Genomic DNA, 205,750 nt, shown 5'->3' with positions numbered 1-205,750 from the left:
TCATAATATATATACTTACACATATTTATTATGTATTGTACATCTTAGTCTGAACCATAATGCTTCACTGGGCTCTGTTTAATTTTATATCACTACATTTCACCCTATATTATAAACAGGATCATCATCATCATCATCACTATGCCACTTCTGATTGGTTTACACCTCTCACTCAACCAGTATTGTCGTTGTGTTTGTGTCTAATTTGTATTATATTTCTATTTTATTATTTGTATGTGTATTCTAGTCGTCAAAAACAGTAAAAAATAATTCACAGTGGAGTCTAACGTCCTCCTCTGAAAACCAAGAACCCTGGTGCTGTCCCTGCTGTGAGTCTGACCAGTTGATTTAAAAAAAAAAAAAACACAAACAGAAAATAAATGTGTGCTTCTGTATGGCAGGGCTGTTCAGCTGCATCGCCTCTCGGTGTCCTTCACTGTCACTGACTGTTCACCTGTCAGACAGAGCACCACAGAGAGCTGCAGCAGGTAGGAGTCAGGACGAGGTCTCCTCCGTCACTCTGCCCGGGACAGGAGCTGGCTGTCGCTCAAGAGAAGCAAGAAGGTCAGAATCCATATGCAGCCGCCCTGATGGAAAACCTGGTGTTTTATTCCATATATGCTTTGTTTTGTTGTGTGCAGGTTGTTGCTTTAACCAAGGAAATGGAGGAAGCTTGGTATTTATTTACTGCAGACATTGGAGAACTGTTTATTGAGGCTCCGTCCCAGTCCGTCCCTCTCATGTTCCCCCTCGTAGGTCATCTGTATTTTCTCTTCCACTCTCTCATCGTGTGTCAAATTTTCTCCTCCTTTTAAGATATGAAGCACTGTCTCTCTCTCTCTCTCTTTCTCTAATTTTTCAGTTTAATGGCGTCTCTGATGGCCAGCGCTACTTCCCAGGAAGACTTTGACTGACAGGTCAGTTGAGGAGCAGCAGGGCACAGATCCAGTGCCAACATGGCCGACGCTGCCAGACAACCGACCCCTGCCAGCCCTGGTCACATGAGGTGAAGATGAGGCTGAGATACGAAGAAACATGATGTAAACTGAGCCTTGAGTTCAACACTGCACAAAGTGAACTGTGCATGTGTTGGATACAAGTAGACACAGAACATTTGTGTCATTTGTGAGTTTTGAGCAGGAATATTTTGATCCTGTGTAAAGAGGATAAATTCATTAAATTAAATTTACATTCAAAACCATAAGATTATTTCTAAATGCAGTATTACCTGTGCAAGTTATAGAAATAGTTAATTTTCCACTGAGAGAAAATTGTGTACTCCACATCAGACGGTTCCCCTTTGGGAAAAATATTTCATTTGACCTCTGAGAGTCTCACATTTTAAAATGTCAAGTTAAAAAGGTTGTTTTGTTCCATCAATGGAGGAAGAATCCTGACATTTGGCGACATTTTTATTTTAGAGTCCAGGTTTCTTATTCTCTCTAAGGTCCTTAATTAGCAGGATTACAGAATTACAGACATATTTAAAGCAAACTGTTAGAAACCAGTCTTGTATATAAACACTGTCCAGTTCACTTCATGGGTTTTAACTGTTTTAAAACCCACAACCCTTTGGTCTTACTTTTAATCTCACATTTTTATATGGTTGCATAAAATATGAAAATAAAGGAAATAAAATAAATGGTAAATACAAAAAGCAATAAAATGTTAAACTTGATATTATATCAAAATTAGAATAGTTATTTGAACAACGTGTGTAATTTATGTTTTGGATGTATCTACATATTTATTAGGATCCCTGGTGACTGTGTAAATTGTGTTTGTAATTCTATTTGGCTTTAAGTTGATCTAGATCTGATCAATCTCCTCCTTCAGTGTTGAATCTAAAAGCTCACAATGTTCCTTCATGCTGACAGACTCTTGTTCCGTGCCACCGGTTTGATTCCCGCTTGTACGATGGACTCCTGACCCCAGTTGGTGACAGACGGTGCTGCAGATCTCTCAGGGAGACGAGTCCTGTGTCATCTTCCTCATGACATCGTGCCAGGTGGCCCCTCACGACCGCCGTGTGCTGTCACCAGTGAGTCACACACACACACACACACACACATACACACACAAACACACACACACACACACACACACACACACACCTGCAAACTCACTCCAAACTGGTCTAGAATGTCTGGCTGAAAATATGACACACAACAGGCAACTAATGAAGCTGTGATTGGTAGTTCCCGTCACCGAGCTGCTTTTTCTTATGTGTGTTTTTAAATATCAAAGCCTGATCATTCCTCATCTAATCGATACCATCCACCTAAATATGTTTGAATTTATCAATCCTGGTTCACACATAATTCTCTGATAAATGATTGAACATTTTGAGAAACTTGCAGTTTTTGCGTAATCCTCGTTGTAATTAGACTTTTGCTCCCATGATATAAACAGTTAACAGGTTTTGTAGCCTGCTCTTTTTCACACAGGTGTTTGTGAAGTTCATGGTCGTACTGGTTTGTCATTAATATTTAAGGAAAGATTTTCCTCCTCTTGTGTTGGATGTCCACTCTGTGCACCGTTTTGTTAATTCCTCTGAAAAAATTATACTTTTTGTTCTCTGAAACAATAGAAGGCTTCTTTTTTGATAGGTTTCCCATCTTTAAAGTAGATTTTAAAGGAAAATGCATCTGAATGATCCCGAAAACTTTCCAAACATCCTCCTGACGCCCACTGCACCACTCGTTCTCTTCTTTCTGGATTTACTGCCCATGTCTTCCTCTCTGTTACTCATCTGAACCAGTAACCGTTGTACTTGTGGGCCTCCAGGGCAACACTGAGTTTATTCCCTATTTATATCATCCTTGCCATCGATCTGCCTGCATGACTCCGTTAATCCTCACGGTGGCACTCTTCACTGACCGATCCAACACACAGACACAGATTGAGTTTGTGTAATCCCTTTCATTTCTCATGAGTCTGAGCCAGCACTCACTGTCCTCAGGGGACGCGTCTGATAGGACAGAGCGGGGTCAGGGAGGCACGGTGCAGCGGAGGAGGATGACGAAGAGGGAAAGTTTAACCGAAAGTTTGTGAATTTGACACGAAGCCACCAGCATCCTCAGCGTGGGTTGTTTGGTGTGATGAGTCTGAGTGGGTACCCCCCCACACCCCCCCCCCCCACACACACACACACCCCACAACCCCCTCAGCCTCGTCCTCGTCCTGTCAATCCACCTGTGAGTGAGGTGAGGAGAAAAGGAAAGTGGATTGAGTTCCTGTCGACAGGAAGATGATCCATCAAGTAGTTGAGGAGCAGCAGAGGCAGGGTCTCTGTCAGCGTGCGTGCGTGCGTGTGTGTGTGTGTGTGTGTGTGTAGAATGTAGTCTCAAGTTATCATAACTAATTGAAATGTCAAATTAACTTAGAATTAGCAAGATTAAATATTTATGAAGCTGGATTAGAATGGGGCACTTGTCTTCTGTTTGGTGACACACACTCACACTATGTACTGTGCCATGAATACGTCTGTGCACATGTTGCACTGTTTCTAATACAAAAAAAAATCTCACGTGTGGACTTTTAAGTATAAAAATAGAGACATTAATGTTAATGTTGCAGGATTAGCAGTTTTTCTCTCTCTCACTCTCTGTCACACACACACACACAGCCACACACACACACAGACACACAAACGCACACGTACACTTGCACATTTCCACTCTAGCTCAACAGACTGGCTCCAGATCGAGTGAGTCACTTATTCGTTGTCATGAATAAATCACACTGACTGCTACTCTCTTCTACTCTGCACCACTGCCTTTTCACACCCGCAAGTACAAACACGCACGCGCACACACACACACACAAACACACACATCATTGTACAAATACACACTAGGCTGTAAAGTTGCATTCTTTGCCCGACACAGACCGGTTTCACTAGCTTGTGTTGCACTTCCAGGGTTTAGCATTTGTTGGTCACAGAGTTTACAACATGTAACAAAGCAGAGCCCTTTTGAAATCAAACTCTTACCTTTTCTTTTTTTAAAAGCTTTAATAATTGGGGCCTTTAACGTGCACCTCTGCAGACAACAGAGGGTTTCAGTCCTCCCAGACCTAAGTCCCTGGAGACCTGCTTCACTTCCTGCAGTCTCACCTGAACCACAGGGGACACAGCTGTTGTCCCCAACTGTTCAAATCATCCCCAATTAACTCATCTTCAGTCAGGAATTTGTCCCCAAAGGTAAACTAGACAGAGAGGGAAGTTGTAACGCAACACACACACACACACACACACTCACAGGCATTCATACTCCACTAACACTACCTCAGTCCTTCAGCACTGGCTCGATCTGAATGCAGCAGCCTCTGTCACGGTAATTAGTTTCCCCTGTTGTCAACAGTCATTATCTGCTGTGGAAGAATTAATGGTGAGAAAGGAATTTCACCCAGAACACCAGGGAATCACCTTGCATGAGTGTTAGCAGCAAGTTTGACCGAGATACAGTCAGAGATGACAACCTGTTGCCTGTGATTGGCCGGGTTGTGTGTCACCTCAGCTGCTGTCAGACACACACTGAAGTCCAGAGATTCTCCAGAGGATCGAGGTGCATGTGTGAACACAAGTGTTTGAGTGAGAGCCTCCAGATTATCAGCCTGGCTCCCTATAGTGTAAAGTCTTCATAAAATCCATAGAATCCAGTGTGAGAACACAGCAGGGGGCTGATTTGATTTTGGTGGTCAAAGGTCAAAGGTCATGGTTACAATCTTGGTTGTCGAAACAAAACATGTTGTTGGTCTCTCGAACGTGACATCTCAAGTCTGACCTTAGAGAATTTCTTCACATTTTGACCAGTTGTCTGTCAAAATGAACTGACTAGTGAAACTGTACTGGTTGATCCTAGTTAACACTTGAAGATATTTAGCTTTTTGGGGAAATCAAAACTGAAAATATGAAATCATGCATCTTTTTAATTCTTGGGATTCTGAAATCTTAGTTGAACTGTGATAAAAGAACTGATTATTTGTGACCCATCTAAAATCTTCAGCCAGTTGAGAAAAGACCACAATCTCTCTCTCTCTCTCTCTCTCTCTCTCTCTCTCTCTCTCTCTCTCTCTCTCTCTCTCTCTCTCTCTCTCTCTCTCTCTCTCTCTCTCTCTCTCTCTCTCTCTCTCTGTCTCTCTCTCTTCCCAAAGAAGACGTTTGTCACTTTCCATTTGTTAAGCCTCCCCCCTCTCTCCACCTCCTCCCTCCCTCCCCCTCCCCCCAGCAGTAAAACGGAGTTCATGTCTCTCTGCGTCTCCCTGAGGCAAACTGATGGCTACACCCAGAGACCCAGACGCACAAGACAAAGTGACTGCTCCTTTTATGCCACTTTGTTTATGTTCTACTTCCTCATCTCAGACAGGGAGGCTCTCGCTTTCTCGTGGGCACTTTATTCCGTCTCACTCTCTTTTTTTCCTCCGTCTTTCTGCTCCATCTCTTTTTCTCACATATCCCCACAATTTCAATTTGTTTCATCCGATCCACTTGAGTGTGTGTCCCCCCCCCCCACCCCACACTCTGTTACCCTCATTCTTGCCTCCTCTTGGTCGTTCCCACCTCACAGATCCCAGTCCCTCCAGCATGTGCTCCTCTCTTACTGTGGCCAAAAAGCAGGGGAAATTTCCCACAGGGAGAGGCAACATGAGTTTCCTTCTACGGCGTAGGAAATGGACTTGTATCTGAGCCATTGATTTTCCCTCGGCATTATGGGAAGGAGACGGCTCAGAGGTGGAGGCTAAGAGCCGCGCGGTCGATAAAACATTCTCATCACGACACCGGATGTTGCTCCGATGTCGGATTGGTTTTTCGGGCGGTAATTGTCAATCAGGTGGCTCTATTAACTGAGCTGCATCAAGCAGCGAGAGAGGGATGACAGGGATTATTTGATTTGCATTAAGGGTTTACTGTATGTTTTGAATCATGCAGTTTACGGGAAATCTCTGCAGAATATCACCTTTATTATAACAGACTATTCATGGTTTCTTTTTGTAAATCAAAACCATATTTCTGCAATGTCCATAGTGTTTATTAACAGTTGTTTTAATACAGCATTTGCATACACAGCAATGCAACAGGTGATGTAGTTAGTGATTCTTGTATTTGATATCTGTTTGCTGTTTGTGTTCAAGCAAATATGTTCATTTATAAACCTTTATCAAATGTGTTTTTGTTAGATCTTGTAATATCAACAGAGCCAGGTTATCTGTTTGCTATTTTACAGTCTTCTAGCTTCACATATAACGTTTAGACTTCAAATGTCACAAGAGTTAGACGACGTGTGTGTGTGTGTGTGTGTGTGTGTGTGTGTGTGTGTGTGTGTGTGTGTGTGTGTGTGTGTGTGTGTGTGTGTGTGTGTGTGTGTGTGTGTGTGTGTGTGTGTGTGTGTGTGTGTGTGTGTGTGTGTGTGTGTGTGTGTGTGTGTGTGTGTGTGTGTGTGTGTGTGTACTGTATTTACAGTAACCCTTGTCTTGCCAGCCATCGTACAAGGCGCCTGGTGGTATGTAGCAAGGAACTGCTAAGAGGGGAGTCTCACACACACATACACACAAACACACACTTACTCACTCTCACACACACACATACACATACAGACTCACTCTCTCTCCACACACACACCCCCCCCCCCCCCCCCCCACACCTCTGTACCAAGTATTTTTCCATCTCAGAGCAGTTTTTTCTCCACCTATCACAGCAGCTGCCATCGGCTCATCTCACAAAACCAATAATAAGCCCCAGAAAAAGAAGGCATTTCAAACTGAATGGACAGATAAGACTTGTGGACGTGCTCCTCGGACACTGAGCTCGGCCCATTTGTCTGCCGGGGTTGATCCTGCTCGAGATTTATCGACCGCAGACTAAGCTCAACAGAAAAATACAGACAAAATCAGATTAAAGTGGATATTTGCTTCAGAGCAAAGCCAGAAATGAGAAGAGGGATGTTCTCTGTGCTTCTCCTGGTCGTTGGTTTGACCTCACGCTGTGGCCTGGTCTGCCGGGGTGAAGCGTTGCCTCTGAATGAAGGTGTCGGCTCGGAACAGGTGGAAGCATCCAGGCCTCCTCACCTTATCTTCATCATGGTGGACGACCAGGGTTACGCAGACATCGGCTACCACGGCTCAGACATTCACACGCCTGTGCTGGACCAGCTGGCTGCAGACGGGGTCAAACTGGAAAACTATTACGTCCAGCCGATCTGCTCGCCCTCTCGCAGTCAGCTAATGACGGGACGGTGAGTTATCACATCACTGCTAAGACTCATTCAGTTTCTGATTGGATAGGAGTTTTGTCTTTAAGTTACAATATGTACAAGGATAGAAAAGAAACAGATATATTGTTAACAAGATCAGTCACCAGATTATTTGTTTTATTGAATTGCTGGAATTTCTCAGAGAATGATAAATGGATCTTGATTAAGAAAATCATTTTTAGGGGTCTGATATTTACGAGTGTGTCCAATTTGCTGCAGATCCAGATTAGAAATGTAGATCTAGTGAATTTAAATGTGGTTTCATAAGGGGACAGGGCCTTGGTGAAGGATTTACTGACCAACTAAACATATATATATTTATTCAGTGCAGATTAAAGAGTTTTCTGGTGTACACTGTAAAAAGTCAAATTAGTTCACAGATGTTTTAGCTTTATTATGAATAACTGTGTGATTGTGTCCAATATTTCCTAAACCCTCTGTGAAATCTCTCATTGGTGTGTTATCGTATAGATCTTATCAAGCTTCTTTCACATCTCACACTCTCCCTCTCTCTCTCCCCCCCCCCCCCCCCCCCCCCCCCTCTAAGCTACCAGATTCACACCGGACTCCAGCATTCAATCATCCGCCCACGTCAGCCCCTCTGCCTGCCCCCGGACACTCCCACCCTCCCGGAGCGTCTGGTCGAGGCCGGGTACTCCACGCACATGGTGGGTAAATGGCACCTGGGCTTCTGCAGGCCAGGCTGCCTGCCCACGGGACGCGGGTTCCAGAGCTTCCTGGGCACGCTGACCGGCAGCGGAGACCACTTCTCTTATCGGAGCTGTGACGGGGCGGAGGCTTGTGGGTTCGACCTCCATGATGGAGAGCGGCCCGCCTGGGAGATGACGGGCAACTACTCCACTCTGCTTTACACAGAGAGGTGAGGCACGCCCCTTTAAATGTAACTAGATTCATATGTAAGACACATTTGAGACTCTTTTAAAAACTTTCCAACGTTCCCTCCGTCCAACCAGAGTGAAGCAGATACTGAGGAGCCACGACCCGCATAAACCCCTCTTCCTCTATCTGTCCCTTCAGGCCGCCCACACACCCTTACAGGCGCCAGATCAGTTTCTGCATCAGTATGATTCCCAGAGCAATCGGCTCAGGCGTCACTACGCAGCCATGCTGAGCTGTCTGGATGACGGGGTTGGACAAGTGGTTCAGCAACTGAAGACCAGTGGCTTCTATGAAAACTCAGTACTGATCTACTCCTCTGATAATGGAGGGCAGCCGCTCTCTGGAGCGAGCAACTGGCCGCTGAGGGGAGGCAAAGGGACTTACTGGGAAGGCGGCATCAGGGCCGTGGGCTTCGTCCATAGTCCCCTCCTGAAGAGGAAGGGTGTGGTGAGCGGAGCGCTGATGCACGTCTCTGACTGGTATCCGACACTACTGGGGCTGGCAGGGGCCCAGCACTCCCACCTTGACCTCGACGGTCACGACGTGTGGGCCAGTATCAGCGAGGGCCTTCCCTCTCCTCGCACTGAAATCCTCTTCAACATTGACCCGGTCTCCAGGAAGCCCGGAGAGCCATATGACAAGGCACTGGTGCTCAACGGGTTTGGGATCTGGGACACGGCCGTGAGGGCTGCGATAAGGGCCGGGGACTGGAAGCTATTGACAGGAAATGTGGGTGACGGGGACTGGATACCACCACAGGCTCTCCCCGTCGGTCCAGAGCGGTGGCAGAGGCTGGAGAAACGGCGTAACAAGCTGGGGAAGTCAGTGTGGCTGTTCAACGTCTCCTCTGACCCCTACGAGAGGACGGACCTGGCAGAGGCTCGTCCAGAGGTGGTGAGACATCTGATGACCAGGTTGGCCGAGTACAACCAGACAGCTGTGACGGCCATGAATCCACCGGACGATCCTATGGCGGACCCCGAGCTCCATGGAGGGGTATGGGGCCCCTGGCTGGGCCTGGAGGGAGAGCGAGGGGACGGCGAGGAGGAGGACGGCAGGAAAGAAAAGATGATGAAGATTAAACACTGCAAGTTATGCAAATTAAAAGCCCTCTTCAAAAAGGTGGGATCACGTCTACACAGGAACACCCTGTTCTAAATGTGTTATTAATCGGACTGAGAGGTGTTGACGAGGCTGTATCAAGTGTTAAGACCTGTTATGAACGACTGTACTCACAGAGGTGGAGGGGTGAGAGTCAATGTATCATTTCAAATATGAACATGTGTTGTTTTGCACATTAAAAGCGACAGAAGTAGTTTGGAAAATACCTTCCTCCTTCCTGAATACCTACTCACCTCTGGACTCAAAGCCGTGAATGAAATCATTGTCGTATTTTGATATTTGTGGGTCCGAGGTTTTCAGACACGAGAGTGAAAGTAAAAAACGAGATGGAGTCAAACTCAAACACCGAGGAGCAGACGACCAGGCAGGTCAGACAGACATGAGCGACTCGTGATCAGGAGCTGAAGGTCGGCAGATAAACAGGCGAGCTGATAGGCAGAGCATTCAGAGGAGAGCGGCTTGCTGAGCAAGCTGACTCACTGTCCTGCGGCCAAGCGGCAGCAGGGTGACTTTGGGCTGTCACTGGCCTGCATAGGGAGCTGTGTGTGTCTCTGTGTGTGTGTCATTGTGCATATATGTCTGCGTTCATGAATAGTTTGATTAATACAAATACAGATGGAATGCGTGCGAGTGGAAATGAGGCCCGGAGAGATGAAGGAAGGCACGGAGGATGACCTCGCTGTCTCTCCTGTCCCGATCAGCCAGGAGGACCCTGATGACACAGAGACACCCAGGGCGGTTGTTTTTGTCAAATGTCACCTTGTACTTCTGTTCTCAGGGGTTACACACAATCACTCCTCTGCCCACGACACACGATGTCCAGTCCCTGCAGCAAACGCTCTGCAGCTGATACCATCATTCTTCTCTGGCCTTTTTAAAAGGATATTTAACTCATATTCTGTGTTTTAAATTATGGAAATAATCTAAACAAAATAAGAAATGTAAAAAACAACTATTTTACACTTCCACCATTTTCTATTTATTATTTTCAAGATGAATCCCAGATATATCTACTTAATTTGTTAGTTTTTAGTGATGAATTCAAATGAATTATTGGTGTAATACTTATTTCAGGTCGTCTGAACATGCATAAATGGGGAATTTGCAACCGGCAATTTATTAATAAATGGTCATTAAAATGGACAAAATGTTTCTTTTCCCTGGAGTAACTGGTGAACTACTGAGGAATTGATTCAGAAATGACTGACCTTTAAAATATACTACTCTATCTATATAAACAATGTAAGGATATAAAGATGTCCTGGATGTGGTTACTGCCATCTTGTGCTTTTAATGTAATTAGGAGCCAGAGTTTGACCTACATTACAGTCTGCATCCATCGTGATATACAGTCTGTGATCTGCATGCATTATGTAGATCTGCAAAAAAGCCCAAACATGTTTTAAGACCAGCTTGGATTGGTTGACAGGATGCACCTCTCCACCCTCCACCCTCTACCCTCCACCTCCATCAGACACACTACATCCTGAACATTGAACACTGACAAGGAACCTAAACCCCGAGATGCACTAGTGCAGCAGTGAGGATGAGTTTCTTCAGGATAGATCCCCGGGACGCCACAGTTTAGGCTCAAGCCGTCTGATTGGTTGTGATGGATCTGCTGGTGAAGCTGCTGTTGTGCTGCTGACGTAGCTTTGACAGAAGGGAATTGGGGAGGGGGGGGGGGGGGATAGAAATGCTCGGTCTCGTTCAGCATGTTCAGGACGCAGCTGCAGCACAGTTAGGTGAGGAGGTCCTCACTCCTGGATGTGAGCATAAGCAGTAAGCACACACACATGCACTCGACACACACACACACACACATACACACACGCACGCACGCACACACACACACACACACACACACACACACACACACACACACACACACACACACACACACACACACACACACACACACACACACACACTGTGAACTGTAGATTTCTCCCCAGTGGCCTGATAATGAATATTCAACTGTATCTCTTCCTCCGTTTCATACCCCTCTGGTCAACTCTCACATTTGCCTCCTCCTCCTCCTCCTCCTCTTCCTCTTCCTCCCTCTCTGTCGTCCTCCCTCCATTTGTCCCTCAGCGCTTTGCTCATTCCCTCTGCAAATCACCCCCTCTCTCTCCCTTGTCTCTCTCTCGTCTCTCTCTCTCTCTCTCTCTCTCTCTCTCTCGCTCTCTTGTTTTGTTCTCCATCCTACTCACTTGTTTTGGCTCATTTGAACACAGAGTTAGGAGTATTAGCTGTGTTTCGCTCAGAGCTCTGTGGAGTACGGTTAAATAAGAAGCATGGAGGAGAGAGGAGAGAGTTCCCCGGGGGTCTGCATGCATGGGACATGTCTGAGGCGTCTTTGCCTCAGTGCAACTACATAACACATGTCCAATAGTTAACTTAAGGTAGAATGACCGTTTAAAAGATAAGGCTGTAGATTTGCTTCATTATTTTGTTAACAAATCCCATTTAAATAATATTACATATATCTCATAGGGTCCTACATCCCTGCTCAGCTCAAACAATGAAACGTTTACATGGAGCTAAGATGTGCAAATACGGCAATTCAAAGGATACGCAAAACAGCAGATGAAAGGACGGCTGACTGACACGATTATGAGGCTTCAACAATCCAAATGAGTTTGATCCATGAATATTCATCAAAGTTAAGACCTGAAAAAGGTCCTTTGTTTGTTGTTGTTTGTCGGCTGCAGCCCGGTGAGGAAACACAAAAGCCATTTTCATAAACACTCGAGCAATTTCTGTGACCTCCGTCTTTATGGGAAATACTAGAAATCAAACCACTGGAGGGTTTCTACTCTCCATGAATATCCATCTGTGCTGAGTCCACGGCTGCTCTGTGGCATCACTCCAAGGAGCAATGAAGCTGGATGAACACACTGGTGTGTGTGTGTGTCTGTGTGCGTGTGCGTGTGTGTGTGTGTGTGCAGACTCCATGATGAGATGTGATGAGACTGCTTCTGGGTCACAGTAGCGACGCTGCTCAGAGACCCTCACAGTCCCGTACATGTGAGAAACTGTTGAAGACAATGGTTTGATGCCCACACATCTGATTCCCAGTACACTGTCATGGCCCGCAGAAAGAAGGCACCGTCAGCTTACATAAATCACGGAGGAGGTGTCACACAAACACACACACACACAGGAACACACAGTGGTATCCAGTGTGTGGGTGGGAGCTGTCATATCCACTGTTGGATAATCACTTGAAGGTGAGGCTAACTTCAGATCCTCACATTCCTTGGTGAAGCTGTGACTTTGAATGGAGATGCGGTTTTAAATATAACTTTATTTTCTTATCCTGCACATAAGGCTGTAGCTGTTCCACACTGACAGTGCAGACGCAGCCGCTCCTCGAGGCTCAGGGAGACCGAGCGGGATCAATGACCCGACCGGGACACATTTACTTAAGGCTCCTGTATCGTAAATCGCAGCCCATTTAGTATTGAAACAGCCCTGATGTGCTGTTAAATGCTTACGTGGGGAAATGTGATGATTTAATAATTGACAATGAAAGAGAATAGACCCGCTCTGATGTTCTGTAGTGTAATAACAGACGCTTCCCAGGGAAACTGTTAAGGGTAAAACAGGAAAAAGGATTGACTGACAATCAATGGGCTGCGGATAGGAAGGTTTGACCCCTGGGTGTCACTAGGGAAAGACTGGACACACACACACCCACAAACACACACACACACACACACACACGTCAAAAAACATGAAAAGCCTTGTGACGTTGCTCTTCAGCGCGAGGGAGTAGAGAAAGAAACGCGGCACAGCCATGAACCAGGTTGAAAACATTCCTGTTGAGTGAGTCACTCCCTCTCGCTGCTGTTACCGTCTCATAGCTGCAAGCGGCTTCAGCTCTTAGAGCCTGTTACACATTTAAAGATACTTTACATCCACCATTACTGACATAGTGCACTTAACCAAAGTGAGAATACTCATTATGCAGAAAAGCTCCGTTCAGAGTGTGAATGTACGGAAGCCTGGAGGTGCCTCTTCACTGTACCTCTCATGTCTGGTATCATGACCAACATGCAGGTCCAACAAGTTAATAAAATGGAAATGATTCATAAGAAGCCGTTATCAAAACGTCATGACAAAGAAATGTAATTGATATTTGATTATTTTACCATTTTACCAAAGACTTTTATTAATAAATAATAGAAAAATTAAAATACAACCAAATATATAGAACGTGAATTCAGAAAATGTAACTTAACATAAAATACACATAAATACAAGTTTTTATTTCTGTAGACGTAGACACTGGTATGTCCATGATTGGCTCATGAAGGTTCGGCTGTTCTTTCACAATAAAGCTGCTTTTAGTCGTGAAGTACTTAAGTCTGGATATCTTCCTGAACTTTTCAAGAGGGACCATATTTGAGAATACAATATCTGATTGGATTACTATGTTGATTTTCTACAACATTTTCTGTTTTGTATATGTACGTGTATATATATAAAAGCTGATCTAGCTAATCTAATCTAATCTGAAGGGTTAGGGTTAGGGTTAGAAGTTGAACTCGAGAACAGAAACACAAGCTTTTGTCAGACTTGCTGAGTTTTCGAGACGGACAAAAAAAAACTCTCAACTGGAATCGATCTTTAGGGAAGAGTGGGTGAAAATAAGGGAATAGAAAGTCTCTTAGCTGGCTACAGAAAGTGAGAGGAGAGCAACAAGCCACTCAAAACCTTTTCTAAGGGTGATAATGAATACTAACTTAAGCTTATATTAACTTAAGTAAAAGGAAGTACTTGCTTTTATACATACTTAAAGTATTGAAAGTAAGTGTGTATGTGTGACAGGGGCGTTATGGACGAGTTTTGGACTGAATCTATTTCAGTTTTTCCTTTACCTTAGTGATTTGCTCTCAGAAGTCAGCGTCAAACCTCACTTGATCAACTAGCCTCTCATTATTGATTGTTTTTAAGAATACAAGAAATTATGCTGTGCAAAAAAAGCACAGTGACAGGTAAATGTACTTTGTTATATCCTCCGTCCTGCTCCTGAATGTCCTCACCTGTCCTCCTGTTGAGTTTTCTATGACGACTACCAGTCACCTGACAATGAGCCGCCTTCCTCTACAGCTGTTCTCAGTTCAGTTAGTAGATCCATACTATAAATAGAAAGCCGCTCACCCTCCTTCATTTCACTATGCAGCTATTCTCTTCCTGTCATTTGTCTGTTCACGTTTGTAACCCCTGCCGCCATTCTCAATAAACTGCCCTTAAAACATTCCCTTTCTTTCTGGTCCTACTTCCTGAAAGATGACAGAAAGGTCAATTCACAATTTTCCTTGGAAAGAAATAGGAAATTGAATCCCAGATTTAATGTTCCTCTCTGTGTGTTAAGTCACACGGTGTATATTAGTGCAGCTCGGTGGGTTCAGCATGTGTAAACTCAGCCATGTGCATCGCCTCTCTCCTCCCGTCCTCCTCCGCCTCGCCTCTGAACTGTGAGTGAGTATCTGGAGCAGTGTTTAGAGAGCTTTGCTGGCGATTAATGAGTGTTTGTGATGAGCACAGGCGCAGCGCAACCAGTTTCTGCCTTAATTACAGGGAGCCGCGCTGATATGAAAGCCTAATTAGCCAGGGTGCAGAGGTACCGTCCTATTAATTGCTGAATTGCTGTGTTTTTCCTCCGCGACGAGCCTGTCAGATGAGTCCTGGGCTGCGTGCACGGCGGCAGGTTTGACGGGTGGGTGGTAACAGTGGAGCACAGTGCAGCAGATTCCAGCCTCTCAGGCCTGTGACCCTGAAGCAGCAGCTACTTGTAAACCTCTGACACAACTTGCAGATGCACACGGGTTCTCAGCAATGTCACCAGAGAGAGGTTTTTAATCTCTAATTTGTCATTAAAGTTGGGTTTATTCTATCTGATATATATATATATATAATTTTTTGCATCAATATATTTGGGAAGCCTGTATATCTGCATCCTAAGATTTATCATACCAACCATTCAGAGAGAAGTTAGACATGTAAAGATCAGTAAGGTGTATAAAAACATTTAGCTCGATGATGATGATGATGATGATGATTGTAGTATTCATGAAGAAGCGTTGCTAGTATCAAGGTAAACATGAGAAGCAAATGAATAAATAAATTCAAAATAAATCGTTCAATATGTAAATATATATAAGAAAAATATACAGAACTGTTTTTGCTATAGCAGGATTCATTATGGAAGTCATATCAGTGGGGTTCTGTTTAATAAGAAGATTTTGATATGATTATTGTTGCCAGATCTTTTATATTTTAATTTATATCTAAATAGTGAATCTTGTTTTTCCTGATGTTACATTTTGAGGATGTCTCCTGTTTGGGAGGCTGAGTGTCTAATGGCGTTTTCAAACCGAAGCAGGATTGTGTCCATGCAGCTCAGCGCTTTGTGCCAATATTGAAATATTGCGGCATCTCAGCCTCACTCCATGAGATGGGCCATCGAGGATGCTGCTCCTGTCAGCTGATCGGGAGTCAGCCTCGTGCTTTCACAGATAAACTGAAGAGATGGTGAGACTGAACCTGGATCTGCAGCTCAGCGCCACAGATCTCGCGTGGTTTTCATCCCTCCTCTACCTCCACTGGCACAGATGAGGAGGAAGAAGGAGGTCTCACTCTGCTGTTTATTCTGGCTCGACAACACATCATAACAAAACGTGGCTGCAGAACAATTTACTGCCTGATTTATGAATCTATGAAGTTCAGCGTGACAAATGTTCGCATTTACCAAACAGGAAGTGTTTCAGAATGTAGTGTAAACATTGGATTTTAAATTGCATGATGGGAATTGTAGGATCCAGTGATGTTTGGACTGAAGATATCATCCTTCATGTGGCTCCTTCAAAAGGTCCTTTAAGAAGAGGTTTCATTATAACTGATCACATTAATGAATGTTTTCAACGTAGCCTTCATTATCGTGATAATAGTTACACAAGTGTTTACCCACCATTTCATGTCAAAATGGCTACTATGAAAATGGCTCTAGTTATATGCAGTCAACTAGTTATATAACTTACGTTTAACTGGTTATGCTAACAATAGCTTGCTGGGTAACGTAATGGCACATTGCTCCTGGGCAACCGGAATGCTAACCAACTCGGGTTATTTGGGTGTGACGTCATTCCAAGGGCAGAGCTCTGAGGTGTAATGGAACGTGGCATCAGATCCTTCCATGATTGGTCACAGGATACCAACCACCAGGGGGCGATCAAGACGCTTTAGCTACGTGCCATGTCGTCCATCTTCGTATCGCCCTCCACTCAGAATTCCATCCATACTTTACTATGTACATTTTTCTGCTTATGCTTAACTTTTAATTAAATATAAATTGCAACAAGGGACTTAAAGTAGTAAGAGCATATTTTCCAAAAGTGTCAGTTTAAACCAACAATCTTTTTTTACGCATGGTGATACATCCTCTAAATAGACGATCTTTGTTACTACAGCTCCCCCTCTCTCTCCTCCCACTCCCTGCTCTTCTCTCTATCTCTCTCTCTCTCTTCACGAGCACTCCTCCCTTCCACACACGGTGAAAAAAGGAAAAACCCTGCGCGAGGCGGCCACCGGAGCGCGAGGTGTATTCGTCTCTAGTCAACATGGCCACAGTTGTAACCTGCACCCGGTTCACTGACGAATATCAGCTGTTCGAGGAACTCGGAAAGTAAGCGAACCGCACACACACACAGACACACACATGCACGCTGCTTGGGTTCTTGTTGCATTCACTGTGTATGTATATATATATGTGTGTGGGTGGGTGTGTGTGTGGGTGTGTGTGCACGTTTTTCCTCCTCTGCCGCTGCCATTGTGCGGGTTTCACTCCAGCACTGTCAGGGCAGCGGAGGGTCCCCCCCGCCCCCCCTGGGCAGCTGCTCTGCAGGCGGGTCCGTGGCCGCAGCAGCTCCGCTCCTGGACACATTGCGTCCACCAGGTGGGAAACGGCCGCTTCGCGTGGAGCAGCGTGTTACCTGCAGGCGTCGAGAGGTTCCCCCCTGCTGCTGCTGGTGGTGGGGGGTGCTGGTGCTGGTGGTGGTGGTAGCACCTCCGAGCTCCACCATGCAGCTCGGCCGTGCACGTGTGTGCGTGCACACTGCAGGGCTGCTGTATATGTCAAGCCAATTAGAAAGAGAGAGACGAAGACAGGGCTGCTGCTGCTGCTGCAAACAACGCTGTGGTTGCCCCCTTATATTATTTATTTATTTATTAGTTCCTGCCTACGCGCACTGAAATGATGAAAGGAGCCATTCCAGTGGTGATCCTCTCTTTAACACCTAATCTCTGCCAGAGCCGCTCAAGCACCAACCGTGCAGAAGCGCTCAGAGGAGGCGTCTGCACATCACAGGCGAGGGCCAGGCTGAGCAAACCCGGCTAAATGTCAGTTCTTCTTCTTCACACCTTCATTCCTCTGCAGCCTCGCTCATCCCCCCCCCACTGTGAGCTAATGACAGGCTCCCTCTTCACAGTGAAGCCCTCTCCCCTCTCGCCTGACAAGCACCAGTAACCACGACCCCTTCTCACATCTCCCACACAGAATATCATGTCTGCATTATGCATGTGTCTTCCTCTGCCCCCTCTCTTTAGGTGTATGTGTGTGATTCGTGGCCTGAGCGTGTGACCGGTGCAGCCGTGTGCACTCTGTGTGTGATGTGCACAAATGATGTGATGCCGACTTTTTTCCTTGTGTCGGAAGTGGTCTCACGGATGTTGTGTTGTTTGTCTCGTTGCTTTCTTTCCGCTCCAGGGGCGCCTTCTCCATCGTGCGTCGGTGCATCAAGAAGTCCACCGGCCAGGAGTATGCTGCGAAGATTATTAACACAAAAAAGCTCTCAGCCCGAGGTAAGTGCAGCAGGATGTCCCGACGTGCCGCTCGGCCTTAGAGGGCGAGGAGTCACTGAGAAGCTGAAAGCTGACGTTAGAGCAGGCCGCTGTCCACACTGCTCAGTGGAGTCCGATCATTTCCTTAAGAGCAGCGAGCCTCTGTCCCGTCGGGGGAGATTCCTGAAAAGCTGGAGGGCCGAGGTTTCAAAGTCGCACAGTGAGGTTCTGTGGAGAGTTCCATCAGAACCATATTTCGGTTCGTTGTTGTTCCTGTTGGTCTCTTGCAAAGGACGCTATGAGCAAGTGTTCCAGCAGTTTGCAGGACGACATATTTCAGTTCTATGACGGCTTATTTTGAATAGTAGTGGTTATGATAACACACCCACAAAGTTTATTACTGACACGGAGCAGCACAGTTTAACCCACGTGGTGTTTCAGAGTTTTACTAAAAGAGAAATAATACAAGGATTAATCAATTTAACCCCAAATTCTGCAGACATGTAAATAAATATATGCTCCAGTGGCCTCAAACATGTATTTCCTTCATTAGATGTTCAATTCAGTTTTGTTTGTGTAGCACCAAATCACAACATGAATTATCTCAAGGTACCTTTAATATATAATATTATAGAAACTCAGCAATACCCACTAGGAGCAAAAACATTTCAGTTTTAACGAGGAGAAGCGTGTATGTGCAGGTTAATTTGACCCTCACTCTTTGCACAAGTATGTGATGGTCCATTCCTTGTGTCTCATCCTGTCTTGGTGCGTGTTTGTGTGCGTGTGTGTCTGTGTGTGTGAGTTGCAGATTGTGTGTGCTGCATGTTTGTCCGTGTCAGACAAGGCCACAGAAGGTTGAGCGATGCAGGGAGCTGCAGATCAGGGCCAGTTCTGGACTGATTGCGCTGCTCTTTTCCCAGGGGAGGCAGCCCCCCCCCCCCACCCCCCTGCCTTCCTGTCTCTCTCAAACACACCCACCCCTCCTTATCATTTTCATTCCTTTTGATGCTGTTTGTTCCCGTCTCTCTTCCCCTCCCTCACATCTTTTGAGACAAAAGATTGATTTAAGGAAAGGGCTTTAAGACCCTTTTCTCACCAGGCGATTTGATCTTGTGTGTGTTTGTTGTGTTGTGTTGTGTTGTGTTGGAGGACTGTGTTGGCAGTGGTCCGGAGCCAGTAACCCGGCAACAGCAGGGGTGAAACTCTTCATCCCAGAGACTGTCTGGCAGCGAGACCGCTTTGTGTGTGTGTTTATGTGTGTGTGTGAGAATCGTGGTGACAATCTCACACACACACACACATATGTGACTGCTGTTTTCTTACTTATAGCACAAACACAGTTGCACACATTTCTTTCTCACCTATTTCACGGTTCTCACACTTCACAATATGCACACAAGGCTCGACTGTTTACTGTTACACACACACACACACACACACACACACACACACACACACACAGACACCAGGGTGACAACTAAATAAAAGGGAGGGAGACAAATGTGTGAATGCATCTCTTTGTTAAAGAGTAATTTGGCCATTGTTTTTTTTTAAGGTCATGTAAACTCAATCAACTTTAATTGTTTAGATCTGTGAGACACTCAGAAAAGTCAAGATGGAGAAACTATTCGATTTGTAGAAGTAAACAATGGGGAGCATTCATCACTGTTTGGCTCAGCTTGTACCAAACTGAGTTTGTGTCATTGGGCAAATGTCATCTTACCTCAGTTAATGTCTTTATTGCAATCGAGTCACACAGTTAAAAATCCAATCAGAGCTGTCTCCTCAGCTCTGATTCAGCCCAGTATCTGACCAGTAGAGCAGCGGGGACTGGTTAATGTAGATCTTTGCACCTTTTTAATTATTTGGGGGCATTTCCAGATGATGTGATGGAGACAGAGAGTCACAGGAAGGGCAGGGGGCATTATTACAGCATGCTAACAGCTGGAGGAGCAGTACCTTGTTATTAGGAACTCTAAGTTATGTGTGTGTATATAAATGTGTGTGAGTGTGTGCGCAGGGAACAGGGGATTAAGCTGTGTTTTCTGTGGCTCGGGGGAGGGCACATTGGCTCGTGGTGAGGTCAGCGATTATGACTGGGTCGCATGGTATCTCATACGCACAGTTGCTCAGACAGATACACACCCACCCACCCACCCACACACACACACACACACCCATGTGGTCTGTCACTTCGACTTACGTGTGAACTGACACAAACGGACAAAAGTAAACAGACAGGGACAATGAAGAGAGAGTGAAAAGTGTAGTTGCAGGAGTATTGTGTTGCACGTGTGTTAAATTACAGATTGCAACAAGGGTGTTTAAAAGGTTCAGCTCCACATTACAGCCTGTCTTCAAGGGGCTGACACACATACCAACATGAAGGAGTAAAATATTTCTACTTCCTGATAAATAGAAACATTGATATTTTACATCACAATGACTATAAAAAGAAGAAAACACTAAGACAAACCAATGTATGCAACTAGAATACAAATAAAATAGACTCTGAATATCCATCGTCTGAGGTTGTGTAAGTTTTCCTTCATTCCAAAAACCAACACTGAGCTGCAAACACTGTATTTCAGACGATAAGCAATGGCGAGTGCAGCATCAGTTTAAAGAAGTAGATAAAGATAATTATTGTAGCCTGAGGCGTCAGCAACTACCTGATAAAGAAAATCGTGGGAAGCAGAAGTTCAGAGGGGAAGTGTGCCCATGAGCTGATGTTGCTTTCACTTGAGTGCAGAAGGGCTCCCACAAGCTTCCGTGTGATGTTCAGGGGAGATAGGGCCGTCTGCTCTCTGTGGCTTTTTGTTTCGTAAGCTGTGACCTCTGTGCATCTCCGGCAGACGCTCGAATCAATCATCCGTTCTAAGCACCAGAAGTCGGGGGTAAGATTTTTTTACAAAAGGTACAATAAAGCTAAGATTAGAAGATATTTCCATATCTCTTTTCTGACAGAGGGTTCAGTGCAGTTGCTCGTCAGTAACCAAACCGCACAAGTGCTTATGTATGAGGAAGTCAGCGCTGGCTGTTTTGTTTTTGCTTTTGCCTGCTGCTTTCCATTTCTGGAGTTCACCGCCATCAACAATCTTCTGCTTTTTACTGCGTCCACTGATGATGCAGCAGTATATTTATAAAAACACTTTCAGACACGGAGCTTTTCCTTTGAACAGACATGTGATGCTTTTTATGTTCTTCTTTTCTTAAGTGTTTTTTTTTGTGTGGATGTCAAATATCTTCAAAGTCAAATATTAAAAGCTTCCTCTCTACCATATCTATCACTGTTCCCTGAGGCTCCTTGTTAGTCGCCCGGCTGATACTTCCAGGGAATCGTGATGTCATGTGACATCATTATGGCTGATATTTGCATAATGCACACCGAGCGAGCGTGAGAGCGGAGGCCGACAATTCCAACATGCATCTAAAACAGTTGACCAATCACAACACAGTGGGCCAGCTGGCCAATCAGAGCAGACTGGCCTTTATGGGGGGCGCTTTAAAGAGACAAGAGCTAAAACCAGGTGTTTCCAACAGAGGCTGAAAAGAGGAGCTGCAGCAATGGACAATATGAGGAAAGTGATCAGTTTTGTGAAGTGTAGAGAATAAAACCTTAATACTCATCAATATCATGAGCCTGAGTATGAGCAGAATATGTTTCCCTATTAATTTGATCCCTTTTCAACGTTCTTAACAGAATAACATGAGGCTGAAACTCCCAAGAAAACCAGTGACTGCCAAACAGGTCAATCAGCTTCGACATGTAATGGAAACATTTGCTGTGATGTCACTGCTGCATGCTCGAGGGTTTAATCAAGAGCATCCCTGCAGCACTTTGGGTTATTAGTGTTATTAAGACATGGATGTACAGACATTTTGTCCCCAGTCAAACTTAATGAAACTCTGTGAGGCTGAATCATTAGTCAGGGGTTGGTCTGCAGTTCGGGACAAACACACAGTCATGAGAGTAACTGTTGTGTCTGGTATGTTCACTCTCAGAAGTTGAGAAAGTGTATCTGTGTTGAAAAGATTCATACTTGCGTAATGCACCAGGGAAGAAGCCCCTTGAATGGATCAGGAGGCAGATCCAGGAACTTTCTCAACATTGTGAGTTAAGGTCTTTTGGAACCTTTTCACTGATTCATGGATCTCGATGAAAAGCTTGATAGCATCTATGAGAAGTGTTGGGCCTTGGTGGAAGTGTTTACTCCACTGAGTCCTATCCTGGGTTTGTAATGGTGTGGCTTCGGTCACTTTTCAAGAGTTTTAGATTTTAAGCAAAGCCGTCATTGAATATTTAGAAAAAAATTGTCTTTCAGATTTCAGCTTGGGCCAGTGCCCCCCTGCCCCCCCCCCCCCTGCATCCAGCCCTGCTACATCATATATATATATATATATATATTTTTTTTTAAAGATTTTTTTTGGCATTTTTATGCTTTATTGATAGTGTAGAGACAGAGTTGAAATGGGGCAGAGAGGGGAGTGACATGCAGAGAACGACCGCGGGCTGGAATCGAACCCGGGTCCGCTGCTGGCCGAGGCCCATGGGGGGGACGCCCTACCAAACATCATATATATTATGTATGATCATATGTTATCATGTTCTAAATAATGTCTCTAAGCATAAACGTATGGACAAAAATTAACCAAGGTTTTTATGGTGAATATTGTTTCATCTGTGATATATTTTTATGTTGGTTAACTACTTTGTGATTGGTTCTGCTACATTGCTCTGACCTTATTATATTTATATATTGTCTTTGTTATTATCTGGGTCCATCATCCGTAGCCTGTTCTATGTGAGGGCCCAAGCATCAGGCTCAGGATGCGTTCAGGTACTTTACTCAGTGTAGGTCACCTGCACTTTGGCAGCCCTGTTTATCTGATTGATTGAAACAGGAGTGTGTCTTCACAATCAGACGCATGAGTGACAGATGACTGAGAAACTCCACTAGGAAACATTTAAAGATCCACCCTGACACCGTATCATGTTATTTTTAGCCACAATTATGTGTCGCGTATTGTGTCAAACAATAAAGCGAGTGTATTTTTACACTGTTATTAGCTGAGGCCTTGTGATGTCAGAGACACAGAGGGGGGGGGGGGAGGAGGAGGCTGGTGGCACTTGTCCCACTGTTGAATTATTGAGGTGCGAGGCTGCTCTGCTCTCACTGAACACAGACAGGAGCTGAAGAGAGGACCCTCATGCTCCTTCTCTCAGCTTCCGGTCTTCATCTGCTTTTTTCTCATGCGTCTAATTTTTCTCCTCCGCCACCAATTCCCTTCGTCTCTTCTGCCGCTTCTTCCTCCTCCTCCTCTTCCTCCTCTTCTCCGCAAAGGCTGCTGCATCACAGGCCATGCGGGCAGACGACGTGTGTGTGTGTGTGCCTGTGTGTGCTCGAGCTGTGTGGTGGGCTTCTAGTGCACTCGCTGGAGGCTGATTGGCGAAGGGCAGATAAACGTAGCAGCACTGCGCGGTGAATGTTTAATGGGCCCCGGCTGTGAATATTTAATGAGCGGGAGAGAGTGAGAGTCGTAAATGGAAAGAGAAAGATGTAGATATGGAAAGTGAGAGTGAGACGGCCATGGATATATGCTCAGGAGAGAAATAGTGCATTAAAACACGTGCACGGTGTCGATCCTCCCACAGCATCTTTGCTTATCATTTTTTTTATATTGTGTGTGTGTCTGTGTGTGAGACTCTCTTTCCAAGACTCTCTCCCTGTCATATCCATCTTGCCCTCCTTTTCTCTCTCATCTATCCATCATCGTTACCCCCTCCTGCGTCTGAAGCATATGGTGTCATGTGGGAGCCAACTTGAATACATTTTTTATTTGCCATATAGCGCCGAACAAGAACAGGAGATGCCGGCTGAATCTTTTACTTTCCAGGGGATTCAGATTGATTTGTCACGCGAAGCGGAATTTCCAAGCTTCATAAGACGGCAACAATATGTAATGATACCTAAAATAGTGTTAGCTGCATTTAAAGTTGTCATTATTTATCATGGCCTTGGCCTAGAAGCCTAAAAGTCTGGATCTAGTGAATTGAAATGTGGTTTCCTCAGAGGACTGTGGGGCCTTGCTGGAGGTATGTGCTCTACTGAGTAGCTGGTTGGTTACAGGATTCTGGCTCTGCCACACAAAGCTCCCTGTCAACAAGTCTGACGTAATGCGTCACTCTGTCAACTGAGACAATTAGTTGAGTAATTGATTGAAGTCACACCCGTTCTGACAACCAGTTATACACTGAAGACTTTTTTCTAGTGTAGAATAAACTACTCTCTACTTTCTGTGAGGACTTCATTCAAAATGTTTTCTCCGAACCCGACAACCTCAGGTCAGGTTTTAGTACAAATTAATATTCATGTGTGTGTTCGGCTGTAGATCAGAGATAATTACGTGTCTGAATGAACCGGTTATTTTGGTTTTACAGCACACTCACACACACACACACACACACACACACACACACACGCATGTATTCAGTTCTGAGATTAGTGCAACAATTACACTTAACAGGTAAGTAAGTTACCAGCAGTGTTGCAGGGTATTTATTACAACAGCTGGACGACCGAGGCAATAAAGCCGGGTATACACATGGGAGAGGCCTCCAGTAATAATGTGCGTGTGACTGTGTTGTGTGTTTGTGTGTGTGTGTGACAATTAGATCACATCATGCTGGCAGCGCTCACACCGACACGTCTCTTTTCTTTTTGTCTCTGTGTTTGACTCATGAACGTTTTACCTTCCATGTCTCACATGTATTCACAGCACATAATGTGAGCCACGTGTGAAGGTGAGTTTCTGTTGTTGTTGTTGTTTAGAGCAGTAAATTGATTAAGGTCGTTTTGTGGGGCTGATGTGAACAAAACAACACGACCGACACTTCCTGAAACGGAGGATCGTTGTTTGTTTGTTCTAGATCAATTGGTGAATTGTTTTGTCAATAAAATGCCTGAAAATTAGAAAAAAATTATATAATGATGTTATTTATTGAACCAAATAATCACATATGCCTTCGTATCCTTAAAGTATCTGTTAATGTTTTTTTTATTTATTTAATATATTGATATTTATCGTAAACACAGATAAATTGCTGTAAATGCCAGGTCTGGCTGTCTGGGCTTGTCAGACGTACCCGGGGAAAATCTATTCTCGATCACACACACTCACCGTCGAGCTGTCAATCAAGCAGCTTGTCCCCATGGTAACGCCCACCTCACATGCATCCTATCCTTCACACCTGACAGACACAATTACATAAAACGTGGTCACCATTATCACCCGGTGTCGTGTGTGATGAATAGTAACACAGTGCAGTCAGATTCCCCGTTTGAATCTCAAGTCCTCCGCTCCAGAGGAAACGCATTCAGAGCGGCCGACTGTCAATCACACACATTTATGTTTTCTAGAAAATGTCCCTGAAAAGTTGATTTTATTTACTGTGGCTTTGAGGGCTTTAATTTCACGGCACCATTTCATGTTGATGCTTTTATACGTTCATATCAAGGATTTAATTCACACAGTGTTTTCCAGAGTTAGGTCTGTGCGGTGTGTGAGATGACGGTTTGAGAAAGTGCTGAGCAGAGGGAGAAGTAGAAAAAGCACCTCTCTGGTCTCTGCTAGTCTGAAGAGAGCACTCCACCGACTGAACGCTGCTCTCACACAACACTGTAGAGGCGGAGATATCATCTTTTTTATTCCGTGCGGTCGTACTCGTTAAAAACTGACTGTAGTGGCACCGGTTCAGGAAACACTCCTCTGGGTCATATCGGAGGTGAAAGAGACAAACAACTCAGTGTATGTGGTTGTTTAAAGGGTTGTTTGTCTAGAGTCAGTAACACCACACCTCCAGAGTTCTTTCACTTTCGCACTTATAGACTGTCAGACTTTACAACAGTTCCTTTACATGTCAAATTAACATAGCTCCCCCAGTGTTTCCCAATATTTACCTAGCCTTTGGCGTCCTGTCTTCATCTAACTTGTTTCCCACTTACTATATCACTAGGTAGAGCAGTGTTGCTTTATCGTAGAGCTCCGTGCAGCTCTCTCTATGTCACACCATCAGCAGCACTAGGAAAAATATGAATGGTTTGGTGGACCGTAAAAACGTCCATAAAGATTTTAAGTACATTTTGTTATTGGCCTTTTTGTTTTATTTGGACAGAGAGAGGACGAGAGAGAGAGTCTCGAGAGGCAGGATGAGAAAATAGAGGAATGAAATGCAGTAAATTCTCGGAGGTAATACATCCTAACTATTTAACCTTCAGGTCCTCCCCGAAACACCCATAACGTTTTTACTGTCCTTTGCAGGGAGGTTAAATCTGTGTAGATACTGTTTTAGCTGTTTGCATTTCCACAACAGGCATACAGGACTCAGTAGGCAGACCTGAGTATAACATCTGCCCTATTGTGTGCACTTGTTCATGTTCCCTGGAATATCACAATAATTAAGCCTTATCACCCTTTGTTGCTTATCTTGACAGCTAACGCCATTGATTGAATCAGATTCTATGGAAAGCACTGTACATTTTACAGGCAGTCCAACTCCACAGCCAGTCTGGGCCTGTGTTAGTTAGTCATAATGCTAGGTGAACTACAGCATGTTGCAAGACTTCCTGAAAACCTCTCAGCTGCAGAGCCTGAAGCTGGAAGACAGCAGATCTCATGGAAATAAACCAACAGGGCTTTAAGTTGAATTTATACTTTCTGTCTGTGCTCGTCCATAAGGGTCTTCAGGACGTGCATTTCAGTACATTGGACTTCATGTGCACATTCACACTCGTCTACACAGAGCTGTGTGCTGTCGGCCCCGCTGTTCACACCCATGTCTGTTTTGCAGTATACAGTGTAATTGCTTTCAGCCAGACTCTCAGCACTTAACCACTCTGTCAGCGGCAAACGAGAAGCACTTAGTTTCTAATGAACACTCGAATCTTCAAACGATAAGAGATGTATATTGTAATGGTTATAAATGACGTAACAGAAATTGTGCATTAGTTGTGGTCAGTTTCCTGAGACTGATTTATATACATTTTGTTCTCTATAGAGAATAAACTACACTGCTGTTGTAATGATGGAATATGTAATTTTGTGTAAAAATGTTGTTAACTGATGCATGTTGTGTTTTTGTTAGATTTTGTTCAACAGTGACTCTATAACAGAGAGGAATAACACAAATTAAGCTTTGGACACACATTAAACACATCTTACTCTTGTCACAGGATTTGTTAATAATAACAAAAGTGGAGATTGACAATTTTGGTCCTGAATACTTTTAGCCTTTTATGGTTGGCTTAATGTTAAATTTGTTTTGATACAGCCAAAGCATACCTCATTGTTTACGGTTTCATATTTCTAAACACGACTGTTGCAGCCTTATTTAATATCTTTCTCCTCTGTTCTCATTCCCCTCAGTAATCTCCTTTTCAAAGTTGGTTGTTATTTCAACAAGCCACAGACAGCTCTGTCCACAACCTGTCACTTTACATGTCTGATAATGTTGTTGGTGTATGCAGACACAACACAACCAAAACCTGGAAACAAACACACACGTATGCAGCCACTTGCACACACACACACACACACACGCACACACACACAACACAGATCTATGTCAATAATTGCTCTCCTTTTGTTATCATTTATCTCCATTTACATTACGGCTTCTTTGCACAAGGCTGGTTGTTTCCCAGGAGTAGGATGTAGGACCAACCGCACACAAACACACACCCATGGTCAATCACACACTCACTTTATTGTTCTCTCCTGTCTTTGATGCCTTGTCAGCTATGTCTGTTTTAATCTTACTTTCACCTCAACAATGGACACCTGCCTGCAGGCTCTTGGCTTTGTTAAAATCGTTTGCTAATCCACCGCTGAAAGCTGCTCCGCCGCTCCAACAACAGTTTGTAGTGTCTGAACAAAGTCAATGGAAACGAGTGAGCGGCCTGGTTGAGAGTCTGTGCTCCTGTTGACTGGCCCTCCACCAGCGCAGTTGGTGCGTTTTGTGTCTGCTTCCAAGGTAACAATCAAAACAGCCTTTCATAATATAAGTCAGCTCACAGTAATAGTCGGGGCCTGGAGCCTCGACACAGTTCGCTGCAAATGGTGGTTTGTTCACTGGTGGATCATCATTTCAAAAGAGAGCTGCCACAATATCAGGAGGGTTGTTCTCAGCATTTGTTCCAGTGATCGAGAACAATATGCTCTCTTTTGTCTAAATTAGACATTTTATTTTGAAGTCTGTATTTATTTAAGCCAGTACTTATTCACACAATTTATTCACAACTCATTTTACTACTCTTATCTTTGCATACACAACATGCAGGACTGGTTCCACAAGTCCACTGGTTTGTTATTCACCTGGTCTGTGTGACATGTGACATGTCATGGAGTGGAGACAGATTGACGAATCGTTACGTCCAGTACATTAAGAGCTGTCCACCAAGTGTTAAAAATCCCCTTTCAAGGCAAAGTTGGACACAAGTCAACTTCAAATGTCTAAAAGTGTCTGAAAAACTTTAAATACATTAAAAACAGTGTTTGGCAACGAGTGGCGATAGCAGCTGAGGACCGGGTCACTGTTTCTTACCCCAGAGCACAAGCTGCTCCTCTGCTGTTGAAGCAGCGCGCCTCAACAAGCAGAGGGGGACGGGCTCTGACCCATGTTCGCTGTCAAGACTGATAAGTGTTATTAGTTTTCACAAAATGAGGATCAAGGCGGGAGACTGTTTTTTTATGTGCTGGAATAAAGGAGAGGGTATTTGCCTGTAGACGCTCTAAGCACTTATTTGTGTGTGTCGACTCGTCGCACATATTTTTTAACATTCTCCTTGTCAATATTTAGATTGAGGAAACAAATCAGCAGATGTGAGCTTTTCCATGATAGGAGAATGTTTCACGATGCAGAGAACATGTGCATTTATGTTTACATTAACATTAAAATATTTATATTTCTGTATTTTATTTATCTATTTCCTATATAATCTATATTTCATTGAATTTGTTTTCTATTTATGTATAGTTATTTATAATAAAGTTAATGGTACAATATCAAGCTGCATTCCCATTTCTTTTTCATTAGGGTTTGATGGCCCCATCATAAGGATCGATTTATCAGGTGCACAAATAGTTTTCTTTCACTGAAAATTTCAAATTGCCTTTTATACGAGCACTTTTTTATTTAGTTAAAATATTCTCACATTTTGAATTACCATTGATTTGAAAGAGCAACAGGTTCATGCTCTCGACTCTGACGCTGATAAGCTTTCAAAAGTACTTAACGACGTGGGGCGGTGATCTGGCCGAGCACTGATGAATCTAATTTACCTTTAATCTGGTTTTGTATTTACTTGGTCACAGCGCTGTTGTGGTTGAGATAACAGGAGGAATAATCTGGTCTGGCATGATTGTAAGAAACCATAGGTGGCTGCTGTTTATATTTCAACACACAGGACCAGCTCTCTGCTCAGATCCTTTATTTGAAAAGTACAATAAAACCAAGACCATTAGTTTGGGGTCAGTAGACAAAAACGATGAGATGATGATGATGCAACACTAATATTGAGGATTTTTTCTTTAACTTTGATGAAAGATGAAAGAAGGAAAAAAGGGATATTTTCCATACAATACCTTTTTATGGAGGATGTTTTCCTTCCTCTGACGGTGGTGGTCTGTTCTAACACTTTGGTCCAGAGGGAAATTTCTTTCACTGTTCTAGTTCTGTACTTGTTCTGAGAGTAATCTCCAATTTTTCCAACAACCTAACATGCTAGACTTCAGTATATTAGCACATCTGCAGTACCAATGACATTATTTGTCATTTCACTAATGGATAATAACTTTCAAGAGTGGGAATAGACCAAGAGTTACCTGACCAACATTCGAGGAACAAACTCCTTCCAGCTCTGTCCTGTTTACTCCAGCATATTTCTTGATTATCCCATAACAACACTGGCATAACCCATGATGTAGGGCCCGTGGGTCAGTGGTTAATCTGCTGTGTGTATGTGCATGTTTAGAGAAATAGTATTCTCTCCAAGTGAACTTATTTTTTTAACTTTAACTTTAACTTTTATTGAAAGATCAGTTTAATATACAAACATTTGGGGTTTATTATTATAGAGAACCAGAAAACTAGCAATTGATACCTTTTTAAGCATTTATGACTAAAAATGATCGTTCAATGAACTTCCACTGCATCATCACAGTGGGATCATCTTGTAATTATTGTGTCATGTGAACACATTCATCACTTTTTATTACACCAGGTCTTATCTGAGGAACTATAACTTAATTGACAGAGACCGGTTACCTGTCAATCTTCTATATTACTCTTGGCATGTGCTGTTCTGTACACACCCTGAAGTTTGCAACAAGGTCGCTGAGACAAGTGTGTTTTTAAAGAAGTGCAGCTTGTGTTTAAAGGAGGAGAAAACAACACATTTCACAGACTATATGTGAAACTAAATGGAAAATATTTAGTATTTGATACGTTTATTATTTGTCAAATGTATTTGACTCTTTATTGACCTGAACTGTCTTTTTGCAGGTTAATCGTTGTTCTACTGTTATACCTAAATAATTCAAATACACAGATATTTAATATTTTTGCTTCCACGATTAAATTACCTCAGTTTTTGAGATTATAAAGAAGACCCCTCCTCCTCCCCCCACCCGACTTCTGTTGTTCAGAGTGACCTTTTCTAACTAAACGCTGCCAGGAGTCCTGGCTCGGACACACACACTCTTTACACAATGCTGTGCAGCAATTGGATGTTAAAAGACTCTTGCAGCAGGTCCGCTAAGGTCTGTTTAAGCTCCATTTAAAGACTCAACACACCCAGGGCGCAACACACACACACACACTGACTTCAAACTGTGCTTTAAACACGCTGAATGCACAGCCGAACAGACAACGTTACGAAATGAGAGGAAGGAAAGATCCACAGTGTGACACCACGGTTTGGTTGAGCCACTCTGACATGCACACACACACACACACACACACACACACACACACACACACACACACACACACACACACTGACTTCAAACTGTGCTTTAAACATGCTGAATGCACAGCCGAACAGACAACGTTACGAAATGAGAGGAAGGAAAGATCCACAGTGTGACACCACGGTTTGGTTGAGCCACTCTCACATTCACACGCACACACACACACACACACACACTGCAGAGCTGCTGTCTTTCATCCCCAGTTTGAAATCCGAAAAGCATGCAAGAGCCCTGACTCAGCAAATCCTGTTGTCATAATCATCAGTTTAACTTGAGCCGCGGCGAATTTCACAATGTAAATACACGAGTTGTGTTCGGATCAAATGCTGAGACGAGCCGACAGCGAGCGGCCGATCGGTCTCAGCAGATGAAGACTGTACGACAGGATTTTGTAGATGAGGCGAAATAAAAGGAGCCATTTTCTACACTTGGGGAAAAAGCTGCACACTCAGGAAGGTCAACTGCAAAGGTCGACACAGCCGCACTACAAGTGATGGAAGCTGTTTGATTTTTATACTGTGAATTATGGTCGTCAGAGCTGGAATCATCAGGGAAGAGCAGGTTCATCTAAAGTTTTTTTTTTCAAAACATGTAAAATGATGCTTTAGGAACAGTGAAAGTACACATTGTGTCCACTAGAGACATTCTAATAACATTTTTTTTTAAATCAAAAAGCTGGACTATGCTTATCACAACAGCTGTAGGCCTATGGAGTTTATCATTGCTATCATTGTGGTATGGCATGTTGGTAGTGTTATAATTAGCAACACCAGTCCGGCCCTGGAAAACTTAAGTCTTGTGTACGTTAGCCCATATGTCACCATTTGTTTTTTACTGGTGGGACTTTCCAGCGTGAAATATTGCCAAACTGGTTAAGCTAGCTCTGGCTAATGCTACACTACCAGAACTATCATTTCTGACTTTGGTGATCCTTGACTTTTCCCATAACTCCGCCATACTGTTGATATATTCTATTTATTCGTTGAGTTTAATTGAAATGTCTTCAAAAGGAGATAAATTGATGAAATTGGACACAGTGATTTTCCCATCAGGATGTAGTTTCTGTTGTGATCTCTCAGCCACGGCCCACGAGCCTTGTCTGCAGACTCTTGTCTCTCTCCTTTCTTTGCTTCTGATCTCCTCTCCGTCATGGCTGAGTTGTGGCCATGCACACGCTCGTCCCTGGGCTCCATTAAACGACCCAGCCGGTGTCTGTCTCCCTGTCACTGCAGAGGATGAATGACTGGAGTCGCTGGTGTACAGGGGGAGGAGGTTAGAGGATTTCAGTGCTGGGTGATTCCTTTTAAATCAATAACTAAATCAATGGAGACATCAATTACTCAGACGCAAATTGGATGTGTTCTATTTCTTATTTACTGCTGTTACTCAGCTGTCACTGCATTTAATGCTATGACTCCAGATTCTAGACATTAACAACTCTCGTCTTTTTGAAGTAGAACTCGTTGAAAAGGAAAACAAGACATTTGCAGTTTAACTGAAGTTAGTTGACCATCAACGGACCATGGGATTAATCACTGGAACAGAATTGGCCGCACTGTGGTGCCGTGGTTCACTCTGTCACCTCACAGCTCGAAGGTTATTAGTTCGAAACCTTCCGACCAACCGGGGTCGCTCTTTGTTTTCCAGGTTTCCTCCAGGCTCCCGGGTTCCTCCCTGTCCAAAGTCATGCAGCTGAGATTTTGGTTGGAGACCCTTAATTGGTGTGAGCAGGGAGGGTTGTTTTGTCCCTATATGTCATCACTGATGGACCGGCCACCTCTTACCCAATGCCAGCTGGGAATATCTCCCTTCTCTGCTGCGGCTTGTTCTCATTATAATCTCCTGTCGTGTCTGTCCATGATAAATAGCTGTGAATAAAAGAAGTCCCAGGTGTTAACATACTGCCTCAACCATCATATACTCGGGTTCTGTGCCCATCAGGGGTTTTATCATCGCTGTCTTCAGTGTGACACCGTCCTCATCCTCCATCGCTCCTCATCACGTTCACCTCATTATGCTGTTGGCTCCGAGTCGGCCCCCATGAGCCTCAGCTCCGGCCCACTGACCCCGGCCCGACCTCTGAGCAGAGCTGGGCGGCCGACTGGAGTCACTTGTTGATGGAGGCAGCCGAGACGGGGACAGGACAGAACAAGAGATCACATCAAATCAGGGTCAGAAACTCACCTCCTTCTTTCTTCTTCTTATTTTTTGGGGACGCCTCCATCTGTCTGTGTGTCTCTGTGTCCTCATCTCTCACTTACTGTCTCATTGTGTCTCTGTGCTCGGCGATGCAGGTCAGGTCAGGTCAGTGTGCTTCAGGGCTGTAAGCCGGAGGAGGATTGGATCTATTTTTAGGCGTCTGCTCGTGGGCCACGCTGACCAGAAGTCTCGGTCTGTTTTTTCTTTCTGTCGCTCTGTCTCTCTTTTATCTCGTATCAGCTGCTCTTCCCGTCTAACCCTCAGATAGAGAGACATTGCCTCCCAGCTCCCTATGTTTACCAAGCTCTCTCACACGTTGCAGTAAACTCCTCGAGAGCCACACTCACACACTCACATACTCGTGTCTTGTTTCTTTCAGATCTGTTTTCTTTCTTTTTAAGTTCGAGGTCAAAAACTTAATTGGTCCATGTTCCACAAACACAGACGTCAAGAATGAGCAGAAACACGATATCTCAAGAACTCTCTGAGGGAATTTCTTCAAAATCGTTAGAAGCTTTCAGTTGGACGCATGGATTTTGGAGGTCAAAGTTCACAATGACCTCACAAACCCCTTTGTTTGTCCTGGCAATGTGGTGTTTTATCACGCTTCAAGAAAATCCATATTAGAATTGGATGGTCAAAGGTCAAAGTCCCAATGGCCTCATTACTTCTCATCTCATCTCATCATCTCATCGTCATCCGCTTATCCGGGGTCGGGTCGCGGGGGGAGCAGCTCAAGCAGGGGGCCCCAGACTTCCCTTTCCCGGGCCACATTGACCAGCTCTGACGGGGGGATCCCGAGGCGTTCCCAGGCCAGTGTTGAGATATAATCTCTCCACCTAGTCCTGGGTCTTCCCCAAGGTCTCCTCCCCACTGGACGTGCCTGAAACACCTCCCAAGGGAGGCGCCCAGTGGGCATCCTTACCAGATGCCCGAACCACCTCAGCTGACTCCTTTCTAAGTAAAGGAGCAGCGGCTCTAATCCGAGTCCCTCACGGATGACTGAGCTTCTCACCCTATCCCTAAGGGAGACGCCAGCCACCCTTCTGAGAAAACTCATCTCGGCCGCTTGTACCCGCGATCTCGTCCTTTCGGTCATCACCCAGCCCTCATGACCATAGGTGAGGATAGGAACGAAGATCGACCGGTAGATCGAGAGCTTTGCCTTGCGGCTCAGCTCTCTTTTCGTTACAACGGTGCGGTAAAGCGAACGCAATACCGCCCCCGCTGCTCCGATTCTCCGGCCAATCTCACGCTCCATAGTACCCTCACTCGCGAACAAGACCCCGAGGTACTTGAACTCCTTCACTTGGGCTAAGGACTCATTTCCTACCCGGAGTAAGCAATCCATCGGTTTCCTGCTAAGAGTCATGGCCTCAGATTTAGCGGTGCTGATCCTCATCCCAGCCGCTTCACACTCGGCCGCCAGCCGATCCAGTGAGTGCTGAAGGTCACAAGCCGATGATCCAATGAGGACCACATCATCCGCAAAAAGCAGTGACGAGATCCTCAGACCACCGAACTGCAACCCCTCCCCACCACGACTACGCCTCGATATCCTGTCCATGTATATCACAAACAGGATTGGTGACAAGGCGCAGCCCTGGCGGAGACCAGCACCCACTGAGAACGAAACTGACTGGCTGCCGAGGACCCGAACACAGCTCTCGCTTTGGGAGTACAGAGATTGGATGGCCCTGAGGAGAGACCCCCTTACCCCATACTCCCGCAGCACCTCCCACAGTTTCTCCCGGGGGACCCAGTCATACGCCTTCTCCAGATCCACAAAACACAAGTGGACCGGATGGGCATACTCCCAGGCCCCCTCCAGGATCCTTGCGAGAGTGAAGAGCTGGTCCGTAGTTCCACGTCCGGGGCGAAAACCGCATTGTTCCTCTTCAATCTGAGGTTCGACGATCGGCCGAACCCTCCTTTCCAGCACCTTGGAGTAGACTTTACCAGGGAGGCTGAGGAGTGTGATACCCCGATAATTGGTACACACTCTCTGGTCCCCCTTTTTGAACAGGGGAACCACCACCCCGGTTTGCCACTCCTTTGGCACTGTACCCGACTCCCACGCGATGTTGAATAGGCGTGTCAACCATGACAGCCCCTCAACACCCAGAGCCTTTAGCATTTCTGGCTGGATCTCATCAATCCCTGGGCCTTTGCCACTGCGGAGATGTTTGACTACCTCAGTGACCTCCACCAGGGAAATTGACGACGAAACACCATCAACCTCGAGCTCTGCCTCCAACATAGAGGGCGTGTTATTCGGATTCAGGAGTTCCTCAAAGTGTTCCTTCCAACGTCCGACGACCTCCTCAGTTGAGGTCAACAGAGTCCCATCCTTGCTGTACACAGCTTGGATGGTTCCCCGTTTCCCCCTCCTGAGGTGCCGGATAGTCTTCCAGAAACACTTTGGTGCCGACCGAAAGTCCTTCTCCATGACCTCTCCGAACTTCTCCCACACCCGCTGCTTAGCCTCCGACACGGCAGCAGCTGCAGCCCTTCGGGCCTGTCGGTACCCTGCAACCGAGTCAGGAGTCCTCCAGGCTATCATATCCCGGAAGGCCTCCTTCTTCAATCGGACGGCTTCCCTGACCACCGGTGTCCACCACGGTGTCCGAGGGTTACCGCCCCTTGAGGAACCTAAGACCCTGAGGCCACAGCTAGCCGCCGCAGCTTCAGCAATGGAGGCTTTGAACACCGCCCACTCCGGCTCAATGTCCCCAACCTCCACAGGAATGCCAGAAAAACTCCGCCGGAGGTGTGAGTTGAAGATACCTAGGACGGGGGCCTCCTCCAGACGTTCCCAGTTCACCCGCACTACTCGTTTGGGCTTACCAGGTCTATCCGGAAATTTCCCCCATTCCCTGATCCAACTCACAACCAGATGGTGGTCGGTTGACAGTTCCGCCCCTCTCTTTACCCGAGTGTCCAAAACATGCGGCCTCAGATCAGATGACACGATCACAAAATCGATCATTGATCTTCGGCCTAGGGTACTCTGGTACCAGGTACACTTATGAGCACCCTTATGTTCGAACATGGTGTTTGTTATGGATAATCCATGACTAGCACAGAAGTCCAATAACAAACGACCGCTCGGGTTCAGATCAGGGAGGCCGTTCCTCCCCACCACGCCTCTCCAGGTATCTCCATCGTTGCCCACGTGGGCGTTGAAGTCACCCAGCAGAACTACGGAGTCCCCTACTGGAGCCCCATGCAGGACTCCATTCAGGGTCTCCAAGAAGGCCGAGTACTCTGAGCTGCTGTTTGGTGCATACGCACAAACAACAGTCAGAGTTTTCCCCCCTACAACCCTTAGGCGCAGGGAGGCGACCCTCTCGTCTACCGGGGTAAACTCCAACACCGCGGCGCTCAGCCGGGGATTTATGAGTATCCCCACACCCGCCCGGCGCCTCACGCCCTTGGCAACTCCGGAGAAGAATAGAGTCCAACCGTTATCCAGGAGTACGGTACCAGAGCCGAGACTGTGCGTGGAGGTAAGCCCCACCAGATCTAACTGGTAGCGCTCCACCTCCCTCACAAGCTCCGGCTCCTTTCCCCACAGCGAGTTGACGTTCCACGTCCCCCCAGAGCCAGCTTCTGCCGCCCGGGTCTGGTCCGTCGAGACCCCTGACCTTCGCTGCCACCCATGTGGCTGCGCACCCGACCCCAACGGGTCTTCCCACAGGTGGTGGGCCCATGAGATGAAGAGAGGGGGGGTGCCACGTAGTTTCTTCGGGCTGTGCCCGACCGGGCTCCGTGGCAAACCCGGCCACCAGGCGCTCGCCATCGAGCCCTCCGTCTGGGCCTAGCTCCAGACGGGGGCCCCGGGCTTCCTCCGGGCCGGGTCACATCTTCTCTTCCGTCGATATTCATTGAGGCTTTTTGAACCATTCTTAGTCTGGCCCCTCACCTGAGACCACTCTGCCATGAGAGACCCTACCAGGAGCACAAGGCTCCAGACAACACAGCCCTCAGGTTCACAGGGACACGCAAACCTCTCCACCACGATAAGGTGACGGTTCCAGGAGAGGCCTCATTACTTCAAATGTAATATGTCAGAAACACTAGGGACTAAAACTGCAGGGCGATAATTATAAATGATAATCCTGCTGATCTCAGGATACTTCAATTTAGCCAATTCAGGGTTTGTTTTGATGTTAAACTTCGGAAACGTTATATGATGATGCATCATATATATATATTGTGTTGATGCCAGTAACCTGGGTGGTGTCATGGAGAAGCTGCTCGTTGTGTCTACTCAGCAACTCGTCTCTGCTGAGGCTGCAGGTTGCCAGGTTTGTTCCAATCAGATGAAGAAGAGAACATGGCAACCGTGATCTCTGTTGACTCAGGCTGCTCTGACGGCCCCCTGAGGAGAAGAGACACTTTGACTCCTGTGTTAAGAGACCGATAAAATTCACGATCACCTGCAAATCGTGAAATGTTTTCTTCTCCCAAGAGTGAGTCGCCATGTTTGCTAACAGCTATTTACACTCAGTTTATCCATCGTCAGTTCGTCTTGTGTTGTCTAATTGTTTCCCTGTAGGCAGAAGGTAATTTATATACATGGGGGAGGGGGTATGGATTGTTTCCCAAACAGTGGATGTGGGCTGTTAGAAGCCATCCATCCCTCCATCAGTCCATCCATCCATCCCTCCATCAGTCCATCCATCCATCCCTCCATCAGTCCTTCCATCCGCTGCTCCAGTCTGCTCAGAGTCGGCTGTCGGCCATCATTCAGTCCTATTGGGCTAAGTGCTGTGTTGAGGTGTTGATTCAACTTCATAGAGATTTTGTAATGTGTAGTTTGTCAAACTTTATTGCCTTAATATAAAGAGATATTTGTTTCGCCTGCCTTCATTGATACAAATGATAAAGGTATGATAACTAACACCTAGTTGCAGAAACTAGTTAGTAGTTTGGTTTAAAGCTGTCCTGAGTCGACCTGCATCATTTATTGTTTGATATCAACTCTTGCACAAGTGAGCTATCTCCTAACGAACATGTTGGATGGTGTGGATGCAGTTTGTGAGCTTCCATTCTAGTTTTCTTTTGGTTTTGTTGTTATGTTTGTTTGGGATAAATGTAATCCCTGTTGTTAAGTTATATGTTTTCATGACCTTTTAATTGTGTATACATTCTGAGCTCCTAAAATACGATTTGGGGAATGCTGCCACTACACTAATCTGAAATCTGAAATGTTCCGGCTTCATGCTTTGACCTTTCTGCTGGTTTTACTGGAGGCTACTCGACTGCAGGCCCACATTGTTGCACGGGATTAAATATCCGTTACCACAACAGTGAGACTCCCAACGTTTGTCCAGTTTGAAAACAGTTGCACACTTCCACTGAAGAGCCTCTTGTTTCCATGAAGAGCCGGCCGTTAGCTTCTGTGCTTGACACTGATCAGCTTCTGTCGAGCTGCGGTCACTCTCCTGTGTCTCTATTTGTTTTTCTATACAATTAGTCCTTTTGAATCCTGCACTTATTCTCTCATCTTTCTATTGAAACTCCTCAGTCAGCTTCTAGTGTTTTTTAAAGCAGCCTGCTGCCAGAACTGTCTGCCATCCCAAGCATAATAAAGCCGGCGTCCCAGGCCAGCTTTGAAAAAAAAAAGAAATAGTCCTATTTTTGCTGGCAGATCCAAATCCTAAGAATATAAGCAGCCAGAATAGTCCATGTTTGGCTCTGAGAAGAAGGTTTAGGAATGTCTCGCTGCTTTGATTCCTCATCCTCTGAACACACTGGTCAGATTAAAGCTTGGGTTTCGTCTGTGAGGTCTGAACAAAAGCTTGGATATTGAACCGAGAAGCGGCGGCCTGCATGAACACGTTTGTGTTATGGACACATGCAGGATAAAGGCTGCAGCTGATTGGCTTAGCACCGCGGGTCAGAGGTTTGAGGTCAAAGTCGGGATCATGTTTCATCCTTCGTGTGTTTTCCTGCAGGAGCTTGTCCAAGAACACAGAAGATTCAAAAGGAACTTTACAGATTTGTGATCTTACAGTGAAATGTGAGGGGTTTTCTCAGCATCTAGAAAAACACAAATGAATTTAAGTTGACCACCTTGTCCTCGAGACGTCGGGTTCACGTTCATTTAACTGTCAGACGTTTTAAATGCATTGAATGCACACAACACCGCAAAGGACATAATTACATTGTAGTCATGGCATGGATTTTCCATTGCCTTTTAGAGGCCCCTCAGTTTTTGCTGCAGAGGAAGGAAGTATTTCCTATCCACTTTTCCTGACCCGTGTTTTTCCAGTTGAGCCTTCTCTATCCTCAGGGCTCCTCCATCCTCTTATGTGGCTTCAGTTATTGCACACAAGTCGATTAGTTTACTTTTCAGTGGCGTCAAACTCTGGGATTTCTGGTTTTGTAATTACCGTACAACCCCGAGTGACCAGCACCGCTGAAGCTGAGGATACGACGTGTTGACTGACATCTGCTCTAAAGTGCGTGTTGATGTTTTGTGAAGCCAGCTCTCGTTGATGCCGCTGACTCATGGGGGTTAAACCTGGTCACCAAACATACTTTCTGTTGACAGGTTTAAACACGACTTCTTTCTTCTCCTCTCTTCTCTGATTTCTCCGTGCAGCCCCATCTCTCACTTCCAAAGAGTAATTCAAGTAGAATGTCAATCAGTGTTTGTTTCTCTCGTCTACTGATGTGAGAACAGATCCCAGAACACAACAGGATTAGATAATTACTCCTGCAGAGATATTCTGGCTTTTCTTTGCTCCTTTCCATCTTGGATTAAATTTGTGCTGTTATGGAAAATGTATGTGTTACCTGTGATTCACTCATATCTTGTGTTTTAATCAGACAGGGATCACTGTTGATTTTGCAGGACATGTATCCCAAAGACAACTTTTATTTTTCACATTTTGAGCTTTGCAGTGGTCGTCCTTTATAGCATTTGCCTATTTGCATTGTACAGTAGAAAAACACTGCAGGTAGTTAAACCTTTAAACAGAGTAATATACATTAATCTGTCCAACAGCTTCCATACTGAGAAAAAATCTGAGATTACTATGACAATGATATACACCAGTAATTGTTTGCAGTTAACAAAATAATGAATAAATGACAAAGAAAATGATCAAATACTCACATTTAAGAAGCTGAAACCTGCAACCTGTTTGCTCGACAAATGAATAATCATCTAAATTGTCGCTCAATGATTTTATTTTAATCAACTAATGGATTGATCACTTCATCAGTGCATCTCTAACGGGCATTTCCACACTTATTTTCCATATTCTGACATTTTCTGGAGAAATAGAAATGATTGCAGTTGCAGCACTAAGGTTCCTGATCATCTAGACACCGTGACACTGCCCGAAGCCGTCACCGGGGCCGTGGATCAGGGCTTTCCAGTGTCTCTGCCTCTCATACACACAGACAGACTAACAGACACACAGACACACACACGCACGCATACACACAAAAGCATCCAATCTGTCCCCTTTGACCAGCAGCTGGTGGGTGGCAGGAGAGTCCAGTGTGAACTTGACCCCTAACACCCTTTTAACAGGAGACGCCATTCACTGTATCTATCTGCTATAACAGTCCTACTACCAATCTGTCCTAAATATGCAGCTACACACACACACACACACACACACACACACACACACACACACACATACATTCTCCCGTCGCCATTACAATCATTAACTGGACACTGATTATATTAAGGCCGGACCCACAAGACTAATTTCACTAAGTGCAACAAAGCTTGTGCTTGTGGTTGAGTGTGTTTGTGTGTGTGTGTGTGTGTGTACACAGTGTAAAGCTGTTTGTCTATTTGTTCGAGCTCATCCCAGTCGACAGCCTCTGGCCCTGTAGCTTGTCTGGTTAGCTGTGTTTTACCTTCACCACATTCCCTCGGCTGCTGAAACTCTTCGGCCTGTTCTCCTCCGGTTGCTAACGTTGTGATGTCGGTTGTAAAATGGAAGATTTAGATGAAAACCTTTTGTTCTGAGCGGAGTGGGAGGAGCAGGGGAGACGGGAGAGACGGGGAATAAAGTGTGTTTGTGTGTTTTAGCCACGCAGTTAAAATATTATTTTTAATCACTCACTGGGCGCTTTTGAAATCCTCCCTAACAAGATATCAAGCTGTAATAGTTACAAAAATCTTTACTTTGGAAAATCTAAACAAACGATTCATAATTTATGAGCCCTTAAATATTTAACGTGTTTAAATGTTATGTAGGAAAATCTGTTTTCAAAATGCCATGTTGAAAAAAACTGATATTGAACAACATGAGACTAAAGTCAGATTCAGTGACTGTTTCAGTGGCCTTATTGTTGTGTAATTTTGTGTGTTGCCTGTTATTGCTTCTCTCCGTGGTGTGGATGTGTCGTCACTGATCCACCGCTCGGCTCTTCTCTCTCCTCAGATCATCAGAAGTTGGACCGAGAGGCGAGAATCTGCCGTCTGCTGAAACATCCAAATATAGGTGAGTCTCGTTGGAGAGTCCACAGGCTGGAGGATCAGAGCAGCAGCTGGGGACAGATGTTTGGAACTGTCTCTTCCACAGTTCGGGTTTCGGTCCTCAATGTTTGTTGTCTCATATACGTCACTGCTGCATGTGTGAGAAAATAACAATAATTGCATCTAGAATGACAGGAAGTCGTATGTGTCCACCGAGACCCAACAGTCCCCTCATTAAACCACATTTACATCCAGTAGATCATGAAATAATTTCCTTGATTTGCTTCTTTGTCTGTATCTGTCTCAAAATGTAATGGTTTCTTTACCTGCTGCTTTTTCTAAGATCTTGGCTCGTGAAACTCCAAAGCATGAAACCTAGTAGGAGGATAGAGCTGCATAAAAATACAATACACATGAAAAATGTCATTAATATGTGTGGCGAAGCCCCCATGACCTTTTATCCATGTGTGTGTGGAATGATTTTTTAATATTTATTATCTTTCATTGCACTGAATCTAAAACACACCGACACGACGCACGTATTTTTAGATCCAGGGTGACTTTGAAAGGATTTTAATTATTCACTATTTTCCATTGTGGCTAAAAAGAAGCTGCTTTATCGAGACATTTCTTTCTTTTGAAAAAGAAATCGTCTTTGTATTGAATTCATGACATGTAATTAGTTTTGATTATACCTGATTCTTCTTGTTGCTGCTGATTTGCCGAATTCTTCTGTTATATTGTCATGTATTATGATTGTTGTTATTATTGTCTCTTCAGAATAGTTTTTAGATTTGTGTTTTTATTTCTTTCATCTGGTTTCATGTTGATGTGGAAGTTTTCAAATAAAGCAAAACTACAAGCGAATGCATTAAAGCTCAAAGTGGTGATAAAGCACAAGCAATGATCACCACTGCTGCCCTCCACACACTCGTATATACTTATTATCCTTTTATTATCTGTATCTTTATTATAATTAATTATAAATATATAAAGATGTTTCCATTTAGACTTTCATTAACATGATAACATTTGTATTAACCCAAAAAACTCTGTCCCTGTGTGTTTCTCTGTCTGTAGTACGGCTCCATGACAGCATCTCAGAGGAAGGCTTCCATTACCTCGTCTTTGACCTGTGAGTTAATCACATTAACACAGCTGCACACACACACACGCACACACTCCCACATAGTCACACAGACGCACACATGCCGCACACACGGGTCATTCGAGGATGAATTGCTTCACCTAAGCAACAAGTCAATCTAAATTGTTTTTATATTTTCCATGACGGTCTCTGTCTGCAGCAGAAACTTCCACTTTCCCACTGAGCTGAAGGAAAGAAGTCGTTTTTCACACGTGTGACGTGAAGGTCACTTCGCTGTCGTCGTGTTTAACCAACAAATAAAAATGATTAGAACTGTCGGGAGGAGCAAGTCGTCTTTTTCATACGATTGATGGCTTTAGGAAACTAGAATGTGGCTCAGTGGAGAACACAACTCCACCAACAGTCCACTTATAATCCACATTTAGATTCACTAGATCCATTTAAATTCACACGTCTGATTTGTTTCATTGTGATCCGGCTCTTATGTCCTTGTGTCTGTGTGCAGGGTCACTGGAGGAGAGCTGTTTGAGGACATCGTTGCGAGGGAGTATTACAGCGAGGCCGATGCCAGGTACACTTTCTCCTCTCGCTCACATGTTTATTAGATATTTTCCTGTGTTTTATGATATTTGCTGTCCACCAGAATTATAAAGGTCCAGCTGTCAGAGCAGAACTGAAAGAACAAAATGTACTTTGTGCTTCAGCAGCAGAAGAAATGCTGGCTCAGTCCTCTGAGCTTGTTACACAGTCGACACTTTCTCTTTGACCACGTGGCTCCGCTTTTTAAATTTAATTTCATTAATAAATAATGACCAAGCTGTCCTCAGTCTGGAAAGCTTATTTTGAGTGTGTTGTTGGAAGATGCAGTTTCTTTTTTTTTAGAACTGGAGCACATTACCTGACTGCAGGTTAAAACATAAAGTAACAAAGCACTTTACTCTTAAACAATCAGAATAAAATAATAATAATGTATAATATAGATGTGTTTTAAGAAGTTAGATGATGAATGTATAGGAAGAGCTTCAGGTCCAGTGTTTTCCTGTTGAACTGGACTTTAGGCTTTTTAACTTCATGGAACTTTTACACACACAAAAAAACTATTTAACACAATGCAGGAAACAAAAACCTGAAAGATTATGAGATATCTTCTTTAGAGCCGGTACTGAAAGTAGACAGGTCCGGTTGGTGTGGAGACATTTAACTTAACAAAAAGACCTTAAACCAAACCTGACGTGCTCACAAACTAAAACCGAAGAGAAGTCATATTCAAACCGTCAGTAACACTAATCTGTGGCAGATTTAAGTTAAATTAAAACTATTCGATCATGACGATGCTAAAGAGAGTGAAGACAGGAGCATGCTTTTTGATGAGGACTTTCAGTAGCTGCAGAAACGGGATGGGGGATAAAATGGTCTTAGTAGTGAAATGCTGGAATGACTGGGTAGTGGAGAATAAAGTGTCTAGAGTCCAGGTTCAGTCCTAATTTGGAAATAACGCCAGCGGCTTCTTCTGTTGAGTCTGTCTGACAGCGAGAGGACAGCACTCTCCTATTAAAACAAAAAAAAGAGAGAGAGAGAAATCCTCCTGCTGCCGACCCCGACTTCACCTTTAGAATGTCAAGCTCAATTTAATTTAAATGAAATAACAGTTATTTTAACTGTGCATCAGACCAGTTAAATTGCTTATGTGCAAGCTTACGTAAGCACCACACACACAGAGAGACACACACACACACACACACCCTGCCCACTCCACTTCCTTCCACACATTCAGTCACATAAAAAATGCAGCAGATTTAACTCCCATGTGGATCTTGCGAAAGTTCCCAAAATGTTTTATTTCTGCTCCCTCAATTCGGGGATGTTGTTTTTCTCCATTTTCTATCGATGCAAACTTATCACGTTTGATATTTCATTTCAAACCAGGAAAACTAAAATCAGCACGTTAATCAGAAACTGAAATGATTATTAGGAAATGACAGTAAGTTGCAGCCCGAAAATTAATCACACTGACGCACAACTGAGAGCTTTGAGTTTAGAGTTCTCACATATATGTTTATAAATCATAAACAAAGATGAACTGATCAGATTTTGGTCGACAAAGGTCAAGCCTGGTGTGACCATTCAAAACACATGTTTGGGCTCATGAATGCAACCTCTCAGAAACACCCTTAGAAGTAAAAACAATGACTTGGACTCAAAGATGAACTGGTTTAGGATTTGGAGGTCAAAGGTCATGGCTGGCTCATGAACTCGTCATCCTAACGACGCCTCCAGAGAATCCTTTGGCACAAATGTTCATTCAGACTCGAGGATTAACTGATTTCACTGGTCAAAGGTCAAATGACTTCATGTGGATCTGTAAAAGCAAGTCGACTGAAAGGGCCAGTGTCTGATTCTGGTTCTGTCTTTCCTTAAGTCTGAGGTCGTGCAGATGTTGTGGACTGACAGATGTGTCTCCCCTCTCTTCCTCTCTTCCTCTCTTCCTCTCTTCCTCATCCCTCTGTCTCCTGCAGCCACTGCATCAATCAGATCCTGGAGAGCGTCAGTCACATCCACCAGCATGACATCGTGCACAGGGACCTCAAGGTGAGTTCAACGGGACAAACTCCCCTGGGATCTTAAACAATGGTTAGATACAAATGTGTGTGTGTGTGTTGTGTGAAAGAGGATACAATGTGTCAGTGGGGATACACAACAGGTCTAAACACACACACACACACACAAACACTCGCACAGACGTCATGCTGTGACGTTAGGAGCAACTTAAGGGATGAGCGTCATCCCTCTCATCATCACCTGCCTGCTCTCCTCCTTATCTCTCCATTCCCATCTTCCCTTAAATCTATACCCCCCCCCCCCCCTTTTTTTCATCTGTTCCCCTCCTCCCTCCTCCCTCCTCCTTCTCCTCTCTGCTCCCTCCTTCATTGCTGAGGAGTGACGAAAGCAGACCAGCTGCTATTAATAGCCGGTCTGTGGGTGAGATGACGGCCGGTGACGATTCCCCCCCCCCCCCCCCGACCTCCACAGCTGCGGTCTTTCATTTTAATAAATACCATGTGAGATTCAAACCCCCGAATAATAACTGCACCTTTGTTCTTTTTATTTTATTGCCAACACTCAATTCAGAGTCCTAAACTTTAATATTTTATGCAATAATCATTTATGTGATGGAGCAAAATGAAACCATTATTTTTTGAGGAAGGAGACGTAAGTGGAAAATAAACTGAGACACGGATAATAAAATCAGATTTTGTGTGTGAGGTGTGAATGAACTTCTGTTACTGTTCATTTAACTGATTGTTACGCCTCATATGGATCTTTGTCTTCTGCTGTCTGTGCATCATCACTGCAGTTTGTTCTTTAATGGTGTATACGGCTTATCCTCTCAGGGTCACCAATCCCAGCTGATATTAGATGTTGGGAGACCATGCAAACTCCACACAGAAAGACCCAGTCCGAACTGGGATTCCATCCTAATTAAATCAAACTGCTTATTTCTTTTATTTTAGTGGTAATGCAAAATATATATAATATGTCTGGGTTCATTTTGTTGAAATTTTTCATTTGATGGAAGGAACATCTTGGATTTGAATGCTTCACACAATTCATTCCATTATGTGTGTTTGACAAGTGCGTTATACCTGTGAAGAGCATTTAGATCATGTTTTGGACTTTAGGCCTTTATTTGAAACATGGGGAGAGAGAGTGGGGAAGATGTGCAGCAGAGAGCTGGATGGGAGTCGAACCTACGGCCGCTGCAGGACCTTAAGTCAAGCCTCTGTACATGGGACGCCCCCCCCCCCCCCCCCCGTAATAGCTGTTGAACAAGTAGATAGAGAAAATATATCAAACCTGAGCTAATAAGATTGTTTTTCCATTTTAAACCTGCTGCAAACAAACTTTATTTACTTTCCAGCAAAAAAGCTTCAATATACAGTAAACCAGCTGCTGAGCATCAGACAGACTAAGTTAGTTGTGATGAACCTAAAGTCATCAGGTTCGCCTCAAACACAACTCGTCACTAAAGGCCACGTTGCTCTGTATCTGCTGGATGTGTAAATGGGAAACTATTAGCTCATCTCAACTTTATCAACAATCATATTTCAAAGTTGTGTTTACTTCCCTCAAATCAAATCATCCCCAAAAAAACAAACTGTTTCAAAGCTTTAGTTTGTGTTAGTAGAACAAACAAAAAGACAGATATTATCTTTATTGGTATTTAAATTGTTTGAAAGAACTTCCTTCCATAAATAGACTAATGATGCCAACAAAGTGCGGAGCGGTGTGACCTCACACTCGCACGCATCACATGTCATATCTCATCTCGGGGGGGGGGGGGCACTCGCTGACGGGGAAAAGAAGAATTAGAGAGAGAGAGAGAGAGAGACAGAAAGAGAGAGAGAGTTTAGTGCTCATGGCTGGTGGCAGGCTGGGTTGCCATGGTAACTGTAGGGTGAGGTCACCCGGCTGCAGCAGCACCAGCGGAGGGACTCATTATGCCACCTCCCATCTCTCTCTCTCTCTCTCGATCTGTCTCTCTCGATCTGTCTCTCTTTCTCTCTCTCGATCTGTCTCTCTCTCTCTCTCTCTCTCTCGCTGTTCTCGAGTTGCTTCTTCTCCTTCTCTCTGTCCCCGTGCGTTCTATTGTTCTATCCATTGTCTCCGCTCTGCCCTATAGAGGGGGACAATGATGGGAGGATGGAGGGATGGGTGGATGATGAAGTACTAGATGGAGAGAGATGGAGAGAGAGAGAGACTGATGGATGAGAAGAAACAGGCGAAGCACAAAAACGGTTACTACGACTGTCATACATCTGTCTGCATTGGAGGCGATGAGGACGGATATCACTGCAAAGGCTTTTGACCTTAAGAGAGAGAGAGAGACACACACACACACACACACACACACACACACACACACACACACACACACACACACACACATACACACACACACACTTGTCTCTGGGGCTTCAGAGGTGGTCATATTTATGTTAATTTCCCTAAGACTTTCTCTAACTCTACTTCTATTGGTATAACCTTAAAACATGTCATCATTTTCAAATATATTGAAAATCCACTGAACTTGAACATGAACACACAAACACACGGGGCCACCACACTGTGTCGTGCTGTTTAAGCCACACATTCACACGTGGTATTAACCTGCTGTTATCTGGATTCATCATTCCAACAATGACCTGTGATCACAAGCTTTTCACATTTACACATTAACAAAGGTTCTTATCTCTGCTCTCCTCTGGATGTGATCAGATCTCAATGTGCAGGTGTGTGAGTGGCTCCGAGGTGAGGAGTCAGGGTCATGTGACAGATTAGGAAACACAAAGATTTTTCAGCTGCACGCGCTCGTCCACAATCCTACGACGCTTCACAGGATCCTGAAGTAAAGCTGCTGTGTGTGAGCTTTACTCCTTCGCTGAGGAAGAGCTCGTCTGAGTCGTGTGACCTTTGTGCTGGTTTAGCACATTTCATCTCTTTAACAGAAGTGGACACATGGTGCATTTCCACTTGGCTGAGATCAGTTGTGTTGCACATGTATTTACAGCAGCAGTATCGTACAGTCATATTCACAACCCTTTATTATGAAGGGAACCTTTAGGAAGTGAATCTCAAACAGCTGTGCAGCTTTAATCAGTACGTGACCTCTCGTCAGATTTCACTTGACCTCACATGTTTCCTCGGGCTCTTCTCCTTGAGTGAGAGTAACTATGAAGCACGGAGATCAAAATGAGGAAAGTGAAGACACACTTTCACACAAAGTAAATCACAGCTCAAGTCCGGACTTCTCACTCAGTCGGACGAGTGTGGAAATGTTAAATCCTGTCGGAGCTGAGTGAAGAGATTCTTCCTTTATCGCCTGCTCGTCCAGTTCATGGCTCATTTCCACTGGAGAGTCGTTTTCTGAAGGAGGGGACATGCTTCTCTATTTCCTCCTTTAATGAAGTGTATTTTTTCCTCTTATATTGTGTATTACTTCCTCCTCATATGTGATTTATATTTTATTTCATGCTAAACTTAGGAGTTTGTCCAAAGATGAATTTGACAACCGGATCTCAGTAAACGCCTGATTTGAGTTTTGACCCTCAAGTCTTTCATTTTCCAGCTCTGGATGGACATCTTGTGTATTTTTTACCTTTTACACAAATACCAGTTGACAAAGGAATGTTGAAAACCGTCCTCAGTTGCCGACCTGAGTAAAAAAGTTTCATCCTGATGATCTGTGTGTGTGTCTGTGTTGCAGCCGGAGAACCTGCTGCTGGCCAGTAAGATGAAGGGAGCCGCGGTGAAGCTCGCAGACTTCGGTCTTGCCATCGAGGTGCAGGGGGAGCAGCAGGCCTGGTTTGGTAAGAAATCACACTCGGCTCATAACAAATAGAATAATGTGTCGCCTCATTCTACCAGTTTTCACTTTGTGCAGCTTCGTCAAAGACTCATCATTGTTGCTGGAGGACATGAAGCATTAAAGTAGCAGAGAGCTTGTTGGCTCAGAACATGAAAACAATATGCTGGGTTTTGTCACTATTATAGAAAACAACCGAACAACAAAAAAAGTGTAGCTTATTTATCACCAACATAAAAAAAAGACCGAACAAGAGGAGGATGATAAAGAGTGTAAATAGAGGGTTAACACAAATATGTATCTTTTTGCTTGTTTTTCTTTGTAAAACTCACTGATGATGTAAATGTTTGTGTTTGTGCAGGTTTTGCAGGAACTCCAGGATACCTGTCTCCAGAGGTGCTGAGGAAGGACCCGTACGGCAAACCAGTCGACATATGGGCATGTGGTCAGTCAACCAGTATCAATGCTTGTATGCTGCCACAGCTATCCTTCACACGTAAATCTGTTCATAGAGAACGTGTGTGTGTTTGTGTGCGTCAGGTGTGATCCTGTACATCCTGCTGGTGGGCTACCCCCCCTTCTGGGACGAGGACCAACACAAACTCTACCAGCAGATCAAGGCTGGTGCTTATGACGTGAGTTCACTCTCCTCTACTTCTGTTTATCAAAACATCAGGTAAACACGGGCGAGAGTTTAGAGTTCACTTCAACTGGGGAGGAGAGGAAAATGCCACTGAGGTGATGTAAAGGCCACCGGAGAATTCACTGTCAGTTATTTGATCTATTATTAATGTAAAACTATTGATCGGGGGAAGCTCCTATCGCAGGTTCTCTAGAATCTTGAACTGCACCACACACGCTTTGTTTCCTGTTGCAACATAATGGACGTGAATGTCAACTCTCACCACGAGCCCTGCAGGACACCTTCATCTCAAGTCTCATCCGATAACACGTTCTGTCGCACAAACTCATTTAAATATTACATTTCAAGTTTTAATTGCCTGCCTCTTGTCATTGGATCATTTTTAATCTTCAGCGATTTACTATGGAGAGAGAGAGCAATAGGCTTATTTATCAGATCTTGTCAAAGTCCTCTGGGAGACAGAAATTTAATACCCGTATTAATTCCCGTAATTGGAAGCAACCACATCTAATGAATGTGCATAATAAGAACACTGATATGAAGCGACAAGCACTAATAACAATGTGCACTTCTCCAACATCATCATTGTCGTGTAGATACCTTCCATCATTTCTGTCTCTAATCGACAACTGACACTGTTTGGAGTTGATGTCTCTTGACTACTTGCTTAGAATTTGAGTAGTGAACATGTTTGGTACTTTATGTTGTTGGGGGGGGGGGGGGTTACAGGTGACTGGAGTGAGATCTGACTTTGAAGACTCCACCTGGTTCTCTCACCTATTTGAAAATGAATAATCCTGAGAAATCAACAGAAACAAACACGATACAGTGACAGGAAAATATAAAGTTACAATAAATCGACCAACATAGTAAATTACATGGGACTGATTAGTGCTGTGGTTTTCATTGAGTTTCCGTCCCAATCTGAAAGCCTCCGGTTCACTAAATATGATACAATCATCTTTATCATGATTATTATTCCATTAGGAAGCATCGAATGTGTTTAACTTGCGATGAAGTGATTTATGAAGACAAATGAAATGTGCTAAAACAAAAAGGAGAGATGAGGAGGAAGAGCTGTTCCACTAAGAGGAGCTGATGTGATTATGATTGTCCACTGCACTCGTAAAAATCTCAAAGATAATTTTGCAGCTCATCAATTTCCAGTTATATTGCGCACACACCATAACTCCTCTGCTGCTTGTTTGCTTTACACTCAACAGAGGTTGTGTTCATAAACAAAAAGGCACATTTAGTTATAGACAAGTTGGTAATTGATGCACATTTATTTTACCACAACCCAGCGTTCGGCTCTGATGAAAAAGTTCAGTGTAGAGCTCACCTCTGTCAACACTATTCATATTTGTGATGTCCTCTATTAAAAGCATATGCAATAAGGAGAGGGATGCACCTTGAAAGCCGCCACACATTCTGCTCGCTCTTATTTGTTTAGAAAAAAACTCTTTCAGTTGTCTAAATATTCTCTTTCTGAAATCGGCATCTAAAAGGAGAATTAGTTGTTCTGCAGGTCCAGAATCCTGTGATTCATGCTTCACTGTCCATTTTGTATTTGCAGGGCTTGTCAACTTTTATTAAATAATTAATAATATGAAAATGTTTCAATTTCAGATCAGAAGTTGTATCTTCACATGTTTTCATAATGATATATTTGTGTTGTCTCAATTGAATGCACGTTATCAATAAAACACATTCTTGACATCTCTTGTTTCTTCTTTGGTCAGTTTCCTTCTCCCGAGTGGGACACCGTGACCCCCGAGGCCAAGAATCTGATCAATCAGATGTTGACCATCAACCCGGCCAAACGGATCACTGCCGACCAGGCCATCAAGCATCCCTGGGTCTGCGTAAGTCAAACACGTCCCCTTCACACGTCACCTGTGGGAAAGTCATCACTTTGTTTTTTTGTTAAATATGTTAAGTTGTTTATTTTCGGCTCACAGCTGTTTGGTCCAACAGCTTAGTTTTCAATTCACGTCGAACCAAACAGATAAACTAAAATATCTATGTTGTTTACTAGAAGAGGATTTGTAACTTTGGGTTGAAAGAAACAATCATTTCGATTGCACTCAAAGAATTAAAACTGTTTGATTGTCGACACCACAGTTGTCAAACACATCTGACATTGATGTTTCTTTCCAAAATGCTTGTTTAGATTTTCAGGTAACTTTTATTCAAAGAACAAGATAAGTGGAGATGTCAGAATTCACTTAATTTGCCAAACATGTGATATTTCTTGGTTTTCTCTGTAAAGGCCTAAATCCAGTTTCACTGCTCGTTTGCACTTCACAGCAACAGAGAGGAAAATACTTCAGCACTAAGAAGTTTCTTTATCTTTGATGGATTAATTCAATCTGTTTGGATCCTATTGCTGCTTGAATCAATACTGGACCCCAGACTGTGTAGCAGTAGCATCAACACTCAAGGACCAGTAATTGAACTGGGAGGTGTCCTAATGCAGGAGTAATGGACTCTTTGCCTCCACACTGTCTGTCCTCCTTGTCGTTCAGTTATAATGGAGTGAGTGCACCCCCCCCCGACATGGTGTAACACTCAAGTTGTGTTTATCTGTCTTCACACAGCAACGCTCCACTGTGGCCTCCATGATGCACCGTCAAGAGACTGTGGAATGTCTCCGCAAGTTCAACGCCAGGAGGAAACTTAAAGTGAGCATCAGCACACACACACACACACACACACACACATACACACCCACATTCACGCCCACACAACACAAACACTTAAACTGTGGATCTTTGTGTGTCTGTAGGGAGCCATCCTCACAACAATGCTGGTGTCCAGGAACTTTTCAGGTGAGCTTCACTGACTCATCACAGTAATACCAACGATACCTGCGTGTGAATGAAGACACACAAAGAAGAAACCTGGATTCAAACTATCTGTTATTAAGTCTAATTTAAAATAGATCTCAGTGTGAACTTGTCTTTTCCTGATCCTTCCAATGATGTCCTGCTGCTCTACTTCCTGTTTGCGGTTCCTCCCCCCCCCCCCCCCTTTCACTGCACACTTTACTCTTGTCCGAGCTTTGTCTGCAGTCTTCATTTCGCACTCCGGGGGTTTGGCTTTGATCTCCTCCTCGTAAGCGGTTTGATCTCTGAAACGCTTTTTGATTGAACGCTCCTATTTGTGCTCTGGACCTCGGCCTAGCGAGCTAATGGGTTATGGCTGCTGGCCCCTGTGTGTGTAAATGCTTTCATGTAAGTAAAGCAGCTCCGGTGGATCAGGGCCAACTGCTTCTTACTGGTCCAGATTGATGCCGCCTGAGGAGGGCAGACCTCTGAGCTGCTTCACACAGAACTGTAGGTTTACCACAGAGTCCAGGGAGATGAGGTAGAAGCATGTTGGTACAAAGGTTTCCCATCTGTCCGTCACGGTGGCCGAGACGTCTCACACTAAAGTGCATTAACAGAGGAAACAAATGCAAGAGCCACATCGTGAATGCACATGTTACAACACAACCACAGGAGCGACAACACGAATGAAAAAGTGACGACACAACCACACAAAGCTGCAGCACGAATGCAGAAGTTGATACAGATGCTTTTTGTGTTTCTGTCGTGTGGCTCTCGCATTCGTGTTTTCACCGTTAATGCTCTCGTCTGCAACTGATAAAGGAGTTTCAGGGGAATCTCTCTAAAGTTAAAATGTCATGAATGGTGAGCGGCTCATTGGATGACACAGTAAATCTGAAGGAAGCCGACTGCTGTCAGGCTCCAGTGAGGCTCTTGTCTCGCCTGTGGCACCACATTGAATCCCTCTCTGTCCAATAGTGGGACGACAGCACACCAGCCCTGCCGCCACCACCAGCACGGCCACAATGGCAACGGAAGGTACGTCTGCCAGCGGGGGGGGCGCTGCCAACGTTGCACTTGGGTTGTTGGCATGTGTCCTGGTCTGCTCGAACCCCCCCTTCCCCCTGTTGCCTGCTGCCTGCTCACTGATGGTCCACCTGAGAATGGTCATCATTGCACTGGGGCATCTTACACACACACACACACACCGACATACACACACACACGCGGCACACACACTCCAACATGTAAATGAAAAACTACAGCTGACCTCTCAGTATTGGCTGCGTGTCCTGACGCTCTGATGAACAAAGAGAACCCTCCAGGACGAGATCTTTTGGTCCACGTGTTGAACTCAGCAGCTGACACCCAGAACGACCCTGTGACCTCCAGCCAACGACCCCGTGACCTCCAGCCAACGACCTCTGACCTCCAGCCAACAACATCTGCTGTACACCGACAATATTCAACCGTTTTTAAAGCCGAGCATACACTTTGAGATTTGATGCCAGATTTTCATGCGATTTCTGAATCCGAACGATTTTATCAGCTTTGTCAATGTGTTTTTTTGTAGTGTAGTTCACAGCTGTCAGATGGTTGGATGAGTTACTGACATGTCACAGTTTGTGGTCGGCCGCCATTCGGGCTCTGGAACAGAAACGCCCCAAACACAATAACAGGAAATGGAGTTTATGGCTGAAAGTAAGAAAAGGAAGATAAAGAGATTCCTACAGTAAAGTAGTCAGCTTGTATGTAGAGATCAGTTTACAATGTAGAAGCCTCATATTAATTACATTTTATTCAACTGCCTCCATGTCGTTTCATCACAGAATCATAAAATCTGATCAAAGCAGCTAGCTCCTCCCTATTTCCTTTATTATCGCACAAATTTCGTCTTCTTCTTCGACAAAAAACCAGTGAGGAGCAAACTCGTACTCTGTCCTTAGCGTCTCACATCGATTTAGTCGTACAGTAACAACAGTTCTAAAGTTGCACGGTGTCTGCCCAGTCTAACACTCACCAGCTCCACCTACTTTTGAACTGGTTTGTATCTCCAGCACGCGGCCCAGTCGATGCCCAGTCGATGCCTGCCTGTGCTCGCTGCATCTCCTCTGCACGGCTCTGGCACTGAACGCCAGCCAAGCATGTGAATGAGCGTCCAGTACTGTCCAGTATACCAGTCTGCATGGGAAGCTGGAGGACCGAGTGCAGTGTCCTGTGTGATCTCTTCTTGTTCTCCTCTCTCTCCTGCCTGTTTATATATCTTGTGTGAACGGACAAAACCACAAAACGCCTCGCTGCTCAGAATGCTTCAGACTAAATGTCAGATCGTTAAAATGGATTCAGTTGGTGTGAAGCATCCTGAGCCCTGAGCAGGTGAGTGTCCGACGAGCTGTCTGTCGAACGGCCAATCACACGGGACCTGTGTTCTGATCAGGTGGATCACGTCCTGTGTTTGACAGGTTTCTGCTCAGTCACTGTTCAGAGTCTGATCAGGTCTGAGGTGGATGCTGCATGTCAGACGTGTTGATAAACCACTTTGCATGAATCCAAAACAGCCTGACGGGTGTTTTCAGCTCAGATGTTAATGAGTAGTATTACATATTTACAATATTTTAATGTTTTTCTTGTCTTCTTCATCGCCCTCCTTCCTTCTTTATAAACGGAAGGTAAGGGGCGAATCATCGAGACGTGACTCCATGTTTGTTTGTGTTTATTTTGAGTCCACAGTCGTTTCAGAAAGTATTCAGGTCCTGTCACTTTGTAGATTTACTTCTAAAGGGAACTGAAAACTGAAATGTCTCATTGATAAACAAGTATTCCGACCCTTCACAGTTCACACTGCATGTCGGGACAAACCTCAAGCCACTGAGGAATTCTCTGCAGACCTGACGCAGCTGGGAAGGATCTGACAGGAAAGATAAACTGTTCAGGTTCAGGGCGGTAGAGCTTGTAGAGACGTGACCGAGAAGAAGCAAAGCTGGCAAAGAACTCAATGTTTAGTAAATGAGAAAATCAAAAGATGCCTGAAGACTTTCTGAAGCAACTGTGCATCTCTGTGTGTGTTTTTATTAGTTATTTGTTCGTTTGTGTGGTTTTAACTTTGTGCTCCAGAGTTCAGGTGCATGACAACAGGTCAGAGTTTTTAAATTTACACTAACAGACAGTAAGTTAGTGTTTGGTCTGTGAGATATTTCTTATATTCTTTATCATCACAGTTTGGACTCAAAAGATATAAATGATAGCTAAAAAAATCGAACCTATGAACTCATATGCTTTAACTCAATGTATTATAATTATGACTTTCTCATTTCTCACTTTATATTTAGTGTAAACATTGGAATACAAAAGGCATCAACACCTTCAGGGCTCGCACCTGCTCTGAAACGAATTAAATTTTAATAATATTTTTTTAATCCGTTTTTTTTTCGCTCTCCAAGTTTGTTTTTCATTCTCAGTCATAAATATCAAATTTCCTTTTAGAACATTAAGCAGCGGTTCTTCTCTCAGAGATATGTTATTGTGACATGAGGTTCACTTCATCACTGGACTTACTTTATTTGACCATAACCTGAGTTTGTTAGTTCTGCTGAGCGAGCGATCTCAGCCTCTTCTCTGCTTGTGTGACACTTTCCTCTCTCTCTTTCTTTCAGCGTGCAAAACTTTACTAAACAAAAAGTCGGACGGTGTGAAGGTAAGTGCTCTGACCCCCAGAGGGACTCATCCACTCTTCCTGTCTTTCTGACTCTTCCTGTCTTCTGCTGTCTCCCTTTCAGTCCGTCCCCCTAACTGCTCAGTAATAACCTGTGTGTGTTTTGATCTGAAAACAGAAGTATGTCCTTTAATTTGTGTTACCTCTGTGTTCCAGAGTCTTTCCTACTCTTTTTAAATTCTGATTTAAATGTTTTTGTGGCTCAGTGGAAAAGATAGATCTTAAAATATCAAGTTGTGGGTTGATCGTGTTTATATGAGATAATAAGGGACATGATGAAGAGTCATAGACGTTTAGGATGATATTTGTTTTTACCACCATTTATTTCTTCTGAGCGACTCGCGCCTCCATCACGTCCCGCTGCTCGGTTTGATTGACAGCCTCAGTGCATGCAGTGAAGCGCCATCATCAACAAGCGCCCAACACAACATCCCTCTTACACACAGTAAATTAAACCATAGATAACCAGCCCTCCAATAAAACACACTGCTCCACCGGGGGTTTCAATATGTTTGCTCCTGTGCAGCTGTTTTTCCTTTTTCCCCTCTTTCTGGGATCAAAATGGCAGCTTCACTTCTTTTATTTCTTTTTTTAATACTTTGATTAGTTCCTTGTTTCTCGATGACCCCTTATTTTTTCCTCCTCTCCATTGCTGTCTGTCAGAAAAGGAAGTCCAGCTCGAGTGTTTGTTTGATGGTGAGATCGGCTCTGTCGTTTTCATCCATTTGTCATTATTCGTGTCTCCTCTTCTCTCCGAGTCTACTCCTCCTCCTCCCCCCCACCCCCCGCGCCTCCGTTTCAGTTGACCCCCCCCCCCCCCCCCCCTACGCAGAGATCGTCTATGACATTTTCCGTCTTGTTCGCTTTTTGTTTGGATTTTCCTAACTTCATCCAACATCTCGGCATCGCCCCCTGTTCTGCCATAGGTGTCACCGAAACCATTTCCAAATCCTGACAAGTGACAAACACACACAGATGCACACTCATCTCTCCCCCCCCCCCCCCCCCCCGACCTATGGATCAAATCAGGCATCTTGACATCAAACTTGTCATCCCTGACCTCATAGAATTTTTAATCACCGTTAACATCAATATACAATCATTTCCCCATTTTTCAACTATTGTATATTTATTGTATCATCTTTTATTTTTTTGATTTGAGTTTCAGTTGCTTTCTTCCTTCTTCCTCTGAATAAAACAGCTGTCTTGGTCACCTGCAGATAAGAGTTCAGGCTTGTTAGAAACTTAACAGTGTAATTTAGTAAATTATGTAATTTTTTTTTTTTACGAATTCTGCATCATAGTCTTTTCATTACTTTAAATATTTTCATGATCAAATTGAAACTTAATGCTATTTGTGAGCAGGAGAGCATCTTAATCCTCGTTACTTATTGTTGAGTTATATGTAAAATCTATGGAGGATCATTTTAGGGTGAAAAGACAATGTTAAATAACAAGTAATACACACTTCCACGCACTCGCTCAACAATTAGAGAACAAACTCGAGGCCTCTCACTGCATGCACAGACGCGGACTGGTGACTATATTATAAAACTTTCATTTCTGGAATTTGTTTTAAATTTGTGATATTTATATTTGAAATGCATGTGCTGACTGATCTGTACTTTTTTCTTTTCTTTCTGTGGAAGTTGTAGTCGTTGAAAGCAGGTGTAGAAACAGGAGGCTAGACTCAAAGAGCTTGTCAGTAAATTAACAAACAGGTTTATAATGGAAACAAAATCTGCACGTATAAGTTCAACACATTAGGAGGTTGTTGAAGACGTTTAATCTGCTCCTGATGATAAAGAGAGGTCATGTTAAAGATCAACAGACCAACAGGAGGATTTAAAAACGACTACTGTGAGATGCACCAGGCAGTAAGGTGCAGAAGCCTGATACAGATAATCAGATAAATCTGTTTAACATCGAACGTCCCACTCCTGGATTATGTAGCTTTAAATCTTACCGTCCTACATGATGTGGGATATTGATCTTGGCCATTAACCGGCTCCATTTTCTGTGGTTTGTAGGTTCAGCCCCAGTGGGAGCAGTGGGAGTCATTCTGTGTTGTGTTTCTTTGCCCCAGTCGCAGGGAGACAGCAGTAAAAACAGTGTAGTCAGCAGCAGCAGCACCAAAGACAGCAGCATGTCATCTTCAGCACCAATGGTACCCCATCTCTATTTGGTTTCTCTCACGTTGCTTTTCCCTGGCACCACGTCACCGTCTCCCATCTTTTTAATGTTTTAGTTCTCATCTTCCTGTCACATCCCACGTGGAGTCAAATCTGCTCTGTCCCTCATCCTCTCTGCTTCTGTCCTGAACACAGATTAATGTGATGGATTCGATGACTTTAAGATTAAACGGCTGTGTTGTTGTTGTTGTGTTTCTCGTTGGAGCGTCTCCCCTGGCTCGTGTTTTACCCAGACCTCCTGTGGATATATATATTTACACAGTGCACAACATCGACAGGTAGACGGATGACTTTCATTTTGCGGCCCCACAGCAGACGCTTCAATCAAGCCCCGGTGACTCCTCTGTGTGTCACCTGAGCTCCGGCGCTTTGCTTGTGAAGTCAGACGGGTTATTGCAATTTCTTGGAAAACAGAGCTCTAAAAAAAACACAAACCCTGAACGTCTTACGACATCAAAAGACGGGTTCGGGTTATTTTTAAGATATTGCTCTTTGATATGTGCACGATGAGGAGCTCTGGGTGAAACAGGAGCTGGAGCGGACGTGTAATAGAGACATGAGGATTGTATGAGGATGCAGCCCCTCTTATTGTACATGTTGTGGAAAGGAGCCATGTAGGAAACATACAGTAGAGCTTGAAAAGGGCTTTTTCCAAACACAGGGAAACTTTACTTTTCACCATTAAGTAAATCACTAGATGCTTAAAATACCCAAAACATGTCTAAATACTTTTTAGCTCCCCACAATCCAACATGGTATCGAGGGGGCTGCATGTTCTCAGGTTCCTGGGTGTTGGTTTCGGTGTTGGTCGGGATCAGGAGTGTGACTTAACCACCATGACTGTGATGACTCAGATGTTGAATTGCTTCTTGTTAAATGTTTGTGTGGAAGAGTCAGGACTGAGGATGAGGAGCGGCTTCACAATCACTACTGCAGAAGAAACAGATGGTTGATATCAACCAGAGAACGATAAGTGAGTCAGAAATTTGAAATTGGTTATTGATTCACTCACAGGACCCTCCTCCTCCTCCTCAGTCGTGACCCTGGCAGGTGCATATTTGTGTTCATGGCTGTTTGTTCATTTTGGAGGATTTCAAAAAGCTCCTGTAGACGACAGGACGCTGAACATCATCTATTCACTCACCAGCAATGATCCACAGCGTCTGTACTGCAGCTCCTCTCTGCGAGCACACGTGTCTGTTGTCTGTCCTCACGGAATACGTTGATATTCCCTGGTATCCTCTCTGGTGAATCCCCGTCCACCCTTTTCCCCTTTTCCATCCATTCCATCCCTGCATGGTAAAGTGTCTCCTACCTCCCCCCAGGAAGCCCAGACCACTGTGGTACACAACCCAGCTGACGGCACCAAGGTAAGCCTCCTCCTGCCACCACTAGCCACCAGCAGCCGTTACTAACACTCACAGGTAACACGTGGAGGATTTTCTCTGAATAATACAAAAAGACGAATATTCCTCCTCCTGAATGGAATCCTCTGAACTCCAGCTTGGTTTACAATTATTGAGCCACTGTAGACTTTCAATGTAAAAACACCATTAGCTTCATAACTTATATGTGCATAATCTTGAAGAAGAAAAACAAGTTGATTAACTTTGCCAATTAATAACTGGACTTCCTTATTCTGCCTTTTTAAATAATGGTTTCATATTTAAAGTTCATCCGTCAAAAATTCAAACGACCAAGAATCTTGTGAGTTAATTTTAGATAATGGATAAATAGATAAAAGATGATAAAAATTAGGAAAATAACTTATTACTTAATTAACTAATTACGTTTATTGCATAATTTGAAGGCAAATTTAATCTGTTTTAAAATATGTTTATACCACATGAACTTTGAGCTAGTTTCAACGTTATTGTTTAAAAGATTCTATTTCAAGACATACTGTGTTTGATAAAAAACGAAATTAGATTATCTACTTAAATCCGGTAACTACAGAATGCTACACCTCAGTGTGAATGGATTTGAATCAGTCACATTGAATCTTCACTGGTTTCCTTCTCACACGGATCTAAAAGAGAAAATCCTGCCCCGCCTCTAACAGCAGCTCTAACATCACCTCAGGTTTGTTCCTCAACCTGGAACCAGCTCTAACCTCTTTAGTTGCTCTGTGTAGATTCACTAAATGTTGACACTGTTACAAACCTTGACTCTCTCACTAACTCTTAACAACACTGACTTGCTGCAGTTACACACACACACCGACACACACACTTGTGTTAAACTTAGTGACAGCTGTTCAGTTGGCTCACACCCTCTCTGGCGTGCGTGGCTCTCCGTGCTTCCCCTCGCTGCGGTCCCGGCTGGTTTGTGCTCCTGGGAGGGAGTCGTCCACCCGTCCATCTGTCCGTCAGGTTGTCTCTGTGTCCGTGTGGGCAGAGTGTCCAAACCGTCCCCCCCCCCCCCCCCGATTCCCGTCTCACTGAAGCATTAAAAGAATGATTTGTCTCGCTGTCTCCCCTTGTCCCTCGTCTTTCTCTCTCCCCACCCACTCCTCTGTCCTCCCTCTGTTGTGTCTGGACCTCTCTCTCTCTGACAGGGCTCCACAGAGAGCTGTAATAACGCAGATGATGAGGACATGAAAGGTAGGAAAGGTACTTGTCCAACTTCCACCTTCTCTGCATGGTTCACTTTACCTCCACAGAACATTATGACAAACTCCCGGTGTATTTCTTCACTTTATATCAGAGGTAGTGCATGTTTCCTGGGGAGTGGTTTCAGTGGCGCGACATAACAAAGTACATTTACTCTGTGAGTGTACTTATTTCATATATCTGTACTTTTCTTAAATAGATTCAGTTTCATGTACTTTTTACTTTTACTCCACAACATATCTGTAATTTATTCTCCTCTGCAGTTTAACAAAGCCTTGTGCTACATGTTCACAACATTCATATTATTTTTTTTAAGTAATCACCAACGGAATTGGTCCATTGATCCAATTAGAGTGAGCAGGTAACATTAGACTCCGCCTCCTGCAGCAGCAGCAGCAGCGTCATTGGTTAAGAAGAAAACCTGAAATGTGTTGAGACTCAGCAAGTGATTAATATGACAATCATATTATTCTTGTAGTAACCAAAATACACAGTACGCAAAGTACTAGACTGTTGCAATAGGGAAAAGTATTTCTACTTTTGATGAGATAAGTTTTAACATGTTGCAGCGGCCAAAAGGATAATTAAAATGCACACTCAGTAAAGTTAATTAATAAAAGATAAAGGAACTGTTAAAAGATAATAAATAGCTACAATGTAAACTCAATATAAACTAACAATGTATATTTTGAGTATATTTTAAAGCAAGTCATTTTACTTTTAGTTGTACTTTGGTCGGTTTTGATGTATTTGTACTTTTACATAAAGGGTTGATAATCCAGTAAAAGCTGTGAGATCAGGCTACACAACTAAAATGCAACCAACACAAAACCCACAGATTTTGACTTTAAAAAGTGTAAAGTTTTCTTCTGACTTTTTAAGTAAAATGTTTGAGAGCTTCCTCCATCACTGCTGTCGCCTGCGTCCAGTGAGTTAATCCGTTCAGATGAGAGATGCCTGTGAGCATCAGAGGAAAGATGAATGAGATGTAAACCCTGTGCACGTATATATGGACAAATACAGAGTAGTCCACTGTAAAACTAACATGGTGGAAAGTGTAGAGAGAGTTTTATTCAACAGATCAAGAGTTTGGTGTGACATCCTCATTAACAACTCTGACGCTCACTGTGCTCGACCGAGTGTCGGCACCTCTGCCTCTTTTTTTTGATTGGCTGTGTGTGTGTGTGTGTGTGTGTGTGTGTGTGTGTGTGTGTGTGTGTGTGTGTGTGTGTGTGTGTGTGTGTGTGTGTGCGTGTGCGCGCACGCATTAATGCCACTCTCCACCTAAGCCTTTAATTAGCCGTCTTCCGCTGGGAGGTTGACGCCTGAATGTTTTCAGGTGGATGAAGTAGGACGGAGCTACCCGCAGCTTTCCAGAAAAGAGTTAATCTAGCTACTTGAGCAGCTTTCCGTGGGTTTACCGGCTCTCGATCTCAGAGTGACATGCAATCGAGAGGCCGCTCTCTCCTCCGTCTGCCTCTGAGGCTGAATTCATTTAGTTCAAGTTGATTTAGATGGAAAGTTCTGTGAATCTGAAGTTTTTCTACTCAGACACTACGAGGAGGCAGTGGCTCTGTGAGATGAAGCACCGGGTCGACACATTGGTAGTTATAGAGGAACGTGACCAGAATGACACTCGGTACCTGCAGCCCTGCAGCCACAGGCTCTCTGCAGCCTGTTGCACCAGATATCTGAGTGTTCTCAAATTCTCTTCTGATCAATATTTTAAATGTGGAAACAATGTGATGAAGCAGGCTGCGGAGGAGAACCGTCAGTTCCCCTCTTTGTGGAGCGGGAGACTTCAGCTCATTGTTTAGCTGTCAGCCACAGAACTCACTCTCATGGTGTTGTCTTGGTCACAGCAGGCAAATGGCTGCAACAAAGAAAACCCACTGAACACCACCCACTCAGCACCAAATGGCTGACACTCAAAGTTAGGAACTCACGAGCCAGATTATGTCTTTCAGGAGTTGGTGGAAAACAGAACTTTCTGAATATTAAGGAACTTATATTCATGATGTGGCCGGAAACATGACTTCAGAAGAACGATGATTGTTTCTCTGTAACTTCCAAATGTGGAAACTGGAAGAATCCTTGTATTTTAGGTTATTAAAATACAATATGACAGTGTTTGGCTTGCAATTATGTCCACTGTCGCCAAAAGGCAAAAAACTGTCATTAGAGGTTAGAGTCATATTTAAATTCTGTGCTGAAACCACCTGGTATGATGCAACTTGTGTGAACATCACTTTTAAACTAAACTTCATTCAAACTTATTCAAATCCGGTGCGCCTGATCTCTGTGGTCTTCATGTTTGTGCTGCTCACAGTCTCCACCTCACTGAGCTCCACATCTGTGTCCTTTATTCTGTGTGTCGCTTAGAAGGAAAAATTATTAGTCGGCGCGTTTGGTGAAGGAATAAGATCGAAGAGAATCGAGAGAGAGAATTCATTCCCGATCATTTTAATCATTTGCGTGATGCGTTTACGAAGCAAATATTTCAACTGGTGATGATTTGCTGGTTTTCTTTTTAATCCAGTGGCTTCTGAGTTTGATCCGACAAAAACTGAATCTCCTCGTGCTCCGTGAACTTTGGCATCTCATCAACCCATTCATCGGTTATATCATGGATCTGTTGACTAATGAGTTTCCGGACTGATCATCTCACGCTCTCTGTTTGTGTGTTTGTCTTATGACGGGGGGCAGTGGCTGCTGTCTGTCTTTCCACTAGTACAGACAGTGCAGTGTTAAGCCAGTGCAGCACTGTTGAGGAGCAGACCCCGACCCTGTCTCCTCGCTGCCCACCACCCACCTGTAAGTTAGCAGCAGTTTACCCGACTCCACCCTCAGCTCTGACCTTTGTGTCCTGAACTTTCCCCTCTGACACTCAGCATCAGAGCTGCAGCAGCAGTTCTGACCTCTTCCCTTCCATCTCTCCATCACTGCACGAGTTCCCCCCCTCTCCCCGTCCTCTGCTGCCACCCACTGGCTCCCAGTCCAGACTACCGCTCCTAAATTTCCAATCCAGTTTCTTACAATCGCTGCTTCATAATATTTAGTGTCGAGTAGAAATTTGTTCTCAGCTATATGGTAACTGTAATGGTATTTAACTGGGGCGACTGTACCTGCAGCTGGTGCCCTGCAGGAGGCTGTTAGCAGCCCCACAGCCCCTGCAGCTCAGAGCTCCTGCCCTGAACCCAGGTCCACTCTGTCGCCCCCTGCAGGCAGCAGCGTCAAACTGAGTAAGTGCCGTGCAGGTTGTGCAGCTTGTTTACAGTTTGAGGACTTGGGGCGACAAACAGACTTATTTGTCAGACACAAACCCTGGTGTGTGTGTTTGCAGTGTGTGCTTTTTCTGGAGTGGCACTTTAACTCCCTTATCTTTGTGACTAAATTTCGTTAATTTCTAGTGACTCTGAGCAATAAGGTAATTGTTTTTTCTGCCTAGTTTGGTGGTATTTGGAAAAAAGAGTCATTCACTGGGTCGTGTTTTTTTGGGGCTGTGACAGTTGAACCAGAAACTCAGTGAAACTCAGTGGAGCTCAGTTGAGTTCACATTCTGAGACATTTAGTGATTCACTGGATGTAACGTGGAGGGAACAGCGTGGTGTCTTCTGCACAGGCTGACTCCAAATGTCATGGTCCTTGTTGCCGGAGGCGCGGAGCCCATTAAATGATCTGAGGTCAGAGGTTCGCAGCCTCGTCAGGCAGAGACTCAGTGAAACGAGGAGAGATACTTGCATGTTCCCATTTAAAACCCATCTTGGTGTCGTGGTTGTCTCCTGCCCTCCTCCCTCACCCGTCTTTCTGTCTCACTGCTTCCAGCTCGCAAACAGGAGATCATCAAGATGACTGAGCAGCTGATTGAAGCCATCAACAACGGGGATTTTGAGGCTTACACGTAAGTCTGAGAACACCACTCACACAGAAGCCTCTCACTTCTTTTGCAACCTAAAAATAATTCTTGTAAAAAATAAGCATTACTTCAAAACGTTCAAACCACAGAAACCTCACGTCTGTTCCTGTTTTCCCGACAGGAGAATCTGTGACCCTGGACTCACGTCCTTTGAGCCGGAAGCTCTGGGAAACCTGGTGGAGGGAATGGACTTCCACAAGTTCTACTTTGATAATCGTACGTTCAGTTTCAGTCTGTTTTGTGGATCTTCATCAGAGGCCTAACAGATCCGATCACGTCTGGCATTACTACGTCCTGAATGTGTCTCTGTACAGTTTACAGATGTGTCCAATTACAATGTTTGTGTGTGTGATGGACATACATATTCTTTATTTGTCCCAGTAGGAAAATCAGCTATAATCACAGGGCATTTTCCACACTTCATTATAACAGACTGAAGCAGGGCTGACATTGCACCTTCAGTAGCTCTGGATTGACTGAGGTAGAGCGAGAGTAGTCAGCGACTGGATGAATGAATGTGCTGCTCTGCTAAGAGGGAAGATTGATATTGTGACCACTAACAAATCAACTTATAGAGTCTTAGAGTATAAATACACTTGATTCCTTGTGAAGCAGAAGTTAGTCAGAGGACATCAGCTGAGGAGACGCTCCTAAATCTCTCTGTGGTTCTCAGTTATTCAGTCCGTCAAATGTGAAAAGCTCCGTGACGCCAGATAAACTCAACACCTGAACTCCGTCCCCACAGTTCTGAGTAAAAACAGCAAGCCGGTGCACACCACCATCCTCAACCCCCACGTGCACCTGATCGGAGAGGACGCCGCCTGCATCGCCTACATCCGCCTGACGCAGTACATGGACGTCCAGGGCCGGCCGCGCTCCTGCCAGTCGGAGGAGACGCGCGTGTGGCATCGCCGCGAGGCCAAGTGGCTCAACGTGCACTTCCACTGCTCAGGGGCACCGGCAGCACCGCTGCAGTGAACCGACAACCCAGGCTCAGGTACGGTGATGGTACATCACTGTTGTGTCCCTGTAACAGTCTGACAGGGGCGGTTATAGTTTTATGTCTCATGCTCGGGTCACGACAGGCTGTGAAAAAACACAGGTTGCACAGGTTATTTGGTTTTTATTGTGCAGGATCTTCTCTTAAAAACAATAAGCAGCTTGTTGCCTTAAGACAGCAAAGCTTTATTGTTTCTCCCCCTCCTCTCTCACGGGGGGGGGGGGGTGTAAGTCCCTGCTGCAGGGCTTCTCCTGATGAGTGAGTGTCTGTATTAAAACTGAGACAACACAAAGTCTCAGAATTTACTGGAGGCTCCAACAGAGAAGATTCCCTAAAACACTATCCTGCTCCTCCCGACTCAGACGCAGGTTCAGTTAAAATGGATTTCTTGTCATTTCATTTTGAGGAGGAAAGCCAATAATCATATTTTCCAAACTGATGCATTAATACTTGATAGTTATGCACATTAAAGAGTCAGTTCAGCCAAATTCCAAGAAACACATGGATTCTGGTGTTTAGCCGTGGAATTAGTTTGAGGTTTCTGCCACCGGCTCAATACAAAGTGAAAGAGATGGTATGTGATTGAGCAGTTTACAGTAACAGGACGTTTGGTGGCTTCTACCCTCCTGTCATATCTTTATCTTTGTCACGGTACCTCAGGTGGATTTCAGGGTCACCTAGTTCGACAAGTAATACTGCAATATAAAGATAAAACCTATGTGATTGTGCAATTTGTTCAGATTATTTTGTGATCTATGTTCTTACTCTGTTGGATTTTGAATCGTGCAGCTAACAGTTTATTTACAACCCATTATCAGCGATGCTCCAGCCATCACGTCCTGAGCTGGTGGATGAACTGACCCCTCGGACACTGGTCACGCTCTAATAATCAAATCCTTCATTTTCCCCTCTGCAGCTTTGCCTGAACTCTAAAGCTGTTTGGAGCATTTACTCTCCGTGGCCGGATCGGCGCCTGGATCCTGGTTGGGAACGAGGCTGCTTGGAAAGTTGTAAAAAAACAAAAAAAACACACAAAAGAGGGGGAAATATATTATCAGAGAAATAAACCAAACCAAAAAATACATATATATCATAAGTTTGACTGAACGACCGACCAACACCAATCCAGTCCAAACCCTAGTTAGATGAGGCCGGAGCCCGGCTGAGGAGGGGGGGCCTCCTCCTCCTCCCAGGTGGTGCATGCTTCTCGGGCCGACACAGGGGTGGTGCTGTCCTGCTCCTTCTCTCCCACGGCCTTTATCCCCCCCCCCCCCACACCCCTCTTTGGTCTGTCCGCTGTCTGGAAAAGTATTAACATGTTTAAAAAAAAAAAGTCATAAGTTGTATAAAGTTATTTATACACTTCACATACATAGTGAATAGGACTGAGGGGGGGTCAAGTATAAACCGTGGATTTTTGTGTGTGTGTTGAGGGAGCAGCCGAATGTCGACTTTGATAGAAGTGTGTTTTGTTTTGCAGTTACTGGCGGGGTGGGGGGTGGGGGGGGTGTTTGGTGGGGTTAATGGGAACAAGGGGATATTAAAAGGTAACACCCGTTTCAAGTGTCGGGTTTAGTGATGTTACTGGAGGGACCTTTGTTCTTATTTTTTGACTTTTTGTATCGTGTCATTAAACTGTTTGATTTTTATCGTCTGACTTATGAATTTTAAAAAGTATTTTGTGTTGGAGAAAAAAAAAAGGGTCATTTTTTAATCAAAACAGGGACTTTATTTAATAGAGTTGTGTATAAATAGATATTTATATCAGAGAAAGAGGGAGGGGGGGGCAGCATGAGAGGGATGGATGTGCGTTTTGTTTTCCTGCTTTGAGGTCCTGGGGTGTAGATACACACACAGACACACACAGACACACACAAATTAACCCTGTGCTTTCGGGTGGAGCACCGTCCAGGCCAGTTCTTCCTAAAGTTGCTGGCTCCCCCCGTCCATCTAGGCCTCCGGTGTTTGGAGTCTACACTAGGTGGCGCTAGATCCTAAAAGCTCCTCCCGGCACAGACACACACACACACACACACACACACACACACACACACACACACACACACACACACACACACACAGCAACACCACCGTCTTAGTTGTACGTGTTTAAATGTGTTGTTTGGTGTGAAGCATGACTCGTCTGATGTAACGGCCTGAACTGTTCCCACACAGACACGTAGAGACTCAATGCTGTTGTGTTAGCTCGTCTGGGGGAGACAACCTTTCTGCAACTTCAGGTTCCGCTCGCCCCCCACCCGTCTGCTTCCATCATTCCCGCCTCTCGCACTCAGCACGTGTGACCCCTGTGACCTTCACCCTCCGGACGATGTCCCCCTCATGCCTGTCTCTAGTTTGGATTGTGTTCTTAAAGTGTGTGTGTGTCGTCCGTCTCGGCTCGCTGTTCTTCTGTGTGAAGTTAAAAAGCATGTTGAGGGGGGGAAAGGGGAAAGAGGGCTGCGTCGGCTCGGGGGTCCTGGGACCTTCGCTCATGGCAAATCAGTGGATTCGGTCCCTTTTGTCAGTTTCCTTTGTAAATGTGGTAGTTGTTAGTGTTTGGATGTTGATATTTTGAAAACTTGTTTTAGCTACAACGATAACAAAAGTTGGGGGTTGAAGCGAAGGGCGGCCTGGATCAACACAACCCCTTTTTTCTGTGTTGATGCTGAAGCCTCGGGGCAGAAACACTTATTATCCTATTGAGACACATCATGACAAAAGCACATGAGGGCAGAGATTGTCGCTTTTTAGAACATGCGTACAAACACAACGAGGCTTCACGTCACCACACATCACGTCTGTGCACTGACGCAGTCCAGCAGATCTTTAACACTGTCGTGAATCGTGTGTGTCTGTGGCACCGTCCTGCTGTATCCTCTGAGTGTTGTGACATATCTGACACGCCCTGAAAACTGTGCACCCCCCCACTCACCAACACTGTTTGCACCATGACAACAAAGCGTTTTGAAATCAGTACTGAGACGATGTGATGTTTTTTTTATGGCTCTTAGTGGTTCTGTCTGTGCTGTGGGCTCGGGGTCTGTTGTCTGTTGATGCCACAGACATGAGATGCTTTTCTTTACATTGTGTGTGTGTGTAGTCGTGGGAATGTTTAGATTACTGAGTAAGATGCAGTTTAACTTCACCCGTTATCCAAAACCGGCCGAATCACGAGTTTGCCAAAGTATCTGGACGGTTTTATTAAGTTGTTTGAACAATATGAAGACTTTAAAAGCAGGAAGATATTATCATTGGAAAAAAGACACAAATGTTCATAATTTACCATTATTAAAAACAATTCTGAGAAGTCAATTTCCATCTGAAGAATTGGCAGCTGGTCAATTAATAAAATCTTGAAATATGGTGTCGTAATAAAACATTTTAAACTTAAGATTTAAAAATGACCCATTTAATATGAGTGACTTGCAGGGTTTTTGTATAATATTTAATCTCTAATCATCTAATTTACAGTTTTGGACATGACTTCATGTGATATCTGAATTTTTGTACCCTGAAATCACTTTAATTAAGTAATTGTCTCGTAAATTGCCTAAAGTGACAGATTAAACTCTTTGTCTCAGCTGCTGAGATTTATTGCAACGTCATATTTATAATTTATAATAAACAAGACCAGATCTTAACTTTACATAGATGAACTCCAGGCTAATGGCACAAACAAGAGAAAGTTTATTCACTACAGATGAAGCAGCTTGTCTTTCTTCATATAAACTTAACTTTCAAACATTCAATAGTTTAAACCAACCCAGTTCAGATACTTTGGCAAATATGTAATAAATGTCAGATTAAAACCTACGTGACTGAAGTGAGGGAACAAAGATTCTTGGAAAAAGCTCAACACAAATGTCGACAAAGGGAAAATTGAAACCACTCGATCTTCAGCAGCCACACTATATATGCATTTTTACAAATGGAAGAAGTATGCATGTCTACTTTCTGGTCATTTTTTTCACTGTTTACTTGATAGAGAAATGAAAATCTATGTTACTTGCATCCTGGAGGTTATGAAATGGGTCCGTCTGAGGTTTTGAAATCAAGCGATGTTATCTCACATTAAAATGCATAAAGATTAGAGAAGCCTTAGCTCGTCAACCCTGATCCTCTGTCAGTTCGTTTGTTGCATTGTAACCTGATACTAAAGAGGCTGCATACGTCTATACTCTGAGTTTCAATTGGATGCTGGATTTTTTTGCATGACCAAACAGTTAATAAAAATCATACGTTTAAAACTATCAAGTGTTTGTGTGTTCTTCTTCATGTTACTGTTATTTATGCATAATTATGTTAGGAGCCCTCTTACATGGTAGTTGACTGAGGTGGAGCTGAGTTAAGTAGATTTTGAACTCTTAAAGTTAAAGTGGGGAGTAGAAAGTAGCATAGGAGGATGATACTTGAAGTACAAGTACCTCAGAGCTGTACTGTACTTTGATACTTTCCACCACTAAATAACTTAATTCAACAGTACCACAACCTACAGCTTCCAGAATGATTTTAAAGTTGTGTTCACAGCTTGAAGAGATCCAACACAATCTGATGAAGGTGGAATTTACTGCAGGCCTGTTTTAACTGGGTGTTCCTAATAAACTGATTCATTGCAAAGATGCAACCAAGTAGGATTTCTTTCAAAGATGTTAAAATGAACAGAATACTGCTCAAGAGTTTCATATAAAATGGAAAAGCATATTTTGTCAAATGTTTCATAAGGACATTTTTCTGAATGTGCATGGACTATGAGTGTGCATGTTACTTACTGACCATGTTGGAACATTAGGAACAGTGTGGACAACTGGGCATTAAACACACAGCACACATTGGTCTTGATGAGTTTTAATTACATCAAATGGGTTTATGTAAAAGTGGAAAAGGAGAAAAACACTGGGTCTCATCATCATTTTTCATCTTCATCCATCAGGTTCAACATCACAGCAACAGGAATGTGCACATGTTCTGTAAATGCACCGGGCGAGTCACAGGTCACCTACAGTCCAGTGGGCGGGTCCCATTGATGAACGGTGCTTCACAGAGTCCACATGAGAGACCGTGATGGTGTCTGAACCGTCAGTGTGCTTTTACTGTCTTTATTTCTATATTCAGAGCAGGATAGGAAGCGATAGATGAGATGATGCAGTGTGATTAGATCAATGAGCTACTGTATGATGATATATATATATATATAATTTAAGCTAAGATGAAGGGTGTTTCTCTGTCGTATAGGTGACCTGGAACAATCCCCCAAAAAGTCTCTCTCAGATCACACAACCGTCATTGGCAGGCAGCACACGCCAATCACACAGCTGCCATGGCTTCCAGTCCTTTTGGCATACTGGCAGGTAGAAATCCCCACTGGACTCAAACCTTTGACCGGACAAAGGAAGGGGGATGATTGGCTGATTGATTGCTCCATGCAGATTGTGATTCGTCAGTTGGACGACGGCAGATTGAGTCTGAAACGTTTGTGCTGTCATGCGTTGAAAAGCGGTTTTGTAAGATCCGCAGTGAGAGATGAGTTTTGTGCCCGTTTGAGGAAAAAAACAATGTTTATTTCAAATATCATGGCATCGGGCAGAAGAAGGTCCGGCTGTCACAGAAGGTCCAACATGGAGACATCAGTCTGGTTTTAAAATCGCCCTTATGGCTGTCGAGTGAACATTGGCACTTGAACCCTTAGTCCACAGAGACTAGTGCTCGTCTCAGAGTCCCACACGTGGCAGTGCGCTCTGCCACAGAAGACTCAGAAAAAAAAAAAACTGTCACCGCAACATTTTCTAGGACTTTTCTGCCGCTTCCTTGATTCAAGGAAGAAAAACAAAACAGAGCAGGAGGTTACGTTTCTCTACTGACGTGTCCTCGATTTAAAAAAAACAAAAAAAACTGGGATATACAATCTTTTCTCACTGTAGACGGTCTCAGCAGATTAACTCTACTAGGCTTCAGACACACACTTCATCCAAGGCCGCCTCTCTCTCTGAGTCCCAGGCAAGCAAAGAGGAGCGGAGAGAGTCCGAGAAGAAAGAGAAGGGCACAGATTAGGAAAAAAGTGAAGAAAGGACAGGTGGAGGAAAATAGAAAGAAGAAGGTTAAGAGTCAGAAATCGGTTTCAGTTAAGATTGTAAGTGACGAACAAGAGGAGACAGCAGCCAGCCTGGGTCAACATGCAGAGGCAAGGGAGGAGGGAGGTCAGCGCTACAACCAAAGCCATGCAGCAACAGCACGCGGTCAATGGGACTACTGGTCTTAAGCAGAGGGACACATGTAATGTCAGGGAGGACGGGGGGGGGGGGGGGGGGGTCATGGGAGACCTCTTTCTGGGGGACTTGGGAGCAACCTGGTAGAAGACGGCCCATATGCCATGCAGACCAGGTCCAGTCAGGATCGGGGCAGGCGTCTGGCAGCACAGGGACAGTGGGACGGGACAGTGAGGGGGGGGGGGCAGCTTAGAGAAGCAGGGGAGCCAAGTGCACGGCAGGATGGACGACATCTGTTACACCATGTTTGAGGTTCCCATCGAGACCATGCTGCACCCCCCCCCCCCCCCCCCCCATCCCACCACCACCCCCACCACAACAACCCCCTTATTCCTCCCGCTCGGGCAGCACTCACTCACCACGCGCTCACAGCATGTTACCAGACAGACCAGGGTGTGTGGGGGGTGGGGGGTGGGGGGGAGGCAGGGTTTAGCAGCTTTGCTCCCCGCTCCTGCTCTTAGACTTTCTGCCCTCCTCATCTGTAGGACAAAGGCAACGTTCATGTTACATCTGTGGACAGTGAGCAGAACATTTTCATCTTCTTTGCACCGGCCTGAACGTCCGGATCCCAGATAAATACAATCATGCATACTTCAGAACGGACACTGCAAAGTGAAAAACAACAACAACAACAACAAAAAAGCAGAAATAAATAAGGATCCGGACGCAGGCGGTTCCGTAAGCGTCAGCACGTCACGCAGTGCTCGTCTTTGATTATAACTTAAAAACAATCTGTACAAGATCTTGTCAATCGAAAAATACATAATCAAATAATATCCGTTCTCTAGGTGTGGTGCGTGGGGAAGTTTCCAGATACCCAAAAGAAATGATGGAGCTTCATTCCCACAACGATGAGACAAACTATCCTCAACTTGCTCTGGCGCCCCCTTGTGTCTGTGACTCTGTCAAAAAGTGCCTGAAACATAATAATCCCTCTCCTCCTGTTCCTCCACTCGTCCCTGAACTCAATCCTCCGCTCAGATCGCTGAGAGAATGAAGCTGCATCAGTTTGTCACCAGCCCACAAAGTCAACCAGGTGGAAGCCCATCGTCCAAAAGGTCTCCAGTTAATAAATGCAAAAGAAAATACAACAAAATGTACAAAAAAAACACACAATTCACACTCAAAGGAAACAAAAAGAGGATCATTTTGATCACAGGAATCAAAATGACTGCGACAGAATGAAGCCATGCAGGTAAGTGAAACACAAACACACACAAAACAAAAACACTCCCATAAAACATCATGATAAAAAAACCACAAGTGAATATATTATTTGTCCCACAATGCAATGCTTTGATTTTTTTTTTTTTTAACTGGTTTCCTTTTTGGGGCTGAGTCTCCATTGAAGCTCTAAACAGAAAGATGAGCAGATCCCAGTAAAGCAGACGATGGTTGTTAGCCAGTGACACAGATCGGATGAGGACATGAAGGCTGTTGGACGGAGGAACATTCAAAGTCCGGGACAGAAAAACAAAGGAGGAGGTGACAAAAATAAAAATAAAAATAAAAGCAAAACAAAACCAATCACCAGTCAGCACCATTGAAACCACTCCACCACACAGAGACAGACAGTGCTCTGATAAATACATGCAGAGGAGGAGGAGGAGGAGGAGGAGGAGGATTTGTCCGTCCGTTCTTTAACTCGGATCAGCGAGCCGGACCCTCCTCGTCATTCACACACACCCGTACTCGTACCACAGGGACTGGTTGTCCTCTGGGTTCAGGGACTGGTCCGAATTATTCTCCTGACTGGGGTCGGCGCCCTCGTTAAAGGCCTCCGGACTGGCCGGGTCGGATCTCATTTGGCCGTTAGATTGGCAGGGAGGGGTCTGGTTTAGGGTGGAGTCGTGGGTCGGGACGGGTGCGGCAGGTGGGGGTTTACTTGTAAGAGGCAGCCCGCTGATGTTGCTGACTAGGGTGGGGTTCAGAGACAGGAAGGGGAGGTTTTTGCCCCCTGACTCGCTAAAAATGGAGTCCATGAACACGGACTCCATGGTGAAGGAAGGGCCGAGGAAGGACTCGAGGGTGGAGAGGTCGGGGTCCTCCAAGCTATGGCAGGGTAAGCTGAGGGACTTGGGCAGGGGGGGCGGCGGTGATGAGGGGTCCCTTTAGGTTGGAGCTGTTGGGGGGGTACTCACTGGCTGTAGGCTTGGAGCGTACCCCAGCCTTGGTGGAGGCGACGGGAGGAGAGACGTCCACCGACACGGGCGGCCGGTTGTCCTTGGAGAGCAGGTCGTGGATGCTGGTGCGCCGCGTGGAGCCCTCGGCCGTGGAAATGACGCTGCTGGCCCGGGGCAGCGTGGAGGAGGTGGAGTCCAGGCGCTCGGAGACGGACGTGGCTTTGCCCTGCGAGGAGAGGCTGGAGCGCATCGGGACGGAGCCTCGGACGCGGGTGCTCTCCGCCTTCCGCAGGGTGGGGCGGCCCGGCTGTCCCGTGGACCTGGGCGGGCGCTCGGAGCTGACCGGAGCCGCCCTGCCGCTGGCGGAGCGTAAGATGCCGCGGCTCTTTGTGGTAGTGAGTTCCTTCTGCACGTGCTCGGAGGAGGTGGAGAGGCGAGGAGAGTCCACAGTGAGGTTCTCCTGACTGCCAGACTACAGGAGACAGAGGAACAGTACAGCACCATCAGAACATCGTATCAAAGAAAGTTTAAGTTGAATATTTAAGTATATTTGAGGTATTTGAGGTTGAAAATGGAATATCTGCAAACCGGTCTGGTCATAGCTGAGAATATCTTGAGTTCAGTCTACTTTATGAGGAAGTTTTGATGGAACAGAACGTTTCCGGGGCCTCACCTCTGCAGGATCAATGCCCTCGTCCAGGAACTGCTGCAGGGAGAGCACCTCGCTGGCCGGGGACCCCGTCTTCCTGACCTGGGTTTGTCCGGGGATCCCTGCGGCGCCGGTCGGGTCCAGTGACCTGCGCAGCTGCATGGGGCTCTGGTGGGAGGAGCGTGAGGTGCTGGGCTGCTGGACCGGGCTGCTGCCGCTGCTCGACCACACCTCCTGGTCCAGGCTCAGGCTGAACTCACCACTGCTCTCACTGTGTGGGCGGCTCAGGCTGCCGTTCAACGTGCCTGTGGGAACCGGAGACAGTGATTAGACCATCGAGACGTTTAGTTTTTACTACAGTATACAATTTGACCCAATATGTAAAGTAATGAATTAGATAATTGAAGAGAAATGGATTTTTTAAATGATCAAATAATACTTTTACTGACTTCTTAAACCATGGAGAGATAAATAAAGACATTTAGGAAAAAGACAAAAGGGAGTGAAAGAGGATGGAAAGAGAGGTTGAGAGGTGGAGGAGGAGGGGGGGGGGATTACGGGAAGGAGGTGCGTACCTTTGCCCTCGAGAGGAGAAGTGAGGTGGGAGTTATTGTTACTATTACTACTGGTGGTCCTGTTGCTATGCAGACTGGAGGGTCTGGTGGTGGCTGGGTGAGGGACAAGAGGGAAGACACATGCACACGCACAAATAGACACATGGTCAGGTTATATATACACACATCCATGTATCGTCTACACAACATGCAGCAACACAAAGAGTAACACGTAGGCACACGGCGACAGTTTGAGGGAGCCGCCTCCTGCTGGGGCGGCAGATGGCAGCTGCCAGGCACAGGGACGAGGAGGGTGGCCGAGTGCCAGGCCGCATCCACGAGGGGTCGGAACCAAAGCTACTGACGGAGAGGAACAGGACGCCATGGTCCAGGGAGAAGGAGAACTGATAGACCTGGGGCTGGACAACAGGCTGAGGGAGGTCAGTAGTAATAACAGAAGAAATGGTAGAAGTAGAAAGTGAGAGGAAGGAAACATTTTTTTCTCTTTTCCTGTGTTTGTCGAGAGGAAATGACGATTTAAAAATGAGCCTTCACACCACTGATCGGTATCAAACCACCGGGGCTCAGCGCGGGTTCAGTGCCAAGAAGATGTCCCTTACTACAGATGCTACAGGGCGCTCTGTACCTAGCGCTCCACAGGGCGAGGAGGCAGAGCCAAAGCACTGCTATCCACCCACAGGCCTGATACCATACACACACAGATCCATACATGAAGTAGCTTCAGTGTGTAACAAGATTCAATAGAGCTTCACCACACATCACACACAGATACACTTCTGGTTCAGGAAGCTGGGGATCGTGGGTAATCTCCTCTGTTCAGTTGTGCAGTATGAATCACCATGTGTGCCTGCAGGGGGCGCTGTTGCCCAGTTAAAGTTACACAGAGATGGTTTTAAGACTTTGTGTATACTACCATCTGTAGTGGATGAGGTAATGGCTGATACATTATAAGTAATGTCCGGTGTGTGAGAGTCGAGGGCAGTTTACTCCAGCCATTATAGGGATGTACCGGAGCGATGTGTCTGGCAGTATTGGATTTTATAAGTGCATTCTGGGAAATCATCAGCTAAGTAGCACCGGGTTCGGCACTAATGCTCCACCGATGCCCTGTGGAACCAGTGTGCCGATCAGATGGGACCATGCAGCTTTAATGGTTTGAGTAGATGGAAACAAAACCTATTGAAACTAATAAAAGAAATAGTTTAAAAGAAAGAGCAGTGATGGCGTCAGGGTGCAGACTCAGTGTAAGTGCTGAGGATGTGTGTCAGTAGTTTTGTGGCAGTTTAACAACTGGGTCATCGACATGCAAGCAGCACAGAACCGATGGAGAGTCGCCTGACAACAGATTAACGGCCCTGGATAACGCCCTAAAGCCTGGAATGGAGTCAATCCTCCTTCAATGGAGGCTGATCTCTCCCTCGCTCTCTTGCTCTCCACTAAAAATTGCTTTTCCAGCTGTAGATCAGGTTTTAATCGAAGAGCGGGCGTGCGGCTCAAAGATTAAACCTACCGGGGACATGACCTGCTTCTTCTTTTTTTTAGAAGCTTTTCAAGTCTTTTCACATTCCTGGTTTGAAAAGGTTTTCATTTGACAGTTTGATGTCGGGTCTTACCTTGACTCTTTGGGTCGTCGGAGGCAATGTCCTCACAGGAGACGTTATCTGCTGAGACACAGACCAGAGTGATGCTACATCTGCTTTTTACGATTTCACCACCATCAGAGGAATTTTCAGACGTCCACTATTAAACTATATGTTCCCAGGGGAAACATTCATCCCAAACATACCTATCGATCTATTCTTAAACTTTATAATAGCAGCACCCTGACCTTTGACCTGCAGCCGGAGCTTGGCCCTGCTGCGTCCCGCGCTGGGCAGGGTGAGGGCCGCACAGTCGATGGCGTTGGTGGAGAAGGCGAGCTCCTTCATGCGCTGCCCACCGCGCCGGCTGCTCCCCGTCATGCCGCCCTCTCCGGCCTCGGCGCCGTCGAGATTCTCGATACTGCCCGCCCACTGGGCCCCGGGGCCGCCCGCCACCGCCATGGTCTGCAGCAGGTCGTTCATGGCTGAAGGGACGGAGAGATTCAAGTTATACATCTTATCTCCACTGAAGTGATTTCTAAGCTTTTGAAGTCAAATGATTTGTAAGAAATCCATTTGACAAATCAGTTAAATAAAACTATTTTCTTAAATGTGATGTCCGTGTCATTTTGCATCTCATTTGTGGGACATAGTGATTCAGGGATGCAAAATGGTTCAAATGAAATCTACAATTTCCTAGGTCCTACAGACAGTTTGCTTAAAATCTATCCAGCGGGAGGTCGGGAGGTTTCCAAGCTTCATCTTGTTCTCAGTGCCTTCATGTAGTTTATATGTGGGTTTTATCTTGATATGTCATTATAAATTAATCTTGAAGAATGCAACATTCAACATTTCAGAACTCACGGCACGTGCAGGCAGAGAGTAAAATCAAATAATCAAATAAAATATGATCTTTAGTGCATAAAGATGGCAGCCACATGTTTTTTCTTTCTTCGTTCCTGCACCATCTCAGCCAGATAGTTAATTCTTTATTTGAGTAATTCACATTTAAATGCCGTTGTCTTTATGCAATTTGTTCACTGAGCTGGTTGTGATGGTAGAGAAGCATGAAGACATGCAGAGCTGCTCCGAGCAGCAGCAACAGCATGTACATAAAAGATCTGAGTCTCAGAGAGTCCATGTCTGCAGAATAAGATCTGAAATGCAGCAAAGAGAGAGAGAGCGAAAGAGAGAGAGCAAGAAAGAAAGAGAGAGAAAGAGAGAGAAAGAGCACGAGAGAGAGCAAGAGAGAGAGAAAGAGAGCAAGAGAGAGAGAGAGAGGCTCCATTTCAAGTCCTCCATGGTGAGTGTGAGCGGCGGTGATCAGGCAGTTGGTGGGTTTTCTTTTTAAGAGTCATGCTGTAATCAAAGATGGAGCGAACACAGCACAGGCGCATGAAAGGCAAACCCCCACTCACTTCTCTGAACACACATACACACACACACACACACACACACACACACACACACACACACACACACACACACACACACACACACACACACACACACACACACACACACACACACACACACACACACACACACACACACACACACACACACACACACACACAAACACACACACAAACACACAGCCTTTCATTCGGTTTACATAAAACAAAAAGAAACCACAAGAGCACGAGACAGAGCTGCCCGATAAGTTCCCCACAATCACTAAACTGAAACATGAGCTTTGGCAGACGAGGCTCAGAACTACGAGAGAGGAAAATCAAACTGTGAGAAACACGGACAGACAGAATTCACTCAGGAGGCTGTTTGTTCTGTGAGACTGACCCTCAAGCTGTGTTTTCACACTCAGGAAGTGAAGTTTGTGTAAAGTGACACTGGTGAACGCACATAAAAGAGTAGACACTCTACAGGAGGAGGTGGAGGCGGCAGACGAGGGAGGAGGAGGAGGAGGAGGAGGAGGAGGAGGAGGAGACGGAGGGGTTAAGGTTACTAGGAAAAAGGACGAGTCACTGATGTCACCAAACGCAGCGTGGGGCTACGATGCAACAAAACTTGAATCTTTAATAAATCTTCATCTCTAGGAGACATCGGATGAACGAGTGACTGCAGGAGGTTTGAAATGTGAAACATGCCACACCCCCACACTGCAGACACACGGTGAGACCAGTGACCGATCCTCTTTGTTTCTCCTAGTGTGACGAGGACAGGGAGAGGAGGAGGCGGGTGGGGGGGGGGGGGGGGGGGGGCTAGCGTGGCGGCTATCGGCGGTCTTACACATGGAGCGCCGGTAGAGGGCCTTGGCCTTGTCTTTGTCCTTGGATCTGTTCCTCATGAAAGGCAGCTTTTTTAGAGCTGACAGAGCGCAGCCAGAGACAGACAGAGAGAGAGAGGACGGACGGACAGGGTGGAGAGAGAGCGACAGCACATTCCCGGAGGAGGTGGAGGAAAAGAAAACAAAAAGAAAGAAGGAAAAAAAAAAGAGGAGGGCAGAACAGAGGGATGTGGTTAACGTTTAATAAGAGAGAGCGGGGGGGGGGGGGGGGTGCAGAGAGAGAGCTGAGCTCCTCGACTGGAGAACAGACACAAACCTGACACACACTGTCACCTGTCATATTCCATTTCTATACAAATACACTTTAATACCACTTAAATACGCTTATTTAATGGAAATATATTAACAATTCTAACAAAAATAAGCTTGTACTTTTGCTCATTTTCTTGCTCCACAGTTTTTTTAAACATGCCTTGTTCATTAATTAAGAATAAATAAAATATAGATTTATAAAGAAAAAAAGACTTAAACGTTACTCGTAAGGGCAGACTCTTTTTTCCCCCCAAAAACACGTTATGCAAACAAATGTAATAACGTTAACAAATTATTCAAACACACACACACACACACTTCCAGTCTATCAGCCACACACAAACACTGTCATGTTAATGTCCATGAGTTTTGTACTTCACATTAACAACCACAACAACAACATGACCACACCTAGATGACACACGGAAGACGGAGGAGCATTAAACGGTGCAATCAGGAGAGTGAAGGGGTCAAAGGTCAGGTGAACAGCATCAGGGAGTACAGACGATCCCCAGAAACACAGGAAGTGTTTTATTATTGTTATTTATGACGGAGTATTCAGCCAAAGGGGGAAAGATTAAGAAAAAGTCATAATTTATGTATTATTTATCCAATATTGTGTTTTTTTTCCCTATAAATTAGGAATGTCTGGAATATTTTAAACTCGTCGTAATGTCTGTGATTTCCCACTGGTGTGAAAAGTAAAACTGGTTAATCCTATGGATTAGCTCCTATAGATATATATATATACAACACTATACAAGTGAATGTGACCAACCTGGACTTTAAGATGGAAGTGAGCTGCATTGCATTGCACCATTTAATCGCCTGCTGCTACGCTAGAGGGCGTTTCTGTCTCATTTACAGCTGAACTGCACAGATCAGCGGGTTGACAGCTTTTCAAAATAAAACCAATCTTTAGCGGGCCCCCTTACATAATGTCACAGACACAGAGCGTCCACTTTCTGGACCGGCCCGGTGCTGGAGTCAACCTCGTGCCGCTGCACAGCTCAGCCGTAACCTCTAGGACGCTCGAGAGACACAGACGATGGACTCACGAAAACATGCCCTGAGAGACGTGACAGTCGGGTCACAAACCCCGCCCACCCTTCCCATCCGCAGCATACCATTGGTGGAACCCTGCCCTTGGGCATGGGGTTGCTGCCCTCTCCTCCCTTCGCAGAGAGAGAGAGAGAGATAAGGAAGCAAAGGGGCAGTTAGAGGGAGAGAGACCCACTCAGACTCTCTCTCTCACACACACACACTCACTCACACTCTCTCACTCACACACACACATACACCAAGCAGTTGTGTGTTTTCTTGTAATTTGTGGGTCATTATCATGAAACCACATTCAGCATCAAAAGGAACTTTCGAGCATCTTTTTCAAAACTTGTGTTTATGTTTGTAAAGCAGATTTGTCTCATTTATCTTGATGCTCAGAAAAGTTCCTTCATGTTTGAAACTGTAACGATGCTGATTTAGAATCTTTGGTTGTGCGTCTTGTGTTTGTGTGGATGTGGTTTCCTCTGTACTCACTGCTGCTCCTCTTCTGTGTGAGCGTGTCGTCCAGCGAGTTGGAGCCGGAGCCGATGGACGAGCTGTCCTGGCTGTCGGGGGGGAAGCTCAGGAAGCCGTCGGCGTACTCCGAACGAGACGGGGTCAGCGTGAGCGAGCGCATCCTCTCACGGCTCTTCGGCTTTATGAGCTTCCTCATCTTCAGAGTGATCCAGTTGCCCCGCCTACGTGGGAGAGACGAGACAGAGAGTGAGACAGAGAGCGAGACAGAGAGCGAGACAGAGAGGGAGACAGAGAGGGAGACAGAGAGCGAGACAGGGGGCGAGACAGGGGGGCGAGACAGGGGGCGAGACAGGGGGCGAGACAGAGAGCGAGACAGAGAGCGAGAGAGAGTGAATCCGAGATTAAACAGAGTGCGAGACAGAGAGCGAGACAGAGAATCGGACAGAGAGCGGGACAGAGAGCGAGAGAGAGAGCGAGACAGGGAGCGAGACAGGGAGCGAGACAGGGAGCGAGACAGAGAGCGAGACAGAGAGCGAGACAGAGAGCGAGACAGAGAGCGAGACAGAGAGCGAGAGAGAGTGAATCCGAGATTAAACAGAGTGCGAGACAGAGAGCGAGAGAGAGAGCGAGACAGGGAGCGAGACAGGGAGCGAGACAGGGAGCGAGACAGGGAGCGAGACAGGGAGCGAGACAGAGAGCGAGACAGGGAGCGAGACAGAGAGCGAGACAGAGAGCGAGAGAGAGAGCGAGAGAGGGAGCGAGACAGGGAGCGAGACAGGGAGCGAGACAGGGAGCGAGACAGAGAGCGAGACAGAGAGCGGGACAGAGAGCGGGACAGAGAGCGGGACAGAGAGCGAGACAGAGAGCGAGACAGAGAGCGAGACAGGGAGCGAGACAGGGAGCAAGACAGGGAGCGAGACAGAGAGCGAGACAGAGAGCGAGACAGAGAGCGAGACAGAGAGCGAGACAGAGAGCGAGAGAGAGTGAATCCGAGATTAAACAGAGTGCGAGACAGAGAGCGAGACAGAGAATGGGACAGAGAGCGGGACAGAGAACGAGACAGGGAGCGAGACAGGGAGCGAGACAGAGAGCGAGACAGAGAGCGAGACAGAGAGCGAGACAGAGAGCGAGAGAGAGTGAATCCGAGATTAAACAGAGTGCGAGACAGAGAGCGAGACAGAGAATGGGACAGAGAGCGGGACAGAGAGCGAGACAGGGAGCGAGACAGGGAGCGAGACAGGGAGCGAGACAGGGAGCGAGACAGGGAGCGAGAGAGAGTGAATCCGAGATTAAACAGAGTGCGAGACAGAGAGCGAGACAGGGAGCGAGACAGGGAGCGAGACAGGGAGCGAGAGAGAGTGAATCCGAGATTAAACAGAGTGCGAGACAGAGAGCGAGACAGAGAATGGGACAGAGAGCGGGACAGAGAGCGGGACAGGGAGCGAGACAGAGAGCGAGACAGAGAGCGAGAGAGAGAGCGAGACAGGGAGCGAGACAGGGAGCGAGACAGGGAGCGAGAGAGAGTGAATCCGAGATTAAACAGAGTGCGAGACAGAGAGCGAGACAGAGAATGGGACAGAGAGCGGGACAGAGAGCGGGACAGGGAGCGAGACAGAGAGCGAGACAGGGAGCGAGACAGGGAGCGAGACAGAGAGCGAGACAGAGAGCGAGACAGAGAGCGAGACAGGGAGCGAGACAGGGAGCGAGACAGAGAGCGAGACAGGGAGCGAGACAGAGAATGGGACAGAGAGCGGGACAGAGAGCGAGACAGAGAGCGAGACAGAGAGCGAGACAGAGAGCGGGACAGGGAGCGAGACAGGGAGCGAGACAGGGAGCGAGACAGGGAGCGAGACATAGAGCGAGACAGAGAGCGAGACAGAGAGCGAGACAGAGAGCGAGACAGAGAGCGAGACAGAGAATGGGACAGAGAGCGGGACAGAGAGCGAGACAGGGAGCGAGACAGGGAGCGAGACAGAGAGCGAGACAGAGAGCGAGACAGGGAGCGAGACAGGGAGCGAGACAGAGAGCGAGACAGGGAGCGGGACAGGGAGCGAGACAGAGAGCGAGACAGAGAGCGAGACAGAGAGCGAGACAGGGAGCGAGACAGGGAGCGAGACAGGGAGCGAGACAGGGAGCGAGACAGAGAGCGAGAGAGAGAGCGAGACAGGGAGCGAGACAGGGAGCGAGACAGAGAATGGGACAGAGAGCGGGACAGAGAGCGGGACAGGGAGCGGGACAGAGAGCGGGACAGGGAGCGAGACAGAGAGCGAGACAGAGAGCGGGACAGGGAGCGAGACAGAGAGCGAGACAGAGAGCGGGACAGGGAGCGAGACAGGGAGCGAGACAGGGAGCGAGACAGGGAGCGAGACAGAGAGCGAGACAGAGAGCGAGACAGAGCGAGACAGAGAGCGAGACAGAGAGCGGGACAGGGAGCGAGACAGGGAGCGAGACAGAGAGCGAGACAGAGCGAGACAGAGAGCGAGACAGAGAGCGAGACAGGGAGCGAGACAGGGAGCGAGACAGAGTGCGAGACAGAGTGCGAGACAGAGAATGGGACAGAGAGCGGGACAGGGAGCGAGACAGAGAGCGAGACAGAGAGCGAGACAGGGAGCGAGACAGAGAGCGAGACAGAGAGCGAGACAGAGAGCGAGACAGAGCGAGACAGAGAGCGAGACAGAGAGCGGGACAGGGAGCGAGACAGAGCGAGACAGAGAGCGAGACAGAGAGCGAGACAGGGAGCGAGACAGGGAGCGAGACAGAGTGCGAGACAGAGAGCGGGACAGAGAGCGAGAGAGAGAGCGAGACAGGGAGCGAGACAGGGAGCGAGACAGGGAGCGAGACAGGGAGCGAGAGAGAGTGAATCCGAGATTAAACAGAGTGCGAGACAGAGAGCGAGACAGAGAATGGGACAGAGAGCGGGACAGAGAGCGGGACAGAGAGCGAGACAGAGAGCGAGACAGAGAGCGGGACAGGGAGCGAGACAGGGAGCGAGACAGGGAGCGAGACAGGGAGCGAGACAGGGAGCGAGACAGGGAGCGAGACAGAGAGCGAGACAGAGAGCGGGACAGGGAGCGAGACAGGGAGCGGGACAGGGAGCGAGACAGGGAGCGAGACAGGGAGCGAGACAGAGAGCGAGACAGAGAGCGAGACAGGGAGCGAGACAGGGAGCGAGACAGAGAGCGAGACAGAGAGCGGGACAGGGAGCGAGAAAGGGAGCGAGACAGAGAGCGAGACAGGGAGCGAGACAGGGAGCGAGACAGGGAGCGGGACAGGGAGCGAGACAGAGAGCGAGACAGAGAGCGAGACAGGGAGCGAGACAGGGAGCGAGACAGGGAGCGAGACAGAGAGCGAGACAGAGAGCGAGAGAGAGAGCGAGACAGAGAGCGAGACAGAGAGCGAGACAGAGAGCGAGACAGAGAGCGAGACAGAGAGCGAGACAGAGAGCGAGACAGAGAACGGGACAGAGAGCGGGACAGGGAGCGAGACAGAGAGCGAGACAGAGAGCGAGACAGGGAGCGAGACAGAGAGCGAGACAGAGAGCGAGACAGAGAGCGAGACAGAGCGAGACAGAGAGCGAGACAGAGAGCGGGACAGGGAGCGAGACAGAGCGAGACAGAGAGCGAGACAGAGAGCGAGACAGAGAGCGAGACAGGGAGCGAGACAGGGAGCGAGACAGAGTGCGAGACAGAGTGCGAGACAGAGTGCGAGACAGAGAGCGGGACAGAGAGCGGGACAGGGAGCGAGACAGAGAGCGAGACAGAGAGCGAGACAGGGAGCGAGACAGGGAGCGAGACAGAGAGCGAGACAGAGAGCGAGACAGAGAGCGAGACAGAGAGCGAGACAGAGAGCGAGACAGAGAGTGAACCACAGCAGCAAAGAGAAGAGGTTGATAAAAAGGAATGGAGATGGTGGAAGCTTTTTAACAGTCTGATCTGTTTCCTGTGTGTTCAGGTTTGATTTTAGCGTCTCAAGATAAAAACCCTGCAGTCAACAGACGCTTAAAGTTCTGCCGACCATTAATATTTGATGCTTCTCTTTCCTGAAGCTGCAGTCAAAGTGTTTTCTGCCGTTCCCTCTGCTCGAAGATAAGAGTCAACAAGCAGACATGATGCTTTACATCACACACACTCTACACTGATTTGTCACTGAACCAGCGTCACCACGGGCCAAACAAACTACATCTTCTTTTAATTGTGTAACCTGATGAAGTTGCTGTTTACCTGCGTGGAGGTGAGGGGTCGTAGAACTTGTACTGGTCCATGATCTTCTCCTCCAGCTTCTCCTTCGCTCTCCTCAGCTCATTTAGCTTGTCTCTGAAACAGAAGAGGTGAGACCAGAGTGAAAATGGATCTATAAGACAAATCTAAAAACACATTGGTGGTCGACAAACAGACAAGGAGCTTTACATGTATTGTCTTTGCTCCACGTAGAACAGGTCTTTGCTCTCCATGGTCTGTTCCAGCAGGGTGCGGTTCTGAAGCATCAGAGTCTGGATCTGATCCAACAGGTGACGATTCTCCTCCTCCAGGTTTCCTTTCAGCTGGCTCAACAGCTAACACACACACACACACAGACACACACATTAAAGAGATGTTATGATAACTGGCTCAAATACAATAAACCATCCACAACACAGCTGACTTAAGAAGCTGTTAGAATTAGAAAGGAGAGGAGAGGAGACATTTCTAGATTTGAGGAATAACGGAGATGGACAACGTCACCATAAACTTCCGGCTCATTATTGAAATTTGCAGTTATGTATATTTCTGCCACTCTTTTTAAATGTTTTATTAATAATAAAAACGTTCTCTCTCTGAGGTGTCTGGTCTACCTGGGTGCACGGGTGGATGGAGGGAAATGGGGATATGAATAAATCAGTGTACATGTGAGCTTGGAAGCTGTTTACCTATTGATCGTGGCTATTGTACACGTTTGGAAATAATTGAAATAAAAAGTCTATAAAAAAAGAGGAGAGACGCGACGAGTAGAGAAGAAGTCTCTCCTCACTTCACACTGGTTGGTGAGCTTGGTGGAGGTGATGTCCAGCTGCTGGTACTGCTCCCTCAGCTTGGAGAACTCGGCCTCCAGCTTGGTCTGGTCCAGCTTGGCGCTGTTCAACTGGGTCTTTGTGTTCTTATGGTCCAGCTGCAGGTTCTCATTGTCCCTCACCAGCTGACGATGGGTGCTGTTAAGTCTGCAGAGAGAGGGGAGGTGTTCTTTATAAAATATTTTACCTGTTGACCATGTGTGTACCTGTTCTTAGTTTAACCTCCTATTTATATTCAATTATATTTTCCTATTATTGCTTTATCAAAAAAATGTTTTATTGCTTTATAGTAAACCACTTTGAGGATGAATTGTAAAAAGAATATTCCTTCTTATTCCTTATATAGTAACAATATAATAATAATAACCATCAATACTATAATTTGGCTTCAATAGTAGTAGTGCATTTACATTTAAGTGGTCAAGCACTAAATTATCACAGATGTATTTTAATATAGAGTGTAAATGGGGTAAAAGGTTGAGTCATATACTTATTTATACATTTTTACGATATCAATCTAGACGCAGGTTAATCCCACCTGTCGTGTTCCTCTCTGAGGAGTTTGCATTGCTCAGCTGTGTCTTTGTGCGTTTGATTCTCCAGCGCCATCTTCTCCTGCTGCTCCTTCAGGTTCTTCTCCAGCTCCTCCAGCTCCCCCTTCCTCTGCAGCAGCTGCTTGTACCTGCGTTCATGAAAACGCACAATACAAACTGTTACACAAAGAAATAACACACAGCAGAAATACTTTCATTATCATAGGGTATACAGCTTCCTCTAGTTCCTCTGCGTGGTTGATTTTAATGATTGTTCAGTGTTTCCCCTCGTAACAAACAGAAGAAGGTGTAAGTGGTGTTGTTGTTTGAGCGTGCCCCCCCTCACCGGTCCTCCAGGTCCCGGTGCTGCTGCTCCAGGTTCTTGCGGGAGGCCTTCAGGCCCCCGTGCTTCACGATCAGGGCCTCGTACTCCACCGCCTGCCTCTCGTGCAGCGCCGCCAGCTTCTCGTGGTCGCGGAGGAGCAGCTCGTAGGTGGACCTCAGCTCCTCCTTCTCCTTCAGCGCTCCCTCGCGCTCGCCCTCCACGCTGCTCTGCTGAGTCTGCAGCTGGGCATTCTGGGCCATGAGGGCGCCACTCTGCGAGTTCAGGGTGGAGCTCTCCACCTGACGGAGACAACAGAGGAGAAGAATTAAGTGAGAAGGGAGGTTTGGGAGAAGAGGTAGAGAATGGAATGGATACAGAGGGAAATGGATTGTGAAAGCAATGACTGGGCTCCTCTAATCAAACACCACAGAAAAAGAAGGTATTGTAAGTTGACTTTATTGCCGTTTCAGTCTATAGGGGGCGCTATGTCTCTATTTGGTTTCTTCTCTCTTGTTGTGGTCATGACCAGCAGGAAAACTGTTTCTTTTCATGTTTCCTTTGTGGTCACAGTGATTTCCTCGTCTCAAATCCCTCTTCAAGCATCATAGAGTGTTGAAACGTTGACACACCCACACACACAAACACCTGTCTAACATATGCTCTCACACACTTTCGACATCAAGAGACACAGAGCAACCTGCGGAAACAGCTAGAAGCTTCTGATGGGTCAGTGTAAATCCTGTCGCCCATAAGAAGGGTTTGAATCGCTGCCAAACAGGGAGAACAAGTCTAAATCCACAGCAGGGAGCTGAGCAGCCTGACAACTGTATCAACAGGGAATTACAGAGGGAAGCCTGTGTCGTGTATAACTGTTATATAAATATATACATGTACAGTATATTAGAGGAATATATCTTTGATTGTATTCAATTATATCAGTATAGTCATATCAAAATATCATCAAGATTTGGGTCTGTATCCATTATCTCTATCTAATGCATTGGTTTCTCTGGAAGCGGTCATTTACTGTGAGGTCACTGGGTGTTATGTAGGATACTGGGATGAGGGATGAGGGATATTACCTGCAGCTTGGCGTTCTGTGTCTGCAGCGTGGTGTTGTTCTCCTGCAGGGAGGCGGTCTGTCTGTGCAGTGCCACTATCTGAGCCTGCAGGTTGGAGCTCTGAGTCTCCAGCTGTTTGAGCTGAGTCCGAAGCGCCGCCTTCTCAGCCTGCAGCGTGGCATTCTGGGAAGAACAGAAAACACACACACATGTATAAGATCTCAAACTTGGGGAAATAGAAGCTGTGAAAACGATCTCCTGACATCACGGTCACTTACATTCCTCTCCACCTCGATGAGTCGGTCTTTGACTTTCAGCAGCTCCCTGGTGGTTTCGTGACTCTCCTTCTCCCATTTGCTGAACGGCTGGGGCTCCTCTCCTCCTCTAGGGGGCGAGCTCTGCACCATCCTCTCCTCCTCCTCCCTCTGACGCAGCGCTTCATAGTTTTTCTTCACCTGGAGGGAGACAAACAGGAAATAGCCAAATCTCAATGATGTCAAAGAGTAGGAAACAGAGTACTTTCGTACAGTAGGAGCTAAATGATGGTAAAATAACAGAAGACAGGATCCATTACAGTTTACATCCAGAGTTTATCCATACACGCCTTCAATTTAGCTTTTTCTTTATGTCAACACATTCAAAACACAAAACATCTCTCAGAGGAAAGCAGACATGCTGCACTCTACCTCTCCCAGACTCCTGCCATCTCATGAATAGATAAACTGACCGATAGAAGTGGAAGAGTGGGGGAGTAAATAATGCATCGGCCCCGAGAGGCCCTCAGTGTTTTGGCTCTTTCTAGTGCTGTTTGGGTATTTGGGGGTTTAGGGATGTGTCGGTATTACGGCGGTGCTGCTTTTGTGAAAGTGTTTGACTCATATGTGACTAGAGGAGCAACTGACTCTGACATTTGCATTCCCTCTGGAAAATGTCTGTAGTTCAGTGCATGTCTGAAAGAAGCATATATGTCTTTCTTACCGTCTTGAGCTCCTGGCGAAGTTGCTGGTTAAGGTTGGACGACTCCTGCAGTCTGGCCTCCAGGGCGGCGATCTTCTCCTCTTTGATCTCCAACGATGATTTCAGTGTCGACTCCAGTTTGGTTTCCAGGAGCCTGAACCTGAGATTAAAGGTTCAGTTGGCTTGGTGTGTGTTTGTCTGTGTGTGAAAGCGTGATCACACATCTCTAATCCTAAATACAGGTCGTGTATCACCACAAGGCCAACTGAATTCTTGTTGAGGTTTTAGCAGGTTGGGTGATACTGGCTCTGAAATCTCCCTCAGGATGACTCTGTGTTCCACTCTGATCTAAAATAAGCTGCAGACCTGATTTATGCTGTGTCCCACTTGTGCTGATCACTTTAAATGATTCTGAGCCAAAGATAAGTTCCTATTTTGGGCTCCAGGCTGAAACAGTTTGAAGAAGAGTAAACAAAGTGGCTCCTGTGAGCGTCGGAGAGTCGATACCTGTCGTCGGAGATCTCGTCGTGCAGCAGCCTCTCCTTGTTCAGTCCAATCTTCTCCAGCTCATGGGTCAGTTTCTCCAGATCATTATTCATCTGCTGGGTCCGCAGCTTCTCACTCACAAGCTCCTAAACACACACACACACATATACAGTCATTGAATGCATTTTCATTTCATTAAAAAAACTATTCCTTTAAGTTCTGTTCTGTCACTTAAAGTTCTGCTCACCTCTCTGAGGGCCACAAGCATCCTCTTATCGATGGTGCAGTGCTTGACCAGCTCCTTGTTCTCTCGCTCCAGGTCCTTGACCCTCGTGCAGGAATCCCTGAAGAAGATCATCTCCTTGCCCATGGTGCGGTTCTCTTTCTCCAGGCTGGAGATGCGCTGGTTGCCGTCGTCCAGCTTGGAGTCGCGGATCTCCGCCTGCTGCCTCAGCCGCTTGTTCTCCTTCTCCAGCATCTTCTTGTCCTTCTCCAGCTGGGAGCTCTCCTGCTCCAGAGTCTTGTTCTGGGGGGAGATCCGGACATAATGGAGAACAGATGGATAGAACATCATTTGACTGGATTAGGTCTTAATCTAAATGCCTTGTAGATACGTGTTTGGATAAACGTTAATACGGATTAACACAAAGGGCCAAAAATCCATATTGACAAATAATCTGGGATAATCCAGATTTAGGCAATTTTATCAGAATGAACTACAAGAGTGGCTCAAGTGGCATATAACCAAATTTTATACGCTTTACCAGTAAAACACCCGATACCTTCCCAGTTGGTGTTGAACCCTATCAGCCTTTTTTCTGGTTGCCATCTGTGATTATTATCTGCTGCATGCTTCTGAAACTTTCTCGTACCTCCTGCTCCAGCTGCTCCAGGCGTTTGCTGGAGATCTTCAGCTCCTCCAGGTTGCGTGAGAGGGTTTGATTCTCGGTCTCCACCTCCTGCAGCTCCACCTCCAGCTGCTGGATCTTCTTGCTGCTGTTCTCTAACGCCTTCTGCAGCCGCTGGTTCTCCGTATCTAGGCCCTGGTAACTCACCTGGGAGAGGAATAGACAGAAATAGGATATTAAAAGCATTCGTGAACTAGTTGTGCCGCTCCCTGATGCCTCTGTACGCCAGACCCCTGTAACGCACCTTCTGGAACATTCGTTGGGTATTAAACTTTATTAAAAAATTTAAAGTCACTAAAATACTTGTTGCATGTCCTGCCGGGCTGAGCTCTTACCTCTAGTCTCTCCGTCTTCTTGGACGAGGCTTTGAGCAGTTCCAGGCTGCGCTTCATTTGGCTCCTCTCGCTCTCCAGCTCCCTGTTCTCTGCTTCCAGCTGAGCCGCCTTGGCCCCCGCGGACCGGAGGCTCTCTGCCGAGCGCCGGACCTGCAGGTTCTCCTCCTCCAGCTGGGAGTTCTCCTTCTCCAGGGCCTCCAGCTGGAAGGCCATGTTCTTCAGAGCGTCCAGCTTCTTCTTCAGACGACGGCCATCTGCCTCCAGCTCTGAATTCTCCTTCTCAAGAGAGGACACCTAGGTACACAACAAGTGATGGTGGTGGTTATGCACTCGTTCTTATGCTCCTCTCACAGCTTCAAAACAGTTCTAGATGCTTTAATGTTTTAATGCAACAGACCTTTTCACAGGTGATCGCGAGACTGGCGAGTTTCTTCTGCAGGATCTCGTTGTCTCTTTGCATCTTCTGCATCTGAATCTCCAGCTCCTCTGCTCTCTCACCTTTCTCCTTCATCACCTCAAGCTCCTTACCTGCGTGAGGAAGGACACACAAACAACCGAAATCTTGATCCCGTACATTCAAAACAAGCAAGAAAGCCAATCCATGTCTACAAAAGAAAGTTTGGAGAAAACCAAACTGTCACTCACGTAGTTGTTTCCTCTCAAACTCCATCTTATTGAGTTTGGCGGTTGTCTCGCAGATGGACTCGTGGAGGATGCGGTTCTCTTTCTCCACATCCTTGACCCGGGCCTCGGCGCCGACCTGGCAGCGCTGACGCAGAGAGGACACCGTCTGACCCAGGTGCTTGTTCTCCTGCTCCAGACCCTTCAGCTGGAGAACAGAGTTTTAATGACCAGGGTCACGCTTAATACAAATGATTAAGACCTATATCCATTAGTGTTATTATTTAAGAGGCCACGATTCATTTAATGACACTGGTTGTATGAGCCGAGCTTCATGTTTTCATTTTATATGACGAGTACGTTCTCCATCATAAATCAATCATACATTTCTGGCACAACTGTCAGGGGCCATTTGGGGTCCAGCATTTGGCCCACTTTGGCTTACGGAATGGAGGAGACAGGGATCGAACCACCGACCTGGTTAGTGGACCACCGGTTCGATCTCCTGAGCCACAGCTGCTGCAATGATTAGAAGGACGGAACTGCCCTGTGTGATCTGTGAGTGCAGCATGTGGTGATGTCTCTGTGGCTCATCGAGGTTGGATTTAACAAATGAGATGATTAAATGAATCCTCGGTGTCAGATTTGTGTGTTAACAGCTGCAAAGTCCCAGCAGACACACAACGAGTGGCAGAAAAGTAGTCATTAAAAAAAAAAAGTTGTATTCCACTTAATCGTGGATGGAACACAAATTGCTCTCAGCGAACCTCAGCACAGGCTGGAGTAAATTACACAGCTCAGTCATGTTATTTCCTCTGAGCTTCTGGCAACAAGAATCAATGGTGGTTTTGTGAAGCGAGCGGCCGGGATGACGCACACGCTCAAAGCTCTGTTTGTCTGCATCTGACCAAACGCCCGTCCAGCACACAGCTACAGTGAGAGCACATGAACGTGTGATGTGATTATAGTTATTCTCCAAGACGTTGGTCTCTAAACCACGTTAGAGCTAATGAGCTAACTGTCTCTGCCATCGCAAAGATAACGGATGGAATCAGTCGGAGCAAAGGAAGAATTACACCTTAATACTTCAAGAATGATAATTAAATCCTTGAGTGTGTGTGTTTGTGTACCTGTCTCTCAGAGTTTTCCCGGAGTGATTCCAGAGTCTTCTCCAGTAAAGCCTTCTCCTTCATCAGGTCGGTGCTCAGCGACTCGGCGCTGCGGAGAGAGTCTCTGTCTGAGGTCAGCTCCGTCTGCAGCTGCTCCAACTGCACACACACAAAGATTCTTTTCACAATAATGCACTGTCTTGATTATGTTAATTGATGGAGCATCAGCAACAACTGATGATTATGTTCTGCCATCTTTAATGCACCATTTATGGATTCTTAACCCATCACGTACTTTGTTTTGCAATTGTTACTAGCAAACAAACACACAATTGTTCAAGTTGGCTGAGTTGATATTAATGTTTGTGTCCAACACGACTTGACTTTTACACTGCAATGGGGGAAATCAAGCAATGGCCCTTTGTGACTTAAACAAACTCAGTGCCCCTTCCATAACTGCCTCGGGTTCGAGTCAAGTTCAAGAAGTTCTGTCGGATTAATTGTCACTCAAGCTGGGACAGAAAAATGGAGGCCGAGGACACTCTCCATGGATTTTACACAGACTTACATCCATTTCCTGAAGACTCATCCTCATCATAAACATTACTTGTCAAACCTTAACCACTGCCCTAAAATGCGTCTTTTTCAAAAACATGTTTACAGCTTTAGTCCCCAAAAGGACACGTCATCCCCAGGGAACTATTGTTGAGTCTGAAACTTGTCCCCAGATTTACCCTGTGACAGAAACACAAACAACCAGCAGCTGCAGTCACAGTTTAATGTGTTTTTACTCTGGACCTCAAGACTGGAGGACACTTCAGATTTTCTCTTTGTGGGAGACAGAGAAACACAATTTCATGCTTTTTATTCAGTGGGACCAGGGAGGGGCTTATGGTTCTGAAAATAGCTGAGACTTTTCTTAGTGAGGGGCGTTGGAGAGTCACTGGCCGGGAGAGAAAAGGAGAAGGGGCTGCGTGGATTTACAGCTTTGCATTCATCCTCCTTTCCTCCCTTCTCTATGCACTTCTCTCTCGTTTTTATTTATCTCTGCCACTGTGTGAAAAGGTCTAAAGCCAAGTGCTGGGGCGATATATCACAGAGGGGTGCTGGTCCAATATGCTAATCTCAGTGGTGACCCCGATAAGAGGCAGAGGAGGAAACTACAAAATGTTTCCAGTTAGAAACGGTTAACTTATCTGGAGTTATAATACTTATACATCTCTTATTTTAACTTGAATTCAATTCAAGTTCATGACGATTGTATTATCTGCAGTGAAGACCACAAGAATTGATGTGAATTACAAACAACACTGGACCGTGAATGAGGCACCACCTGAAAATGGTGATGATGGGAATATTGAAACCATTTAAAATATTTCATAAAACTTTTCAACTATGTGAGATGAGGAAATGTGGAAGGGAAATAACGAGACCTCACTTCTTACCCCACTGAGGACAAATAGCGTGAATACACAGTTAATTACTCACTTTTTGGTTCAGCTTCTGGTTTTCTTGGCCGACTCTCGCCAGTTTCTTCACGGTGTCCTGACTGGCTGCTCCTCTGAGCTCCTCCACGGTCTTCAGCAGCGCCTGGTTGTCCTTCTCCAGCTTCAGCAGGCGGCTCGAGGTCAACTCGTTCACCTCCTCGCCCAGAGACTTCTGAGGGGCTGAATCAATCACAGCCAGAAAAGGTACGTCAGTGTTTTATATCGCTAGAATCAAGACGCTGATATGAATAGGGTAGCTGTAATTACAACAAACATTTAATTAATACAAAGCCTGTAAAGCTTTTAAAGCGCCATTCTAACAAACAATACCACCCCCACACACACAAAGTGTTTAACCAGATCCATGGCTAGTTAAACCTCTTAACAGCTTTTATGATCCAAATGCACAGATTATCCTTCAGGAGCCACTGAATATTAATTACAGGTCTTAACCAAGTGGAAGGAAAACCCAGTGGAGGCTGGCAAATGCACAAGGGTCACGGGGATGATGCCAAGGGCCGAGAGCCAATGAGTGTGTGTCTGCCATCTGAGGCTTTTCAACCTGGACCAACTCAGGTGACCAACCACTTCAGGACGTTTCTAACTCGACATGTTCATTACCGTGATAAACTTAAACAGTTCCAGCCGTGTGGTACCTTCAGTGAGCTCCGGTGTTTTGGAGAGTTGCTCCAGCTCCCAGCCGAGGTGCAGGGACTCGTCCATGCTCTGCTTCTGGGCCATCTCAAGCACCAGGTTCTCCTCCATCAGCTCCTCCATACGCTTACGCTCACAGTCCCGCTCCTGGAGATAACAGATGTGTTTTTATTCACTCCCCTGTGAACTACACTGTCACTGCAACACTGATCCATAATAAATCCGTCATCTCACCAGATCCAGGTCGTGGATCTTGGACTTGAGCTGCAGATTCTCTTTCTCCAGGAGGTGCAGCTTGTCAGAGCGCGTCCTGCTGGCGTCCAGCTGCTCCTCCAGCATGCTCTTCGTCTCCAGCAGCACCTGGTTGTCCTCCTTCAGCTCCTGCAGGAACCAACACATCATTAGCTGACCGCAGCAGCTAGCACAGAAATGTGAGGCAACGTCCTTGTATAGTGGTCTTACCCACACATTCTTAGGTTCAGAGTTTTTTTAAAATTATATTTCAGCTCTTACTCTTCAGAGTTTATACAATTTTCGCAACTTATTAAAGATATAACAGGAGGAGAACAGCCTTCGTGATGCGGGATGCCCTTAGCAATTTATTTTGTAACTTTTTATATCTCGTCTTAAAACTGAAGGTCAACCCTAAGAAGTCTATTTTGACAATTTTTTGTTAATGCCTTTAATCTTGCCTTTCTACACAACTTAAAAAATGTAAACATTGTGAATGTCAGGTATCATTTCTACAGAAGAGTTGCTTTAATTTCAGCTACATGAAGCTTATGTATCCTTCTGCTTGATTTGACACAACGCTGTGTGTGTGTGTGTGTGTGTGTGTCTCTGTTTGTAGAGTTGTGTACCTCGACTCTGGCTTTGTAAAACTCGATGTCGTGAAGCCTCTCCTTGTATCGGACCAGCTCGCTCTCCAGCTTGTCCACACGGACCGCTTTCTCTCTGAGCGCGTCCAGCTCGTCACGGTAGGCCCGAGCCGACCGGGCGTCAGACAGCAGCTGGTAGCTCTGCAGGGGGTCACGGACACATATAGAGCATCAATATGAGGACATGTGTATTTCAAAATAGTCACAAAAATGCATTCAATAAATAGGTTTATGTCATTTATTAGATATATATTTAGGAATTTACTACATGCAGCTACGTGCATTCACTCCCTCTGTAATCTTGCATGATTTGTAGATTACCTATGAACAACACACAGTCTAAGTCTGTTACACAAAGAGAACAAACAGAATAAACTATCACTAATACACACACAGACAGACACACACACTGTCCTCCCTGCCCTGAACTCATGCACCTTGTTTACACCCGGTTGGCCACACTGTCAGCCGGCCGCCCACTGCGAATCAAAAGCCATGTGAGGCTGCAGCTCGACTAAACATAGCTCTAATAGCCTCTAATGAGCTAAGGCCCCAGCAGGCTGATTAAAGCCTGGCAGCGCTGCAGAAACAAAGCACTGAGGAAGAGGAGAGAGCAGCAGGTGTGGGAGACGAGGCTTTATGTGGACGTTTGTCCTCTGTTTGTGTCTCGGTTGTTGTGACCTGTGGCTTCACCTCTTGCTGAAGCCTCTTGAACTCCACCTCCGTGTTGTCCAGCTCCTGTCTGGTGTCCAGAAGCTGCTCGCTCTTCTCCTCTCTGAAAGAAGAAGAGAGGGTGAGAGGAGACCAGATGGAGAGAGGTTATAGAGGAATGTAACCTAGATGGAGAGATGACAGAGGGAGCGCCAGGAGGAAGAGAAGGACACAGATTTATCTGTTCAACGTACACAAACATCACATGTCAACTTGTTTTTGAGTCTGCGTGTGTTGTGCAGGGATCGATTCAGAGGACATTCCTTTAGGGATGTTTCCCTTTCAGGACTTGGAGATAAATCATTTAATGGAGGAAAGTTATTGACACAGTTGCACAGAAAAGCTCATGGAATAATTCTGAATACCTTTTTTACTTTACTTTCAATAGTTTCAGTAGCTTTAGTGGCTCATTTCAGTTAGAGGTTATTGATTCTGTATTAGAGTATTTTTCATAAATTTCCGGTACAATTTTCATTCCAGTTGAGATTTGGAAGAGAAGCTCTTAAATGAGTTTTTAGCTTGGATATGGAACTAGCGTAATTTCAAGATAAAAACATTTATTTCAGTCGATAACGATAATAAACACAATAAATGTCTAATTATTACAAGTTTAAAGACTTATTTGCTCCTTAGTGAGCAGTGAATGACAAACGATTGATTAACAACAAAAAGCTTTTCTTTATATAAGATTTATATATATATATATTTATAGTTTTATTTTCCCTTCTAACACTGAAAGCAGGCCACGGACAATTAGCAACTCAGGTTCATGATTTCTTCAGACATCAGTAAACCCACAAACCCATTTCTTCAGTTAAAAATAGTCTATTGTTCCTGGTGTGTTAGAGCCGTGATGGTCAGGAGACAGGGGGGGGGGGGGGGGGGGGGCAGTTCAAGACAACAGGACCATGTGACCACTTCAGGCACACACACATGTAAATCTGGCCCTGTGGCTCCAAACCCCTCATCCTCCTTCATGCTGGTGAAACGACCACAACAGACATGATTAGAGAAGGAGAGAAGAAGCTTGTCTTTGTGTGCGAGTGATACAGAAACCACAGAAACAAAACCAGGTTCCACCAGCTCACACTCGTTTAACTGACACGGCGGCTTGACATGTGCCGTCTGTGACCATCTCCCCTTTCTGACCACAGAGGGAGAATGTGTCACACCGCTTTGAACCACTGCATTCCTGAGATGCTCAGTGTGTGTGTGTGTGTGTGTGTGCCTGTGTGTGTGTGTGTAACCGCATCCCCCGAGCATCTGATGGCCTATTTGATTCCAGCTTTTTGCAGTTTCATCTCAATAAGGGAAGAGCAGCCTCCTTGTCTTGTTCTCTCATTTATCTCCTCCTCCCTCCCACAGCTGACGTTATACGACTCTATATTCAGGAAGTTCATGTCCCTTCGCCCATTTCAGATTTTGCCGTTTCATGGTTCGCCCCCCCCACCCCTCCTACGCCCATATCACAAACACCTGTCAAGTCTAGCATGGCAGATTAGCTCAGGGCTCATATTGTGGATGCAGCTGGCTCTGCTGCTTATGTTAATGGTTTAACACTCGTTGTGTCTGCACAAGCACAGACACAGACACTTGTATTCACGGCTATGTTTGAAAAGCCAAGTAATAAAGGCGACCATTATTCCCATTATTCCCAGCATGGCTCGGCTGTATGTGAGAACACATATGCCAGAGTCAAATGTCACATTTTCCTGAACTTGTCCTTCAAGCCGTCTTAGCAAAATGTCCAAGTGATCCCATTTCGAAGGACAATGTCTCGAAGCAGGTGAGTGGGGGTGTTGTTGAAGTTTCAAACATGTGACAGATGCAAAATACAAATATATCTTTGACAATGTCATCTCAGAAAGAGACAAGAATAAAGAGTCGACTAATGTAGAGTATATCATTTACAGGTCATGTCCGGCCTCCTGCCGCTCGACACAGACTCACCCCTCGTCTGGAGTTCAGGTTTAGAAATACCTTTGAGGTTAGTTATAATTTGTAGAAGTTAATAATTTACTGTGCTGACATTCAGAGTGTACTGGCTGGTTGAGTTTGGGGTCAACCAGAAAAGTGATTTACAGCGAACGGGTAGATTCTGTTTCTTACCAATTTACTTATGAAACATGTGTCTGGGGAACTCAGCCCTCAGCTGCATGCCCCCCCCCCCCCCCCCCCACTCCCCCCACTCCCCCCACTCTCTTTCCCCTTTGCACACTTTAATGTGTCATCGTTGAGTTACTGCTTTTGAAATAACTTCCGTCATATTTCCGATCCAAAGAACTCCAACTGGATTCTATCTGGATTTGACTTGGACAGTTTAACTTCTACATATCCGACTGCCTTGGGAAAAAAGAACAGGTACATTACATCTGTATTTACAGCTAAGCTAATAAAGGGACAATTAGACGCAGATAATTGAAAACAGCACAGACTAAATGTTTGTCCTGGGAATAGGAGGAAGACTCTCTGTGGAATTGCAGCCATGAATAAATGCAGTTTTACTCTAAATGCATTTTAATGGTCGGAGCTGGAACAGGAAGAAGAAAAGCAGCAGTAGCTTTAACTGGCAGATTAACAAACAGAGCACTGTGGGAACCCCCCACTACCCCCCGGGCTCTGACCCCATCTCCCTCACACACACACAAGACCACACACTAAACACATCTGTATTTTTATGCAGAGTGTGTGTTTGTTGCATGCACACACAACCAACAAACACACACTCTTCTTCCCATGTGACCGGTCTTCATGAGCACGGAGAGACCCCTTTGTCCCTGGTCCTTCCTCCCTTCACATGACAAAAACGCCACAGCAACAAATAGAGAACACCAGAGCAACCGACTGTTGTCTGTTGTTCTGCAGTGTGGTTTAGCTGCAGTGAAGAAGTCGTCATGATGTGGGTGGAGGGAGACGTCTGCAGTGATGAATGTCGCTGCTTTTCACCACGAGAGCCACAATGAAAGAGAGGATGACCTGCACTCCATTCAGATTTACAACCACTTGTTAAAAGAACATTATTTAAGCTTTCAGTTGACACACACGCACGCACGCACACACACAGACAGACACACACCATTGTCTGCGTGACAAAGAAAATGGAGCAAAATCTTCTCCAGATTACAGGAACTAATACTCTTAAATATGACCTGAGGCCTTCTCCAAATCATTCACTGCTGAAATCAGCATGAAGATGACTCATTAAATCCGTTTTTGACTATAACAAAAGACGTTTCTTACATTATTTCTTCAGCTAAGTGCACAATGGGAGATCAACAGAAAGTTCTGCTTGAGCAAGGCACGATTCACATTTATTTGAAAACAGCTTTTAATGTTTTTTGGCTTCATATTAGGAGGCTATATATTTGTTTTTATGTCCCCAAGTTGGATTTCTATTCTGGAAATCAGAGCCACTCAAGAGTAGAAATTATTCCTTCCATGTTGGAACTAGAGGCAACCTGAACCCAACTCAGAACGGCAATTAAATCTAATCCCAAAATTAGTTTCACTGGCGACTGAAGGGTCGACCAAATGTTCTGTACTCGTTCTGGTCACACGTTCATGCCCAAGGTTCCATTCCTACTAAAATGAGGGTCCACATCAGTTTGGCCTTTCTCCTACCTGATCCTACATTTCATCCCAGCAGGTGGGTATATTTTACCTGGAGCATGCAAACGAGGGATATTTAATTTCTAAAAAGTCTCGGAAACTTGTTAATTACAAGTAATTGACTTGATGACCTTGAATTGCCCACAAAAAGTAGCCGATAACAATCAGAGCTCGTAGTTCAGATCGAACGTGCAGGAAAACGGCAATTAAAATCAAAACTGGAGCTTTAGTAGCAAACGAGATTAGCAGTGATAGCCAGTGTTGTATTCCAGCCAATAATAAGTCTCAGGATGAAGTCTTTAAAGTAATTTAGCTCCCGAGATCAAATCTGCTTTGTTTACATTTCCTGTTTCTTCACCACTTCTGTCCCACTTTGCTCAATTTCAGTAATTACTCATCGGACTGATAAACACTCACAGTTCCTGTCGGAGGCGTCTGATCTTGGCCTTGGCATCGGCCAGCTCCACGGAGAGATGCTGTCGGCTCTCAGTCCTCCTCATGCTGGGGGAGTCGCCGGGGGACTGGGTTGGACAGGGAGCCAGCGGGGACAACTGCACACAGTCTCTCTCCTGGGTCAACTCCACTATGGTCTGGATGGACGGTGAAAGAAAGAGAGGGACAGGGAGGGAGATTTACATCAGGATTTAGAAAACATGCGGTAAAAAGCATTTTAAAATCTCAGCTTGAACCCGTTGCTGTGTTCGTAGGCAACAGATAAAAGGTCAGATATAAAACGATGGGACAAGAATGGACCTCAAAACGAAGCAGGGGAGATAAATGGGTTCAGCCAATGGACACCAACCAAAAACAAGACTGGAGGCGCTCGGGCAAAAACGGCATCCACAGCCCCACACACAGCCGATTCTGTTCCAGTGGCCGTGACAGGAAATGGGATTTTAATTGAGAGCGGCTGGACTACAGAGTGATAATCTGGAGGCTATTAGAACCCCTGACACACACACACACACACACAACTGCACACACACACACAGACACACAACTGCAGTATCAGTCGTGGGCATCTGCACCCTATGGGTTGGAAACTCATTTAGTGACGCATATAGACACACGCACGCACATGCACACTCTCACACACACAGACACACACCTACCAACCATGAGACAGTTAACAGTTTCAACCCTTCCTTCCTGAGGCTGCTCTCTTGTGGTAATGACAAAAAGGGGGGGGGGGGGGAAGTTTCCACATAACCTAGATGCACCAAATCGTTTTTGTGTGTGTGTGTGTGTATATATGAGTGTGTGTGTGTGTGTCATTACCTCCAGCTGTGTGTCCCTTTCGTCCACCAGGTGTTTGAGGTGAAAAGCCAGGTTCCTGGACAAACTGTCTAAATCCTCAGGAGGCATCTCCCCACTTTCCAACCACTGCAGGTCCACCACGTTCTCCTGGTTATGAGTCACCTGAAATCCAAAGAAAGCTTTTATAAGATTGATTAAAAAAAACAAAATTACAGAGGTAGTGAACCATCAAACTGTTTACACTGGGTCATACACGTGTTTAACACATGGAAACACACAGTCCCTGTCTGTAGTTTGCAACAAAATCTAACAGAGTTATTCTCTTCTCAGCTACTTTATTATTTCTTCAATCAGGGACAAATGCAAGTAATTCTGGGTCTTTAATATTCCTTCATATCTATATCTGTTGTGCTTGACAGAGGTGCTGGATTTCAATCATTGTGGTCTTGAAAAGGTGTAAACAAGTCTTTGGTTTAACTTGTTGAAACCTGCTGAAACTCTGGATTTGCTAATTCCATTGTAACCACACATCAAGGAATGGAGCCAAAGTAAATAAATCATATTAACACTCTCCAGTTTGTTTATTGTGGGGGGGGGAATACCTCTTGGATGTGGGATGCTATGGCAGCTTTGCTGTGAAAGTCCAGGATCTGGATTCGCTCAATGTACTCCTCCTTCTTCTCACACTGGAGAGGGGAGGAAGAGGAGAGGAAGAGGAGAGAAGAGGAAGAGGAGAGGAAGGGGAAGAGGAGATTGTATATATTATGAGATGAAGTGGAGGTGAGGATGGTAGTTCAACACTGACATGAAGCAGAATGTCCGGAAAAGGAGGAACTCTATCTAGAAAAAATTAAGTATTGTCTTCATGTGCAACTTTATCTTGTGGATCAGACAAAGATCTTTTTACTCTCTTATTGGCAGAAGATACAAGATTTACAAAACTGAGAAACTGGTTCCGTCTTTTTCTCTTCATATAATCTATACAGCTTGTGCCGACGCTGATTCAGCAGCAGGTGTAGTTGAGATTAATACAGATGAATTAAACAATATTAAATCAGCGTTCGACCCATGAACACAACAGTAGTGTCTTTAGTAGTTCAGTGATCTTGTTGGAAATGTGGGAAGAGCTGAATGAAGACTTTGTCCCGAGACAGAAAAATGACTGTTGAGTCAATGAGTGCACAACATTAGCTGGATGATAGAATTATAGTTTATTAATATAATGAAAGGGGCCAAATGGCAGCGATCAAAGGAGGAACCTATCCAAATCAGATTCCTGGCTTCAGATTAAATAACTTCAAGATTAAGTAATAAACAAAAATCTATTCCCGGTTTTATAAACTAACTTTGTTGTTGCTTGTGTGGAGTGTGTGAAGCATTAAAGTGAACTGAGCTCTTACCTGAACAGCACAGCCGAGCAGCAGCAGCAACAGCTTCTTCATCTCCTCCAGACCTTGTTCTAAAAACACACACAAAGAAAACTCTCTGTAAACATCTCTGCAGCAGATCATTTGTTATCGCTGTGATTCTGTCCTGGAAGCCATTCACTTCTGAAGGTTGATTGGATGTTATTCAGCTGCCCATTCAGTGTTTTCCACAGTGTGTGTGTGTGTGTGGGGGGGGGGGGGGGGCTCTCTTCTTCTTCTACACGTCAGGACACATTGTCAGAAACTGGTGAAACAGCTGCGATCGAGCTCAACAGGCCTGAGCTCATCTGGGGGATTTGGGACTGAACAGAAGTAAACCAGGTGGTGTGTGTCTGTGTGTGCGTGCGTGCGTGCATGTTACAGACTAAGTAGTTGGTATAGTTATTACAAGTTGTGTGCATAAATGTGTGTGTGTGTGTGATAAGCCAGCTCATCAAGAGGTCCAGGGGGCAATGAGTGCTAACGCTGTCCGGCTCTAGTAATAATAATAAATCCAGATTAGTGACGGCATGGTGTGGAGGGTGGTCAGCTGTTAATGGGCCAATCATCACAGCAGGAACAGCTCAACAGCAGGAGGACGTTACAGTGAAGTGCATCACTGGTGCAATGGTTACGTCTGCTATACAACTTCCTGAGTTTGGAAGATTGGAAACGCCGCCGGCTCCGTTTTTAGTTTGAAAACTTTGGGGCTTCGCTTCAATCTGGACGAACATTCATGAATCCACATATGTAGTATTCTTTCTAACCAAGCAACCAACCATCTGCTGCCTGTTCACACTGGCACACTCAGTGTGTGTGAAGGATGTGTGTCCTCAGGTGTGCGAGTATGAATGGAGATTATTACTGATACAGATGTGGATGGAAAATGTATAAAAATGGATATAACCTGTGTCTTTAGCATTTGTGGGTCTTTCCAACTTTATTTCAAATTAAAATCTAATTAGATGAAGACTAAGACACAAATTACCAAGCAGCTTGATGTGCCAAAACAGAATGTGTCCCATTGTCGGCATCTATCCAGCACTTTTAAAGAACCCCCCCCGACAATCGAATCAGTCTCTTCTTTCTCATTCCTCTTGAATCAATAGAGACACACAAATCATTGTGTTACTGAGTAGCCGAGAGCCTCCCTGTGGGACCCGATCTGGCAGAGACAGTTAGACCTTCGGAGTTTCACATTGTTCTCATGACAGTAAAAGAATGGATCCAAGCTGGGATGAGTAGAGTGAGAAACCTTCTGTCATACTGACGCCTGAATGTATTTCTGGTGGAGCAGCAAGTAGAAAACTGGAGCTCTGAAGCTATAGTTTTCTCTGCTTGTGCATGGACGTATATTAAGCTGTTTATTTACCTATTAGGGACTGGTTGTTATTTGTTTATATCAAACATTAGCCCACAATACAGAAATTAAGCTGTAACTCTAATTCAGGTTTAAGACAGACTTTGTTTTTCCAGTTCTTTTCAGCTCAGAAGTCAGAAGTAGCTCCAGATACTGAAGTGAATATTGTGGTGTGCCTGGTCAGCCTTATTCAATGCAAGAGGAAGATGCACAACCTCATTCATCATCTTAAACGAAATATTAAACATATAAAACAACTATGAGCAATATCTGAAAGGGTGACAGGCTTAATTCTCACAGCTGCAGGGTTTAGCGGTTCCCTGCCGGAGCCATAGGAAGCCATTCTCGTCAGGGAAGGGGATTTAGCTCAGCAAATCTACCGGAGCAATGGAGGAGAGATAAGGGACCTTATAGGATAAATTATTTATACGGCGAGAGCGGGAGAACAAGAGGAGGGGGAGAGATGGAAGAAGCAGAGCGGGAGACAGAAGAGGGGAAAGCACCGTGGAGCATCAGCAACAGAAAACACAAGGGGAGGATATAGAAATAGAGAAACGGAGAGAGAGAGAGAGGGAGAGAGGGAGGAAGTGAAGGAGGCAAGGTCGAAAATAGAGAAATCTCCCTCAAGCAGCAGCAGCAGGGAGGCTTCAAGGAGGCTTCTCTCTGCAGGCCTCATATGTTCTCTGTCCCTCTCTTCCTTCCCTCTCACCTCCTCCATTCATTTATTCTCCCCAACACACATCCACCCATCCTTCCTTTCTTCCCTCTGCATTGTTTCCTCTGCACCTCTGCATCCACTCGTCCACGCTTCCTGTTCCACCTCCCTGCTTCCTCCTCGGAGCAGGAAACCAGAGGTCGGAGGGACAGTGACTAAGCCTCCTTCCTGCAGCGTCATTGTTAATCTGTCTGCGAGGATGTGAGTGAATAAGAAAGGAGAATATAAATGTGTGTTTGCATGCATGTGCGATCCCACTGCTCCAGCCGTCTCTTCTGCCCAGTCAGAGTCCTCCAGGCCCCGGTGACGCTGCACATCACTGATCAAACCAGAACATGCGATCCGATGCTGCTATGTCAACATGCCAGAGTGAGTTCAGCCATTTCACTGGAGCCGAGGACAGAGACAGCTGAACTTTGTTTTCAGACTGTTTGAGGGATTCTGTGCTTTTTAAGACAAGATACAGCGAACGAGATTTGAAGCGCCGACTGCCTGGAGCGGAGGTCAGAGTCGTGAGCAGCGAAGCACGAAACCACACAGGGACAACTGAGCGAGAAGAGAAGAACCACAAAGACGGAGAAATACAGAATAACAAACAAGCATTCTCTCCGGTTTAGTCGTACAGCGTTCAGCAGTGACTCTGCACTTCAGCCGTTTTCAGACATGAACTCTGGGAAATGTCTGCAAATTCGGGTCCAGACATTTCCCAGCGTTTGCCTCTCACATATGAAAAACACAGCAGGAGAATGTCCAGGTCAGACATGTTCACAACAACAGGAGTACTTCTGGAATATCTAATATATTCTGCCGAGGAACTCACATGTTTTTGTTACAGAACCTAAATCGTGGCCAATCCAACGTGACGTCTGTGACAGCTCTTATTTAACCTGAGATATTTGTATGCTTCTGGTTTTGCACCAGCACATATTTGAAATATTTGTGACTTTACTGCACATTTTCCTGCTCTATTCTCAAAGGGAAGTTCCTCAAAGTCTATAGGAAAATCTACTACACACCAAACATTCATCTATACGCAAAACTTAAACTTTTCTGGAAAAGATTGATAGCCTGACTATTTATCTGAACTACTCTTTCAAATATATACATACTGCATCAACACTCACACACACACACACAGAGAGAGAGACATGCATATACATGTCAAGCCCGTTGGTTTGGGCCTTCCCTCAGCTGTCAACCACTGTTGTCTTTCCTGACGCCATCTGCATCATGGTTTGTCGTCTATACCTCAATATTTATTCATGACATCTATATTAATATAAGATAATAAACCCGAACAGCTGGTGGGATTTTTAGGCGGCGATCTGTCGTCTGTTCTGCGTTTTCCTTCAGTACAGAAGTAAATGATTTATTTCAGTCGCCATATATTCATTGCTGTGTATTTATAAACAGATGCAAACCAGATTCATGCAATAACAACAACAACAACAACAACTGACTGCAAGAATGAAGCAGCTCCAGACACAGAGCACTGACAGTCCCCATGTGGGGCTGATCCCAGGTATAAACAGGGCGTGTGTGTGGCTGTGCACGTGTATACAAGGCAGACCGGGTTAGATCAGAGCCGGGGGGGGGGGGGGGGCGCCGGGGGCACAACCACAGAGCATTCCCACTGTTCAGCGTGGAGAAGAGACCCTTCCCCCATCCGCCGACTAAACACACACGTGGATGCACTCACACACACAGGGTTTCTCCCCCCCCACCCCTTAATGAGAGCATAATAAAAGCCACATGGCCGATGACTTTCAGCTGCCTGCCACAGACCCAGACGCCGAAGCCACCGCTGGTCGGACTTAGTGGCCGACTGACTGATTATCTGACAGGCTAGAGGGTAAAGGGCAGAGGAGCCCAGAGGAATACAGCCTAAAGCTTCAGGCCTGGTCCACTTGCTCCGGGCTGCCCTCCGCTCTCAGCTGCACAGCCTTTACTTCTAAAGCCTGTAGATCTAGAAGGTGCTGTCCATGGTGGTGTTCAGATATGTGGGGCTGTAAAATTGGCGATGACATATTCAAACAGTAGATGTTTATTTTACGAGTTCCATTAAAGACTGTGAATCTCTCTCGGCTTCACAGTGATTCGAAATTAATGAAATATAATAATACCCACTAACGTTTGACTTTTGTGTCTAATGGGAATAGAAAAAAATCAATATTCACTCTCGGGTCAAGTGACTCTGCCGTAGATTCAGGTTTTTATCGTCAGTGATGACACTTGGCGGAACGTGCCAATTTCTTCTTTTGGTCCTCTGGCACTGCAATTCCCCCTTTTCCTGTCTGACGCAGTGACGCACAATTAACTTATTGCTGTTGGTGCATAAATAACCATGAACAATTGTGTTGTCCTTGTCGACGTAGCCTACTCGTAGATGTGTACCCTACACAGAGCCCTACGCCGTACCCTGACCTGCACCTCCCCAAAAATGTATTTACATGTCGAGGCAACACAGACCAAAAGAGCTCTGATTGGTCCGCTTGGTAGCTGTGCATTTTCAGCAGACTCACCACCCACTAGCGTTTCAGTTGTGTAAATATGAATGCTCGGTCCTGTGCGTAGGCCACGTGTGTAGCTCTGACGCAGAAGCATGAATTGGGCGCAATGGATTGCTTAGGGATTTTTTTTTTTCAATGATAAAACATATTTTTACTGTTTCATTGGTAGAACAGAGGTAGATTTGTTTTTTTTATCTCTAAGGTAAATCAACAGCCAAGTTATTCATCCTTGCACGAAACCAGAAACACAATCAGACACAATGATGGTGTGCTCAGCCCTGCATCCTTTTGTTCGATGTTTGTTTACTCCTGGAGCCGGCGGGGGCGTATGAAAAATTACACCGGTGACTGTGACAACTGAGAAGTGATGAAAACCCCCAAACGAATGAGCAGAGGCCGGTGGTGACAGTGCGGCAGCTGAGGGAGGAAGACGAGGATTCAGAGGCTGTTTGTTCTGATTGAAAAGCTGCAGTTATCTTTCAACAGGCTCCGGCAGCTGCGACTGGAAACAATTCACTGTGAAGAGCTGATAATTGCGTTTGCAGGGAAGTAGACGAGGGCAATGAACGTTTCTTCAACCCAGTAAGCTTGTAGTGGTTTTGTGCCAGTAAATGATCTATGTTGGCTGGGAAGCAACACAACTCTGCATCCAGACAAATATTTTCTCTTCACAACTAGTGAGATGCACATGATCTTGAACGATTGCCTGTTACTGGTCATCATGGTCAGATTAGAGTGTTTTGTAAAATAATCATGGCTCAAGGTGCTCTGAGTATTTTTTGTGAAATACTGCTGCTGCTCAGACATATCAAATAACATGCTGCTCAGTTCAGAAGGTCAAAGCTCTGCTGTGAAATGGTTAAAGGTGAATTTGTAGTCCACAGGTTTGGGCTCCAGTGTCCACGTGGTGAGAGCTTTGTTACCAATGTCTCTATTGTTGACGTGAACAAAGTGTTCTTACGTCTCAACAGGAGGGACGTTGGAAAGAAGGTATGAATGTGTGGTGTATTTTCAGCAGAGTGACACTTACCAGACAAAGGGTTCCGGCCCAGAACCAGCACGTTCGGTAAAGGCATCATCACCAACTGCTGGAGAATCTCCTGTCACACAGAGACATAAAGAAGGAAACAGGTCAGGAGGAGAAAGCAATGGACCATATTTAGTTTTTAAAGAGTTATCGATAAAAATAAATAAGGAAATACAGTTTTCATGACGCTAACTAAGCCTAAATATCTTATTTTAAGTATTCAGGGTTGTCAATCGTTGGATTTTGTGAATTTTTGCGAGCTTGGTCAACATGTTAAAGAAAAATTCATCTCATAAAATCATTTCAGCATTTTAAATGTGTATTTGTTGGTTTTAATCGCTCGACAGCATCCGAGCACTTTTCACCGTAACAGATTACAACACTACAGCAAATAACATCTCCAATCAAAGATAGTAACTGATGAGTCACTGACAGGTCTGAGGTTTGAGTTGTGTGGTGTAATGTGGGCAAAGATTAAACAGACACTAGACTGGTGTGTGTGTGTGTGTGTGTGTGTGTGTGTGTGTGTGTGTGTGTGTATACGTGTGAGAATGTAAGTGACAGTTGTATTTATGTGGGTTAAATTGCTGGTTTGGGTTCTGCCTCAGGGCCCCCTCCATTCACATGTCAATCATGTGAATCAAAAATGAAACCATGAGCTGAAATTCACAACACTCATGCAGACATAGTGTACATATGCACAGACACCCACTCTCACACACACAGACACACACACATTGGGTAAGAATGGGAAGGACTTAACTACTCTTGATGTTCTGGCTTATGACAAATTATTCAAAAAATTGTGGGCACTGCAGCAAAAACTACCAGCAACAACAAATGACTTACATTCATATATTCATTACCCGAGCGATGGTGCATTGACTTGAAAAGGTCGAGGAAACCCACTGCGACTGGTAAAATATTCGTAACCTTTAGAGTTGTATGAACCAGTTTCTTCTAGTGGACGTGAAGCTTCTGGTCACTTGAATATTGAATATTTCATAGTCACCTGATGACAGCTTGAACTCGTCAGATGCCATGGTCCAACTACTCTGTGCAGGTTAGTGCTGAAGTCACGGCAAAGAGGTTTATATAACATAGTAAGGGGTTTGGGGAAATCCCCCCCCACCCCCCCTCCCTCCCTCTAACCATCTGCCCTATACATATTGCATTACCTCATGGTGGAGGTAACACGGGGCAGGAAATCTGACATCACAGGAAGGTGTTGACTACCGAGGAACATCTGTGCTGCTTTAATGCAATTTCACTATAATCTAGTATAATTTGTTTCTGTATTCATAACACACCGTCTCCATGTTGCTGAGAGAAATAACAAAAACTTGAATTTGTGTGACTGAGGCCTCTTTTCAGAACTTGGACCAGAATTTCCAATACAGATATATTTAAAAGAAATGTATTTGAGGCTCAGTGTCATACAGTTTAACCATAAACTTTATTTTAAAGTAACAAAACACAAATACAAGCATATATATATATATAGAATTGGAATTCCAGATACTAATGTCTGAGATTCAGCATCTCTCTTTGTATGAATAAGTCAAACTATATAAAGATCTGAGATTCTGTTCTTGCACAAACTGTTCAAGCCTGTTTCTGATGATATATTTGGTATTTCCAATTTCTGTAAAAAGTTTATTCCAGAGCAAGTTGATGATCATAAACTCGTAAAGTTAACTATACATCAATGCAGATGTTGGAAACTGTTCTATACGTTTCCCGACTCCGAAGCTGCGGGCTAATAAAATGTCTAGTTACCATTTCTTTCTTTCAAGATTTTCATCCGAACCATTAATCAGTTCCCCTCATTTCTCAGAGACCTTCCTTTGAGCTCCATGTGCTCGTGTTTGAGGAACACACACACACACACATACACAAACGCTCGTTGTTTCTCCACGCAGAGTGAAATTTATTCCGTACAGCTGCAAACACAACCTCTACCTACATCTGCCTTATCAGAGGCGGCAGCAGAGGAGACTCTGACGCTTGCGGTCGTCTGAAACCTTTGTCGCTTGTTTGATTTTATGCGGAGAAAAGAGAAACCACCGGTTTATAGAGGGAGACGTGAAGAATCAGGCGACAGATGGTTCAGTAGATCCCTCGCATCTGGTTTCAGGCCGATAGTAGCACAGCCTGCTATACAACACAAGGAGCTACAGCGACATGTGTAACACTGTCGTTTAAGGATTTGTATTATTTCATGTGTGTCCAGTTTCTATAGACATATACTCAAGTGAAACTGCTCATACAATCAGAATTTTGCTGTGTTAAGCTCTGAAACTGTTATTTAGTGTTACATTATTGTAGTTGTGTTACTGCCAAGCGATACCCAGCCCCACATAGAGCACCCACTATTAGAAACACAAAGAAGATGAAGACTAGAAGACAAACTCCTCCCAAACAGATCTATGCTTTAACCTCCACACACGCACACGCACACGGGGCCTCTATGACCTGAGGTGAAGGTCGAGGTTCGGGCTTCAGGGGTCGTCAGTCGTGGTTAATAGGTTAGGAGCGTGGTTGCCATGGTTTCCTGTCAGTGGTGATAAGAGCACTGACCCCAATTGCCATGTCCATCCATCTCTCTGTTAACACTGGTGTGTGTGTGTGTGTGTGTGTGTGTGTGTGTGTATATGTGTGTGTGTGTGGCGCAGAGACAGAGGTTATGGTTTCTTCTGGTGCCATACGTGAAAATAAGTGTATCTGTGTCAAATACACAGATGAGATCAGAATTTAACTCGTATTAACATCATGAAGGGGATGATGATGGTGATATAGTGTGATCATCATCATCATCATCATAACACTGATGACTAATATCAGGCAGTTCCAGTCTAAAATGACCAAACAGCCATTTCTGGAGAAAGAGACCGATTGACTCATCACAGGGTCAGACAGAAGAATCAGAACAGCCACAGAGAGACGACCGGTTCACCGCGTGACGGCAAGACTGAGCCAAATCTGCCAAAACTAGAAAAGAGCAGAGAAACCAGAACCTGCATCACCAAGAAAACTGCCACGGCAAAAGACACTCAGGACAATCCAGGACGTCTCTGCTGTTGTCTTTTAATATTTAAAGAAAACATGTCATCTATACAATACTGCAACTGTGCTTTAAGCTTTACAGAAAATAACTAGAAAGGCAGTGAGAGAGCTTGACTGTCCGCTAAAAAAGAATCTGGCTCCAGGCCCTAAATTTGGAAAAGTACCCCAAATCGTTATAGCATTTTTTAATTACATCCTTCCACCAATTTTCGTTGAAATCTGTCCTGGAGTTTTTGGGGAAATCTTGCTTATAAACAAACAAACATACAAACCAACAGACAGAGAGACAGGGGTGAAAACCACGACTATGCACAAACACACAGACACACACAGACACACACACACCACCTGTCCCACAGCTCCCACCTGTCCCCTTCAAAGACAGCAAGTGTTTGCTGTGTCAGCGCAGCGTTCAGCCGTCACACACACTTTTCTTTTCGTGCCACCCAGAGACGCAGTGACGGCATTTCAATTTGTCACTTGTGGCTCCACACAGCTGCGATTCAAGAGTCTGAGTTTCAAGGAAATGATTCGATTCAGTTTATGCATCACTTTGTTGTTTCTACACAAACAGATGGTGTCGTTTCTTGTTCTGCCCTGAAAATGAATCATTTCCACAGATTTCCTGTCTTTTCACTCAGCATCACTTTTCCTTCCTTTCTAAATCATGAGTCAGGGCTTCTTCCTTTTGTCTGGTGTTGGCTTGGAACTGTTAGAAATAGAGGCTAAATGCATTAAGCATAAGGTTTAGTTTGTTTAGTTGAATGGCAGCAAACTTAGGCAAAATCTAACAGATTTCCATGAAACAAGGTGGAAGAATGGAAAATGAACCAAGAAAGAATTCTTTAAAATGTTGGGTTAAAAGGTCGGACTCAAGAATCAATATCTTTAACATTGCGTTAGAGTTTTTTTTACATTTTCACCAATTTCTTAGGAAATAATTCATGGATTTAAAATTTTAAATGAATTTAAAGGGACAGTTGGGCCCTGATGGAGCTTTGGGCTCAATTTTTTGCACATGAATTTAAAGTTTAAAGACAGATAAACAGGCACATCACAGCTTTATCACCTCAAACTGCCAGCTTTCAGGTATAAAACCACCTTAATTATCATGTTAATAAACCTGGATGATGCATGTGCTCCTCAAATACATTGCTAGTCAAATGTACTGTACGTTGGAGGCATGTGGGTAATAACATGCTCTGCAGATTAGCTGCGGGCTGCTAACAAAGTTAAACTACAGTCGACTAATATGCCTCGTGGATTAACTGGCAAAGGCTTAGCTCTCATACATAAAACATGACGGGCACTGCAGGAGAGAGAGAGAGAGAGAGAGAGAGATAGATAGAGAGAGACCAGCCACCAGCACACTGAGCATGTCACAGTGATGTGCTGCACACACACACACACACACATGCACATAGAAAGCCCTCCCTGCTTTGCTGGAGCTGTGACAGCAGAAACGTCCTTGGCTTTTTCACTGTCAGTCTTTAAAGTTCACAATCTGATCATTGCACATGGGGGCCGGTCATTCAGATGTTCCAAAAAAAGCCAATATTCACGCAGAGAGGGAGCGAGGGAGGAGGAGGAGGAGGAACTGGTGGGGAGGGACGGAGGAGAAATACTAATGGAGAGAATAATGTGAGAAAGAGAGAGAGGGAGACGCAGCTTTGATCCCATCATTTTTCACTCCGGTCACGCATGACCGAGCTGCCTCCTGCTCTCTTCCTCCTCTCCTCAGCATCTTCCCCTTTCCTCCTCCCCCCCCCCCCCCCGCCCCCCATCCTGACACTACACTGCTGTATTATTGATTCCAGCAGGACTCTCAGCTCCTCACACGCCGGCTCCTCTTCCATCCCACCGAGACGATTTGGACATAAGAGCTGTCGTTTAAAGAGGAGCTTGTCAAACACAATGGAATTTACTCATTCAGCTAAAAGTGGGCAGAACGGGGAAGTCCTGACTGATGCTATTGTTCTGATGGGGACAGTAGCCTGGTAGACTACACACACACACACACAAACACCCACACCCACACACACACAAAACATGGTAAAGGCCATGCTGAGACAAATTGTGCTAATGCTCTTAAGAGTAGGTAGCCGTGTGTGTGTGTGTGTCTGTATTAAAGAGGTGTCAGCGGAAACGTTATAAGGCTTCTGTGTTTCTGTCTCACAGGAGCCCTGTCTGTTAATCTAGACCCGCACACACAGACACACACATACACACCCAGACCCACACACCTCCAACCAGTCCATCCACCCAAATACAAGTTCCGCTACCACCACAGCTTTAACAAGGGATTAATTGTACTACTGCTGTGTCTCCGTGCGTGTGTCTGTTAGTGTGTGTCTGTCAGTGTGTGTGTGTGTGTGTTTTTGTGCAAACTCTGCCTGAACCCTCAGAGCCTTCACACACCCATTCCGCAGATATGGAGTGTTACCATAGAAACGGGGAGATGGGTTTATTCTCCCAATACCAGTGAGACTGACACACGCATTACAGTGCATGTGTGTACACGCACACACACACAAACACACACTCTCTCTCTCCTGGCTTTAGCACTGCGGACTTCCCTCCTGATGAAAAGCTGCAGAGATTATGAACTTGAAAAGGTTATTACCAGCGACAAAGGGAAGGAGCGTGGTTCCTCTTTCTCTCTCTCATCGAACACAAACACACAAACCACTTAACACCTGATCTCACTACATCCCCACCAACACGATCAATGCAAATGGAGCTTTCCCTGCTGTTCAGCATCGTGATGAACTCACTCTGTGGCTTATTGGATGGGTTCTTACGCTCTGATTTAGTCTTTACTCTTATTCAAACAAAGGAATTGTTTTTTTAAACAGGAAAACAACGATGATCCCAAGAGTGATTCCCTCACTTAAGATATTCATACATAGAAAATCTGTTGAGTAGTGTTTGCGTGATCCTGCTATGAAACAAACAAAAGGCACACGCACACATAATTTCCCTGGCTCAGGTAATAACACAATAAATCACAGCTCACAGACGAAATAAATGTTTTTTATTCTCACACTAGTTCTCTTTCTTTCTTTTTTTAATAATAGTTAATAAAGCTCCAAAGAACGACAACAGCTTTTAACAAAAAAACAATGAACAATGGATGAGTCATCGTCCTTTAACAGCATTACTGGTTATGTGCAAATTCGTTTATAGAAAAGTTCATTTAGAAAATAAAGCCAGTGTGGCCGCTAAACAGGTAATTGATTAGATTAGCCCTGATAAAAACAAAAGGGAATAAACCAACAGTTGCTGTCGGTGGAGTCGACTCAGCATGTAAAGAGCAGCGGTGGAGGTCCAGATGGACAGATCATCGATTACATGAGGAGGAGGAGAGAACGAGACCATTAGGACCTGGTTTCTTTTGTCCTGCGCTGTTATCTGTCAGCTAGAGTGCTTCTTACAACTGAGCCCTGAAGCAGAACGAGTGGACGGGTTGATCCTGCTGCTTGTGTCACAAAGGTGGAGGCAGGTGGGGCGGGGGGGGGGGGGGAGGGGAGTACAACCCCTGAGCCCCTCCCCTAACCCTGCCGCATCCCCTCGGGGCTCCGCTTCAGACAGTTCAACCCACTCACAGGTTCGCAAGGACTTTGGATTGACTTCCATCGACTGTAGAGCCGAACCAAAACCATATCCCTAACCTTAACCAGGACCAATTCCTGCCCGACCATAACCTCAACCTGACCATAATTCAAATCATAGTGCAAAACTAAACCTGGACCTCAGATCATCATCAATCTGACTCATTCAACTGAGGCCGATCGCTCTTTCAACTCTTGTTTTAAATTCAGTTTAATTTACTGATAGTAGTGAACTCACCAACCTGCTGCGATAACTGTTTAGAGTAACTGGTAATAACTATTACAACCTCAATGTTATAGTAAAAAGTGGTCATTTGAGGAAAAGGGCCTCGTGTTTGAGAGTTGTTAATTAAATATATATATATATATATATTTATTTAAGCAATACACGTGCTGTACCTCGCCTCTTGTTCAATGTCCGCTGGGATTAGCTCCAGCTGCCTGTGACCCTCAAAGGATCAGAGGCATAAGAAATGAATGGACGTCCTATGGAGGTGTGACTGCTGTAAAAACACATGAACACCTTGAAACTAGTTTACAACTTGAATCTTAAAGCTATTTTTATTTTTCTCCCTCTACCATGGACTCATTGCTCCCCCCCCATGCTCTGGTTCAGTAATGGAAAAGAAGAACCCAGCTTCTGGCTTCCCCTTAATACATCGACTCTCCTCGCTGCCTATAAATAGCTCCTTTTTACATATGGGAACCTTCTCTACATCATAACTGCTGCCATTTCCCCTTCACATGTCATTTATCTCAACTAGGCCATTTATCTAATTTTCATATTTTCATGATTCTGCTTTTTTCTCGCCTTACAGCCAGAGTATTTAAAAATTCTCCAAAGCAAACAAAGAAATGTTGTTTTTACCAGAGCAAGATGGGCTGCCTATGGGGTTAGCTAGTTAGCTAGCTGAGCATCATCAACAGTGCATTCAGACTAACTAGCATGAGAGTCTGCATGACAACACAGATTAGCCTGCAGCATCCGAACACATGCCCTACTAAACTGATTCGTTCATGACTGAGGCTGCGGACAGGGAGAGAGAGAAGAAGAGTCGGAGGGGATTTCCAATGAAACACTTTTATATAGAGAATTCATTTGGAAGGAAAATGCATTTAACACTCGATAATTCACAGTATTTAATGAGCAGATGAGGAAAAAAAACAAGCTTATCAAGGTCAATAATTTAAGTTTGACAGAAAGGACAGTGAAACGTCAATTTCAGTTCCCAGAGGCATCCCACTATTCCCATGCTGCTCTGTGATATCAGTCTACAAATGATAATAGCTTAAAAAGGCCTGATATCATATCCTGAGTGACCCAATCTCAGAGCTTCGTCTACAAAGTTGCAGATCTTTGGGGCCAGGGCCGGCCCAGCATGAATGGGGGTCTCTGTTGCCCTGTAAACCGTCCAAACAGAGCTCCCAGCCTTCACACCACACCCCAAACCCAAGCAGTGGCACGGAGAGGACAGAACCGCTCTTATTCCAAAGACTAACATGGAAAGCCTCCACTGAAAGAAGGCAGCAGAGCAAAATAACTGCACTGTACTTGCACACCAATCAGCCAGCTGACAGGGAAGGGGCTTACAGATTTGTTTAAGAAACGCTCTCACTAAATCAGCCATTTTCTTCTCTCCCTTCTTTCCCATCAGTTTGAAAGAGACGTTTTGACATCGACTGGCAACGGATGTTCTCGGAGTCAGATTTTCATAAACCAGGATAAAGGGGATTCACTTAGGAAGCTTTGAGACGAGCCAGTAAGAGCACAAAGAAGTTTACTTCAGCTGGCTGAGGCTTTTTATTACACCCCCCTTAAGAAGGCCAAACCAATGCCACAAAATGAAAAAGAGGCCCCAGCGTATATTTGGACTGACCACTGGAGAAACTACAACTCCCCCCGAACAGAGTTACTATCTCACTCTGGAAGCAGGAAGGTAATAATTACATTATTCAAAATATGGAACCACATTTATCATGTGTGCGTATTTGTAATGGTAAAGTGTCACAGTATGTTCAAATGGATTCTCACACACACACACACGTTAACAGCTGCTCGGCCTTGATCTGTACACCATATCCAGAAATCAGTCTGTCTAGACACATCTACCGACTCCTACGCAATCTACTTCCAACACACACACACACACACAGACACACAATGAAATTAGAACCATTGTTATTGAATTTCTTTGTCTTTTCCCGTCGTTTTCACAGCTTCAAAGCAGATCTTCATATGACGCCCATGTGGAAAATCACACACACACACACACACACACACACACACACACACACACACACACACACACACACACACACACACACACACACACACACACACACACACACACACACACACACACACACACACACACACACACACACACACACACACACACACACACACTATTACATCTCGTACAGCAGCGAGGGGACAGGGAGGAGGAGGGGGGGGGGGTGATTGGAACAGTATTCACTGTACTGGACGGGGGAGGAGAGGGAGTCTGAGCAGAGGTCCTGAAGTGTCGGCCTCCGATGGTTCACAAAGGTTAATGAATTGGTTTTCTCTCGACATCAGAGGATCGTTTGGCGAGTTGACTCCAATTCAATTAGGTGTGGCCCCCCCGCCCCCCGCCCCCCCACTCCCTCTTTTCTCCTCCCCAGACAATCTAAATGAAATATGGGGTTTTAACAGACGACTCAACCCTTCTATGGGCAGAGCAGAGATGGTTAAAGAGCATCACTGTAACATACTTAGCTCATGTCGATGCATCGCTCTGCTGCTTTCGGAACATTTCTCTCTGTGGACATACAATCGCTGATTTCCAACCCATTCTGATATGAGATTACCAGGATGATTAAATCAAAGAGAGTCTTAACTGAGAGCATGTTATCAAATCACTTGAAGCAACCGACCATGAGAGGCCTCCACTCGCCCGGGCTCCTCTTCCAAAGTGCTGAGCGCTGCAGTAAATTGAAAACCTGCTAAATCCATTAGCCTCAGACCTGAACGTCTTCTTCCATGTGGCTCTGGAAACGTGAAACCAGTGAGTGATAAAGCAACGACAGGAGAAACAGATCACGACAGAAGCGTATATCAAAACCATTAGACTGACAGAGGGACCATATGCAGACATGGATTAAGCTGTATGTACGCATGACAGAACAGAATTAATGCTGCCCTGCTCAGTGGATCTCCTGGTTATCTCCGTCCCAGTCGACTGACGATCAAATGATGGATAATCTGGCTCTCTCCCAGTAAAACTCGCCTCTGTGCTGGGATTCTGTGTTTTAGCCGACTTCTGATAATTTCTAATCCGAGTCCGAGGCTTCACTCAACCAAACTGAGATCTGGACAAAGGGTCAGATCCAGGGGTTTATTTGATCACTTGCTTTGACATAGTGGGAGAGAAGCTGGCATCATCAACGGCCATATAACTAAAGTCCAATTTATAATAATACTTTGTGAGGAGGTATAAAACATAGCGGATCCACTTCAAATTGATGAACTGTTTTTAAACACTACTCATGACTTCTTGTCATCCAAACCTCACAATCTCACAAACTGATAACCCTGTGTAATCAAGACCCACATGACAAGACAGGGGTTTTTTGTCACACACAATAAAATGTCCACTTTAAAACAAGACTAATCCATCTCACCACCGGCTCACTGACAGACTCAGAGAGGAGCAGGGGCCATAAAAGACCAATCGAGGGGGGGGCAGACAAAGCCGAGCAGAGGAACGCAGAGATCCTAACCTGTAGGTGGTCCTCTGTGAGGCAGAGCAGACATATGGGCCTGAACAATAGAGGGACCACGAGGTCAAATAGAGCAACACAGGGACAAACAGGAGTTTAGAGAAAGACTGTCGATGAACAAGAGAATGACTCGCGAAGCTTAAGCACCCGGATCATCCAGTAGTGTGAGTTAAATCCTGCAATAATAAATTATGTATTTCTAGATCTGTGTGTAGATCCTCATAGACAACTCCTACAACCTAAAATTATCCTCCTCAAATAACAACACATTTATCAAACTTAAAAATGGATTAAAATGCTGAATCATTTGCAAAGTGCACACACATGCAATGGCAAAAAAAAGTCCATTTCCAATTCTCTACATGAAAATTTGGTTAAAAAGGTAAAACACAACAGATACGCTGGATCCAGGACATACAGGGTCTGTCCCGAAGCTAATGGTATCACAGCGAAGCCCCTGGTAATGTCCTTAACCCCTCCCGTCATCTCATCATCCACCAACTCTGCTGGTCACGACTTAACACCGAGCCGAGTCACTGACCCACCCGGCGACTCCACAGAGAGAGAATTCAGCCGGCTGCTTGCCTCGGCCTAGCGGAGCTTCTGAGGGCTTATAACGTCAAAGTCCACACAATAGGCTGATGGTTTAAATAAGATGACCCTGGAGTGATTAACAGGATTTTTCAGAACCAAAAGGAAAACCAGATCTCACACGGCGATGAACCAATCAGCGACAATCCTTTAATACTTAAAAAGAAAAACATCAAGAACCGTGCAGGGTTATTTTAACATTATCAAGTTGAAGAGAATCTGGCTAAAACCTCAAAAGCCGTCTTACAGCTCATTATTATACCAGTTGATATTTCTTCGTGTCAGTGCTACATGATAATTAACAAGCCCTGAGGGTGTGGGTCACAGTCCTCAGTCTGAAGTGTGGGAAATCTGCGTCTGTGCCAGTGTGGCTGCTTTGACACGATATCACTCCTGCCCTGTCGCAGCAGCAGCGTGCCGGGTCACGCTCGACTCCTCGTAATCAGAGACACGGACGAGACCCTGTCGCCGAAAGACGTACGGAATCGTATTCTCTCTGCATCGCTTCAATTCGCTGAGCTCACTGGTTACACAATGAGCAGAACAGCTGCACAACCGAGACAGACGCCGATGAAGGACGAGGACAAAGTGTGGCAGCAAACCGCATGGATTTCATCTTTGGTGAACTTTGACCCACGTTATTCACTCCACATTCACATTCACGCTACTGGGCCCTAAATCCAAAACCAGCGCTGTGCATTATTGTGTAGTTCTGCGTTTTCCTTCATGTCAATTAACATTTAGAACACCGAGGTTCTGAAGCTTCCTCCACCTTCATCCTCCTTCAAGTCTCTCTGACGAAAGCCACCGAGTCAAATGATGTGATTTGCTTTCTGTGGCTCCCGTCGTCTGTCGAGTAAAACTGAGACGGACCGAATCCACGATGAGGCTGAGACAAGGATCAGGATCAAAACTGAAAAGTAACTGGAGACGTGTATCAGCAGAACCACATCAGTGTTTCACATTCCTGGTTCCTCCGTATATTCACTGGTCCGGCTCCAACATCTGGATCAGGGTCATGATACCGCAACACACACACACACACACACACACACACACACACACACACACACACACACACACACACACACAAACACACACACACACACACATATCTGCAAATACATCTGTTTCTCCTGCCAAGTCTTTAAGTGGTACATGCTTGTGGACACATTTCTGAGTGTGTGAGTGAAAGCCGTGAGTTTCTTCACTGTAACACAAGATGTTTGGATGTGGACCAGCTCGGGTCAGACATAAGTCTAGAGTCTGAATCCAGAGCTTCACAAGTTGTTCGTCGAGATGTGAGACGTGACGTCTTACCTGATAATAGGCTTTGATCTGCCTGATGAGAATGGAGAGGTTCTGGATGCGCAGGGTGGGGTCATTGTTCACCTTCTTGTTGGTCCTCTGCACCGTGGCCTTAGGATTTCTGTGGACAAACACATGACATACACGGTTTAGTGAAGCTACTTTCAGACATACACAGATAGTTTCCTGAAATCTTTCCAGAGGGGTTGTATGTGAGAACCCAAAAGTCTGACTCAGTTGCTCTGGACCTTTTCCAGAACTTTTGCAGGCTGCCCCCTGGTAACATGTCAGAGTGGAGCCCATGTAAGAATACAGCAGCAACATGTGCAGAAAATCCAGGTGTTCCAAAACAGAAAGAAAAAGAATATAAATATCTCTAGAAGACGCCAACCAAGATGTCGACTTGGAAAGACAACGAGATTCTAGAGCTTTAGACGCTTAGGGTCGACACCTGCTTCATGTCGCCTCCTGCATCTTCAACTCAGGCGCCACCTTTCACCTGAATGTTCCAGATATTTTCAGACCCAGACAATCTCCTGCTGCATCTCCAGAAAATGCTTGGACCCACTTTTCCACATATTTTCATTTCAAATCTGAAAACAGCTCAAGTTTGTTTCTCAGTCCGACGCTGCTTTGCCGTGTGTGATGGGACGGGCGTGTGTTTGACTGAAACCATTAGCAGCCTAGTGACAGTGGGCTCTTTGTATATGTGTCATAAGCGTGTTAAAGACACCACAGACAAATAGAGAAGCTGCTCTTTTCATCTGGTGACTCGTGTGATCTTCACATTAAATTACGCTTTAATCAAATTCAAACTTTTTGTGGAGCGTTTTATATTTGTATTGAACAATTAGATCATAGATTTTTGTTTTTGCATAACACCTTCTGCAGACTGTACTTCTAACGGGTGGGGTTTTCAAGATGGAGTCAACATCTAAACTCAGAAATAAGGTCAACGATTCTCTCATGATCTCCCGTTCTTCTTGTTTGTCTCAATCAAACACAAGAGGCATCGTCTTGGTTCTCGTACAGTACAGATGCTTTGTGTTGATGTGTGTGTTGATGTGTGTGTTGCCCGAGGCACTTTTAAAAAAAGGAGCATGCATGGCGGCCGATGTTATCACGGGTGTCAACATGTTTTATTGAGCCTCACACATTCCTCACGCTAACACAGGACCACCTCCCCAACCGCTGCCACCTACAACAAACCAAATTTGCATTTATATTGCTATGACCGTCAGAATATCAAACCTTATTTCACAAAAAAAAAAAAAATTCCAGAAGGTGTAGCAAAACTAGAGGCGTTTTCAAAGTGGTAGTTCTGCATATTTACAAGACAAAGGTTAAACAGACCAACACCAGACCTGTGGCCTTAATGTGATGTTTACTGATGCCTCAAGGGAAATTCCTCTTTCCGAAGACTGCCCACTTTACAGAACAGAGCTGGTTGACGTGGTTCCACCGAGTAGCAGAGACTTTACAAACTTATCAAACCAGCGTGTGAGGCAGTGAGGTGGAGGAACTCAGTAAGTCCAAACATAAGGATGCAAAGAAAGCAGACGGCTCTTACTTCCAACCCAGCTTCATTGATGAAGTGACCAGGCAACACACCAGTGAGGATGAATGGGCCTCAGCAACGCCACAAGTAAATCCCATAATAAATGTTTTATCCAAGTATGATCAAAATCATTATATCATGAATAAGTAAAACTGCAGGAGCTGAACATGTATATATAATCCACCCCCCCCCCCCCCCCCCCGCCCTTAGAGAGAGAAAGTGCTCCGTGTGCATGAGGAGAACAGGTGAGTGGAGCTCCTGCTGTTTACTAAAACCTGGGATCAGCAGTTTATTTTGAAAAGGTTAAAGGACGATTCCCCCTCGTAAAAACCAAACAAATCGCCCACTCGGTGTAAATCCTTCATGTATCATTATAGAAATGAAGCACTGGGGTGTTACAGATATGTCACAGCCTACAATTACTTTCTTCCAGACAACAGGGAAAACCTTGTTTGGTGCAGACCAACACATTTTTATATTTCTTCGATGACAATGTAATGCAAAATTGCAAAAATGACTATTTCCTCAAAAATCCCCAATCGTAACACAATCTATCGAAATAGTTACAATATGATTTCTGTTGGGAGACATTCAGCTGTAAATTTCATCATCTATTAGAATTTTGATGACAGCAGACCCGCTGTCACAGCTGAAGAAACTGAAATGAATTAATAATAACCACTAAGTAATTTATAGAATCTTAGTTACAGGTGACACATTGCGACACATTGCACAAAGCTAAATAAGCGGTAAAATTAAAAGCAGTGCAATTCTTAACATAACTGCTGGATTATACATTCTAATTTTAAGATAAGTGTCAAAGTTGAATCTTAAAAAAAAACTGTCTCTGGATTCAACAGGCATAAGGAAATATATTAATTATGATAATTCATAGTATCCTTTGTTTTCTAGCACACAGGAGGCAGCATGTTGTGACAGTGTCATCTTTCATCTACTGTGCACTGAACAGAAATGGGAAAGGAAACAGTGAAATCCCACCAGTGCTCCTTTAAAAAAATGACTATACTGGTAATTTATTCATGAGACATTTGATTTGGGGTTTTCCAGAAAAACAACACTTCTCATGTACAGTTGATGTTGTACAGAGCACAACATCAACACTATTTGAGAGCAACTCTGTTTTTATATCACACACACACTTCAGACTTCAAAGCATGTGCATCCCATGACCTATATAGAAGGGTCATGGTGCTGCAAGTAGGGGGGGAGGAGAGTCCTGGCTTCTTGTGAATGCATGCATGCATGTGCAGTGTAGCACATGTGTAGTCATGCATGTGTGTGTGCGCATGTCTGCATTTGTGCTCTTGCACCATTGAAAGACACGACTGACTCTGTGTCTGTGTACAGCTCAAACCATCCTGATAAACAGCAGAGGCAGTGTATGATCGCGGGTTTCTTTTCAGCATATTCATCCGTCTGGCTCCGTCTGAGAGAGGAGGTCAAAGGTGAAGGATTCCTCTTCTTGTTAAAGGACGTTCAGGCCTGGTGGATGCCTGCAGACACAGGGGACTTCTGGTTGAATAGCAGCTTTCTGGTCAATTAACCATGGTGCTGCTGCTGCTGCCCTGTTTCTACTGAGACTGATAAAACGTATATTCGTTTCACAGGGAGTGTTGTGAAGGATTCTTCTGGAATATTCGGGAGTAACTCACTCCTAAAAGCGTAGTAGGTCTCACATAGATTAAATAAAACTCACAGAATTTTTGGTTTCAAATGAAAAAGCTGGTCTCGAGTCAATTGGCTGCAGTTTAGACGTGTTAATTAGGCTTTGCATCATCCTCCACCATGACACACACACACACACACACACACTCATGCTAATCAGAGGGACAGAGGGTTCTTTTTAATAGGAGCCTAAATTAGGAGTCATGTGACCTTCCCATCCGCCCCTCCCCTCCACACACTCTGCCCCTTTTGGAGGTCCATTGTAGGGGGTCTATTTAACCCATTAATTAGAAAGCACAGAGGAGGCTGTAATCCTGTCAGGGCGACGCGGTGAACGATCTGAGTGTGTGAGAGGAAAACGCGGCAGAAAGAGAGAAAAACTGCAAAAAGAGAAAAACATAAACACACACATTCCATCACAATCCGAGTCAGGCAGCCGACACGACAACAACAACATCGGGGCGACGCTATGAATTTCACCCGTCGCCTCTTTGGCCCCGACTCTCATTCCACACACATCCGCCCCCCGTGGAGGAGCAGGCGGATTAAAACGCTAACAGGAGTCAAGAATCCCACTTACTCCCAGTTCCTGCTGATAAAGTCGACCTGAGATAGACAAACAGATTAAGGCTAGACAGGCTGGGAGCCGGCTGAACAGCCAGCGAGGCAGACGACCAGTCAGCGAGTCGACCAGACGGCGAGTCAATAAGCCGATGCTGTCGATGGGCACCGCAGCCTTGTGTGGAGCCTCGGGCCCGCGGGCTTTCTCCTCCCATCTCCCGGCTTCCATGGGCTGGGTATGTTGGGGAGTAGTGCTAACCTATATATGACAGGCTACATTACGGTCAGCATGGGCAGCCAGGCACACACACACACACTCACTCACTCTCAAAGCAGGCTAAATGCACACACACAAAGAGAGAATTCATGCTACATTTGGCCACGTGCTCGGGATAGAGCTTATGAGCTGTTCTGTCCAAACACAGCAGGGGAGTGTGTTTGTTGGTGCCTCCATATGTGACACACACACACACACATACACACACTCTCGTGCCAGACAGCTACAGCTAGAGGAATCTCAGGAGGCTGAGCTCTTATTAGAAGCCGTTCCAAGGATAACAGTTCGGTTCAGGATAATTCTGTGGGTGGCTCAGTAACATCCACAAATTAGAACACGGCGACACCAACACGAGCAAGTCATCCACTCACAACACAACACAACACAACACAAGGGGTATAGATGATGGATGGAGGGATGATTTTATGTTGACATTTGCAGGATGTTTCATCACCAAATATCCGATGATATCAAACAGGATTAAGTGGAATCTGGTTCTATAAATCAAATGATAAATGCAAATAGAACAACTGAAGTTAGTTTAAATGTTTACTGTTGTACTGTGTGTACTTTAAACACAAGTGGAAGTTTCTAAATGCAACAAACTTACAAACGCGATTAATATCAAACTAGTGAGGAACTAAAATGTACTTCTACTAATATAAATATAAATGTTGCAGGGGAAGAGCATCAACTCTCATTTTACATCCACTGCCCTTGCTTTCAATTAAAAATAACTGTTTGGTATTGCAGGTATGTCAATATTTAGTTTTACCTCATGATGAATACATCCTACCCCCCCCCTTTGGGAACTGTAGAATGTAAACAGTGGGAATCTGACCGCTGCTGTGTGGAGCCTCATCACCCAGTTTCCGTGTGTGGACTTTTACATGGACTGGTTTCTCTCCCAGTCTTTGTCCTTCCATGTCCTCGGGGCCTCTTCCCATTTCTTTACCTTCCCACTGTCTTTATAAGGACTTTGTACTGAAAGCACTCAGCACTATAATGGTCTCATGAGGTCAATATAACATGGGGCCACTTCTCTGCCGCTCCCACTTCCTCTTACCAACACATATATTGAACTTCGTCACAGATTAAATCCACTCGATTGTGTATTCTCAATGTTAAGCTGCTGTTAATGAGAACTCAACACTTCCTGCAGATGTATTTCTTCCAGGGAGCAGAAGGGATTAGAGTCCCCCCCCCGAGCCACTGAAGGGCCTGTAACATGAAGCAGATGGAGGAAGTGTTGAGTTTGCATTAAGTGCAAACTGCATCAACAGCAAATTAACACACAGGCAGATCAATTATAATCAGATATAAAGAAGAGGAAACTACAAATAACCACCTGTCTCCGATAACGGCTCAGTCTCAAATAAACGCCTGGTTCCATTTAAGGTAAATAAATAAGAACTACTGATTTAAAGTAATCCTAAATTAGCAACGCAGTTTAGATTACGTTGATTTTGATTTACTGCAGCTGAAAACCTCATGGCAAGCTGCCTCTAAAGTCTTAAAATGGTCCCTGTGGGCGTCACATCCTCTGTTCTGAAGTTCACAGTGCTTCACATCATCACAGCCTTGTTAAAGTTTTGTCCTCTCAAGGTCACAGCTGCTGCTTCCTGTCCGACTCCGATACACAATCCTCCCGCCCGACAGATCCAACGAGGACACCACGACACCAAGATGATAATAGGAGTTGGCAGATTAATGTTTGCTTCTAGGAGCGTTGGACACCACGGTCCAAACAGCAGCAGCGGGGGGGGGGGGGGGGACCGAACAGGCCAGCCCCCTCAGCAGCAGCTCGGCCTGCTTCGTCTCTACAGTCCAGCTGGAATCTCTGGAATCTGCGGTAACTAGCCCTCGAAAACATCCAACAAAAAGGTTTCAGCGTGGTGCTCAAAGAAAACAAGAAGAGAGGAGAAAGAGGAGGGAGGGGAGGGGAGGGGGGAGAGGTGAGGCATGGAACAGCAGAGATGAAGATGAAAAGGGAAACAGCAGGAGAAGGAACGGGAGAGAGATCATCAGGAAGGTTGAGGAAGTGAAGGGTGGAGGAAAACAAGGCGAGAGAAGAGGAACGACGAGGAAGGAGATACAGAAAGAAAGAGAAGTTCTGATACCATCATCGTAAATACACCTAAGTGGAATATTAAAGATAATTATCAATTCAATCATTACGTTTGCTTGATTATTTCTAAAGAAGAGCTCCATAAACAATGTTTTTGTCTTAAAAAATGTTGTTATTCACCAACCCGCCTCCACTACTTCCATCCCCTTCGCTCCTCAAAGCCCTGCAGGTCTTATTCTAAGTAGAAAAGAATCAATGAAAGATGGTAATAAATAAAAAGCAACGATCTGACTCAAACCTCACTGTGTCTGTGGCCATATCTGGATTCTTTCTATGGTAATAAACTGTGACAGATGGTTTTCCTAACCTCAGAATATTCTGCTGGAGCAGCAAGCAACCCGGCCTTATGTAGCCTCCATATGTTTGAACCAACGATTCCCAGAGAATAAAAGGAGGCATCGGACAGACAACAACAAACCATAGCGTGTGTACAATGCATTCATCTGTCAAAATGAAAACTCTCCTCCAAACCCCATTGGTCACTTTGTGAGCGTGTTTGTGTGGAAAAGCCAATTCTGTCCAGTCAGGAAGTGATGACAGGCGCGCTGACGACTGCATCCTGTTCACATCACCTCACACAGTGGATGTACTGTGATGTGGCCTTGAGAAAAAAATAATCTAACGAGTCAGTGTAGCTGCAGATTCACTGACTCATTGGTTCACCTCTTCAAGACAGACAACCACTGGCAGGCAACATCGTCTGCAGAAGAAATTTGCAGATTGGAAATGTGCTGGAATCTGACATTTGGCTTCAGCTCATATTCATCCTCTGAGTGTGGAACCATTCAGACAGATTTACAGATATGCAAGGATGTGCCTGGACAGAGACGTTCCCCTCCACAACAGGCATGGCTGCATTCTTTGCGTGTAAGCCCACACGTGTTTTATCCATTCACACGAGCACTCTGCAGGAAAATCTGCAAAAAATCCATTCGTGACTCGTTCTCAGGATCGAACATGGATTACTCAACCATGCAAGAAAAGAAATCACACAGGACACATGAACTTCCTCACTTGTATAACTCGTGGTCACAAACTGACCCAACACTCCACAGATTGGCCAGCAAAGCAAAGAATTCAACAGGACGCTTGTCACTCTGACCAACATTTAATTGGCCCCCACTTGCAGAGCGGGAAAGGAGTAATTGGTTTGACAGCAGCGAGGAGGAAATGTAATTGGCTGGGTAATGTCAGTGACAAGAGGAAGAGGAGGAGGAGGAGGAGGAGGAGGCAGTGGTGCCATCTGGGTGTCAGCAAACCGTTAGATAATCCTGGGGTCTCTCTCTTTTTTTTCTCCCCCTCCCGTGCTGCCCTGACGACAACTGCTGCCAGCCTGTCTGCCATGTCTGTGTCTTCATGTCACACGGAGCCAGTCGCTCTGTTACGCTGCAGTTTGCAACACGACAGCTGCCATCAACAGTAAAAAAAATGTGGAAAGCTCATGTTTCTCCAGCCTGGGTGCAGAAATATTGTCAAGTAAAATCATTAGGTGTGACTTTCTTTTTTTTTCTTCAGAGTTTTATCATCCACTCTGTAAACCGAGCGTGTTTCTTGGCAGCGCTTAAGGTTTCTCTCTCACAGTCGGTGATATATCGGTGGTGAAATCGAGTGATTGTAAACAACCGCTTCTGGCTCGAGGCCGAGACACAGCCAGACACTTCTCTGCCCCAAAGCATCAATCGCAAAGCAGCAGGATCTCAAGTAACACTCAGAACAATATGATTGTGATTCTGGGACATTTTCTTTTTTTAAATAAAGGATTTATGTTCCACCTTGTACAGATTGGGATTTGTGAATATGGGCAATACAAACAACTTTGATTTGATTTGGGAGCCCAAGAAGGAAAGTGAACACAAACCCAAGGGATTATTACCTACAGCTCTTGAAAGAAGGTTGAAAACTCACCTGGTTTCTAAGCCTATTTTAATGAGTAACAGTGTTTGAGGGCAGGAGGGAGGAAGGACTTCACAGCCATTTGATTCTTTCAGTCAACACGCAGCTTCAAATGTGAACAAACTGCCTTTATTCCTGCCATTTAACACTGAATTCTGACCAGTAGAGGCGACTGGGCCTTTGCAGTGGCTGCTTCTTATCTCTGGAACATCTTATCGCTTTATATCTGAGCCGCTCTGACCCCAGAAACTTCTAAATCATTTGTCTAGACTCAATTCTTCTCGCTAGCTTTCAATTTGACCCTGATTTCATCTGCTACAGTGCAATATCTAAGATCTCAATAATTTATGATGTTCAACTTCTACTGCTTTATTCATTTTCCATTTATTCTCTGTTGCTACATATAGTTCATATTATTTGGGTATTTTTAAGCCTGTTCAGCACTTTCGTCAACTGTGGTTGTTTTAAACTTTCTATATAACATGGGCAGGACTTGTGAAAAATCTACGACATGTGTTTTCCGTGGATGTCTCCATTTTGAAGCCTCCTTCCAGGTTCAGATGCATGAGCTCTAACATCCACTTTGGCTAATGACACGGTCTGTTTTGTTTAACCGAGCCGAGCTGCTGGAGGTGAACACACAGAGCTGGTAAAAGGGAAGCAGGCAAACAAAGAGCAGTCTCACCAACATAACATCTGACCCACACTGTAGGCCCTCTGTGTGGGAGGGTGGCCGGGCAAGACAACTACCAACAGCTGCCTCTGTCCAAACCCAAATGCACAGGGTGGGGGGGGGGGGAAAGACACACACACCCACGCAGACACAGAAGCCCTGCAGAATAACGCACACACAAATATAAACACACAGAGCTGGCTGTGACAGGCAAGCCCCCGACATCCTGCCAGGCGATTACTAAGCCAGACACAGTTCATTTCAGCTCAGCGTTCCCTGTCCTCTGCAGGAGCACTCGACCGACCCCAGAAAACTCCCGTCCAGCTCATTCCATCTATTTACAGACCGAAATCCTGCTGAGTGTCTCATCACACATCTTAGTCTTAATACACGGAGCTGAGGAGCTGCCATGTGGCGCCGCAGCTTCTGCACGCCACCCTTTTTTCACTCTCTCCTGCGTTGAGGGTTCTAAACCATTTTGGTAAATGATTCGCTGCCTCGTTCTCGCTCATCCAACCCGTCCCTCTCATATCCTTCCGCTTGCTTTCCGCCACACAGTGGAAAATACTCTAAAAATACTGCTGACTTCTTCACTGGTTTGAAGAGGCTGCCTGTGGAAGAGAGGAGAGACGCCCTTTGCTTGTTCAACTAAACCTGCAGTGGCCTCCCTAAACACCGCTCTCTGTTTGGAGGGAGCCCTCTGGGAGTCTGCAAACAGCTCGAATGAGTGGGAGGATGAAAAACAAGACAGAGAGGGGGGGTGAAGAGGTAAGGTTGAAATCTGGAGGCAAGCATCATCCTGTGAGAGTGATAAGGCCGAGCAGCGGGAGGTGGAGGACAGGGGAAGAAGGCCGAGGAGGAGGAGGAGGAGGAGGAGGAAGAGGACACCGACCAGAGACAGGAAATAGCCCGCCGGGTTAATCAGCTCCTCATGCAACACAGCTCCAGCTTAATCCTTCTCCACACAGTTCACGTTACATGCTTAACTCAATTCTGCACAGGTACAAATGGAAGGAGAGACTTGTGCAATCTGCCTTCAGCTGGGAGGCTCTGAAGCAAGATGTTGTCCCATTAAACTTGGAACCAGTCAAATCTCTTAAGAAGTGAAAATCCATTCCACTGGAAGCAAGCATGGGGAAACGCTCCTCTCTTAGCAGGAGGGCTGAATGCTGAGAGAAGCACTAGTGGAAAATATGGAAAAACTCTTTGGCCAGAGGGAAGCAACAGCCGCGGCAGTCTGGAGCCAGACAAAGAAAAGGGGAAAATAGTTTTCTGCGATGCTACACAACTGGAGAGTCACAGATTTGACACCTGATGCCTCGGGCTCGTCCGACAAACATCATGTGTCACCGTCAGGAGACCTGCAGCGGCACCTACTTCCCCTTTCAGTGGATGAAACGAAACAAAGTGTGTGTCTGTCTGTGAGCTGATGTGTTGCTGTGTGGGCTGCGTCCCTGCTTAAGGCTTCTATTTCCAGTTTAATCTACAGCACAGCAGGTAGCGCTGCAGCTTCCAGGGGCGGGGTGTCTCCCAGTCGGCTGCAGATGACACTGGGAGGTGAGGAAATATAGAAACGCAGCAGTGGGAAGCTGTGGAGCTGCCTCCTCCTTCCACTGTGCATGCTCGCAGACAGCGTGCACGGATCCCAACAATAGCAGTCTGCAAGATCTCTGACAGTCTGACCCTTTATTGGCCTTAATACAAGGTCCCTTTGTGCATAGCCTACATTCACTTCAATCCAATTCAATCAGGAGCTGGACTGAGGCTGGAGTCCTTGAAGAGATGATGACCCCCACAGAAACGGGCCCCCGGGGTGAGTTAGCAGATCTCAACCCTCCTCCACATCTCACACAGACCCTGCGTGCGATCAAACCGCATATGCTCCACATGCATTCATCTATACGTCATACTACAGGAAGTGTCTGCAGTATAATGGGGATCACGCCTATATAGCAGTCCACTGAACGTGGTGCGTTTGAGGACCCAAGGCATGCGTGCCCCTCCTCTGCAGAGGCCGATCCTGTGACAGGGGCCTGACAGATGGGGGGGGGGGGGGGGGTACTCACATCTCCAGCATGATCTCGTTCAGGTAAATCCCGTCCACCAACTCAACATATTCCGATAACTTGGTGGCATCGGTCATCGAGGGCTGGCCCACTGTCTTCACCTGGAAAGTGAGAGAAAGAGAAAAGAAAGATGTTAGGATCACACACAGGGGTGGGTGTGTGGGGGTGTTTAATTGGTGGGATGAGTGGGTTTGAATGGGTCATTAGGGATCTTACCCAGCAGACCAGAGGCGTGAGCATGAACTGCTCCAGCAAAGGGGTGAAAACCTCGCTTTCCATATTTCTCTCTCCACTGGCGCCGTTTATTTTGGGAATAAAAAAACGGGGGAACCAGCACAATGTGCGCTCCCGGTGAGAAGTGCGCGTTTGTTTAGACTCCGCTCACGAAGCTGATTCGATTAAATCGACGCTCATTTCGGCGGAAGGCTCCTTTCCGAAGGGGTTTTTTTCTTGGAGGAGGAGGTCAAAGAAAAAAGGGTAAATCCACAGGATCCAGCTGTTTCAGAGGTCGGGGCTCGTCTGCCTCGCGGAGCGGACGAGGACTCACATGTTTTCTTTGTTAGAAATAAAGAAACAGGGCTAATAAACGCGTGTATCCTCTGGGTTATCTGCACGAGAGCCGCTCGCACAGGAATCTAATACTAAGGAGAAATAAATCCAATCAAATCCAATGAGGGGGGGGGGGGGGGGATGTCCAGGGCGCACGGAATCCAGATGTTTCCAGAGGATCCGCGCTCTTCACGTCGTCCTTTCAGCCCTCATGTGTCATGTAGAGTCATTCGTGAGCGGCTCCTTCATTCGTCCTCCACGTCCTCCTCCCTTCAAATGCTGCATGATAGTGAACGGAGGGAGTTGACGGAGGATGAGGGGAGGACAGAGCACCGCCTCCCTCAACTCCCTCCGCCTCTCCGCCTCGGAAAAGGAGGGGAAAGGAGAAAATAGGGCATCGCTCAGAGCACGTTTCAGTTCGGGTTGATTTCCAAAGTTATGTCAGGAATTCGTGTCAGAAAAGGTTTGTTCCATTAGGTGAAGTTTATTTATCTGAGGAGGTGAGTTAGAGGGAAGATAGTGTTTTTATTAAGGAAGGAGGATGATAGAAATGAGTAAAGCTGCAGCTGTAGTGAAGGAATCGATATAAAAATGGATGGAAAACATTCTTATTTCATTAAAGAGTTGGTAAGAAAAAACACATTATACCATTTGTCTGCTTCTACATGATACAGGATCAGTACAGACACAAGGTAAGTGGGCTGCTGACACCTGGTGGGTAATGTACACACAGGAGACTGTAACTGTAGGACTCTGATCTTATCTCAAATAGATAGGCTATGTACTAAAGTACCAGGACACCTTTTTTAACCTAAATTGGTAGCACACAAATAAATGATTTAATACATTTAAGTAAAGAAGTTATATTAACACAATTTATAGCTTAATATTTTATAAAATAATGTGTTGAGGTATGTTTCTGTAAGTTAAAGAACAATTTTCTTAGTCTAGTTTCTTGTCTAGTTGACATAAGTCACTTCCTGTGTGAGAAATACATTTGTCTATTTACTGTGACTATTACGATAAACCTTCAGTTTTAATTCAATTTTAATAATCTTCATGATTGGTTATTTTCTCTATCATATATTTGGCAAAACATTAGAAAAATGTGAAAAAAACACCCATCGTCCTCATCGTGCTGTAAAGGGACGTGGTGACTTCAAATGTCTAAAGCAAAGCATTTAATTATCACATTTAAGAACCTGTAACCTTCACATTTCTGCATTTTTGCTTGACTAATGGGAATAAACAGTTGATTTATAAGCTACTCTGGTATTTTCAGACCAATCTGGCAACTATTTGAATAGCTAATGAAAAAAAACAGTATTTTTCAAACAGTGGAGGAAACAGTGTTTCCTTCAGCTGTATCATTAGCAAGGTATCGACTAGAAGAGCCACAGGGAAAACAGGAGACACCTCATCGACAGCTGATGAATGGCTGTGTGGGTGTGAAGAGGCAGCAGAGACCAATGTGGCCAAAGAGCTAATTAAAACACAATCACTGATTTGGGAACTAGGGTCCTGGCTCGGCTCCACTCACTGTTAAAATAAATGGATTACTGCACGTTTACTCTGAAATGTTTGAATAGGCACATTTCGGCAGAAGCAGATAAGCAGGGAGCTTCTCATTTGCATTTAGAGTAACGGTCGTTCACCGGTGCAGCAGCTTCACCTTGAGGCGAACCAGATCCTGACTGGAACCTGTTGGCTCTTGTTTTGTGCAGAACGGGTTCGACGAGCTGGATGAAGTGGAAACTGCACATCAGGAGGCTGCATCGTATCGTACAGCTGTGAATTAAATTCCAATGTATTTCAACATAGTCGAATGAGCAATCAAAGTAGTTCCTGTTTCCTCAGTTCCTCTTAATATTGTTTTGCATGTGCATGGCAGGTTGTGGGGAATTGTTTTTTGTATTGTTTTAATTCCTTGATTCTGTAATTCATTTGTGTTACGTTGTTTTTATGAAAAGTGCTTTTCAAATAACGTCTGAGCGCTCGATTGTTTAATTGATTGATTTAAATTGCTGCTGGGAGTTTACATGATGTTAGCCTCCATGAACCACAGGTCTTTTTATTATAATTATTGTTTCAAAATAAATCATATTCTGGCTTCATGTATTTCTCTGTAGCCCTGAATTCTTGTCTGTATCCTGGGGTCTTTTCGGGCGTCGACTTGTCAGAGTTGAATGACGGTGGTCTGGCATCAGAGCAAACAGCTTCACGTCTGACGTCACATTTTGATTAGAATGTGGGCTACATCCTCGGAGGAGACGTATAAACATGTAACAGGCCCTCCCACTATAAACCAGTGAGAAGAGGAGAAAAAAATACAGAAAATCTCATGAGAAATATTCAAAATTGATCATATTTTGCAAAAATGTTAAGTTCAAAAGCCTCGGTTGCTTAGAGATACAAGCTATTAGAGAAAAAAGATGTCAAGGCTTTTTATAAATGTTATATTTTGTTCCTTTTGCCACTATCTAAAACCAAAGCTTTTCAAAGGCAACTCATACACTTTTCCTCCAAACTCTGAGTCCAGCATATATTTAAACACACGCAGATAATGAAAAGCTCTCATGGTTCAAGGAGCGACTGCTTCCCCACACAGCAGCCTCAACACAATTATGTTCCACTCAATTACCACTGAGGATTAGATGGATATTTTCTAAAGCCTGGTGTGTTAGTGATTGTGATTGTGTGCGTGTGTGTGTGTGTGTGTGTGTGTGTGTGTGTGTGTGTGTGTGTGTGTGTGTGTGTGTGTGTGTGTGTGTGTGGGTGTGTGTGTGTGTGTGTGTGTGTGTGTGTGTGTGTGTGTGTGAGAGTGTGTGTGTGTGTGTGTGTGTGTTTGTGTGGGATTCATTAACCTTGGATTGAAAAGGCTGCTGCTAGCTGCCTCATCAAAATCTATTATTCATGCTGCTTTTAAGTTTTCCTCACAAAGCAGCTTCCACCTCCACCTAATGACTCAGGGATTGTTCAGAACCGCAGCAGCATTCCTCACACACTAACACACACTAACACACACTAACACACACACTAACACACACTAACACACACAGAGGAAACCCACCAACCGCCTCTTTTGGCTAAAACTCCACAGAACCACCGAAGCACACATGGAACATTCTCCTCTGGTTGTAATTCAACTATCCCAGAGATTACAAAAAAAAGAAAGTTCCACTGACCACTAAACACTGAGAGAATATTTCTCCTCTGAACAACTGGGTGAACCTCCTCTCATATGAAATCTGTTGTTTTCTTCAGACGGCTGCAGCTTCCTGTTTGTTCATTTCACAGGCTTTTTCAAGTCGCCACAAACAGTTTGGACTGGGGATGATCTCGTGTGGCTCTGACTGCAGGAATGGCTGAGTAACCTCGAGAGGAAATGCAACATATAATCTGTAGTGATAAAGTAATCTGACTAATACTGTAGGAGTCATGCTCATGAATCCGTAACTAAAGAAAAGCAAACAGCCTTTAAGAGGTTGGACCCAGGCTGGAGTATGAACCAGGAGACAAAGAGGAGTTTTAAAGTGTTTGATAAAGGACAAGGTTCAATTAATTTAAATAACCTATAATCGGATTAGAAAGTAATTTGATTGACAGGTTTGGGTTCCAGGCGTGACGTTACAAACATAAAGATTCATCACGTGAGCACAACAAATGTTTAAAGTAAATTTCACGCCACTCTGGACAATAATCACTGAGATTCCTCCTGCTGCTGTAACAAGGGAAATTCCCTGATGTGTGGATCAATAAAGTTCTATCTAATCTAATCATATTGATCCAATCATCCAGGCTGAGTCACGTCAGGCGGTGACAGAAGCCTTAAGGGACAAAGTATCCTTGTTTTTAATGATAAATAATATTCATAATAATCTGGTCAGTAGTTGTAAAGATATCTAATGTGGTGTTAAACAAACAAGTTGAGTGAAATGGGGTTAAAACTATAATAAGTCAGTATATTAGCCTGTGGAAAATGTCCTTCCTGATCCAAGCACAGATATGTATAAAACAAACACCATCAGAAACTAACAGTAATCTCATATCTCCGTGGAATCGCTTCCTTCCCCATAATCATCAGTCCTCAGGCCTTTCTGGAATGACGTCATGATTTAAAGACCTGTGACCTTTGTGTTTGGAGCGGAGGTCAGTCGGACCGTCCACTCCTCACCCATTTGTCTCCATCCTGTGACGCTGCGGTCGAGGAATCGATCCCTGTAACGATTTGCTCTCAAGCTGAAGTGATTGAGACCCCGGTGGTACAGTCAAAGCCTGATTGCTTAACATTACAGAGCAACAGAGACGTGAGTCAGTGCGGCACCACTCTGTGCATCCTGCAAACCTGACGCACCTCTGAAAGCAGGGAAAGGAAATATGTGTTTTCTTATAGAGACACAGATTTACATTACAACAAGCAGAACTGCCAGAATAATATTAAACACATTTCCCCAGCTCAAAATTTAACGTGGATTTTAATTATTTTTGCCACATATTTTAGTTTTGTCTGTTTAATTGCAGTATTCAATCTAGAGCCGCAGTACGATGTCCTGAAGACACGTCTTAGCGATCGCTCTGGATTCAAAAGTAATCAGCCTCCCTGCAATCCAGGCCTGGAGGCTTTAAGTGACTCAAGCATTGAGTCATTGAGTCTGATTCAAGCCTCAGAGGGTTTTTAGATCAACAACACTGCAGGGAGCCAGCAGCTAGTGATGCAGAGGTCAGAGCGGTAAGAACACAAAGTTTAGTCGTGAAAATATAAGTGCTGAAGTCTTGGAGGTAGGAAGTGTATTGTCTTCGGGTGGGTGGGGGGGGGGGGGGGGGGTGGGCCTCTCTCAGCCGCGGCAGGGTAATAAATTCTGGCGAGCATCCGACAAAGGAGGTGGAATGTTATTATCACTTCCTTTAACATTGTGAAATACGTCCCCTTGGCAGAGGATGTGCTTCGCTGAGTGCCCTTAGTTGTGTATGTATCACTCAGGCTCAGACACTCATCTATAAATCATATTCAGGCAGTCTACACACACACACACACACACACAAACACACACATTGGGGGTTTCTAATCTACATCCAATCAATAGTCTGCTCCTGTGAGGTTAATTTATTATGGAGGCTTCATTCTGACAAAGCAAATCTGCCATTCAATCTTCAGTGTAGAGAAAGATGATTTGTTTGAATATAGTGTGTGTGTGTGTGTGTGTGTGTGTGTGTGTGTGTGTGTGCGTGTGTGTGTGTTGGGTTCTTTCCTTGCCAACTTACTACCTGGTGTTATGTCACATAAATTACATGGATTCATACTTTTTCCATCTGTTATAAAATGAATTAGTATAGTTTAAAGTCAGTTTAATAATCATCTGATAATCTGCACTGAGCACTTTTATTCATCTATTTTAATAGAAGAGTCCAACTAGTCTTCTTATTTTAGTGGAATATTTCCCCACACTGTGAACATCTGTTACAGCTTTTCCAGTTGCACTCTGCTTTGTTTCGTAAGCGTGGAACTCTGCCCTGCACCATTTTGTAATTATCATGCCTGTCACGATGAAAATCACGCCCTGCCAGCTCCAGTGGCGAGGAGCTGTCTGAACGATGGCTCCATGAAGCTTCTGCATGTCCGAGGAGGGTGGATCCAATTCCTGGGTTTTTTCGTGGACAGGGAGGAGCCGTGAGAATGTTTCTCTGACCAGAGAGAAGAATACATTAAGATTAAGATTAAGATGCATTTATTTGTCCCAAACACATGCACAGACATGCACAGGCACATTCATGCAGGTAGGGAAATTTAACCTCTGCTTTTGACCCATCTGGTGCAGGACACACAGAGCAGTGAGCGACCATGTACGGCGCCCGGGGAGCAGATGTTGGGGGAGTAAGGTGCCTTGCTCAGGGGCACTAGACAGGGTAGGGAGAATCCTATTGGATTTTTGGACAGATCAATCCAGGTTCGTCTTTTTGTTGTTTCTCCGTGGAGTTGAACCAGAGACCTTTTCTGCCCATAGTCCAAGTTTCTGCCACTAGTCCACCGCCTGACATGTAAGCAGTGTGTGTGTCGGTGTGTGTGTGTGTGTGTGTGTGTGTGTCTGTTTGTGTTTGTGCAAAATATCAGTGCAGCACTCGACTAGGTGTCACCTCCTGAAACACAGACACATACACACACAAAGTGACAAGAATTTCCCCTTTGACGTCATCACATTATCCCCAAACTGGAGCAAATAAAATCACAAGGATTGGATGTTTTTTCACTTTGAAGATAAATTCCTGTGGCTCAGATTGTTTTGAACATTCTCTCAAAAATGCTTCCCACACAGGCATTTTGACAAATAAGGAAATACACAATTACATGAACTGGTGTTGTTTCATTTTGTGTTCTGTGGTGCAGTCTTGGTTTTAAATCTTTAAAAAGTCAGTTTGTAAATCTATAAATCTGATGATCAATCACACACATCAATACCTTGTCTCTGAAGGATTATGGACTTTTAAACAGATTGACAGATGAGCCACGGAGGAGAAATTGACGTGTGTGTTGGTCGATGCAGATTTATACAAGAGGATTCTCCAAATAGTCGAACCCCTTGAAGACAAAGCAACACAACGTCCTCCACTGAGCGGTTTATGATCCTTGTCTTCTTCCACAACACACAGACTAGTCCATTAAACACTAATAGTCCGCGGCTGTGCTCGGTAATAATGAGATCTCAGTGAGTCCTGGAGCCATGGAGACAAGATCCTACTATTAGACCTTTGTCATAATGGAAATGTGTGTCTGTGTGTGTTTGTGTGAAACGTGTGAGATTCTGCTATTCACCCCTGCAAATTAACTGAAGTGTGTGTGTCTCTCTCTCTGTGTGTGTGTGTGTGTGTGTGTGTGTGTGTGTGTGTGTGTGTGTGTGTGTGTGTGTGTGTGTGTGTGTGTGTGTGTGTGTGTTTGTGTGCGCAGGTTTGTGTGTATGTGTGAAAGTCATCCAGAGAGTGTTACAGAGATGCTGTTAATCTGATCCGTTGCCATAACAACTGCAGCAGCCCCACTGGTTGTACCAGTTCACTCTTGAAATGAACCAGTTCACGTTCATTTGTTCAGTTTGTTATGAGGATGATTTATGTGACAAACTTACCATCATGTATTTAGTTATTAATGGTGGTGTCACATCGGCGGTTTAACAGAGTCCTGACTGCGGGTGTCACGTCTCGTGTTGTACTGAGCGCACGTTGAATCTACTTCAGGCACAAATAAACTTTTCATGTTGAATATACAAACATTTCTGTCTGAATTACAATAGGAAGTAGTGAGAAAAGACAAAGTCTAAATGCTACAATAAAGAGTCCGGAGAAAAAAAAAACAAGACAACGACACACAAACGTATCGGTTCAAATCATTCGATTTCTCAGACTTTGAGCAGAGTGAACCCTCTTTACGATAAAAAACAATACAAACAAAAAAAAACAAGCTTTTTCTCCACTAGTGAAACATCTTCTCAAACAAATGTCTGAAAGAAGAAGAAATAAAGTGACCGAGCTGCTACTGGACCAGCTGCTGTGTGGCCATCTATCCACAGGGTGGCGCCATCATGACTTCTATCATGGTATTTTATATGAATTAAATTATAATATATATGGAGTTCACGTTCTTCATTTGAAAACTGATTCCTTCAGTTACAGAAATCAGGCATGAACTAGTCAAATATTAAATCTGGTCTGAAGCACTGTGATGAAACTGAACTAATGTGAAGGGAACTGCAAAACACCTCTTGATAAACAGCAATACCCAAGAAACCTCACATGTTAGAGGTAAAGTGGAAAGATAATTAAAGGAATGAAAGAAAATAAAAGACAAATAAGATAAGATAAGATAAGAAAAGCAGCTTAAACACTGAAGTTTCTTAGTAAGAGTCTTTAGGGCTTTTGGTTTGTGGCTTGTTGAATCGTTTGCATATGTCGTTACATTTCATCAGATTTTGAACACAGGTTTTCTGGTTACAAACTTTTACTTTTAGGAATTTGAAAATTCCTCTTAAAAAAAAACAACTATATTTACAATATCTCGCATTGTTTTTCTCGTTAGCGGAACTGAAGGTGTGTTGGCTGGATCCTCCGGACCATTTCGATGTGACACCCTCACCTCTGTGTTGTCCAATCAGCGGACGCGTTTCTCCGACGTCACGCCGCAGCGGTGACGCACTGTCATGGCAGCCCCCACGCTTGTGTCCGAGGCGTGAAGAAGATCGTCCCCAGTTTGTTTGCGTTCGAGCAGAAGATGACGAACCTGCTGCGGCTCGGAGCGTCTCTCTGGCGGCTCCACGTGCGGCCCTGTCACCAGAGCGTGTTCCGCAGCCACGCGCTGCCCCGCACGGCCGGGGTGGAGCTCGGGGAGAAGTGAGTGGACTCTCCGGCTTCCTCTCAGAATCTGTGTCTGAGTTCATCGGGTTGTTAAATCTGTTTATGTCCTCACAGCTGAGCCGGAGCAGAGGACCGGGCACATTTAAATCTGTTGTATCTCAACGTATAACTCAAACTGTAACTAATGTGCTGTCACTGGCTTATCATCTCCTATAACTTTATTTGTTCAGGACTTATCGAAACAAGGTTACCAAGTCTTTCACAGAATCCATGGCCAAAGAAATAGATGAATATAAACAATAAGTCTTCAGTTCAATTCAATTTTACCAACCCAAATCATAAATGGTCTGTATTTATATTGATCTTTTCTTGTCTTGATGACCACATGCTTTAAAGTACAGTTTATCTGGATTCACCCATTCACACACACCTTCCTGGATTATTATGACCTGATAAAGATGAGGGTGGAACACAAACATGTCCTTTTAAAGTAGAGAGTCCCCCATTTTTGTTTTGATTTCTAGTTTCTAATACTTTCCTTTGTGTCATCCTTGTGTATTCTGTAACACAGGGTCACAGCGGTGGGTGGGAGGGGTAGTGGGGAGCTCCACTTGTCAACAGACCTGTATATATATATCTACAGTATATGTTTTGTATCTGTTACTCTTGTGGATTAAATTCTGTCAAATTCACTTAAACATTTAACCCTAAAATTATATATTTTTTTCAATAGGAGTTGTGTTATTTTTTTATACTTAACAATATATGTAGTATTCAAAATAACTGACACACACACAGCTCTGTAGATATTGTGTCAAAGATGTTGATGTGTTGTGTTCTTGTTGTTTTCATAGGAAACTGGAGATTTCCACGGGGAAGTTTGCCCGGTTCGCTGATGGATCTGCAGTCGTTCAGGTACAGAGAAATAGTAAAGTCAACATTTGCATCGAACAAGTACTTGGTGCTGATGCATTAAAATTTAAACCTTTTTCCATCTTTTTCTCTGAATGAAGTTGGGGGATACCTCGGTGATGGCGACGGCTGTGAGCAAGACCAAACCTTCTCCGTCTCAGTTCATGCCTCTTGTGGTAAGTTCTCCAAATTAAACAATCGGGTTCTTTTAGTGGAGCTGGTCTCTAGTTCTGTTTATATGTGACACAAGTGGAAGTATAATCCACCCTGTCACTGTGAGTCATCTGTCTACTAGAAAATACACTGTGTGTGTTTGATTGACAGGTGGACTACAGGCAGAAAGCTGCTGCTGCCGGTCGAATCCCCACGAACCACCTGAGGCGGGAGCTGGGCACCACCGACAACGAGATCCTCACCAGCCGACTGATAGGTGAGCTGATGTGACCGGGTCTTGTTTCATGTGATGCAGTCATTGTGCTCTGACTAACTCTCATGTCTCTGGTCCTCAGACAGGTCCATACGACCCCTTTTCCCTTCTGGGTACTTCTACGACACGCAGGTCAGTTCAGTTTGAAGGGGACGTCACCATTATGGAATTATATTTCAGCTCTTTTTTTACTAATCTTCATTTTATTTCTGAACATAATGTGAATATGTCTCCAAATGTGTGTTTGTTGTGTCTCCTGAAGATCCTCTGTAACCTGCTTGCAGTTGACGGTGTCAATGATCCAGATGTGCTGGCAATTAATGCCGGTGAGTTCACACTGTTGTGATTTTAACAGAGAATACATATTTTTTAGAATATAAGCTAAATCAATATTTTCCTTCGATAAAGCTTCTGCTGCTCTGGCTCTGTCCGACATCCCTTGGAACGGACCCATAGGTGAGCAACATCTTCAGACCTCTTCCTATAGTTTGGTGGACAGGCGTTAAGTCCTGGGATGTTATTGAACTGGTCTTTGTTATTGAACTGGTCTTTGATACCAGTGTGGGGCTGCTTTTGTCTCAGGTGCCGTGCGTGTGGGCATGGTTGACGGACAGCTGCTGATCAACCCCACCCGGGCCGAGATGACCTCCAGCAGTCTCAACTTGATTTTGGCTGGAGGTCCCAGCAGTCAAGTGGGTAAGTCAGCAAACAGATGAAGCTCCCAGCTGCTGCTCTGGGGTTTGTCGACTGAAAAAACACTTTGAGACCATCTACAGCACAGATAAGTCATTTGTTCAGAACTGGTATTAACATCCGACTCTGTCTGCCAGTGATGATCGAGGCGTCTGCTGAGAACGTGCTGCAGCAGGACTTCTGCCATGCGGTGAAGGTGGGAGTCAAACACACCCAGCAGATCATACACACCATCCAGCAACTGGCCCGAGAACAGAAGGTCACCAAGCGCACCCCAGTCAAGGTCTTCTCAACCCCGGCTGACATGGTGGAACACGTTCGGCAGTAAGACCCATAATGCATCTGTTTTCCATCATGTAGGAGTCACTTGACTTGTCAGAACTGGGATGAACTGGGATTCAAACTGTTTTAGATGTTAAATGAAAGCCTTGTTCTTTGGTTTCCTTTTTGCAGATCAGCTAAGGAGAGGATCTATGCGGTTTTCACTGATTCCAATCATGACAAGGTAAAATCTCACCTCTGTTTCCGGTATGTTGATCCAAAGTTTGTCGTTGCAGCAGCTTTCTCTTGGCATCTCATGAGGCCATTTTATAACCAGTTAGTGCTCAGTTTTCTTTTGTTTGTTAGTGTGTTGTGTTGTCGAGTAAAACTATAACTAATAATTTTGTCTTAGATTTCTAGAGATGAAGCCATCAACAAAGTTAGACTCGATACAGAAGAGGATCTTAAAGGTGAGTCATACTCAGTGTTTATGTTCAGCGGGAAATAAATTGAGGTGTTTCAAATAATGTTGCAGCTCTGTCTGATTCTTTCTGCCAGTCATAAGTTCTGTTTTACATTTTAGTTTTTTGGTCTCATGTATTTTTCTCTCTCATGTAGCAAAATTCCCTCAGGCTGAGCAGTTTGAGGTCATCGATTCCTTCAACGTTGTGAGCAAAGAAGTCTTCCGCAACCTGGTGCTGAATGAATACAGGAGGTAACTGATTAAATACATTTATATTCTCATGACACACGATGCAAACATTGTATTTGAATATTTTGTTTCAATGTTTAACGTGTCTGTGGGTCAGGTGTGATGGAAGGGAACTGACGGCTTTGAGGAACATCTCTTGCGACGTGGACCTCTTTAAGCCGCTCCATGGCTCCGCCCTTTTTCAGAGAGGACAAACACAGGTGTGTAAAGAGCTGCAAGAAAAAAGTCAAGATTTGATTTGAAACAAATTCAATAGGGTCATGTTTCAGTCTTTTGAAGCATCTCTGATTTCTTAGGTCAATGTATGTGATTGTTTTGTTATCAGAAAGCAGTTCAATTGACGGCTCCTCTGTTTTCTCCTCTCTTTCCTGCAGGTGCTGTGCAGTGTCACATTCGATTCCCTGGAATCTACTGTCAAAGCAGATATTATCACCACAGCTCTGAGGTAGAATGATCACTCACACGTGAAACTACACGTACGAAACATATGTAAATCCATTAGCTCTAGAATTTACACACTAATAGACATCAGTCCCCTAAATACAAGAAAATGTCCCAAAACAAACCCCATCTTTAAAGCTATTAGACAATGAAATTGCTGGATTTTTCCAGATTTGCGATCAGAGAATTTCATGAATTCCTTTTAATTATCTTTTTTTCTATCTGCAGTGGAATCAAAGACAAAAACTTCATGCTTCATTATGAAGTGAGTATTATCTGTTTTCATTGGTAATGTGTTGTAAATTATTAGATATGATTCTGTTTCCTTCAACACACAAATCTATGTTTTTTTTTATTTCAGTTTCCTCCATATGCAACCAACGAAATTGGAAAGGTGGGCGGAACCAACAGGAGAGCGCTCGGTCATGGTTTGTATTCAAATTTACTTTGACTGGTATTCAGCGTCTGTAAAGAATCTTGAATACAGAGAACGTGTTTGGAAGGATTTAAATGTATCTGTTCTTGATGGTGTGTTCTCAGGGGCCCTGGCGGAGAAGGCTCTGAGACCAGTCATTCCCAAAGACTTCCCATTCACTATCAGGCTCACTGCTGAGGTGTTAGAGTCCAACGGTGAGTGTGGTGACACTTTTATATGTGTCACAGGAAACGTGACCATTGTCCGGCAAAATATCTCAGACTGAAATGTGGATGTAAACGTGTGAATCCCTTTTATTCCTCCCTCTCTGTGTCTCCTCTCAGGATCCTCCTCGATGGCCTCAGCGTGTGCAGGCAGCCTTGCACTGATGGATGCAGGTACCAGACATTTCTCTTACCCTCTTAATGAAATCTGTTGTCAAATTGTTCAAACATCAATTTTATGTAGGATTTCTAAAAAAATATACATTTCAAATGGTTTACTTTCTTAGTTCGAGTTCTATGTATTTGTTTAGTTTATTGTTAAACAATAAAATATCATGCATTTTTAATATATATATATGGCAAAATTAAATGTTTGTTTATTCAACATAAAACTTATTTATATCGTCTACCAGAGTGGGTTATTGATGGTTTCTTATCATGCAAGTCAAATCAAACAGACACTGTTATTTAAAGCTGAACACACAGATTTGGCTGTTACGTTAATGAAGTGTAGTTTTGTGATTTAGCTCATAAGTCTGTGTTTGTGTCTCCCAGGCGTTCCCATCTCCTCTGCTGTGGCAGGTGTGGCCATCGGCCTCATCTCAAAGCCCAACGCAGAGAAACCCACTGAGATCCAAGACTACAGATTACTCACCGATATTCTGGTAGATACTGCTCTACTGTAGCTAGTGTTTGACCAATCACCATTGAGTGCAAGACATAGTCTAGTTAAGCAATGAGAATAACTTGTGGCCAATGTTCTTGTTTAATTATATTGGAGATGTTGAATGAGAGCTTATCTGTTTTCTCTAAACAGGGAATAGAGGATTACCTCGGAGACATGGACTTCAAACTGGCAGGAACAAACAAGGGCATCACTGCTTTACAGGTGAACTTTCTTTGTCTCACTCTGTTGCTGAAACGGGCAGAAAAACTAAACAAATTGACCCAAAAAGAAATTAAAATAATGACCTTGGCTCATTTTGATTGATCTGCCCTCCAGGCCGATGTGAAGATAGCAGGTTTGCCTCTGAAGTTGGTCATGGAGGCGATCCAACAGGCCACAGGTAATATTGTTAATGCTGGAGACTGAAACTCAGCATTTTACACTAATTAAGATGAGTGTTTGACAGCATTTGTTTCTATGTTGTTATGTTTCAGTGGCAAAGAGGGAAATATTGGGCATCATGAACAAATGCATAGTCAAACCTAGAGAGACCAGGAAAGAGAACGGACCAGTTATCGGTAGGTGTTGTGTTGTGTTTGATTATGTATAAATGTAAAGATTTTGTGTTCTGATGCGAGTTGTCTTCTGCCTCCAGAAACTGTCCGGGTGCCTGTTTCTAGACGAGCTCGCTTTGTTGGTCCCGGCGGCTACAACCTCCGCAGGTTACAAGCTCAAACAGGTATTACTCATCAGAAAACCAACTAGGACTGGGACGTCTTTGTCGATGTAGTGGCACATGAAAGTGTTTCTCACTTTTGGTATTTTTCTCCTGAAGGTGTGACAATAAGTCAGGTGGATGAGGAGACTTTCTCTGTGTTCGCTCCGTCACCGGGAGCCATGAACGAAGCTCAAGACTTCATCGGCGAGATCTGCAAAGATGATGTGAGTCTGCAAAACATTTAGGAGCATCTAATAATTCCAGCAATCTCTGTCGGTCTCTATGTGACTTGCTCTGGAATATCAAAATACCAGAATAACAATATCTCCAGATCAAATAAAAACTTAATATCCATACATGTACGTCCCTATACATTTACAGAGTATTAGCATGAACGTGTATGTATGTTTTTTCTGTTTTGCAGCAGGAACAGCAGCTGGAGTTTGGTGCCATCTACACCGGCACCATCACTGAAATAAGGTAAACAAACACATTGAGTTTTTGACTTTAAAACACGCCTGTAATCGTTTCTCAGACCTTTTGCATTCACACAAGTCCTACATGCTTTTCCCTCCCTGCTACAGAGACATTGGTGTGATGGTGAAACTTTATCCCAACATGAGCGCCGTCCTGCTGCACAACTCACAACTGGACCACAAACGGGTTGGTGGATTTTCTTCTGTATACTGTTTGTCTAAGTTTTCTATTCCTGAGGTTAATTTGTTTGTATTTTTTTTGTTTTAGATCAAACATCCAAGTGCTTTGGGTTTAGATGTGGGACAGCAGATACAGGTGCGTGTCCTTAGCTGCTAGCTGAACTTTCGAATTGAGTCTCCTCTCTTTTCTATCTCCACTCGTCTCTAACTGGAGTTCTGTCACCAGGTCAAGTACTTCGGACGGGACCCGACGGACGGTAGAATGAGACTCTCCCGCAAGGTGCTCCAGTCTCCTGCTGCAACCATCGTCAAGACATTAAGTGAGAAACAGAGTATCTCCATCGGTCCAAACAGCAGCCAGCCGACCGGCACCGAATCATGACAAGTCAACAGAAGAGACTGACTTCTGTGAAAGAAGAAAAGAAGAAAATACTCAAGCAATTTTTCTACAACCTGTTGAGAAATCAGCCAAACCAAGATCATCGGATTTTGCCACAAACTGAACGAGTGTTGTTCACAAAGAACGTTTCCCAGTTGTGGGTATGGACGTGATAAAACTGCTCCGGAAACCACTTCACCGTAGTGTCCTGCTTCGATGGCTGTGCACAAACCTTAAATAATAATAATATGCGACATATCATCTGAGTATCCTCTTAAATTGTGTCTTGTTTTCACCTCAGTCGTCAACAGCATCTAGTGGAGGGTTCATTTTATTTTAGATTTCTTCAGAGCCGTCATGTTGCAGCGTTTACCTGCAGATCTACAACAACAATGGTTTTATTTATCTGTGTGATAATGTTGCATCTTGCTGTAAAGAACTTACAAGCAAAGAGAAAAATGTCCCAATTCTTTTTTCTTTATTTTTCTTATATTCTCTCTTTATTGTGCTTTGTTTATAATATATGTAAATAAATCAATAACTGGTTGTTGTGTTAAGCTTCAAATTCACTTCTAGCAAAAATGTTCATGCACACACGATGAACCGGATGTAATTTTCGCCCAAGACAATCATGTCCAAAGAGTCAGCAGAGTAGAGCTGTGATCCGGTTCCGGAGCCAGGTTCACATTCGCTTCTTGTCCAAGAGCAATCTGACGACATCAGTGAGAACTTGCTGACGTGGATCACAGAGGACATTTAAACTTAAAACACGGTGTAAATGACTGTTTCGAGTCAAATTTGAATGGCGGGGTTTACAGACACTTGGATGAAGCCACAGTAGCACTATGGAGGAATGTTATGTTTTTTTCCCTGTTGTTTTTACATTTGAAGAATTGGTTTACCATAGACTTCATCTGTATTGGATTTGGCTGCAACGCTGTTTGCCCCTGAAGGGTTTTGTGGACTCAAAACCCACCACCTCCATCAGCATAGTTGTGAGTAGATAATTCGTTAATTTTCATATTGCTGTGAACCATCCCTTTAAGTGATGAATTTCCCCAGTGTGTGGATCAATAAAGTTTTTATCTTGTCTTTTAATTTAGCCTATGTGTGTTTTTTTTTTATGTCCCTGTTCAGCCCCTTGAATCGACCTGTGTGCATGAACTGTTCTTTACAAACACAAGTGCATCATCTGTATCTATGAGTGAGCAGCTCAGCAGTGAAGCACCGAACACGTTCAAATCTGCTGTGATAAAAACAAACAGCTTAAAGAAACAGGATCTTGTTTCCTCTCACATCTGCAGGGGAACCGCTGCTGTACCGCTGCTCGCCTGTAGGTGGAGCGCTGTGCCCGCGACGCCGCCGCTCTCCCATTGGTCGGTTCCGCTCGGGGGGGAGGAGGGGCCGAGACCCCGCAGCGCCTGATTGACGTCGAGGAAGAAAAAGAACACAAGATCGGATTACAAGATGGCGGAGTGTGGACGTTAGCGAGGAGGCCGCAGGAGTTGTTGTGCTCTGCGCGAATTCACACTTTGAGAAGAAGCCTCCGGTCGAGCCGCCTCACGCCCGGCGAGTTATGCGTTTGTGAAACAGCCACAGGTTAATTTCCCCGCTGCTGTGAACCGTAACATGCGGGAAAGACCGTTCACAGGTCGCGGGTAGGAAAACACTAACAGACGGGGGTGAGGTGAGAGCTTGTTAGCAGCCCCAGCTAGCCTGCTAGCTCCGACGCGGCTAACCATGTCGGACACTCGGCGGCGGGTGAAGGTGTACACGCTGAACGAAGACCGGCAGTGGGACGACCGGGGCACCGGACACGTCTCGTCCACATTCGTCGAGCGACTAAAGGGCATTTCGTTGCTAGTTCGGGCCGAATCAGACGGTAAGTTCCCCGGTTAGCATAGCCGCATTGACGTTACGTTGGCTAATACTAGCATGCTAGCTCGGCCAAAATGCCCCCTGTGCACACTTTGATCAAATTCCTGGGTTTAAAAATGTTTTAACTCTGTGTTGTAGTGTTTAAATCAGTGTTAAATTATTGTAGCGATCGGAGCTGGCCTCTTCTGAAGCTAACAGCCGGTAATTTGCTCTGTAGCTGGTGCTAGCAGGCTCGATAGCGGAGCAGGCTACAGGATCCCAGTAGCATGTGGGGCCTCAAAGTCTGGGTTGTAACGCACAACTTGTTATTGATCTGGATAGTAAACCGTCCTGTGTTCACACTGAGGCCCCATCACATGTGTAATTCTTTCATCAGCTGATGGGAGTGTTACACTGCTCGTTTTTTATAGTTAATTTAATATTTCTGCCTCACTGTTCCTTTCTGTCTACTTGCCGAGATTTGCCCTGTTACCATTAATTGACCTTTACCTCCAGGAACTGTTTCAGTTGTACCCTAATCTTTGTGTTTTCAGGATCTCTACTGTTGGAGTCGAAGATAAGCCCGAATACAGCATATCAGAAACAACAGGTAACACAGACCATCTGAGTCTTAATGGGCCTAAAGCAGGCATGAAAATACACATCGGTTAGATCAAAAGTCTTTGTCGTGTTCGATTCATGTCGTTTTGTGTTAATCGATTCAACGATCAACTTGTTGCTGTATGGTAAATGATCCAACGTTAAAGTGCGGACAAAGGAAATTCCCTATATGAAAGCCAACTTGATAGAACGTAATAGGCCGCTCTCATAATTGGTATTTACAGAAAGCAGTTGAAGAAACAATCCACATAGTCGAACATAACATATCTGAGGCAAATGTTTACATCTTGTTATAAAACGTGGTATAATCTGGCCTTTTTAAGGACGTGAGGTAAGAGCTCTGTGTTGGTTTTGAGTGTGTAATCTCTGTGTGAGAGTGCATGTGAGGATACTGCAGTGTATCCTGTGAGTATGCTGATAAGCATATTGTGTACAGTCTGATGTTTCCTCTTATTTCCAGGACACGCTAATTGTCTGGTCCGAAGCAGATAACTATGACCTTGCCCTAAGTTTCCAAGAGAAGGCTGGATGTGATGAGATCTGGGAGAAGATTTGTCAGGTAAAAACAACTCTGTTTTAACAGGAGGTTGTCAATTTATGCTCCTTGTTTAATATGTTTTTTAACATTTTTCTAATGCTCAGGTTCAAGGCAAGGACCCTGCCCTGGACATCACCCAGGATCCCATTGATGAGTCAGAGGAGGAACGCTTCGAGGAGATCCCAGAGACGAGCCACCTGGTGGAGCTCCCTACATGCGAACTTAGTCGACTGGAGGAGATAGCTGACCTGGTTACATCTGTCCTGTCTTCCCCCATCCGGAGGGAGAAACTCGCCTTGGCCCTGATGAGCGAGGGCTACATCAAGAAACTCCTGGGACTCTTCAGAGTATGTGAAGACCTGGACAACAGAGAGGGCCTACATCACCTTTATGAGATTGTCCGAGGTGTCTTGTTCCTCAACAAAGCGGCCCTCTTTGAGGTGATGTTCTCTGACGAATGCATCATGGATGTGGTTGGCTGCCTTGAGTATGACCCAGCACTGGTTCAGCCTAAACGGCATCGGGAGTTTTTGACCAAGACGGCAAAGTTTAAGGAGGTGATCCCTATCACGGACTCAGAGCTGCGGCAGAAGATCCACCAGACCTACCGGGTGCAGTACATCCAGGACATCATCCTGCCCACGCCATCCGTCTTCGAGGAGAACTTCATGTCCACACTCAACTCCTTCATCTTCTTCAACAAGGTGGAGATTGTCAGTATGTTGCAGGTAAGGACCCATCCATCAACAAGCCCTCATCTAATGGTCCATTACAAGTTGAGCACTTCTGCATTAACAATACAATTAATCTAGTGTATTTCAGCTTGTACCTCATTTCCACTGTGCTGCCTATGACTGAAATCTGTTTGAGAACCCTGCCTCCCTGTAGTTCCAGACAATAACACCATGAAATTAATATCAGAATTTTTAATCATTTGTTTCTGTGCGCAGGGTATAAGCTTCTTGGTGAGAGATGTGTTATCATCCTGAGTTTTGTATTGTGATGATTTTACATTAAAATGAGAAAATGACAAACTTCACGTCTATCTTATTAAGTATTTTTCAGTGTGTTCAGATCTCAAGCATGTGTTGATTGAGAAAAATGTCACCATGCAATCATTATCACGATGCTAACTGTGCCATACCATCCAATAATAACAACACACCCCAGACAGACCAGTCCTTCTGTGTAAGTGCAAAGTGTTGGACATCCGATTATTGTGTCAAGGTTAACCACAAGTGAAGTGTGTCTCTCTAACAATCATGGTGGTTTTCTGTGTTGTTGGAATAATACAATTTATATTTGGCGTCCAGTACTGTTTTCCTTTTATATTAAATGTCATCTTTTGATGTTTTTATGTTCAAATCTTGTTTTTCCTGCATCTCAGGAGGACGAGAAGTTCCTAACCGAGGTCTTCGCACAGCTCACGGATGAAGCCACGGACGACAGTAAAAGAAGAGAGCTTGTAAGTAAAAAATCTCTTGGTCAGATGTTGTGGTTAAATGTTTGGTTGAATTTAAATATGTATTGGAGAGTTGGCTTTTATTGTAATGGAATTGAAAGCAAATGTATGACTTTAAAGTCATATAGAAGGGAAAGCAGACATTAGATGTGATACCTCTACAGTGCCAATATTAAGAAATAGTTTGAAATCCCAAACTATTAAATATGAGACTGATAAATACAATATTAATAAAGGCATAAATATTATTGTGACGTTGAAACAAGTGCTGCCTCGTTGTTGTATAGATTCACTCACATTTCAGGACCGCTCTTTGATGCAAATGAACTCCTTCTCATCCTGCTTGTCGTACAAAAACTTGGCAGAGTGTTATTCATTCAACACTGTAGACTCGTCAAGAGTGAAAGAGAGAATTCAATTGATTGGTCTGTGCAGTTGTTTATTTAACTTTGAAAAAGCTTTAAACCGGAAATGTAGGGTTTGAAAAATATCATTTTCCAATACTTATATTAATTATCATGTGGATTGATGTGTTAAATGTTAAAATACTTTATGCTCTTTTTTTTTTTGTTCTTCAGGTGAATTTTGTCAAGGAATTCTGTGCATTTTCACAAACGTTGCAGCCACAAAACAGAGACGCCTTCTTCAAAACTCTGGCAAATCTTGGCATCTTACCTGCTCTAGAAATAGTCATGGTATGTTAGCGGAATATATATATATATAAATATATTTCAACGAATACACAGGTGGGTAAAAGAATTGTAGAAACGTTTTTTCAACTTTAATTCTTCTGCTCAGGGAATGGATGACCTGCAGGTGAGAGCAGCAGCCACAGACATCTTCTCGTACCTGGTGGAATTCAGCCCCTCCATGGTCAGAGAGTTTGTCATGCAGGAGCCTCAGCAGACAGATGATGTAAGCATCCTAACTTCACCGTCTACACACGTTCCCGTACTTTTTCAATTCAATGGAGGAGTTTGGTCAGACCTGGATTACATAACTCAAACCAAACAGGAAGCAAGACAGCCGATTGGCCACTAGTTGTTTGGTATAATATTATTTATATTAAACATTATTTACAAGCTTATCGTGGTTTGACGTGGCTTCATCATTCTGTGAAATTAGCTTCCTTCCAGCGAGCTTTAAGTGGCTTTACTGTGTCATTAAATGTTTGTTTAATTTGTCTTTTAATCTGAATGTACTATTATAACCACTACCTTCTGCTAACTGTATTTTTTCCCGTGTGTTTTTTATTCTAGGACGTTCTGCTGATAAACGTTGTCATCAAGCAGATGATCTGTGACTCCGACCCCGAGCTAGGAGGTGCTGTCCAGCTGATGGGTCTCCTCAGGACGCTCATCGACCCAGAGAACATGCTTGCGTCCACAAATGTAAAACACGTGTGCGCAACTTTTAATTTAGACTGGTTATACAGTTATTTATTGATGAACACAATCAAGCACATAAAGATAATTACTAACAAATCTTTGTAGGTTAGCTTCTCATGTGATTCTCCTGTTTAAACTCGATGCTTCCTAAACACATTGTCGACAGCTGTGTAAACTAAATCTCATTTCCTCTGCCCAGCAACACAACATCAACAAGTTTCTTGTCTCTTTTCCTTTTAGAAAACAGAGAAGACTGAATTCCTGAGTTTCTTCTACAAGTACTGCATGCATGTCCTGACGGCTCCCCTGCTGGCCAACACTGCACATGACAAAAACTCAAAAGGTGATTTGAGCAGAAAGTTAAAATAAAGTGGAATGTTTCAGAATAAGAAAATAGATAATTTGATGACTCTTCTGTGTTTTTCAGATCTGCAGGAGGGATCAACGAAGATCAACCCCGTCTGTCCAGGTGAGTGTTAATCATCTCAAACTCAACCAGGGACCATAGAAAAGTATTTTAGGTTGTGCGCATTAAGAGTTGGCTGGAACTAATACGTGTATCATAAAAACAATATATATAACTTGAATATAGAAAATAAGGAGCATTTTGTGATAACTGTGGAACATGGATACACATCTTTTCTGCATGCATTCTTCTGTAAATATAGTTTTCATTATAGCACATCCCCTAAATCAGGCGGGTTGTGACGTTGTGTATCTGTGATGTCCTAAAGTAGATTTGTTGTTTTTGTGTAGACAACTTCCAGACAGCTCAGCTGCTGGCACTGATCCTGGAGCTTCTCACCTTCTGTGTGGAGCACCACACCTATCACATCAAGACCTACATCATGAACAAAGACCTGCTCAGGAGAGTGCTGGTGCTTATGAACTCAAAGCACACCTTCCTCGCTCTTTGTGAGTCCCCACATACACAACATCTCATCACTGGAGTGCACACACACACACACAAACACACACCATTCTGCTGCTTTGTCTTGTTTTGTTTTTCTTTTAAACGTTCTCAGTTGTAAACAGCCATTATTTTGAGCTGTGGATTTACTTTATGAATCCAACCTCACAGCATCGACATTGTCCTATTTTTCTCCTGAGTTAGATACAAACATGGCTTCGTTTGACAAAGGTTTCTTGTTTGTGTTCAAGGTGCCCTGCGTTTCATGCGCAGGATCATCGGTCTGAAGGATGAGTACTACAACCGCTACATCATCAAAGGGAACCTGTTTGAGCCGGTCATTAACGCCCTGCTGGACAACGGCACCCGATACAACCTCCTCAACTCCGCCATCATAGAGCTCTTTGAGTTCATCAGAGTGGTGCGCAAACACACAACTCCTCAATGAACACTGTGTCGACTCGCGTTGTGTTTGAACATGGCACTGACGCCTGGTTGTTTGTGATCTCCACCTTCTCCTCTCTTTCCAGGAGGACATCAAATCTCTCATCGCTCACATTGTGGATAATTTCTACAAAGCACTTGAAACCATCGAGTACGTCCAGACCTTCAAGGGCTTGAAAGGTCGATACGAGCAGGAAAAAGACCGGCTGAGTCAGAGGCTCAACAGGTCAGTAGATCAGACTCAACGGTCAAACCGCCTCTGGCAGCATCAGATACTCTGTGAATGTTCAAAGGGCCTGATCAACAGTCACTGGCCACAAGTTCTCGACTCAAAATTGGACGACCAACAATCTATCAGAGCCACGTATCGTGTGATGTAGCACAGGGCAATGAAGATTCGTTTTTGTTGACATATTTTGGACAAATGCTTGTGATTGGCCCGACATGTCTCAGGTCAGATCTGTATGAACAAGAGGAGGAGCTTCAGGTATCAGTCAGATTAGTGCAGTGATCTAATATTCCCACAAGCTGTTCTGTAAATAACTGTAAATAAATATTTCCTTTTCAGCAGATATCGCAGAGATGCACGGTCGTTGGACGAAGATGAAGAGTTGTGGTTCAATGACGACGACGATGATGAGGATGGAGAGGCCGTGGAGAAGAGGATGGAGGACGACTTCTCTGACAGCTACGGCAAGTACATGGAAGCCAAAAAAGGTATGTTTCATCGGTATCACCTTATTTATCATCCTATAAACTTTCCTCACATCGTTACATCTCTGAAAGTTTGATGCTCACGCTGTCTGTTCCTGCAGTAGCTGCCAACGGAGCTAATGGTGCCAACAACAACAACAACGGGAAAGCTGCTGTGAGTCCCCCTTCATCGCCACCAGTCACTCCCAACAACAGTTCAGCTTCGTCTGTGAAAACCGTTGCTCTTCCTGCCACTCCAGTAGTTAAGGTAATTGGAATAGTGTTCACTGTGGGGAAGAGGAGCCTCTCTTACTGCCGACCTTTTACACACACAATAAACCTATGTCAGACCCTGGAGGAGAGGAAAACAGAAAAAGCATCATGTCTCTTTCAAAAGTCAGTAATTTGTCGTCCTTTTTATTTCTCTTAGACCGCTCTGGTTGGTTTGGTGGACTACCCAGATGATGAGGATGACGAGGAGGAGGAGGAAGATGAGGAGGAAGAGCAGTCTCCGAGGAAGCGGCCCCGCCTGAGCTCTTAAGGCTGATTGTCCTCTGTTTGGTCGTGGTGGGCGGACACAGAGTCCCTCCCATCCTCCCTCCTTTGGTCGTCTCATTGGTCCTGGGCCTGCCTGCGCCACCCGTCAGTCTCACTGAGGAGACGGGAGAAGATGAGCGCTCACCTCACTCAGCCCCTCCCTATTTCTGCTCCTCCTTCCTCCTCAGCGGGAGGAGATGGAGAGTTTCTCCTTCACTGGAAACAAAGACAGATCCCTCTGTTCCTTCAGCCCGTCAATTATATCTCTTCCTTTTTACCAACAGTCTCCACTAGGAGACCCGAGACCTCGTTTCTTCCTCCTGCCTTCTCCTCTGTTTCCCCACACTCCTGTTCTCCTAGTCCACACCTCTCTCTGAACTCCTTTCTTTCTCCTTCTCATCCACCATCCTACGCAGTGACCAGAGAGGCTGCTGGGGGGGGGGGGGGACACACACAGTGCCAAGGCGGCTCCCAACTCTGCACTGTTGCTATAGCAACAGTGGCAAGGAAGCTGCGGTACTACACTGACCCGACAGGAACCCCCCCCCCCCTCCCACGTCCTCACACGTCCTCATCTGAACTCTCCCTTCCATCTTTCTCGATCTCGAACCGGTGAGCTCTAGAGACAGAGGCAGCCAGAACACAAGCAGCCAGGGTGCGACCTGCTCAGGAGCCAGTCAGGCTAGCAGGACTAGCCGTTATAGTGATAGGAAGCTTGACTGGCAGCAGCAGTGTGTGCGCCGCCGCTGCCACAGAACTATTCACTCTTGTTGGGGACAAGACGGATCCAGGCAGCACTGCAGAAACAAAACACAGAGAGACAGAGAGACAGGGGAGGGGACAAACGATAAAAAATGTACCAGGATGAAACCGGACCCAGAGGAGCAGGACTCAGACCTTCAGAAGCCATGGTGTCTGTTTGGCCACGGCACACACACACACACACACCAAACACAGCGTCTCACGTGCAGGACTGCGTTAGCCAGAGATCCTGTATTTCATGACTTTGTTAAACAGTACTGTACAGATGTTTTTTTTCCTTTTTAATCATTTGCCCTAGACCTGATTTTGAAAGGGGAGAGAGACTCCGACCTGACCTGTGTATCTTTTTTGTTGTCGTCGCACAAAAAGGTGGAGTCGCTGTTCACCCTTTCAGTCCAGTACATTTGATTCAATGTAAAATGCTGGTTTTAAGAAATAACATATTAAACTGCAGTAAAGTCATTTTTGCAGCCAACAGTTGGAGGATGTCTGACGTTTTGTATTGTATGTGGATTGAAGAATTTAGCGGCCTCATTGTGACGCACACGTTTCCCGTCTTTCACCCGAGAGGATTCCGGTGTCATGAGCGATTTGAAGGACGACAATTTTCAGATCCGGGCCAATTCCACGTTTTTAATTTGAGTTCCAGTTTGACGTCTTCCTTTGGCCTGTCCACCAAAACAACTGCACATTATTTTACCATTTTAAGCCAAACCCCATGAACGGATGAGCTGTTTTTATTAGTTATGATTAAGATGATTCATATCCAGAGTCGATGCCATGCAGCATTAGAGTCAACCGGAGTCAGATAAGGGTTTGACGGATGCCGGAGGGCGATGAGGCATTTCAGTGTCAGGTCCAAAACATTTCTTGTGTCGAGGCCACTGAGGGAGTCAGACTGGATCAATAACTTAAATCTACAACCCGGAGTAAAACCATTAAGGCCAGTGTGCGTTTAGGTGAGCAGTGAAATTCTTCCCTCCTGTCTGTTCGTGTTGCTCAACAATATGACTGTTCATGCGCTCCCTTGATGAACTTGTATTAAGTGCATTTACTACCATTATCCAACATTTGTATGAATTTGATAAGTTTTGAAATTAAATGTGACCCTGACACTGAAATTGTGAATTGAGCTTTGTTTTGAAAGACAATGATTTGGCCATTGGAGCGACAGAATGTTCTGGATGAGGCTAAATGTTTGTATCTGATCAAATTTGCCTCTTGGTACATGAATACTTTTCTTTTCAGGATATTTTTTTAATTTCTAAATTCGTTTCTTTTGAAAAGGACACACAATATATATTAATAGGTAAGGACAAAGTTTCAGTTGGTTTCAAACCTTTTTCTTAGATTGAAACAGATTGTTCTGAGACCAAAAGTTGCCAACATGCATAAACACACGTGTAGCTAAAGGTTCATACCTCATACACCCTTATGACACCGCAATCAAATTAACTACAACTAGATTTTAATTTGGATCTGCACCAAATCATATATACTCGTAGATATCAGTCTCCTAAATGTCTGATTTCCTTCTTTTCAAAATGTTGAAAAATGTTCTGTCCAGCAAAAGTGAAGGAAAGTTCCTGGATCCAGATTCAAACCAACATTAAATGTCTTCTCCCACCAAGTTCATATGTAAAACTACTAACAGACGAAACAACCCAATTACAACAGAGCAGCTTCAGTTTCTATGAATTAAAAAAATCTGGAGTCCAGGTTGTTTCTATAAAATGTGATTTATTAAACAGCATACCTGATAGCAATGTTACATAGAAACTGCATCAAGATTGCTTAAAGTGAAGACTGCAGATTACGGCGTTCCTAGTAGAAAGCGTGACGCGGTTCTCTTGGCTCCTTGACGAACACACAGCGGCGTGGTCCCCCACCCCCCCCTCCGAGCTGAGCTGCTACTGGGTTCTCAGCTATGTGATGTACATGCTAACGACAGTGGAGAAACAAGACTGAACACCTGTGCTGGTTAATGTCACCACCACGCTGGACTATAGAAATAAAGTCCTCTCCCACATTCGCTGGACAGATGCATGCAATTAAATGTGTGAGGACATTATACAGTGGGTACATTTTGCAATTCAATTTGAACAGTCCACATTTAGTGTCGTCCTCTGTGCTGAATGAGGAGCGATGTGTTGGACACAGGCCTCGAACATCTAGTGAAGTGAAAGTAATCGGAGTTCTCCACCTGACGTTCTCTGAATTCTCTCGTTCCAACATTTGTAATTGACAGATCTTATAATACTTGTGTGGCCCCTGGTATGAGTGGATTCTGCCACACACCGGTACTTTCACAAAGTAAAATGGGCCAGTTCTCCTCTGTAGACCACCAGGGGAAAAGCTCCGGGTTTCGGGAAGATCTCGTACTATTGGTGTTTCTTTGGGAAGTATCTTGAAATGTGTCGTGGGGAGTGAACTATCTGACGGACGGACGGAGGTAAAGTAAAGGTTGTAAAATGTTTGATCCCCGGAGTGAAGTCGGAGGGGGAAGTTACTTCTTGATCACTTCCTCTTTCAGCTTGTCGGCCAGATGTTTTCTCTTCTGGAGCTTCTTCCTCTCCTCAGCAGATATCTCCTGTGTGGAAAGACCAGACAGTCAGGTTGACACCTTTACTGATGACATCATAACCACCAGCACGGCTTGAAACTAAACGGTGAAGGGTAGAAGAAGCAGCGAGAAGGCTACTAAGATACAACACAGCACACAAGTACACACTGGAAAAGTAGATGAGACGAGCCGGGGTGGAAAACGGAGCTATGCCACACCTACCTAAAAGAATCGCTTTCATTTCAAGACCTTCATGAAACCCACTGTCTTTCTTAGTGGAGGTCAATGACACCTCATGGGGCTCAAATTGGACTTTATCCAAGTCAAAAGAGCAAAGACTGCAAACAATTCCTTCTCCGTGTGTGAGAAGTGTTGATGGAGGACTTTAGGTCAGGTTTTCAGAATCAGAGTCAGAGAGTATTTATTGCCAAGTAGGTTTACACCTACAAAGGAATTTGCTCTGGTGAGGACAAGAGGAACAAAAGGGAGAGGGAACCACACACACACGACACTTCAGCCATGAGCAACTACACGACTACACGTGTTCACGTCCGGCAGAGGGAGCTGACGGATCACCTTCGGTCTGGAGGAGTTAGAGTGCTGTGCAGGAGAAGGCGCAGGAAGAGGGGGGGCACAGGCCCCGTTCCTCTGGGACTGTCCCACGGCCTCCTGACAGGCCAGGCACAGACGGGGGGGGAGTGAAGAACAGGAATAAATAAATAAAATAAATGAGTCAGAAGGAAGATAAAGAGAAATTAGGAGAAAAATATTGGTGAAAGAAAACTGGGTGAAATCAACAATAGAATGAGAACTTAAAAGTAAAATAATTATGATCACAATTTGAATCAGTATTACAACTATGTAAATTGTTAGGTCCTCGCACAATTTCACCACAATGTGAAAACTGGGACACAACTGACAGCCAGTGTCAAATGAATTGTCAAAGCTCTTGACAACATGAGAGAGCCCTTGGATGGATGAGACGCTTGTGCAAAGTTTTTAGTTTGAAATGTTATTATTTTATGTGTTTATCAATAAATGTCTAAAGGAAAAAAAAAAATCATACAAAATACATTGGCTTCATCTTGTTAAGGATAATTCCACACGCTGTGTCAAAGAGCAAACCAATGAGCAGAGGATGAAAGGGAGTTAGGTAACATGAAGTGGATTGTAGTGAAGGAGCGGGCTGTCTGTACCGGGGTGGGGGTGGGTGCTGGTGGTGCAGGTGCTGGTGGGGGGGCCTCCTCTGATGTGGTGGTCTGCTTGGTCTTCTGCTGCTCCTTCTTCAGCGCGTGCAGCTTGTCTCGCTGCTGACAGAGATATGCTGCCCTCTGCTGGAGCTCCTCCTGCTGTGACGATGACAACTCCTGCAGGAGAGAGAGAACAGGTTCACCAGCAACTCAGAGCAGCCACAAGCCCGGTGAACTTTACTCAGTCAACTCCTTCCCAACTATTTAAAAACAATATCAACGGGTTTTAGGGGTTTTCTGCAAGCTACTTATTGATGTATCACTTTAGAATAAATGTACGAAAGATAACAGCAGTGAAGAAGGAGGAAATGTAGGATTTGGGGAACACTACAGAAGGAAACAGGGAACATTCTCCCTGTTCCCAGTCTGTGAACCATCAACCTCTGTTTAAAAGGAACTGCTGTTTTATGTTAGAGAAGTTGCAAAGTGTTGCTTTAACCTGGAAAATCATTTAAGCAGATTTCAGACATGTCCTGCAGAGGATCAAGATTAAGATTAAAATTCCTTTATTGTCTCCGGACTATTTTTCTCTGGATTTTCTCTACAGTTTCAAACAAGTACAATGCAGCAGGAAGTTAGCACCTGTAGTTGGCCTTTCTTGAAGAAATAGTACTTTCTTGATTCTTGTTGTTCTGGGTTTGTACCGTCATGGTTAAATGCACTTATTGTAAGTTGCTTCAGCTAAAGCTTGACATTTTCCGCAGGATTCAGGTGAGGGGGGGGGGGGGGGGGGGGGTGACACGTCTCTAACTCATATCTCTGATTTTGTTTACAGACACAGATTCTTGGTTTGTGTCCTCTTCTTGTGTGGCTCCTGTTTGTCATGTGGAGATATTTGTTATCTTTTAGTTTTGTATGACCCTCACAGAATGACTGACAGGTTCCACGCTGCCCCTCCCAGATGGTGCAGCAGGCTCACAGACTCACAGTAAATGGCTTAGAGAAGCCCGCCTCCCTGTGCGCCTCCTCCAGACACGTCTCGGCCGCAGTCCGGCTCCTGCTGCTCTGCTCCGTGGGCCGAGGAGCGCTGCTGGCGGACGGCTCGGCAGACTTCACTGGAGCTCTCACCGCTGGAAGGACTCTGGACTCCACACTGTTACAATCTGAACACACAGGTTTAAATCACTTTGGGAACTTGTGACTCTCTCCGGTTGGTCAGTAAATGACAACGCAGTTAAGATACGATAATGCCTGTAACCCACACTTTCCTTCAGAGATTAATGAGGTTTGGAAAACTACCATTTTGATTTAATAAAGGTTTTACCAAGATTAAAATAAAAGCAGTAAACCAGCTAAGTTAACTTTTCTTCTGAGTTACCTGGAATGAGTTTGGATGAGGACCGGCTCTTAGCTGAACCTTTTTCATCTCCAGCTCCGGGGTCAGTTGTCTTCCTCTCCTCTTTTCTGACAGGGTTGACCTTGACCTGGACACAAGGACCCACAGGACTTACCACACGTTGCACCTTTGACACAAACATTGCATTCAATTCAGCCCATTACCATAAAATACTAATGCTGGAAAATAGAAACTGCAACATAATCTACAGTCCTCAGCTGGTAGACCTGAAATGACCTGATTCTCTGTCTGCTGTTGCTGGCAGCTGAGTAGAAAAGCACTTTAAGCTGAAATTATTCTTTGACCAAGAGCTCTGATTAGTAATATTATATATATATGTGTGTATATATGTATCAATATCTCAATGAATATTTCAGATTTGTAATAGCATGTCAGACACATTATGTTCCAGTCCCCGTGCAGCAAACATTTTTAATCCGTTGGTGCTGCACGTGTAACCTAATTGACCGGCTTTAAAACTACAAAGCTACTACATGACAACTTGCTACAGAGGCGATCAGACAGTTTCCACGTGTCCTCGGGATGCACCGATACCGTGGGTTTGAATTTTTAATGTCATAGCGATACAAAAATCTTATAAAAAGAACTTCCCTTTCTACCCAATTCAAATATACTCAGTTTTATATTTGCACGCTGTGGAATGGTATCAATGCATCCTCAGACTGGGCAGAACACTGCTATGATCAGATCACTGATGGTACAGTTACCCGATTCAGTTCAGTGGCAGTGTTTCCGTTCACTAGTGGAGTGAGGTGACCGTTACTGCTGCTGCTGCCTCTGCTGCCACCGTTCCCCTCAGCTTTAGCCTTATCATGAAATGAATACCTCATTAGAGAAAGTGTCACATTATACGATTGATGATGGGACTTTAACGGGAAAAGGGAATGTCGGCAATAACCATTCTGCATTGGTAGCATCAGGCACGACACACAAAAAACAATCAAAGGTTGTGTGTGTTGTGCAGAGGCGCAGGGTTCACATGAGGTGCTCCACAGATCTTGATCTGATTTGCCGCACGCAGCTCATGATGTCATACCTTGGCATTGGTGCGTTGCTGGCTGGGAGCAGAGGTGGTATTCTGGGCTCTGCCGCTCTCTGCCACTGGCCTATCAGAGCAGTCGCTGGAGGTGGAACCAACCTCCTCCTCGAACAGCTGCCTCCTGGACATTTGCTCTTCGTACTCCTCTTTTGATTTTCTGAGATCAGGGCAGCAGGAGAGAAACATTACTTTTTTTGAATTTTACAGTTTTACCAGGGCTTTGTGTAAATTAGCTCAAGCAAAATTCATAAATTTGGCAAAGGCTGAAACTGAAAAGTTCACAACAGAGCATTCAAAGGCCCCTTTGAACAGTTTCAGGGTATGTTTGGTACCCCAGGTATGATAATAACCATGTAAATTGAATGTTAAGCAGGTTCCATTGTTCTGTTAACCTCTGTCCATCGGCTCAATGAACTAGATACTAGAATAAGACAAGAACGTCAGGGATTTCCTCAAGGGGCAACACTCTGCCCTGGCCTGCTTGTCCCAGGCACCACACACGAATCCTTTAATTGATTGATTCAACAGCTTTAATTGCCTTAGAGGTAATTTCCGAAAAGCATTTACCAGTAGGTACAAATAGAGGGAGAGACCAGGGAAAAGAGCGAGAAGACGAGGAGGTATCGTTTCCTTTTACCAAGAAAAGCTGCACAGGATAAGCAAGTGGATATGATGAAGTGTTTCATTAAACTGATGATGAAGATTTACACCAACACGATGAACAATCTCATTGTTGTGGCTTTATGGTTGGTCTCTTCAGATGTGCTCACAATTATCCAGCAAGACAAAGATGTGACAAGTATCGTTGCATTGGAGCTTCTCCCAACCTGGGCTCTAAAATGATATTGAAGTGCAGAACAACTCTTCAAAACACTTGATTTCATGTCAGTAAAGAATGAAAATCTACTTGCAGACTTGTCCGTGATTCAGATCCACCAGAGAAAACATGTACGAGTCTCATGGTGTGATGAAAGGTCAGTTGCACAAAAGTATAGCTTGTCAGAAATTGTATCTCAGAAAACAACTAGCAAAAACGAAAAAGAGAATTTCTCTCTCTGAGCTAATTTTCCGATCAAAGCCATGGGGGTGTGAATGGGAGGAAATGCTTGATAATGCAGTGCCAGTAAACAGCCATGGTTCAGTGTTGAGACCAAGGGATAAAATGACTCTTTTCTCAGTTGTTTGTTTAGCGTCAGTCTCTCCAACCTAAAGTAGCTGGACCCTAAGGAGCTTAACCCCATTACACTCAATGTGTTCTACTTGTTGAAGCTTCCACCAGCAAAATCCCATTAGAGAGCAGCGGCAGGAGCATCAAGGAAAGCTGTGCACATGCAGGCCACGGGCGCCTAAGGAAAATGGATCAGAGCAGTATGATGGAGAGAAAACTCAGATCTTACATTAAAGGTTTAGCATTTACAGATCTGAGATTTTACATAAACAATATCAATGACAGCGATTTGAAAGAACTGGTTTTATTGCTTCTTGGTATTAAGGGAGTAAAGTTTAGGCAACACCAGTATATGGCACTTCCTTGATTCAACCTTTGAATCATGGTCATAGAGGTCGAGTCAAAGAAGACCAGTCAGTTAGGTGTTTACAGAAAGTGTGTGTGTCTGCATGTGTGTGTCAGAGAGACACAGAAAGACAGAACGACACCAAGAGGATCAGAGAGAGAGAACAAGTGACTGACCTGAGAACCTCTTGCAGGATTTTCATCTCTTGTTGCTGCAGCTCCGTCATCACATCCACACCATCAGTCAGACACTCTGGAAGCTCCCCTACACACAACACAGACACACACATATGACTCGCAGCTATGTCAGTCACGTTTTCCTGTTTGTGCGTGTGTTTGGGTGTAAGTGTGTGTGTGCGTTAAGCAGCCTGCGTACCATTTCTCTCTTTAATGACCCTGAGGGCTTGAAGCTGGAGTTCCATATTCTTCTGAACCATCATCGAGCGGAACATCTGGAAGTCGTCTGTGGCCAGAACCGGCTGGAACACCGACTGAACAAAGAAAACTACATGAGAGCATGAAACATCACTTTGCCCACAAGTTAAATAAATGGAATTATGATACTTTGTGCCATTTTTGTTTTATATGTCTATTTTCCTTTAATTTCTTAGATTTAGAAATTGTATGAACAGTTGCACATGTTGTTTACTAAATATAAAAGTTAAATTTATCTCTAGCACAGCTGTCCAATTCCCATCAGCAATGGCTATAGCATCCAAGGCTCTAGTGGGGACCCTTGGAAGATAAGAGGGACAGGGTGACCAGTGGGGGACGTCAATAATCACTATAATCAGCTGATGTCTTGGACTCTCAGGATCCATTTGTTATGTGGGGTCATGTTTAGGGTTAGGTACTAAATAGAATCATGAATGGGACATGGTATTACCAAATGGGGTCTTTGAAAATGTATGTTCTCGTTGATGTATCAAGCTACAGTGAGTGATTGAGCTCAAGACATCTTATGTTCTCCTGAAAATGTTGCGAGCAGCTGACAAGATTTCCTTGAAGTATGATTAAGTAGTGATGTGAGGACCACATCGAATATTCAAAGTATTCCACCTCATTCCCTCAGTCATATTTTGGAGTCTAGATGCAATTTAAAATAAAATAAATTAAAAAAAACTCTGTATACTGAGAAATGAAACTTGTGCATCAGTTAATCTATACATTTTCTACCTGCTTTACAGACTTAAACTATTTATCTCAGTTGTGATAAATAACATCCAAGTATCATGATTGGTATGAAATCCAAATCTCCATTTCTCGTTGTCTGGTATAGCCACATCACACTTTTCGATGGGTCCAGAGAATAAATCTGAAGATTGTAAAATTTTAAAGACAAGTGGTGGTGACACCATCACTTTATTTGAGTGTTTCAAACTAGCTAATGGCAGGATGAATGAGCAAAATACACATCTGCCTTGAAGGGCGAGACAGACACCAGTTCAGTTTGGCACCAGGAAAAATCTGCATCACTGGGGCTGTGTCAGAATGACCCATCCTTGACTCTTCATTCAGAGTAGGTGGCAGGCTGACAGTCGAGTGCAAACGGGGATACCTGTAGTGTGTTGGACTTGGCAAAGGGAGAGGAGCACGCATCCAGGAACTGCTGCTCGTTGATGCCAACCTCCTCCATGTAGTTCTCCAACAGCTTCTCCACCTGCAAATAAAAAGCAGCTAATATCATCCCAGCCGTTCTGAAAACAGCTCGTGAGTGATGCGTGAATTCAAAATCAACTTGAACTCACCAGCTTCTTATACTGCCGATGGATGTCTGTGTATGATAATTTGTTTTCATCTTCGTCATCAAAAACTGAAAAATGAAGAACATCCAAATGTTAGTAGTTCATCATTGAGAATGAACTCATGGGAGACATTTGAAAAACATGACACACACACGTTAATTTGTTTGATTTTCTATTTGTCACAAGACAACACACATGTAACACAACTTCTTGTACAAATAATTTCACTCATAAGAAACTGTTCGACAAATGACAATAAAGTAATTAAACAGTTTAAATGACATAATATGTTAATACTTGTTTTAGACATTATCTCCACTTGTTCATGTGTTATAGTGTTTTATGTGTTTTTCAAGGATTAATAATTGTCTTATCTCTTAATATCAACAAGATATTAACTCTCAACATAACTTCAGTTCAGACGACTTTACCAAGCTGCCTATCTTTTATCTGAACTCACATGATAAACACAGTAGATCAGGACAGACCACAGAAGAGTTATGTAATAAATAAATAAATAAAAGGATGGAGTCAACACATCACGCATCATTCACAATGGAAGTGCAGTAGAGACTCGATGTTAAACGAGTGTTTATCACTGAATCTGTTATTTCCACAGTTTGGAGGCTAATGTTTCTACCTAGCTTGTAATCTTCTCGTCCTGTGACAGGTCTCTGTTTCTCACCCTGGGAGCTTCGTGGCTTCAAAACCGAAACTAATGAACCGGAAATCACACTCTCTGATATTGAAATGATCGATTAATAACCAGCTGCTGAATTATTAGATATCACACAACTGAAAATAAGTCGCAGTCACAAGTTAGCGTTAGCTTAGCCACCTCGCTAACTTGGTCCAGCCCGTGAGGCTGCTGAGAACATGGCGAGTAGCGCAGTTTGTTTACCTGTGCATTTGTTCTCCATGAAGTCCGTGACGGGGACGACCCACTCGGGGCTGCCCAGGTAGCCCACGATGCTCTCCACGACCCAGTCGCTGTCGTCCTCCGCCATGGTGGCCGCTGCGGAGCGCCGGGCGGCGGTAGCAGCGTTAGCAGCTGCGGGGGTTCGGGTCCAGCTCCTCCGCTACAGCACGAACACACACGGGCCCGGACACGCGGGCACAGACATCGGGTCTGTTGCGCTTCATGAACCAGGCTCCATGGCGCGGCTCAGCGGCTGCCTCCTTGTCTCCTCGCCTCGCCTCCTCGCCTCCTTTCCTAGCGGGAGATCTGCGAACTCATCAGTTTGAAGGCGAGAGTGATGACGCCTAATCGGTTGCCAGGGCGACAGTTGCGTCAGTGCCTGAGTCCAGAAAGGAAACAGATAATATAATATAATATAATATAATATAATATGACGTACTATAATATAACATAACATAACAGAGTAGAATATAATAAACATAATATATATAATATAATATAATATGACATATAGTATAATATAATTTAATATAACAACATAACATAATATAACATAATGTAATATGATATTATATTATATTACATCATATTATATTATAGAGAGAATAGAATAGAATAGAGTAGAACATAAAATCACATCAGTTTACATAACAAAACATAACAAAACATAACACAACATGACACAACATAAGAAACATAACATAACACATCATAACATAACAACTGTTTGTAATCTGCCGGAACTTGTCTTCAATGCACCAGTTACTTTATGTTTTCAAGTCATCTGTAAAAACAAAATGTATGCCCTCAAAACAAAAATATAACTAGTTAGTTAAACGATTAGTTAGTTAGACATGAATAAAACAATTGGGTCAAATCAATATAAAATTAATTCATTTTTCAAAACAAACCTAATTGTATAACAACTACATCAATGATGAACACACCACATCCGCCCTCACCTGGCTGGATGGAGCCTGTGGGGACACTTCCGCCCTCACCTGTCTGAGTGGAGCCTGTGGGGACACTTCCGCCCTCACCTGGCTGAGTGGAGCCTGTGGGGACACTTCCGCCCTCACCTGGGTGGATGGAGCCCGTGGAGGATGAAGAAGTGTACATGCTGAGATTCTCTGTGTCTCACAGGTGAGTTGTTGTTGGAAAGTATCCACGTCATCCTCTTTAAGACTTGTTAATTATGGTTAATGATATAAAGATGTTTTGATTTCATTTTGGGGTTTTCTGTCGAAGTTTAAAAAGAACTTGAGACAGGTGCAAGTTATTTTATTGTGAAGAAAAATGTAAACTCTGCATCCTCATTGCTGCTGAACTTTATTAGCAATTTACCGATTTTTCTTTTATTAGTAACTGTTCCAACCCTGGAACCTGAAACATAAGAATTCACTTAAAAGTAACAGCTCTGTTAAACTTTACTATGTTTTCTTTATTCACTTCTTCCCTCCTTCTCTTTATCTCCTCAATAAGGATGGAGATGCACAGACAGTTCATAATTGTAAATACTGTAAAGTTGTCTATAGAAACATATATAACAATATCAAATAACCCTAAAGATGTTTGTCATCTGTCACTCAATGGCTGCAGCTTTGATATATTGACTGTGAACACCTTCAGGTATGAATATTACAGTTTTTTATTAATAATTTTGTCTAAAATCAGCCAACATGTTCCTGCAGTAACATGGCTACCTGCCCCGAGGCCTGACCACTCAGCCTATTGGCCCCCAGAATGACAGCCACAATGTAGTACTGCACTCAGGATTAACTTCTGAGGTAAGCCACTTCACTTTAATCAACATCCTTTGTGTCAATCAGTGTTAGTCAGCGCACACACACACACACACATACACACACACACACACACACACAACAAAAAACACAGACAATCTAAAAGCCAAGATTCCTTATTTTTTATTAAGAGTAAAAATGTAGGGATCATATAATTCAGTAGTGTGCATTAACAAGGATGTTCAATAAATATACATTCCGTCTGTATTTTTAAAGGTAAATAAGATTCCATAATATCATCATCTCTAGAAAGGCTCATAGCTACTGTGCACTGTTCATAAAGGCGGGGCATGCAAGCAACAGTCATGCCGAAGAGGATTCAACAGAATAAAGGTAGGCGACATTAAAAAAGCTTTTACAGTGAGCATCATCCAGTTTAAATATGCATATGTCTCCATCCCATCTACTTTGACATATCTGCCGTCTCACTGGAATGAAATACAGACGTCAGTGCACAACAGGTCACACAGAAACAACCATCTTTGTTTTCTTGTATCAGATTGTAAACCATAGCTGATTTCAAACCTAGGTATCTGTGTTCTCTGTTTCCAGAGCGACAGTAACTCTACATTGAAAACATGTCTTTAAAGGTTATGTCCCGGTCCATGCAAACTATAAAATAGTCACTGTTTATAAAGATCAACGTAGTTTTGAAGGAAGTAAACAAGACCTGGGTACAGGCGTATTAGCAGCATTCATGCCCCATCATGATTATAATATATAATAGCAGCATTAAGTAGAGAATCAAACTACAGACAGGCTGTCAGTTCACAAGCAGTACAGCGTGGAGACGTGGTGCTCTACAAGAAACTATGTGGATGTTGTCATTGAGATGAGAATCTTCACGTTTGACTCATTCTGCATGAAGGGACTTTTTTACGAATGACTAGTGGTTGTATTTGCTTTACATCAGCATTAGTGTCTCACTTATGGATCAGTATATGGATGGATTCATGGTTGTGTCTCAGGAAATTACTACAGCAGCAAAATAAAGTGAAATTAAATTTGTTTGCATGTTTTAATTGAACATTTAATAGTTGTTATTAGGTTATATGATTATACTTTCGTGTTTTGTATATTATCTTCACATCTTATCTCCTGATATCAACAAAATAGAAACTCTCAATATAGTATAACATTCCCAAGCTGCTGCATTTTATATAAACTGACACAAACTGTAGTTGCAAACCAACACGTGAACTTAATCAAGGCTTATTTTGAAAAACATGTCATAATACGTGAGAAGTTTATTTCTCTTGACGTCCTCTAGATGGCAGAAGTTATCCATCACGACCAGATTCTAGTTGTGTTTTCTTTTACCGTGACTGTGATTCAGCTGCTTGTCTGTAGATATAAGTATAGGGAAGATAGTATTTCTTGACTGAGTCTGTATAGAGGCTTACATTTGACGGGTGTATACTGTACTGGCTTGTAAATAGGGTACATCAATTCTTTGGAAACACCAAAAACAAAAAACCAGGTGTTGTATAATGTAAGGTCTGCTTGAGATCATTGCATCCATTATAATTAAGGTGTATACACATTTTTTGATTAATCAATTAATTAATCGGTCTGTAAAATATCAGAAAACAATAATAATATTAGAAAGGCTGTCACCTGGGATATCTTTTTGTCATTTTAGAGTAAAATCATCAGAGTTGCTACAAATTACTTTTATGTTAATTAAAAAAATCCATTGTTTCAGCTCAGTACTGTTCAACAACAATGACAGATTACAGCGAAGCCTGCTTTACATTCTGACGCATATCTTCAGTTTGACAGCAGAATAAAATTATTTAATTCACCCAGTTAATTAGTGATAACACCCATGCCCGGGGTTGATTAAACCCACTATGCAGCCCTCTCTGTTAATGTGTCCTTGATTAATGGCTTTGGAAATTAAACAATGCTTCAACCTTATAAACCCACAAAGTATATTTGAGTGTGTAAAGGTCTTAAACTGACATGCAGCCATTCCAAAAAAATGCAAATGAAAGTTGCCACAAGCTTAAATGACCTGCTCTTTACTACCGATACTGTATATTTAGCTCTGGCTCCACATGTTAAAGGTAATATATATTCAGCCACAGGGATGACATTACAGGCCACTGTGTCCTTGAGGTTAAACTGTCAAGCTCTTTTAAAAATTCATCGTATTGATTTGGCTGAGAGCAGAGACCCTCTGGCCCCTTTTTCAAACTGCTCCTTGTGTATTGGTTCAACGAGTCACAACATTTCATTGGAAAGGAAACGATAGATATACATTCAGCTTCTCGACTTTTCCTCGGATTTGTATATGGAACAAGTAATGATTTTTCTCTAAGGACCTTTTTCAGATCAATAGCTCCTCGTCCTCCTGGGAGAAATATTGTAATGAAGGCTGTAATCTTCCAATGGCCATAAGATGTGTGTTGTTAACACAGCAGAATAGGTGTATTGTCTGATTCAATTATGACCTCAAGAAAAGAAGATTTTAAAGTCCACCGTCCTGCAGGGGAGAGATATATGATCCACTGGGTCTGTACAGAGTTTAGTGTTTGTGGCACTAAAGCTCCAGTGTGTCTGATGATCTGGTTAGTTTTGGTGTGACGTTGTAATTTAGGAAGTGGACTTAAGACTTTTAATGTGTGTAACTTCCTGCAACAAAGATTCTTGTTTCAATCAGCTTAGAATTAAACTTTGATATTAAATCGCCCATTGTATAGCCTCATGTTTATACAGTATCTAAGAATGGACACTACCACTTCCTATTCCTGAAGGCAACCATTGGTTTTTCAACAAGCTCGCCAGGGGATAGTGAGGCAAGAAGAAATCATTTGGTCGTAATCTGCATCTTCCTCTGCTGTGTGTGCCTCTAAATTCTACACACGGTGGACGTGACTTGATCAATCCCTTTAGAGCTTAGCACAAAAAACAAGTTGCAACACTAATGGCAATGTTCACTTCAGTAGTGAGTGTAAAAAACTGATATTGGCTCATATGTGTAGATGCTTAAAAATCATGGAAATAAATATAACTTCCTTATACGTTTTAATACCAAATCAGTTTGTCTTTTTGTGGCCAGTGACGAAAATGATTAAACTGACCAGCGGTGGTACTTGAGGTTGTCAATGATTTACACCAGACCAAACCACTACTCTCAGTCTGTGTATCTGAGATCCACAGCATGAAAAGCTGTGTGATAAATCTCCGGCGGAGTTCTATCTTGAATGCTACCTTCAGCTCGTGAAGCTACATGTCCTCAGATGCTTCCCACCTCTGCACAGAAATGCAGTTACCTTTCCCCCTTTTAAAGGGTGATCAATGGTGACGGCCATGAAAAGGTTCAGTCACATACAATAACAATTATTTCACATGTCTCCTTTGCTCATCAAGAAGTTAAAATAAGTAGTACGGTCATTTCAGTGTCTCCATCATCGTTTCTTCTTCACCAAAGTTTTGGTTTCATTCTTAAAGATTAAAAAGTGCCAGACCGCAGAGGGGCGTCTCCTCTCCTTCCTGAGTTCTTCCACGTACACCAAGTCCCACAACCCAGATGTTACTTCAATCCTCTTTTTTCAGTGTCCTACAAAATAACAATAATAAAATGCTACAAAGACCCAGTGATGTAAGTCCACTGTCACTGGGAAAGAGCCTTCCTCGAGACATTCAGTGAAGAGGAATCCATCTGGGCGGTCACAGGGATCTGTTGGTCATCTCTCTGCTGCCGCTGCTCTCTGCTGACTGACTGGGCGGATCCATTGGATTGTCTTGGTAGCCACCTTCGTTCTGCAGCTGAATATTATCAAGGTCACTGATTTTAACTTGTACCGTCTCGTGATAACTCTCTATAATTGGCACGAGTCCATCTGCGAAGCCTTGGTGATTCATTTTGTCATCGTGGTGCCTCGTTTTCACCAGCGTGTGCCCGTCATCTTTGTGACTGTTTCTCATTGGTACAGGTGCGGTATCGTGTTGGCCTGTTCTGATCGGCATCGGCCCATTGTCCATGTGGCCGTCTTTCACCGGCACCAGCTTGTTGATCTGGTGCTTGATGCAGACGGGGATCTTGTTGGCTTGCAGGGAGCGGGTGTGACGTGAAAACCAGTCCCTGTCAAACGACGCCCGCAGCTGCTCCACCACCGTGGAGTTCCTGTCCTCGACGCCCTCTGGCTGGCTGATCACCAGGCCGGCCCCGGCATTGAAGGTGAACTCATTCCCCACCCAGTCAAGGTTACCTGTCAGGAAACAAATTAGTCACGACGGTTTTATGTAGACACAATTAATATCTCGCCCCCAAATAATAAAAATCAAGCTGTAAGTCAATAGACCATTCTGCCCTATGAGGAAAATCGATTCCTTTCCAAGAGTTTGATGGAAAGATCGATACAACTGGAGCTGGAACCATGAGTCGATGAACTTAACTTAACATTAAGACTGGAAGCAAAGAGAAAAAGTTAAAAAATATACTCTGCAGTCCCCTTACTACATATATATTTACATATCTTACAATACTTATTCCGGAAAATGTTCTCTGTCTGTCTGCAGCTCGTATATCTCGAGAACTGTTCATCTTCCCGGCTTCACCCGTGACTCATGTTGTTAAGGGGCCAAGGAAGTGAAGTGTTGAATTCTGTGCTATTTAGACACGTGGAATGTTTTATATTAATACACTTTGAATGAGGAGGTGACCGGTGCTCTGTAGAGGCGGCGACTGGGATTGGGACGAGCCAACAGCACGTACCAAACAGACAGGTTCACTGGAACAGGCACTGCACTGGAACAGATATGATTTAACTTCCTTAAGCACTGGCAGAGTAAGTGATTAAGAAAATAAACACATTTGAGGTGCTGGTATTTGTTTGTTTTTGCTTTGGTGTGAGCTACAAGCTGTTTCCACCTGCCCCAAGTAATGCTGAGCTAGGCTAATTTCCTCCGAGCTCTATCTGAACAGGGAAATCAGTGTGGTATCAACCTCATCTAATTTCCCCTGAACAAACAATATTACTTCCCGAAATGCAGAGCGGCTCCTTCTAGCCGACTGAAAATTAGATCTGCATGAGGTGAGAGGGGACAGGGTAATAACATCTAGAGGATGAGCTCACCTAAATAAATGGCTCGGTCAGTCACCATAAACCTGTTATGGTTTATTCCCTGGAGGCTGCCATCCCTCTGCACCCTGGGGTTGAAGTACTTCTACACACACAAACACAAACACACACACCCAAATACACACACACAGGCATACAGTGGTGCGGTGAGCGCTGATGAAGTGTATCTTCGGAGTTGTAAATAGTACGTAGCAGCCTTGTACTCACGGCTTCCAGGGAACAGTTGGCCTGCTCCATGCACAGACTCCTCAGGGACCAGATAAAGTTGAAAGTAAGTGGTTGAGTCTTTTCCCAGCAACTTATCAGCAGACGCACCCTCACCCTCCTCAGGATCAGAGCCTCCCGGATGAGGCCATCGATACGAGACCAGTACCTTGGCACAGACACACAAACACACACACACACACACACAACTGTCGGCACATAGCCAGAAGGCATACACAGAATTTAATCACTTGACTCAAAGCATTGCATTCAAGCTTTGGATGATAGACGCCAGTCAAATCATCCCAAAGCAAGCAGCTGGTGCAGCGGCAGAGGGGTCTAACTTGTGGGCGGTGCTGCTGACCAGGGGCAGGTAATCGATGATGGAGATGTATATGAAATGGCGAGCTTCTTGGATGATCCAGGAAATGGCTCCCAGGTCGTTGGTACGATCTTTAGGGATGAAAACATCCGGAGAGCTCTGTCAAGAAGAAGAGGAAGAGGAAAGACGTTGATTATCTTATTAGTTATGATAATACTTAACTATCATTCTTTACAAAGGACCACAAGGATTCAATTGTCTTCCTCTGTTTTACACGCTTGTGTCTTTTTGTCCAAGTGAAGCCTCCATGTTTAACTGTACGTGTGTGTTTTTGTATCGATATTAATCCTGCACCAATCGCTCATCTCCAGGAAGCAGCCACGTCCTGCGGAGGCGCTGCGTGTGAATAATGTTCTCTCCCACCTGGTGGTCGCCTCCACTTGATATGACTGCTGCACCTCAGTGTGTTACACATTCACGTGAGATGAATACAAAATGAATTCATTTTTCAACCTTTGTCAATTTCCCAGAGAATCATTCATGAATGTTGTTTTTCTCTTTAATCTGCAAATTAAATTGGACTGATATCTATGAGTATGCACAATTTGGTCAAACTTGATTGAATTTAAGGGGACTGGTGGGCCTTGCTGGAGGTGTCTCCTCTTCTGAGTGCCATTCCAGTCTTTAACAATTTTGTAATAGTCAAAGTGACCTAATGTTGTGACTCACAGAGATGAAGGCCTGAGCCTTGGTGCTGTTGAGAGTGAAGTCCAGAGGAGCGTTCTTGTTGTAAAGGGCAAAGAGACGCTTGGACCAGAAGGAGGGGATGAAGTCTCTGTATTGGAGCCCCCAGTAGAGGCTGAACACTCTGTGCAGGTCCAGAGCCAGACAGCTGCAGTTGTACACCAGCACTCCCAGTTCCTTCCTCTGGAGAGCAAAAACAAATTGTGTTAGATCCCCATCAGCACGGAGACAACCAGCAGTCATGTGATCTAAATATCCTGAACACTGTCACCATTACTTTCACCATCAGCGGCAAAAAATGCTGTCCATCATCTCCATCAACATTCCCATTAGATTTCCTTTCACAGGTGTCTTCACCTTTCTGCTGTGTTTTACTTAAAGACACCCATTCACCCACATACTCAACATACACCTTCTTATGTAAAGTCCATGTGGTCTCATCCAATTATCCCTTCACCAGCTATGAGTGACAAGACAATGCCCTGGTTCTTCTCTCTGTTCTCATTTTTCTGTCTTTTCCCTCGGCAGCGTTTCTTAACTTGTCCTTTTTAAAATGTCCTTCTCATTCTCTCATTCACTCCCATTCCCCGCTATGAGCAAATTGTCCCTAATTGAGTTTAGATCCCACTTAGTTCAGTCAAATTTAATACAACCTACTTTATCTCCCTCAAAACAGACCAACATGCACACGGAATAGACTAAAGATACTGTCCTTGATGTGACTCTTCACAGACTGATGGGCATAAGGAAAAAACATCAAACATGGATTTTCTTATTGTCCAGCTGCCTAAAACACATCCATGTAATTTGGAAATAATTGGATTCTGACTTGAGAAGCAGTAATACTGAATTGTATAACTTTACATGTATAAAAGTTATTTTGGAATTACTACTTTTAGTTGTACAGAATAAAACACTCCAGGTCCAGATAAGTTATGTTGGCCTCATTGAGCCTCCCTGCAATTCATCTTCCTAAGCCAGGGCCTCTGGTATCTGTGGGTGTCTGAAGATGGATGGAGCTGCATTTTAATGAACCAATGATTCCCAGCTTTGAAGAGGGAGATGAAAGAATGGCCACTTTCTATTTTGGGATGCCACCACCTTGCATGCCCTGACTTAAATCTCCATACAAAATGAGAACACAGGTTTTACATTAAGATTTACTTTGGTAACAATTTTTCTAAATGTGTGTCAGTACAGTTAAAAATCTGCACTTCACTATGTAGTGTGTATTTCTGTATATAGTGAGGTATTGGATACAGTGGCTAGGGATCTCCAGTCCATGCTTGCACTCCCGATGTAGAAGTGTCTCCTGTCGACCACCCAGAAGGAGGAGAGGAGGTGACCTTTGGTCAGCGCTGTCATGTTCACATAGTGGACCTCAGCATCTGGTCACGAGAGAGAGAGAGAGAGAAGAGATGAGCAAGAAAAGCAAAGACAGAGGCTGAAATACAGTCAGATACATGAGAGACGAGGGGAGGACTACAGAGGACAGACAGACAGACAGACAGATGAAAAGAGAGATGCAGAGAGAGAGAGAGAGAGAGAGAGAGAGAGAGAGAGAGAGAGAGAGAGAGACAGAGAGAGAGAGAGTCACTGACTGTGTCTGGCGAGCGTCTTGAGCTCGGTGGAGTCGATCATCCCGCTGGAGATCTTCAGCTGGACTCCTTTTGCTTTGAGCCCCTGAAGCCTGGACAGCAGAGCCCGGCCCTGATGGAAACACATCAGAGCCGCTGTCACTTCAGATCCACACACCGTTGTTGTGAACGTGCTGTTGCTGCGATTGACATTGTCACTCAGAGCGCTGGTCGTCTGTTTATTAAAGTTTATTGATAATGAATGTGTCACATGTCCAAATCACATCCATACTGCACGTCCCTGGGCCCTTAACAATACATCAACAGTTCTCAAGATATTCAAACCACTTTGAGACTTCCATTGCACTTTCCTGTTACAAGAGCATCCACACTTCCACTAAACTTTGCCTTTCCACTAAAGGCTACACTATATTACATTTTCTGGTCCAGTCTCCCTCTCGATGAAGTGGTTTTTCATTTGGCAACTGTTTGTGGAGAGATTGCCGGAGGCTGATAGACCATTAGCCCTTCTCTGCTCTGAGGCCTCTGAAGGAGCCATTACGTTCCAATCCAGAGCCTCAGGCTTTCATTAGCCCTGACATTCTCCATTTCTTAAAACAGAAGCAGTGTGTGTGTGCGTGTGTGTCTGTCTGTGTGTGTGTGTGTGTGTTTGTGTACAAAGCCTGGTCAAACCCTCCAGGCAACTTCCAATATCGCACATCCAAAATGAATAGTTCGCTTCAATCAGCCTGAAACTAGTCCCGACTGGCAATACCATTTTAAAAGGGCAGTTGCTCATTTCCCACCCAGTGGGTTGTTTGCCGCCTTTCACATAGATCTTACTGTCAGTTCTTTGTTACTCTGACATTATCCTGTGTCTCGGCTGGAGCAGAAAAACATCTTGTAGTTGAACGACCTTTCCAAATATGGCCAATTAAATTATGGCGCCTGTTTAGCCTCCTCACTGATAATCAAATCCAATATCTATGGCTTTTCTGTCACATTATCCGTGTTGAAATGTGACTGTACTCGAAAAAAAGCTCAGAGATAGTTGAGTTACATTTCATGAATATCCCCAATTCACTAATTTATACTCCTACTCAAATACAAAGGGCGGCAATGTAAATATTCAATAGCTTCTCAGAGCTGAACATCAGCACAACAACAACAACAACAACAAAAGCTCTGAGCTCACATCTGACAAACCTTGACACTCACGACTCAGACATGTTTGCTTTTAATGCTGACTGAAATAACCAGGGATGAGAATGTGGGGATGCTACAGAACAAACAACAATATCATAACAGCATTAATAACATCAGTGATGTTGCAGTCATGCATAAATATAGATTAATGTCCATGAATGATTCCCTGTTGCATTCTGGGAAGCTTTGACTTTTTTGGCTTGACCACAAGAACCATAGCAGCTCGGTAAAAATAACTGAGTAACTGGCGGATGAGGTTACACCATTGACTTGAGATATGCTAACTTGTGCATTACATGACATGGCAACATTTAGCACGTTCCCAGCAGTTCCACAATATTAAATGTGCAATAGTTAACACTATATATCCACCAAAGTAAAATACTTCATAGACTTTTCAGCATCATTACCAATCTATATGTCTTATGATAGGCCATAAGTAATGATGATGTATATAATATTAGTAGTATTAGCAATATAATCTCAGCCACAACTGTTGATTATATAGAGGAGACAAAGTCATTCATAGAGGGAGAAGAGCAAGCAGTAAAAAACAGGAGCAGCATTTATAGTGTCTGTCGGCTTCCTCTGGTTTTACCTGTCTGGCCGCCGGCTGGAAGCTGGATTCATAATCGGAGGAATTGAGGAGCCACAGCGGCGAGACGATCTCCACGACCCTGATGGCCCGGTCCAATAAACTGTACAGGCCCACCGAGAGAGGGACGTGGGCTGTACCATTGTCAGGGAAGGAGACGTCTTCTGGGATGTTCTCAACAAGCACGACTCTGCGGAAAATAATGAGAGAAAACCGATTAAAGAAGATGAGAGGGAAAACGTATTTACATAATGGTTACATGAAAAACATGCAAAAAGACAAAAAGCATCATTAGGAGAGGCCATGGAGGCTTGTTGGTGGAAGAATGCTGAAGAAATGAATATGAGGTTCATGGTCTGTCACAAAGCAGTTATCTGTTTACAGTAGGGGCAGAATTATTAGAAGCTCGAGTGTTAATGGTGATATTCGAATCAGCTAAAAAGACTTTCCTACTCGGTCTCTGGATCGTTATTTTAATGAGAGAAATCCAGATTTCCACAGCGCCGTGCCCTCAGCGTTATTAAACTCTTGCACACGTTGCCGATGGCTGAGCCTGAGAAGACGTGAAGGTTGATGTTCAGAGACGTCAGCAGCGTGGATTCAGTTTCACCTAGTCAGGGAAAAGTTTATTTTTTTGCTGTTTTCTCGTTGGTTTCCACTCGCTCTGCTCTCACACGGTGCGTTTTAATGTCATCATCAGCAGTCTGCAGTCACATGCTGTGGTTTCAGCAGCCATAACACATAAACACATACATAATGTAAAGGGGTTCACGAACATATAGGTAATATGAGGCAGAGAATCGCTGTATCATTGAGATCATCTGCTTATCGTCAAAGCGCACCACCTGACCTGGATGGTAAACGATGTGGAACATTTACTGTTTTAGCGTTTTAATCTTTTGTAATCATCCCTGTGAATATCTGCCGAGGTGTGAAGTCAAGTTGTCTGGCTAACTGCAACTCTCTCCTCTCCCTAATGGATTCCCGTCTCCCATCTTACTCCACTGGGATGCTTGACAATGACACGGACATTACCACGGGAGTCAACAAATTGAATTACCCCAGGCCCCTGATCTGCAGTCACACAGAACCGTTCAGGCTTTTATCAGGCTCCAACGCTTACCGCATTGTTTCTGTCTCAGGCTCGTAGAAATTGATTGTGCCAACTGGATTTTAACAGAGAAATATGAAGGTGGTTGTGTGTGGGGGTTGTGTGTGTGTGTGTGTGGGGGGGGGTGGGGAGGGGGGGATCAGCCTGTGTGACCAGCTCAGACATAAATTCCGCGGCACTTCTGTCCTCGATTAAGTTTCCAGGAAGGTGACAAAACCAATCCTGCTCCTGAATTTATTTGTTTCCATGTGAAGGGGGGGGGGGGGGGGGGGGGGGATTATAGTAAGACATGTTATGGTAAATGAGCTCCACGGGGTTCAGTCCAGAGCACAGACTTTCCAGGTGCCTCTGACAGATGATCCATACTCTGATGCAGATCATTCTGGAAGTGGGAATTGGAGCAGTGAATCAGTGGATACGCCGAACTACATCTTTATATTAATATCTGAACATGGAACTATTGAAATCTAATCATCACAATACCAGCACTAGCATTAGTATCATCACTGCAGACATGGACGTGATGTCATTATGACTGAAAGGTCAATTAGATTTGCTGGTTGGTCACGAGATGAAGTCATGTGCTGCAAACCTGATAAAACCTGTCAAGTGACATGATTTATTTCTTTAATCTACAAAAAGAAAAGGAAGCTTCAACCCTAAAACTGTTTCTCTCATTTCAGGACAGTTTGACTGGCTCCTTATTTTGTCCAAATCATGAAAAATAGAAGAGAATAGAACATACTTAATATGTTTCAAATTTCCTCTAAAGAATAAGGTTGGAGCAATACTAAAAGTTCTGTTCAAGTAACATTAATAAAATCTATTTTGTTCCATGGTTAACTAGGAACAATTTTTTTGACATATAACCACATAAAGTTCCCTATTTACACATCTAGCAGAAGTCAAGGTAAGATCATTCATTTTGAATCATGTCTCCGATCCTCCGTCCATTATTCATACCACTTATTATTGATGGGTCCCAGCCTCACATTCACACCCCTGGGAAATGAACCACAGCCTCCAGTTAAACCAGGCTACATGTCTCTGGTCTGTGGGAGGAAGCCACCGTGTAGCCAATAGTTCTGATGAGACGACCATAGGACACGAAGAAAGAAACTGATCAAATCTTTTCACAGGTTAAAAACTTTGAGAGCTCACCGTAAAGTCGACGTCATTGGCTAAGATAGAAATAACTGCATCACATATTCAATAGTTTACATCACCATCTTAGAAACAAGGATCATTCCCCCCCATTAACTTCTGGCTATAAAACATGGTCCGTCTCCCCCTCGGTGGACTCCCCCCTGTTAGGACTAGGTAATACCAAATAGATCACAGCTCTCCCTCCGAGTAGCAGCACAGGGTCGGACGAGGTGTGACAGCTCAGGGTCTAGCAAGCGCTTCACTCAAGGGCACAGCGGCGGGAGCGTGTGCGGCAGGTGATAATGTCCTGGCATCACATCGAGAGGCAGGTTGCCAGCTGTACAACATTCCTTGGATAAAGTAGAGCTCGGTCAGGCTTTGGAAAGTGGCCAAGGGTCAAACTGTAGGACTCGCGCCCTCCGTGAGGATGACATGCTAATTTCTACTCGAGTAAATGGCCAGTAAAGTTTGGGAGAATCGCAGGTAAAGATGGTGCACGTTATACCGAGGCCTTTCACAGGATAATCCTCTGTTTGGCTCGAAGATTGCACGCCGAGAAAAGACACAAGGAAACCAACAGGGTGAGCGGAAATGAAATTACAGAGAGGATTATCATTCACGCACAGTATAGATCCTTTGTTTTTAACAGACAGCGAAAACTAGGGCAGCTACAGTGCGTGAAGAACAAGGATGGATGGAAGCCAGACTGAAGAGGAGGGGCGGTAATCTTATTGTCAAAAGAATTCCTCTCGGCCCGCTCTAATGGCTTCACTGTGATGAATGGTGATTCTGAGTAGTTCCAGCAGTCAGACGTGGGCCTTGGTACTAAAAGGTGAGAAATCAGGGATGCACTGGTTGTTTCTATTGATTTCTCCTCTGCTGCTCCTGACTGGTGTAACTATCAGCCAACTAATGGGTCTGATGGGACCCCAGGAGTTTACATAATAAATAAACAATAACTGCTACATATGAATCACTAAAGCATGTCAGTGTAATCTGGCGTCGTTAAGCCAATTACCTCCATATGCTTGTGTTGCTGTTGTAGCTCGTAGAGTAACAAACAGAACGGGATCATGTTGAAAATCATTCATTCAGCAGATTCAGCCCCTGACACCTGATAATCATCCAGCCTCTCATTGGCTGCCCTGAGCTCCGAGTGTTCAGCAACCAGATCATGAATGTGTGTGACACAGGAGCAGCTGCAGGTCTGCTTCCTGTGTGCAGCTCACTTCATAGGTAATAGTCCAGATTCAAACTGACATCATGGGAAACACACTTAGAAAATGAATATCAATCCATTATCTGAAACTTGAACCTCTGATTTGAACTGATTGTTCAGTTATTACCAAGTTTGTCCTTCACATTTCCTGCTCTGGGTGTTTGGGGACATGAGTGGTGGTCCAAAGTTTGCATGGACAAAACCCGGACCTTTTAATCAGCTGTATTGTATATACCAAGAAGTCTCACAATAGAGTGTGGATAGCTCGACCCGGCCTGAGCCCCTCGGGTCCCCAAGGGTCACTCTCTCTCTTTTCCTTTATGAGGTTTTTGGAGTCTGAAATTGTTTGTGCAGTGATTTTCTTTAACCTGTTGCACCAGCTTTATTTTTGAGGTTTTCTTGTTGTAACTTGGTTGTTTATTAAGAGGACATTTATGATAAGGTAAAGATTAGTTTGTATTAAATATTAAAACCAACTAACTGCCATTAGCTGGCCTTTGCCTGCTTTGCCACCTGATGAAATGTACACGACCTTGTAATCTTTACAATCAGCTGTTTTCTGTTGGAGGAAACGAGCTGGAGGACCCACCCTGACCTTTTTTAACATCCTTTAGCGATAAGCACATTTGCTCTCAGTGATATTTGTCAGGTGCTATATCCGATCCTGAAGCAGCCGACTGCTCAGGCGGTGCTCAAAGTCAAACACATTCCATGGTTGAGTTAAGTCTGGTTCTCCACACATGGTTTCTGCTATTCCACCGGGCAACTGTAGATCAATACTAACCTGCTTATCGGCCTCTGATACCAGGAAATTACACGTGTCCACTGGGGAAATATCAGGCTGGCGTCAAATCAGACGAGAGGGCAACGACTGCCCCCAATAACCATGCAACAAACACACTAAGACCAAGGAGGTTTCAGTGCAATTATATATGAAGTAGCTCAGTCAACATTAACTACACAACAAAACAACTGGCTGTGTGCAAAGAAAAGCTGCTGAGTCATCATGTGGCCTTTGAAAGGAGAGAAAAGGTCACAGACCAAGTCAGCAGGAGGTCGACCTTCTGTAATTACATCATTCATTAAAAAAAAAATACCCTGTATTTCATTTTAACCTAATCACTGGTTCATTTTTCATAGTTGGTGAAAGAAATGACACATTTTCCTTAATGACTCAAACACCTTCAGGAAATCAAGTGAGCAGGAGCGAGGCTCGCTGCACCTTATTATAAACGTGTCACATGGTCATCCATCATTGGAATAAAAAATATGGAATAAAATCATTCATTGTGTTACACGTGCATGACTTATAGGTCTTTCATATGATGCATGTCACATCATATAATCTAATCATGGAATCTGACCACACACTGCAAAATTTGTTTGGAGTCAAGTCAGGAGCTGAGGAACCCTGTCATCTGTGACAGATAGCCAATAACAGCAGATGGATCTATTCAGCTCTCACTCAGTCCGACCCCCAGATCCTGCTCTTCTTCTCCTTTGATTAGGTTCACCCCCCCCCCCCCCCCCCCCATCATCTCTCCTCTAGCCTCGCATTTATGTCTCATTCTTCCCCCCCAAGCTCTAGGGGTCCTTCGGAGGAGGCAAATGCAGCTTTACAAGTTGGAATCACACTTTCAACTCTCAGTGAAAGAGAAGGATGCTTGACTGAGTTCTGTGCAAGGCTGTTAAATGACTCATTTGGGGAAGAAGAGAGAGTTTTGTGCTCAAACATAGTGAAAAGGAAAGAGAGAGGTAATTCCAGGAGGAACAGAACCTTGAATGAAAAGAGGGGAACCAGTCGGACGTGGTGACGGAGAACGCAGATTGCGTTCGGGAGACTCCACATTGATAGACTGTGGCAACTTGCAAGTTTCTGGTAGAAAGAAACTTTGAGAACAGCCTGGTGATCACTCCAGGACAGTGGGGGAGCTACAGTAATGAGGCGGAGGAAGGAACAGATTTGTCATATTTTGGCGTTGCCACATTATTTTACCTCTGCATGCCCTGTACATTAATTCAAGCTTTGTTTAAAAAGTCTGCAGGTTTTATCTGGTGCCTGTGGGGGCTGGGTTGCAACATTGCACTGGGATTGCTTGATATTCAAAACTGAAATAACAATTTGTTTCTTGCAATACAAGCTGGTGCAACACAGCAGGGCCAAGGCAAATCCAATCTGAATGGCACTCAGAGAGCCGAGACCTCTGCCAAGGCCCAACAGCCCCCTTAGATTCAATGAAGCTGCACCAATTTCCACACTCTCATAGAAATCTGTTCACTGAATATGTCTGATATTCTTAATCAAGATCTATGAATTATTCCCTGGGAGAAAAAAGTGAAACTGCTGATATATCACACAATGCTGGATCCGCCCCTTGATACAGATCTGCACCAAAATTGTATGTCTTCTTCTCTGACCCACAATTCGTCCTTTCACCAATTTTGAAATCTGTTGGTGTGTAATCTTACTTACAAACCAACAAACAAACAAACAGACAGGGGTGAAAACACAACCTCTTTGGTGGAGGTAACTATGGTTTTCATTCTTAGAAGCTACCATCAGGGATCAAGAGATCAATTTGAGCAGATACTCAATGATTTAAAGAAGAGAGATGACATGAAATACTACTTTCTTTGCTTTCTCTGTCACTTCAAACCAGACTGTTCACAAACTTCTCACGTAAAGGCCCTAACTTGTGATGAAGGATCCACACAACATGAATTGTACGTGTGGGGGGTGCTGCACGTCTCACCTGCAGTTCCTGCTGCAGTTCTCCTCTGTGATCCCGTCTTCGTCCTCGCCCCAAACGTCCACGGCTGAGAAGATCAAGGCCACCAGCACGGCGAAGCAGCAGACCAAGGCAAAGATCACGATGCACTTCTGCTGCGACTGCAAGAAAGAGAGGCGAGGCCAGATTGATTTACACGGTTTATTTTCTACTCTTCAACACTTTACTGTAAAAACATTGCCAAAGTGCCCCGACCTTGGCTCCTATCAGTTGCTGCATGCTCTATAGGTGACCTGTCCTCTGATTTAATGCACAGCTCAGCAGGTCATAACATGATACAGGTGGGAATTCAAAGCAAACATATGGAAGGACCACGTGTGACCTTGCTAGTCCATGATTTCATATTAGGAACACACAAGGAATGAAAAGAAAGAAAAGAGGAAAGAGAAGGTAAGGTTATTTAGAGACTCTCCAAGTGCTTTACGCAGGCATGGAAACACATTAAAAATAAGAAATTCAGAAATAAATAAGAAATATGTTAAAACAGGACCATTTTAATGGTTAAAATATTGAAATTTTGTTTTTACATAATTCTTTAAATAATGAACAGTTTGTTATTTATCCAAAATTAATTAATTTATTGTATAATTGATCTCATGTGCGTGAACACTACAACTTTTAAAAGTTAAACATTCATCAGCTTACACAGCAGGTGAATGTTGTAAGTATTCTTTTGGTTTCTAAATGTTGTTGTGTGCAGAAAAAAAATTCATTGTTCTGCAGCTTCAGCTATAAAATATCGATGACAGCATTGTTTTGTTTTGATGTTACTCTGCCCTCCTCACAGGTCGTTACACCAGAATGGGACCTGGGCTCATTCCTCATGTGTGAAATAAAAAAACTGAAACTCATCAGCCAAAATAAATCTTGAGGCTGTGAAATTGCCTGATGTGTTCTCACTGACAGAAGGTGGGAACGTGTTTGTGCTTCTTGACAACGTTTCCTCGGAGATTTGTAGACGTGGCAGAGACGTGTGCTGCTGATCTCTGTGTAGCTTGTGTCTTTCCATGAAGACAAATCTCCCCTCAGGATGCTCGACAAGCACATGAACACAGCACATCAATCAAAATGCAATTAAACCTTTAGTTTTGCATGTGTGAATTTACCACATCTAAAAAAGATGTGATGCCTGGTTATGAAATGGTGCCAGTTCAAGGATTCTTCAACTAGTATAAATAGTATTTAGCATCTTCTCCTTTATTATAACACCTTAAACACTTACAGCAGCAGGTTCAAATCATCTCACCTTCATTTCACAGTCTGACGTGCAACATCAGCTCATTTACATGTTTGTGGTGGTGATGAGACGGGCTTCCTTACCGTCATGCTGTTTAAGACTTGATAAAGTAAAGTTTTATTTTGTGCTTTTGAGCATGTAAGCCAGACCACAGTCTAAAGTTAAAACAAAACATAACCATTAAACCATGAATCATGCTGTAGTTGCTTTATGTGCACATATTAGGCAAAACCGACATTTAAAACAACCTCTAGTTCCCATTTTTATCAGGGTAACCAGTGCATCTTCTATGAGAATAACACTATTATGTATTTAATTTCATTAAATCAAACCCTAAGCCTTAAAGTCAATAACACAATAAGTAAGTTAGAGTCAAGGTGTCCACTTCTCACTCATGTTTTCAATATAGTGAGTCCCTGATGTTTTCCGGAGACGTGACACAGCTGATGGGAAACGCCCCAGCTATTTGTGAAACAGTATCGAAAGCATCCTGATCCCTCTGTGCAGCAGCAGAAGAGTCAAAACTAATTATCCTTGAACACAGAGGATCATTAGCACAGTCAGCTCGACTCATCCAGAGAGAATAACACCACATCACACACCATCGACCTCGATGGGCCACACAAACACTAAAGCTTTGGTTGTGTTAGTGTGTTACTGGTTTAGCTACTATAACATCGATGCCTGTAGGTGGGAATTAATCTACCAGTCTGTCAAGAGAGGCTGCAAACACACAGGTTAAATCCAAATGGTCAGTCGTCTGTTGGACCTTGTGCCAGATGAAGTGGAATGAAAGTACAGATGAAGGTCTTAACTGTAGGAGACACGAGCACTGAGAGCTTCTCGGATTTCCAGTGTTTGAGCTTCGTTCACATATGGCCAGATGTGTATGAGCATAATATGAGGCAGCTACATGAAGAGGTCAGACTCAAAGCGTGCACGAGGGATGATGTTACCTGACACTGGAGCTACAGTTCTGGATCGATACACCTTCGATTACAGGAAGGAGTCTGCCTCACAGTAACTGCTTAGAAATACTCCCTTTAAATGTAGTCATAGTATGGCCACAAATAAATAGGAGAGAAAAGTAAAAGCTATACCAGGGTTGTGAATACTGTGAGCGCCATAAACATACTTCTTTATAGGAAGATGGTGCAACTCCACCTCCTCCTGTTGGACAAAAGAATACAGATTGACTCCATCTTAAGCTTCAGAGTCGTGAGTTGAGAATCAAATAATTTATTAAAACCAAACTTATCACAGAAAACAGAAACATCAGTGTGATAAGAACTACCAAAGATAAGACAAACCATCTTTGAGGGGAGGTTTAACATGAACTTTTACTTTTTGGTTCGGTCCATGTCCCGTCCACTAACATGGAGGAGGCGGGGTTTATGACCTTAATTGCAAACAGCCACCAGAGGACTTTCCTGTCCTCCATCTTGATATATAGCCTAGTCGACTGTACGGTCACTAAATCAATAACTTGAGAACAGTGAGTCCCTCCTGACTCGTTTTCAAAGCAAACATTTACAATCATTTTTGCATCTCTTCCCATGTCATCGCTTTAAAGAAAACTTTTGGTCGTTTACAGTTAATTACGTCCAACGTTCCAACAAGCAAACATGGCCTTGAGTGGCTTGCAAAAAATAAATAATCAGAGATTCAGCTCGTCAGCTGTTTTAAAACCTCCGGGGTCCATCTTTAAATGGTGCGCAAGGTGGATGGCACAGTGCCAGATTCACACATACACACACACAAACACACATACACACACACAAACACACATACACACACGCACACACACACTCAATGTTGCCGTCTCTCAGACAGAGGCCAGAGTGGGTGGATGTTTATATCCTCTAATGATGTATTAAACAGCGATCGTCTCTGCCAACCTTCTCAGGTCTTTTAAATCTGCTCTCTGTTTTGTTTTGAAGGTTCGACATGTTCAGCTCCTCTTCAAGTGATGTGGAAACATATCAGCTCTACACAGTTTGAGAACAGACGGGTAATGTGGTGATTGTCAATTTGCCTATAATTATTTCTGCCAAGGAGTTTGTTTGTTTGTCGGTTTCCCCAAAACTCGTTGGAAGGATGGAGCATCGGCCGAGAATGGATCCAAGAAAGTTTGTTGCCGATCTGGATAAAGATAACCTTGCACGACAGGGTCTCATACAGCCACTCCATCTACAGAAGAATATCAGGGGCCCAATTATCCTTTAATGAGTGTTTCCTCATTGTCGATGTGCGGTGTGAACGAGGAGGCAGGCTGCTCAGAAGGGTGGAGGAGTCCCCCCCCCCCACACACACACACACCAACAACACAACAGGAATCTGGGCAAACTATCAAAAAACACATCCGGCTCTAATTCTTTATAATGAGCGCTCGGAGATCACCACAAGCCTGGTGACAGGATGAGTTTGAGGCTGGAGTCTTGTTCTCAGTGGGGTTTGAATGCAGATGTTTATGGAGACGAGGAGAGAAAAAGCGAAAGGAAGGGAAAGAAGAGGAGGAGAAGGAGGGAGAAAGAGAGAGCAACACCACACTGATTGGGTCAGGACTGATTGTAACGCACTCTGAGTTATAGCAGCCAATACTGCTGCACAGGAGACTGAACGAGCTCCTGGTCTACAACATGTTTTCACTACAGTTTCCAACTGAATATTCAAACTTTAAAGCTTCTTGTTGCGCCAAGAAGATTTCACCTACTGATTTAAGTTCACAACTAAACTTTAAAACTAAAGTCTCACCTGGCAAAGATGGTTTTTGTAGCAAAATATGTATTCCAGTATAAGAGCGTTGGATTTAAAATCCTGGGTAAAAGGTTGGTTCCCCCATGATGATGATGATAAATCATCCAGTCTGATACCTCTTTGAAAAACATCTGCCCAGAAACACTACTTGACACTGAGACAAACACAGAAGAGACTTCCCAGTGAGATATTTGCAGCACAACTACAGCCTCCTTTTGTTTTAGAAAAACCATTCATCTGTCATGTGAGTCCCGCAGGATCAAAGAACAATGCCTTATTAATAGACTTGTCTTTTCTTTTGCACGATGCAGCAACCGCACGGACATTTATCTTCCAAAAATACAGTAAATCTAAACCAAGTCAATGCTGTGAAGCTTGTGCATTCTTCACGAGGGTGTCATTGCAATGAAGTGCCACCGTGTTTACTGCGCATACTGTGATATTCTCTTCTTGTCTGGACCCTTGTTGACTCTGACGTGCAGCTGACTGCATCACACAGGAGAGCGCTGTGCTGAACAGAGAGCGAGCAGACGCTGAAATGTGCTCAATGCTGTTTTGTAATGTTTCATCCTAAGAGTTCTTTTCACAGACTGTAATCTGGACACTGCACTCTGGATTTATGGATTAAGGCTGTAGTGTTTGTATGCTTTCAGGTGATGTATAATGTACACACACACACACACACACACACACACACACACACACATACTCGACTATTGCAACTGCAGTCCTGGTTTTCTGCACCAATGTTCACCGTCAACTCATTCATCACATTCAAGCAACACTCACATTGAGTTAAATAAACGTTATACATTATTCCACTACGAAGTTTTTAATCATGAGAAACCTTTTAAATTCAGTTTCAGCGATCAATCAATAAATGTATCTGTTTTATGGCATCAAATAACTAATTTAATCCCAAATTACCTGAAAAATGAACATTAACAGACATAAGAGTCTGTACTTTGTCTTTGTTCCATCTGCTAACATGGGTACAGGCCACCAGGGGGCGATATAGATGATTTGGTTGTCATGTTGTCATGTCTTCAATCTTTATATACAATCTATGATATTGACGGTTAACTTTGTAAACAATCTCTAACTGTAGGGACACGTTAAGTTCACATTCTTAAGTTCACGGCCACTGCTACCACAACGGCTTTAATCTCCATTGGTCGGTTTAAATCAATCAATTGTCCTTCAATAATAAAGTGATATTTCTAATAAGTCTTTGTCCCACAGGATGTTTAATAAAGATAAAATAACAACCGATCTCAGTTGCTCTGATCCGCTGCCATGAGGTTCCAGCATTTACATCCATTCACACACACAACTAGTCTGTTGTCTTGTGTGTGTGTGTGTGTCCTTGCATGTGATGCATTTATCTACAGTAGCTTTGAAGTGGTAGAGTGTAGAATGAGTGACAGTAAGAGAGCAGAGATATCTGACAGGGCGCTGTCATGTTGTGTTAGTGCTGAGGAGGCAACTTTCTTTGTGAGTGGGTTTGTATCCACGTCATTTACAATAAACTGTCCGGCTGCTCTCTCTCATTGTTGTGTGGAAATATGGTTTATGAAGTTATGACCATCAGTATACGATGTTTACTATGAAAGACTTGAAACAAGGGGGAAACTGTCACATTCAGATGAAGGGGACCAGGACAAGGCAGGACAGGAACACAGGACAGGACAGCGGGTAGAATAACAAACGATCCGACAGAGGACAAAGGAAACACAGAGGCTTAAATACACAGGGAGGGCAGGGGCAATTAAACACAGGTGAAACACTAGAGGATTGAGGACGAGAATCAACGACAGGAAGTTAAGACAGAAACGACACACAAGGAACAGAAACTACAAAATAAAACAGGAAACAGAAAACACAAAGACTGAATTCAACAATCTAAACAGAAATAGCAAACGTACCCTAATCTAGCATCTTTAACAGGAACCGATTGTGTTACATTTGAAGTGTCGTTGTTTACATGCTTAATGCGAAGTTAAGCTAGCTAGCTGATGGTTTTAGTGTTATATGGTTGTAGCGTTATGTTTTATGGTAACCCTTAAACAATTAGGTTGTAAACCCTCCACTTTTTACTACACCTCCACTGTTGAATGTTGAGGTTTAGATGGAAGTGTCCTCAGATACAGTTCCTTGACTGCAGGCTTCAAACAGCTTTTATGAGATAGATTATAAGTATGTAATTCAAAGTGTGGAGTCAATACATCAGCTCGACCTGTTTGGTCCCCTGCTGCCAACATGTGGATTCTCCTGCTGCACACAACATTAAAGTGTTAAATCCAGTTCCCAGCTTCAGAGTCTTTCACACTACGACCCCACATCACATAGTTGTCTACCGTGTGACCTCGTCTGATCCCCGTCCAAGTGACACGCTTGCCTCTCCAGCCTGGGGTATTTTCCAGTAAACACTTTTGTGGAGAGATTTTAAAGAATGGTTTGATCCTATAAGCCAAGTTTCCGGCTTCCAGAAATCTCCACTTTCCACAATAAAGCTCTGCCTGTCTGCAGTGAAGTGGCCACTACATGAGGAGACGCTCTCCTTTACACAGAGCTGGATGATGTTGTGATTCAAAGGTTGCTGTGTCCATGTAGACAAAAAACAGGATAGAGGAGACTCCTCTCTTTCATCTGGTGTCACAAGTGTCATAATTCTTCTTTACTGGCTGCCATCAAGGTGAACGTGAGGTTTAACTCCAGGCTGTGGGGACAGACTGGTCCCAGAGAAATTCATCAAAAATGAAGGCGGTTGAAGGGATGTTCACTTCAGGGCTTGGACGGCCAAAGTGTTTAGATACCGTGTGTACAAGATGTAGCGTCAAAATGAAAGACTGAGCAGCTGAGAGCAGAAAACACATCAATCATTTTCCTTTCAAAAGTCTGAGTCTGCACAAAAGTGACACATGAGCCACGCAGATTGACAAGGGACTTTGTTATGACATTGACGTGCAGTAGAAAATGTGGTCACGAATTTCTGCGTGCATAATCCCTTCATGCACAGGATAGAGAATACAAATAAATGGAGTATGTAAATGAATTGAGTCCACGCTGCCGAACAGCTGTGGATCCTAATTTTACTAATTCTTTTATTTCACATGACATGTAAGATAATGTTTTAATCCATTGGGAAGATTTTCAGGGCAGTGTAAGGATTTAGTGCACAATCAAATGAAAGGGAATAATTTTGGCAACAGTCCACAGTCTGTTTAGCATAAATAAACACAGATTGCACAAAGTGTTCGGTGGCCAATTTCATGCCAATGGTACAAGGTGGATGTTTTGTTTGAACACATTGATTTGCTTTAGCTCTACACAGGCTACTGGACGTATAGTAACGGTTTTGCTGGAGAGTTGTCTGGTTTTATTTCACAGCTTTCAATGTCCCTTACAAACCATGTTCTGTGTTGTCTGGGATTTCATTGCCTTGAATTTGTTTTGCACGGGGAACTCTGTCGGTGTGTTTGGATCCTTTCAGTCTGATAACTCTCCCTTTGCGCTTCATTGCCTCGTGACTTCAGCATATTGTCTTCAGGGAGCAAAGTGAAGATCTGCTGTCGTCTGGCCCCATTGCATCTCCACATGTTACTACATATATTGATATTTTTAAACTCTAATCTTCTTAATCCTCATTATAGTCCTTTGTTAGCCAAGTCACTGTTAACCTGTGTCATCAGGGTCACTTAAATTTACTTTTACCCTTTTCACTTTGATATCTAACAAAACAACATGGCACATACCTCAAGGCCGAACACAATCTACTAGATCTGACGAAAGATTACATAAACTCTTAGATTTTAGTCCCCTAAATATCCCGAGATCAATTGTTATCGTGTAATGTTAAAGAAGGTGATAATAAAGTCCTGGATACGCCCCCTTTATCCAGTTCGTGCCGAGATGTAATGGATTCTTTCTTGGCCCACGTCCCTTCCTGTCCCTTTGTTCAGTAGTTTCTGTGTAATCAACCATCTAAATAACAAATGGACTGAGGTTAAAACAAACCTCCTTGTCCAAGGTGACTACTTTGGTAATAATAAATACTGACAGTGTGCTACGACATCTGTGTTGTCATTCCCCTTTGTGCCATTACCTTCCTCCTGCCAGATGGAAAATGACACTGACTGCTTCTCTCCAGAGAAACAGCACCATCTCTGATCGGGTTCTCCTGAGTGAACCCAGGGCTCCCAAGTGCTCTACCAGCCGGATGAGCAGTCAAACAGCTCTGGCCTTCCTCAAGCACAACTTGAGCTTTATAAAGACGTGGCTTCATAACAATAGAGCTCACTATCAGAGAAAGAGAGCCCTGTTTATGATGGTTATCGACCGTCTGGGACAATAAGACAAAGACAAACTAGCCGTGCATCATGTCCTGTAGAGGGTTTAGTGGAAAGAACAACTGGGGACAAAGTGTTTGAATGAGCAGGAAATGTCTTGAAAGCAAAGCCCCGGTTGATTTTGTAATACAGTAGCTGGTTGGCCGAGGGCCCTTTTTCCATCTCTGGATAATTTTGAAAAGTACCGATCATCTCAGCTTGACGCTACTAGTCAAATAAGAGAAAGGAATGGATGAACAGATTGTTGGTGCTGGCTTTGTTATGGCAGGAAGCCCGGAGCTACATGTCTTTGAAGATTTTCCACTATCAATCTGTCTGAGCGCTCTGTCAAGTCTTTTACGGATCTGCTCCCTGTTGTGTTGACTACTGTCCAACCGGAGCTGTTCCTAGAAGCCTGCGCAGCCGTGATCCCTTTAACCAACTACATCTAGGTCCACCTATAACCTGCTTGTATGGATATAAATGTGTAATACCATCGATGTTACATGTTGACAAGTAGAGTGACTTTTTATCGTATTTAAATACTGAATCAGAAGTTAAAACTGAGCTCATTTACTGTCATATAAAAAAATTTACTAAAACTAAAAGGGCCTTTTGTGACTTTCGATCCCTGATTGGTTCTTATCAGTCGCGATTAGATTACCAAGTGTTGCTAACACGTATTTTCACTGACAGTTCTACCTCATTGGTCCAAGTAAAGAAATCCTGGTCTTACTTTTTGAGATTGCTGTTGGAATGTGTTCTCATCCTGTTTGTGCTGAGCGTTGGATGAGACGATCAATACTGTGCACTGAGGAGACAGAGCCAGGAGCCTGGGAGCTGTTTTTCCCATTTGAAACTTTGATGCTGCTGGAGAACATACAAGTCCACAAAGGCTCTAACATATTCAGAGTCATCAAACCATCCAGTGACCCTCGTGCCCTGTGTGGAGGCCTCGGACCGGCTTGTGATCCACATCCCTCGGCTATTGACCTGCTCTTCTTTATGTTAATTATAAGATGTGTCACAGGATTTTTTTATGTTTTTTGATCTTGCGAGCTCACATGTGATTAACAGCACTGATGCACCCGAGGGTCCCGATGGCCTGCTGCTTACAAGGCCTACAAATGGGTGATGGGATTTTTCAAGGATTCCTCTTTTCCCTGTAGCTCTGAAGGTAGAAGGCTGATGGTGCGGTTGTACTGTTTCTTGCATAGACATACACCTTTCTGCACTTTATCTGCCTTGTGTATCCAAACACACAGAAACAGTGTTTGGCTTAACACCAACTTCTTTTCTAAATCCACACAAGGTGCAAATCAATAAAGCTGCAACATCATTTATCTTTATGACAGGTAGACTCAAGGGGGCCTGGTCGAGAATACAGAAAGAGCCGGTATGCAGTATTATGGTTATGATTTCTCCCCCCCCCCCCAATTTTCACGCTGTATATTTGTCTCTCTTGATTTAACTTACGTGACAAATACTCCGAGGCTACGAAGAGATTCTAGACGGATTCAGCTCTCTGTCAATTAAAGACTATTCACCTGTAGAAGCTGCAGGCGAAACCATCCATCACTTGTGAAGGGGACGAGTCGGAGCTGAACAGACCCAGCAGCTCCAATCTCCCCCAGTCTTACTCTAACAGTCATTGCACCCTCACACCTACACTCTGAGGAAAGAAACTCATCTACCGCTGCTCATCGGGGGAAACTGTTCTCCCGCCTCTCAATCTGTTCATGTCTGCACTCTTCATCCCTGGATCTATTCCCCATTCCCCACTTAGGGCTTGTTGTCGATGAAGGTTTCCACATGAGGTGGTTCAGAGGCAGGTTGAAATGATCCATCATCCAGTCTAATCCTCTGTGTCTGTGTTTGGATGATTACAGAGGCTGTGTATCTCACGTGTCTAGCAATGAAAACCCACATGTGTGTGTAGCAATGAAAACAACAATTTATGATCGATTGCAGCGCAGTGGTCGCACAACGTACCCGCGGCTGACAGAAAGTTAACGATGTCTGAAAGAGGGACGGGCAGCGACAGAGACTGATGGACCTTTCTTCCTGGAGAACACAAACTGATTGGTTTTCTGCGATCTGGTGAGAATGAGACTACAGCCCCTGGAAGGACGGGGACACTTGTATGTCCCGTCCAATCAGGACTGATGAATGAGTCCTCGATGGCTGTGATAAGTGATTGAGAAACTCAGTGATGACCTACTTACGGGGGACATTTATGTTCATGTGTCTTATAATCCATCAAAATCTACAGTAACTGACAGTGTGAGTCACAAAATCTACAAGAGCCATACAGGGAAAAGTTCAAGACAAAAACTATGACCAAGTCAAAACTAACACTCAAACACCGAAGACTGTGAGACATGCATCATCCTCTGAAGGCCTGCAGGGTGCAGTCTGTCCCTCCCTTTGGGTCGACCTTCTCCCTGACCTTTTCAGTAACTGACCTAATTGAGAAAGCTCAGTGTCCTCCTCTGAAGACAAATGCCAGCGCCGGCCTTGAAGCTGACCTGTGGAAGGATGATATACGCTCCCTAAATGGTTTACGTGTTAGTGTGTGAGACAGCGTATGAGGCAGGCGGAGAAATGGAGAGAGTGATTCATGAAGAAAAACACAAAGCTTGACAAGATGGCGAATTTAAAGTTGCAGACGGGGGAAACTCGACTTGTATTGATTCTTAATTCCTTCAGGAAGAAAGATTTACAGCTATTCAGGTTTAAATTGATGTGATGTCACTTTTTTTGGACTGGAGGCAATTCAGTGTTTATGTGTGTGTTTGTTCTCGTGTCAAAGTGACTGTGCACTTTCAGTATTTTTTTAGACTTGAAATGGCAAAGACTTAAAGCCAGAGGTGAAGGATTATGAGTTAAAATCCTAGAGCAAAGAGACTTTACCCACACTTTCACCCTCAGATGCTTTATGGATGGTGGAGAAGAGTTGTTGGTTCAACTCTGTGAACATTTCTGGAAGCTGGATGTGGTTTAACCTTCTCTCACTGATTTAAAAAGCCTGTGCTTCAGTGCAGCCTCACAGAGCAGATAGCATGGCTGTAGCTTCTCAATCTGTGACCATGATGAGGAGACCTTTGGCACTTTGTCCTGCTCTGACACTGTTTTGCTTTTGGTTTTTAACCTTGAGCAAATTGCATGGCAGGAGTTCCACTTTGCCTGACAGTCTGTCAGCTCTCTGTGTCCCTGGGGAGGCCGAGGACAGTGATGAGCCGGCACGTCAGCTCTCGCAAAAGTTCAGTGGCAGAGGCTACACCAGGACAGGAAGCTGCTGTAACTCTGACATGTTGCTGACATGCTTCCTGTTTATTCGGTATCTGGATATTCGGACTGCTTGCACACTGCCAGTTGCAAAAATATTTTTATTTGACCTCTGGAATTTGTAAACATCCTGTTACTCTATTACTCTACCAACTCGACTTGAGCCTTTTATTAATGTCCCCATTCCTCCCACCAGAATTCTCGAAGCTTCCTGCTGCAGTCCAGGACTGTTTACACACATAGAAGACAACTTTCCTTGACTCTTGAATCCCCCTGCTCCAAGTTTGTATCACTTTCCTTGCCCAGTAGTGTCCTTATGTCCAATAATAAACTTGTATGTCCAATAAGGACACAACTGTCTGTTTGTCTGTTTTTTTGTTGGTTGTTTAGTCAACATGATTAATAATAGTATTCGGCCTTGCTTGAGGTATGTGCTCTACTGTTCTATTGTCCCTCATAGCATGTTGTATTACTCTCTTGGCTATAAGATCAATCAGAATTTTGGAAATAAACTTTTAAGTAAGAACAGAAGATCAATACCAATCTCGTGCCTGTAGGGTAAATATGGAAATTGCTGCCATCTCTTGTGTGGCACCAGCTCCACTGTGAGCCAGTATCCATTACACTGCCCCTGCTGCTTTTTTAAATGGGCAATCACCTCCGCCTCCAGTCGTGATAATAAAATCTATCTGCTGCACCACTGGGAATAGGAGAGGAGAATGTACCTCTCTCTACCTTGGGTGAACTGACTGAAAATCGTCTAAAAGCTCCATCAATGTTTTTCTCACCTTGTGCTGTACAAAAGACTTTGTGCAGAACAGAGCCACCGAGTTTGAACGACTTCAACTTTGAGACTCTCGTTTGTTTCAAGGCGTTTGCACCAAAGACCTGAAGATGTCCTTATGAAAAATTATTTGTGCCATCTCTTATATCACTGCCCGTTAGCATTCCTGTGGAACACACTCTGAAACTCTTTCAGTCAGCCATTACAACCTGATGTCAGTCACTGTCAGGGACGTCATTCCTCTCTTTCTCTCTCTTCATGTCTCCTTCACTTCCATTGATCCTGGCCGGGCTCTCTCAATCAATATGTCAACAACAGTCCCATTAAAATGACACGAGCGCCATGCTGGCCATGATGGGACCTGAGCCCCCCCCCCCGTTATCCCCCCTAATCAACCCTCTGTCCATCCGTCCAGTCAACCCTTTACTCTCTGTCCATCCTGCATCTGCAGCACTGAATTCAAGTATCGTGCAAGACAAACAAAGCTTTTGTCAGAATATGCTTCCAATGAAGTTTGGAATTTGGTGCAGATTCAGAAATAAATATGAGTCTGGGGAATTTAACTGTGGTTTTATAAGGAGACCGCTGGGCCTTTGCACTTTCTGAACGTCCTTCTAGTTAGTTTTAGAAAACCTTTTTTTATCTACTTAAAAGTTTTTTCTGATTTCTCACGTAATTTCTGGTTTAGCTGTGATCTCTTTTCTTTAAGAACTTTGTAACTGTTACGAAAAGATAAAGCAGATCTTTAAATATCCAGTTTATTAATATATTAATATGTACATCATTATTACTAATGTGCATAGTCGACTCTCTCATTCTGCTCATCACAAACCCTTTGTGTTGACCACAGAACTCTATCTACCACAGGCGTCTCGTCTTACTAAAAAACAAGATGTTTTTGCAGACCCGAGAATTTGCCTCCACGCTTCCGACCATCCAGTGGCGTTTCCTGCCGCCGCTCTCTTCTTCTCTTCTTCTCCTGCACATCTATAACGCCGGCTGTATCCTATTGCCACTGTTCACGACACCACCAGCTACACTCCACCACTTGTGCGTTCGTTGTGTTGTGGAATCAGCAGGAAGTTCAATTACACTGGCTCAGCAAGTGTATACAGACACACACACGTGCGCGCACTCGCACACATGCACACGTTCTTTGGGAACGTTTCATTAAAGCGCTGCCGGTAGAGCTGCTTGGGCTTGATCCCTTGACAAGCCACAGGCCTCTGCTAAATTATCACGGTGGCAGAGAACAAAGAAAGACGGAGAGCGAGAGAGAGGGAGAGAGAGGGAGGGAGCCTGTCACGAATCAATCGTCATAAAGACTCTGTGTCTCCCCCTTGATTCATTTAAATTATCTGGACTCTTTACAAACAGGAAACAGTTTTGATTGTGGACGCTGATGAAGCAGATTCCTGTTTGACAACTTTCTAAACAGAAATTAAAACGAGCTTATACCAAGTACAACTCAGTTTATTGAAGTGGACCAGATGTCTTTGCCTTTCTTTTTCTCCGCTGCATCAAAGTCAGCGTTGTTTTTCTTTTATAAGTGAATAAAGTTCTCACCTTGGGGACAGAGCGATGAAGTGCTCTCTCTGCAGTGCAGCGAAAATACAGCTGAGCAACAACTCCTCACTACGACCTCTCTTAGAAAGTCGTAGACCCAACAACTTTCTGCAAAGTAGAACTTAAAGCAGTTATAAGCAGTTTTATTCAGTCTGTGTCACAGTGGTTTTCAGGGGAGAACACACACGTAGGTGCACAGCAGCACCGTCAATTTCAGGTTATTGTAAAACGTGCTGTTTGTGTGCCTCTCTCTTTATTGGGGCTCCCCTGTCTTTTCCCTTCTGTCTTTCAACCATGGAAAGCAAGTGGGCATATGTTTGAAATTGATATTTTAATGCACAAAGAACATTTTCTCATTAAATTACAACTTAATTCTCGTAATATTACTACATTACGACTCATATTCCACTATTACTGTGTAGCTCTGTATTACATTAACTTTTCATCCAATGTCATCATCAGGTCAGAGTTCAAGTTTTTCTCACATCTCCAAAGCTAATCACAGTTTTAAAGGTACAATTAACATATAGCTCTGTCATTAGCATAGCTCAAAATGCTGCTGCTGCTTTAGCATAAAGCAGTTAGCATGACTCTAGATGCTCAAGCTGTATTGTTTTCGACACTGATGCATTTGCTTCTGCATGAGGCAACTTTTTTTAACCTTGAGCAGAGAGCATGATGGGAATTTGACTGTGTGCACGGCCCTGAACACCTGTCAGTGTGCTCTGGCCTTCCTCCCTGGGCTGCTGATGTAAGATGTGATGCACATTCAGAAGTAGCAGAGACCAGAGGGAACACCAGGACAGGGAGCTAACTTTAAAAACAATCCCTGAATCTCGAGGTTTCTGCACTGGCAACACGCCCACAGAGAGAAATGTCTGCACATTCTCTGCAGCCCCGTCCAGATGTGACCATTAAAAAAGTATGTGTTCAATTTTTAAGCAGCACATAAAATTGCTCTGCCCCTGGGAGACAAAGACAAGGTCACGTTTTTTATTTCTTTTCGAGTCTCTGAAAGTGGCTGACATCTTTTTGTCAAACTAATAATCTCTGCGCACATCGTGTCCCCCAGTGTTAATCTAATTGAAATGAACAAAGATGTTTGTTGCCCAGTTAATGAGAATCGCAGAGTGAGGCAGGAGGTGATTAGTGTACTTGTGTTGTGCGCTAAGACATTAACATGATGGAGGAGCCTTGTGCTCGAACTGCACACACGGCACATCAAGGACAAACATGTGCACAAACACGCACAGTCCACACTTCAAGAACTTGCAGGATTTACAGCTGTTGGAAATCCACACCCCTGGTTTTACAATGGAGCCATTTGTCATTTAGATGACAACAATAAAACTGTAAAATTATACTCATGGAAATTTAATCCCTCTCACTTCTGTGTCAAAACTATAAAGTTCATGCATATCAATACAAAGTGTAGGGCAATAGACATCTATATATGACACTCCCTGAAAAGAGATCATCACGTAATTTAAATAAGAATCAGGGATGAATCATATTTAATTCCGATCAGTTAAAAAGTCAACATCCTCCTCTCCCCTGCTCTCCTCTCCTCTTCTCTCCTCCTCCCCTCCTCCTCCTCCTCTCTTCTCTCGTCCATCCATAATTGATGCTTTGATAAATAAGACTGTGTTCTCTGCTGAGATCTTGTTATGTTCTGTTAGGTGTTGTTTGTTTTGGCTGGTTACACCTTATTAACACATAGATGATGGATAGTGTGTCTTAGAAACATGTGTGTATGTGTGTGTTTGTGTGTGTGTGTGTGTGTGTGTGTGTGTGTGTGTGTGTTTGTGTGTGTTTGTGTGTGTGTGTGAGACTTAAAGACAACAAATCCACGAGGGTCTGTCATATACATATTTATCTATGTTGTTTTTGTTTTTTTTATTATTATTTCTTTAAAAAGCTTAATATCTATAACTTACGTCTGGCTACAGAACAAATAAATCAAAGCTCTTCCCACTGCTGAAATGTTTCATGACCGAATATCAAACATTGTACGTATGTGGGACGGCTAAGACAGCACTTTGTTCTATAAGCTCATTACATCTTACTATATTTATTGGTAACAACATTCAATTCAGCGCATTAATACAGCTTCAGATTCATGCTGCTGCACAAACCTCTAATCCTTCGTTACAGTTTATTGTAATAAAGTAATTTAGAGCAAGTTTAATTTGCATCCAATGCTGGATGCAATAAAAATAAACCTGGCAAATGTAAAGCTGGCTGATGATATTTTGGGAGTAAATCCTATGCTGGATTATTAGGGCTTTGTGATATCGTGGAAAACAGATGTAAATGGCTACATGGAGGCATTATCTGGAACAGGAAGCATGAATTATATATATATATATATTTTCAGTTTTTAATTATAAGAGTGCAGTTGTTTCTCATCAGAAGACGTAAAGTGTCTCCGACTTTAACCCTGAACTTCTGCTTATTCCAAACTTCAACCTCCAGCGTCAACAAGCCTCTTCAGGAGGTGAGGTCTGGTCAGAAAGACGAAATATCACAGACCCTGGATCTGTCCCATTGTTTAACATGCTGCAGCCAGTAATTTGGTTGCCATGGATACAGTTTCAGGTGTTTTGGGCTCTCCTCTCTGCCGGCGCTTTGCACCAGGGTCTGATGGCTACTGCGTCTGTGTGTGTAGGTGTGTGTGTGTGTGTGTGTCTCTGTGTGTGTACCGGGTAGACTGATGCTGTCTCTGAGCAGCATTACAATATATATACATCTGCCACGCCATCTATTCTCTGCCTTCAATCTATTTCTTCTCTTCTCTTCTCTTCTCTTCTCTTCTCTTCTCTTCTCTTCTCTTCCCGTTTCCCCATTTCCCATCTTCCTCCCTCCCCACCACCCTCTCTCCCCTCCCCTCCACAGAGAGACACTCTAAGTGTAGTAGGTCAGACTGGGATGTCGGCCTGTTTTTGTCCCAGCAGCTCACTTCTGCAGCAGTGATCTGTGCACCCAAGCTGAACGAGTGAAGGCAGCAGGAGACTGAAAGGGACAGAGATGAAGAGGAAGAATTGAACAAAGAAAGAAAGATGGAGACTCGGTGGAAAGAGGAAAGCGGAATGAGAAGGTCGTCAGCTTGTTTAGACTTATAATGATTTGACTACTACAGTAATACTCGCTGCCTGGTAATGGGTCTGAGTCACGTATAGTGCACTGATCAGCGATTCAGTCTCGAGGAGCCAATGGGAGCTGGGCATTGCACAGCGAGTCTGTCCCTTTCCCTGCATTCTTTGATTTCTGAGGAAACGTGCTCCTGTATTACTCACGCAAAGTCACACCACAGACAGGAAGTAAAGATGGACGACGCTTTCTCCAGTTGAACAGAACACGTTGCTGGATACTCTGGTGATGTCAACAATGACATTTCTGTCTGTTTTTATCCAAATACATAATTCAAACCAAACTTACTGAAATAGTTTAGTTTGCTCCGTGTCCCATCTGCCAACATGGAGGAGGTGTGGTTGATATATTCTGCAGCTAGCCACCAGGGGGCGTTCAACATGTTTTGGCTTCATTTTTGTGATGCCGTCATGTCGTCCATCTTCATGTAAAGTCTATGATTCTCTATTTATGTTTCTAAATGTGGTTTTAAGACTGGCCGAGATTACTTTAATGGCCCAACCATAAAAGCATGATTTTCTTTTTATGGCTATTAGTCATTGGGAATCACTATAAACCACCTAATAGAGCCAATAAATGTATCTAGATTATAAATAATCGTACATTTATCATCAGGATCTATGAAACTAAATCAAGCTGTAATACCCAGCGAGACATTTACAATCTGAAAAATGTCTCTGGTGCACAGATTCCATGACACATTTTCATACTCCATTCTCCACCATGATTGCAATAAGCTAATATCTAAGCTAATATCTCATATCTTCCATCGAGAACTGCACTGACATCAGTTAAAGAGGTATTCATAAGCCACGCTCTGGCATTTTCCCTAATAAATGATGCAGAAATAATAACATATAATTATTAATAATATATGTGAAGCTGCAGTTTCAGCTGCTGCCTCTGTTTAACCTCGGGAACATCCATGTGAGCAAACTATGCCCCAAACAATCTTGACCCTGTGCCTCTTCCAAGAAACTCAAAGGTAGAATAGACATAATGAATAGATGCTGTAAATAAATAGATACGAGACAGCTTTCATCCCTTTGCAACAATAAATGTTGACCAAAAGGAAAAACTGCAGATCAGTTCTGTAACTTTATACAAATAGAGTTATTATTATTATTATTAAAGGACCACAGAGTTGGACTTAGTTACATCTAGTGGTGACGTTTAAGACTGCAACCGACTGAATACACCTTTCAGTACATGTGAAAACACTAAAGGTCTAAAAGTGTTTTGTTTGTCTATTGTGGGCTTGTGTAGAAACAAGGGCGGACTCTGTGTGAGAGGACCTGCTCGAAATAGAGTTTTATTATTGGTCTAGATATGAAGGGTTTATTTCTAGCCATCACTAACACCATCTTTGTTCGATATCAAACAGTGTTAAGGCGATGAGAGCTCAGACAGCTGGAATGTACAGTTACTACCGTCGGTTTGGTTCATTTGATCAATGTTTAAGTTTCTCAACAAGGAACATCTGTGAATGTGAAATAAATGAAATGGCACATCCCTGTGTTTTTGGTGTAGTCTTCAAATTCTGCTTGTATAAATTAATTTATAATAAAGAACGACTGGTACAATGTGCTTGTTTTATCTTTCATCTACATAATTTGACTACAGTTTTATTTCATCAATACATTTCTTAAGTAGGTAAAGTAAGTCATTTTAATCCAAGTGATACTGACAACCCCCAATTTGGGTCTTTAATCAGATTTTTTGTCATTTTAATCCAATAATGTTTAGTTTGTAAGAACCCAGCATCGGATCACTTGGTGACTGCGATAACACAAATTGAGTTATTTTCAACCCAGCAGATTTTATGGTGCAGGGATTCTTAGTTCAAGGTGATTATACACAAATGAAAGTAAAAATTATATTCTGCACATGAATCCTGCTAAATCCTACATGCTGTACGTGCAGCCCACCGGTTCAGCATCAGAGAATCACAGGCTATAAAAGTATGACAGGAGCTGTGAGGCTGTTTTTATACATGCAGGCTGGTTACCTGCCATCCTAACTTATACATGATAATCAGATGTACAGCAGTCACAGTGCCACAGAACAAGTCAATACCACCACACTGGTCCAGAGGCAGGAGCGTGTGTGTTACCATCGTACATTGAAACAATTCTGAGCTGCTTGCATCAGAGGAATAAATGTGCTTTTTAGGATCAAAGCTTCAGAGAACGCCACGAACACAGATGTCCTAAAGACTCGCTACCTGCTCACACATGCACACACACACACACACACACACACACACACACACACACACACACACACAAACACACACATGCACACTCTCACAGTTCAAACAGCAGCTGAGTGTGAAGCAGAGAACAGACTGAACACCTGACACTTCCACTGAGGAACATTATCACTCTGCAGAGCACAGGGAGAACTATAGAGAAGAGATAGATAGATAGATAGATAGATAGATAGATAGATAGATAGATAGATAGATAGAACATGCTTTTGGCCCATAACAACACACACACACACAATTTACAGTGGAGAGCTGCTTACCTTCATGTTGCATCCCTCAGTTTCCAGTCCACTATGAAACACATGTGCTTTTCTCTGTGTGTGTGTGTGTGTGTGTGTGCGCGTGTGTTTGTGTGTGTGTGTCCACGTCTGTAGCTACAAAATTTGTCCTTTCCTCTCCTCTCCTAACAGAAGGAGTCTCAGGGGAGGGGAGTCCGTCGCTCTACGCAGCGAAAATGTGTTTTCCTGTTTGTAAATGCACGTGTATGTGTGTCCGAGGACTGTGTGTGTGTGTGTGTGTGTGTATGTGTGTGTGTGTGATGGAGAGAGAAGGAAAGTGCTGCTCCCTCTCGCCTCTCCAGGTGTTGTATGAATGAAAACTCTAACAGAGCAGGACACACCTAAATCTTAAAATGATGCTATCTACCTATCTATCTATCTATCTATCTATCTATCTATCTATCTATCTATCTATCTATCTATCTATCTATCTATCTATCTATCTACCTATCTATCTATCTATCTATCTATCTATCTATCTATCTATCTATCTCTATCTATCTATTTATCTACGTACCTATACTTTGTCAGTCATCTTTGTTTTTCTATCATCTCACTCTCCGCTCTTGATGTTTCCTGTCCTCCCTCCTTTCCTCCCTTCTCATCTCTGTCTCACTTTCCTCCTCTCCTCCCTCTCATCTCACAGTATCATGTGTTCGTCCACCTACCTCCGACTCTCTCTCTCTCCCTCCCTCCCTCCCTCTCTCTCTCCCTCTATATCTCCCCACCCTCTCCCTCTGATAGAAAGCTCACATTTCCCTGTTCTCCCATACGGACACTGAATAAATAGATGCTCCTCTTTTCTTTTCTTCCCCCCACCCGTCCATCTCCTCTCTGTTCCCACCGTGCGTCACAGTGAGCTCTGCCCTGCCCTCCCTGTCTTCTGGTCTAATTAATCTCTGTGTGATTGTACACGCCCCTTTCTCTTTTTAATACAATTTGTTCTGATGATTCAGGTTGGAAATATATCAAAAGTACATGACAAGATCTTATTGATTTAAGAGTTACAAAGTATTACAAAGTGCACACACACACACACACACACACACACACACACACACACACACACACAAGCACACCACCCACCCACCCAGACACACACACATACACTAATGCAACATCTTTCCTGATTAGCTTTGCCACTGACACAGAGGTGTTGCACGTACAGACAGAGATGCTACACAATGTCCAGGAGTGAATCTCAGGCTGAGCGAGTTCACTGGCATCAAGCGCACGCATCACTTCATGATGCTCGCGGGCTGTCCCTTCAGAATGCAATAGTAATATTGGCAGCACATTGAGATGCAGTGCAGCTCCTGCTCAGATGCAGAGGAGGGATAGTAAATCTTTTAAAGGCGGTCTGCCCTGCAGCTGTGTGCAGACCGAGCCCAACCAACAGAGGGTGCTGTCACACTTCACAGGCCAGAGAGAGGGAGATGAGGAAAGAGACGATGCAGAGAAAAGAACAGAATAGAAGACAGGAAATGTTTTTTTCACAGTTAGAGCTCCTATAAACTTTTATATTCCCTGCCTGCTGCTTTACACTCCAGCTTTACTGCACCGGCAATGAAATCCCAAACACAAACATAATTACTTCTTCAAGCCAACTTTCACAAATCACTTCGAGGACGACGTTTAAGATTGTTTTTTTTTTCTTTCCGGTTGACGG

General features: G+C 44.3%; 7 protein-coding genes across 17 annotated transcripts; 4 read left to right on the top strand and 3 right to left on the bottom strand.

Moving 5' to 3' along the window:
* Positions 1–6,725: 6,725 nt before the first annotated feature.
* si:dkey-174i8.1 (arylsulfatase I) lies at positions 6,726–9,311 on the top strand. Its single transcript, XM_053436712.1, has 3 exons — positions 6,726–7,235; positions 7,801–8,133; positions 8,228–9,311. The coding sequence occupies exons 1-3, from the start codon at positions 6,931–6,933 to the stop codon at positions 9,309–9,311; spliced, it is 1,722 nt and encodes a 573-aa protein (XP_053292687.1). The 5' UTR covers positions 6,726–6,930.
* A 7,457-nt stretch (positions 9,312–16,768) lies between these two features.
* On the top strand, positions 16,769–70,436 carry LOC128453098 (calcium/calmodulin-dependent protein kinase type II subunit gamma). 8 transcript variants are annotated; one of them, XM_053435771.1, is made up of 22 exons: positions 16,769–16,968; positions 18,049–18,143; positions 41,774–41,833; positions 42,889–42,943; positions 43,422–43,487; positions 45,433–45,505; positions 49,182–49,284; positions 49,642–49,725; positions 49,821–49,915; positions 51,666–51,788; positions 52,524–52,607; positions 52,712–52,754; positions 53,733–53,792; positions 56,408–56,448; positions 58,553–58,633; positions 59,984–60,028; positions 61,216–61,270; positions 63,977–64,084; positions 65,096–65,171; positions 65,308–65,402; positions 65,932–66,183; positions 67,103–70,436. In XM_053435771.1, exons 1-21 carry the CDS (start codon positions 16,904–16,906, stop codon positions 66,162–66,164), a joined length of 1,740 nt encoding a protein of 579 aa, XP_053291746.1. In that variant the 5' UTR covers positions 16,769–16,903; the 3' UTR covers positions 66,165–66,183; positions 67,103–70,436. The 8 variants fall into 8 exon arrangements, with proteins under 8 accessions (XP_053291746.1, XP_053291748.1, XP_053291747.1 ...); XM_053435773.1 differs by lacking the exon at positions 58,553–58,633; XM_053435772.1 differs by lacking the exon at positions 53,733–53,792 and having other exon boundaries at positions 16,770–16,968.
* A 2,371-nt stretch (positions 70,437–72,807) lies between these two features.
* Positions 72,808–132,459, bottom strand: LOC128453773 (girdin-like). The gene is given in 36 exon segments (XM_053436858.1): positions 72,808–74,536; positions 74,538–75,044; positions 75,246–75,526; positions 75,797–75,889; positions 77,410–77,457; positions 77,625–77,861; positions 79,624–79,701; positions 81,473–81,675; positions 85,675–85,767; positions 85,861–86,006; positions 86,462–86,648; positions 87,040–87,183; positions 87,381–87,658; positions 88,442–88,603; positions 88,699–88,875; positions 89,399–89,537; positions 89,885–90,009; positions 90,111–90,389; positions 90,736–90,918; positions 91,107–91,400; positions 91,504–91,634; positions 91,752–91,935; positions 92,858–92,995; positions 94,325–94,503; positions 94,980–95,124; positions 95,212–95,358; positions 95,838–95,996; positions 96,549–96,630; positions 100,593–100,765; positions 101,454–101,594; positions 102,035–102,118; positions 102,833–102,891; positions 108,454–108,523; positions 120,801–120,909; positions 131,631–131,731; positions 131,847–132,459. Coding segments are annotated over 36 exon segments (6,030 nt in total). The 5' UTR covers positions 131,910–132,459; the 3' UTR covers positions 72,808–74,125.
* Positions 132,460–140,396: 7,937 nt separating this feature from the next.
* Positions 140,397–148,119, top strand: LOC128453334 (polyribonucleotide nucleotidyltransferase 1, mitochondrial). The gene is made up of 28 exons (XM_053436169.1): positions 140,397–140,552; positions 141,371–141,431; positions 141,530–141,604; positions 141,753–141,858; positions 141,938–141,987; positions 142,118–142,181; positions 142,264–142,311; positions 142,438–142,551; positions 142,686–142,872; positions 143,002–143,053; positions 143,222–143,279; positions 143,428–143,524; positions 143,619–143,721; positions 143,896–143,966; positions 144,191–144,227; positions 144,324–144,390; positions 144,503–144,592; positions 144,722–144,775; positions 145,157–145,266; positions 145,419–145,490; positions 145,605–145,668; positions 145,763–145,846; positions 145,924–146,007; positions 146,104–146,210; positions 146,411–146,466; positions 146,571–146,649; positions 146,731–146,778; positions 146,869–148,119. The coding sequence occupies exons 1-28, from the start codon at positions 140,434–140,436 to the stop codon at positions 147,022–147,024; spliced, it is 2,313 nt and encodes a 770-aa protein (XP_053292144.1). The 5' UTR covers positions 140,397–140,433; the 3' UTR covers positions 147,025–148,119.
* Positions 148,120–148,452: 333 nt separating this feature from the next.
* Positions 148,453–157,354, top strand: ppp4r3b (protein phosphatase 4, regulatory subunit 3B). Of its 2 annotated transcripts, none has more exons than XM_053435988.1 (16): positions 148,453–148,903; positions 149,433–149,488; positions 149,960–150,058; positions 150,142–150,765; positions 151,425–151,502; positions 152,078–152,194; positions 152,298–152,414; positions 152,759–152,890; positions 153,128–153,230; positions 153,315–153,356; positions 153,644–153,802; positions 154,049–154,218; positions 154,328–154,467; positions 154,813–154,958; positions 155,057–155,202; positions 155,365–157,354. In XM_053435988.1, exons 1-16 carry the CDS (start codon positions 148,762–148,764, stop codon positions 155,473–155,475), a joined length of 2,382 nt encoding a protein of 793 aa, XP_053291963.1. In that variant the 5' UTR covers positions 148,453–148,761; the 3' UTR covers positions 155,476–157,354. The 2 variants fall into 2 exon arrangements, with proteins under 2 accessions (XP_053291963.1, XP_053291962.1); XM_053435987.1 differs by having other exon boundaries at positions 154,810–154,958.
* Positions 157,355–157,953: 599 nt separating this feature from the next.
* On the bottom strand, positions 157,954–166,740 carry cfap36 (cilia and flagella associated protein 36). Of its 2 annotated transcripts, XM_053435989.1 has the most exons (11): positions 166,602–166,740; positions 165,704–165,768; positions 165,514–165,615; positions 164,332–164,446; positions 164,133–164,220; positions 162,440–162,599; positions 162,111–162,209; positions 161,365–161,470; positions 160,974–161,149; positions 159,993–160,163; positions 157,954–158,823 (listed from the first exon to the last, which is right to left on the bottom strand). In XM_053435989.1, the coding sequence occupies exons 1-11, from the start codon at positions 166,705–166,707 to the stop codon at positions 158,740–158,742; spliced, it is 1,272 nt and encodes a 423-aa protein (XP_053291964.1). In that variant the 5' UTR covers positions 166,708–166,740; the 3' UTR covers positions 157,954–158,739. The 2 variants fall into 2 exon arrangements, with proteins under 2 accessions (XP_053291964.1, XP_053291965.1); XM_053435990.1 differs by lacking the exon at positions 162,111–162,209 and having other exon boundaries at positions 166,602–166,739.
* Positions 166,741–168,528: 1,788 nt separating this feature from the next.
* Positions 168,529–204,831, bottom strand: LOC128453927 (inactive phospholipase D5). 2 transcript variants are annotated; one of them, XM_053437062.1, is made up of 11 exons: positions 204,595–204,831; positions 204,064–204,528; positions 184,389–184,525; positions 178,163–178,349; positions 176,383–176,491; positions 176,042–176,169; positions 174,767–174,964; positions 174,060–174,196; positions 173,719–173,884; positions 173,506–173,596; positions 168,529–172,638 (listed from the first exon to the last, which is right to left on the bottom strand). In XM_053437062.1, exons 2-11 carry the CDS (start codon positions 204,067–204,069, stop codon positions 172,097–172,099), a joined length of 1,701 nt encoding a protein of 566 aa, XP_053293037.1. In that variant the 5' UTR covers positions 204,070–204,528; positions 204,595–204,831; the 3' UTR covers positions 168,529–172,096. The 2 variants fall into 2 exon arrangements, with proteins under 2 accessions (XP_053293037.1, XP_053293036.1); XM_053437061.1 differs by having other exon boundaries at positions 204,064–204,828.
* Between the last annotated feature and the right edge of the window lie 919 nt (positions 204,832–205,750).

The sequence above is a fragment of the Pleuronectes platessa genome, chromosome 12, assembly GCF_947347685.1.
Source record: "Pleuronectes platessa chromosome 12, fPlePla1.1, whole genome shotgun sequence".
In the NCBI taxonomy this organism is placed as follows: Eukaryota; Metazoa; Chordata; class Actinopteri; order Pleuronectiformes; family Pleuronectidae; genus Pleuronectes; species Pleuronectes platessa.
This window is presented reverse-complemented; position numbering and strand designations above follow the sequence as displayed.

Coding starts and splice junctions, on each gene's coding strand:
- LOC128453927 (XM_053437062.1), bottom strand. Junction 176,492..178,162: donor TCCAGCCGGCGGCCAGACAG/GTAAAACCAGAG, acceptor TGTTTCCATCAG/GGCCGGGCTCTGCTGTCCAG. Junction 174,965..176,041: donor ACTGGAGATCCCTAGCCACT/GTATCCAATACC, acceptor TTTGCTCTCCAG/AGGAAGGAACTGGGAGTGCT.
- si:dkey-174i8.1 (XM_053436712.1), top strand. CDS start 6,931: ATGAGAAGAGGGATGTTCTCTGTGCTTCTCCTGGTCGTTGGTTTGACC. Junction 7,236..7,800: donor AGTCAGCTAATGACGGGACG/GTGAGTTATCAC, acceptor CCCCCCTCTAAG/CTACCAGATTCACACCGGAC. Junction 8,134..8,227: donor ACTCTGCTTTACACAGAGAG/GTGAGGCACGCC, acceptor CCGTCCAACCAG/AGTGAAGCAGATACTGAGGA.
- cfap36 (XM_053435989.1), bottom strand. CDS start 166,707: ATGGCGGAGGACGACAGCGACTGGGTCGTGGAGAGCATCGTGGGCTAC. Junction 164,447..165,513: donor CCAAGTCCAACACACTACAG/GTATCCCCGTTT, acceptor TTCTTTGTTCAG/TCGGTGTTCCAGCCGGTTCT. Junction 161,471..162,110: donor CTGCCACTGAACTGAATCGG/GTAACTGTACCA, acceptor CCTTGTGTCCAG/GTCAAGGTCAACCCTGTCAG.
- LOC128453098 (XM_053435771.1), top strand. CDS start 16,904: ATGGCCACAGTTGTAACCTGCACCCGGTTCACTGACGAATATCAGCTG. Junction 43,488..45,432: donor TACAGCGAGGCCGATGCCAG/GTACACTTTCTC, acceptor TGTCTCCTGCAG/CCACTGCATCAATCAGATCC. Junction 53,793..56,407: donor GGCCACAATGGCAACGGAAG/GTACGTCTGCCA, acceptor TCTTTCTTTCAG/CGTGCAAAACTTTACTAAAC.
- LOC128453334 (XM_053436169.1), top strand. CDS start 140,434: ATGACGAACCTGCTGCGGCTCGGAGCGTCTCTCTGGCGGCTCCACGTG. Junction 144,593..144,721: donor TGAGGTGTTAGAGTCCAACG/GTGAGTGTGGTG, acceptor GTCTCCTCTCAG/GATCCTCCTCGATGGCCTCA. Junction 145,847..145,923: donor AGAGAACGGACCAGTTATCG/GTAGGTGTTGTG, acceptor TTCTGCCTCCAG/AAACTGTCCGGGTGCCTGTT.
- ppp4r3b (XM_053435987.1), top strand. CDS start 148,762: ATGTCGGACACTCGGCGGCGGGTGAAGGTGTACACGCTGAACGAAGAC. Junction 153,231..153,314: donor ACATGACAAAAACTCAAAAG/GTGATTTGAGCA, acceptor TGTGTTTTTCAG/ATCTGCAGGAGGGATCAACG. Junction 153,803..154,048: donor GCACACCTTCCTCGCTCTTT/GTGAGTCCCCAC, acceptor TTTGTGTTCAAG/GTGCCCTGCGTTTCATGCGC.